The following is a 251,909-nucleotide window of genomic DNA, read 5'->3' as shown; positions in this document are numbered from 1 at the left end:
CAGCTCCCCAGCCTGTGCAGGTCTCACTGAGACACCCCCCAGCCTGAGGGGGTGTCAGCCTCTCCTCCCAGCTTTGTGTCACCAGCAGAGGTGCTGAGAGCACTCTCTGTGCCTCCCCCCAGCTCACTGATGGAGGTGTTGAACCAGAGGTGCACTCAGCACAAACCACCCACTTTGCCCCATCCTGCACGGAGAAAGGCACTCTGCTGGGAACTGCCATTCCACTTCCTGTCCCTGAGGAAGCTAGCAGCTCCCCGGCTCGGTGTGATCAGAGCACAGCAGGAACAAGGTGGAAAACACAGGTAAGAGCATAAGCCTGCAGAAATCCTAAGGCTCACATTTCTTCCCCTTCTTTGAAAGGAGCTAGACGAGAGCCATCATAAACCTCTTCAGCGACCTGTGGAGAGCCAAGGAGCTGCTCACAGCAAGTGACAGTGAGATGCAGGCCACTGGTGTCTGGTATCATCCACACCCAGCACATTCACCCCAGGGAACAGGGACTGCTGCCCCTGCAGCCACAGCCCCTGCTGCCTTCAGGCAAGGTGGCAGAGGGCACACATCAGCTGGGCTGAGCTGGGCCATCAGGCAGGCACGCTGCTGTGAGGCTGTCTCCATTTAAGGAACAATACAGCTCTTAACCCTGATTCTCAAAGGAGTTAAACACTGCCCTGAGGACTGGGCAGAGCTGGGAAGTTTAACTGGAAATGCATAAGCAGCCAGTGCAGTGCCAAGCACAGGAAGCACACAAACCCACAACCCACACTGCACACCAGAACCCCTCTCCCCCTGCGTGCCCTAACCCTCACACCTGAGTGCTCTTTTCCCCACCTCCATGCCTTCCTCCATTAGGCCCAAACAGGCCAAAACTGCATAGGAAAATTACCCAGGCCACTCAGGGCTGTAGAGCCCCAACCCCCCCCATGCCAGACAAGAGCTCATGCCTTCCCAGGAAGAGAGAAAAGAAAGAGACAGAGCCAGCCATGCAGCCAGCTCACAAAGAGACAGCAGAACTATGGGGCAGGATAACAATCTTACACTTTCTGGTGCACCCCTGGTCCTTCTGGAAGACTCCTCTGTGGCTCTTAAAGGCATCCAGCCTCCAACCATAACAGAGAGAGAGGTCCTGCTGAAACATGGAGCCTCAAAACCAGCTAAGGCCTCTGCAGAACAGCACTAGACTGTCCAACAGTTCTAGCTGAGCAGCTTATGGAGCAGGAGGTGATGTGAGCACAGAAAGAAAACCCTTCCTCTGGTGTGCAGAGAAAATGCTTTGGCATGCAGTTGCAACCAGGGAGAAGAATCAAGGCTGAAGCAGAATGGTTTGTTTTGCCAAGTGCAGTGTAACCAGTGCCCTGCCCTCCTGATCACTGAACAGGAGCTGCAGGTACCTTTTGGGGAGTGGACCCTTCCAAGGCCACCCTACACAGCAGAAATACTTACAAGACCCAGAGTGGCTGGGCAGCAGCAGCCAGCCCCGGGGGGGGGCAGCAGCAGCCAGCCCCGGGGGGGGGGGGCAGCAGCAGCCAGCCCCGGGGGGGGGGGGCAGCAGCAGCCAGCCCCGGGGGGGGGGGGGGCAGCAGCCAGCCCCGGGGGGGGGGGGGGGCAGCAGCAGCCAGCCCCGGGGGGGGGGGGGGGGGCAGCAGCAGCCAGCCCCGGGGGGGGGGGGGGGGCAGCAGCAGCCAGCCCCGGGGGGGGGGGGGGGGGCAGCAGCAGCCAGCCCCGGGGGGGGGGGCAGCAGCAGCCAGCCCCGGGGGGGGGGGCAGCAGCAGCCATGAAGGACAAGCTGTTGGCTTGAAGAGACTAGACAGAGAACAGGAAACTCCAGCAACAGAAACACAATGCAAAGAAGGCAGTCAGAAACAACAGAAGGCAAATCCTCCCTGAGCTGGGCATGGATGCTTACAGACAGTAGTGAAGCTTACCCAGTGACCCAAACTCACTGGGGCACCAGTGGTTAACCCCTTGAACAACCCATAGGACTAGTCTGGGGAAGTTGTTCTCCCCTTCTGCTCTGCCCTGCTGAGACCACTCCTGCAATCCTGTGTCCAGTTCTGGGCTCCCCAGTTCAAGAGAGACAGAGACCTGCTGGAGAGTCCAACAGAGAGCCAGGAGGATGCTTAGGGGACTTGAGCATCTCCCCTGTGAAGAGAGACTGAGAGCCCTGGGGCTGTTTAGTCTGGAGAAGAGAAGGCTGAGAGGGATCTGATCAATGTCCATCAATAGCTGAGGGGTGGGGGGCAAGGGGAGGTGGGCAATCTCTTTTCAGTGGTGCACAGCAGTAAGACAAGGAACAGCAGGTTCAAGCTTAAACATAGAAGGTTTCAGCTCAACATGAGGAGAAACTTCTTTGGTGTGAGGGTGCCAGAGCCCTGGAGCAGGCTGCCCAGAGAGGTTGTGGAGTCTCCTCCTCTGGAGACTTTCAAGCCCCACCTGGATGCATTCCTGTGTGGACTACCCTGTGTGCTGCTGCTTTTAGCAGTGGGGTTGGACTGGATGATGTCTGGAGGTCCCTTCCAACCTCTAAAGTTCTGTGCTTCTCCAGGTTTATGTGCAAAAGGCTGGTGGAAGGGCAGAGCAAAGAGGGTTATAACTGCCCCCTGGCACTAGATGGGGTGAGGAGGGTGAGAGACATTTCAACAGGAGTTGCTGTGGTCCACATTGCACAAAGCAATGCAGCAAACTGATCACAGTGGTGTCTGTTACTGTGTTCATTTCAGGAGTTCTTAGCTTTACCAATAAACACAGTGAAACCAAACCAAAACCAACAGCTGCATCTCCAGCCTGCAGTTTGAAGGGGAAGGGTCACACTGTGAGGTGATGAGGAAGCAGCTTGCAAAGGAAGTGGTTCCATCCATTTGTCTGTGTTCAGAGCAGTGCCAGGGCCCCTGCAGGAGCTCTGGGACATGAAGCAGCACTTTTGGAAGGTTATCCCCTTTGAGGTGTCTCAGAACAAGTGCAGAGGGGAACCAATGATTTCAGCCATGCTTGCATCTAACCTGTTCCATGACAGCTTCAGAGAGAGCAGCTCTTATGATCCTCTGCTTCAGACCTGAAGTTCTTGCACTGCAAAAGGAGGAAGAGGGTGAAAGGTAAAGTAACTCCCCACAACCCACCTCTGCAGCACTGCTCGTGGGGGTGGGGGTTTAGGCTGGGTGCTGGCCTGGATGCCACCACACAGACCCCACCTGGGAGGTCCCAAAGGGGCAAACCAGGTATTTCACCCAGCATTCTCTGCTCCCCTATAGCACAGCAGTGCAGGCTCTTCTCTCTTCCAGCCCCTGCTGCTGCCTGGGTGCAATGGCTGAGCCGCCTCCCTTGGCCTGCCCAGCCCCAAGGCTGGGTTGGGGGGGGAAGAGAGAGCCCAGGGGGGGTTGGGTGTGCCCCAGGTGGGGATGGGACGGTCTTGGGTACGTTCTGGGATCTCTCTTTTGCCTGTGGCTCTCTGTAAAACCTTCCCTGTTGTTTGCATTGCTTTCCCATTTGAACTGCCCCTCACTGCTGCAGTCCCTTTGCCTGGGTTACTCCTGCCCCTGGGGGAGGCCAGGCCTCCCAAGCCACGACGAGGGGGCTGGCCACACAGCTTGCAGATCATGGCCTCTCCAGCAATGCACCTCTGTGTTTCTGGAGAAGGCTGCCCATCACATGCTGGCAGTGACAAAAAGGCTGAGAAAACCACAAGGGTCCCAGCAGGAATGGCCCTGTCCATGTGAATGAGGGGCATGAAACTCCTCCCTGCCACAGACACACCAAGGGAGTGGAGCAGCACAACCCCCAGAGGGGGCTTTGAAACCAAGAGGTTATGCTGGAGAAGGGAGGAGTGCCAGAGGCTGGAAGGGAAAGCAGGAATCCCTTGGTGATAATGCCAAGTACCTAAATGACAGCAGGTGAGCTGCTTGGGTCTGTGTGCACAGCACCACAGCCTGGATCACAACACCCAGCTGACATTGCTACACAGCTGAGGCACTTCAAATGCACCTTCCCCTGCCTTCCACACAGAGATACAGCTGTATGCTGAGGTCTGTTTCAGTGCTTTCCTAACAAATCCTGGACAGAGAGGGTTGGACCAAGTGCCACAGGCCTCTAGTTATATGAGCCCAAGTCCACTAAACCTCCAGGGAAGCCTGCTAGGAAGAAGGGGGAAAAAGGACCCAGGTCACAAGCTCCTCTGCTCCCACAGTACATGCTCAGGGCTGACAGGCCTCAGCCTGTCTTGTAACTGGGCAATGTCTAAGGGAAGGGGAGGAGGAGGGCAGACAGCATCATGCAGAGAGTGGCCTCCCTTACCCACTCAGAAGGGGGAGCTGGTAGGGACAGAGTACTCCCTCCTCATCCAGCCAGGCATAGTTGATGGGTGGGTCAGACCAGCAGCTCAAGCAGTCACCTCTGGTACAGGAGGTCCCAGAGCAAGACAGGTGTGAGAACAGCACAGCCAGTGCCAAAGAGCACAAAACTAGCTAGCAAATGCCCAGGCAGGGAAGAGAGGAATCCCCCTTGTGAACCTTCAATGTGCTGCCTTGAGGGATGCCACAGTCCCACAACTGCACACTCAAGTCTCTGGAGCAAGCTGGCTCCAACACTTCTGAGCAGGGCCTCTTGCCCAGGAGCTCCTTCCCTTCATTTGGATGCCACAACACAGGCTCAGCCTTGCTGCTTTGCATTTCCCTCTGTTACATTCAAATCCCTTTTACTGTTACTCACCTCTACCTGAAGGTGTGTAGTCTGCTCCTGTGGGACTGGAGAGGGCTCCAAAGCAGGTCAAAGGGACACTTTTCCTGGGCTGGACTTTTCTGGAAGAGAGAAAGATACTGAGTCAGGCTGCAGAACTTCAGCTAGGATCCCCAAGATGAAGAGGAAGGTAGGGAGTGAGCATTGAGTCTGTGGCAGGACAGCTCCTCAGGGGCTGCCCAGAGCAGCAGCATTTCTGGAGGCTGGCAGAGCCTCAGCTTGCACTTGTGCTGGTAACAGGTAAGAACTACCATCTGTACAAAGCCATTCCCTCCAGACCAAAGCTATTCATGTCACAGCTAACAGTGTGGTAATGACCCCTGCTGAGTGAAACACCACTTCCCAACCCATCATGGTTTAGGCCAGCATGAGCTGCTGGCCACAGCTCTTTTGCCTTGAAACCCCAATTTGTCACAGCAGCCTTCTTGGCCTCTCCCCCACCCAGCTTCAGCCTATGCCAAAAGCTTGATGCAGGACCACAGCAGTACCCCACAGCTGGTCAGATTAAGCCATGCTGGGTAGTTTGGGCTGGTAAGAGCCTTCAGAACTTCATAGCTGACTTCACAAGTACAGGCTGAACAAGCTTGCCCATCAGTCAAGGAGTAAGCAGCTGCACCACCTTCTGCTCCCAGCGCAGAGGGGCAGGCAGTGCAGCACAGCCCTGGCACAAGTGTGATGGGATTCAAGCCACTACAGCTGCAAGCTGCACACCAGTGGTCAGATGTGCTGATGAAAGCAGCTGGGTAGCACCAAGGGCATTTCTCACCTAGCAAAGCTGACAGTGAAACCTCCTCCACCCACCTATGTTTTTCCCTCAGTGGTAAGAATTCCAGTGGATTTCTGGAGGGCAAGCTGAGCACAGCCAGGTGGTGATGAACTGAACAAAGCCACATCCTGTGGAGTGATCAACATCACCTTTCTTACAGCAAGAGAAGCCAAGGAAATTCCTTGGGTGGTTTGGCACCTGCCACACCTTTCCCAGCCTGTAAATCAGACTCCCTGCACTTTCTGCCACGCTGTTGCACAGCACCACAAACCCCAACCTGGTTCAGCCCACAGGCTCCTGGAGGAGGCAGCCCAGCAGAAATGCACTTCGTGTTTTCCCACTGCCTGCTTTAAACGAGGTAGCACAGACCTCTGGGAGGGACAGGAGGCACACTTCACTGCCAAAGCAGACACCACCAGGCAGACAAAAAGGCCCTGATCTGTTCTGGGCATGGCCACACAGCTTGGCTTAGAAAGGCAGAGCACAGCAGCTTGGCACAAGGCCCTGCAAGTGCATTTCCCACACCAGTGACTGGAAGTTGTAAGGGGAGCTTGAGCCTGGCTGCCTGTGCATGCTCATCACATCAGCTCCTGCAAATGTGCAGCAGTCTTCTCCCCCTCTGCTCTGCCCTGCTGAGACCACTCCTGCAATCCTGTGTCCAGTTCTGGGCTCCCCAGTTCAAGAGAGACAGAGAGCTGCTGGAGAGAGTCCAACAGAGAGCCAGGAGGATGCTCAGGGGACTTGAGCATCTCCCCTGAGAAGAGAGACTGAGAGCCCTGGGGCTGTTTAGTCTGGAGAAGAGAAGGCTGAGAGGGATCTGATCAATGTCTATCAATATCTGAGGGCTGGGGGTCACAAGGAAGGGACAGGGACAGCCTCTGCTCACTGTGCCCTGGGATAGGACAAGAGGCAATGGATGGAAACTCCAGCACAGGAGGTTCCACCTCAGCATGAGGAGAAACTTCTTTACACTGAGGGGATGCCAGAGCCCTGGAGCAGGCTGCCCAGAGAGCTGTGGAGTCCCCTCTGGAGACTTTCCAAACCCCCCTGGATGCATTGTGTGCAGACTGCCCTGGGGGATGCTGCTTTGGCAGGGGGGCTGGACTTCATCTCTGGGGGTCCTTTCCAACCTCTGAGGTACTGTGAAATGCTGTGCTCTGAAAGCACTTCTGCTCTTCAAAAAGTCAGAAGCCTGTGTGCTGGTGTGGTGGGCTGAAAATTCCCCCCAGCATTACATTTGCCAGAGCAGCTCAGCTGGAAGCAAGTGGAAGCTGTATTCACAAGCAACACCACAACCTACAGTGGACTGCAAGGGATGTGTACCAAATATCCAGGAGTTACAGCATTCACACTTGATGAACAGCACAAGGACCCTCCTGGCCAAAAAGCAGGGGAGCTCATAGCTTCTCCCTCCCTGCCCCCTGCACACAAAAGGGACAAGAGCAGAGAAGTTGCTGTTAACAGCAGTCCCAACCAAAGCAATGCAGCCAAGGTCAGTGAAGCCAGGGCAGGCATCCACCAGAGGTGGGGAAGTGGGAAGAGAGAGGCTGTTCTCATTGCCAGCTTCAGGCTATTCTCTTTCCCATGGACTGTTCAGAATTACCTTTCTTTCCCTTGGTACACCCAGGAGTCATTCAGCTACATTTGATCATTTCTGTTCCAGAGCTGTGGAAAACTGTGAGGCTGCAGCCTCAAGCCACCACAGCTGGCTACAGCAGAGCAGCCCTCCCTGTGTGCTGGGGACTGCACAGACACCTTGGTGCAGCTGCAGCACTGCAGGCAGAAAGGGACTCAGCAGCCCCTGCCCTGCTGCTGGGTACCTGGCCTTACAGAACCGCCAGGGCTGAGGCTGCCACCACCTCCCTGGGCAGCCTGTGCCAGGCTCTCACCGCCCTCATGGGGAAGAATTTCTTCCTAACATCCAATCTGAATCTACCCACTTCTAGTTTGGATCCATCCCCCCAGTCCTATCACTCCCTGACACCCTCAAAAGTCCCTCCCCAGCTTTCTTGGAGCCCCCTTCAGATACTGCAAGGCCACAATTAGGTCTCCTCAGAGCCTTCTCTTCTCCAGACTGCACAACCCCAACTCTCTCAGTCTGTCTCCATAGCAGAGCAGCTCCAGCCCTCTGCTCATCCTCATGGCTCTTCTCTGGACACCTTCCAGCCCCTCCAGATCCTTCCTGGAACAGAGGCTCCAGTACTGGACACAGAGCTCCAGGTGGGGTCTCAGCAGAGTGGAGCAGAGGGGGAGAATCACCTCCCTCGACCTGCTGGCTGGGCTAGCAGCAAACAAGAATGGGACTCACTGTGCCTTACATTCAGCCTGGTCCTGGTCCTGCTGGCTCTGCTTCTCTTGCTGCAGCCCAGGCTCTGCTTGGCTCTCTGGGCTGCAAGTGCTCACTGCTGGCTCCTGTTGTGCTTCTCCTCCCCCAGCACCCCCAAGGCCTTTTCTTCAGGGCTGCTCTCCAGCCAGCCCCTGCCCAGCCTGTATCAGTGCCTGGGATTGCCCTGACCCATATACAGGACCCAGCACTTGGTCTTGCTGAACCTCATGAGGTTGTCCTGGGCCCAGCTCTGCAGCCTGTCCAGGTCCCTCTGGATGGATCCTTCCCTCCAGCTGTCTGCTGCACCACACAGCTTGGTGGTGTCAGCAAACCTGCTGAGGGTGCACTCAGTGCCACCTGCTGCACCCAGAGATGTCAATGAGTGTGCAGAGGGAGCAGGCCCACAACACATGGGGGTTCTTCCCTTCCCCTGAGGGGATTATCTCAGCTCTGTGTAAAGTGAGGGCACTCTCCAGGGCAAATCCACAAAACCAGACATCACTGGGGGCAAAAAATATATCAATCAATCCCCCAGCAGACCATCACAGCTGCAAGCCTGTCCTCTCCTGCACATGAGCACAGACAAGACAAAATGAATAATGAAAAAGCAGGCCTCCACCACTCCCCAAAGGGCTTGTGTGGTAAACAGTTAAGGCCAGGAGGCTTGAGGCTGCTGATTTAATGAACTGGATTTGCTGCATCAAAAGAGACAAATCACCACCCAGGCAGTGAGAGTCCCTGAGGGGTTCCAGCCCTCAGCTAATAAAGTTCTGCTTGGGTGGCCAAAAGCACACCAGAGAACAGGGAAAAGCATTTCCCTCTCTCCCACCACAACACAGGGCCAGCTGGGTTTGGGTTAGTTAACTAGCAGCTACCTTGAGTCACTGCAAGGGGCTCCAACAGCCACAGAGCTCCTCCTCAGCAGTTCAGTGGCTTGGTGGATTCCCAAAAGGGCCTCTCAAGAGCAATCCCCAGGCAGTCAAATGCAATCACCCTGATGCCACAAAGTTTTTAATCAATAAGACTTGGGAATGTGGGGTTCAGACAAAGAACTTCTCTGGTGGATGCCAAAAGCTACCTCACACTGGGGGAAAAGCAGCTTCAGCTGGAGCATGAGAAAAGCTGGAGAGAAAGGCTACAGACACCACCTGCATGTAGACTCAGAGTACAACCAGATCCCTTGCTAAGGCTGCTTTAGAGCTGCTGGAAGTCTTGGAATGAATCTGATGCACTAGGAGTTTGAAGAATGGGAATGCCAGCTTTAACAGCCAGCTCCTTTTCACACTGGCACTGAACTCGGGCAAATGACCTCCTTGTGTTAATAGCTGCCTCTGAGAAACCACTGCCTGCCTGGAAGCACTCCACAGTCAGATTACAAACAGGTTTTTCTGATCACTTCTTTCCATCTTAGGAAACCAAAAGCAGGTAAGGAGTATTTTAAATGCAAATGCAGGACCCTTCAATCAGCCCTGAAGAGCCACCACGGGGCCTGTGCTCTGCAGCTCAGTGCTGCCTGTTGATGCCATCCCCATGGGGGGTATCACTGGGGAGAGTCAGAAGGGCACAGCCACCAGCTGCTTGCCAGTGTGGAATGACAGACCTCACCCACCCCCACAGGCCAGTTTTTACCAGGGAGGATTCTTTGGATGCTTGCCCCAAGGCAACCATCACCCTTGAGGAGCTCCTGAAGGACAGCACCCACTGCTTTCCTCCAGCTCTCCTCCTTCAGGCCTGGGGTGCCAGCTTTCTCCCCCTGAAACCCAAGTTGTATTAGTCTTATAAGGAGCTCACCAAAGCAACTGGGCCCAGCTGAGGTCACCACTCACAGAATGGCTGGGTTGGAAGGGACCTCCAAAGCTCATCCACTCCAACCCCCTCTGCACTCAGCAGGGACATCCCCAGCTAGGTCAGGCTGCCCAGAGCCCTGTCCAGCCTCACCTTGAACAGGGATGGAGCCTCAGCCTCCTCCCTGGGCAACCTGTTCCAGTGTCCCACTACCCTCATGGTGCAGAGCTGGTTCCTAACATCCAATCCAAACCTGCTCTGCTCTAGTTTGAGGCCATTAAGGGGTAGTGGCAACAGCAGGCAGGGCCTGATTTCCCTCCCGTGACTCCAGGCACTGCAAGATTGCAGGGGCCACCCTGGGGGAGAGGCAGCACTGACCAGAACTGTGCCAGAGAGAGACCAAACTGGGTCCTCCCTGCCACACCATTATCACTTACTCTGTGCTTCAAGAGCAAACACTGCAAGCACATTTTGTCTTCCCAGGTGGGAAGCTACACATGGAAACAGCACAGCTGCAAAGCATGCAAGGCTCTGTCTGCTCTAAAACCAGTGTGGGCTTCTGCTGGATCTCCAAGCACTGCAAGCATAGCAGCAGCAACTCCCAACATGGCAGCAAGCTTAGAACTGTCAGGGTTGGAAGGGATCCCAAGGATCAGCCAGCCTCAACCCCCTGCCATGGGCAGGGACACCTCACACTCCAGCAGGTTGCTCACAGCCACATCCAGCCTGGCTGCAAGCACCTCCAGACATGAGGCTTCCACCACCTCCCTGGGCAGCCTGTGCCAGGCTCTCACCATGGGGAACAACAACTTCCTAACATCCAATCTCAATCTACCCATTTCTATTTTTTTCCCATCCCCCCCAGTCCTATCCCTCCCTGACACCCTCAAAAGTCCCTCCCCAGCTTTCTTGTAGCCCCTTCAGATACTGCAAGGCCACAATTAGGTCTCCTCAGAGCCTTCTCTCCAGACTGCACAACCCCAACTCCCTCAGTCTGTCTCCATAGCAGAGCAGCTCCAGCCCTCTGTTCATCCTCCTGGCCCTTCTCTGGACACCTTCCAGCACCTCCAGATCCTGCCTGTAAGAGAGGCTCCAGAACTGGACACAGAGCTCCAGGTGGAATCAGCACTACTGTATGGTTACCTGTTAGGGGGAACTCTCAATAGCTCTTAAGGCTGCCATAAACAGGAGTAGGTCCCAGAATACCTACAGCAACAGTGCTAAGCCACCACACAAATCAGCTTTCCTCCTCTCTTCACACTTTGGTTACACCTTCGAGACAGCTCAGAAAAGAATCCACCCTGTGAATGCCTCTGCTTAGAATCACTCTGCCTCAGATCCTTCACCTCCCCTCACAGCTCAGCCTGGGAGTTGCTATTCTCAGCTGTCTCAGGCACCGTCTGGGTTTAAAACCTGCTCTTCCCAGCAGCAAAGCCTCCTGCCTGTGAGTCCTTTAACAACCTGCCTGGATTCTGAGCCATGTCCCATACAAACACCATCAAGCAATGGCCCTGCTGTGTCAAGACACTCCTCTCCACCTCACACTTGAGCCTTCAAAGCAGAAACTGCAGTAAAATGTCAGTGATGGAAAAGGAAAAACCCCTCCAACTTGTGCACTGCTTTCTCTGCCTGGCAGCTCCAAGACAGGAGCTTTATTTCTGGCAGTCAGGATGACACCATGATGGCAAGAAACCCAATGTGCCTATCTGTCCCTTCCTAGAGCTGGTGGCTCCTACCTGTCTTGCAGGCAAACATTTCATTGCTGAGCTGCAGAGCTCTTTTTACAGGTAAGGAAGCTGAGGCTCCTGGCATGACCTGGCATTGGTGCTTTCTGCATTACTGTGGTGAGCAGCACTGGCTTGCAGCAGAAAGCTTTTGTCTTAAAAGGGAGGTGGTCCCAAACCAGCTTTGCTTCTGTCACTGTCTGGTTCCTCTTTTGGAGATGTTCTTCATCACTGCCTCTGCTTGGTGCAGTGCCATGTTTGAGATGCTGAGGTTGTGGCCATGAGAAAAACCTTTCTGAGAGCAGCAGAATCAGGACTGCACATTTTGAAAGCCAGAAATCCTACTGGCAGGGAGCTCTCCATTGAAATGTTCATAATAGAGTTGCAAGGACATTACACATGGGCAGCTTCTCCTTTTTAACACAAGTCTGGGCTCCTCAGTTTAGGAAGGACATTGAGACACTTGCAGGTGTCCAGAGAAGGGCAATAAGGCTGGGAAGGGGTCTGGAGCACAGCCCTGTGAGGAGAGGCTGAGGGAGCTGGGGTTGCTTAGCCTGGAGAAGAGGAGGCTCAGGGGAGACCTCATTGCTCTCTGCAACTCCCTGCAGGGAGGTTGTAGCCAGCTGGGGGTTGGTCTCTTCTCCCAGGCAACCAGCACCAGAACAAGAGGACACAGTCTCAAGCTGTGCCAGGAGAAGTTTAGGCTGGAAGTGAGGAGAAAGTTCTTCCCAGAAAGAGTAATTGGCCATTGGGATGTGCTGCCCAGGGAGGTGGTGGAGTCCCTGTCCCTGGAGGTGTTCAAGAAAGGCTTGGATGTGGCACTTGGAGCCATGGTTTAGTTGTCAGGAGGTGTTGGGTATTAGGTAATAGGTTGGACTTGATCTCTGAGGTCTTTTCCAACCTGGCTGATTCTGTGTCTATGTGTGGTAAGCCAGAACCACTCAGTGTCACTGCTTCCCTGAAAACCTGCCACAGGCACAAGTGCTTTCCATACCCAGCCTTTGCTGGAAAGCGAGGAGGAGAAACAGAGCTGCAGATTGAGATGTTCCTTATTTGAAGGCATTCTAAGCCTCACCAGACTGCTGTCTGTAGCACTCTGAATGCCACTTCATGCAGCCTGAAGTCCCCAGAGGAATCCCCGTCCCTCTGCCACACCCAGTTTCCAGCCCATAAACCCAACAGGAACTGAAGAGCCCAGCCACCAGCAGGGATTTTCCTCCTATTTCTCTGGCTGTGGAAGAAGTCTGCCTTCTCCCATGGCACCTGCATGTGCTCCAGACTGCGAGGCGAGAGAACAGGGAGCGCAGGCCGGCAAAGCGGTGCCCAGATGATGGAGGGCAGCAGGAGCCAGGGCACCAGCAGCGAGGGCGCAGATGACACCGAGTCTGTGGTGTTGTCAATACACCAGAGGGACAGGATGGCATCCAGAGGGACCTGGACAAGCTGGAGGGGTGGTGCCCAGGTGAACCTCAGGAGGTTCAACAAGAGCAAGTGCAGGGTTCTGCGCCTGGGCCAGAACAATCCTCACTGTCAAAGCAGGCTGCGGGAGGAGGGGATTGAAGGCAGCCCTGAGGAGAAGGACTTGGGGGTGCTGGTGGAGGAGAAGCTGGACAGGAGCAGGCAGGGTGAGCTTGCAGCACAGAAGGCCAATGGCAGCCTGGGCTGCATCCAAAGCAGCACTGCCAGCAGAGCCAGAGAGGGGATTCTGCCACTTGGCTCTGCTCTGGCGAGACCTCACCTGCAGCGCTGTGTGCAGGTCCCTAGGTACAGGAAGGACCTGGAGGAGCAGGTCCAGAGGAGGGACACGACAATGGTCAGGGTGTTGGAGCACCTCTGCTATGAGGGCAGGCTGAGGGAGCTGGGGGTGTTCAGCCTGGAGAAGAGAAGGCTCCAGGGAGACCTAACAGCAGCCTTCCAGTACCTGCAGGGAGCTACAAGAAGGATGGAGAGAGACTGTTTGCAAAGGCCTGCAGGGACAGGACCAGGGCCAAGGGCTTCAGACCAGAGCAGAGCAGATTTAGATTGGGTGTTAGGAACAAGTTCTGCACCATGAGGGTAGTGGAACACTGCTACAGGCTGCCCAGGGAGGCGGTTGGGAGATACTCAAGGTGAGGCTGGACAGGGCTCTGGGCAACCTGCTCTAGCTGGGGATGTCCCTGCTGAGTGCAGAGGGGGTTGGAGTGGATGAGCTTTGGAGGTCCCTTCCAGCCCAGAGCATTCTGTGATCAGATGATGCTTGTTTTTTAAAGATATAAAACCCTTCCCTCTGTATCTGACTTGCTTTATAAGCTCTGATCTGGGGGAAAGGCTCTGCCACATGAGGCCCTGGGCAGCCTGATCCAGCTGGGGATGTCCTAACTGACTATGGGGAGGTTGGACTGGATGACTTTTGGAGGTCCCTTCTGGCCTGGATCATTCTATGAAGTGTTATCATAACTAGAGAAAGCTGCCCCTACCACTATGGATGGGTCCCCAACAGTGGATGTTCCAGCCTGGAACAGTGCTTAGAAGGCTCAGAGATTTTGCCTCATCCCAGACCACTCTCCTACAAGAGAATTTTAATCTAGGCTTCATAAAATCAATCAATCAATAAATCAGCAGGCAGAATGCAGTATGTTAGGCAGGTGAAAGATGGGCTGGGTGAGCCCCTTTGTGCATCTATGGGTGCACATACACAGCCACTGTGAAACTGAAGGGATGGTTTGGTACCACCTGCTTAGTATCAAAGCTATTGGCTTGATGTTTCTTGGGACTTCCCCATCACAGGGAACAGCTTCCAAAGTGCAGGCATCTTCCATGCATTTGCCTCTAAGAGAGAACACGACACCAAGGGCTTCCCCTCAGCAGTGGTAAAAGCTGACAAGCCACAGGCAGAGTCCTCTGACCGTGCCAGCAGGCCTGTGGCTCACCCCCCAGCCACCTGTGATTTGCTAGGCTCTTAAGAAAGACACTCTGCTCCTCAGCAACCGTGAGACTGCTAACTGCACCGCTCCCTGCCGCCCTTCAAGCACTGCTACCGATGGCCGGGGGCCATCAGCTTTTGTTTCTCCTCCCGCTTTGAGCTTCAGGTTGCATTCTCCTTTAGGATGCAAGTAACCAGAACAAGCCATGCCAGTCACTCCAGCAAGGCCAAAACCAAGCAGGTTTGCTCCTGCCTCCTTCCATGCAAAAACACACTAAACCATCCTAGGTGCCTCCTGCTCCTGCCAGCTGCAGTGCACACTTCTCTTCCAGGGCTCAGCGGCACTGAAACTCTAACTGGAACACAAAGACCTGACACCAAGGGATGCCTGTCCCCCGCAGCTGGGACCTTGCTCTATGCTGCCCCAGAACAGAGCAAAGGTGTCAGCCCAGGCACCAAGTACTCCCAGCTGTGTATTCTGACTCACATACATTGAGCAGTTTGTTTCCTCTTCCTTCTTGAAAGAAAAGCTGGATTGAAGGAGTCTAAAAAGGTTTTGATTGGCCTTTTTGTTAGAGATTTCTTCTCAGCTCCACAAGTCTGCTGCTTCTTCACAGTATTCTTCATGACAACATCAGCTGCAGCAGTCTTCCAGTTATCAGTACTTTGACTTCTCAGGAGGAAGAACATCCAAGTTCCTCACCACCCTTTATTTTCACTTGGCTTAAAATGCTCTGCTGCCCAGCAGCTATGCAGCACAGCAGTAAGAAGGAACATTAACCATATTACTTATTCTCTTAAGAAAGTAGTAGGCAGGAGCTCTTCCTTACTGTGTTTTCTGTACTAGAGCAGGGAAGGAGGCAGCACAGTGACACTGTCCAGTGTTCTTCAGAAGCCAGCCTACAGTTACAGCTGGGCTCAAACTGGGTCAGCAGAAAGCCTTCAGCTCAAACTGCCCAAATCTCAGAGCTGGGATTTCTAACTAGAGCTGGACCCAAGTAGAATTTGTACACCTCCTTATGTTCTCTGCATTGGTTAGGCCACACCTTGAGTACTGTGTCCAGTTCTGGGCCCCTCAGTTTAAGAAGGACATTGAGACACTTGAAGGTGTCCAGAGAAGGGCAACAAGGCTGGGGAGAGGCCTTGAGCACAGCCCTGTGAGGAGAGGCTGAGGGAGCTGGGATTGTTTAGCCTGGAGAAGAGGAGGCTCAGGGGTGACCTCATTGCCCTCTACAACTACCTGAAAGGTGGTTGTAGACAGGAAGGGGTTGGTCTCTTCTCCCAGGCAACCAGCACCAGAACAAGAGGACACAGTCTCAAGCTGTGCCAGGGGAGGTTTAGACTTGAAGTGAGGAAAAAGTTCTTCACCGAGCGAGTCGTTCGGCATTGGGATGTGCTGCCCAGGGAGGTGGTGGAGTCACCGTCCCTGGAGGTGTTCAAGAGGGGATTGGATGTGGCACTTGGTGCCATGGTCTAGTCATGAGGTCTGTTGGGACAGGTTGGACTTGATGATCCTTGGGGTCTCTTCCAACCTTAGTTATACTGTGATGTTGGGTCTGGCAATACCTAAAAGGAAGGAGAGAGATCTGGATCTTGACTGCCACAGTGCAGGTTGTTTTTTGAAGCTGGGACTGAGCTTAGTTTTTCCTCTCTGCTGTCAAGCTAAGTAACTCAAGTCATGTAAGCCTGCCCCGAGTTTCACCTCCTCCTAAATGGTAAAAGATACATGTCAGGTCCTTAAGAAAAGCAGGAGGAAGCAGAGTAAGCCCCAATGGGAAAGGCAGTGTCCCCCTCACAAAACTGATAGCCTTTACAAGTTTAGCTTCATCATTCACAACTCCACTACATCAGGCCTGCAGCTGCAAGAGAACCCTGCAGTAACATCACAGGGCATTCACAAGCTCTCCTTAACTGTTTGACTCTTGGAAATGACTGGAGAACAGGAAAGACAAGAATCACAGCTCCAGTCTTTTGACATCCTAAAGGAAGGACAACCAGGTTAAGTGGCAGGCACTGGAACAAAGTTCAGCCACTGATGGTGATGTGCAAGTGAGAGTGCTGCCACTGGCAGAGACAGCCAAGACTTGCTTCCAGATTTAGGAGGTGCCCTTGCTGGGGCACCACACTGGACCCTTGCATTCTGCCATGCTCTTCCCTTTGAGCAGCAAAGAAGTGCTCAGGCCCCGCAGCAGAGAGGACAATCTCTCTCACCACTTGGCAATAGTGCCTCTGACAGATGCAGATGCCACTTGGACAAGCCCTGACAAGAACTGCCAACCAAAAGATCCCAGGCTGCAAGAACTGCCATGCCACCCTGAGGACAAGGGTATCCTCCTGGTTTCACTTGTGACACACAAACCACCATTAACAGCTGCCAGCACAAGCACAGGTCATCCATCAAGATCAGGAATGCCACTTCATATTGCAACTTAGCTACATGCCACAGCCAATGCCAACAGGACAGAGGAATGCAAGCCTGTCTCTCCTCTGGCTAGTGAGCAAGTTAGGTTAGCAAAGCAGGAAATCAATCAGAAGGACTTTTTTCTAGTTAAAAAAAAGGCAAGCTGTATGGACAGATGAGGCCACTGCCAGCAGCACTCTCTGCAGTGCATTACCTTCAGTATGACTAGACAAAAACTCCTCTTCCAGAGTCCTAAGTGCCAGGAATGTCTGCACTGCCTTCTGACAAAAACCCCCCAAAACAACACCACCACAGCACAAACCCCACAACCAGCCACAACCAAAACAAACCAACCCACCCACACTAAACACACCAAACCCTGAAGCTGCAAACATGCTCACAGTATGACAATGTAAATATGGGATCAGTGTGGGCCACTTCAGAATGAAATGTCCAAGGAACAACATGTAAGTGAACCTGATCAAAGCTCCTTGCTGAGTCACAACAGGTGTGCTGGTGCAGCAGCCAGGATGGCACTCTCAGAGCTATGAAGCAACAGCTCAGCTCCACAGGACAATTTAGAATCCACCAGTCCCTCCACAGAATGTTTAAGGCTGGAGGGGACATAGTCCCATTCAATCCAACCCTCCTGCCAGAGCAGATCACACAGGAACACATCCAGGCAGGTTTTGAATATCTCCAGAGAGGGAGACTCCACAGCCCCCCTGGGCAGCCTGTGCCAGGGCTCTGTCACCCTCACAGGGCAAAAAAGTGTTTCCTCCTGCTTCCATGGAACTTCCTATGCCTCAACTTCCACCCATTGCCCCTGGGTGTCACTGGGCATCACCCAGCAGAGCCTGGCTCCAGCCCCTGGGCACTCACCCTGCACATGTTTATCAACATGAATGAGTCACCGCTCAGGCTCCTCCTCTCCAAGCTACGGAGCCCTCAGCTCCCTCGGGCTCTCCTCATAAGATGTTCCACTCCCTGAATCATTCCTGTGGCTCTCTGTTGGACTCCTTCAAGCAGTTCCCAGATCCTTCTTGAACTGAAGGGCCCAGAGCTGGACAGAGCTAGATGCAGCCTCACCAGGGCAAATTAGGGGAGTGGGGAGGGGAACCTCTCTCAACCTACTAACCACAGCCCTTCCAATCCACCCCAGAATGTCATTGCCCAAGAAGGACACCGGAGCACATTTCAAGAGGAACTTTACAGCTGGTGCTCCCCAGAACAATTTTCGTGGAGCCAGTTCACCTTATCAGAGTCAGAAGACTCACTGCCAAGAAAAGACTTACAGCATTCATGGAGAAGGGCTACAAAGACAAATCTTCACAGCAGCACGCTCATCTGCTCTGAAAGCATATACAGCCCTGCCTCAGTATTTGAGAGCTTCCCCAACACATTAAATGGACTTCCTCCTGCTAAACTTCAAGTGTATCACAGCTATAAGCACCTCTTATGTTCCTTACTTAAGAAACAATCATGCACTAGTACAGGCAATCTCAAAGGCAATCCCCAGAAGGAAAACCTGACAGTGGTGCTTTGATTACACTGAACACACTGGCTCCTAGAGGAAGTCTCTCCCACAGCGCTGCACTGCAGCCTCTTATTCCCATCACAATAACTAAACTGATGAAGACAGCTGAAAAAAAAGTCATCCCAAGGGAAATCTTTAAGAGGGGAGCCCAGACTTCAAGAACCTCAAAGAAGAAGTTGTGCACCAAATCAGGCAACCAAACCCCCTATTAACTCAAAAGAGCATTCACAGCCCTGATCAAAGCCTTTTGACAGCAGCACCTAGAATACATATAGAATACATAGAATAAACCAGGTTGGAAGAGACCTTCAAGATCACCGCGTCCAACCCATCAACCAATCCAACACCACCCAAACAACTAACCCACGGCACCAAGCACCCCGTCAAGTCTTCTCCTAAAAACCTCCAGTGATGGTGACTCCACCACCTCCCCAGGCAGCCCATTCCAATGGGCAATCACTCTCTCTGTATAGAACTTTTTCCTAACATCCAGCCTGAACCTCCCCTGGCACAGCCTGAGACTGTGTCCTCTTGTTCTGGTACTGCTTGCCTGGGAGAAGAGACCAACATCCGTCTGTCTACAACCTCTCTTCAGGTAGTTGTAGAGAGCAATAAGGTCACCCCTGAGTCTCCTCTTCTCCAGGCTAAGCAACCCCAGCTCCCTCAGCCTCTCCTCGTAGGGCTTGTGTTCCAAACCCCTCACCAACTTTGTTGCTCTTCTCTGGACTCGTTCCAGCAAGTCAACCTCCTTCCTAAACTGAGGGGCCCAGAACTGGACACAGTACTCGAGGTGCGGCCTAACCAGTGCAGTGTACAGGGGCAGAATGACCTCCCTGCTCCTGCTGGCCACACTGTTCCTGATGCAGGCCAGGATGCCATTGGCCCTCTTAGCTGCCTGGGCACACTGCAGGCTCATGTTCAGCCTACCATCAACCAGCACCCCCAGGTCCCTCTCAGCCTGACTGCTCTCCAGCCACTCTGACCCCAGCCTGTAGCACTGCATGGGGTTGCTGTGGCCAATGTGCAGAACCCGGCACTTGGATGTGTTCAATCTCATGCCCTTGGCCTCTGCCCATCTGCCCAGCCTGTCGAGGTCCCTCTGCAGAGCCTCTCTACCCTCCAGCAGATCAACTCCTGCCCCCAGCTTGGTGTCATCTGCAAATTTACTGATGATGGACTCGATGCCCTCATCCAGATCATCAATAAAGATGTTAAAGAGCATGGGGCCCAGCACTGATCCCTGGGGCACACCACTGGTGCCTGGCTGCCAGCTGGATGTGGCACCATTCACCACCACTCTCTGGGCTCAGCCTCCAGCCAGTTCCTAACCCATCACAGTGTGCTCCCATCCAAGCCATGGGCTGACAGCTTGGCCAGGAGTTTGCTATGGGGAATGGTGTCAAAGGCCTTGCTGAGGTCCAGGTAGACTACATCCACAGGCCTCCCCACATCCACCAGGCGGGTCACCTGATCATAGAAGGAGATCAGGTTGGTCAGGCAGGACCTGCCCTTCCTAAACCCATGCTGGCTGGGCCTGATCCCTTGGCCATCCTCTAAGTGTTGTGTGACTGCACTCAGGATGACCTGCTCCATAATCTTGCCTGGCACTGAGGTCAGGCTGACAGGCCTGTAATTCCCTCATGAATGTTGTGTGCGTAAGAGCAGCATCTCCTCTGAACACCTTCAGCACAATTCTATGCAGCTACAAAAATATTATCTGTCACTGAGACACAGCAGGAACCATTTGGAAATGTACAGTGAACTTGCAGAGCAGTTGCCTCCAGGAGCATGCATTCCCTACTGCTGAAGCAAACCTATGCAGCTACCCCAGATGCCTCAACATGCTGCATCAATCTTCCATTCCACACTGCTGCAGGCCCTAAAACACAGTGAAGAAATGTCAGTTACACTAGAAGAAAACACATGACTCTGCACAAAACAATGCAAAGTATTTCACTTTCAGTTTCAGCTTAAGAAGAAACACAGATTCGTGTAGAATCCCAGGAACTGAATATAAAACCAAAACACAGCAACTGGCTGATCTAAGCAGGTTCGTTTTGCATGGCTGTTAGTCTAGTAACAAGGACACCCCAAGTACCAGGAGTTAAAATGACCAAAGGAAGTATTTTCTCCTAGTTAAAGGACAGGAGAGAAATATTCCAGTACATTACAAAGGCACAGGCACTGCCCATTTACAGCAAGAGCACACTAGGAACTGGCCAAAGGTCAGTGTTTCATCAGGAAACACAGCAGGTTTGCAGACATTGAACAAAAACTCAACATGCATGTGTGCAGCGACTGCACACAGAGTCCAATTCCCTTGCTCACCCCTTCAGTGAAGCTGAATAAAACAGCTGACACTTTCAAGTCAGCAAAACACCGGGCTAGGAGTTTCAAGCCACACTGACACTGTGATCTCTTGTGAGAAAGAGCAACATTCTGAGGATATAGTGAAGGGTACAACCTTTTCCTCACATCTACCAGCAAGGACAGTCCAACCAAAGCCCACCTCAGCCAGGAAGCACACTATCACCTCCATGCAGTGCCATATGGGTGCAAAGAGATAGGAAAACCAGCAGGCTGAATCCAGAACAAGTGCCCAAGGCAGCGTTAGCGCTGGTCTAAGCTGAGGGCTACTGAAGGGGAGGAGACTGCAGGATTCTCAGAGCAGAGAAGACATCAGCACACCACTATGCTCTTATCCAGGCAGAAGGAAATGTCTAGCGCACACCACTGGCATCTACCTACCCTGCTCACCTCCCACTACAGATGAGGCAACAACAGGATGTCAGGACATGGTTCACTACAGACATCTGACACAAAAAGACAACCACAGAAGCTTAACAGAATGCTTTCAAACCTAAAGAATGAGATTGTGTGCCCCATGTGACTCATAACGTTTATCTTTACCCAGCCCTTTCCCTACTCTTCTTCTCTGGGCTCGGTTTGAAAAACCAACACAAACAACACTTGTTAGATCTCTGCAGAAGGGACAAACCAACCCCTCCAGCCCCAGGATAAGCTGTCTGAAAATAACAGACCTGAAGCAGAAGATTTGCACCTTTGCCCAAGCCACAAGCTCAGCTCCCTCAGTAGAAATGCTCACATGTACTTGGATTTGCACAGCACACAGACATGGAGAGAATCCCAGCACCAAAAGCTTTGTAATCTAACAGACAAAGCGCCACTACGTGCTAAGGAAGAACCAGAGGGAGGCACTCTGCCAAGGAGTGCCACACTTGCTGGTAAGTTGGGAACTGCTAAGTGATATAAATGAAATCTGCTCAGCTGCACTCAATCCCCTTCAGCAGAAAAGAATTGTAGGCCAGGCCGATTCCCCTTTCTGCTACTGCTTGTTAGTGGCCACAGGAGCTTCTTTATTAAGGTGCCAACACCTCCCAGCTGCTGCCCCACAGTCCTGCCCGCAGCCTTTGCATGGAGCATATAAGCCTGCTGATAGCTAGAATGTCTCTACTTCCCCTTTCAATGGCACAGAAGGGAAGTGATAACTTCTAAGCACCAGGCCACTCCAGCAAGGACTCCAACGGCGGCAGTCAATAGATTTATGTGTCTGCCTGCTTCCAGATTAAACATTGTCATCCCATTACAGAGAAGAACATTGTTTGATCTGCCAGCTCCTCAGACTCCAGCTGAGCATGGATGATTCCCGTCATCCTGTTACACGGGAAAAGCACAATACAGGGAAACAACGTGGCACGACTGACCCCAGGTGAACGCGCCCAGTCGGCACACCCCAGCCTCCATCGTGTATCGCCGCTCTGCAGGAGTAAGAGGCCACACTGAGCACCTCCACAGGATTGTCAGTCTCCACAGGTGCAGGCACACTGAATTCCTGAGAACAGAGCCTGCAGGTTTGCACAGTGAGGAACAGATCTGAACTCGCCCTCTCAGCTGTACTAGCAGCAGCTGGCCTCACCTGGCTGTACGACCCTGCGCAGGAGCCCAACAAAACCACCCCACCACAAACCGGTCTGGTCTTCGGTTTGGTTTAGTTTTCCTCACTGAATTCAGCAGATCTCACCAAATGCAAACATGAAGCAGCCACATAAGAAAGGCCATTTTCCACACCAATCTTCCTCAGCACAGATGTAGCACTCTCCATACACAGTGAAGGGTTTTTGCTAGTCCCCGAGACCCTGCAGTCATTCATGATGACGGACAAGAAAGCTAGAGCAGAAAACAGGCAGAGGCAGGTAGCAGAAATCCAAGCACAAAACCCAACTGTTGGAATCCTTCTTTCTATACAATGAAATCCCCCAATGGTTTCTGTGCACCAATAGCACAGGGGAGATCACAAGGAGTAGGTGTTGCAAGGATTTACACTGAAGAAGTCCTTAAACAGTGTAAAGAAGTTACCACGGGGCGGGGGGAGGGGAAGCACACAACTACCCTTCTTTTTCTTTTAAGATGTTGTACTTCCAAAGGAAAACCAGAGTTTCAGTCTGATTAGTGACACCAAGTTAAAACAGAACACCAGGCTTCCCCACAAGTAGGCCTCTACGAAAAGTGCTTAACTGAAAAAAACCACCACCACCAAACCAAACCTTTAGAAACAGTTTCCTGTTGGGGATCCACCTTACTCCATCGAGCATTTCACCCACTCCCAAAAGACAACAAAACAAATATCCTACAAGATTTTGGCTCAGATACTCCAAAAAACATCAAGTGCCAACTTCTGACAGCAGCATATCTGGATTGAGACGTCAGTGATTTAAACAACTCTGAGACCCCACACCTCACCTTCTGTAGTCAAAGCTCCAAAACATCGCTCTTGAAAAGACAGGAACCTCCCCCTCAACGCCACTAGTTGCAGAGCCACTGTCACTAGAAGATGCAGAGACCATCACCTGGCCATCACACATTAGAGAAACACCTTGCTGAGGAACCTGCTCGCTCAGTTCCTTCCAACTTGGCATACTGCCTGGCCTCCTGCGCCAGCCCTCGGTGGCTCTGAATCTGAGCATTGCCACTGGGTCACAGGAACGCGAGTGCTGCTCACAAGAAACAAACAGGCAGCCGGAGCACTCGGCACCACAGCAGGTGACCACAGACACCTACAGCTCTGTGGAAGGTAAGGAGGCTGGATTCTCCCCGGTCTTTTTCCTTTTTGCACACATAGGATCACAGAATGGTCTGGGTTGGGAGGGACCTCCAAAGCTCAGCCAGTCCAACCCCCTCTGCAGTCAAAAGGGACATCCTCAACTACACCAGGTTGCCCAGAGCCCTGTCGCCCCTCACCTCGAGTATCTTCAGGGATGGGGCTCCAACCACCTCCCTGGGCAACCTGTTCGTTTCAACACCCTCTCAGCATCCCATCTGCTACATCTGTATCAGGCATCAGGCTTTCCTACAAGCTAGAGCACTATCATTCAAAATCCTTTCCTGCCTTGCTTTCTTGCTCCAGCTGCCACTCCTACATCCCTCCGTTGCTGGAAAGACGAGGCAAGCATGGGTCCCTCGGGAGTCGCGGCTACAAGAGTAACTCCTTACGCTCCCCCAGCCAACAAGTACCCCTCCGCTCCGACAACTCTCGCCAGACGTAGGGCGAGATGTTGGACTTCACAAGGCAGAGTAAGAGCAGAGAGAACTTTGTTACGGTTGGTGAGACATCACCTAAGCGGAAGGAAAACCGGGCTGCAACAGACTGGGGAAAGGGGGTAGAGAGCGCCTGGATGGCGGCAGGGGGAGGCCACAGAGCGGCCGAGCGAACAGCAGAGCTCAATCACAACGCAGGCGACAGCGGCGTGGCCCTTCGAGCGGGACAGCGACCGGCGCCGCACAAAGCGCGCCCAGAGCTGCCGAAGGGCTGAGAGGACAGGAAGTGAGAAAACAAAGTAACCCCGCGGCTGAAGAGCCAGGTCGGGTTCGACGGGCAGAAGGGAAACCGACGGCCGCAGAGAGACCCAAGAGTTTCCAGCACCCCTAAGACACAGCAGAAGACCCTGGCAGCCCTCCTCAGCGCCACAACCGGTGGACCAAAGGGTGGCGAGAAGCAAGCGGTAAGTCAGGCCCGGAGATGGGGGTGGGGGTGTGTATGCCGAGGCGGTGGCGGCGCTAGCCGCGGGCTTGCCCCTCCACGACGGGCCTGACACCCGCCCAGATCTCCGCTACCACCGGCGCCTCCTGCCCGGCTGAGGGCCGCACCACATCCACGTCTCGGCGGGACCGCCAGGGGACACCGCAGTGTTCACGCCCCCAGCTTCCCACCTTGCCTGTCCCTAAGCCTGGGCAGAGCGACGACAACTACCGTGGCGCCAGTCCGTCCGTCCCTCCCTCCCTCCCTCCCTCCCTTCCCCCGCGCCACCGCGAACGGCGACAGCAGCAGCCTTACAGAGCCCTCCCTGAAACACCGCGTCCGCGCCGTATCGTTGCCAGCGCCGGAGAAGCGCGGGAAGGCCAAACTCACTGGTGCGGGAGCTGGGTCCGGTAGCGCAGCGGCCCCGGCGGCACAGCCCCACTGTAGCCCCGCCGCTCCTCCCGGCTGTCTGAGCAGCGCCGCCAGGCCCCGCCCACGGCGCGCGGGCGGGAAAGCGCGGCACGCGCCGCCCGCCAGGCTCGCGGACACAGGCCGCGCGGGGCAGCGGCCGGGGGAGCGCCGCGCTTGCGGCCGCCGCGCTGCCCCCCCCCGCGCCCCCCCCCCCCCCCCCGCCCCAGCGCCCTGTAGGGTAGGGCTGGCGGGAGGCGCTCGGCTCGGCTCGGCTCGGCTCGGCCCGGCTCGGCCCGGCTCGGCGCGGCTCACCGCTGAGGAGGTGGGTGCGGGGCCCTCCCCGGCCATGCGGAGGCGCCGGCAGCGCGCCTAGGCGGAGGGGAGAACGGTGCCGGCTGCTCATTCTCCAGGCGCTTCCTCAGAGCAAGGCACGGGACTGAAATCCACAGGAAACTGCAGCCGGTACCGGGAATGCCCCCGAGCCGAGCTCCGCTCCCGCCGGCACAGCCTTTCGGGAGATTCATCAGTGCGGGGACAAAGCAGTCTCCGGCTGCTGGCAGGATTGTTCTAGAAGGCGGATGGGTCCGACCGTGAGTTTCACGGATGAGAGCTCCTCGTATCCCATTGATCGCCACTTCTGCCCCTGCCCAACAGACCTCACTTTTCCGTTTTCTGGGTGCAGTGCAGCTGTGCTTTAATCACTGTCGGCCCTACGGTCCGAACGCAGCTTTGGGTGAAGCAAAGCTTACCCTGTAGGTCGGGCAGGTTTCCTGCCATGCAGTTTCTTCTTTCCCACCTGCCAAGCCCTGGTGCCACTTCCAGCCTTTGTTTCTCTACAGCGAGCAGGTGCAGGGTGTTTAATGCGGAAGGTGCTGAGCCTGGAGTGCTCTTTAGAGTGCCTGGGATTCCACAAAATGAAGGCCACTTTCAGGCAGGTTCAGGTTTGGGTGGCTTCACACTGGGAACGATGTAGGGGTGAAAAAAGAGTGACAGGTGTCTGCCAGCTTTCGCAAATCCCAAGGAACTCAAGTTTCTGTCCAATCAAACCGTTCACCTTGGTCTTAGAAAGGCAGCACTGCTAGCCCCGAGGAGGGAAGATGCCTGTTCTCCCTTCCCTCTGCCCTGAGTGGGTATATTTCTTCTTGTGGCGGTGTTCTTCCTGGTATTTGAGCAATACAGGTTATTTTCTGTATTGGTACAGATGATTTCAGTAATAGAGATAGAAGGTCTTATCTGCTGCTTACAGGAAACCATGTGATTTGCTGTGTCAGAAAGACACCACATACACCACATACATACTCAGCAAGTTTAGCAATACTCCTCCACTTCCTTGCCACCCACTGGCATCTGCACTGGTGCAAAGGTGCCAAGGGGAAATGGTACTTTTCCTACAGCTGGCTGGACAAGGTTGGGTTTTTTCCTTATTTTGAGGGCCATATACAAGGATACAGGCTAAGGAAGGAGGGAGCTCTTTTCCCTGGAGTAATAGCTATAAAATGAGGCAGGAGGTCCCCTCCCTTCTCCTGGGAGGATGATGCAGCTGAGTAGCCACATGCCAACACTGTTGCTTTCATCCATTGCCACTTGTACAGTCCTCTTCCCTGCTAACAGCTCTGTTGCTGCTGCTGTTTAGGATTTAAAGGATGAAGATATGCTCAGGGCTTGCTTGAATTCTGAAAATGCTTTTCCTGGAGAGATGTGTGGCCAGGTAGCATCCTTACAGAATCAGGTTTGCATTCTCCTGTATGCAGGACTTTAAACTGCAATTACTAATGTGAAGGTGGCTGTCACAGCACTCATGGCAAGGACTTTCCAAAGACTCTTACAAGAGAAGGCAGAGGCCAGGTTTTCACCTGCTCTTTGCTCTTAGTGTTAGATATGACTTTCCCCCAGTTATTTTTCCTGACAAGTTACATTCATTATAACATCTGCAAAACCAAGGATCCAAAAGTTACTTTGTGAACCCGCTGACATCTTTCTTCCTGTGCTGCTCCTCAGAGCGGAGAACACATTCACACTCCCACCTCAGTTACCGCTGTGCTTTTCCTGACCTCAGCACTGAGCCCAAGGAGCTGGGGAGGAGGTTGTGGTTCTGTGCAGCAGGGTGGGTGAGGCAGCTCTGAGGCCACAGAACAGCACCTGTGGAACAGTGGGTGGCTGGTGGCTGCATTATCAGTGCGGACTGAAAGCTGCCACCATGCTGGGTTCCTGATCCAGGATGTCTGGGCTGGTGTAGCTCTTTGCCAAAGCAAAGCAATACAGGAAGGTCTCTCTGGGAGACTAGTTGCCCTGTCTGTAGTTTATAAAACATGAAAACCCTCTGGGCCTCTAATTGAGATCCAAGGCTAACAAGCTTACAGTATAATTAAATGAAGTGTCACAAGCTTGGTCTTCTAAGCTATGGATGGGAGCCAACCTCCTGTGTCCCAGAATCCAGTGATCACTTCCCATGCATTAATTTCTCTTTTGGCATCAAGAGAGGATCCCTTGTGGACATGGGCTTTTGTACACCACAGAGATCCCTCCTGGCTAGCTGCAGCTTTATCCTGCTGCTATTTGAAAGCAAGAGCCCAAAAGGGCAGGAAGAGTTGCCAGGTTTGGAACATCGCTGAAGAACTGCCGTCCTACTCGGCTGCACCAACGGAGGAGAGAGCTTTCTCGCCTCTGCCATCTACAGCACAGCCTGCGGGCCCCAGGCTCCGGGCTGTGCTCGGCACAAGAGCAAAGGCGCAGCCACCCATCCCCCCCCTTGCCGTAGTAGGTCTGCTTTAATCCAGCCACTTCACATACAGCAGAGTTTATCCTTTGTTTTGAAGAGAAAAGAAGAGTCATTGTCGGGGATTTCCCCGGCTGGGATTTCCCACAACATCTGCTGTTGTGCTGCTGACTGGACGTCATTCCTTGGGGCTTCAAGCTCCTGCCGTTTACTGGAGCCAGCATCCACCGCTTAGGCTGAACATCCACCCTTTTCACACACGAGATACCCAGAGGATGGTATCGCTGAATCCTTCCAAGTCTTCTCAAGAGGCACAGCTCTGGAGCTGCACATTGCTTAGCTAACCTTTCTGAGCTGGCACTGGGCAGGTGAGACACAGGCATGGAGTGATGGAGGCTTAGACACCACAAAGCACAGAGGCTTTGCTATTCACTCTTTAGTGGATGCTGCTGTATCACCATCAGATATTCATGCTCTTACTGCAGGCTAAGCAAGTCAGCTACAGAAATGAAATCACAGTTCCTACGATTTAATTTACATTACCTTCACCCCTTCTTGGCTATTTATGGTGATCTCTCTTCACAGGAGATGAAGAAATAATGTAAAATAGTGAGAGAGGAAAGTCATGTGTCAAGACTGAATCAGGATTGATTTGTTTGTATCTCAGATTGATTCAGATGGGCTCCAAGTGTTCCAGCAGAAGAGAAATCGAAGTCAGGCCCTTCGGCACGCACTTAGGATTTTATCTCACTTCAAGATCACCTTCCCTCCGCTCCCGGCTTCCTCTTTAATCATCAGCTGTGGGAGTGAAAGCAAGGGAAACAAAGGCAACTCCACCAACAAAAAGAAAAAATAATTAATGACTTTATTATTATTATTATTATTTTTAGTTCAGTTGGCCATCTGAGGTGCTAAAAATCTCAACACCAACGAAGCAAATGTGCATAAAAAACAAACAATGAAACACAACCAAACAGAAGAAAACCAGGCTGGAACAGAGTTGGATTTTGTACAGCTAGGGTATACACTCCTCTGTTAACAGTGCTCCATACATGCCAACCGTCAGAGCCTTGAACAAGCTGAATATCAGAGGTCACTGTCGTACGGAAGGGAAGATGCCAGAGCAGCTCCCCTCGCCCGGACTGAACCTCACACACTCGCACGCACGGGTACAGAGTGCTTAAATTACTGCCACACCATCCTCCCCTTCACATCTGCCTTCGGCGCCCTCCCCTTTGCCTGGCTACCCTGCCTATAGCGGTACTCAGAGCAATCCAAAAGCGGGAGCCTTTGGACAGCTGAATCTCCGTTGTTTTGCCAACGGTCAAGAGCCAGCCACCTCTTTCTCCGTGAGCTATGTACACAGGCTGGGTTTTAGTATGCTTTATTGCAGACAGTGACGACTGCCATTCCCATAGAGCCATCGTGTGGCTTTTCAGTTTGCACACAGGAGATGTGGTAATGCAACACCTTTCTCCTCCCGCACTAGTGTCTGGTGTAAACGCTGAACTGAAAGCTCATTTGAAAAGAATATTAACCAAACGAGGTGTAAGCGGTGAACGCTTTAGGGACAGCTGCTAAGAAAAGGGAACTGCTGGGCTGCTCTAGATCATGCAGTCTAGACCACTTGTAATACTTCAAAATGTTCAGGAGTAGGGCTGTATAAAAAGATTTAAAAAACACCAGAGTGCACACAAATGTGGTGACTAGCTCTACGCAAGCACCGTGTTCTACAAGAGGCCTACTGCACAAAACTCACGTTCTTGACTGTGGGGGTAGCCCAAGGAGCCACTGGTGTCTTTACATACAAACAAGTATTTACACAAAATATGCAGAGACGAGAGAGAGAGGAGGACAGGCTCTGAAAACTGGCTGGTTGAGCTAAAATGCGTTCAGCAGCGCCGTCTGGAACGTGCCCTAGCGAGGCTGTAGGGGCTTGGTTAACTGAAAGAAGAAATATGTCTGGAAGTTGGAGCTGAAACATCTTGTCACCTCCCCACACATCAGTTCTTTGAAGCTGAGGATTTTACAGCCGATGGCGAGTTCTAATGAAAACGTGGTTAAAAGAACAGTTAAACCCCATGGAACTGTACTCTGAAAACAGCAGATGATTAGTTGTTTTGGCAGTCCTCACTCCCCCCCTCCCCATTTGCCTCCTGGCTGTTTCCAGGAGGTGGTGTCCCCCTCTCCTCCCCACAGGGGGCTGCAGTGCTTGCCCCATCCTCGATGTGTCCATTTCAAAAGAACACAGCTTAGGTTCCAAGCTCGGCTCTCCTCCTACTCACTGCAGGGAGGAAGAGGCCGCCCCCGGTCTGGCCCATGTCACATGGGGACGGATGCCTTTGCATGCCTACTTCTTGGAAGCTGAGGGCATTTTTGCTCCCCTCAGGTGTGAAATGGACAGGTGTCACTGAATGCACATGGCCGAGTCATGTGCTGCTGCCCACCTGGGCAACACAAAGAGCTAGAACATCCTACTTGGATTCTGATACAAATAAGGGATCTTGCGGTCACAAGAGCCTTCTTCAGCTTTAAAAATATAAAATTTGAATTAAAAATATTCAGATAGTAAAAAAACCCAAGTTATCTGATATGCAAGTCCTCTTCTTAAAGTGCAACAGAACAGCAAATAGAAGTTGTGCCTTTTACAACCACTTTGATATAAAAAGGCCTTTGAACATTCCCTTTCTTGTACGTGTAAATCATTTGTGTGTGCGATGTTAGCTCTTCCGTTTTCATTCTCTGCTGGAGGCCTTCAGCCTAACCTGAAGAGTTCAGGTTTAGAAGATGCAGTTTTCCCCTGCAGTAGGGCTTTACACCCTCAAGTGATGTAAGTTTTCAGCATTATGAAGATCTGGCCAGCATCCCCCAGCACGAAAGGGAAAAGCAGTGATCTGGTATTTCTTCTTCAGGATGTCTTCCCTCCTCCTCTCCAGCTTCTGCTGGAGCCTCAGATGCAGACTGTATAAAACTACCATTGCCAACTGGACAGGTGCAGCTGGCAGACAGGGGGAATTCTGTTTGCTGGACATCATGTTGCTTCGCTAACCCTCGGTGATGCTGGTGTAGCAGGTACTGCTTGCTGATGTACAAAGGAGCACTGCAGCTGCCTGTCTGCTTGGGTTCAGGGGCATCTGGATTTAGTTTGTCATGCCTTAGCAGAAAACAGTAGCAGGGGATAAAGGGAGAATGCTTGAAGTGGAAAAACATGTTGCCACAGTTAACAACCAGCACCACTAAGAGTCTCTGGAGAACAGTCCTACCCATTCGTCCTCAGCATGAGGGATGCTCCTGAGTCAGAGGTGAATTCAAAGCATAGACCCTGCCTTAGAGAAGACCTCTTTGAAGGAGGTAAAGAGCCAAGAGCAAGAAACCAAGATAACTTCTGTCCTAGGGCAAATGATTAAAGGATGTTCAGCCCTGCCTGGGTGCCTTGCACCACCAGCATAAGTTCAAGCTGAAGGATCAGCGTGTTGTGGGAATATGTTTGGGAACGGGGCACTTGCTCAAAGACATCAGGGAGCAGGCTTAGTACTTTAACAAGAAAAGAACATAGCATCCCAAGGGAGGAAAACCCCTTAGCATGGCATTAGGGATGGGATTTGTACCCAATGCACAGTGCTATGTCAGCTCTGTGGGACAAGGTAAGGACATACTGTGCTCAGGGACTCTGTCAAACAGTGACTGGTGCTCAGTGCACGTCCTGCTCGTGGGTTAACCTATGAATACAATGAGTACCCTCCTGGCTGAAAAGTAGCAGCTTCACTGGCTGAGTTAGAAGGAGCTTCCTCCAACACATGCAACAGGAAATGTGCTTCTTGTTTTCATGGGAACCCCTCTAGCTGTATCTCAGGAGTGTGAGGGTCCCCTCTTTAGAGAGAAGGGGATATTTCTACCTCACAATTTTGGCTTCCTTGTTATTACAAATGTGAAATTTAAATAAGTTATAGTTTTATTACTCCAAAAGAGGGAAGATGGGATGCAGAAGAAAAAAGTACACTAGGAACACAAATAAGATTGTTACAACTCCATGAGTGTGCAGGGCTTTGTCACGAAGGAAAATCCTCCCAGGACAAGACGCATCCGTGGGTACGTGAAGGCAGCCCCTGCTGTGAGCAGGGACCAATCCACAGCAGTGTCTTTCTCTAACAGAGTTAAAAGAGATCCTTCCACGATCAGACACTTGTAACAATCAAATGATTAATAACAACACTAATAAATAGCCACAGGTAACAATGTCCAGTAATTTAGAAGTGGAAGTTGTTGGATGCAGCAGGCACACACCCCCCTCACTCGTCCTTTGTTTGTTTGTTTTTCTTCTCCTAAAAGATACAAAAATGAATCTTCTTTCAAGTATTAAAAAATAAGTTAATTGACATAAAAGGGTCAAAGTGACTGAGGGCCCAGGCAGCTCTTAAGCTTCGTTTCCAATGTGCAAAAACAAAATACAGAGGAAAATAATAAAAACACTGAAAAGTCTTAGCGGTGGTTCGGTCACTTAAGGGCTTCTCTTTTTCAGGGGCCTACCAGCCACGGGCTGCCACCTGGTAGCAGCCCTGCCCCAGCACACACTTACCACTGTCCCACAGTCAGTATTTTCCAGTGTCAAAACAGTCACGACAAAAACAGAACAAAGCCATCCACCAGCCTCGGAGCTGTGGCCACGAAGACTACAGCCAGCAGTAGCTGTCTCTCCAGTGTGTAGCAAAGCAGAGGGGTTTCTTCCCTCTCTCCTCTTCTCCTCTTTTTTCCCCACAAGAAGATGATTTAGGAAGCTGCAATAGGAAGAGAATCCTCTGATGTCCAAACCTCTCTAAAGCCCAGGAGGTGGAGAGTTCCGTCACACATGAGTGGTATCTTCTCTGTCTCATCTATCTTCATATCCATGCAGAACAATCAGCTGCAGGTTTCTTTGGTGGGGAGGAAGACTAAACCAAAGAAGATGTTGCCCTGGGCTTCTGGAGCTCTCTTGGACAGCTGACTCCACCATACAGGCTGCTACAGGCTGCTGTGATTTTTCCAGAGAGGGCTGCCACTTCCCTCCCTTTTATTAGAACTGGTGTAGTAAAAATGGGAAAGGAATGGACTGCCATCAATCCAGTTTAGTTAAGGGTACTTCATCCCTTAACCTCCTTCCCCACACATGGATTATTCCTCTCCCTCATATCACACACACAAAAGTATGGTCCACTGTATAGGACCTCAAGGAGACTCCACAGTCTCAACTCACGATCTTCAGCTTGGCTTGCAGACATGTGAAACTTAAGCTTCTGGAACCAACACACTTATTAAAAGGCTTCTGAGTGCTTCAACCCAAATCCCTGCATGCTGTTGGACCCTCGGAGGTATCCCCTTCAACATCTTCCTATCCATGTAATGCTGGCGAACTCAGGGTAGGCCAACTGGACAACACAGACCAACAGAGGTAAATGTTACACTCAAGACCAGTTCAAACTAAAGCCTTTGGAAAGCATGACTGCCTCCAGGTCCTTGTCCTCCTCTTTTTCTCGAAGCCGCTGCTCCTCAAGGAGAGCCACAAGAGAATCTCTCTGCTCCACTACTTCTAGCATTTCATTCAGGATCCTCTTCTCCTCTGAGAGCTCCTCCTCTGTCTTCAGGTGGTCTATAGAGATAGCAAAGCCTGTCAGCACACACAAGGCTAGAAATACTCACACGCCACCTGTGAAACGTTCCCTTTTGCTCTCACCTTCTACTGCCATCCTTTCCCGGAGCTCCTGCTGTAAGCGACTCTGTCTGTCTTCCAGTTCTAGCTCCCGAGCGCTGAAAGGGAAAAATTAGAAATCCAAGTCCTGGAGATATTAGAACACTCCACACATTGCTCCACATCCATTCACAACTTCTGCTCCCCCTCTAGAGATCTCCTATGTCTGGTTATAGACTTCCCAGTTCAAGAGAAACAAGGATCTACTCGAGAGAGTCCAAGGGAGGGCTACCAGGATGCTGAAGGGACTGCAGCACTGCCTGATGAGGAAAGGCTGAGAGTCCTGGGGCTGTTCAGTCTGGAGAGGAGAAGACTGAGAGGGGATTTAATAAATGTTTATCAATATCTGAGAGCTGGGGGTCAAGAGGGAGGGGCCAGGCTCTGCTCAGTTGCACCCTGTGATAGGACAAGGGGCAATGGATATAAACTACTGCAAAGGAGGTTCCATCTCACCTTCCTGACTGTGAGGGTTCCAGAGCAGTGGAGCAGGCTGCCCAGAGAGGTTGTGGAGTCTCCTTGTCTGGAGCTTTTCCAGCCCTGTCTGGATGTGTTCCTGTGTGACCTGAGCTAGATTGTATGGCCCTGCTCTAGCAGGGGGTTGGACTCAATGATCTTTGGAGGTCCCTTCCAACCCCTAACATCCTGTGAGCCTGTGTAATCCTGAGCTCCTATGCATTTTACCAGGTGTTTTAAGAGTTGTTCCGAAGCAGACCAAGACATTTGGCACTTTGGGTCATGGTTTAATAGCCACAGTAGTGTTAGGTTGATGGTTGGACTTGATGACCTTGAAGATCTTTTCCAACCAAAACCAGTTCTATAAAACTACATTTAAATGTACTTTCAGCATCTCAGGTTCTTCAGCTAGGAAGTGCAAATACAGAAAGCTGAGTGGATTGATCCTGGATGGGATTAAATCTAAACCACAACAAACAAATCTTCAATCACTGCAAAATTAGACTTTACCTCTGTAACTCCTGCTCTAAAGACAAGGTCATTTAGCAACGTCAGCCTCTTCAGATCCCAGTGCAGACACCACTTTTGGACTTTTCTGACACAGGCACTGTAGTGATCAGCTTCCACACTATCTGGGTCAGCTGCTGTATTCTGTAATGGTTTAATGTTGACCCCCCCAGTGCTGGGTTGAAGGTTGGACTGGATGAGCATGGAGGTTTCTTCCAACTGGAAGTTTTCTGTGATTCTGTGAGTTTCAGTGAATTTGCAGCATGGGTGACTGAGAAATCTGAGAGGCACTGGGGTCCCACTACAGATGGAGTGCCACATGGCAGAGGTGACTGAATTACATACTTTTGGCTACACTGAAGAGTGGACCCTACCAAAACCAGGACTCTCAGTCTGCATAGCTTGCAAACACTTGTGTGAAGATGATGCATTATATCCAACAGCTGGGGAAGGGTTTAGTGTTTTACACACACAGCTGTACTTCTGCATGTGCACAAACAGTTGGAACTTTCATTCACAGAATCAAAGAATTGTTAGGGTTGGAAGGGACCTCAAGGATCACCCAGTTCCAACCACCCTGCCAAGGGCAGGGACACCTTACACTAGATCAGGTTGCTCACAGCCACGTCCAGCCTGGCCTTAACAACCTCCAGGGATGAGGCTTCCACCACCTCCCTGGGCAATCTTATTGCTATTATTGATTACTTTTTCTACTATTCTTCTGAAATCTGCTTGGATTTATAGCTCATCCAAGAATCAGCCTACAGAGACTGCTGGCCACCTGGCATTATAGGGAAGACAATACTGACAGGCTCCCAGTACTATCTGTGACACCATTCCCCTTCCACAGCTTTAGCACATTCACTCACAATATCATCAGTTCGGACTCGTAGCGAACCAAGGCGTTCTTCTCCTGCACCAGCTTGAACCACTCCTGCATCAGCTTGGGATCATCTTTCTTACCCATGCCTGCCAAAAAAAACCCAAACAAGCCTGGTAAGTTTTCAGGTACCCCCCCTGCAGTCCTTACGAGCCCAAACTGCAAAAAACAGCAACGGGGCAAAATGTGCAAAGAAAGCCAAGCAAGATGCTGCCAGAGCACTCCCAAGCCGGGTCCGTTCACTTTGCCTACAGCACTCAGAAGAGTGGAAGTCACGTCCAAAAGGGTTCTCTTCTCTTTGGTGCCTGATTTTTACTCTCAGTTTTTTTCCTTTCTGATTCTCTTTGTGATTGCTTGTTTCTTTCTCACCCTTAATGCAGCAAGTCCCGATCTCTGCATGTCTTTCACTTTTCCCTTCCTTAGAGTAAGCTTTACAGATCTTCATGCCAGCTCATCAGAAACGGAGCAGTTGCCACCCCACGTGTTTTACCTTTCATTTCTTCATTTGCATGTCCTCAATCTTTCTTTTACCAATCACAGAGTAACATCTTGTCTTTTCCCAACAGCTAAATCAAGCTTTTGTGTCTGTTCCTTTTAGCCACATGTATCTATTCAACTTGGAGATCCCCTCTGCACAGTGAACACAGAAACTGCTTCTACTGTATTGCACATCACTGCTGGAAAGAAAAAGAATCCTCAGACACATTTGCTAATAGCAAAGCAGAACAAAAATACTTTGAGCCTTGGCTACCTAGTACAGAACTCTTAGCTGGCCTTTCATTTATTTCAAAACCAACTCCTAAACTTGCTCAGTAGTCCACTCATGAATCTCTTATCTATTGGGACCTATGTGCAATAAACTGTAGAATGCTGTTCCCAAAGTTTTCTGTTGTTGTTTACCAAATGTTGGAGCTCACCAGGGAAGCTCCTCCTAGCAGTCTCCTAGTCTGGACCACTGGTTTCACTCTGAACTACCTGCAGGTGAATGCTGTGACTTGCATCAGACACCATCAAGGACACCAGCAGTGCTCCTGCCTGTAGTGGAGGCAGAAGCAGAGCCTGCAATTGAGCTCAACAGCATTTTTGGCTTGCTGCATCCTACTGGTTTGCCACCACACTTAATCTGGGCATCCTAGAGTAGCTAACAACCTTGTCTGGGTTTGTCTACATCAAGAGCAAGAACTCTCAGTCATTCTGGTGCTAAAAGTAACCAAAAGCAGCAACCTTTCTATTCAAACTCTGGAAAACACTGCACAAATACCGCATCAATGACTAATTAACATTACTACTTGTCTCCATATTTAGGATCTCAGAAGTGCTGCACTGCAGCTAAACAAAGGGGAACCTACAACTCCTATTAAACTGCAGCTTAGGCTGAGCATGGCTGCCTCAGAGAGATTGTAATAGCAGACCCTTGGGGAACACCAGACTCAGCTGTACACCGTAAGAGCCTCTGGCTCTGTGGACTTGATGCCAGTGTGTTGCTCAGTTTGAAGCATTCCTTTCTGAGCATCTCTGCACAATATGCCCACGTGGCAACAGGAGAGGGAGACCAAACATGCAGATGTCCAGTGCTGTGGTGCCATGAAAGCACTGGGCAGTCTCCCCATCCTTTCTGATGCCAGGATGTATAGAACAAATGTCTCTTAAAAAAAGCCAAACCCACAATGCTACTGACCTCTGGAATACAGAAGTGTTTTTAAACAGCCAATGAGCAGAGGAAGAATGGGAGGGTTGGAGAGGGAGCACTGACAACTGATGTGAGGGAGCACCATGGAAAGCAGAGTAAGTGGTTAGCAAAATTACACCACAAACACATGGAAACAACCCCTTCCCCCATGCCTTGGCAATGGAAACTCTCCTTGGGACAGTTAAAGAATGCACTCAGCAAGACTGATGAGGGAAAGCTGCTCTAGCTTAAGGTTTGTTGCTTTTTCAAGTTCAAGGATGTTTTTGTAAACCAGGCCTTACAGAGACACAGTATTCCTTTCATCTGTGCAGACCAATTAAAATGAAGCAGACTATCTTTCCTTACCCCCACCTTCCAAACATCTTTCAGGAGGAACAGAGAAACTGAAGCCACTAAATGAAAACAGAAGCTTGGGAGTGTGACATTACTGCTCCCACTGCTGCTGCCCAATGTCCCTCCCAGTCTCTACAGCTTCCCTCACAAAAGGGATACTGTACCTTTAGTCACAGGCTCAGAGAAGCTCAGCTTACCAGGCTGCTACTGAGAAGGCTGGTTTGGGGACACAGCAAGAAAAGGGCTGGGGATGGGGGCTGGGGTCCTTGTGGTCAATAGCTGACTAGTGCTGCTACAACAACCCAGCTGTGGTCAAGGAGAACAGGGAAGGTGTGAGGTTACGTTACCTTCATGGGCACAGCAAGGGCAGAAGGAGAGAGGTCTACGACGTGGTGTCCCGGCATTGGGCTCAACTTCAATAGGACCAAACGAGGAAGAGGAAGAGGCAGGAGAGGAAGAGGAAGTTGGAAGTGGAGGAAAGGGGTGAAATAAAAGACAAGCAAAGGACAAAAAGCATAAGAGTGAGAAAGAAAGGAAACACAAGGAGAAAAGAAAAGAAAAAAAATACAAGAAATGGAGAAGCAGAAACAAGGGATACAGTCTACAGATGAATAATGTCCCTGCCAAGCACAGATAACAGGTAAGAGGTAGGCCGAGGTACTGGTGAACTCCTACTGAGCTGCACAAAGAGCAGGCAGGAGGTTATTGGTACTGCGCTTTTCCCCAAGGTACATTTTCCAATCACATTGTCTTTAACCAAAGGGTTTGTGAACAAGATGTCAGGATGAGCAGAGATTAATGTTTAACTCCTGATGAGAAATGCCAAATTTCAAGCAGGGTTACAAAAGCTCTCACCTGCATGCATAAGACATCAGCTGTAAAGCAGCCACCCTACCTTGAAGCTTTCTCAGGACCATGCTCTTAACACCATGACAGTATCCACTGATGGTAAAACTCTCCTTCTTAACAGAAAAATCATTTCTTCAGGCAGGGAACACCACAGGGAGAATGTGGTTAATGTGGAACCATCCTGCTAGGATCTGCTGTGTCAAGCACACTGAGTGCCCCTGTACTCAACCAGACTGCCACGATTAGAGGGGAGGAGGTTTTTACGCAGGTGAAAAAGGGATTCACCCCAGGCTCTGTGGAGGCCATGACCACCTGTGGGCTTGGCAGAGGTAAAATGGGAAATGTAAAGCTCTCCCTTGACATTCCCCTTTCACAAAGCACGTTGAAGTTTGTGTGTCCTGTTAGCAGCGGTGGCTGTAGTGAATCTTTTTCATCACCTCTGGTACCCAGGGAAGCACAAACATTTCTCACCTCAAAAACGCCTCTGCTGCTTCCACACTGAGAATTTGCTTTTCAGCTGTGCTTAAACAGCAGGAAATAACCAGCATCACTAATAGTTGCAGAAGGACATATGCAGCAGGAAGGTGATGAGCCTGAAGCATTTGAGCTAGCAGAAGGGAACACATACTACTCTGAGGGCACAAGAGGAGGTGTCTCTGTGCTGGGAAGAGGCATCAATTCCACAACAGTAATACAGTAAGAGTAACACAGCAGAGTTTGGTGCATGTGGATCACAGAAAGCTTTACAGAACTAGACTACCAGCAAACCACTGGGAAGGCTTTAGAAGGGACCATCACAGAACTAGACCAGCACTTGGAGGACACACTGGAGTAAGAGGGAGGGCACACTGGCTTCAGAGCCCATGGCTGAGCAGCGTGGCTTTCTCAGACAGCAAGAAACCTCTGTCCTGGGAGCAGGAAGGGGTGACATTAAGAGAGGTGCCACATTAAGAGAAGTGCCACAACCGGCCATATGACAGTTACAAATAAAGCATCACACCCACATTAGGTGACAGCACCAGAACCTTAATTCTAGTTCAGAATTGTCCAGCTTCTTTAACATAAAAAACCCCTTAGGGCTTGCCTGCTTTTTTTCTTACTGTTGCTGTTTCCCAGAAGTTGTGACAAAAGCAAAAGCAAACAAGGAAAACACCAAACCACAAAGGCACTTGAATGAGCTTTCCACACAGAACAGAGCATGTAGTGCATGACACCTGCTGTGTGCTTGCTTTCATGTTCTGTCTTACTCAGCATGAATTCTTCTGTATAAGCTTTAACACTCTGACGTGGTCTAACCCCTGTTCCAGGGGGTTAGGGACAGACATTAAATCATACAGAAAAATCTACTTCAATTTTTCAGGATTTGAGATCTCATTCAAAACTGTGGAGCAGGGCTGGGGAAGGGATATTGGGAACTCAAACACAGCTAACATCTGTATGCTGGAACTCCCAATTTGCCCTATTTGATCTGAAAATAAACAGCTAGTGAGTGCAAATGCCACTCATCTCATTGTGACACGGTTACTAACTGCTGTGGTCAGGGAGCAAATGGGCTGATGCTAGGAGAAGATACCAGATTTGGTCTCCAGTAAAAAGCACAGGGCTCAAACAACAACAGACTGCAACACGGAGCTCGCTCCTTGCAATGGTGTTCTCTCCCTTTGCTCATAGTGTTCCTGTTTTTCAACTGGAATATCCTCCCACTCTTGCCTAAGGAAATTTGTCCTTGAAATCAAGTTTCAGAGTCCATGCTATCTATAGCAACCCTGCTGCTAGAAACATCATCATTGCTTTTCAGTAAGACAAGGAATATAACCTGTGCTATTAAGACCCTCCTCAACTACTGCTGATACAAATGATAGCTGCATCAGTGAGTATCTTCATAGCTGCACTGGAAACAACTTCTGTTCAGACTCAGATGATTAACAAGGCTTTTTAAAGTGTTCCTTAGGTACTGGAGGTCCTCAACAGCAAGGACAGAGGAAAGCACAACCTGAAAACTTACCTCCTGTGATCCTCTAAAGCCCTAAAACGTGCCATGAGCTGGAGTTGCAAGTATGAAACACCTCAGGTAGTGGGATTTTAAATATATATGACATCTCTAATCTCTAATCTCTCTCTATGTCATCTCTAAGGTGATAGTCATGAAAACTGCCTCCCCCCTGGCTAAATAAGAGTATCAAGGCATCTTACAGACTCAAACCCACTTGGCACCCAGTCACTGGTGGTGTCCCCCAAGGCTCAGTACTGGGGCCAGGTCTCTTTGACATCTTTAGCAAGGACCTGGCTGAGGGAATTGAGTGCATCCTCAGTAAGTTTGCAGATGACACTGAATTGGGTGGGAGTATTGATCTGCTGGAGGGTAGGAAAGGTCTGCAAAGGGATATGGACAGGCTGCATTTGGGTCACACCAACCCCATGCAAAGCTGCAGGCTTGAGGGAGAGTGGTTGGAAAGCTGTGCAGCAGAAAAGGACCTGGGGGATACTGGTTGACAGCTGGCTGAACGTGAGCCAGTAGTGTGCCCAGGAGGCCAAGAAGGCAAACAGCATCCTGGCTCGGATCAGAAATAGTGCAGCCAGTGAGAATACAGAGGTGATTGTGTCCCCATACTCAGCACCAATGAGGCCACACCTTGAGTACTGTGTTCAGTTTTGGGCCCCTCAGTGCAAGGAGGGCATTGAGGTGCTGGAGTGTGTCCAGAGAAGGGCAGTAAGCTGGTGAAGAGTTTTGAGAATAAGCCTTGTGAGGAGTGCCTGAGGGAACCCCAACTGGAGAAGAGAAGGCTGAGGGGAGACCTCATTGCTGTCTACAACTCCCTGAAAGGAGGTCACAGTGAAATGTTGATCTCTTCTCCCTAGCATCAAGTGATAGAACAAGAGGAAATGCCCCCAAATTGAGCAAGGGGAGGTTTAGATTAAATATTAGGAAAAATGTCTTTACTGAAAGGGTGGTCAGGAATTGGAACACGATGCCCAGGGAGGTGGTGGAGTCACTGTCCCTGGAGGTGTTCCAAATACATGTAAACATGGCACTTCATGGCTTAATGGCCATGGCAGTGGTAGGTCAGTGGTTGGACTCGATCCCAGAGGTCTTTTCCAACTGAAACAGTTCTATGGTTCTGTGGTACAGACTCTAAGCAGACTGAAACAGGAGCTTTCTAATCTTAAGAGAAAAACTGTTTTATCAGATTTCCTGAAAAGGAGAAAGATTTTTCACTGACAGTAAGCCACCTTTAAGTGCATTCCATGTCACCCATTTCTCTATCCCTTTCAAGAAAGGCCTCTTACCTGTTTCAGAAGCAGAGAACCAGGGAAAGAAAAAGATCACTTGATAAATGGAGAAAGCATTTCTTTAGCCAGCTAATTCATTTCACACATGAGTTTGTCATCAGATCATTCACATTCCAGTCAAGGTTAATCGTTCAAGAAATGCAACCCCACAGCAGAGCTCTCACTGCATTTATGGGGGTTGAAAGACAGCCCTGGGCAATGGCTGAGCTCCTTGCTCAAGTACTGTCAAAAAGGAGACCTACACAACACCCTGCTTTACAATAGGGTGTTAAAAACTGTCTCATCTACCTTGCTCTTATTGTGTGTCTGATTACATTATGGAAGTCCTTCCATGCCTTCTTATCTCTTCCAAAGCCACTACCAATCCTGCAGTAATGAGTATGATTCTTGCATAGTTGCTTTCAGAAACCACCCCCTCACGGTCAGGACCGTCACCACACAACAAGAACCCTGGCTGTGGAGTCAGGGCTGGATGGCAAGAACTCTTCTGTCAAGCACATTTGTGAAAAATAAACCACCCCCTTTCTGTTTAAGTCTCCCACCAACACCAAAATCACCCTGGCCAGGCCTGGTAACTCAGCTCTTCACCCACAGCATGGAAAGAGCCCTGCAAGCAGTGGCAACACAAGCTACTCGCTGCCCTGCTGAAGCAGGTCATTTGGAAGGAGCTGAAGAGCAAGAGAAGAACCATTTCTGTAACCATTCACTTCTGATGTTCCTTCTGTGCTGTCAGCAAGACTCTCAAATGTGACTGTAACTTCTGGACAGAACATTATCCCTTTTCCCACCCCCCTCCCAGAGAGGCAAAGATGCCAACAGATTGTGTTAACCACCAGTTTTGCTTTTGCACAGGCCAACTTCTCTGAACACATGCAAAGCCTTCAAAGGTAGAATTCAGCAGTCCAAGCTGCTGGCAAGGAGAGGCATTCAGAAAGGCTCCTGGGGTGAGGCATCCAGAAAGGCACCTGGGGTGAAGGGTACAGAGCCAGGAGCTGCAGCCCACTGAGGAAAGGAGCATTCCCCAGCTCCTGAGCACACGCAGCATCCTGGAGAGGTAGCTCTGCTTTGCAGATTACCACATCCTTTTAATGAATTGAGTAGAGTTATCTTGCTTCTGCCAAAACAACTCTCACTCCCAGATCCTTCTGGGAAAACTTTCATGCAGCCATGACAATAAAGACCTTGTTTGTCAGAGATTGCAGACTTTGCTACAGTGCTGGAAACCAAAAGGCAGGCCAAGAATAAATACTGCAGCTTCAAAGCCTCTCCAAAAGAAGGAACAGGTATTGCATGGCCACCATGAACACATACCAACCTGCTCACTGTCTGTTGCTCTTCATTACACAAGCTACACTGCCTGCTTTGCTACACAAGCCACTTCTCATTCACCTGTGTAAAGAACAGTGCTTCAGGCTGGTATTGGCCTTTTCTGCTGTAGCTACATCACACTTCTTCATAGTCTGAAGCGCAGTATAAGAATGATTGATAAAGATGAAGAATGCATAGCAGGAAGTTTGGGGTGGCAGACATCATTATCCCCAAGCTACAGCTCTCACTGATCCCCTTAACCATCTGCCCATGTCCTGTGGTGTGAGAACTGAGAAGTGGTGAGCCACTGCAAACCAAAATTACTTGAGCAGATACACCACAGACCACATGGGATCACATCCTTTGCAAGCTTTGCATCCAAAGACTTGGATTTCTACACTGCTGGCTAACCAGGGCAGCTTGGAATCCAGCAACACTGGGCAGGAAATTCAGCTCAGACTAATCCAGGTTCTCCTGAACCATTAGGCTGGCACTCAGCCTCACAAGAGAAGAGCACAACTCTTTAGAAATCCTTATTCTACTAACAAATTTTATCACTCCTTTAGAAGGCAAACTAAGAGCTCCAGTTTTAAACCAGTGCTTAAAATAAAGGATCCAAGAGAGACCAGTAAGATAAACTGGGCACTGATCACAGGAAATAGCCTCCTCCTTCCCACTCTTCATGGTCAGGAACCTGAGTACTGAAAGACAAAGCATTCCACAGATTTCCTATTCGGTGAAGCTGCTCAACAGCAATACTGTGAAAGAGCAAGGATACAGAAAGCCTCTTCCCAAAGAACAGCATCCACATTGCTGCAGGTATTATGAAGTTGAGGGCAAGGATTCTGACAGCTGTGCCAGAAGCCTGTCACTCAGTGTGTCTGACTTCAGTTTACTCGCTGTATCAAAACCAACCTAAAACACAGTCACTAGAAGGAAGCCTCACAAGAGCAGTGAATTGTCACCTGAACTGAGCCACACCTTGACTTATCCAGCAGGAAAAAACACCCCAAAACATGGAGAGGGGAAAGCAAGCTAGGGAAAGCCATTGTTGGAGCACAGGCCACACACAAATGATTTCACAGAAGTCTTTTCTCCTTCTACTAGACCTCAGGGCGCTTCAAAAGGCAGCCAGAACGAGTACAGTCCTGCACTGAGCCTATCTGCCAGGACCGTTAGCTTTTGTGTGCAGCTGTGAGGTGTGCAGGTTAAAGGTAATTGCTCACTTCCAGTACCAAGTACTCTAAGAAAGTTCTCCTTATCAAAGTGCTCTTTCCTGCCCCAAATTTACAGCAACAAAAATGATAGCAATTGGCTTCAGAGTGAAAAGCAGCTGCAGACTGCAATAACAATGTTTATCTCCAAACTCCACTCCTCTTGCCGGAGAGCTGTGTGTGCCAACCGCCTCTTTGCACTGGAGTGGATCAGATTCCAGCCCCGCAGGGCAGAGGGAGCTGTGCAGGACTTTAAAGGCCACAGTCAGCTCCCCAAAGGGGAAGTTGTTGTAGAGGATGCTTTAAGCAAGGTAAAAAAAATAAAAATGAAACCCTCACAATAGCACTTGTTTCTCCTCCTCATTTACCTGCTGTTCATAAGACTCTTGTCAAGAAGGGAGAATGTTTGTCTGAAACCAGCACTACCAAACATGCCACCTCTCTTCCTTACATCCTTCTTGCCTGTCTCAGTATACTCCAGCCAAGAGCAAAGCCAGGAAGGAGCATGGGGCTGCTTCATTAATGGTTCCCTGCTGGGTGCAAGGAAAAGGAAGCTGCTGGTCTGAACAGGGAACAACAGAGGTACTTTCCACAGGCAGACAAGGAGCAAACTGGGACAAGGAACTGGTGGGAACTGAGGCTGGAATTAATTTTAAGCAAAGAGACTGAGAAGAAAACTACTAAAGAGACAGGGAGTAGAGGGAAAAAGGAGTCAGGGGTGAAAGGAGAAGGCAGATTTATGGAGAAGATGTGACCTAAAATTTTCCAAACAAACAATGCTGGGAAAAGCCCAAAACTTTTGGGAGAAGCAAAAGTTTTGGGAGAAGGCAAGAGGCAGGGATTGAGACTGTGGGGACTGAGTCATTGGGAAGAGCAGTGGAGGAGTGGAAAGACTAGGAGCAGCTAATGGAGCAGAACAAAGGTCTGGAGGGTAGACTACAAGGATTTCTTTGTCAAAAAGGCAGGGTTAAAATTAAAAGCTTGAGAAGCAGAAACTGGGACTGAGAATGAAAATGAGAATGGGGTAAGAAGGTTTGGATGGAAAAGCACAGGATTAGGAGAAGGGCTGTCTGGAAAGAGGAAATGAAAGGGACAAAGAGTGTGCATCCACCAGAGCACTGCATCCCTCCAGTGCCAGTCTCAGAGTCCATATTTTCAAGCCTCACTGCTCCACAGCTGCCAGCAAACACTTGTGAACCCACTGAGTGTTTCCCACTTCCTCTCTATGAGGCTCTACCCCAGAGGATGACAACCTAGTGTTGCTCCCAGTCATTCTTTCATGAGGCAGAGCTCTCTGTGGTGACCCAAAGGTTACAGATCTGTTGATATGTATGAACGCCACACAAAATAATCTTAATTTCAGCTGATTTTGAAGCCCTTGTAGCATTCCTTTGATGCAACCACACACATGATATACACACAGGAATAGTTAACCCAGAATTGAAACGTGACCATCTGCAGTGTGAAATGAAACATCTGCTTTACAGCAGCAGTACATGACACTGTAGAAGAGGAAGAGAGGATTATGGCACCGGCGCAGACAACCGAGGGTGGTTAGGATAGCAATCTGTAATCCTGCAAACTGGACCTGGGCCATGGCTGTCAGAAGTTACCACACCCTTGCAGGAAGTTGTTGCATGATGTAGCAGCTAAATGAAATGCAGCTCTCACCAGTGTGGAGAAAATCCATATTAAACCAATGCCCTAAACGTTCAAAACCAATTGCCAACTTACAGGTAACTTTCCCAAGCGTTTGGCATTTTGTGCTGGTCACAGCCTGATTCTAGAGTCATGCCTATGCCTCAGAAATGCAAGTTGCCAACAGAACAGCCACACAGCCCTTCCAGCTGCTCCTAGTGCTCAGCAGGACCACGCAGCCACATGGCGCTCCAGGGATTTTCATGGCACTCCAGACAGACGCAGCATCCTGCACAGGCAGGTCAGTTTTGAAGCTGGGCTCTAAACCTGCCACTGAATAGTGACAAGTAGCATCAGAGAAATGTAGCCCTTCTGGCAAAAGTGTTCTGGCAGCCCCAAAAGCAAATACAAAGCTAATTACAGAAGTAACAAAATAATACTACAAAGGCACATACTTCAGGCAAGCTCTACTAGCTCGTTGCATTTAAAGGGATACTGCCCAATAGGTTTGAAAGTTTCTTGCAAAAAAGGTGCTTTTGAGATGAGCAGAAACTTGGTTTGTCTCTGAGTGTTGGAAAGCCCAAGTGACTGAGTCACCATACAGATAAAACCAGCCTTTTATGGAAGATCAAAAAGGACCACTCTGGGGTGACTGAGGTCAGAGAAAAGGCAAAAAAGCTAAAGAGGAGATTCCATTTCCAATTCAGATTTTCTGCAACACAGTTTTTAAAGTGACAGTGTCCCTTTAAGTAAAGATTATTTAGCTTTTCTTAAAGCCACTACTAGTGATTCTGATGGGATCGCTGTCTCTAAAGAGGCATTAGGAGGAGAAGCAGGAGGAGGGAGAGGTGTAGTGGAAATTGCATTAAATAGGGATAAGGGTCTGTTAAGTGTCATTCAGCATCAACCCTTTTACAGCTCCTACTCTATGCACACAGAAGTATGGGCCAGCCCTGATGGACAAAACTAGGAAGGAGGTTTCAAAGTCTCTCTGCAGAAGATACCCCAGGAAAGGATGCCAGAGGAACTCCACAGTGAGTAAAGCAGAGGACCAGCACATCCAAATTAGCAACTGGGCACAAATTAGATCTAAGGAGAAAAATCTTCCGTTTTGAAGCTTGGACTTAGGAGGGTATTTGTAACTTGGTTGTTCTTCAATAAAAGCCTCATTTGCAGGACGCTTTGGAGTCACTCCTGACAGCTATGGATAGATACTATGTGGGACAATCCTCCTCCGGGAGGAGAAGGGAAAATTGACAGTTAAAAGCCTGGGCGGGATTATGTTTGAAGGATCAAATACACAACAATGAAATCAGGGGAAGACTGCCAGTGGTGAGTCTTGGCTCAGGCCTAGAGCATGTGATCCTTCACTCTATAATGCTCTCCCTCAACAAAAACACAGCTTAGATCAAACAACTTTATACTGTGAAGGACAGCTGCAGGGCAACCCTCAAGTGACAAGGCAACCCAGCAGAGTTCACTTTCTTTTGGATCCACTGACAGATTTGTTCACTTAAGAATAGGTTTAGGGTAATTAAACTAGGAAAGGGCATTTTAATTGTCAGGATGGGAAAATGCCAAACAAATGCCATCTGCAACTCAAAAGCTATCTACCTGCCAAAAGAATCAGGAAGTGACAATAAAGAAATGCAGAACCATGGTACAGGGCAATGACCAGATTATAACTGCTAAGTGGGGAGAACAGAAAAGCTCAACACTGTTCAGCACTAAATGGGACATTAAAAAGAAAATAACCAAACACAGCAAGAAGCTTTCTAGTCTTGCAGTAATGTTAACTGGGCTGACTGGAAGCTCTTAGCAGCATGTTCCAGCACAAATGAGCTCTTAACAGTAGATTCTCTCCTGGGCTTCCAATAGGACAAAACAAGAACCAAGAAGTCTCGGCTGCCTACAAGTGTTTCCAAAGTCCCTTGAGGGATCTTTCCTTTTTTTTTTGGCCTGATGATCAATACACTCTGGCTCTTTTCAAAAAAGCAAACAAGCCTCAGGAGGGGAAAAGGGAGGCCATGGCATGACAGGGCTTTGCCAGTGCTGTCAGCTTTCCTGAGGTCAGTTCTGCTGTCCTCTTCATGTTAAAGCATTTTCCTAAAGAGGATTCAACAGCAGAATGGGGCATGACCTCACCTGGAGTACTGCATCCAGTTCTGGAGCCCCCAGCACAAGGACATGGATAGGACATGGAGCTGTTGGAGAAAGTCCAGAGGAGGGCCATAAAGAGGGTCAAGAGGGCTGGAGCACCTCTCCTATAAGAACAGGCTGAGTGAGCTAGGTTTGTTCAGCTTGGAGACCTTATGGAGCCTTCCAGTACCTGAAAGGGGTCTACAGGAAAGCTGGAGTGGGGCTGTTTATAAGGGCTTGTGGTGACAGGACAAGGGGCAATGATTTTAAACTTGAGCAGGGTGGATTTAGATTGGACATTAGGAACACATTCTTTACTATGAGAGTGCTGAGACACTGGAATGGTTTGGCCAGAGAAGGGTCTAGTGGGAGACGTCCCTGCATACAGCAGGGGGTTGGAACTAAATCATCTTTAAGCTTCCTTCCAACACAAGGCATTCTCTGCTATGATTCTATGATATATGATACTGCAAAGGAGAGGCAAATAAACCCCAACAGAATGGCCTTCCACTGCTAGCAGGGAAGGTGGCTGAAAACAGTAAATACATTTTGAAATATGATCAGTACAGTGGAAAATAAAAGAGGGAACCTTACACATGGTTTGTGGAACATGCCAGGATTTCTTCTTCCTGAGCTGGAAAAGGGGTTCTGCTATAGCCAGTCATGTGCAAGGGCTGTTTCTTCTTGTTTGTGAGCCAAGGATGGGAGAAGTAGGTGAAGGGAGGGGTGGGGAGGAGTGTCAGCAGGGTTAGTGTCAGCAGGAGGTTCAGCCATACATACCACCCAGATGCAAGTCGATGAGGTCACTGTAATAAGACTCTCCCCAATAGTCTACAACAAGGAATTGGTGAAGACAGAGTTATTGAATCAGATACCCACCCTAGCCCCACACAATCAAAGCACTGTATGAGGAGAAGACATAGACAGAAACAAAAAGGCAAACAGAAACATGCAGCTCTACAGGTGGGCACACACATATACATATATATATATGTCTCTTTGTGTGTATGTGTATACATATGTATATATGTAGATCTGCGTGTACACATATATATACACACACAAATATATCACAAACATGTATTGGAAGGATGAGGAGAAAATTACCAGCAGGCAGGCGAGGACTTCTGAGGGGAAAAATGAGGAAGTCTCCACAGAGACACTTCACCTGTTCCAGTCTGCACCAGTACCTGACACTGATGTCTCTGCTGTTCTTGCTGAGAAAAGCAGAACTAATTTTGTTGCTTTCATGCTAACATGTTAAAAGGAAACAGTGTCACTTCTTAGGACAGCTGCAGGAAAGGTGCACGGCTTGACTTGTTGGAGGTGAGTGGAAGATGTGCGTGCACAGCACACAAGTGGAAGGTGCTGACTGAGCTCTGACATGAGCAGCAAACACTTGAAGTGTAGAAAGATGGAGGAGCTGTGCCGAGAGGAACCTGCACAGAGGGTGTGGGACAGAAAGGTGTCTGTCCACAGCTGCTGGGCAGACCACCAGCTAGCACTGTGCAACACTTCACTGGAGACCAGACAGACGGGAGTACCAAGAGCACCGTTTCTCACTGTGTGTAACTCGCGCGGCGTGAAGAGGTGGCTCTCGAATTTTTCAGTCTTTATCTGACAGTAGAAGACATTTTCCCAGCTCTTAAAAGTTACTAATCAAAGTTTATGCTAAATAAGGATAAAGGAGAAAAACACTTCTAGAAATTCCCAATTTGGCACAGTAAGTGATTGGAAAAAATAAATAAATAATGGAAAATCCACAGAGGAAATCAAAGGCGTAAGCACGTCCAAACAGGTGAATGCACTACAACAGGGAATAGTTACATTAATAGCAATCCCACTCAGGACAGCTCCTGGGACACTGCAGAAAAAAGGGAAAATTCTTAATTAAGATTATCCTGTTTTACCTTTGCAGTGAAAACAAAAGTGGGGGAGGAGGGAAGGCACAAAAAAAACCCCAAAGAGGTGACAAAAGCTCAGACCACCTGCATGGGACGAACTTGCCACCTGAAACGGAGCTTGCATTCCAAACCCTTCATTCCTGCTATGAAAGCACCTGTCAAAGGCTGAGATTTCCAGAGATAATCACAGATAACATGTTAAGGCAATTAAGTAATCACAGGGTGAAAGGTCATTTTCTGAATTGGAAACTAAATGTTAGATTTGAACATTCAGCTTTCAGAAGAATAAAAGATCAGCCGCGCCTTGGCCTGAGGCTGAGCCGCTTTAGAAAACAAAAAGCCAAGGAGGTAGCCAAGGAGGTAGCCAAGGAGGTAGCCAAGGAGGTAGCCAAGGAGGTGCAATTATTTTGTCAAAACTGAAGTTGACAACGACCCCCAAACTGTTCCGAGTCTGATGAGTTGAATATCATCATATCAATACTCCCAACTTGACAACAATCACATTATGAGTGAAATTCCTGGAAGGAGCATTGAGTTGTCTGTACCTAGAGCTAGGAAGAATTTCTGGACACTGCTCTCAGTACAAGTCACTCAGCAAGATTCTGTTATGGATAATGTAAACCAGACAGAATCATTTTTCCTTGCAGTTTTACAAGCAAACAAACTCTCACCTCTAGTACTGCTTTTTGTTCTTACCTGTCCAACTGCAAAACACTTTTTTTCTAGAAAGAGGTCCAGAGGTCAGAGACCTGAGGAATTAATGTTAATGGAAGACCTCTACCAAAGCAAAACCTGATGCTCTGGAGAGCATCGGTGGACCGAGAGGATGGATGACTCACAGGCAGTGTGGTACAAGATAAATAACAGAGGTAGCTCAGCTGCTCTTGTCTATCTTTTTCAGCAACAGAAAAAGAAGGGAGTCATTACCAAATAGAGAATTCTGTCTCTTCTGTCAGGATTGTCAAGCACCTCGTAGAGGAAACTACGACCAATGTTATCTAAACCTTCATATTTAAATGCCTAAGTCAGTGAGTGATTTCTCCTTCCCCTACAGGGAAGCTGAATAACCCACTCATGACAGAGCCTCAGATGTTCTCCTATCACTGTGAACATGGGTTGCTGTCTGTAGACAGCCATTCCTTTGATCCCGCACTGCAACCCTTCTCTATTGCTGTGGGCAGCACAGGAGGCACACCTCCCACCCTCCCTTCATTTCTTTCCCCTTGTGCAGGCTTATCAAAAGAAAGGTGTTTTTTTCTTTTTCAGATGACAACACCCCTTCATGCACTGCACTTCCCCCTTTTAAACTTTTGTTCACGTGGTTTCATTAGGGGAGGCACTGATCAGAGACAAGAGCTTGACTCCACACCTCTGCACAAAGGTACTTGCTGAATGCAGTGGTCACTGTTAGGTCAGCCTCTTAGGCAATGCAGATGACAAAGAAATGATACTGCCCTCCTGACTATTGAATGACAGAAAGCAATTGCACTTATGGAATGTGATGCCACAGGCTTCAGGAAGAAAAATGAATCAATTGCTTATTTTATTGCAAACTTATGTCAAACGTCCATGCAAGAGTGGCTAGAGAGATGAAGCAGGGAATGAATTCCTCATGTTGTGTTTCAGTCAATACAGGCTAGAACATGCCTCCCCCCCAACAGAAAGTGTTTCTTCTTAATCCTCTGAATCAGCAGCCAGCTGAGGCTGGTGAATTCTTTACAAGAGAGCCAAGCTTCTGTAACCATAATGTATGATCTGGTGATAGAAATATGTTGCAAGAGAAAAAACATATCCTAGAGACTTCCTGAAGAAGAGAGATTCATTTAGCAGAGAGCAACTTCCAGATTCACAGTTCCAAGGAAATTCACACACACTTCCACTTTGGGAGAGCTGGGAGGGGGTTTAATTCTGCAGCCTTCCATACAAAAGAACAATGCTTGCTCTTGGTCATAGTCTGCCCTCTCTGAACAGTTTTTAGGCTCTCTTCTACCATTCTTCAGTGAAAGAATATTCTGTCATGAAGAATGTTCTCTCAGCTGACGCAATCTCCCACTTGTGCCAACATATCTTGTGACAGTGATTTAGCAGCTGAGTAATTAAAACAGACTTCCAGATGAAGACAAGGAAATGGAGAGGGACAATTATGAGATGAGAGGTGGTTTTAGTAAGTGCAGTAACCAGCAGAGTGGGGCTACACAGAGATCCATAGCACAAGGAAGGAGGCACCACTGCAAAGGAAGAGTTTCTGCAAAAGACTCTTTCTTTGAACCTGCCAATGAAGAAGCCAGTCAGACCACAAACCCAGTGAAGTCCTCAGGCTCATCCTCCAACCTTGTAGAACCTACTTGCTTTAGTAACCACTCGCTCCTGCTGCTCTGGAGCGCCCTTGGAGAGCGTCAGACGTACCTAATCCTGGCTGAGTAGTAACTGGCAGGAAGTCACAACAAACATTTCCTCTGGTGAACCTTCACTGCTTAACCAAGTTCCATCTTCACAGGCTTGATAATGGCTTCTCAATCCAACCAACAAGCCAAAACATTTCCTAAATCCTGTTCTACTTTTACCACTTCTGATCTCTGGCTCTTGTGAGCAGGTATGTAATGCTGGTGTATACCTGGGCCAGGTATACACACACTGCATTTGCCTGTTGGCTATTTGACTCCTTACAATTGAGGATTCTTTTTTTCCCCAAGTCACTACACTACTATCAGCATTATCTGAACCAAGTACTACTCATACGTGTGCCAGATCAGATCAGACTCATTTAATTCCATTTCAGTAACACATAACATTCCTTTAACAGCCTGACACGGAGACCTTTCAGTGCATGTGTGCATTTCTGCTCTGCACAGCTTTGTCAGAAGTAGCCAGTGTGCTGGGCTGTGCAGTGAGGAAGATGTTCTGTGATGGTCCCTTTTAAGGGCACTACCTTGGAAAATCCAACACAATAGAGAAAGCACACACAATTCCACAATTACTTCCTTATCATACAAACAGGGGGCCCTGACAGCTTTATGTGAACTGCAGCTAGGAAACCCCTTCAGTTTTCTAGCTGTCATGTCCAGCAATATGTCAGACAGCCATTATTGATAGCTGGAGAACTACCTCCTAATCCTCAGGCAAAGACAAGTGAACTAAGTCTCTGCCAACAGGGAAGTCCCAGATTTAGAAGAAACACAGGAAAAACAAGGCCTCAAAAGACAGCAGAAAGGGGAGAACAGATTCACATCGGATTCTAGGCTGTAACAGTCCAATTGCCTCTAAAACCCAAGCAGCTATGGACTACTGCACAAGCACTTTGAATCAGTAAATAAATAAACAAACAAACAATAAAAAGCAGCCCAAGTTGTGAGGAATACCTGCTTCTCCTCGAAGAGCCTTCTCCACAGCAACTCCTCTCTCCTCAAGTTGCCTCTGCTTCTCTTCCACTTGCTCAAGCTGCCTCTGGATGATCTGTTCAGAGAAGAACGGAGGAGAACCTCACCAACAGCAATTCTCCTGCTGTTTGCTGCAGTCCCCCAGCACTGTGACTGCAGTCAAATCATGCTTTTCACAAGTGAGTGTTTGTATTCAACAACATCCTGCTTCAAAAGCTGGCATCGCAGTCACCCTCCTCACAATGCCCTCTCCAACCAATTGCATCCCAATTCTTAACCTTGCAAACACCTTGATACTGACTTCTTGGCTACAACTCAAATCACCTTCCTAAACACTGAAGTGAAAGGTGATGCTATAGAGTCAGCTGAGCCCCTACCTTGAGATTTAATCCCCTGCAGATGATTCCAGCAGTTTCCAAACAGACTCTCTAGTAGTTAATAGTTAATTTGGTAACACTTCAACCCAGCAGTGTAATCTAGGAAAGCAATGGAAGGTGCACCTTCATCAGGTATTCCAGACTATCACCATCCCATTCACTGCATGATGCTTCACTCCTCTCCAGCTGAAAGGTGTGATGGTCATTATTTTTCTCACTGTAAAACTATCATGACAGCTTGCAGCCACTCTTCCCATGCCTGTGGCATGAGATTGGATTTGAAAGAAGGAGCAAGGACAGTCACGTAGAAATAAAGTTCCATCTCTGGATCCTCTTCATTTGGCATTCAGAGGAATGCCAAGGACCATGGTGGTTTCACATAGAGATAACTGTGTGCCCTGACAAGAAGATTCTGAGACACTACCTGAGCTCTGTGTAACCTCTTTAGCTCCTCTTGCTTGGCTTGTCTGCGGGCAGCTTTCTGTACTCGCCGGGTCAGCTTGGCATTCAGCTCCTCTTCTGTGTAGGCCCTCTAAAGGAAGGAAAAATAGGACCAGATTTTATTTGCATGGCCACAGGTATGGAGGGAGGGATGACTACTTTCTCTTCCAAAATCTCAGAAGGGAGGTGTTCTGTCTTTGCCACGGCTGTGTCAAAAGTCAAGCTTCTGTAGGCAAAGGTGTTCACAGTGCAGCGAGCAATGATTTCAGGTTCAGATAAGGAGTGAAGCAGCTTATAAGCCAACTGCAAAGCTGTGATTTTATATCATGTCTCACTCCTGCTTTCCACTGCCAAAGACCAAATCAATTTTCAGTTTATTTCTCAGGAGATTTAGTCAAATGGATTTAGTTGAATCAGTGAGTACCATATAGAGGGGTCACCTTGATTTCATTTTCAAAGAAGGTGAAGGCAGTTTCAGCAGTGTAAACTAAGAAATTATTACAGACTAGTGTAGTTATATTGGTATTCCCCTCTCCCTGCTTTATTCTGGAGCAAGAATATCCATAGCTGGAGCTCCACTGGTAAAACAGGCAATGACTACCAGTGTAAACTTGTGCAACTTTTCTATGACTCAAGAAGGCAAAGTCACATCTGAAAGCAGAATGACTTTCTGGTGTGAGGCAGGAAATCCCAGCTCAGGGGAGATCCCATAAGGCTGGCTGGTGTAAAACAAGATAAACAACTTCTGAACTGAAGCTAAAACACCAGAAGTCATCCAAAAGGAGAAAGGCCATGCTTACAGAAACAGAAAGGTATTTCCTCCTTTTCTCTCATGTCAAAAAGACTTCCTGATTTCTGAACTACTGCAATGGGATTCAGTACCTTACCAGGTACATGAATTGGTGGCATTGCAGTCTAGGAGGGCTTCCTCTCATAGACTTCTATGAAACTTCATAACTGCATGAAGTACAGTACACTGAAGAACACTCTTCCCATACACGTAAGTGTAAACTCTAAGGGACAGCTGCAAACAGATGTCTTCCACTTCTGGAAAGGGATCTCCTCCATGGACAGTCAACTTTAAGGATAAAGCATTAGGATGGATCAGGATGAAGTTTGCTTTATCTAGCTATGGTATTGCCACGTTGTCCAGTCTCCCTCTGTTTAATTGCAATGAAGAGAGTTTAAGGCTGGATCACAGCCCTGTTAAAACCCCCTCAGACAGGTGGTTAACAAGCACCATCACTACAACTGCAGGAAGTTAACACTTCCCTCTCTCTTTTTCTTTAAAAAACATAATAATCACAAAATCCAACACTACCTAAATCAGAAGCTAAAGTGACAGAGGGTGTGACTTTCCTATCCCATCTAACACTGCTGCAACTGTGAAGGCAGGACAATAAGAATTTCAGAGAGTAGCAACATTCCTGAAATAGAAATGCAGCTTCTGTCTTGACTTGAGCTCAACACAGAGTTTCATCAGTGAACTCCACAATTTTGAAGGCTGCTGATTGAAGTGTGATGATTCGCCTGAGCTCATACTCCAAGTATCAAAAGAAGATTACACACACATACTGAATTGCCTCAAACCCCCAATTTGTTCTGCAGCTCCAAAGATCATCCCCATGACTCTGCAGAGGGGTGCACTGCTGAGCACTGCCAATTGCATGCATCCTAACCAGATGGTGGATTCCAGGCTTAATGCATTTTTGGTAGACGACCTCCACGAAGAATTTGCTGCCCGTGTCTGCTACCATCTCAGGCATGCACAGTCAATGATGGTGATGTTAGTGCACATGTGATGGGTAGCTATGGATTCAATGGGTTAATTTTAGGGACATGCAATGCAACAATGGCCAACTAGTGGGAATGGAGACACTACCTTTGACGAATATGATCTCTTGAATGCCAAGGCGTGTGGTACATAAATCGACTTTAAAGGGGGGGAATGGTAAAGGGGGAAAAAAAAAAAAAGAAGAAACAACAAAACAAAACAAAAAAAATGTACAAAATGAAGCAAAATCAGTTCAACATTAGAAACAGATGCACAGTAATAAAACAAAGCTGTTTGTAAATGAAACATCAAATTGTGCAAACGCCAAACGTGACCCAGAATGATGAAGCGTAATGGAACTTCTGCCTGCAAACTCAAGCTTCCAGCACTCTCCTGAAGGCAATCAGCTTTGGAAGACTCTTTGAGGATACAGTCAACATGGAACTGATTTGGCCTTTATCTACCTATGGTTTTGATGTCCTCTGAGCAACTACAAACTTTTGGCTTAGTATTTGGAATAATGGTTGTGCTGGGTCATGTTTCGTGTGAACTTGCTCAGCTAATCATATTACTCCACCAAACATTCTCCATTTACAATCTGACTCTCCTAGAGTTGTGTTTACCTCATGGTTATAAATTATCTCTACTTCATAGAAATGATTATTTGCATTTAACTAACATGATAAATCTTCCTCTCTGCCTTGGGACACCGGATGGGCTCAGAGGGGATTGTGCATCCTAAGGTAATGGTATCTCCATATGTAAAAACATTCTCCTCCAGAGAATTTGAGGAGCTGTGGATAGAAGAAATTGCTACCTCCTCTATCCAAGGACATTTTATGCTACCCTGTATTTGAAAACGAGGCAAGTAAAGAGCTTAGGCTTTCTAAGGGAGGTAAATTTCTTGTGTGTCATGTTGTGTCATTCTGGGTGAACAGCCAGCGATTTGCATTTTCACATCCACTCAACTAAGATAAGTCACAAATGAGAAGCCTTAGAGCAACTTCAGTAAGGAGGCAAACTTGAATAAAAGTCAAGCTACCTGCCCTAGTAAAGGCTACATCTGATCACATCAGCACAACTGTACAGGAACAATGACAAACACACACACAGTGACACACACCTAGGAGCACAAGACCCACAGGGCATTTGCATTAGGCAATTCTTTACAGCAAGATGCTTCTCTTCAAGGACACCACATTAAACAACACTGAGTTAATTCACTGCTGAACACAAAGAACAGGCTGAACAGAGAGAGCTGTCTGGGAAGAGAGCTCATTACAACTACCAAAAAAGAGCAGCACAAGCAGAATTTCAGTTTAGAGAAGGGGTTCACATAAAAGCTATGGCAAGCAGGGAGCCAACTGTTCCCCATCATAAGTAGCAGACAGTTTGTAACTTAAAAAAAACCATATAACCCCCACTGTCAATCAGTACAAACCCAGCTTTGTCACTCTTGAAGGCCCACTGCATTTCTTTTGCCAGCAAGACATTCCAGTGTTTGCCTGCATGCTCTCCATCCTTGGACTGGATGCAGTCAATCTGAGTAAATGCAATTCTCTAAAGAAATTGATTCTCAAAACGTTTACAACACAGGCAGATGCTGAGCAGAGACAGTCTTGGGGTAACTTCAACAACAGCAAAGGAGAGAAAATGAGACACCACCACCATACAACCTGGCAGAGCTGGTGACATTTTCAGTGTTAGGATTTCCAGGCATCTCCCACTGTCACCTATGCCCTCCAATGCCTAGTGAGGAGAGCTTTTTTCCTGCAAAAGTCATTTTAAAATCAAAGCAGCTCAGCAGAGAGAAGGAAAAAAAAAGGAGGGAGGTGGGGGGAGCCATCAAGGCACACCAAAGTCTGCAGACAAGCAGGGCCTGTACTGAGGCCCTGCTGCCTCATGAAGGAGCTTGCCAGGCAGAACAGGAATCTTTAACTCTTATCTGAACCCCCTGTCCTCTGCTAGACACAGGTACCTCATTCTTCTGCATCTCTTGGAAAATGCAGAATTTCTCATTAAATGCCTTGAGGGCATGCAAGGAGGAATGGAAAGAGAGAGAAAAAGGGAATAAACCCAAAAGCAAAACAATCTTCCTCTTAGAAGAGATCTAGATCAGCTAGAGGGAGAGATGAACAGAGGTAAGGAAATGCAGGAAAAAAATCCTGCCTACTTCAGCAACTCCTTCCACCAGCTTTAAATTCATTCATTCCACTAAACAGACATAGAAAGCATTTTCTAGTACCAACCAGACCCTGCCATTTGAGACTGGTTTGTGCATGCTGGATGACAGGTTTGAGACAGCAGGCACAGAGCACTGTCTGTGACACTACCCTCTCAGGTGCTTTTATTTGAAGCAAACCAGGCACCACCAGGAAGTGAGAGGGGAACACATTCTTCAGTCTTCAGTACCAGAAGGGCCTTAGTGTTCTGTGGGGTCAATGAAATCTCTATTTATTCCTGCAGACCTTGCAAACCCTGTCTAGCAGAGCACAGAAGCTCTCAGCAAGGAAAGGAGGCTTTTCCCTCATCACTATGACTGAGCAGTTCCTTACATTTTTCCCTTTGCATTAATAGTGGCATCCTAAAATAAAAATAAATACTTTATAAGCAGCCTGCTTTGGCATTTGACTCCCACCACACGAGACTCACTGGTGTCTCCTCTTTCTTCCTCAGTAACATCATTCAAGTACCATTTAAAATTGAATTCCTTTTGGCTAGGAAGCTGCTCATGGCTTACAATGTCTTACAATGTGACCTTGCAGCACTATCTGGGGAAGATTGGTCAACCACAGTAAAGAGCTCTCAGAAGAAGCAGCCTTCAGACCAGACCACACTTGCACAGGAACATCAGGCTAAGACCAAGCCTTATACACTGGAATTTCACAGGAACTCACTGTGATGTATTTCAGCTTTGAAGCTGTTACCTACACATACAGACATGGGGAAGCACTCAGCAATGACTCAATGACCTTTTTTCCAACCTAAATGATTCTAGGATTCCAAGTCCTTGAAGAAAACAGGACTCAAATGGAAGAAACAGTTGGGGGCTCATCTTTTCTCCAAGAGGAGAAGGGTACTAATTCAGATTGTATATATTCTCTTCTCCCAGCTAAAACAAGCAAACCTTCCTGAATTGCAAAACTGCAGCCTGTAGCTTCCCTCTTAGCTGAATTTTATGAGCTGTCTTGACTACATTTCTTGATGTATGGGAAAACGACATTCCTGTCTATAGTTTGCTTGGAATTCTGCAACTTCAAAGTGGCTGGGAAAACAATATCCTAAAACTGGAGCCTCACAAAAAGTGGGAAAGATCCCAGTGCAATCTCTTTGCAATGAACTTGGAAGTCAGTGAAGTTCACTCATCTGATATGAAATCTCTGTTTTCTCTAGATCACTGGCATGCTCACAACAGCAACAAAATCAGATCACTGACTGCAACATTCACTGCAAAGTGCTGCCGTGGTGAGACAACAGACACAGAATCATAGAATCGTCAGGGTTGGAAGGGACTCCAAGGATCATCCAGTTCCAACCCCCTGCTATGGCCAGGGACACCTCACACTACAGCAGGTTGCTCACAGCCACATCCAGCCTGGCCTTCAAAGCCTCCAGCGATGAGGCTTCCAACCTGGGCAACCTGTTCCAGTGTCTCACCAACCTCATGGGGAAGAACTTCTTCCTAACAACCAATCTGAAGCTACTCATTTCTAGTTTTCTTCCATTCCCCCTAGTCCTATCATTAACTGACTCCCTAAAAAGTACCTCACCAGCTTTCTTGTAGGCTCCCTTAAGATACTGGAAGACCACAATAAGGTCTCCTCAGAGCCTTCTCTTCTCCAGATGCATATTGCATATCTGTATCTAGGTATGTATGTAGTATGTTTCATGTACTAACAGTGGGGAGCTGCTTGCAGTTATGAAATTGACTTATTTTAGGCAGGAACAGGAAAACCTGCTCCACAGAAGAAATGGTAACAACCACAGAATTAATGACACAACTGAGCCTGTGGTGTGCAAGATGCTAGATCCAGCTGAAATGCATTTCCCATCTGCCTACCTCTCTCTTGGATTTCTGGGAGGAGCGTTCCAGAATATCGTCGCTGGAGAGGTCAGAGTCCTCCGAGAAACTCAGGTGTTGACGCAGCTGCAAATCTGCAGAGCCAGGAATGAAAAGGAGGAGTTACACAAGTGGTAATTACTCTTTCCTGCAAACATCTCAGAACCCATCAGTAGGCTGACCATGAGCCAGCAGTGTGCCCAGGTGGCATCCTGGCCTGCAGCAGGAACAGTGTGGCCAGCAGGAGCAGGGAAGTCATTGTGCCCTGTGCTCGGCACTGCACCTGGAGTCCTGTGTCCAGTTCTGGGCCACTCAGGTTAGGAAAAGATGTTGAGATGCTGGAAGGTGTCCAGAGAAGGACAACAAAGTTGGGGAGGGGTCTGGAGCACAGCCCTGTGAGGAGAGGCTGAGGGAGCAGGGGTTGCTTAGCCTGGAGAAGAGGAGGCTCAGGGGAGACCTTCTTGCTGTCCACAACTCCCTGAAGGGAGATTGTAGCCAGGTGGGGGTTGGTCTCTTCTCCCAGGCAACCAGCAGCAGAACAAGAAGACACAGTCTCAGGCTGTGCCATGGGAGGTTTAGGCTGGAGGTGAGGAGAAAGCTCTTCACAGAGAGAGTTATTAGCCATTGGGATGTGCTGCCCAGGGAGGTGGTGGAGTCACCATCACTGGAGGTGTTCAAGACGGGACTGGATGTGGCACTTGGTGCCATGGTTTAGTCATGGGGTCTGTGGTGACAGGTTGGACTCGATGATCTTTTGAGGTCTTTTCCAACCTTATTGATTCTATGATTCTAATACCTAATACCACCTGACAACTAAACCATGGCTCCAAGTGCCACATCCAAGCCTTTTTTGAACACCTCCAGGGATGGTGACTCCACCACCTCCCTGGGCAGCACATCCCAATGGCCAATCACTCTTTCTGTGAACAATTTCCTCCTCACATCCAGTCCAAACCTACCCTGATACAGCTTGAGACTGTGTCTTCTTGTTCTGGTGCTGGCTGCCTAAGAGAAGAGACCAACCCCCACCTGGCTACAACAACTTTTCAGGGAGTTGTAGGCAGCAAGAAGGTCTCCCCTGAGCCTCCTCTTCTCCAGGCTAAGCAACCCCAGCTCCCTCAGCCTCTCCTCACAGGGCTGTGCTCCAGACCCCTCCCCAGCTTTGTTGCCCTTCTCTGGACACGTTCAAGTGTCTCAATGTCCTTCTTACATTGAGGAGCCCAGAACTGGACACAGGACTCAAGGTGTGGCCTAACCAGAGCTGAGTACAGGGGCACAATGACTTCCCTGCTCCTGCTGGCCACACTGTTCCTGATGCATGCCAGGATGCCATTTGGCCTTCTTGGCCACCTGGGCACACTGCTGGCTCGTGAAGTTTAGGGCAGAAAGCAGATGTGCTTTGTATCTATCAAGAGTGAAGCTTTTATTTAGGTTCCATTTTTGCTTTAGAAGCATATCAGCTAATTCTGTCAACATGGAAAGTTCCATTCTAGTTGCTAACACTTCTCTTGCTCTGCCCCATTTGACAGTGGAGCAGTAGCATTGAGCAGAGTAGCTGGATGCCAAAGTAAGCCCAGCTTACTCTGAAGGATGCCCAGCTGCAGGAGAGGTACCCCGTGCAGAGCCTCTTATCTACTATACCTGCAGCAGTAATCAAGGGAGAAGCTTTGTGCTTGCCAGAATCCACAGTGGCACTACTTGAGGGAGTACTTGGGCAGGATTTCTCGTCGGTCTTTTTCTTCTTGTCTTTCTTATAGCCAGAGAAAACAGATTTCCATAATGATCTTGGCTTTGTTGATTCCTCTGTCCCACCACTAGATTTGTCAGAAAGCCTGCTGTCATTTTTGGATTTCTTATCCTTTTTGTTCTTACGAGGAGAGAAAAGAGAAGTTCTCTTCTTACTCTTCCCACTGGAGCCTTCTGAAGAGGTGACAGACCCTTCAGGTCCTGCCACATCAGCAGGAGGAGTGGAGAATTTCTCCTTAGCGGCATCATGCTTTCGTGTAGATCCCTCTGCTAATTTCAAGGCCAGGTGCTTTGGAGAGTCATAAAACAACTCTTTGGTCTTCAAGGGCATAGAAGATGCCTTTCTTGCCCTTGTGGTCCCAGCAGCAGCAGCTGCAGCCATCTCCATGTCTCTCATCTTGCTCAACTGTTTAGCCATGGCATCACGCAGCGCTTGGCTCTTGACAGACTTCTCCCTGGCTCTCATTCTTTCCTCAGCAAGCTCCTTGGCCTCTGCAGAGATTTCAGGCAGCGCCCTCTTCTTTTGGTTAACTCCTCCTTCCATCGAGGGTGGGCCACCGTTTTCCTTCACCAATGGCAAGAGGGCTTTCTCGGGCCTTGGCCTGCTGGTAGGAGGCGTAAAGAACTTCTCATGAAGGCTTGAGTCCTCTGTCCTGTCATCATATGTGTCTTCTACATCATCAGCAAACGGAATCTCATCCACGCTCTCCGCAAAAGACTTCCGAACGTCGTCTTTCTTGGCCTGGGCTGGCTCTTTGTCAGCAGGTGGTGGCTCGTGGCGTGGGAGAACAGGAGGTGTTGATGCTGGGGTTGGAGGTGACCTGGCTTCAACCTCATTGTGCCATAGTGCCTGATACCTCTTTCTACGCAAAGTGGCTGGCTCTTCACCCTGAGGAGGTGGCGGGGGCGGGCTTGATGGAGGCGTAAGCATGGTAGAATCAGAAGTGTTGAAGCTCTGGCTAGCCATAGTTCTCATGTTAGATGAGCTCTCCTGAAGGCCGAGTCCAGAACTGCTGGATACATCTCTCCTCACATCAGTAGAAATCTTTAGCTCTTTTTCTGATGGAGATTTTGGAGTGAGCAGAGAGATCTGCTCGCTTTCTAACCTGGAGAGTCCCTGTCTCCTTGGGGCAGGCTGGGGTTTCACGAGACGGATCCTTTCATCCCCTGCAATGTTCTCGCTGTTAAAAGCCTTCAGAGGAGTTGTCTCAAGGGCAGACACAGTAAAGTTCGTCTCTGGGCGCTTGTTTCTGTCCACTGGGGTGAGCCCTAAGCTCCTACGGATTTCAGCACTCTTCATCCAGAACTCTTCCACGAGGTTACTCCGTTTCAGGGCTTCCTCTGCAGTAGTAGGGCTCCCCAGTTTTTCCACCTCGCTATCTTGGCCCCTAAGGACCAGTTTGGCTAAAGGAGTTGACGTTAAGGCTGGGACAGGTTGGAAACATACTGGAGGCTCCACTGGGGATGGAATAGAGGTTTCAGCAGAAGGCAAAGGCTGGGAACAGATAGGCATTTGAGTAGATGTTGGGGATGAAGCCAGTGATGGTGCCCTTGGCTGAGACTCTGCCAGCGATGTAGGTGCAATGGCTTCCGGCGATGCAACCGGCTGGGATAACACTGGAGGCGGTGGCACCAAAGGGCTCTTAACTTTCCTGTCTTTGGGAATTTCATCCTTTGGTCCCTCTTCAGGAATGAAAGGCTCAGGAAAAAAGCGTGCCTCAGGAGACTTTATTGCACGGGATACTTCAGCCAGGGGATCTTTCACATCCTGCAAAGACAGACAAACATTACAGTCACTGGCAGGGCAGAATTCTGTTCTTTTCTTCCCCTGTACACCAAGTCAGCAGTAAGGAAACCACCCAAGCATTGAGAGATGAAAACACCCCAGGTGGCATCCCATTTGTAGGCTTGGAACATCACTAAGGGTTTCTCATCTGGTATGGTTTGCTGTCCTGTCCCATCACATAAGTCATCCTTTGTAGATGATGACAAAGCAATTTGAATTTTTGGAAGAAAAGCCACTGAACTAAGTTCCAGAAATCTGCTTCTGTCTTTTGCTGCTCTCCTTTCAAATCTCCAGCTCTGTACTGTGGTGGGCCCTTATGTCAGGCAGACCTGAGGCAAGCATCTCCAGCTCTCAGCAATACTCTCCTCTCTGCTGCCTAGCATCTACCCTAGTGATTTCTTAAAGGAAGGGGTGCTTGCTCTGTTGAGAGTAAATTAGGCTGCAACTCCCTTGACCCTTAACGGTCTGAGAAGTCTTGGGTTTCATTTCCTACATCCAAAATGCCATTTTGCTCAGTAGCACAATTAGTTGGTTTACAATTTAACCCTTTGGCAGTGGACTCTCTGTAGAGTGCTGGCATTGTTCTTTCCAATGACATCTTTTGCACCAGCTCTCTTTTGAATGCAAACAGCTTGGTTTAACTGACACATGGCCAATAGTGCATGAACCTCTCTTTCTTTGCTTGTATGACACATTAAGCACCCCGGTCTCAAGTATTGCAGTTAGGTAATGTGGTAGTTTAGAGGCTGGGCTGCTTTTAACAGACCACAAAGTTACAGACCTCCAGGGGGTCCAGAGTGTCCAGGAGGTGGAACTGAAGGTGTATTTCCTTCCCACAAGTCCTACATCCCTATAAAACTGGTTGAAAAGTCAGTTTTCTTCCCTTTTTCTCTTTCCTCCTGTGGGGTATGACTGTGTCGTGCTTGGCAATGCTGCCAATTAGGCCTGGAACAGCCTAATTGGGGCCTGGAGCTGCCAAGCTGAATTTTTGCTGCATCACAATAGTGCGGTATGGAGGGGCAAAGAGGCTTGGTAAGGCAGGGCATGAAGGCTTGGGTTTGTTAGGCTGCTTTGAAGGAAGGTTTGTGTAAAGCTTTGGTTTACTGAGCTTTTGTGTTAAATCCAGACTATGGATTTTTATGTGCTTTGTACTGTTGTCTATAGTCGTGAATAGCATTTGCATTTAAACTTTCCAGTACTACCCAGTCCTTTGTGTGAGCATTATTCCTCTGCCCTTTATGGAAAAGGTAAGAGAGCAATCTGTCTGGCTCACTAAACTAAGACAGGTACTAACAGAATCTTTAGATGAAAAATACCTACCATGTTTTTAATACAAAGTGAATATTGCTGTCAGCAAACCAGTCCTAACCCTTAACCTTTAGAACATGTCCATTCTAAAAGTAAACTGGTTCATGAGAAAACTCTCCAGGCCAAAGTTTAATCTTTCAGTAATTCCTTCACACACACTGGGGAAGGAAAAATTTGAAATGCCACATCCAATCCTTTCTTGAACACCTCCAGGGACGGTGACTCCACCACCTTCCTGGGCAGCACATTCCAATGGCCAATTACTCTTTCTGGGAAGAACTTTCTCCTCACCTCAAGCCTAAACTTCCCCTGGCACACTTTGAGACTGTGTCCTCTTGTTCTGGTGCTGGTTGCCTGGGAGAAGAGACCAACCCCCTCTTGGCTACAACTGTACTCGCTGCTCCTACACATCAGTACTAAACTCTTCAACACCACAGCAGGCTCCATGCTGACAACACGACAGCACATCATTGACAGGTCTCACTTCCCTAAGATGAACTAGGTTGTTACTCTGAAATAAATAAGCACTGCTTTGGTTACTACTAACTAAAAGCAATGTCCTTTATGAATTGTAATTCTTACAGAACCTGCTTTTGGTACCTAAGTCAAAGCAGGATAAATGGGGAACTCCTGGCTTTGGGCTCCCCTAACGTCTTACACATCTCCCGTTACCGGCACGTTGGCATTAAATAGCCTGCATAACACTTTTAGTGCTTTTGTGATGGGAACTTGTGGGGCTGTGACAGAACCACTGCTGTGACAGAACCACTGCACTCTGAAGATAGGAAAGAATGATAGTAAATTATTTTATAAAGTGTAAATTAAGTCAGATTTCAGGAAGATCAACTGAAATTGTTGGGACAGGCAAGGAGGAAAGCCCACTGCTGTTGATTCTCATTAGATTCTCTTACAAACAGTTCTGTTGAACTACAGGCACAGTAAGGAGAAAACTTCAAAGATTCCCTTTCTTACCTCTGCTTGTTTTGCTTTGGGACTGTCGGCTGGAGACAGAGGAAGGACACTAGATGACTGGAGAGGGATGGATGGCTTGCATGGATCTAGAAAAAGCAAAAATTATTCCAAAACCACAGGAATGAGACCACTAATATAATTTTTTTTTTCTGTTGTTGTTACATACAAGAAGTAAGGAAAATTTCTCAGCCTCTTATAAATGACAGGCTCACAGGATATTAAGGGTTGGAAGGACCCTCTGGAGACCTTTGAGTCCAACCCCCCTGCCGGAGCAGGACCAGAGAATCCAGCACAGGTCACACAGGAACACATCCAGACAGGGCTTGAAATCCTCCAGAGAAGAAGACTTCACAGCCTTTCTGGGCAGCCTGTTCCAGTGCTCTGTGTCCCTCAGAGTAAAGAAGCTGGCCAAACATCTGGAGCATAGACAAAAACTTTTCAATGTCCAAAATGGTACAAACTTTTTAACGTAAAAACTCCTCCAAGAAGAAGCAGTCAGATAGGTTCTTGATTCTAATCCAAGAGATGTTCATTGTAACCCTTCTCTTCAATCTAATAAAGTGTACAGACTCTCTCAAGTGCATTGAGCTGATGAGAAAGCCATTATTACCTTCTGTCACACTGGAAGAAGAACGTTCTGCTCCTTCCTCATCATCTTCATCTTCGGAGACTTTCAATCCTGCTTCTTCTGCGCCACCCTGGTGTAAGCGAAACTCTGCTTCTGCATCAGAGGGGATGTCATCTGATCACGGATGGGGCCAGGGGGGAAACAAAAACAAAACCAAGAGAGCTTGGATACAATTCCATTAGCACATCTGCTTTTTCATTAGAAATCTTTCATAACCCTTTCTTTGTATTCACATGGTGCGAAGAACTTTTCACAACCAAAACGCCGAAGCGTTTCGCTCCTTTTTTTCTGGCGTGCTTATTACAGTAATTTAAGCAGCAAATGATGGACTATTAGTAGAAATAAATTAGTAATTGAAATAGCAACTTGAAAATTTTTCCAGAGTATTGGTAATGTTTTCTGACATATGCAGTTGCAGTTTGCACTAGGCAAGGGAAGACTTTTGGCATCACAAGTTTCCTTCCATTTCTGTTATTCAGCAAGATGAACACTGAATATGGACAAGTTAGCAGATGCTGAGAGGACACAAGAAATGTATTCTACAACCCATGGCATTGAGGTTCTTCTGTTTCCTTTTGCCTTTGACTCCTGGCTTCCTCTTGACTATTGGAAACAAATTCCTACATCTCTGAAAGTAGACCAGGTTTAAATACCCTCACAGAAAGTACTTTCTTCCAATACATTTCTGTTCACACCACAGGTTTGACTGACGCATGGCGGTACCCTACCATCATCCAGCTCTGCACCCGTGTCTCCCTCTTCACCTGCCTGCCCTTCTGTGTCTGCAGGCTCTGTATGCAGCTCATCCTCCACATCATTATCCTCACACGGAGCTAGAATATATTAAAATGTTGAGAAAAAAGGAAAACAACAACCCCCTCCCCCCCAAACCACACAGTGAAAAGGCTCCACATTGAACTGAACAACAGTTTACATTGGAGACACTTATTTGTTACTGCCAGAACAAGAAATCCTGAAAGGTGTCACCTGGAAAGACATCTGCAGTGAAAGGACACTTCCAGGCTCCAAGGAATCAAGGAGTGCCTGCCTCTGGGGAGTCACCAAAGCACTTGAAATAAAAACAGCCAGGGCTTTTCTGAGCACAGGCTGTGTGAACAGCTAAACAAGAAGGGGACTGGGCAGACACCAAACCAGAATGAAGTTTATAGTTCTTTCAGAAAGATTTGGGTTTTTCCTTACCACACCAGGACAGTTACCACCACTTTATGGCATCTGTGTGTTAGGTGAAAACTGAAATCTCACAATGTACCACAACTGCTCATCTTGAAATTGAAACAGGCCTTTGAGGGTGTAAGTCACACAGAGTCTAGCTCTGGTATTGATTATTATTACATGTGGAAACTGTTTAATTCTGTGCAGCTACAGCAATCTTTGGTTAAAGAGCCTAAGAGACTGAGTATGTGTACAAGTAGCTAGGACACAAATTAATTCAGATTTTTAAAGAGCTGTTCAAAACTTTTTTCTGTTAATTTGCTGGGCCAAACTAAAAATGATTCTTGGATTTATACCTCTGAAAAGGGCATTTGAGATTGCTGCTAGTTACAGAATTTCATTACAGGAGAAACTGGACAAAATCTGCGGCCTCTAAATTTCATCATTAAATGATCCTTTTTTTAACCCCCCTAAGCTTTTTGACACCTTGTCCCTTCTCTAGGAACTATCTGCTTAATTAGGGGGTTTTGGTCAGCATTTTCATGAAACATTTCAAACATGAAAGAAAACCCCCAAACTTCCAGGTTTTATTCCACAGCAAAGTCAGTCATCTGTGCTCTAGATCTGTGCAGCAAGTTAGCATCAATTCATGTTCAACAACATGCAGACATTTAACTCTGTTGCATAACCTATTGCAAATGCATACACGATCAGCATCTGTCATTATGCACATTGTTTGCTAATTAGACACATAGGATATGGTCCTACAGCCATGAGAACAGAGAGATCTGTAACCTTTTTGCTTGCACCTGTGTCAGTAAACCAAGTGGTGCAAGTCTCCAGAAATGAATGCATGCAGTGTCCTACTGGCATCTTTTTGGAGGGCTCCTGGTGTGACTGCCAGCAGTTAGTCCCCACAGCAGGGCCAAGAGGCTGGAGCCAGGCTCTGCTGGGTGATGCCCAATGCCAGCACAAGGGGCAGTGGGGGAAGTTGAGGCAGAGGAAGTTCCACAGAAACTTGAGGAAAAAGTTTTACCCTGTGAGGGTGACAGAGCCCTGGAGCAGGCTGCCCAGGGGGATTGTGGAGTCTCCCTCTCTGGAGATATTCAAAACCCACCGGGATGCATTCCTGTGTGATCTTGCTCTGGCATGGGGATTGGGCTGGAGGTCCCTTCCAACTCCTAACATTCTGTGATTGTCCCGAGTCAGGGAGTAGGCCTTGATCCTTTTTGTTTACTAGTGACAATGTGGCTTTTGGAGCCACTTATATACTAACATTGCTAATTAAGACAATCTTGAAAACAAACCAACCCTTCCTAACACTGAGGTCATACTGCCTCTCTGCAAACACAGGTTTTTGTTTCCAAACACAGCCTGCAGTGGGTGGTTTGCTGTCTTCTTCCTCCAACCTGAGAATTTAATCTTTCTCCATGTTTTTCCCCTCTGTAGTATTCAGACAGACAAATAGAGAGACTTGTTTTCTTTTCTGTCAGCCCCTGTGAAAAGTCAGTTACACTTAGGTGTGGTAAGGCACTGGCCCTCCCTTACATCAGAATCTTACAGGTGTGAAGTGCAGGAGACTGAATCCTATGGCAAAGGCTGGACTGCCCACAGGGGCAAAACCAACCTGCATCTCACCCTGATTGTTGCTTAGGTATGCAGTAGCTTACACAAATCTGGAAATAATAATAATGTCATGGGGATGGCTTTATGGTAGCAGGAAATGTGAGTAGGATTAATCAAAACTTGCACAAAATGTTAACTTTGATGTTAGGAATATCTGATACACCATGTATATGTGTGTCATCAGATCCAGAAACCATGAACTGAGAAGGTGTGTAAGTGTGGTGCTGAGGGGACATGATTTAGTGGTGACATGATAGTGCTGGGTTAATGGTTGGAGTGGGTGATCTGGAAGGTCCCTTCCAAACCAAACAGTTTAGTTTGGTTCCCTTCCGAACCAAACGGTTCTAGGATTCTATGACACTCACAGTGAGTACTGGAGAGAGAGGACAAAATTAAGTCTTCAACAGGTTGGTACACAAAACTCAACAGGAAATTACAGATGCATAGGTAAGTAACAACTTGGTGCAGGGGTGGATCTCATTTTGAGGGACACAGAGAGCTTGCAGGTGGCTGGTTATATCATACATATACTGTGCATATACGTATATGCAGTTAGGGTAAGGAGCAAGAGGCCAAAAGCTGTCACACAACAACTCAGAAGCTACACACCATGGCAGCCAGAAACTGGGCTAAGCACTTGGGTTGATATCAGCTAGCAGCCATGAGCAGACTGCATTGTGTGCAGACATCTTGTAGACGCTGCTGCCTGGCCAAAGCAGCAGCAGAAGCAAAGTTTTAAGCAAGCTAGCTATTGTGCTGTGCCAAAACAACTGAGCTAGAGATCAACTACCCAGCCACAAACTATTGCTGTTCCACTGGTTTAGACACATTCACTGCTTTACACAAATTTACTTCCTTACCCTAACCCCAGAATCTTTATCTCATCACTTTTGCAATAGAGCTTAGAGGCCCATGTATAAAAAGCCCCAGCTGATCTCAACCATCCTTCAACTTTCCTGAGGCTTTTCTGAACAAAGTCAATCCCAAGCCAAAGGAGACACGACAGGCACCACTACTGCTGAAGATCCCAGCTTCAGCTGCACTCTTCTTTCTTGTTTTCTTCACCAGACAAGAGCCTGCAACTGCCATACAGAACTGCAACTGCTTTAAGCACCCTCTGCAACTTCAAGACAGCCCCAGGATCTTTCAGGGAACGAGCTAGGGGAAGAAGAACTGCTCCCATCTTCAGTTTACAAAGCAAATGGAAGCGCTCAGCTAGACACCTCCTTCTGCCTCATTACACCCAAGATAATCTCTCTCTTTGGCCTGCCTTCAAGAAGGGTTACAACAAAGGTGGAGTCATGCAGGAAGGGGCTGCCTGGGCAAGGCGTGCATGCACACTCCCCCTTCCTCCCTCCCTCCGGGGCCAGGCATGCAGTAGCGACAGGGCCGTAAGTTCCAGGGTTAAAGTACCAGCTCAGCTGCCGAAGGCATGGAGGAGAGACGGGCAGGGTTATTGTGCATTGGAATACATAGAACATCACCAAACTACCTCCAGGGACCGTCTCCAGCCACGCCTGTACCGCCTCATGGCGTATGGAGGGAAGGTCGGACGCTGAATTTGAAAAACAATACATGGTAAGAAACCGAAATGAGACCGTCGAGAGAGGCTAAAACACAAGAGTCACACAGGGAAAACTTTCAGTAGCAAACACAGGAATAAAAACCTAGGAGATGTTAAACAAGAGATTCCAGGCTTGGGATTTAAAAAAATCAAAGTAACAGACAAATGTCAGGGGCTTGACCTTCCCTTGGGATCTGTAATGTTAGAGGAGATACAGACGGCACAGGAAGAAAGAACTCTGCCTCTAAGCAGCAGGCTGCTGCTGTGCTCCACTTGGAGCTCTGCAGCTGAGCAACAAGAGAGGGGCAATCTAACAGGCATCCCAGAACCTGTGCTGCCCAGGTGCAGATGCCAGCAGACAATGAAGAGCACTGGAAGGAGAGTCAGAGGGGCTTCTGTCTACCACCACACTGTCCCAGGCTTTCACATCGAACCCTACTGCTGCTGCTATGCCTCCCATCACAGAATACAGCTCAGCCAAGAACAAATCTTATCTGAGGTTGAACTGAGACTGAAAACTTGCAGCATATCCCAAAGTACTTACTGATGGCAGCCCTTTAAAACACCCAAACTGCTGATATGCTTGCCCACACCTGCACTGTATGACAAAATAATTGAAGCATCTAATCTAGTGCTCAAGATCCTCCTAGTTTGCCCCAGTTTTAGGAGAAGGGAAGGAAACAATGCCTTCCATCCCAAATTAAGTTGGAAAGACCACAAAATCAATTTTGGAGGGATCATCTTTTGCTGACAGGGGTACCAATACATTATGGAAAAGTAGGAACCATAAAATGCAAATTAAAATCTTTGGAAGCTGTAGTGATACAGACCCTCAAGCAGAGCCTAAAGTAATTTCCATGGTAGTAAGCTTAAGAAACTGTGTTAACCATTTTTACTTAGTTTTTAGGCATTGAACAACTACTCCAACCATACTGACTGTTACAGATTGTTGAACACAGCCTGTTTCTGTGGTTGCAGGAGGAAGGAAATACTCATTTGTAAAGAGCACCAGAAAATCCCAGTGCATTCCACACACTGCAATGATCAGCACAGCCAAACTCATCTGGAACTGTATACCAAGTTGGACCAGGATTAAAACAAACCACAGTACTAGAACTATGAGGAAAAGATAATTATCTGGAGTGGAATATGATCAAGCAAAACGAGGTAAAGCCCTAGGCTCTTTTAATAAAGCTCAGTCATTAAGTTAATTTCACATTTGCTGTTAAAGACACCCTCCCTTCCCACAGCATACTTACCCTCTACACAAGTCTGGCACAGTGGTTACAGACTCTGAGAGAGAGCCACTACTCAAACTGCATGGCTCAATTTTGTAAAGCCTAGGCTTCTGCAGATAAGGCATCTGTGACAGTACTTACCATAAGACACACTGAAATACAGTCTAGAATAAAGTCAGCATGGACTGCTAGAAGATGCTGACACGACAGCTAGACTATTGCCATTTTCTCCCTCCAAAGCTTTCCTTTAAGCAACTGGCAGCTCAAAGGTGACACACTCACTTTAAAAATAGATACACTGTCAAATCTCAAACACAGGGAGTCAAAGTCATTACTGATCAGATTTGCAAGCCCTTGGAACTCCATCACACCTTACTAAGACCAGATGCAATTTTACACTTGGAAAAGTAGCAGCAGAGAAACAACCTCAGTACAGAAGCTGAAGCTGTTCAATCTGTGCTGTAGCAGCTACACAACACAGCCCTTCAGCTCTCCCTAAAGAGGCACAGAGACCTCACTGCCATCAAGAGCACCACTGCTCCTACTACTCAAGTCAGTTACCAAGGGCTGATTGCCTGCATTACCAAATCATGTGTGTAAGTGAGGAAAACTGCAAGAGAGTCAAAGCAGGCAGGCAAACAGGTCAGAAGTCACACCACCACGAAGCTGAGAAAGCAGTCATTTTCAGTAGACACTGATCTGAAAAGCAGAATGTTTAACCAAGTGTAACCTGAAAGTGGTTCCTTGCAGGAACTGCTGCCCCTGATGAAGCACACTGCTCTTGAAGGGCACAGAAACAATAGAGTTAAACAGCTGCAATGGTGATCCAGGAATTGATGGTGAGGGGCTGGGGGGAGATTACCTCTAGAGGTGGAGGACTTTGAGGTTGAAACCATTTTTTCCTCCTCCTCTTTTTCACGGATGTGTGTCCAGTGCACATCTGCCAGGATCTCCAGAGGATCAACCGGATTTACAATCTGCTGCAGCCTAATGTTTCCAGCTAGTAGGAGGAGGGCATGGAATACCGGGTTGTAGGCAGGGTGTGTGAAGGACAGGGAGGAAAAGATGGGAGAACAGTGAAAAGGAAAGGTAACACACCATAGGAGGGGAAATAAGAAAAAGAAAAGACAATATTATTGGCTGAGATCAGTTTGCAAGGCAGACAGAAAAAGCTCAGCGTTGTGTGCTCACACAGATACCCATACAGCACTCCTCACTCTTCCCATCCAAGCTGAAGAATGCCATTCCAAGGCAGAGAAATGCTACTAAAACCATCAGTTGAGGTCATCTCTATTGCAAGCAGCTTTGCTGAAATGAAAGACATTCTCTGGGTGTCCAACAGTATGTGGTATGGAAATACCAATTGAGGAGAAATTTCCACCTCCTTCTGCCTTCTTGATACAATTATTGCCAAAGACATCCTGCTGTTAAAGGCAAGGGACAATCTGCACTGTAGTTTGATGCACCAAAACTAAAGATCTTCCACTTCTTACTACGGGGTTAAGCACTTTTCTGCTCTGGGTACATCTTTCTTTGTGAATTAAATTACATGATGGATGTCCAAGCTTTATGCATGTGTGTATGCACACATGTGTGCACACGTTAGCGCTTGCACTGCTTTAACTCCTGTTCCTTTGTACTGATTTGTTCAGGGGGTATTTTCTGAAGAATAGCAGCACTTTCATTATGACTTAACAGCCCTCCCACTTCCCTCAAAGGGACTTTCTCTTGCAGAAATGAATTTGTCTAAGAGAAATTATGTTACTCCTCAATTACCTGCCTACACAAAGCTCAGCAACTTATGGAGTGTCAAAGGGAACAATGGACCTCTAAAGAAACTGCCTAGCAACTTAACTGCTGCAGCAAACTCACCTTGGAAGAATCCACCTTGAGGTATTACATTCACAGACCTTGTCTCTATTGCTGTCTGCTCTGGGACTATACCTCAGGTTTTATTTACTCATAATAAAACAACTCATTTCATGGGGGACAGATATTAAGCACCTGCAGGAGTGGTCTTCACAAGCAAGTGACTCATCCTAAAGGGAAAATGCCCACTTACTTTACAAAGTTGGAAGTAAATGTTCACAACAGCTGGATTACCAATGAGTGGGGCAAAATATTGTTTCAGCAGTTTAGCAGTGCAAAAGCAGTTACATTTTCACATGGTGCCCCAGTGCTTGAAGGAAACATCAGCAGCCTTTAGAGGCTGCGCTCAGTCTTCCCTGCTGTCTCATTTTAACCTAGTTCTACACTCTCCCTGCCACGTTTGCCCCAGACATTGACCAGGTGTTTGGGACTTCTGTTTCAGAAATCACTGTGTGTGACATTTGGCATAAAACTACAGAAGAGACAGACAGAAACGGCTGCAGGAAGAGCAGAATGACCAGGCGGTTATTCAGACGCACAAACTCAAATGCAGAGAGGGGGTCACCACTTAGCCAAGTATTTAGCAGCTTTATGTCTCTGTCACTTCAGCAGAGAGGTTTTGTACCAATTAGCACAACCACATCCTGCAGGGACAGGAACCTGGGCTTTTTTCACTCGGTACCAAAGCACTCACATGCAGGCCCCAAGATGAGTACAGTTAGCATTCGCATCGCCACAGTTTTGTGTTAAAAGGTTTAGGTTTGCCAGCAATGGCTGAGAAGTATATAGTCACTCAGCAAGGCTTGGAAAGAGCAGGTCCCACATGATCTGCATGCTTTCAAACAGATTTCTCTGGGATTTAGACCAGCATAACATACACACCTTCAGTTACTCCAAGTCTCCAGAGAGAGGCCTGAACCTGTCCTGATTAGGACCTGGGTCCTCACCTTGTCTAGCAAATGAGCAGCAGCAGGGTCCGCCATGAAGGACTGTTGCACTACAAGGCAAGACTCCTGTTTCCTCCAGGTCTAAATGCTTGACAATTTCAAATGACCCCTGGCTTAGTCTTCCATTAAGGCTGCTTTGCTGGAAGCTGGACATGAATTGCATTTACATTTGGAAAGGGACCTTTTTCCTCTAGTTCCATGGCAGTACCTACTAGCATTCATAACCAGTGGGCAGTCTCCATGTTTGACTTTAATGGAATGAGAAGATCCCCACAGATCAACTCCTCAGGGGCCAAGGTCTGAAGCTTATCAGAAACTGCCATGGGGGGACTTCTACAGTTCTGCTCTCCAGCCACCTTACTAATACTTCTCATTCTTACCACCAGAAAGTTAAATTAGAAAAAAATTGGAACACCTCTTTTCTTTAAAGCAAAACAAAACAAAACCCCCCAACAAAAATAGCAACGAAAAAAATAAAGCCAGAAGCCAAGCTATAGTTATCACAACATAAGCTGGAAAATGTGCAGTTTGATAACTGCACATGCCCCCCCGACATCCAGGAAGGCATTTGGATTTTCCTCTTATGTATTCTGGCTCTAATGAACCACACTGAGGGAATAAGGGACTCACAAACCAAGTGCTTCAAAAAAAAACCCCCAACCCACAAGACACAACCATCAGGAATAAACTGCAAGAGACTGTCACATGGCAAATAACACAACTGGTTAGATTGGAATGTCAGATTAATTTTATGCCCATTATGTGCCTGAAAAATCTTGAGAGATTGTCAAAGCTTGATTAGCTTCCCCCACAGACACACACTCAAAGCACAGCAACTGAACTGCAAGTTTGCTGACACAGGCATCTAGCAGCAGTATTTCTGACGTGTCCTATTGCACAGGGGCTATTAGTCTGTGTGTATGGAACAAATCTAAGAATGGGGGGGTCGCTGTTTGTGTGCATTACAAACGGTTCAGGCTTTCTAGACCTTTCCTGAAGTATTTAGCAGCTTTACCTTTTTCCTAAAACCAGTGGCAACATCAGTGCTGATCTATGGCAGTTGGACAAGGAGCTCAAGGTAACAGCTACTGAAGCAGTTTTTAGGGGAGCTGGTAAAGAGATTAAATAAAACACAGAAACCTCTCATGTGGGACCTGCTCTTTAAAACATTCCCCACTCCCTGGGGGAAATGGAAGGGAAGGCTGTATATGGGTACCTTTAAATGTACCCGTGTCCTCTTCATTTGAGAGATGTTGAAGCCAGAGGCCTTGCTGCAGCTCTTTCTCCCAAGGGCAATACTCCCCCTCTACAGCAGAGGGAGGCACACATCCACATAAAACACCAGACAAGCGCGTACACACACAAGCGATGGAGAGAGAGAGAAAGAGAGAGAGAAAGGACAGGATCAGAGAGAGAGAGACTGTCTGGAAACTCCCCACACTCCCACTGCATTCAAAGTGTGTGACAAGAAAAGGGCTTGAATGACAAAGTGCATCCAAGCACACCAGGGCTGAGCAGACTAAACACACGACGTGCACACCACCGTGTTTAAAAGGCAGTCTCGAGTTCCACAGACCTCACTTACGGAGATACAGCTCCTACGTTGCACAAGTAGCCAACCAGCCTGCACAGCTCATCAACAAAAGTGCCACCAAGACTCCAAAAAATGGATCTCTGCTGGCACTAGGCAGCCAAAGACCTTTATGAAAAAGACCTTTGGAGTCTGCCAGTCTTCACAAAAAAAAGAAACGTGAGGACAAAGACAAAGACAAGATCAGTGAGAACTCTGGCATGGTGGTGAAACACTGGAACATGTCTGCTGTTAGCACAAGCTCTGCATTCTGATGGCTGAGACAAACACAGGGGAAGGAGTCTTGCCTTAAGAATTTTCACAGAAATGCCTCAGAGGCAAACCAGGAACCACCTAAGGTCATCTTTCAACTAAGGTGAGATACAAGCAGCTGCTCCTGGGATGCCCTGATGACACTGACAGGGCACTCCCTGGTAGTGAGGCACTCTGCAAAAGTGAAACAACTGCCTTCCAAAGGCTTCTAGGGCTTGCTGCTAAAGAACAAAGGGCACATTCAACCCCAATTCTCAGTAATAATAAAAACAACAATAAAACACCACAGTATCACAAAGCTGTCAATTGCACATGTTGGCAGGGTGTATGGGAAGCATATTGTGTTGCTACTAGTGCTGTAACTGCCCTCTGGGCACAGGTCCTCTCTATCCAGAACGATCCACCTAAAGCTTTCCTTGCCAGTAACTCCCTCAAAAATCAAAGCAGCAAAGAAGTGAAAGAAGAACAGTTCTCCAAGGCAAATCTTTCTCATCCTGCATGGCAAATTCCTGCTGCCTAACAGAAAGGAAGGACAAATCAATCTGTCTAACCTTCACTCGACTCCTCGTCTTCCTCCTCTTCGTATTCCTCCTCATCATCCTCAAGCTCATGATTTTCCTCAGCCTCAATCTCCTCTTCACTCTTTCCCTTCAGCAGGGCATGGATACGCACAGCCTCTTTCCATGACACACCGCCCAAGTCTGAAGGGGGTTGCTGAGGCAGCAGTAGTTCATCTTCTTCCTCCTCATCTTCCTCCTCCATCTCAGACTCTGAACTACTGCAAAGCATTTAGGAAAAAAGATGAACAGTTAGTTTGCTAAGACCAGTCTCAGGTCAGTAACAAGTCATTCAACACCCACAAACCCAAAATGCACAATGGAGCCCATAACATTAATTATCTGCTGTCGGCATTTCATGGGCATTCAGTGACAGCATCACACCTGGGCTGCAAGTGATAGGCCCTGCCCTGTTTTGTTTTTTTCAGATGGTGAAGCAGCAGAAAAGTACTTGTAAAGCTGGATCCAAATATTTGTGCAGCACTCTTACAGTTTGTAACACCTGAATACAGCAGAAAGAAACTCTGCACTGGGTTAGGAACTGGCTGGAGGGCTGTGCCCAGAGAGTGGTGCTGAATGGTGCCACAGCCAGCTGGCAGCCAGGCACCAGTGGTGTGCCCCAGGGATCAGTGCTGGGCCCCATCCTGTTCAATGTCTTTATCAGTGATCTGGATGAGGGCATTGACTCCATCAGCAGTAAGTTTGCAGATGACACCAAGCTGGGGGCAGGGATTGATCTGTTAGAGGGTAGGAGTGCTCTGCAGAGGGACCTTGCCAGGCTGGACAGATGGGCAGAGTCCAAGGGCAGGAGACTGAACACATCCAAGTGCCAGGGGCTGCACATTTGCCACAGCAACCCCAGGCAGTGCTACAGGCTGGGGTCAGAGTGGCTGAGAGCAGCCAGGCAGAAAGGGACCTGGGGGTACTGGCTGACAGCAGCTGAACATGAGCCAGCAGTGTGCCCAGGTGGCCAAGAAGGCCAATGGCATCCTGACCTGTATCAGGAACAGTGTGGCCAGCAGGAGCAGGGAGGTCATTCTGCCCCTGTACTCAGCACTGGTTAGGCCACACCTTGAGTCCTGTGTCCAGTTCTGGGCCCCTCAGTTTAGGCAAGATGCTGAGTTACTGGAAGGTGTCCAGAGAAGGGCAACAAAGCTGGGGAGGGGTCTGGAGCACAGCCCTGTGAGGAGAGGCTGAGGGAGCTGGGGTTGCTTAGCCTGGAGAAGAGGAGGCTCAGGGGAGACCTTCTTGCTGCCTACAACTCCCTGAAAGGAGGTTGTAGCCAGGTGGGGGTTGGTCTCTTCTCCCAGGCACCCAGCACCAGAACAAGAGGACACAGTCTCAAGCTGCACCAGGGGAGGTTTAGGCTGGATGTTAGGAAGAAGTTCTTCCCAGAAAGAGAGATTGGCCACTGGGATGTGCTGCCCAGAGAGGTAGTGGAGTCACCATCCCTGGAGGTGTTTAGGAAGAGCCTGGATGAGGCACTTGGTGCCATGGTTTAGTTGATTAGATGGTGTTGGGTAATAGATTGGACTTGATCTCGAAAGTCTTTTCCAACCTGGTTAATTCTATTCTATTCTACTTTCTTCATATTGCTTTGGATAAACAAGTGCAAGAGTTTTAGCAGTGTCAGAATGCAGAAGGTCACAGCTACTGCTAGCATTTGGGACAGCTAAGATGTTTTTGGCATTGCTGGGGGTGAACCACGGATGGCTTTGGGAGTGGTAAGAACACACAACACAACTATCAGGCCAAAGGACAGAGCAGGTGGCTATGGAAAGCTGCTAAAAAACCCACCCAAAACCACTATAAAACTCCTCACTTCCCTCCATCAGACAGAACTATAGTAAGTGTCCAATTAAGCACATTGTGTACATAGCAGTAAGAAACTGTGGGAAGCAGTGCAAGGATAATTGCAATAATGAGCTCAGTATTCACACAGTTGTTTAAAACATGGGAAGCAGTAAACCATTAGTGCCCTTACTAAGCATCTCTGTTAAATTCTAACAGTTCCTCTGCATTCCTGTGTGATCTGCTCTAGGTGATCCTGCTCTGCCAGGCAGGTTGGACTGGATGAGCTTTCAAGGTCCTTTGAGCCCCTAACATCCTGTGATAAGCAGAGGGGCTAGAACAAGGGCCCATACATTCTATCCAGCTCACTCTTACGTGCTGGACTACCTAGAGGTACCATGGAGAAAGATAGCTACATTTGGCACTGGAAAATTAATGTTAAGGGCAGCACACTGACAGAACATATCTGCAGGGTGAAAGGGTCCTCTTCCTTTCTTTTTCATTATAGATAATTGTCATAAAAGAACTGTATTTATTAAAGCCACATGCCAGTGGCATCCTGGCTTGGATCAGAAACACTGTGGCCAGCTGGGACAGGGAGGTGATCATCCCCCTGTGCTCTGCACTGCTGAGGCCATACCTTGAGTGTTGTGGTCAGCTCTGGGCCCTTCACTGAAGGAAGGACATTGAGGGGCTGGAGCATGTTCAGAGAAGGGCAAAGAGGCTGGAGAAGGGTCTGGGGTGCCTGGCCTATAAGGAGGGGCTGAGGGAGCTGGGGGTGTTCAGGCTGGAGAAGAGGAGGCTGAGGGGAGACCTCATCACTCTGCAGCTCCCTGAAGGGAGGTTGGAATGAGGAGGGGGCAGCCTCTGCTCCTTGGTGGCAAGGGACAGGAGCAGAGGAGATGGTTCCAAGCTGCAGCAGGGGAGGTTCAGGCTGGATGCTAGGAAATATTTCTGCCCAGAGACGGTTCTCAGACATTGGAATGGTCTGCCCAGGGCAGTGGTAGTCACCATCCTTGGAAGTGTCCAAGGAGTGTGTGGAGCTGGTGCTTAGGGACCTGGGGTTCAGTGTTGCCCCTCCAGTGCTGGGTCAAAAGCTGGACTGGATGAGCTTGGAGGTCTCTTCCAACTGGATCTTTTCTGCCATTCTGTGATTTTCTGTGAAATCTTACAGGGCCCAAATTCATCTGCTTGCAAATGACTGAAGTTTGGGTGATTCATCATAGAATCAATAAGGTTGGAAAAGACCTCAGAGATCATCAAGTCCAACCTATCACCCAACACCTCAGGACTAACTAAACCATGGCTTCAAGCACCACAACCAATCCTGTCTTGGATAGTGACTCCACCACCTCCCTGGGCAGCACATTCCAATGACCAATTACTCTTTCTGGGAAGAACTTTCTCCTCACCTCCAGCCTAAACTTCCCCTGGCACAGCTTGAGACTGTGTCCTCTTGTTCTGGTGCTGTATCCAGTATTCTACTTCTGCTTCCCTAGAAAACTGTCACTCTAGTTTAAAGCAGAAGCCATTCCACATGGGCATCAAGAAGGAAAACCAGCAAGTAGAAAACAACGAAGCTTAGGTTTTGTGTAAGTCTACAAAGTGCAACTTGCACAGTTGTGATTCTGTTTGCCATGCCCAGGCTTGACCACAGAATGTGACAGAATGACAGCTTCAAAAAAAACACAAAGAGCATCACTCTATTATGCTGCAGAGAGATAACTCAGGTGAAGAACTTCAGTTAGTCTAACATTACACAGAAATATCATGTTTACATCATTGTATTTATCTGCTTGTCTGAGAGACAATTTTTGACAGCCAAGCTAATAAGGAAACCACTTCTGTTCATGCTCCCATTATGTCCATAGGCTCTTAAATTGTCCTCACTGCACATACAGAACGTTCTTTTGCTCAGACTCCAACCCACTTGTCACATCCTGAACCAAATACTTATTTTTTAACAGGTTGCCTGCTTTTCCCATGCTAAGCACTGCATACAGACAGTGGCATGCCAGGGGCTGGGGGCACATTCCAGAAGGAAACATATTGCAGTGGCTTTACGCAGATATTGTCACAGAGATACATAGAATACATAGAATAAACCAGGTTGGAAGAGACCTTCAAGATCATCGTGTCCAACCCAGCAACCAATCCAACACCACCCAAACAACTAACCCATGGCACCAAGCACCCCATCAAGTCTCCTCCTGAAAACCTCCAGTGATGGCGACTCCACCACCTCCCCAGGCAGCCCATTCCAATGGGCAATCACTCTTTCTGTATAGAACTTTTTCCTAACATCCAGCCTGAACCTCCCCTGGCACAGCCTGAGACTGTGTCCTCTTGTTCTGGTACTGGCCGCCTGGGAGAAGAGACCAACATCCGTCTGTCTACAACCTCCCTTCAGGTAGTTGTAGAGAGCAATAAGGTCACCTCTGAGTCTCCTCTTCTCCAGGCTAAGCAACCCCAGCTCCCTCAGCCTCTCCTCGTAGGGCTTGTGTTCCAAACCCCTCACCAACCTTGTTGCCCTTCTCTGGACTCGTTCCAGCAAGTCAACCTCCTTCCTAAACTGAGGAGCCCAGAACTGGACACAGGACTCGAGGTGTGGCCTAACCAGTGCAGTGTACAGGGGCAGAATGACCTCCCTGCTCCTGCTGGCCACACTGTTCCTGATGCAGGCCAGGATGCCATTGGCCCTCTTAGCTGCCTGGCCACACTGCAGGCTCATGTTCAGTCTACCGTCAACCAGCACCCCCAGGTCCCTCTCAGCCTGACTGCTCTCCAGCCACTCTGACCCCAGCCTGTAGCTCTGCATGGGGTTGTTGTGGCCAATGTGCAGAACCTGGCACTTGGATGTGTTAAATCTCATGCCACTGGACTCTGCCCATCTGTGCAGCCTGTCGAGGTCCCTCTAAAACATGCTGTTCCCCTCCTCCCTGATCAACTCTCCCACCACTTTGGTGTGGAAATAAACACGACAGGTGCTGCATGCTGAGGTTTTTGTGAGCTGTCAGTTAGGTGTCCTGCTGCCCCAACTGTTGCCCTGAGTGCTGAATGGGATGAGCTGCTGCCCTTCCAGCAGCCAGCTTATCGCATGTAATACTGACGGCACACATTCCTCACCACATGGCTCACTTGACTGCCTTTGGGCTTTATTTATCACTGGGGTTTTGTTTGACCTTTGAAAACTGAGAAATAAGAAACTGAAAGATAGCAGCGAGATGGCCTGGTACAGTAGGCATTCCTTTCAAATGGCAACCCTGTGCCACAGGAATTAATTCAATCACTGAAACTTTTTTCTCCCCTTATAAAAGGGAGATCAAAGACCGAAGTCAGCTGCTGTATAGAATTTGTATTGGCAGCTGAATAGCTTGTTAAAAGCATACCTACACAGATTTAGTGCTGAGGAGAGGAATCAAAACCTCAAGTGTGGAAATTAACCTGTTCTCTACCCTTGCCATGTGGCCTTCCTTCAAAACTGGGAATTACTGCAAGCTGAATCAGGCATTTAAAAGGTTTTCTGCCCCTCAAAACTGTGCACCCGGGGTCTGGATGCTTAAAGGACTTTATTTCTTTGCTTGTTGAAGCCTGAAAAGGTATACTTTGAATACTCCTTGCTGTGTGCTGGGAAGCTGTGCACTAAAATGTGTGGTACCTACTCCATGTAGAGTTAACGCTTCAGTGAGCCTTGAAGCCAAACCTATCGCTCTTAGACATGCAGGGAACAATGAGTTCCCCATCTCTGCCTGCTCCGAACCCTGAGGTGCTGCACCAAGACAGTGAAGATGATCAAATCAGGGCTTTGCTTGGCTTCTTGCAAAGAGAAACTTTTTTCCTTTTGCTGCTGAAAAAGTGGTCAGAGTCCCAGCACCTCCCCTCTTCCTTTTTCTAATTCAGTTTCCTGTGATGTATGACTGAGAGCTGAACAAAGGACACCTGAGAGCTACATGGTCTAGAAAAATCTCTCAGTAAATTGCTTGCCACATTGGAATTTGGGACAGAAATTTTGCCAGGTCAATTTAAGAGGGAACTGGATGCATTTTCTCTTTCCTCTCTGTCATGGAGCCTGAGTTAGGCACTAAACACTGGTTTCTGCACACAGAATGATACCAATCAGTCTACTATAGACAGAAATACTCGGCCTAATACAGGTTACAGGGACCTACACAGAACAAAGGGAAAGAAGTTAACACCCCACCAAAAACACCAAACCAAAACCCCAACTCAAACTCATTAATCTAACAGTGTACTGCCCTCAATCACCACAATCTCATAAAACATCTCTTGGAGATGATCAACAGCTTCATGCAAAATGCCAAGACTCCAAATAACTCTGCTCCCTTGGAAGCCTTTGGCCATTTAATAACAGTAATGCTCTATACTAGTAAATTCTGGTTTAGAGCTAGAAACATAATGACTAAAAAACCCCTCAGTATCATTCATGACTATTGTCCCACCTGACATAATTCCCAATCCTGAGCAGGGAACAAAAGGATGGATGATGAAGCAAACAGTTTGCATCTCCTACAAACAGTGGTCCAATAAGCTCAGGTCTAAGTAAAAATCCCAACTATGTAAAACATCAAAACAGTATCTTCTGAAGAAATTAGCATGTTAAGGAATTGATCCTAGGTGATCCTGCTTTGGCAGGGGGGCTGGATTTGATCTCTGAAGGACCCTTCGAACCTCCAATGTGCTGTGATACCGTGACTATGAAGATCAACAGCATTCTTCAAGTACTATCTCTCAATGATTTTGTGACAACTACTTCCAGTAGCTCTACCTGGATGTGTTTGGATCCTGCTGTGCTTTCATATATTTTTGTGGAAGAGGAAACTTGTGAAGGCACAACATGGTTTCCAAACAACTATTGATTTAAATGATTCTCTCCCTCTACACCACTCTGGAGTACTGCACCCAGTTCTGGAACCCCTATTACAAGAAAGATCTGGATGTGCTGGAAGGTGTCCAGAGAAGGGCCACAAGGATGAGCAGAGGGCTGGAGCTGCTCTGCTATGGAGACAGACTGAGAGAGTTGGGGTTGTTCAGTCTGGAGAAGGCTCTGAGGAGACCTTCTTGTGGCCTTCCAGCATCTGAAGAAAGCTGGGGAGGGACTTTTTAGGGTGTTGAGTAGGACTAAGGGGAATAGAGCAAAACTAGAAATGGGTAGATTCAGATTGGATGTTAGGAAGAAGTTCTTCCCCATGAGGGTGGTGAGACACTGGCACAGGTTGCCCAGGGAGGTGGTGGAAGCCTCATCCTCGGAGGCTTTGAAGGCCAGGCTGGATGTGGCTGTGGGCAACCTGCTGTAGTGTGAGGTGTCCCTGCCCATGACAGGGGGGTTGGAGCTAGATGATCCTTGAGGACCCTTCCAACTCTGACAATTCTGTGATTCTACATCAATCTCTAAGGCACTGCATGAGCATTCAGTCAGGATTACATGTGTCACGCTTGAATCTTCAAATCAAAAGTGGCTTTGAATTGTAGTGGAAAGCATACAGGAGAGAAGTTAACTTTGGAACCCCCTGCAATGTGAATCAATGTTCTGTCTGCTCAAAGGACACATCTGAAAAAAGAGAATTTAAAAAATCAAATCAAATTCAATTCCTTCCAAATTAGGGTTGAGTTTTATGGTGTTATGGTATCACAGGAAGCTTCTTAACTGCTAGTTACAAGAACAGAAATCACAGAATGTTAGAAATTGGAAGGGACCTCAATAGATCATCCTGTCCAGTCCTCCTGCCAAAGCAGGATGACCCAGGGTAATCTGCACAGGCATGCATCCAGGTGGGTTTGGAAAGTTTCCAGAGGAAGAGACTCCACAACCTCTCTGGGCAGCCTGTTCCAGTACACGACACCCTCACTGTAATGAAGTTTCTCCTCATGCTGAGCTGAAATCTTCTATGTTCAAGTTTGTGTCCATTGGTCCTTGGCTTATTGCTGTGCACCGCAAGATAAAATACCTGGGTACGTAAGTGTCCCGAAGGGGCAAAAAGCCTCAAAAATGCTCTGAACCAGACAATGAGGCAGGAGCCAGCAGCTCTGGGTGTTCAGGAAAATGCCCACATTGCCCAGGCTTGTCTGAACATGCCCTGGGACCCAAGTGGGCCAGGTGTGTATGCCTTTGGCCACCTTTGGAGAAAACATTTTCTATAGGTTACAGTGTCAGGGGTTTCTCTCTCAATCTTTGTTGTCACTGGCCAGCATTGTCTCAGGAAATCTGTAAGTACCACCCAAAGAGCCAGAGCCTTGCCTTGCAGTTCTCCAAGCTCTGGGAGAAATCACAAGCCTCGCTTGGAATCCGAGCTGTGTTTCCGTTTACCCAGACAGGACTGCAAAGACTCCTCACTGTATAGCCTTGTAAAGCCCAGGAGCAGACAGACGCGTCCTGCCGGGCCGAGAGGCGAACCCCCGGAGGAGCTGAGCTGCCGGAGGAGCTGAGCCCCCGGAGGAGCTGAGCCCCCGGGACAGTTTCGTTTGATTGGAAGAGGTGACGAGTGCCGCTGCAAAGGTTGCAGCAGCAGAACCTCTCCAAACAGGTAAAGCTACAGAGCCAACAAGCTCTGCACGCTTCAGCAGCAACCTCTTTTCTGCAAGGCTTTTGGCTACAAAGCCTTTGGGGATAAATCCTGAAGGTGCCGCAGCAACAAGCCGCAGCCACCAACAGAAAGTGAAACTGCTCCTGCAGCTTCCTCGAGGTCGATGCCATTTTGGTTTGGTTTAAATCCCCACCTGTGCCACGGGGTGCCAGGACCAGTGAGTAATTAAGAAGTCTGATTTTTATAAGCATCTATTAAAGGTCTGTGGCCCTAGGGAGTTGGGGAGTTCCTCCCCCACTCTGTGGGCAATCTCCAGCTTCGTTGCCCATGTTCCCTTTTTTCTTTACAGTTTAAAGTGCTGTTTGTTGTTTCTGGATTGTGCTTGCACTGTTTAAATTGCTACTTGTTCCTGCTGGTGAGATATCTGTCCCACAACCCAGTATTTCCAACCAGTAAGTAGGTTAGAGAGTATTTTTTCATATTGATAGCCTCCTTACGATCATAACAATAAGCAGAACGTTTCTAACAACTCAGAAACGGCCAATCTGGTAAATATGACGGTTTTAAAAGCTAAAGGGAAAAGAAGGCAAAAGTCTGTTAGGACAGGTTAAAAAAACCCACCCAAACCAACAACTTATGGGCAATGTGTGCTCACCTGCTGGGCACATCCTCTTCTGTTCCTTTGTCTAACACACTGCTCAGATTATGCTCTGCCAGAGTCTCCTCAGGAACCTCCTCCAGCTCTTCCTCCCGCTGCAGTGACAGGCGGTAGTTCTCCAGCTCAATCCGCTCCGGAGTGCCACGCAGCCGCTTGGCAAGGCTGGGCTCTTCCAGTCCATTCACATTAGAACCTAAAGAATAAGCCAGTGAATAAATAATAAATGCAACAGTCAGAACTGTATTCAAAAAGAAAAACAGAGTGAGCAATTGGGAGTAGAAGGGCACGAGGCAGAGGGAGGTAAATAAAGCAAGAGAATACCTTAGGTCATTATCCTGTTCACCACTACTGGCAGAAACTGCTGGGGAGCCAAACTGCAAAAGGGAATCTTAGTGGTTTTGGCCAACAGTTGCTAAAAACAATGTTATATGTACTAGTGGAAAGATGAAATAGAATCATAGATTCAATAAGGTTGGAAAAGACCTCAAGGATCATCAAGTCCAACCTGTCTCCACAGACCTCATGACTACTAAACCATGGCACCAAGTGCCACGTCCAGTCCCCTCTTGAACACCACCAGGGATGGTGACTCCACCACCTCCCTGGGCAGCACATCCCAATGGCTAACAACTCTGGGAAGAACTTTCTCCTCACCTCCAGCCTAAACCTCCCCTGGCACAGCTTGAGACTGTGTCCTCTTGTTCTGGTGCTGGTTGCCTGGGAGAAGAGACCAACCCCCACCTGGCTACAACCTCCCTTCAGGGAGCTGTAGAGAGCAATAATGTCTCCCCTGAGCCTCCTCTTCTCCAGGCTAAAAATCCCAGCTCCCTCAGCCTCTCATCACAGGGCTGCGCTCAAGGCCTCTCAGGCATTTTAGCTGCAAGGAAGCCTGTGTAGGGGACAGCCTAGCTACAGACTGAATATATTTTACAAGACATACAAATCATAGAATGAATAAGGTCAGAAAAGACTTCAGAGATCTCAAGTCCAACCTATTACCTAACACCTCATGACTAACTAAATGCTACAGGGCAACCCTGATCCTTTGTTAAAGTTGTTAAGAGTCAGTCCATAGAGTTAGGGAACAAGAAAGTGCTTCCACTACTTAAAGATAAGGGAGATAGAGAATGAAAAAGGCCTGCTGGGAGCAAGTTCTCATATTTATTATAGACTGAAATTAATATGTGTTTGAATCTTGTTTGTGATGAAGTGAAGCACAGGGGAAAATCTAGGTAAGATGTTTGCAAACACAAATCCCATCGGTCCCAGAAAACTGTAAGGACATGTGAATCAGCTGGAAAAAAATATATGGGACCTTCATTGACACTGTGGCACTCAATGAATTAAAGTCTAACCTGCATGCATGCATCTCTTTCTAAAGCTCTAGTATTTTAGCTTAAATACTATGCCATTGTTTACCCTTATCCAGCTTACTACTAACAGGACCCAACCTTTGCTCACTTCTGTTTTGCTTTGCTAAACAAGCCAAGCCTTCCTTCATGAGATGAGCTCCTCAGTGTGCTGATCCTTCCCTACATCTCTGCACCTGTTCCAGTTTGGATTAATCTTTCCAGAACCTGGGTGATGAGAATTGAGCAGAGTTTTCCAGCTGAGGCTTTATCAGCATAATGTACAACCCTGCCAGAAACCTCTCATCTGATCCGCACTGAGAACACGCTTGGCTCTTTATACCTCACATAACACTGGTGGCTTTTATTTACTGACTGATAGCCAGATCTTTCTCCTTCATTGCTTTCCCCTGATAAGCACCTTGATGGCAGCCAAAACTCTCACCACTTTCTTAGTGCATGACCTTGTGCTTTCTATTATTACATTTCTATTTTTAATATTACAGTCTGTGACATTTTGCAGCTCTTGGGGCATGACATGCTTCGCCTCCTCTGCATTGAGGAGGGTTTGAAACCTTGCCTCAGCAATGAATTTCACTAGCAGACTTACTTTTCATGCCAGTAACCTTAGCAGAAGTATTACAAAAATCAGTCCCCAGATGTCTAGGAACAAGCTCTGCACCATGAGGGTGGCGGAACACTGGAACAGGTTGCCCAGGGAGGTGGCTGGGGCCCCATCACTGGAAATATTCAAGGTGAGGCTGGACAAGGCTCTAGGCAACCTGATCTAGTTGAGGATGTCCCTGCTGAGTGCAGAAGGGGTTGGACTGGATGAGCTTTGGAGCTCCCTTCCAACCCAGAGCATTCCATGGTTCCATGATTCTGTAATTTTTTTGTGCAACTCCAGTGTGTAGGGACACCCAACCCACTATTGCCTTTCTCTACAAAACCTTTTAATCTCTTCATGAACACCATGAGGGTGGTGAGAGACTGGCACAGGTTGCCAAGGGAGGTGGTGGAAGCCTCATGCCTGGAAGTTTTTAAGCCAGGCTGGATGGATGTGGCTGTGAGCAACCTGCTGTAGTGTGAGGTGTCCCTGCCCATGGCAGGGAGGTTGGAACTGGATGATCCTTGAGGTCCCTTCCAACCTTGACAATTCTATGACTCTATAATTCAACTTCTCAGCTACTTGACATTTCATGTACTATCTCCTCGTTGTATCCAGTTTAAATAATTATTTCCATGTGGCACCCTTCAGTTGCTTTACTGAAGCCCAGACTGCTCCAGCACACTGCATTTCCCTTACAGAGCTGATCAGTTACCTTGTGGATAAAGTTGTCCAGCTAGCCCAGCTTTGGTGAATCCACATCACAGTTTGTATCACTTGGCTTTATAAAGTCAAAGGACTGAACTTACAGAACTAATAGTCTTCAGTTATTCCTTCAAAGGAAATGTTTTCTCTGCTGTTTAGATTAACTGACATGTACTTGTTCAGCCAGCAGTGTGCTCACGCAGCCTAGAAGGCCAGCCACATCTTGGGATGAATCAGGAAGAGTGTGGCCAGCACATCAATAGAGGGGATTCTCCCCCTTTACTCTGCTCTTCTGAGACCTCACCTCCCGCACTGTGTCCAGTTCTGGTGTTCCCACCATAAGAGGGACATAGATCTGTTGGAACAAGGCCAGAGGAGGGCCACAAAGATGATCCGGGGCCTGGAACACCTCTGCTATGAGGATAGGCTGAGGGAACTGGGATTGTTCAGCCTGGAGAAGACTCCAGGGGGACCTTACAACTGCCTTCCAATGCCTGAAGGGATCCTACAGGAAGGCTGCAGAGGAACTTTTTACAAGAGTGTCCACCCACAGGACAAGGGGAAATGGATTGAAATTGAAAGAGGACAGGCTTAGAGTGGATCTTAGGAAGAAATTCTGCACTACAGGGTGGCAAGACTCTGGAATGGATTGTCCAGAGAGGTTGTGGATGCCTCCTCCCTGCAGATGTTCAAGGCCAGGTTGGATGGGACCTTGACTAACCTGGGCTGGTTGAGAGGTGTCCCTGCCCATGGCAGGGAGGTTGGTTTAGATGATCTCTGAGGTCTCTTCCAGCCTAAGCTGTTCTGTGATCCTATGACTATTTTTGTCTCTTCTTTATCTGCAGGTCATACTTCTGTCACCCAGTGGTCACACAGCATTACTCTCAACTAGACAGTCCGTGTGCATCAGCACACCCTGCTTTCATCACAAATTGTCACAAAGCTGACAGTCTCTCTGCAAAATTCTTCTGCTCTTCTGAGCCAAAGATTATTTGGTCAAATTTTATTTCCATTCATTGCAGTAAATTTTGCTTCCAGTTTCATTTGGTTCATTTCCATTTCCAAACCGTGCTGCACGCTGACTCCTGCTCTCATGTCCAAAGCCATTGTCTCCACTGAAAGCCTGACTGCACATAAAACTGCATCTCACATCATTCCCATCTCCACTGTGGGCCCACTTCTGCTTTCCCTTACAGGAATAACAAATTTCCCTTAAGGAAAACAGCTGTTTGCTCTCCTTTCCTTTGCAAGTTCTAACCCAGCATAGCTTTGGCAGCATTTATTTTACCCTCACACATTTTGACCTCCAAGACAGTTTTGTGTTTCCTTCTCCATCCTTTGCAGTTTCTCAGTTTATTCCTAAGAGCTTATGGTTTTTTTTCAGAACAATTACTCCCATACTCCATGGGCCTTGCCATGATTAGTGGCATTTATTTGTAACCCCTCTCCAGAAAGAGCATCTCATAAAGACAGCTGCCAGGAGTGGTTTTTCTCTTTTCCACAGTGTTATTGAATGCTTTTACAATGTGGGCTGCTGTGCACTCGACTGAAACTGCAGCACAAGCCACAGAAGCTTGCTCAGGTGGCAAGCAGGAACATGACCTTGCTTTTCCAGGGATACTACAGTCTCTACCATGTCCTGCTGCTAAGACTGATGCGGCGTTAAGTGTTTTCAAAGTCTAGTTCAACTGGGCTTGCCTTTTCAGCTGGGATTCATGATTCAATTCATTCTCTCTAGATGGTGATACCACCTCAGCCAAATCTATTTCTGTAATCTGTGTTGCATTCCCCAACCATGAGTTCACAGTAACAGTGGAACTGACCTGCAACATTGCTCTGCCACTTCAGCTGATAGTGACAAAACCCAAAGGGTTCTGGGTAACAGCAGATCAACAAGGTGAGGGAAAGCAAAGAACACTAAAATAAACCTAAAGGAAGTCTTTCAACTATTTGTAATTCTTGATACACAACAGAGCCATCAGATAGGCTCAGCCACTTCAACAGAAGTATCCTTTCACAAGCTGTTTTTAACCTGTTCTCTTCTGATGCATATCCTGAGACAGCTGCAAACTCCACAAGTGGAAATAAAATGATGAAAACCAAAAGAGCTTTTTATCCAGCTGCTGTTACTTCCCTGCTCTTGTTTTCTAACAAGAAAGGTTCAGCCTTTTCAAAGTAAAACCAAACCCACAAAAGTATAAAATCCCTCCCATAGAATTAAATGAAACTGAACTAAAAATTAGCTAAGTAAGAATCACATTAAAAAACCCCAAAGCAACTAAAGCTTGTTTCAGTGCTGCAGTATCTAGAGCAGGGAGAATGACTGGCAGCACTCACTCTGTGGTCAAAAAAAGGAGTGACAAATCAAGCTGACATCTGTTTATACTGGGCTGGGCTGGCAAAGCTAATGTTGGGGGGGGGAAATTTCATCCCACCACACCTATAGAATCTTTCAGGTATGTTCTTCCAACTGCAGACCCATCATCACCCTTCTCACATGAAGCCCCAGTGTAACTGGTACACAGAGAATCAAACCAGTTCTGTCACAGCACAGACAGTAAGTGGGAGTAAACAACTCAATGAAATGGTGTGTCAAAAACAATTGAAAGGTGGGAAGATCTGCCTAAGCTTTGATGCAAAAGGAGATAGTCAAGCTGTCCTCTAAGCTTCTGAGGTACAGAGAGTCAATCTCAAAGACATAGGAAGTACATTGCCAGCACTTTCTCTAATTTATATATCCATATGCTTGAGCTGCAGGATTGGCCATATTCTCCACTTTGCAATGTAAACAGCTCTCTGCTGGAGAACACAATGCAGAAATCCAGCCTTCCCAGTTTCAGCAAGGAATTTCTAGGAGTCTGCTCTATACAGACCATTTGGCCTGCTCAGTCTATTTGCTTTGTTTCTGAAAGGTGCTGTGAAGAACTACCTTGAAAGCCATTGTCAAACTTGTTAATGAATGTGACACAGGAGAAATGCTGCTAACAGCCAAGTTTCTGCACCACAAAGCCATTCACTGTTCAAAGGAAAAGCCTTAAATAAAGCCCATGAACTTAAAGGATAGAAGTGTGAGATACAAGTAGTGTTAACATGATCAGAAGACAAACAATTTGCTTATGTTATGCTCTGAAGTTCGTGAGAAACTTTGAAAAGAGACAAGGAAATGTAAAGCTTCCTACCCTCATTCCCTCCATATATAGAATCATAGAACCACAGAATTGTTAGGGTCAGAAGGGACCTCAAGGAACATCCAGTCCCAAGCCCCCTGCCATGGCCTGGGACACCTCACACTACAGCAGGTTGCTCACAGCCACATCCAGCCTGGCCTTGAAAACCGTCAGGGATGAGGCTTCCACCACCTCCCTGGGCAACCTGTGCCAGGCTCTCACCACCCTCATGGGGAAGAACTTCTTCCTACCATCCAATCTCAATCTACCCATTTCTTGTTTTGTTTCATTCCCCTCAGTCCTATCACTCCCTGACACCCTAAAAACTCCCTCCCCAGCTTTCCTGTAGGCCCCCTTCAGATACTGGAAGGCCACAAGAAGGACTTCTCAGAGCCTTCTCTTCTCCAGACTGAATAGCCCCAACTCCCTCAGTCTGTCCTCATAGGAGAGGAGCTCCAACCCTCTCATCATTCTCATGGACCTTCTCTGGACACCTTCCAGTACCTCCAGATCCTTCCTGTAACAGAGGCTCCAGAACTAGACAGAGTGCTCCAGGTGTGGTCTCATCAGAGCAGAGTAGAGGAGGAGAATCACCTCCCTCGACCTGCTGGCTCTGCTTCTCTTGCTGCAGCCCAGGCTCTGCTTGGCTCTCTGGGCTGCAAGTGCTCACTGCTGGCTCCTGTTGAGCTTCTCATCCACCAGCACCCCCAAGTGCTTTTCTTCAGGGCTGCTCTCAAGTCAGTCCCTGCCCAGGCTGTATTGGTGCTTGGGATTGCCCTGACCCAGCTGCAGCACCTTGCACTTGGTCTTGCATGGTGCCACATTCACGGGCAAGGTCTATTCCAATGCAGTGCTGGTAGACATTAAAGCTTATTCTCTAGTGTTTCTCTGGAGGGTCAAAGTGCCTCTCAAATCACTGTGCTGTATTCCCCAGACTGTACTGTAAATTGCACTCAGTATCTCAGTCTGGATTGAGAAAGAAGGGGCAGATGAGGCTGCATTTGCCAGAAAAAACATCCAAACCCAACCCAAACCTGTTACTAGACACAAACAGGAGATACCTTAAAGCCAAGAGCAGCTTCTCAGCACACCCAGAAATCTGCTGCAAACTCACAAACATTTAAAACAGGACACGTTTTAAAGCCTGACTCTTTACTTAGGAAAAGTCAGTGGGGCATGAACATTGCACAGCTCATCTGAAGAGAAGTGTTTTCCTTAAGAGGCCAGGCTGCTTGGCTGTTGCATGAAAGCTGCCAGAGTCCTTTATCTCAGCCTTGCCGCAGCCTGTCTCCTGTGCAGATACCTGTACGATCAGAGATAACATTCCTCCGCTGAACGGCTCCTTGCCTGCCTGCATGCATGTGTCCTATTCCAGCAGCTTGGGCAATTACTGGAAGGCTTGATAAGCTCCTCTTGAGAGAGGATCCCACCATCATTTCCCCCCAGTGCTGCTCTGTTCTGGAAAATCTGTGGATTATTCTGATGAGCTAGATGACATCTTGCCGAGGCTGCTCCCTGACGTGGCACTTGCTGAAGAGGCAGGACACCGAGAAGCTCAGAATAACAAATTCTTCCCCAAGGGAGACTATCTGCCTGTTGTACCAGAATTTATTTTTTCATTAATCTTGCAGTACCCTTTAGATTTCCTTTTCTTAGGCCAATCCTGTTAAGATGGCAAGCTCTCCAAATTAATATGACCTCGTGGGTCCAGTATTTTGCAGGCTTGGGGAGTTTCAGCAATTCAGATAAAGGAGTGTACTCTGAAACATATGCAAAGAGGAGGAAAGAAGTCATTCAGAATGCAGATTTTCCTGCTGAAAGGATTTCTCAAATATTGTCCTCTGATGAGACTGTGAAACACTCTACCTGTTTGCTTTCACTCATGTGAAAACAACCAGGTACAGCATTACAGAGACTGGCTTGGGAGCAGCCCTGAAAAAAAGGACTTGGGGAGGCTGGGGGATGAGAAGATCAGCATGAGCCCAGAAAGCCAACCAGAGCCTAGACTGCATCACAAGAACTGTGGCTAGCAGGTCAAGGAAGGTGATTCTCCCCCTCTACTCCACTCTTATGAGAGCCTCCCACCTGGAGCACCATGTCCAGTTCTGGAGCCCTTATAACAAGAAAGATCTGGAGGTGCTGGAAGGTGTCCAGAGAAGGGCCAGGAGGATGAGCAGAGGGCTGAAGCTCCTCTCCTATGGAGAAAGACTGAGAGAGTTGGGGTTGTTCAGTCTGGAGAAGGCTCTGAGGAGACCTTCTTGTGGCCTTCCAGTATCTGAAGGGAGATGCAAGAAAGCTGGGGAGGGACTTTTTAGGGTGTCAGGGAGTGATAGGACTGGGGGGGAATGGATCCAAGCTAGGGGAGGGGAGATTTAGATTAAACATTAGGAAGAAGTTGTTCCCCATGAGGGTGGTGAGAGACTGGAACAGGTTGCCCAGGGAGGTGGTGGAAGCCTCATCCCTGGAGGTATTTAAGGCCAGGCTGGATGTGGCTGTGAGCAACCTGCTGTAGTGTGAGGTGTCCCTGCCCACAGCAGGGGGTTGGAACTGGATGATCCTTGAGGTCCCTTCCAACCCTGACAATTCTGTGGTTCTATGTTTTCCAAACTCTTCAGTTGCTTCTACCTCCACTCAAGTGTTTGAGAACACAGCTTTGTCAGATACATCAGCTCCTACTGAAACCACAGCATATTGCATAGGACAAAATAGACATTGGAAGACTGGAAATTCTCTCAGGGAGTTTAAAAGTGACATAGTGAGCTCTGAGTCAGAAATGCTGGAAGTCCTCAGATTCCATTGCCATTAAGAAATACCTTTTGGGGTGAGGTTTCTGAAGTGTGCTTGGGGTTCAGCAAAGATTATCACTGAGCTATAAAGAAGGCAGCAAAAGGACCCAGCAGCGTTTTTAGGCTTCTCATTTTTCATTTGTGTTAATGTCAAATTGAGTTGCAACCTTCTTTTTTCCTCAGAAGCTTCACCACCCTCACCCACTTCAATTCCATTAACTGCCTCTTAGTATTCCAAGTCCACTTTGCACCCCAGGGCCTCAAAACGTGTTATGAGTACTACCACATTAAAACAAACCTATTTTGGAAGTACTGTAGAGGCACTGCACAAGTCCAGGCACAGAGACTAAATACCAGGAAGGAAGCCTCACAGCAGGCTGCCTTCCACTGCCAGTGGCAGTGTCAGAGACAGGATCCAGAATGCCCATTTCTGATTCCTTCCCTCTCAGCTTTACTTTTAGTCAAGACAAAACTTTAAGTCAAGACAAAAAAAAGGACTAAAATATGATGGATTTTTAAGGACAATTATTACATGGTTTACATAAGCAGGTTGAGCAATGGCACCTCCTGGGAGATACTCACTGCACTTCAGCAACAAAAAGTCTTAATACTGAGGCCTGCAGTTGGATGCTGCACATATTAAAACAGTAAGTCATTTAGGATGCTCCATTTAATAAGAGGAAGTGATTTCTTCTGAGAGAGGCAGCCAGAAATCCTTGCCTTAATCCTCTCCAAAACCAGTATCCAGCTACTGCTGATTTTTGTCCTGCACAGGAAGACATAAAACACGTAGATGGCAACAACTGCACTGCGAAACCAAGTTAAATGGAATAGCTTGCTTAAGAGTCAGGAAGTTCTTTGAGGTTTCAAATACAGATTTGTCCACTTTTAAAATTTTATCTTGCAAAAAACATCTAAAAAAATAAAAAGTAAATAATAATAATTAAAGAAAAAAAAAAATCAGTGGAAGACCACCAGCAGGTGTGGGAAGGGAATTCTTGTCCCTGCTTGTTTCTCACAGCCTCACGTCACATACTGCAGAGCTGCACAAGTCCTGGCAGGATGCCCTGAATTTAGATAAGCTAAAAGGGGTAACACCTGCTCAAACAGAAGAAAGAATGAGTCCAGTTAGAATAGAACAGAACAGAACACAACAGAACAGAATAGAATAAACCAGGTTGGAAGAGACCTTCAAGATCATCAGTCCAACCTATCATCCAACACCACCTTCTTGCATCTCTTCTATGCAAAACTGAAGATCAAACCCCACGCCATGCCTCATGATAATGGTTGTAAAATACGATCAAGGTATCATTTGGAAATTGTTCATGCTATTTCCGTCTTTTGTAACTACTTACAGGTTCTAAAAGAAATTTTTTGGGCAATAGGTTGGACTTGATGATCTTGAAGGTCTTTTCCAACCGGGTTGATTCTGCAATTCTAATCAACTGAACCATGCAACCAAGCACCCCATCAAGTCTCCTCCTGAACACCTCCAGTGATGGTGACTCCACCACCTCCCTGGGCAGCCCATTCCAATGGGCTATCAGTCCCTCTGTGTAGAGTTTCCTCCTAACCTCCAGCCTAAACCTCCCCTGGCACAGCTTGAGACTGTGTCCTCTTGTTCTGGTGCTGGGTGCCTGGGAGAAGAGACCAACCTCTGCCTGTCTACAACCTCCCTTACGGTAGTTGTAGAGGGCAACGAGGTCTCCCCTGAGCCTCCTCTTCTCCAGGCTAAGCAACCCCAGCTCCCTCAGCCTCTCCTCACAGGGCTGTGCTCCAGACCCCTCCCCAGCTTTGTTGCCCTTCTCTGGACATGCTCCAGCAAGTCAACCTCCTTCCTAAACTGAGGGGCCCAGAACTGGACACAGTACTCGAGGTACAGCCTAACCAGTGCTGAGCACAGGGCAGAATGACCTCCCTGCTCCTGCTGGCCACACTGTTCCTGATGCAGGCCAGGATGCCATGACAGTCATCACATGTCAATCTTACAGTGATATAAGGCCTCAATATTCTCTCTTACTATCTTACTAGGGTGCTCCCAAGCCCTCAGAAAGCCTGAATTACTCAGCTGTAATCTTGCATTTTCTGGTGTCTGTTCCCAACTGGATCCATAACACATTCTGCTAAATACAAGAGCAGTCTGAAAAGAAAAAAACAACTCTATTCACAAGCAAGATGTTGGAATGAACATGCACAGGATTCAAAATGAGCTCAAACCTGAAGGTGACCCCACTGAAATTCTTATGTAAGGATAACAAATACTAACTAGTTATGCTTTCTAGAGGATATCCTCTTCTGAGTCAAAGCTCTTGGAGTTTGGGCATTGTACCTATGCAAACCATCTTATGCACGTTGGATTTGATTGACACAACTGTCCTTACACTGACATTTAAGGCCTAGGGAATTAAGGAGCAGACAGAGCAGCTCTTAGAATCATAGAAACACAGAATTGTCAGGGTTGAAAGGGACAGCAAGGATCATCCAGGATCATCCACCCTGCTATGGGCAGGGACACCTCACACTACAGCAGGTTGCTCACAGCCACCTCCAGCCTGGCCTTCAAGACCTCCAGGGATGAGGCTTCCACCACCTCCCTGGGCAACCTGTGCCAGGCTCTCACCACCCTCACGGGGAAGAACTTCTTCCTAATGTCTTAACTAAATCTCCCCTCCTGTAGCTTGGATCCATTCCCCCCAGTCCTGTCACTCCCTGACACCCTACAAACTCCCTCCCCAGCTTTCCTGTAGGCCCCCTTCAGATACTGCAAGGCCACAATTAGGTCTCCTTGGAGCCTTCTCTTCTCCAGACTGAACAACCCCAACTCTCTCAGTCTGTCTCCATAGCAGAGGAGCTCCAGCCCTCTGCTCATCCTTGTGGCCCTTCTCTGGACACATTCCAGCTCTTTCTAGCCTCCCAGAAGAAAACGGGGTTTGCCACTGGGCAACCAGCATGGTTGAGACCTCCACTGTCATATCAAGGCTCAGGACTCAAACTGTCAGTCTAGCAATTCTTCCCAGCAAGTGAGGGGGGCCTCAGCAGTGACATGGAGAGAACAGGCTGTACAGACAGAAAGGTGTTTCATCCAAATGTCCCCTGATGCAGAAATACCCAGAAGAGAATCAAAGAACCAACACTACTCCCACTGGTGACATTAGCATCACTTGATTCAGTAGCAGGAATCCAGAAGGGAAAAAAAACCCACCATAAGATTCCTGTCAATATCTACTGGTTCCCTATGCAAAGAGAAGCCAACAGGCCCTCAGGATCCCCCCTGACCATTATAATGTGTGTGGGAATAACTGACAGCTAAAATATTCAAAAGGATTCTGAAACAGATACCCCAGAAAGAAACTAAGATGTAAGTCCTCCTGCACACATCCCACAACCTCCAGCCAGAATTGAGTTCTTCATACCTCAGATATTGCTAATAAACGTGGAAGATCATTCTCTTCATAACTGTGAAAGTGAGTTGGCCTGACTCCTGAATTAAGTCACTAATTTACATGCTTATCTTATGGGTGTTGCAATGTTTTCCTCCACCTCCACAGTGGTTAAAATACACTTTTAGCATCATCAGAAGAGACACTGATAAAACGTTGCTTCCTCCAGCACCAGTAAGGACGAGGCCTCAAAACAGCTGCCACTTTGAATGAGCTGACCTGTCTTCTGGGTTTAGTGGGAGAAGCTTGCATAAATCATTTGCTGTATTTCAAAGTCATCTCTGATTTATACACCTGGGACCCAAACCCAAAACTTCGTCTGCAGCTTGCACTAGAAAGTTACGTTTGCGAGGAAGTGCACCAGGCAATGCAAGTTAAACGTTTAGCACACAGCATGACAATACAGCAAAGCTGCCTTCATTGCAGCAGAGGGACAGAATTCGCCAGGAACACAGCTATTTTTGACTCCTGGAAGGAGTCCAGTGCTGTAGCTTGTGGGTGGAGCAAAGAAATAGGGGAAAGGAGCTATTAGGTCACCCACAGCAAGGCCCAGAAAACACCGCTAAAATTGCTTCTCCTTATTGCATCTTTCCTGGCACAAAAATCTTAACCTTTGGACAAATTCCAGTATCTGAAGGGGGCCTACAGGAAAGCTGGGGAGGGAGTTTGTAGGGTGTTAGGTAGTGATAGGACTAGGGGGAATGGATCCAAGCTAGGGGAAGAGAGATTTAGATTAGACATTAGGAAGGAGTTCTTCACCATAAGGGTGGCGAGACACTGCAATAGGTTACCAAAGAGGTGATGGCAGCCCCATCCTTGGAATGTTTTAGGGCCAGGCTGGATGTGGCTGTGAGCAACCTGCTGTAGTGTGAGGTGTCCCTGCCCATGGCAGGGGGGTTGGAACTGGCTGATCCTTGAAGTCCCTTCCAACCCTAGCAATTCAGTGAAATTTCAAACAGGTTTCCTGCACTAGGGAGATAAAAATCTCCACATCAATTTGTATTGAGTATAAATTACTGTATTTTATTATTTAGGGACGTTGTAGCATTAACATGTTACCTATCATTTTGCATTTTGCTGGCACCACCTAACACATCTGAGCTCTCCCCAGTATTTTGAGCAGCTCTGGCATATGCTGCCCGCCCTCATTTCCATTTCCTGAAAGAAGCTGTGTGGGAAGGCTGAAGAGCACTAAAGGATAATCTGGCTAAAGATAACATTACTTTGCAGGAGTAAATTTTGTCCTAGAAGCTATTAAAGGTATGATACCTCAAAGAGCCACCTGGAATGAGGTACATTCAGGGAGGGAAATGAAAGAAGGGAAAGGCTGCACCATATTTTGGCTCATGAATTTTCCCCCTTTAAGTGAAGTACTCTCTGTGTTTAATTAATTAACTTGGAATTTAAGAGTAACTGTCCACTCATAATCCAAACTGGAACCCCTTTTATGCCCTGAGAGAGCCTCTGCCATCATCTCTACTGCCTAAGACTTGGTATAATTTATTCATAGCAGCATCTATTTCTTGCCACTCATAGGGAGCAGCCCTCCCACCACCTCTCATTTCACCAGCAGGGATCAGACAGGCAATTCCCAGTGTGCAAACAACACAAAGCTGAATCAAAGCCATTTTCATCTAAAAGTAATAGAGGAATCTACCAATACAAATATTGCCTACTTTTAACAGGAACTGGTACTTCCAAGTCTATCTTGGACACTGGATAATGTTTTGATCATTAAAGAACAACCAATCAGGAGCTCAAAATTCTATCATCATTTAAAACAAAAGAGAAGTGGAATATGAAATGTTTTCAGTTTCCTGTTCAAACTGTGAGCAGATTGAGAACATAGCTTTCAAATTAACATCTTCTTTCAGCTACTGAGCTAATAACCACTCCCTCTTCTGTAGCAATGTAGTATAGTTTTCCATAATTAATTAAATACTAACCATGTCCTTACTTAATTTCTATCATTTATGTCAAGATTACGAGGTGCTGCCAATGGAACAGACTGAAACCTGAGGCTGCCAGTTACAAGAAAATAGAGTGGGGAATACTTGGCCCAAGTAAAACCTCCTATACAGTAAAAGAATCAACATCTGGCTCCTTTGTTCTGTTACATACTTGACTATTATCTACATCTATTCCACATGTTCCACATGGAAAGCAATCCAGCACTTCAAAACTTTCTTTTGGGAACTAAGTAAATTCTTGTATGTAGGTATGTAGCTAGGTATGTTCAAAGTCTGCTCCAACACACAGAATGTTAGGAAGGGACCTCTAGAGAGCTTCAAGTCCAACCCCCCTGCCAGAGCAGGACCAGATAATCCAGCACAGCTCACACAGGAACACATCCAGACAGGGCTGGAAAGTCTCCAGAGAAGGAGACTCCACAACCTATCTGGGCAGCCTGCTCCAGGGCTCTGTGACCCTTACTGTAAAGAAGTTCTTCCTCATCTTGAGGTGGAACCTCCTGGGCTGTAGTTTCCATCCATTGTCCCTCACAGGGCACAGGTGAGCAGGGGCTGTCCCTGTCCCTTCCTTCCTGACCCCCAGCCCTCAGCTATTGATAGACATTGATCAGATCCCCTCCCAGTCTTCTCCTCTCCAGACTAAACAGCCCCAGGGCTCTCAGCCTCTCTTCACCAGGCAGTGCTCCAGTCCCTGAATCATCCTTGTAGCCCTTCGTTGGACTCTCTCAAGAAGAAAGCTCCCAAAAGACACATTACTGATTAAAGATAACGTGCACATCAGTTCTGATGTTTTAAATCACTGAGTTACCCAAGCCTGAAAGTATTTGAACCATCTCTTGGGTAAAAAAAAATAACAAATCCAAAACAAAACAAAATAAAATGAAAAGTTCTATTTATAAACATTTCTACCCTCAAGCCATCTGATAAACTTCTGTAACAACAGAAAGGACAGTTATGAAACTTTCCTAATAAAGAAAACACAGCCCTGTGGGATGACAGCAAGCAGGAGAAATGTCAGACTAAACATACATTTTTGAGAGAAGATGTAAGCAACTACACAGTGCCCAGAAGCACCACCTCATCTGTAGAGAGCACCTGCCCAGTTTTGTTTAGAAAGTCTAAACCAACCTCTACATCCCCAAGATGAGCTCAGTAGCCACTATCATAGTATCAGTCAGGGTTGGAAGGGACCACAAGGATCATCTAGTTCCAACCCCCCTGCTGTGGGCAGGGACACCCCACACTAGATCAGGCCTCATCCAGCCTGGTCTTAAACACCTCCCATCTTCCTCCATAAACACACTTCAAAGAAGCAGGAGAATAGGTTCAGTGGTGACTTGGGTGTACCTATTCCTTTCCTTCAGGTTATTTCCAGTTGGTATTTTAACACACATCACCAAATATACCCCTTAATAGATTATGCTGCTGCTGACAAAGCAGGTGCTGAAATAATGGCTGGCTTGTTTTAACTGGTGTAGAGGTTCATTCATTCTTGTATTTTAGAGGTAGCTTACCCTTATTTCTCATCATTGTTACAGAACATCAGAGGGGAAAATACATACTGAACAGTTTATCTGGTGTGGCAGAAAAGAGTAAGAAGTGTAGTATGTCTAATAGGTAAAAACTTGTAAATAGAACGGAATAAACCAGGTTGGAAAAGACCTTCGAGATCATCGCATCCAACCTATCACCCAACACCATCTAATCAACTAAACCATGGCACCAAGTGCCTCATCCAGGCTCTTCCTAAACACCTCCAGGGATGGTGACTCCACCACCTCCCTGGGCAGCACATTCCAATGGCCAATCTCTCTTTCTGTGAAGAATTTCCTCCTAACATCCAGCCTAAATCAGACTTTCTACACTACCGTAGCAAACAGTGTGACAAAGGAGATGGTCTGTACCAACAAGCTACCAAAATACAGAGTCCAGCGAAGGGCCACAAGGATGATGAAGGAACTGGAGCACTGCTTGGTGAGGACCTGGGGCTGGTTAGTGTGGAGAGGAGAAGACTGAGAAGGAATCTATAAATATCTGAGTGCTGGGGGGGGGTCAGGAAGGAAGGGACAGGGCAGCCTCTGCACACTTGTGCCCTGGGATAGGACAAGGAGCAATGGATATAAACTACAGCAAAGGAGGTTCCACCTCAACATGAGGAGGAACTTCTTTACAGCAAGGGTCACAGAGCACTGGCACAGGCTCCCAAGAGAGGTTGTGGAGTCTCCTTCTCTGGAGCCTTTCCAGCCCTGTCTGGATGTGTTCCTGTGCAACCTGTGCTGGATTCTATGGTCCTGCTCTGGCAAGGGGCTTGGACTCGAAGCTCTCCAGAGGTCCCTTCCGACCCCTAACATCCTCTGATCTGATGAAGCAAAATGTTTTGGCATACATAGTGGAAAACATCTTAGGGGTCCCAAAAATCTTAGAGTGAGGTTTCCAAAGCCCTGTAAGAGCTAATTCAGTCCATCTTCAGTGGAAGTCATCTGGTTTTTGAGGAAACAAAACATCCACAGTGCATTTGTCAGTTGCTCAGTACCTCAATGATTTAAAGCAATTTGTTCACATAAAGCTAACTATTTTTTTTTTAACATTATCTTTGATATATTACTATTTATATAGTGAACCTCAGTTCTTCAATTTCCATTTTGGGATGCAAGATTTTCTGCAGAAAATGTCTTTTTTTGAGGATTTTAACTGCAAATAAATTACACCATCTCATTTTCTCTAAGAGGAAGGGAAAATTGAATCTATTTACCAAGTTCTACAGGTCTTAAAGAAGGAGAACTCTGTCCAGTTCCAGACCCCAGGGTAGCACATACAGAGAAAAAACCCAATGTGTTCTCTTTACAGAGCTTCAGGCAAAGAAGCACTCAGCAATAACATGACCTGGCCCAAATCATCTCTTTTTGCCTCATTTTTGAAGTCATTCTCTTTGCACTACAAAGGTTAAAAAGAAAGATATTTGGAAAAGTCTGGGGGGTTATTTACAGGATGAGGCTGCCTCTAGCGTAAATAATTTTAAGGTATGTTAATTTGGAATGGGAGCAAGAAGGAAGGGTGTTAGTGAAGGGGAAAGTGCTTGGAAAAGGCAGTTTGTCAAACAAACCTGAACATCTAGGATGATTTTAACAAAGAGTAACTTTTGAGTGTCAGGACCCCAGAAGGAGTTCCCTGGCAGCACTCCTCTCATGCACTGGGGCAGGATATAGGTCTCAAGTCTTCCCAGAAGCAATCATAAGAACACCAGAACACAAGAACCACGGACACAGAAAATATGAAGTATCTGTGTGGACTTCAAAGACAATGGGATGAGAGAGTCTGGGAGCTCTCCCATCACACAGCTTCTTGGTTGCTCCAAGTTTCAGCTGAAAACAGTATTTCCTAAACTTGTATGGCGAGTTCTGATTTCACCTCTGCAAGGGATGAGCTCAGGACAATTTCTCTTCAAGCTTGTGGTTTGCTTGGGGGTTTTAGTGGCTTTTTGTTTTGTGGGGTTTTTGGTTGTTGTTTTGTTTGTTGGGTTTGGTGGCAGGGGATGGTTTGAGATTTGCTCTTCTTTGGTTTTTTAAATTCATGAAGCAAACATTTGATGTCTAAAGAACTTGTGTGTAGCGTTCCTGATGCAGAACAGTGAAGGCTGTTGGAGCCGTGCACCAGAAAGACATTCCTAGTTCATGCAACAGCACATGGAGTTTCACACTGAATGCTCAGAGCTCCATCTCAGAGCTGAAGGCCCATTTCAGCCTCAAAATCTAGCCTGGTGGTCACAGTAAAGAAAGACAGAAGGCAACTGCAAAGGCATAAAAGGAGAACTTTCCTCCAAAGAAGGAACTCACACGAAACAGAATTGTTTTGCAGCTGCAGTTCTGCGAGTTGCCATTTAAGCATAACTACTTTTGCCAAACAAACCCAAAAGAGAAGACATTTTGTTCACAATCAAGACTGCCAAAAGTCATCTGCTGCTACAAGTTCTTAGCTGCTTATGGTGCAGTAGGAAGCATGCAAGAGAAAACACAAGATGAGTCCCTAATGTAGACCACACCAATCTATCTTTGAGAACAGGAAAACGCAGCTTGTAACTAGGATTGAGTTCTGTCTGTCACGGTGAGAGCATCACAAGAGTCTCTTAACGGCCTGGAGGAAGGGAGGTCATCTCTCCATGCATGATTCTCCTGAGAGAAGACAACTGTCTAGTGAGAATGGAAGACACAGGATTTGGCTACAAGGCTCCAAGCTTCCCCTTTTGTCTTTCCATCACACCAAAACATAACATTGCCATAGCTGCTACTATGCCAACAAGAGGAACCAAATCCTGCCAAGATGCTTACCTGTCACACCGGGTGCAAGGCTAAGCTTCCCTGCTGGCGAGTGCTGACTTGCACTCACCCACGTTCCTCCTCTCCTCTCACATGTGGGTATCGCTACCTTGCCTACAGAGGGTGACCAAGACCTCTGGCCTGCAGCAAGGCACACAAAAGCACCTCCTGAGTCAACCAAAATTAGTGAAGCCACAGCATTGAAAGCACATCTATCCAAAGCCAGCTTTGCCAGTGTGATAAGAGTATTTTGTATTGGGTCCTTAGCACGCTTCCTACAGCAGTAGGTCATGCTGGCTGTGCAGTGTGCACCCTGCACTCAGCAAACCACAACATGGCCCAATTGAAAAACAAACAAACAAAACCCCCAAAACAATGGAACAAAAGAAGTCTGAAAAAAATAGTACTTCGTGCTGACAGCCAGCAGGTGCCATGAAGCTCCCCAAAATATCCTTTGCATTTGAGCTTGCCAGATCTATTCATTCCACTCTCCCCCAGCTGCGCAGCCCTCACAGCATCCTTCATCTGGAACCAGTGAAGGATGAGGAAAAAGAAAAACTCAGAAACCTGAAGTTTGTTTGGAATTTATTCCCTTCAACATTTCACACAGTTGAACAAATAATGTCTTGATTTCACAGCAACAGGAAAACCACGTGTTACAGAATTCCAAGACACACACACACACCTAAAACAGAACAGGTTATAGAACAACTGCATAAATCCAAATCTTCCAAGAGGCTATACAGTGGAGACATGAAGCCTTTCTGAGCACTAATCACCGCACTTCAACATTTCCTCTCGCCAAGCTTATTTTATGCACCCTCCCTCACTTTCTCTGAGGGAAACCATCTCAGAATGGTCATTTCTTGGATTCCACGTTTCCAGAATGCCAGGTATTTAATTCTGCAGTTACAAAAGAATCCAAACTCCCTCACACAAACTTGATACCATTTTTTCTAAGATACCAAACCATTCAATGAAGCTCTTCAAGTGCCCAGAAAAATTCATATCACCCTTCAGAATATACACATACAAACAATAAGCAAATATTCCAGTGGCACAGCTCTACAGGTCTGAAAGCTTGAGAGAAAGGCGGAACTGGGAGCCCAGCTACTCCCAAGGAAAAGTGTTCTTAGCAGGATCCAACTCAGCACATGGCTGTTTTGTACATCCCTCCTCAGGATTTTTCAGTCAGATGGAGGTCAGCTGCATCTTTAGATGCACTCTTTAGAACAAATAACCTTTGCCTTTCCAAACTTTCTGGTCTTCAGCATGCTGGCCCTTCAGCATTCTGCATTCCTTTATGCCAAAGCCACCCGAATCCTGATAAGAACACTGACGAGGAACATGATGGACTGGGAACAGTCGAGTACTTATCCTAACAGAGATTCCTGGCCTGCTATTAAGCAGTGATTCACTGGGCACTGAACCTAGGTCCTAAATTGGGCAACCCACACAACTATACACAGCTTCCAAAAATACAGGGTCTGGTTCTTAAGTCTGTATTTTAAATGTTCCTACAGAGAGAAAATCAATCTTGCATCAGATCTCTTTGGAGGCGTACGAAACCCCAAGAAAGGGTTCGGTTTCATGTGCCATGTGCTGCAACACACACCACCAGGGCTTCTCCAAACAGAACAGACAGTATTCAAGGCACAGCACCAGAGGAACTATCTTTTCTGGAAGTTTATTTTGGAAGGTGAGGTGGTAGGAGGATGGGACATGAAGTGTTTGTAAATGCACAGGTCAGTGGTTTGAAGTGAAAGAGAACATGACTGCCACTGAAGGAGGTCGCTGCCATCTTCAAGAATGTAATGTTGAAAACAGGCCAAATTAAAACAAGAACAAACCCCAAATGTGAATAATAATGAAAAGAAAGAAACAAGTGGAGGATTTCATGAAGATGTGTTTGTTTGCACAAGCAAACAGCACTGCTTGGAGCTGAATCATTTTCACATGATCAGTATATGAGGAATCATGGTTGTGAACAAGCAGCTTCCATCCATACAGAAACACACATAACATTTATTCGTACCTTGTTAGACACAAAAGTAGAACTGTGTGCAAAGTCTATTGGATGCATTCAGAAAGAGTCAGTGTTTCACAGACAGTTAAGATCCTCTCAAGAATTTGGCTCAGATAATTTCCTTTCCAGGGCATGCCATTTAGAGGAAGCAGCCTCCCTTTTCTAGTTTCCCAAGTCAGCAAAAGAACTTCCTCGTGTAAAGTGCAGCTTTGCTTGCTATACACAGATTATTTGTCTAAGAGCCTGCTGTGAAGGACTTCCTTCAGAACACTGCTCCCTGAAAACACTTAAGGCACATCCATAGGGAATTTTTTACCTTTTTACATTGCATACTTCTATCATACAATATAAATTTCTGTGATTTTTGAAGCAGGAGACTCAGTGCCTCTAATTTGTATTGCACGTCTCAGTTTTGCACACTAAGGCTTGTATTTGGCTTCTTAAATCTTTCACAGGTCAAGTAACTACTGCAAAGACCTCATTACTTGCCTTTTATTGCTGTACATGTTGAAGCATGAGTTTTCCTGGCAGATCTTTCCTTTATGAACTCCCTATTGCTGATAAGGACAGAAACATTTGGTGTGAGGTGGGAAACATCTTACAACAAAATTTCACTGGCTAAAGTCACCCCAAGGAGCATTATCAAAATGCTGACAGGGGTAAAGACTGTTCCAAGTCCATCTGTCAAGAAAGAGCTGAAAGTTGAGAAGTATGTTCTTACAGACCTTTAGAACAAGAAGAACAGCATTTGGATTAAAAGCACAACAAACCCTTATAAAGTACTGTAAATTATATTAAATAAAAATAAACCACACCACCAAAAAAAATCCAAGACACAGCAGATACAGGTTATCAGAGGGAGAGACAGCTGGAAAGCAAGGTTTGGAGGTTGGGTTTTTCCCCCCTCTCTTGGCAATAGCAGCAGTTTTGGCACAGAGGTAAATGCAGGAAACAGAGAAAACCAAGCAGACAAGGTACAGAAAAGGTTACAGAAACCACAAGCAGCATGCCACAGTACAGCAGGACCAAAAGCACAGCTTTCCCCAACTTCCCTTCCCTGGAGAGCTTACTGCCAAAAGCTCAAAAGCTTATTGCCACTTCCCAAACCGAAGCAGCTGATCTATGCTGCAAGAGCCAGTTTGACCATGCCCTCCCTGGTAACCAGCACAAAATGCTCCCTGGCAAAAACCTTCCCAAGAAAAGGGATTCTTGTTGACTGCTAAAACATAAATAAATCTCAACTCGCCTGCTGCAGATTGGGCCTTGCAGCTATCGTTACAGTACAAGGGACAGGCAAAACACAATGAATGCCAGCTAAGGCTGCGGCCACTCAGTGAGGCACTCATCTTTAGCAAAGGTAATTAATACACGCCAATCAGGTTAGTACCACACCACATGAAAGTGCTTGCTGTGACCAATCTTACCTCAGCTGAAAAAATGTGCTGAATGCTATACTGTGGTTGAAGAGATTTCAAGCATTAAGTTGGCTAAAATTAAAGAAACAGGTCAGATTTGGTGGCACTGCCAAAGAGAGAGTGAGAGGTGTGGGAGACCCCAGGCAATTGGCATCCCTTTGGGATTCCATGGCAGCTAAAAAGCAGGCTTTGCACGAGTCACAAATCTCACTGAACAAGCACTTTGGCCAACTCAGGGCCTACATTTATCTCAGAGGTATGCCACTTTTTAAACAGTGGGGGGTTTGTCATCTATCTGCTTTCATTGATTTTTCTGCTGTAGACCTTCCTTTTGCCTTCTAAGCTATCTTTCCATCTCCAAATAGCAAACTTGTGCATGTTAACACTTTTTAATTAATCGCTTTAGAGGCAACTTACACTTCACATCCAGATCTGCCTCACTGCTGAGGGACTGGCTTGGACCTGAGGCTGTGAAATTGCTACTGCAAAATTTCATTTGGTGGCACTTGCCTTAAGGGAGGTCAAATGTTTTCAGATGTATGACCTGTATTAATGAGTCTACCTGATGGTGAAGTGAAGCCTTAGAAACAAAGCTTCCTCTCTATCCCCATTTCAAACATGATTTTGCTTGTAGTGTTTGTCTACTCTAGTGAAAGCAGACTATTTATAGTCTCTTAGGCAATCTGATGACTGCAAGAAAGCACACGTGCAGATAGCTCAACATCAGGTTTGGTTATTAAGGAATAAATATCCTAATTTTCTATTGGTATTAGCAAGTTTGACAATTCAAGAGCTTGGTTTGCTTTATTCAGACCTTGCATAACTGTAAACACTTGGCATGTTTCCTGATCTACCTACCCAGCAAGAACAGGAGCTACAGGTAGGTACCTACAGGACATGACTGTTAATGCTACCAGAGAACTGACCTGCCTTTAACAACACTGGCTTGGCCTTTGAAGCGTATTGCATTTAGCTTCCTCCTGCTTCTTAATCCTTGTTAAGCCTGTAGTAGGTATACTTAATTCACAAAGAGAACAAAATCTTGTCCCCTAAATGTCTTTTTCCTGTCAGAGAGGGGAGAACAGCAGAGCCACTGCTCACTCTTCTACCATTAAGTGTACTTCTGTCATATACACACAAGAATGCCCCACAGCCTTAAAGGTGCCCTAGCCTGACCAGCTGAGCTAACGTACCTTGAGCTAAAGCAGAGGAAGGAGCCTTTCTGCCAGCAATTGCTTTAATAAACTAATTTATACATAGCTAAACTCTTCCACTTCTCATCACCAATAGCTTCACTCCATAAACCACCTTATTCTCATATCCCTGTGCTCCAAAAATTACTTCTTCCAGTTCTACAAAAAACCTGCTGTGGTTTGCCCATCTGTCCGTAGCATTTGGGACATGTCCTTCTTCCATGTCTTTTTCCCTTTCCTCCATTTTTGCCATATTCCACACAAACAAAAGATCAAACCATGGAATTAACTACACTTCAATTATCACCTGTGCACACTAAGTTTCTGTCAGACTGCATACAGCTACAATCTCAGGAACACTTGTAAGAATAAGAAATCACAAGTCAATCAAACCCATGGTCTTTATTTGCCTGCATATCATTAATGCCTTCTCTCAACTGTCACTGTGAAAACACTCTGCTCTCAAAGCATTCCTCTAACTGTGTTCTTCTCTCTAAAAGCAGCTGATTTAGTTTAGTCTTGGAACAAATATTAGAAATCAGATTTCTTTCTCTTTCTGAGCACTTGGGGGCTGGACAAATAAGCATTTGGAGCACAGACACTTCTCCCATGTTAGAAGGAATTAGAATCTCAAGTTAAAAGGCAAAACTACTTCACAGTAAGACACACGCTCACCACCCCATTCCCAAAGCCACGGCCAGGAGCAGCACAGAGTCCGGCAGTGAGGGAGAAGCACCATGACCTGCCAGCACCATGAAATTCAAGGGGATGAAGGAATCCGATCCCATTAGCTGGTAGACACCCGGAATTCCGAAGGACACACAGTCCAGAGATAATGGGATCATTCCCATTCAAGTACCAGATCAATGAAGAGAAGCTTGGAAGAATGAGAAACCACACCCAGAATTCAGGCAAACACAGAAATCCAGTTTGTGAGCTGTTCCAGCGCACCAGAACGACTTTTCGCTTCAGGAGCGCTCCACTGAGTACCTTACAGGGCTCTTTATCTGGGCCCACTCAGAGGAGACCCTCAACTGAGCATCTGTGTTTTCCTAGAATTCTTTCAGACAGTGTCCTTGAAAGAACTGAGAGCATCTAGGCCCCAAAGCCACAGTGCAAAATAATATACTGAAACTGTCACGTAACGCACAAAATTCACATGGCACCCCGAAAGAAAAGGATCACACGGGTTACAAAGCTCCAAGCTGGGTCACATGGATTCTTACTGCTCAGCAGGCTGCCCACAGAATTCCCCTAGGATCTGCACCAGCACTTCTGACTGGACATAGAGAAAGGGAACCCCAAAAGCCATCAGCTGACACATGAAAAAGGAGTCCAAAGGGTTCTGGGCTACGTGGTGCCCAATCGAGGCCACTGTGCTGTGCAGGCGCTGGCTTGCCAGCCTAACTCTGTCAAAGAGGCCGAGAGAGAACTGCACCACCCTGCCAAAGAAGGAAGCGGAGCTACCTGCGGCCCTCTCTGCTGAGGTGGGGATGGTATTTGCCCGTCCACTTCCATCACTTGCCATGGTGTCCTGCAGAGCTCCTTTGCTCTCCTGTAAGAATGTAGGGGAAATAAGATTAAAAATAGAAAATGCATCAGAAATACTTTTTGTCTTTTTTTTCCCTCCTCCAGACTATGTACTGAACACCCTGAACCAGGCAGACATGCCTCTCAATCAGCCACCAAGTGTCTGAACCAAGTGTGCTCCTTCCTCATTTATGGCTTTATTAAAGCTCTGAAAAACAAGCTGGATATCCAGGAAAGCCAAAGCAGTAAGATCCCTAAAGGCTGCTCCTCTGAGAAATATGCACCATTTCCAGTCTTTATTTTGCAGGAAGCATGGCACAAGTATTGGGATCCTCTATCCTTCCAAAAAAGGAGGGGCACAGCTTCAGAGGGGACTAGTCAAACCTGAGAATCAGGTAGCAAAACAAGCACCACCACTACCACATTGTAATGCTTCCTTTGCAACACTACAGGAAAAAGGACAGCCTTTCTTTTTGTGCAGGTTCCCATCAACACACCTTCAAAAATTAAGGCAGGTTTTCCTCATAGCCTCTGCAGGTGAGGTAGAACACCATGTTTCAAAGGACATGCAAAAAAATTGTTTCATCTTAAGCAAAAAACCCACAAAGAAACAAAGCAAAACCAAAACTGGCAGCATTATTTATCTGGTCTCTGCATGGACTGAATGTTACAGCTGGCAAGAAAGCAAATCAAAACGCTGCTCTGAAGGGGACAGTACAGTATTTTACAGTACCAAACATGAAGTGCAAATTAAAAGGAACTGCTTTTAAATGAGATTTCTAGAACCACAAGCTCTCATGACAAAGGAACTGGATGCACTCTGAATCTTCCTGCTTTCTGAAACAAGCACAGCACGTTTGATTTTTCAGGATGAAGAATCAAAGCCTATGAACATCACATGTTAGATGAAAATAAGTTACCTTTCCTGACAGAGGACCCACTGCTGGCCTCTTCCTTTGGGCATAACCAGAGAGTCGGTAACAGTAGTGAGGCTTACAGTAGAATTTGCCTGCAGATGAGACAGGAGTGAGAACACAGCAGTTCAGCACTAGATAAATGTCCATCTCCCTGCAACTGATTTTCTGCTGCCATTTCCATTGCCTCCTCCAGTTTCTTCACTACGCACATGGAGGCAAACGCTATCTGAAGTTTTAACTCCAGCCCTCCCCTCTCCCCCTCCTAGTTAGCCTCCTTTCCATTGGGTGCCTGACAGTCATTTAGCTTAAAATCCCAGCAAACACCAAAGCAAAGCTGTGAGGCTTGTGTGGCATCACATGCTAACAATGCGGCAGTGTGCGAGGAACAAAGAAATCGTCACATGGAAAGCTGGCAGAAGCACTTTTGGAAAAAGCAAGAATGAATACAACCAGCAGAGGAAAGTGAGAGAGGCCAGCTTTAACTCCCAAAGAGCCACCTCTGCAAATGCACAGCGGCTACTTATGGAAAGGGCCATCAGCTAAGAGCTCTTTCTCACAATTAAGACCTTTTGTGATACTACTGACTTAAATAACACCCCAGAATTCTAGATGGGTTTTCACCAGCATCTGAAGGCTGTCAGGAAGCCAAATCAGCACTAGTAACACAAAGACAATACAAGTGCTAATAGCAGCAAACTGATGGCTCTTAATTTTCCTCCAGGGTACCATTATCAGGGTATCCTGCTCGCTGTATTAGTCCATAGCATCCCCTGCTGCTACCTTATTCCTACAACTCTGCCCATGCATTTCCAGTCTATACTCTGACCTTTGCCTCTTCCTCTAGTTTCTCTGGGTTGATATTTGCACAGTAGTTTGTTTTATGATGGAAAACCCTATCTTTTGAGAAGTCTCTGCTTAAAAGAACATTTCTTTATATTCACTCTTTCCAAAGTGTCTGAAATAGAGCAACAACAGAGAACGCTCTGCATAAACATTCTCAGACACTGAAGGCTAAAACCCAGACAGTGACTGCAGAACACTGCTGGATGCTCCTCAATCTGAAGAGCTAGATGAACAGCAGCAATGAGGATATAGCTGTGCTACTTTCTTCTCTCAAAGCAAGCCCAGAATGAGATATAAGCTAACTTTTCACAATGACATAGATTAGATAGGATACTATGTATTTGTTTGGCCCTGTCTGCCAAACATACACAACTGTTAGGCATCTAATAATGCTTCAGAACCAACACTAAGTGTGGTGAAACCCTGAACTTTGTGTTTGCTTCTAGTGAGAACTATCTGGCCATAACTGCATACATAAACTTGCTTGCAGAGCAAATCACTAAATCTGGTGGCAAAAAACTGTTTCAGACAAAGCTGAAGAAGGAGCTTAGTCTGTTATTGCTAAACAGAGTTGGATATTCAGCCACTTGGGAATGGCAAAACAACGTCAGTGCTAAAAAGAGGAAAATTGCTTTCCCCCAACTTTGATTAGTGATGAAGATGCTGATCTCAAAATTACCATTGGCCCCTTTAAACTCACATGCCAAGTCTGCTGACCTTCTGGCCAAGGAATAATGGGTTTCTATTCGTTACTCAAAGGCTGATTTGATGATTCTACATTTCCTCAACTCTTAATGACTGAGCAAGTCTATTAAAGTCATTACATAAGGCATCACAAATACATAATTTTGGTTCTTTGCACCCCTTATGCCTAGATGGTGTTTCCACGATCATTATTCCACCCAGCATATGCAAAAATATTCTTTGTAGCTACATGCAGCAGTAGATGGCTACAAATTTTACAACAGTTTGATCTGCACTAGAGTATTCTGGAGTTCCATCCTGGAATCATGGAATGGTAGAAGTTTGAAGGGACCTCCAGATATCGACTCCAACCCCCCTGCCAAGACACCTAAGACACGTCACACAGGAATGTATCCAGATGGGTCTGGAAGGTCTCCAGAGAAGGAGACTCCACAACCTCTCTGGGCAGCCTGCTCCAAGGCTCTGTCACCCTCACAATAAAGAAGTTTGTCCTCATATTGAGTTGGAGCTTCCAGTTTATATCTGTTGCCTCTTATCCTATCACAGGACATCCCTGAAAAGAGAGATCCTATGGCCTGTCAGTTTACAATTTTTACTTCATCTCTGCCTTGATGAGTGGGGAAATGGTCAGTACTAACAGCTCCTTCTACACCATCCCTATCTGGAGTGGTATCCTTTCCATCTAACCACTCACTAGCTTTACATCATTTTGCACATATTCTTCTACTGAGATAGGAGTAAAGATAAATGACAGCCCCAGAAGAAAATAAAGGCATACGTGGTGATCTAAATAAAAGCTCATCTGAGATATTCTCTCCTAATTCTTGCTCAGAAAACATGAAACTGATGTCACTCTCTGCTCAAGCCAAGAACGCAACACAGCTACACTGACAAGATCACTTTTCACAAGTGACTGCAAATTCTTGATCTCAGTGTGCACACTTTGTTAATAAATTGAGTTTGATCTGTTGCTGGCTTCTCAGACTTGTTACATATCTCTGGCATCTCCCTCCGTTCTTAGCATGTGAGATTCTGTTTATGAATCAGCAGCAAGCTTTATAACTCCTCAGTCTATCAGATACAGAAAACAAGAGTCACTACCTAACCTTCAGTAACTACTTCAACAAAACTTTCTCTATAACATTGACCTACCTCTACTTAACTTCAGTGTTCTAATTGGAACTACATAAACACAACCTGTGTTTGTAATGAGCTATTGTCACAGCCCCTGATTACAAAGATCCTGTTTCAGTACACCTAAAATAAATGCAGAGTTGAACAGCTGTGATGTCTTCAAGAAGAAAAAGCTGACCACATTTGTTTCCAATGTATTATCTTAAGTATTATTAATCTCTAAGGAGGGTCCTTGCTTGACAGTACTAAGAGGAAGGACATGGAAGGACTTGGACCTAATGGAGTGGGTCCAGAGGAGGGCCACAAAAATGATCAGAGGGTTGGAGCACCTCTGCTACAAGGACAGGCTGAGGAAGCTGGGGGTGCTCAGTGTGGAGAAGAGGAGGCTCTGGGGAGACCTAATAGCGACCTTCCAGTACCTGAAAGGGGCTATAAGAAGGATGGGGAGAGTCTGTTTACAAAGGCCTGGAGTGACAGGACAAGGGGCAATGGCTTCAAACTAGAGCAGATTTAGATTGGATGTTAGGAACAGGTTCTTTACTATAAGGGTGGTGGAGCACTGGAACAGGTTGCACATGGAAGTGACTGGGGCCCCATCCCTGAAGACAGTCAAAGTGAGGCTCAACAGGGCTCTGGGCAACCTGATCTAATTGGGGATGTCCCTGCTGATTGCAGAGGGGATTGGATTAGATGACCTTTGGAGGTCCCTTCCAATCCAGACCATTCTCTGAGAAGTAAGTGTCTAGCCTTCAAACTCAGGCTCTAAACTCTTTCAAACCCCCAACTGCTATTTGTTTCTTGACATTCTAGCAGCTGTTCCTATGTTAAACCAGTTCCTACAAGCTCAGTCACATTGCTGGCTTGGCCACAGGAACCCCAGACAGTTGGGGAAATGCACGTTACTCTCGTCCCTAACTCAAAGCAAAGAGTGGGAATCGCAAGATGGACTTCCAGGGTAGGGAAGAGAATTGTGCCAAGAAGGGAGTGTCCCTTACCATCCTCAATGTCGTAGGCATAAGACGACAGGCGCAGAGTGGTGGCACAGTATTCACACTTGAAGCAGCTGCGGTGGAAGAACTTGCCCTCGGCGCTCAGCCGCTCCATCACGTAGACCCGCTTGCGGCAGAAGTAGCAGACGTCACTGCCTCCCAGGTTTTGGGGGAACTCCTTCTTGAGCGAGCCCTAGGCAGAAACAGGCACAGCTAAATTTGTGTGTGTCCAGCCTTGCACCAAGTTCTATTTTCTCTTTGTTTAGGCGGACACAGGAGCATCGGATGCTGAGGTTCTTTCACGCATGGATGCTGCAGTGGCTGGACATAATTCACAGTTTTAACCAGGCCGTCACAAAGCTAACCTTATTGTCCAGGGAGGAATAGAACAGAATTAACCAGGTTGGAAAAGACCTTTGAGATCATCAAGTCCAACCTATCACCCAACACCATCTAATAAACTAAACCATGGCACCAAGCACCCCATTCAGTCTCTTCTTAAACACCTCCAGGGATGGTGACTCCACCACCTCCCTGGGCAGCACATCCCAATGGCCAATCTCTCTTGCTGGGAAGAATTTCTTCCTAACATCCAGCCTGAACTTCCCCTGGCACTGCTTGAGACTGTGTCCTCTTGTTCTGGTGCTGGTTGCCTGGGAGAAGAGACCAACCCCCACCTGACTACAACCTCCCTTCAGGGATTTGCAGACAGCAATAAAGTCTCCCCTGAGCCTCCTCTTCTCCAGGTTAAACAATCCCAGCTCCCCCAGCCTCTCCTCATAGGGCTGTGCTCAAGACCTCTCCCCAGCCTTGTTGCCCTTCTCTGGACATGTACAAATGTCTCAATATTCTTCTTAAATAGAGGGGCCCAGAACTGGACACAGGACTCAAGGTGTGGCCTAACCAGTGCTGAGCACAGGGCAGAATGACCTCCCTGCTCCTGCTGGCCACACTATTCCTGATGCAGGCCAGGATGCCATTGGCCTTCTTGGCCACCTGGGCACACTGCAGGCTCTTGTTCAGCCTACCATCAACCAGTACCCCCAGGTCCCTCTCTGCCTGGCTGCTCTCCAGCCACTCTGACCCCAGCCTGTAGCACTGCCTGGGGTTGCTGTGGCCAATGAGCAGAACCCGGCACTTGGATGTGTTCAGTCTCATGCCCTTGGCCTCTGCCCATCTGTCCAGCCTGGCAAGTTCCCTCTGCAGAGCTCTCCTACCCTCTGACAGATCAACTCCTGCCCCCAGCTTGGTGTCATCTTCAAATTTACTGATGATGGACTCAATGCCCTCATCCAGATCATCAATAAAGATATTGAACAGGATGGGGCCAGGCACTGATCCCTGGGGGGACACCACAAAGAAAGTCCTAGAGATGCCATGCCTGCTCAGAAGAGTGGACACCAGTTATATTAATTAACCTTGAAATCAATTAACCTGACTAAAGGAGGCATATAATGGAAATCCAAGACCATTAGAAATCCCTCAAACGGCAATTCTCACTCCTACATTACAAAAATCAGTACCTCCTCCTGAAAGCAATGATGCAGAATTAGCCCCCATGGATCAAGCACATCTTCCTAAATATAATGAGGACTGTACATTGTTTATGTACAATCCTTGGATGCTGAGGTTAGATTAAAACCTTTTGCAAGGAAAAGGAGGAGAAGGGTGAGGGTGGATGGAGAAAAGGGAAGGAAATCTTTCACAAAGCTATGACAGAGTCTATCAGTGGCAGTAACAACTGGACACTCACAATACTTCAGCTCTACAGCACATCTAATCACAAGCACACATCATCTGCTGTACATCATCTTACCAGTTCCTTCTTGTCTAGAAGGGTTTTGGGTTGCTCTTTCCTTTGAAGCTGATTGGCTATCTGCTCAGCCAATGAGCTCACTCCGCCTGTGTACATCTTTATATACTTCTACCAGGTGGATGGAATAAAACAACAGTGAAGTGAGAAAGGAAAGAATAAACAAAATCAAATTAAGAAATGACTGACATGGTAACAGGTTAGGAGGTGAAAGGTGCAGGGAGGTCAAATCATGCCAAGACAAGTGACAAGTGGTAACACTAAAGCTAGTGCCATCTGAAATCACCAGCGCACTCGGAACCAAGAGCCACCAAAAAAGCAGCTTGCGCTTCGCAGTCCCCAAGTGCTCTAGACACCCTGTGATGGTGAATCAAACAGATCTGATTTTCACTCGTGGGGTATTTTGCACCTGGAAACCTGAGCACTGGCACTTCTCAGGCATGGTCAACTACAGGTTAAGATCTTAGGTTCCAGATAACCTTGGCATCAGAAACAAAGATCCTCTAGAAGACAGGTTACACAGAATAATGCAGCACGCTGATCACAGCAACGTATTAATGCACTCAGCAACTGGAAAGAAGTCATTTACAGAGCATTCACAGAGCAGGGAGAAATCCTCAGCTAAGGAACTCAGTGATTCAAAAATAGGAATTTTTCCAATGCTAAAAATACAGAAAAGTTTTACATGGGAAAAGATGGCAAGAGTCTCATCCAACACATTAAAGACATACTTGCATACACCTGGGACACATACGTGTTCAACTGTGAACATGGCTTTTCTCCGTCATGGGTATTGACTGACTCCAGAACTTGGGGTATCTATAAACCCTCCAGTACTCCATATCTCATTTTGTACCATCTAAGGTGTGTTGGAAAGCCAAGTTCAGTCACATCAGGAGTGGACAAAGTGTTTCACACGGGAAATACAATCATTGCAATAATTACATGGTTAAGAAAATTATGTGGTTGCATCCATGTTAGCTCAACTCACACTGCAAATGTCACATATTTCACCCAGAGCAGCAAGGAGCACATCAAGCAATTTTCCTTTTCCAGACCAAGAAGCATTATGAATTGTTTTTAGCAGGAGTTCCCTCAGCAAATGAAAGATCAGAGACGCTGTCGTTTCTGGCACGTGTAAAATGGTAACGGTTTTCTGAAGGAAAGGGCTAAAGCTGCATCTCAAGACTCCCTTGACTCATAGAGCAGAACTTGTTTGAAGCACACTAATTATTTCCCACAATTAATGAGAAAGCATCAAGCTCATGCATGTGGTTATTGGCCTCTTAGAAATGTTTATGGCCTTCACATGTTTAGAGAAAGCATCACAAAACCTGAAATTCACTGCAAGATGGGTGGTACTTTGAGGGGACCAACAAATGTTGAAAATGGAGCGCTCAGCCACCAGAGATTACTGCTGTGATCACTGAAGCCCTAACTCCTTAGTGCCACTGAAGTAATGAGGGTTTATTTCTACCCAGAAAAAACTTGCACCTTCCTACTAATTCCACCCTAAAATGCAGAGCACTCACAATTTTAACATAAGCAAGAAAACACAATTTGTCTTTCAGCATTTTTCAGCTTCCACATTCTTCCTCAGCTAGTGTGCACACAGGTCCGTGCAGTCACCTGTCAATGTCATATATATATCTCTTGTCAGACATTACATTTTAAATGGTGCCCCCTGAAATATTTTCTTCAGCATTGATCTTTAATTGGCACTCAATCATTTGTCCAAGAGCTTTCTATTTTTCTTTCCTTTCCTCAGGCTGGATGTGAGGAGGAAGTTTTTCACCATGAGAGTGGTGAAGCCCTGGAATGGGTTGTCCAGGGAAGTGGTTGAGGCCCTGTCCCTGGAGGTGTTTAAGCCCAGGCTGGATGAGGCTCTGGCCAGCCTGATCTAGTGTGGGGTGTCCCTGCCCATGGCAGGGGGGTTGGGAACTAGATGATCCTTGTGGTCCCTTCCAACCCTGACTGATACTATGATACTGATACTTTAAAAGACCAGAAACCTTTCAGGCTTTTTAAGTTTTTCTTAAAGACTGCTCAAGCTCCTCCATGGCAAGCCCTTTCTTTTAGCTGATCTAGTTTTCCACTGAACAAGTTTTGATTTGAAACCTTCATCCAACCTTCAACACAGATGCTTCAGGATCTTTACGTTTCTACCAGCACATATGAAGTTCCATGCTTAAAAAGAGATTATGCTAATCTTCACCCTCAATACTTTAGACCATTTGGTGGGGAAAATGTAATTGCTGAATTTTTGATTTGAGGTTCTGTGTTTGTTTTGCTTTTTCCCCTCCTACACATAACATCTGGCCTAATACTGGGTTTTAAATGAAGCATTTTGTTTCCTCCTGTTAGCAAAAACCCTTCAGCGCTGTAAAACTCTGACATTTGCAAGAGCAGGCAAAGAACCCGCTCCAGCTTAAGTAAAATCAAGATCCTGATGTTTACCTATGACAACTGCAACTAGTTCAAATTCCCAATGATTTTTCAGGAAGCCAATGTACTTATTTCATGCTGTCCACGAAGCACATCTGCACAAATGCATTCTGTATGTTTGGACCAAGATCTCCACAAAAAAAACAAAGCAGAAAGCTAAACAAGAATAGCTTTACTGCAAAGCCAGGACTCTCAGTGCTCAGAACTCCTGAGATGTACCACAAGCTTTTTATCCACACCAAGCATTCAATATATTTGGATTCAAACTGCTTTATGCCTGACAAATAACCAAGCTATGCCTCGCTCCGTCTCCTCACTTGTGCAAGAATATGCACAGACATCGCATTCTGCAGGTGAAGCATTGCAAGCCTAGCCATGTCTTGTGGTGTGTCCTTGGCTGGTGGGACCAGGGTGCAGCAAGCAGACACAGCTGAGTGCACCTTGCAGCATTCAGGCTAGTGCTACCTGTCGAAGAAAGTCAGATGAAGGTGAAGAAGGGCGATTAGAAGAACGGAGGCTAAGAGACAGCTCCCACTGGTCAACAAAGAATCGGCGAGACGGTTCAGTCTCAGGCTATAAAATAAAATACAAGAATCACAACAATCACACATGGCTACAGGAAGAAGAGCATAAAATAAGAAAACTTCAGGCTCCTCTGCCCACCATCACAAAAAGATTTGCCTAAAACCACAGAATTGTTTCAGTTGGCAAAGGCCTTTCAGATCGAGTCCAACCATTATCTAACTCTTAAGAGACTCTTGTAGGAAAACTTGGAGAAACATGTCCAACATATCTTCACTTTCTCCCTAGTGAGGCAGAGTAAGCTCCTCTTAATTTGTTCTTTATTAAGTTTTAAGTTATTTAGGACCATTTGGAAGCAGTTACCTACTTCCACACATATCCAACCTCGTGTAAACCAACCAAGCCACTGGCAAAGATCCCAAACCAATTTCCTCTGCTCCTCCTGTATTTCCCACTGTTCTGTATTACTGGCCCAAGGCACTAAGATCCATGTACACTGCATTCCATGTGAGACCTCTTCTACATTTTAACTGCATAACCCAAAAGCCTGCTCTTCTTGGGGACAGAAGAGAAAGAAATCAACCTGTATAAAATGGCAGTAATTAGCAGCAAATTTCCACCCTAAAATTTACTCTAAGTAGATGGGAAGCATCACACTAAAAAGACTAAAACAATAAACAATCTGAAAATGGGAAACCATAAATCCCAAAATGAGAATTTGCAGCATCCTGAAACTGGCTCCTCACAGGAGAACTGAAAATGTAGTCTTCCAACAAAGCACTCTCATGTCTATGGCTCATTCTGCCCAGCTCCTGGGAAATACTTCACGCAGGGGGGAAAAAACAAAACAATAGCTGGAAGCATCAGACAAATCGCTCCTGAAGAAACTGTGAATCCCTAGAAATTAATAGCCTGGAAAGCAAAATTATGCAGATGTTAAATATTTGACTCTCTTTTACAAGAAACCCATGGGTTTAGTCCCAAAAGGGGAAAACGAACATCCTGTAACTGCCTGACCCGTGGAAGCAGCTGCTTCCAGCCACTTAAAATAGGCGAGCGTGAAGAGTAAATCCAGTGGACAAATGGCAGAAGACCTTGGCTTTCACAACTTAAAAAAAACAGTTGTTTACTTTATGCACAAATTTTCTTTGCTGAAGATCATCATTTAATGAAATCTCTTTTCTGAAAATGCCTTTCTTTGCTAAGCCTCCTCCTCTCCCTAATACGTTCCTGTTTTCTTCCTTGAAGTCCTACATCACAAGCTATCACTGCCTACAGTGTTCCAACAGGTTTCCTCTCTTTCCTCTCCACCCTACCCACTTTCCTCTACTTTGTGATCTCCATTTTCCCGCCTTAATTCCACTCTGCATAGAAACTAGACAGTTCAAAGAATAATTATCCTCTTTCCACTTTAATGCTGTTAATATTTCCACCCTCCAAGGGGAGTTCAAAAATCCTAGACAGCAACAAAAGGTCTATTAGAAATAGGCTTTGGTCTACAAGTTTATCTCTCTATTGTAATTTCAACTGAGTAAAACATGCACATGAGCACACTGTCCTTGGATCATGCTCAAGATCTCTGGAACATGTCCAGAGAAGAGCCATGAGGATGAGCAGAGGGCTGGAGCTCCTCTCCTACGGAGACAGACTGTGTGAGTTGGGGCTGTTCAGTCTGGAGAAGAGAAGGCTCCCAGGAGACCTTCTTGTGGCCTTGCAGTATCTGAAGGGGGCTCCAAGAAAGCTGGGGAGGGACTTTTGAGGGTGTCAGGGAGTGGTAGGACTGGGTGGAATGGATCCAAGCTACAGGAGGGCAGATTTAGATTAGATGTTAGGAAGTTCTTCCCCATGAGGGTGGTGAGACACTGGAACAGGTTGCCCAGGGAGGTGGTGGAAGCCTCATCCCTGGAGGTTTTTAAGGCCAGGTTGGATGTGGCTGTGAGCAACCTGCTGTGGTGTGAGGTGTCTCTGCCCATGGCAGGGGGGTTGGAACTGGCTGATCCTTGAGGTCCCTTCCAACCCTAACAGTTCTGTGGTTCTGCGATCTTCAGCTGTGTTAACAATTAACAAATAGGTGCTAATCTGTTTAAAAAATACTTCTTCAGTCTTTCATGGTTTCCTCTGTGTCTCCAAATGCTGTATCAAATCCAGCCAAAGGTTCACTCCTCCTTCCTGGAGAATAGCTTCACTGACTTCACCAGCAAAGACAACATCCCCATAGAACAGCAATGAGAAGTGACCTAGATGCTATAAATTTCCTTTTGGTATGGGCTTGGAAGTTAAGTACACCAGCAAAAGGTCTTGGGCTATTTTATCTTCCAGCCCAAGAAGACAGCTTGATTTTAGGTGGTTAACTCATAACAATAAGTTATGAAAAACAATTACTGATGTAGCTGGTGTCTTCCAAAAGCAGACTTCGTTGTGCCAAATGCCGTGGAGGATAAGTGAAAACAGGGATGGGGCAAGCAAGTAGAAACTGAAGATACCACTGATCAAACTGGGGTGCTTCCATGTGCCAAAAGCTCACACTGGCAAGAAAATTAAGTACAAAACCAAACCAAAAGTGTACACTGGAATTAAAAATATATGCACAGGCTGCCAACTCTACCGTTGGAAGTAAGTACACAGGAAATACAGACACAAAAGTAGTACTTCAGAGCCAGCAATTATGCTTGGAAAATGCAAGTGTTCTTGTCTCCAAAAGTAAGTAAAAGGTTTTGAGCAACTGAGTGGTAAACAATCACTGTGAGGTAACTTCATCTCCAGCAGTCCAGCTGGTTTCCAGCACGTGCTCTGAAGCTTGGGGGCTGTTTCGTACCTTACTGTTTATATCGTGTTTTGAGAAACAGAAGTGCTGTCGTTCATCAAACGAGGAGACAGTTAAGACTGGGCAAGTAGGATAAAAATACTGCACAAAATAGACTTGGCAGCGTCTTTTGGACCCCATGACTGTACAAGAGTGGTCATTGTGTTTTGGTGAAGCGTTTCTATCCCTCTGATCCTTAAGGTCCCTTCCAACCCTCACAATTCTATGATTCTACGATTCCATGTCACCAGTACCCAGAATCCCACACTGATCCAGGACACCAGATAGGCAGGGCTGTAGTCACCTGATGCCTCACTGCAGGTCTGGACTCCAGGAGGGCAGCCAGCTGACATGCCCTTTGCTCAACATTATCAGGCACTTGGTCATCAGAAAATAAACGAGGAGATCTCTGTGAGATGAGGAAGGAGGAAGTAAACAAATCATCAAAAAAAAAAAAAAAGACCCAAGAGAAACAGACACCAGGCAAAAGGCACAGAAATTCACATGCAGAACAGTAAGGAGCTCCCATGTGAGAGCTGGTTTTATTCCAAATGTCTGCTCTCCCAGTCAGGTGCTAAGTTTTGACCCTCAAGGCTGAGAACAAACAGTTGAATTAGTCCTTATTCAGAACTCTCCCACCTAGGACTGCTGCAGCCAAAATCAAAACAAGCACATGGCCTGCCTCCCTGACATTGCCATCTAAAAAGACCCAAACAAAATAAAAGGGGTTGGGGGAGGGAATACCAAAAAAATGCAACCAACCAACCCCCCACCCAAAAACACCCCCCCAAAAAAAACCACCCAACCAACACCAACCTTTCCCCTCCCCCTGAGCTTTACCATGCACACATGAGTCTATTTGCCATGTAATTGCACCAGAGTTCTTGATTCTCAATGATTTCCTCTACATCTCTAAACCAGTCCCTACTTGTGCTTCTCATCTTTTGTGCACAGAAACACAGGTTTTTAGGCTAATGTACTTCAGCTCACCTGAAGAATGACTTTGTTTGCTTAAAGATGTTGGTATATGAAAAGTGACTGCTGTACTTACCAAAGACAGGATGTTTAATGAGCCTGCGTTGTTGAAGCACAGCAAAAGCAAAGCACAGCAAAATCAAACCAGTGATGGAAGCTGCCAGTTCTACTTCTGCAACTTCACTGTCCTACTTGTTCTTACTGCACTGCCATCTCAGCACATCCCAGGCAGAATATTTGACACCTCTGCTATTCTGGCCTTTCACATCAAACTGTTGTGTGCTGCACTTACTGACATGAATAAAAGAAGCCACAGCCTATGGCCTGCTGTACAGGACAGAAGTATCACTTGAAATATCACACAGAATTCAGCTGATTCATTTGCTGGGTTCAGAAGGAAATGGGGGCCAGGAAACACAAATCTGTGCATGAAGAAACCTCAGGCTTGATTTCTCCAGCATGCCAGGGTGCTGCTACACGTTGCTAACTGCCCTCCAAAGCAGCACAGAAAAGTAGGTTCACACCCAATTTCTGAGAAACACTTTTCCCATTCAGATGCATTAATAATACTCCCTACTTTCAGCTGCTTTCTGTTCCACCTACTCCTTCCTACTAGATCCATTTGCACTAAAACTAGGGCCTATTCTAAAGCTGTGGGCTTCTGTGTCACTGCAGACACATGCTTATTCATTTTCTACTGCCTGTCAGAAAACATTCAGCCCACAACAGGCTTTTGTTAGAACACATTCTGAAGGTTCCAACAGTTTTATAACTGTTATAGCAGTTATGACTTAATTCAAAGCCTTTACTGGAATGTCAACTAATTTGTCAATATGAATTGGAACCAACCAATTCTTTTGAGTGCCTTTTTATTTTTGCCATGGTTCAGTATAATACTGAGCCATTCAGACAGACTGTTGTTATTTCCTTGTTAAGAAGGCTTCAAAGGCTCTATACTAAATAATGCCTCATCATTTTTCCTCCTCCTTTGGCCTGTAGGAGGCAGGATGGAATGCCAGTGGTTTAACCATCCAGAGAGCAAGCAGTGAGAACAACGCAACCGTGTTTGCATGGATTAGCACGAAACACAACTCTCCTTTTCTGCACAGCCACAGCATACTTCACTAAGAAGGTGTAAGAGAGAAAGGAGAATGGGAAGAGCACAAGTGCTACATCTAATGGCAAAGTCAAAGCATATAGCAAACCGTTGCTGAAGGCTGGTTATGCATTTATGTGGGCATCACACAGAAATAATCCCTCCTCACTGACTGCCAGCAACGCCAGCGTGTTAACAGCAGCATTAGGGCGTGTCTCACTCCCCAGCCCATTCGCTCCCTGTATTGCACACACCCACCAAAGCCTTGTGTCATCAGTATCCATGCCATTTGCTCATGCTCTTTACCCTTTCCTGCCTGGGACTCTCCTCCCCACGACAGTCAGCGCCAGGTTCCCTGTTTCTCTGCAGACGACAAATTATGATCTGAATAACATAAACCAACTTCAGAGGCAAAACAGCTGATTTTTCTGATGATGCAGGCAGAAAAGAGGCTAGGACGATGGCAGAGCAGCTTATTAACAATATTCTAAACCTGGCAATAATTTGGCTTCTATAGGGAGCTGTTAAAAAACATCTCTTCGTATTAGGTCAGTAAAACACAATAGAGCACCACAACCTAAAGAAATTAGTACAATCAAGGTGGTCAGACACTACTTATAACTCCTACTGTGATGTTAGATCAAAGAAAGGAAATGGAAAGGTTTAAAAGAAGTGGCAAAATGAATGCATTAGAAGTGCAGAGGTACAGGTTTTAAAAGACATAAGGGCAGCAAGAACACAGATCAGTCTGACAAGCTACAAGAGCTTGGCCAAGGCAATTTCAGGTAAAGAAATCATTCCTGAGGAAAAAGAACACCTCCAAAAGCTAACCTCTCAACTGAGTCTAACAACCTAGTTCTGTAGCAGAGGGAGTAAAAATTCCTCAGAGCTCAAAGGAGGAAACAAACATTTAAATATATATATATATATTTGAGAACCAAGACAGGAAAAAGCTTCCAACAGGACACAACACAGAAAATGGTCAAAGCACACTTGGATCTAGCAGTAATTGCCTTTCATGACTGAGCTAGGCAATCAAAAAAGACAAACACTTAAAATCTAGGGCAGGAAAATACAGAGCTAAGGGGTCCTTAGTGTGCAGAAAATGAATCCCATGCCACAGATTAAAAAGCAAAACTGAGCGCCTAACTGCCTTCGTTTCTCTGTCTGTAAGCTGGGGGGAAACATCTCATCGCTCATAAAAAGTATCTGTCCACATTCTCAAGGGGATGTTTCCAAGATGAAGGCAGCTGGCTGCCATCATCTGAACACCACACTCAATTCAGTCTAAACATGGGGTTTGCAAATGAGAAGGGTTCTCCCTACCCATTTTACCTAGATGTCCACTCCTGCATCCTTTCTTACATCATAGACTGTCTACAACGTGCCAGAAAAGGACTTTTATTTGCAGGCCAGATTTAAATCAGATCAGTAAGCAGGTCTGACCTATCTTGTAAGTGCAAATACCAGAGGGGCAGCAGAGACTCTGTGCTCTGGAGGGTGACCATAATAATGAGACCAGGTTAACTGTAACATGTAACTAGAATCTTAGGGAGGATTGTAATAAGGCAAGGCATAGAACTGTCAGGGTTGGAAGGGACCTCAAAGATCATTCACTTCCAACCCCCCTGCCATGGGCAGGGACAGTTCACACTACATCAGGTTGCCCAGAGCTGCATCCAGACTGGCCTTAAACTTCCAGGGATGAGGCTTCCACTACCTCCCTGGGCAACCTGTTCCAGTGCCTCATCACCCTCATGATGAAGAGCTTCTTTGTAATTTCTAACCTAAATCTCCCCTCCTCTAGCTTGGATCCGTTCCACTTAGTCCTATCACGACCTGACCCCCTTAAAAGTCCTTCCCCAGCTTTCTTGTAGCTCCCTTCAGATATTGAAAGGCCACAAGAAGGTCTCCTCAGAGCCTTCTACTCTCCAAATTGAACAATCCCAACTCTCTCAGTCTGTCTCCATAGGAGAGGAGCTTTTGTCCTCTGATCATCCTCAAACTTTATGTCCAAGACAAAGTCTTATCCGCTCTGCTAAAAGGCAACATGCCTTTGCAGAGTCCATAGGCATACAAGTGTTCAGCAAAGAAATATTTGCTGCCTATGGAGAAGGTAACATTAAAAACGGACTCTACAAGTGGTTTATGGAACTGCAGCTGCCTTTTTATCATCTCCAGATTTGTTCAGGATTGATCAGGGAAGAGTGGAATTCATTTCTGCAGTTGGAAAAGGAAACAAAAATTAAAGGATACAACACAAAGAAGCATGAGAACCACATGAGCACCACATACAGGACAACTACTGAAGGATTTCAGGTAATATTTAACCAGAAGGACAGCAAATACACGTGCAGTAACATCTGGATGCACATTTATACACTGCTCAGGACAGCTCTTGATGCTCACAATTCAAACTCAGACCAAACACAAACTGTTGTGAGACAACAGGCTGGGTGTGGGGCAAAAAGAAGGAACACAGTGGACATGTGCAGGCCACTAACACAAAAAGAGGGGCAACTCACACAAGTAATACCAAAAGAAAGTAATGGATACAAGGGCAAATTTTCAGTCCCATCTGTTTAAACAGAGTGGAGATTGAACAGAAGTTGCTTTTTCTTTCCCTGCATTACTCCAAACATTTCATTTCTATTTTGCTGCAACTCAAAACTGAGAAAGGCTGCTGTAATCACAAATCACCCTACAGTAAAATACCAGCTTCTAGCAGAGACTCTCCAGGCTTCTGGCAAGCTATTGCCAACCTCTGTTTCTAATCTAAGAGGCTGAAGAAGCCCTGTCACCATCTGAAAACAGGAAATGTGTTTGTGAATGGGATCTCTAGTAACTGATCTGGTCACTTGCACAAGCAGAGATGGAAAAAGAGAGGGACAGAGCATGCGGAGGAAATCACCTGCTGCCTGGGATATGGCGGAGAGGAAGGTGGAGTGGAAGAAGAGAGCATGATCACTTTTTTGGGGCAGGTCCGAGCACGTCCCTTAGTCCTCATCTATTTTTTTTTCCCAAACCAAAAAAAAACAAAAAAAAAGAAGAAAAAAAATCATAATAATGGTAGCCAAGAGAGAACAGCACCACTGGATCTGGTGAGACAGGCTGGAACACATGGAATGAGGGACTGCGGGCTGAAGCTCACACCTCTCACACAGGACCTAAGGCCACGTTTTATCTGAAGCTGCAAGGTTTGCACCCATGCCCACACAACCACAGGTCTGCTTGAGAGATACTTCTAGGGGCAGTCAATGAGCAGGTACTTCTGGCAATCACCAATTAACCCAATGGTTTCTGACTCAAGGTCTTATTAGTACAATCCAAGGTGCAACTTAGAACCTTCTACAGCAAGTGAACTTCACCTTTGCCTGATGAAAGATTACTTAGTGCTGTGCCTTACAGTGTTTACAAAAAAATCAGCCCTGTTGGCCTAATTGCTCTTGATTGCAGTTCATCAGCAATGCAACTCCTGTTACAGCTTTCTGTTCTCAGAACACTGAGAACGGATCTCTCCGATCTCTCCTCTAACTTACAGATGCCAACCAGTCTCAGGCAAGTTAAACTGGGTAACATTCTGCCAGAAGAGAAATACATTTGGTTTATAACCACATGCAGCCCTATCTAATAATCTGGATAGTGCCAAACACACATACCTGCCTCATTTTAATACACCAGCACACAGGCCTTTCTAGTCTTATAGCTCCTAGTTCTGTAAAGGCTTTTCCCCACCACTCCTTGATGATTAATATAGCTTCTCCCCAGCTTTTCCCTTTTCTTTTGTGTTCTCAACAGAGCATATCTGGGAATTGTTTACATTGCATACAAAACACAAACCACAACAACAAAAAAATCCCACCTCTAAAAAAACCCCCAGAAACCCCACACACCCACCAGAAAACCCAACCACAACAAGCTGTGCATCCAAAGCCACCGTCAGACAGCCTTCAAAGACACAGCATGTTGTTTAAAGATAATACAGATGTTCATTACTGCCCTTACAGCTGAGCTGGCACTAACATCTGTAGGGATGTTTTCTTCCCTTTAGAAAAAAACAACCAAATAAACCCCAACTCTTCTATTTCAAACAGATGCTTACAAGCAGCTTAAACTAAAGCACATGACTGCACAGATGAGGAACATTTCTATGCTGTTTCAAAAGCCTCAGCTATGAAGTCACTCATTTCTAGCTGAAAGGATGATAACATTTCTAACCACTGCAGCTGTTCATGGAGCTTTGCCTGACCAGGACCAACTCTGCATTTCCAATGCCAATATTTTGTACAACCTTGGTTATTTTTTGCAGGGCAGAGCTCAGAATATAACATTGTATATGAAGCACATGTTCAGTCCTCCAGTAGGATGCATTTCGGAGCATGAAAAGGATGGCTAGAAAAAAGCTGTATTAACAGATTTAGCTAAGAAATTAAGTAGGAAAAATAATACTTGCAGAAATTATTGGTTTAAGTTCTCTTCTGTTGAGATTTCAGCTCCTGCTGACTGTGGCCATCTCAGTCAGTTGTTGTGTATCTTCAAAAAGAGTTCCAACAGCATTACATTTTGGGGCTGCTCAGTCTGGAGAAGAGAAGGCTCCAAGGTGACCTCATTGTGGCCTTCCAGTATCTGAAGAAGGCTGGGGAGGGACTGCTCAAGATCTCAGGTAATGATAGGACTAGGGGGAATGGAATGAAGCTGGAGATGGGGAGATTCAGGCTGGAGGTGAGGAGGAAGTTCTTCACCATGAGAGTGGTGAAGCCCTGGAATGGGTTGTCCAGGGAAGTGGTTGGGGTGCCGTCCCTGGAGGTGTTTAAGACCAGGCTGGATGAGGCTCTGGCCAGCCTGATCTAGTGTGAGGTGTCCCTGCCCATGGCAGGGGGGCTGGAACTAGATGATCCTTGTGGTCCTTTCCAACCTTGACTGATACTATAATACTAGGAAGAGTTTGTACTGCTTCACCTTTCTGGTGTTTCAGAGAACCATCTCAAAAGAACAAGCATCAGCCTTTCAGCAGCAGAAAAGATGGGCAGCAAAAGATATGGGATCTCCATCTTCCAAGCATCATTGCACTCATTAGTGATCTAAGTTCAGGTACCACACACATACCTTGCTGCTGTTAGGAGACCTATGAAATCATGTCAGAAAACTTCTGAAGGCCATAAGCTGAAGAGACTGGAAAGCCAGGACAAAATTCAGTTTAAGAGGCTCATCTCCCATGCCATACCCAAGCAATCAGGTCCTCTCTGGACTGACCACTTCTTACTAGCTCCATGCTCTTTCCTGAAAGCAGCCAAAATGGCTTGGAAAGCAAGGGAGCACACCATGGAAGATGTTTTTGCACAAGGAGGTGTTCGTTTGAGATGAACCACCACACCATGAAAAGCAACCCATAGAAACACATCTCCGCTGTGCACGTACACATAGCAGGACCTTCAGACATTACTGGCTGCTGCACAGCCCTGATTTGGCACAGATCAACACTCTTGTAGCTCAAAGGAAATTTTTCCAACCTTCTTAATGAGGAAAATGCAGGTCACAGAACGCTGCAATTAGCAGACTGCTAAAGTTTTTAACCTGCTTGATCTGTTGAAGGTTTTTTTCCCCCTTTCTGAGAGAAATAGCATTAAAGTCTTGTGATGAAAGCAACAACTACTTCAGAGCAGATTTTCCCAGGACTCCACTCTTACTAGGAATTGTCTTAGCAAGCTACCCCTACCCCAGCTGCACAACAGACAGACATTCTGCCTTATGAGCTCACTGAAACTCTTGGCCTCTTAACTCTTTTAAATCCAGGGGAAAGCAATTCTCTAAGACTTAAACTGAGAAGCAAGTACAGCTAAGGAAGTCTATCTGGCCGACACTGGCAGGCAATAGCCCGAGGCAGATACAAATTTTTCACCCAAACTGAGGGTCCAACCCAGAGTACATCCTTTGAAACTGTTTGGTTTCCCCTCTGCAACCACTCTTATGTTTTGGCAGCACTTTCCTCTTCCACAGAGTTTCCAAGATGTAGGACAGAACCTATCAATCACAAGATGCAAAACTGCCCTGCTCCCACAGATCCCTGAAGATCTCAACTTCATTCAGCTTCCTGGCAAAAACATTAGGCCACCCATGGTTCCCTCAGAAACACATCACCCCTGTCTCCTTAGGCACTACTTTGCACCTCTTCAAAGGCCTCTCAGTAGAAAGTATTCACTACATGATACATCCTACACACAGTCACTGACAGATGCTTCTCTCAAACTCTGACACCTATGCCAAAAGAACCCTTTCCCATTACTTCAACAGCTCTTTCTAGTAAACATACATCCTCCCCAAAGTGCTTGCCAGAAACAATACCCATCCTCTACAGCACCTCCAGTCACATGTAGTGGCACCCAGCACCAATTCAGGAAGCTGCAGAAAGGTTCAGCCTTGCAGCTATCAGATTCTGCATGCCTAAGCAACTACAATTAGGCATCTCAGCCACCAGCTGGAGCATTGCTCCAGCAACAGCTTCCTGCAGAATGGATTTCAGTCTGAGTTTGATGAAGCTGGCTGCTTAGCTCAGTGGATGACTTCCTGCCTCAGCTGATCTCTGATCAGTTGAGAATAAATGTTTCTGTCCACACTCATGGCCTTTCAAAGGCAACTGATGTTCTTAATTTCCTCAAAGCAAGCAATAAGCAACCACTGCAATACAGTCTTTACCACTTAGGTTTTTGATCCTACTGTATCCTGCAGGTTTTGTGTTCTTGAGATTCAATATTGGTCTCCTCCATTTCTTTTGTCAGATGGAAAGTTCTGCAAATGCATCATGAAGCTTGGACCCAAGAACCAATCTGCTGATGAAGTAAAGCTTATCAAGGGAAGATCATCTCCAGGTGTAATCTTGAAAGGGAAATCATCCACACAAGGCAATCAATGTCACTGTTAACTAAGTTCCCTGCAAGTACAAGAGCTCTGCCCTGCACTGCTCATTATATGGAGGTGCTACCAATGCTGAGGGAGACCAGATGATTTTTGATTTTTTTCTCCCTTTTGTTTGTCCTTTTTCCTGAACAATTACAAAAGCATGGCAATAAGAACTTCTCTGTTTCACCATAAAGGCTTAATTATGAAGCCTACTTCAAGTTCCAGCAGCAGGTGCAAGTAGAAATCTCAAGGCTGCAGGGCTGGGATCTTTCCGAATCTTCATCCTCCTGAACGGAGAAAGACAAGCAATGCACTCCAGTATTCTGGGGGGTTTTGTGAGGTAACAGCAGCAGTGCTCACCAACAGACAATACTGTACAGCCCCATGATGCTCTTCTGCATCAGTTCTGTGGGTTGTGCCCCTTTACCTGGCAGTCTTGAAAAATGAAATGGCCTTAATCATGGATGATAGGTATCCATCTGAAAGTGATTGTTAGCCTATAAAGATAGTTTTAATGAGACAGAAGGTAGAGCAATCACTGAGTCAGGAAACCTAAACCATAATGCTGACACTAAGACTCTCCCTCCTGACAACTCTACTGACAATAATTCCCTTGGCTTGGTGGTTCTTCCATGGATAGAAGGCTTTTGAGATCGAGGCAGCATTATGTTGAATGCCTCAAGTTTGAGAACAGCCATGAATCCAGTCATGCAGAACAGTGAATTCCTAAAGTAACGTCACCTGCCTCCTCTTGATCACCAAGCATGTTCTGACTGAACTGCCATCAGAAAGAGGCAGATTTGTTTCTACAAATTATGGCTGCCAGAAGAGTATCTCTCAGTGCTCTGAGAAACATGAGGACACCATTTGCACAGGGAAACTGTAGAAGCAGAGGAAGCCAGTGAGATAAGCATCCCTATTGCCTGAGAAGATAGTCTGTCACAAGCCTCAGCTTTTGAAAGCACACAGCTGAAAGAAAACACCAGCAAGAACAAGGGGCCAAAACACACAAAATAACATTTGATAGCTGCTGATTTTTTCTGCTATTCTGAATCCCTCTGACAGCAAACCTAAATGTACTTAATTCACAGCCATGCAGGAATCTGCAACACAACAAACTTGACAAGTTGGTATGGAACACTACATTTATCACAGAGAAAAGGGAACCACAGTGAGGTCTCCTGTAACTGCAGAGCAGAAGATTCCACGTGTGAACAGCAAAACCACAGATAGCACAACACAACTTTTACCCCAGTGGTTATGATAATTCCTTACATGATTGCAATCTAGCAAGTCTGCAGGCAAGGTGTCTGCTGGAACATCCACTGAACCCCTAGGAAGTTGAAACCAGCATATGACAGAAGGGAAGCCAACATTAAACTATGCATCATTACCAAAGGCAGATGCTGATTTTATTAATTGAGGGTCAAATGATTTAAAACAATGGATTCACACAAGGTGCAGGTGGTCTGAAAACAGACCAGTGCTAGCTGGTGTTGGGTGCAGGGAATGCAGCATATTCATAATCAGTTCCTTTACCTGTTTCCACTGGGGTATGGGAGCAAGACGACCCTGCTCTCGTCTGCTGGAGGACTGGTTGTGAAGACGTTCTTGATAAGGCAGGACAGGCTGCTGCATGCAGGTTGTGAGGACAATGGGACCGAGAAGGAAAGATAAAATAGTAACAGAAACTCAAAGAAAGCCAAAGGAATGGGACACAGAGTAACACAGACAAACATTTAAGAAGAAAAAAAAAATAGGGTAAGGGAGAATTAATTTGGCAAATAAAATATAAGAAGAGAAGAAAGACACAAACACCAAAGGAAATAAAAACAAAACCAAAGCCAACCACAACCAAAAACCCAACATCATAAAATGGGAAACTATGCATATTTTTGGACCTTCCCCTTTATTTTCATTGCTTCTTTAAAGCAGCCTGCTATTCCAGCCTGTATGTAGTGGCTCAGGAAACATTTGGTTGGTAAAGAGTGGGATAAACATCATTCTGAGATTATGTTCTACTATTACTAACACTAATGGGCAGTACAGCATAGACATATTTGACCTAGCTTTAAAGTAGATAGGTCAGGTCCCACTCACAACCTGGCCATGGCAGTACAGAGCTTGGCACAAGCTGTGAAGCCAGACTGTGCAGCAGAACAAGAACTCAGGCACTTAAACTATACCTTACACTGCCAACAGTAATGTGACTCAGTCTAACTTGAAAGATAACTATGCTGCAGCTGCAGTAGTTCAGGTATCATCCTGAATAAAGCAGCAGTCATCAGGAGGTCTCACTGGAAGCAACAAATAGCCTGACTCCAAAGACAGACCTACTTCACTTACACACACATACAAGAATTAATTACAGGCCACAAAAACAAACAAATGTCACTTGGCATGAAAAAAGGTTCAAATCAGAAATGAAATGGTTCTTAAACATTGCAAGTGGAATGTTCCTGGAAAGCTTTTTAACAGCAGTTATGGAAGAAACCCAATTGCTGGTAAAATGTTTGGGAAAGAGGTGACATAATGCAGTAACAAGAGAGAAACAGAATTATATTGGGAAGTTCTCCACCCCATATTCTTAAATTCTCATTTTTTGTCTCTTTTCAGTAAGCTTCACTCTTCTTTAGGAGAGCCTTTGAAGTAGAGCAGCACCACGAGCATCCAGTCACGAAGAGCACGTTATTATTCACCATTTTCCTCCAGCAATCCCAACTTAAGAGCTTCACTATCCATCTCCTACCTGTCTTCGCAAGCTGGAGGACTGCACTGGTGCATTCTCCTCAAACTTGGCCAGTAGCTGGGTTGCCATAGACTTGACTTTGTTCTGATTCCCAATGGCAGCATCAATTCTCCTCTCTGTCAGAGCGCTCACCAGCGTGGGCCTCTCTTCTCTGTAGCTTCGGGGGATGTCCTCCTAACAATCAGTGATATCAAAATGTAACAGGAGATAACCAGATCACCTCTTCACCTCTACTCCTTCAATATGATAGGTTTCTAAGAGGAAAACCCAAATCTATTATAGTTTGCACTTCAAAAGTCACATTTTTATTTCCTCTGGCACGTCATCAAAAGTTCTGTTAACCTGCACTTATCTTTTCAGCCTTCTTTGACACCCTCACCTGCCAGAGAGCCCAGTTAAACACTCCCCTGACATGAGCTAAGGCCTCATCTTCAAACCTTCACTGACAACCTAAAGCAGTGTATTTTAACTCATTTGTACTTATGTGACTTATTAGCTCTCCATGGGACAGCAATGTGCCCTTATGGCCAAGAAGGCCAAGGGGATCCTGGGGGGCATTCAGAGGAGTGTGTCCAGCAGATCCAGGGAGGCTTTCCTCTCCCTCTACTCTGCCCTGTTGAGGCCCCACCTGGAATATTGCATCCAGTTCTGGGCTCCCCAGCTCAAGAGGGGCAGGGAGCTCCTTGAGAAAGTCCAATGGAGGGCTACAAGGATAATTAAGGGACTGCAGCACTGCCTTAATGGGGAAAGTCCTGGGGCTTTTTTGTTTGGAGAGGAGAAGACTGAGAGGCAGTCTCATCAATGTCAGTATCTGAGGGCTAAGGGTCAGGAAGGAAGGGACAGGGACAGCCTCTGCTCACTTGTGCCCTGGGATAGGACAAGGGGCAATGGGTGGAAACTACAGTACAGGAAGTTCCACCTCAACATGAGGAAGAACTTCTTTACTGTAAGAGTCACAGAGCACTGGAACAGGCTGCCCAGAGAGGTTGTGGAGTCTCCTTGTCTGGAGCCTTTCCATCCCTGTCTGGATGTGTTCCTGTGTGACCTGTGCTGGATTCTGTGGTCTGCTCTGGCAGCGGGGTTGGATTTGGAAATCTCCAGAGGTCCCTTCCAGCCCCTAATGTCCTGTGATCCTGTGACTAAACATTTCAGCTGAAGGGCTGCCTTATGGGGCATATTAGAAATAGCTGCTTTTGGCACTAAACAAGGCTTACACTTCAATACAAGTGAAGCCTCTACTTATATTGCAAGACTTTACAAATAAGTTTTAGTGTCCTCATCCAACCAAAATGAACAGCAGTAAGAACAGAATGTGAGTGAACTGCAACACTTCTTTTGCTTTGTACTATTCTCTCATAAGCATCAGTAAAAGACTTGCACTATGAATACAACAAAGTGTAACCTCTGACAAACTCTTTTATCTAAAAGAAAATCTTATATAAACCCTGCCTGATGTAGAAAATTAGAAGACCCACTGGGTGTTTTCCTCCCTGACACCTTCCTCACTGCAATACTTACATCCTCAGACTGGCTGGTTTTTCTCCTCTTTCCTGCACCATCAAGATCCTTTTCTTTTTTGTCCTGAAAATGGAAGGAGAAGGTAAAAAGGCAATAAAGATAAGGATTCCTGTACCTTCCTGACCTGAAATAGATGTCATCGGTATACTTAAACAAGCTTTGCAACACAACTGATTAATCCTCTGGGCTCATTCTCCATTTGTTTAGGAACAGGGGTTTTTTAATCCTGATCCTCCTGAGGGGATTCTCACCTTCAAAACTAGATAGTCTTCAAACACCTTCAACTAGTTGGGAACCAAGTCATCTATTTCAGCCCTACACAACAACATATCCCCAAACGCTGCCCCAAGGCTAGGATTTTTAGACTGGAATATACCAAAACTCGACAGGATGGCTGGAATTCCGCAGTCACAAATGTCCCAAATGATGCTGTACCCAGAGCTGATGGCCACAGGGTCCCTTGTATGCACACTGACACATGCACCACCTCCCCAGACAGCAGTGCTGTTAAGCCTGTGGCAGGGCTACCTTTGGAGTGCGCTTGCGAGAGATGCTTTGTCCCAGTTTACTGAGGAAGGAGATAGGCGATTTGGTGCTGGCAATTAGGGCAGCTTTCTCCTCTGCATTCAGGTCCAGAGCATCTGTTAGCAAAAACAGGTACAACAAGGGAATGCCAAGAATCATTTGCTGTGTTGCTATTATTACATACATATATATATATATGCACACACACCCCCGAAGGGCTCAGTGATTTGGTTTTTTTCAGCTGAACCCTTTTTTTCTTAAAGTCTCTTAAATGGTTTTGTACAGAATTGAAAGCTTTCTCCTAAGCTACTTTGCTTTCTCATTTTTGCTCTGGGCAGGGGGAGTTGGATTACAGGATCTTCAAGGTCCCTTCCAACCCCTAAGATTCTGTAATTCTCCTTCCTGGGTTTATAACTGCTCAGGAGAAATACTGTGATCACTTACTCCATTTACTTTCATACTTGAAGAGCACCATGATCATCAGGATTATTAAGATTATTAAGAGTTCAGGGGGTTGTAAATAATACCAGATACTCTGTGTTTTTAAAAGGCTACCAAGCACACAGGTTTTCTTCCCCCCCAGCAGAATGATAGAGGTTAACACTGATGATCTTAATTCAAGGACAAGCTGTAACAATACCATTAATATTTAAAGATAAGCCACACTGATTTGCATTAGACAACTACATCTTTCAGTTCAAAGATCTTTCATTCCTCGTTGGCCTGAAGTTAGTCTCAATGTTTATGGATGGTAAACAGATACAAAACTTGACCAGTGTTTTGAAAATTACCTACTGAACAACTGTCTCACTTCAGCTAACACAGATAGACTGCAAGAGAGCAGAAAAATCATCTGGTTGTGCTCAAGTGAGTTTAGAACTTTTAAGGGAATCATTTGAAGAATGTTATTCTGCATAAACTCTAATTTTTTTGCTCCTGATGATGCCAGAATGGTCTTTACCAGCACCACTAACAAGACAACTATTTGTAACGTAAACTCAGCGAGCGCCTTGCAAAAGCTCACGCAGAAGCAGCATGAGAGACACCTGAAGCACACACATGCACCCCAAAGCTGTCTTTACATTCGACAGAGGTGGCCCAAACTCCTTACCACTAGAGGGGATGGTGTCTTTGAACATCTCATAGAACTGCGTGAGGTACATCACCATCGACAGTTTGTCTGGCTCTCCAACGGATGCCATTTCCTTTCCAGTCATAATGGGAGATATTCCAAACTCTTTCTCAGCAATGTCAAAGGCCAGCTGGTTGTTCTTCTCCACATTATGCTCATCCAAAGAATCAAAGTCTCTGCAAAGAGGAGAAAGAAGGCATGCACTGAAGCCTATAAAAAACACCCCAGTCTCCTGAAAACTCATGGACAGATTAGAATAGAATTAACCAGGTTGGAAAAGACCTTTGAGATCATCAAGTCCAGCCTATCACCCAACACCAAGTGCCTCATCCAGTTTCTTCCTGAACACCTCCAGTGCTGGTGACTCCACCACCTCCCTGGGCAGCCCATTCCAATGGCCAAGCTCTCTTTCCCTCTTCCATTTGGTTTGTGGCGGTTTTTTGTTCAGTTTGTTGTGGTTGTTTTTTTTCTTCAAACATCTCTCAAATTTATTGAGCAGTACAAAAAGGTTACTGGCAAGTTGATACTACTTAACTATGGCAAACTTTGTCTCACACAAATTCTTTTTTTCCTCTTTTTGCTGCTCCTCCAAACCCAGAGCTTTCTTCTTAAAAAACTTTCTTTTCCTCTGAACTGTATCTTCACTTCCACCTCTGTTTCCCCCTATGTAAAACCTTTTCTGAGCCTGGAATTAAATCAAGCCTCCAGCTTTGTCCCCTTTTTTTCCTGCTCAATCCATATTTTAGTTCTGCTGCCTTTTTTCAAAGCTTGTAGAACTATATAAAAGCCTTATAAAAAGCTACAGCTTGTAGAGTTATAGAAACCATTTAAAAAGCTGTTTGAACTCTCCCCTGGCTATCCAGCTATTAAACAGAGTAGCTGAGGTTAACTCAAACACACCAATAAAGAAGCAATTCAGTGCACATGGAAATGAATAACTACATACTTTTCAGCATGTTTGGCATTAGATTATGTCATCCAACACAGCTTTAGCATTTGCTTTTTCTAATGTGCCTTTGGCAAGTTGGAGCCTTTCAATTGGCTTTCAATTGAAGTAACCCACTCTAGAATCTGGCACTGTTTTACCCAACATAACACGTAAGGATGCCTTTCTTATTCATCCAATCAGCACTTCAGCTCACAAACAGGAAGCAGCATCTCTGTTTGGACTGTGGCTCACTACTTCTAAAAAGAGCAGCCTGGAAGTCTTTAAAAAGAATTACTGTTACACAGAAGACTTATAAAGGGGTGTGTAGACTCATTCACATGAAATTGAACTGAAGCTATGAATGGCTTCGAACTAGACCAGAGCAGATTTAGACTGGATGCTCAGAACAGGTTCTGTACCATGAGGGTAGTGGAACACTGGAACAGGTTGCTCAGGGAGGTGGTTGGGGACCCATCCCTGGAAATATTCAGTGTGAGACTCTACAGAACTCTGGGCAACCTGCTGTAGTTGAGGATATCCCTGGTGACTGTGGAAGAAGTCGGACTGGATGATCTTTGGAGGTCCCTTCCAACCCAGTCTGTTCTATGATTCTATGATAACTATTCCTGACTAACATCACAGAGAAAAAAGGCAGGCAGTCAATAATGCTTTCCAGTTGTTATCAATTTGAAGCTTAATTCTGTCAAATCATGCAGAAGAGAAAACGACCACACATTTGTCTTCATCAGGCTATTACGACCTTCCGCTCTGCTGGCGACTCACTGCACATCAGCTTCTAATCAAGTGTAATGAATTCATTTCAGTCCATTACGGCGTCAGTCACAAACCTATTGCCGCAGTCTCCGTAGCAGCAGCTCCAAGTAGCACCAACCCTCTGCCCCCCCTGGTTTATTCCAGACAGCCAGTTACTCACATCAAGTCTGGACGGTATCTGTGGATAATGGCACACAAAGCTAGGCCACTTTTCCACGACATAGTGAGATCTGTCACATTAACACCAGCATATCCATCCGTCTGCCTCTGGCACCAGCTGAGCAGTTTACTAGAGCGAGCTACAGACTCTGCAGAAGGGAAAACACACAGAGAGAAATCATGTTTTGAAGTAGAAATGCACAGTCTCTTTCATGAATTCTAAATGCAACATGAAACCCAGGAACCAACAACCCAAATCTTCATGTAAACAACAACAAGCTCCTTCTACAACAGGCAACACAGAAGACAATTCTTCTTTTTAAGTGACCCTCATACCTATTTTAGATGCAAGAAAGGATTTTTAATTTGCTAAGAAGTCATTATTTATGTTACAACTTGCCAGGCTTTTCACCCCAGCTCTTGTAAAGGTGCCCCAGGAACTGTGAAACAGTTGCAAAGGTTTGTTAAATGTGATGGTAAGAATTGGGAGTAGCACGGTGCTCTCTCCAAAGCCCAGATACACTATTGCTAATGGAAGAACTACAAATACACTTCTGCAACTTTTTCCTTTCTCTTGAAAGCTTTCCTTTCAAAGCAGTGACCTGTTTTGACTTTGTCTTGCTGCAAGATCTGATGAGATTACAGCCTAGTGGGACATGGTTGCAGGGCAAAGAACAAATCAAAAGACTACACAGCTCTTCAGCAGTGAAAGCAAAGAAAAGATTGGCAGCAAAGCCCCATTCTGAGAGTCCCCAAATGCTATCTGGACATCCAAAGGCAAGGTGTGCAAAAGGAAAAGTTCAACATATCCCTCAGGGTACTGAAATGCTTATCACAGGGCATCTAGCTTTAAGAATAATGGAAGCCAAGTGAGGTTACATTTAGTTAAACTAAGAGATAAGATTAAATACCGGAAAGCATGAACAGAAAAGGCTGCATGAGAAATACCTTCTGTTACGTTTGTATGAATTCTGAGCTTGCTGCTAAGAGTAAATTCAGGCTAGGCTTCTGCACTCTAAATAAGGACACTCTTACAGAATAAAGGGATTTTTTAGGGTGTCAGGGACTGGGGGGAATGGAGCAAAACTAGAAATGGGTAGATTCAGATTGGATATTAGGAAGAAGTTCTTCCCCATGAGGGTGGTGAGAGACTGGCACAGGTTGCCCAGGGAGGGGGTGGAAGCCTCATCCCTGGAGGTTTCTAAGGCCAGGCTGGATGTGGTTGTGAACAACCCGCTGTAGTGTGAGGTGTCCCTGCTCATGGCAGGGGGTTGGGAGCTATGTGATCCTTGAGGTCCCTTCCAACCCTGACAATTCTATGATTCTAAAGAAGGTCAAAAGAAATGCTTGTAGAGGCAGATGTGCTTAGAAATATAACAGCATTATAAAGCAAAGGAAATTAGGTCAACAAATGTTTTCACAGGGCAACTGAGACTTGAAAAATTGGGAAAACTGGACTCTTGACAAAGCAATTGCTGGATATGTTTTCTAAACCAAGAGAGTGTCTCTGCTTAAATAATACTTGATAGCCTTGCTGCTCTGTGGTTCCAGAACACCAAAAGGAAGAGAAGGAGCAGCCAGACCTACCATTTCGAGTCAGCTTTGGTGTCCTGGAGTTGACAAAGTTCTCTATTTCCAGGTGGATGTCTTTCAAGTCTCCTGTGTTATACAAGTGGCGTACCTAAAATGACAGCAAAAAATTAACAACGACCAGCATGCCATTCAGCCAAAATCCTGACAGAAAGAGACAAATGATAAGGAGACATCCCAAGATGCAAGAAAGAAAGCAAGTACACTTCTATAGCAGAAATCTCTAGCTGAAAGGCCTCAGAAAAACAAGGATCAGGTCGCCGGTGCTGAACAGCCTGGCTGACTGCTGCTGCTCAGCAGATACCAAACTGTGACAGAGTGCCACACTAGATCACTGCAGAGACCATGCATGTGAGCACACAGAGAAGAGATTTCACCTATCACTGCAGCATGGTTAAAACTGCAAAGCCAAAAGCTCCTAACAAGGAATTTGTTCGAGTACAGAAATCCACTCTTGACTGATGTATCTCTGTGTACGGAATGAACTCCTCTTCCCCTGTGCTTCTTGCTGTGAAGGATTGCAACAGGTTGCCTAGGGCAGTGGCAGAGTCCCCATCCCTAGAGGGCTTTAAAAGCCACGTAGATGCGGTGCTGAAGGGCATGGTGTAGTGGTGACCTGGCAGTGCTGGATGGGACTCAATGATCTTAAAGGTCTCTTTCAGCCAAAATGTTTCTGCGATGTATTTTGCTGCTTCCGTGGTGTACTGCTACATCAGGTCACTATCTGCTCCCAAGAACATTAGCATAGCTTCACCCAAGGAAAGGCAATGCATGTTCCAAGCACTCAGAAGCACCATTTGTCCAGTTACCTGCTGTGGCCTCAAGAAGTTGACGTTGATGTTGGGGTACCGGGTGGCAGGATCAATGCTGTAATGGCTGAAGTTTTTACTCACATTCTCAGGGGTGGTCTGAGGCAGCAGCCTGTAAATGCTTTCCCTTGGGGAAACAAAGAACAAACCAAACCAGAGTTAAAAAAACCAAACCAAAACCACAAGAACAAACCAAGCTTGGGCTTTGTTTTTCTTGGCTTCTTTGGTTTAGGTTTTGTGGGGGTGTGGGGGTTTTGTGATTGTGTTTGGTTTGGGTTTGTTTGCTTCTTGTTGTCATTGGATTTGTTTTTAAGTGATGCTTCACTGCTAATGCTGGTAAGCAAATTACCCAGAAATAAGCATTCAGATCAGAAAGCTAATCACTTCAGATACTGAATAGCTAAGATTCAGTGTAGGTGCATTACAATCTGCAATTTAATACAACCCCAGAAGTCAAAAGGTGGGAGTAAAACAATACATTTAGCAACTGTTAAGGGAGTGGAACATCTTCCTTACGAGGAGAGCCCGAGGGAGCGAAGGGATCTGTAGCTTGGAGAGGAGGAGACTGAGAGGTGACCTCATTCATGTTTGTAAAGATACAAAGGTATAGGCTCTGCTAGGGGATGCCCAACAAGAGGACAAGGGGCAGTGGTGGAAGCTGAGGCATAGGAAGTTCCATGGAAACACCAGAACACATTTTTTCACTGTGAGAGTGAAAACATGTTTCCCAGGCTGCCCAGGAGGCTTGTGGAGTCTCCTCCTCTGGAGCCATTCAAATGCCTGGACGCATTCCTGTGTGATCTGCTCTAGGTGATCCTGCTCTGGCAGAGGGGTCAGACTGGATGATCTTTTGAGGTCCCTTCCAACCTCTAACATTCTGTGATTAAGACAGTGGAGTGACTCAGGAGGAGTGCCACCAAGGGGACTGGAGCACATGCCTTCAGAGGAAGAAGCCAAGGGAGCTGAGTTTGTTCAGCATACAGAAGAGAAGGCTCAGGGAATAACTTACTGCTGTCTGCAAATAACTAATGGAAAGGTGAGGGAAGCTTGGCTCCAACTGCAACATTATCCTTAGGCTTCCTCTAATTCAATAGAAATGGAATTGCAAATGTCTGTTGTGCCATTAATGCATTTTTTTGAAATGATGCTATCATTCCTGATGGGCTGGAGCTGCAGGTGCTTAAGGTCCACTAGCTGTTGCTTTTACTTACTCTATTCTTTCATTACTCAAGTTCTTGTCTCTAAGAGACAGATCCCTTTGAGTCACTAAAAAACCAGTCAAACTTGATAAAAAAATCAAGACCTTAATACACCAAAGGAACATAAGATGTTGTTTGGATTATATGAAACAAAATCAAGAGTTTAGGAGAACATGAAACAAAAGCAAGTCACAGCTTCCTTAAAAGAAAACCATATGAGATATTTACAAGACAGAGCATGTCAAGAACTTTTGCCTTTGGTGTGTTAAAAGCACATGCATCTTCACCTGGCTTGCTGTGGCAAGGCTGGTGACAGTAAGCCAGGCTAAACATCTCCATGTAATACCAATGAGTAGACTCTTGTCTCATGTGCTTTTAAAACTAGGACCAAGAACAGATGCAGCACTTTTTATTCCTCTATAAACATACTTCAGTTTATCAGCCCCTTAGGAAATTGTTTCTTCAGCTGAGTTGTAACCACAAGCATCCTTTAAAAACAAGGAGAATCTGTATCTCCTGTTCTGTGTATGTACTGGCATCAAAGGTAACTGGAATGAATGATGAGACATGGGAAGCTTAGATCAGAACTGAAAGTGCAATGAATTTCTCTATTACCTCTCTGCAAGAACTTCCAGAGGACTAGCTCCAAGTGACCAACTGCGTACCATCCAAGCAGAGTCCATTGCAGCCAGAAACCCTCTGGCTATTCCGGTTCCCATCGGCCAAAAGGGCTAATATTACAGTTTACCAAAGAGGCAAAGACAGGAAAAGCATCAGTTAGGCAAATTCTTAAACAAATATCATCTCCAGCTGCTAATCTACTGGGAAATTATAGCTCAGTAATTAGCTTAAAGCTCTGCTCCCACTGAGCTAGAAGAAATAATGTGCTGCCCAGGGAGGTGGTGGAGTCCCCATCCCTGGAGGTGTTCAAGAGGGGATTGGATGTGGCACTTGGTGCCAGGGTTTAGTCATGAGGTCTGTGGTGACAGGTTGGACTTGATGATCTTTGAGGTCTCTTCCAACCTTGGTGATTCTATGAAACTAGATGTATGGTGAATTGCCCATGAACTTCCCCAAACCAAATATTCCTCTGCTCCCAGAAACAATTCATAACCTGGGGTGTCTTAACAGCTTCAAGACTGCACTTCTTAACCAACAACAAAATGTTAATTGTTTACAGGCCCACAGTAGGTTTTGCACAGAGTCTAATTGCCCAATAAGAAGCAGATGGGACAGACATAACTGGAGAAAAATCTTGGCATGCATTTTCTTAAGCAAGATCATCACCACTCTGCAGCACTGGAACAGGTTTTGGGGCCCCATCCCTGGATATATTCAAGGTGACACTCAACAGGACTCTGAGCAACCTGATCCCCGCTTCCTGCAGAGGAAGTTGGACTAGAAGACCTTTAGAGGTCCTTTCCAAACCAGACCATTCTAGGATTCTGAAAAGCTCTCTCTTCCCAATGCTCCTATCCAGCCTTCAAACCTCTTACTCTATCATACAACAAACAGCAGCTTTTCTTTATGGTAATTCTCTTACAGGCAGCACATCATTGAGCAATGGGTGCAATGGCTTGTGCCTGTGCTTCAGTTCACTGTTTACACATGGTCAGCTTAAAACACAAACCTCTAGAAGACTGTCCCCAACCAGTGCCACAAGTAACTGGTGGCCGTTCTGCTCTCGCACCAGGGCTGCGTTTTCCGACGCGTACATGCAGGTGAAGTCAAACATGGCCACGTCAGGCTGGCCATAGTGATTGATGGCAAAGTCCAGTGATGGTAGCTGCTGGTTAGTGGAAAAGTCAGCTGCTTCTCTGGCATAGTTGAGCAGAGCCTCCTGGTCCACATTCTCCCGTGACAGTAGTAACTCTGTGTCAGCATAATCCTGCCAAAAAGAGAAAAGGCAAAGTCAAACAGCCAAGTTCACAAATGCATTTTAAGACTACCAAAACCAACAGCTGGCATTCAAATTCCTGCAAATCCACTGCAACAGGGTTTTGGGTTTGCTTTCTTTCCTATCTGTGTTTATAATTCCAAGAGAAAAGCAGTAAATCTTTTATTGCAAAGAGTAATCGGTGCTAGCATTTCTGACTGTGAAAGGGTTAAGAAACTTCTGAGCACTTCTCTTCACACACTCTTCAGACAAAAGGCACAAGACCTAATCTTTACTTATTAATTTGTGGTCAAATGACTTTTACATGAGCTTGTGTCAGAACAAGATACAAGTAAACTGCCAATAGTTTCTTCAATCCCTGCTGAGGGAGAGGACAGGTCTTCTGATGGCTCAAAACACTTCAGAAGGGCATTAGCCATGCCTACTTGCATTCTAAAAGACACCTGCATAAAAACATGACACACTGGAAGAAGAGTGTGGTTCCTTCCTTTCAGCACACTAAGAGCAAGGGGTGCAAGACAATCTGAGTTCCTAGGGAAGCCAGGAACAGCCAATACTCACATGCCGTATCACTCCTTTCTCCAGCAAGCTCTGTTTTTTGGCAGTCATGACGAAGTAGTGTGTATCATCTTTGTAGTAGACAATGTTCTCCAAGTCAATACCTTGTGACAGAACAAAAGACATGGTAGAGAAGGAACAAGTAACACATTAAGTGCAACACAAGAAAGTAAATTGAAACTGTGTGATGAAAAAGCCATAGAGAGAAGCACCAAGAAGCTTTCTCCCTTGCTTTTGCTGACTTGAAAAGCTGAATCTTCCACAAAACCACAATCAGCACAGTTCATCTGCATATAGCTACCTCCCTTCCAACACCATACAATGGTCTGGGTTGGAAGGGACCTCCAAAGGTCATCCAGTCCAACCCCTTCTACAGTCAGCAGGGACATCCCCAACCAGACCAGGCTGCGCGGAGATCTGTCAAGCCTCACCGTGAATATCTCCAGGGATGTGGACTCAACTCCTTCCCTGGGCAACCTGTTCCAGTATTCCACTCCCTTCATAAAGAACTTGTTCTTAACATCCCATCTAAATCTACTCTTTTCTAGTTTGAAACAAACAAACAAAAGAATAATGCTGCATTTCTCATCGCTCAAAGGTTTGCATTCAGATGTGGAGTACACAGGAAACTCAACTCAGGAGTCAGATTATTGCTTGGTTTTCTTCTATTTAGGACTCAGATTTCCTGAAAACCTTCAGGCAAATAAGATCTCAACTTTCAGATACGAAAGAAAAAAGACACACATCTGAATGATTCACATCTGCTTTGTACACCTGCATGGAATAACTGCAAAAGTCTGATTGCAGAGTGTGGTGGGTTGAAATTTCTCCCCCCAACATTAACTTTGCCAGCCCAGCCCAGCTGGAAGCAAATGAAAGCTGTATGTACAGGCCAAACTACAATGGAATGCAGGGAATATGCACAAAATATACAGTACACTGATCCCCCAGGGATCAGTGCTGGGCCCTGTCCTCTTTAACATCTTCATTGATGATCTGGATGAGGGGGTTGAGTCAGTCATCAGCAAGTTTGCAGATGACACTAAGTTGGGAACGGATGTTAGTCAGTTAGAGGGCAGAAGGGCTCTGCAGAGGGACCTCGACCGACTGGACAGATGGGCAGAGTCCAACAGGATGGCATTCAACAAGTCCAAGTGCCAGGGGCTGCACTTTGGCCATGGCAACCCCATGCAGAGCTACAGGCTGGGGTCAGAGTGGCTGGAGAGCAGCCAAACCGAGAGGGACCTGGGGGTGATGATTGACAGCTGCCTAAACATGAGCCAGCAGTGTGCCCAGGTGGCCAAGAGGGCCAATGGCATCCTGGCCTGCAGTAGGAATAGTGTGGCCAGCAGAAGCAGGGAGGTCATTGTGCCCCTGGACTCTGCATTGGTTAGGCCACACCTTGAGTCCTGTGTCCAGTTCTGGGCCCCTCAGTTTAGGAAGGACTTTGAGACACTTGAAGGTGTCCAGAGAAGGGCAACAAGGCTGGGGAGAGGCCTTGAGCACAGCCCTGTGAGGAGAGGCTGAGGGAGCTGGGATTGTTTAGCCTGGAGAAGAGAAGGATCAGAGGTGACCTCATTGCCCTCTACAACTACTTGAAAGGTGGTTGTAGACAGGAAGGGGTTGGTCTCTTCTCCCAGGCAACCAGCACCAGAACAAGGGGACACAGTCTCAAGCTGTGCCAGGGGAGGTTTAGACTCGAGGTGAGGAAAAAGTTCTTCACTGAGCGAGTCATTCGTCATTGGAATGTGCTGCCCAGGGAGGTGGTGGAGTCACCGTCCCTGGAGGTGTTCAAGAGGGGATTGGATGTGGCACTTGGTGCCATGGTCTAGTTGTGAGGTCTGTTGGGACAGGTTGGACTTGATGATCCTTGGGGTCTCTTCCAATCTTGGTTATACGGACCCCCCTGGTCAAAGGCCAGGGGAGGCTACTTGCTTCTCCTTCCCTCCCTACCCAGACCTCCCTGTTCAAAAGGGAGAAGAGAAAGGAGCAGAGAAAGTTGCTGTTAGACTTAACCAAAACAATGCAGCCAAGGTCAAGCAGAAGCAGGTTAGTATCTCTCCAGAGCGAAAGAGTCAGAAGAGAGAACTGGTTTGGTACAACCAATGCAAGTTCCTTATGTTTCCAATGGCATTATCTTTATTCTCCTTTTGACAGCCAATAGTGATTTACTTACATTTTACTACTTCTCTGCTCAAGATCTGTGAACAAATTTAAAGGCATAGCCTAAAACTACCCCCAGAGACAGCAGTGACTGACCTCCCTGCACAAGATCACAGTATCACAGTATAACCAAGGTTGGAAGAGACCCCAAGGATCATCAAGTCCAACCTGTCCCAACAGACCCCACAACTAGACCATGGCATGTTCAATTATTGATTAAACAGGATAACATAAAATCAATAAGGTTGGAAAAGACCTCAGAGATCATCAAGTCCAACCTGTCACCCAACACCTCATGACTTCCAAACCATGGCACCAAGTGCCACATCCAATCCCTTTTTGAACATCTCCAGGGATGGGGACTCCACCACCTCCCTGGGCAGCACATTCCAATGGCTAACAACTCTCTCAGTGAAGAACTTTCTCCTCACCTCCAGCCTAAACTGCCCCTGGCACAGCTTGAGACTGTGTCCTCTTGTTCTGATGCTGGTTGCCTGGGAGAAGAGACCAACCCCCAGCTGGCTACAACCTCCTTTCAGGTAGTTGTAGACAGCAAGAAGGTCTCCCCTGAGCCTCCTCTTCTCCAGGCTAAGCAACCCCAGCTCCCTCAGCCTCTCCTCACAGGGCTGTGCTCCAGACCCCTCCCCAGTTTTGTTGCCCTTCTCTGGACACCTTCCAGCAACTCAGCATCTTTCCTAAACTGGACACAGGACTCAAGGTGTGGCCTAACTAGAGCTGAGTACAGGGGCACAATGACTTCCCTGCTCCTGATGGCCACACTGTTCCTGATGCAGGATGCCATTGGCCTTCTTGGCCACCTGGGCACACCACTGGCTCATGTTCAGCTGCTCTCAACCAGCACCCCCAGGTCCCTTTCAGTCTGGCAGCTCTCAGCCACCCTGACCCCAGCCTGCAGCACTGCACGGGGTTGTTGTGGCCGAAGTGCACCCCCCGGCACTTGGACATGTTGAATGCCATCCCGTTGGACTCTGCCCATCTGTGCAGCCTGTCAAGGTCCCTCTGCAGAGCCCTTCTACTCGCTAACAGATCAACTCCTGCCCCCAGCATGGCGTTGCCATATCTGAGTTACGAAGTTGTAATAACACAGAGAGAGTTTTCACTGGAAAACTATCAGCTGGTAACCAACCTGTGGCTTCTCGTAGATCCTGGAAGAACTTCTGGTTGAATATGAAGGCCACACCGCTGATCTCTTCTACTTTGGCTTCAGCTGTGGTGTTGCGATTGATGAAGTTTGCGGTGATGGCAATCGCCAGCTTCCCACGGAACTCCTTCCGGCGAAACCCTAAAGGGCAAAGCAGCAACGGTGAAAACCGCAGCACAGCTTCAGAGAAGGCCCAGCACTGCCACGAGCAGGTGCCCTCACAAAATCCACACTGAGAACTCATCTGATCAATTACAGATTCCTCCCAGAGAAAGCAACAACTGCTTCATCAGAGAAATAAAAGTTCTTGTTTAGGGAAAAACTCTTCTCTCTTTCCTTCCCCTCTTCCAAACACTACAAATACTGAGATAGAATTCTCTACTACACAGAATCACAGAATTGTCAGGGTTGGAAGAGACCTCAAGGATCATCTAGTTCCAACCCCCCTGCCATGGGCAGGGACACCTCACACTACAGCAGGTGGCCAGAGCCTCATCCAGCCTGGGCTTAAATACCTCCAGGGATGGGGCCCCAACCACCTCCCTGGACAACCCATTCCAGGGCTTCACCACTCTCATGGGGAAGAACTTCCTCCTCACCTCCAGCCTGAATCTCCCCACCTCCAGCTTCATTCCATTCCCCCTAGTCCTATCACTACCTGAGATCCTGAGCAGTCCCTCCCCAGCCTTCTTGGAGCCCCCTTCAGATACTGAAAGGCCACAATGAGGTCACCTCAGAGCCCTCTCTTCTCCAGACTGAACAGCCCCAACTCCTTCAGTCTGTCCTCACAGGAGAGGTGCTCCAGCCCTCTGCTTGTCCTCCTGGCCCTTCTCTGGACACCTTCCAGCACCTCCATATCCCTCTTGGAATAGGGGCTCCAGAACTGGAGGCAGGACTCCAGGTGGGGTCTCAGCAGAGCTGAGTAGAGGGGGAGAATCACCTCCCTGGCCCTTCTGGCCACACTTCTCTTGCTGCAGCCCAGGATCTGATTGGCTTTCTGGGCTGCAAGTGCACACTGAGAGCTCAGGTTGAGCTTCTCCTCCCCCAGCACCCCCAAGTCTCTCTCCTCAGGGCTGCTTTCCAGCCAGTCCCTGCCCAGCCTGGATTTGTGCCTGGGATTGCTTTGACCCAGCTGCAGGACCCTGCCCTTGGTCTTGTTGAACCTCATGAGGTTTTGTGCCCACCTCTCCAGCCTGTCCAGGTCCCTCTGGGTGGCATCCCTTCCCTCCAGCTGTCTGCTGCACCAAACAGCTTGGTGTCATCAGCAAACCTGCTGAGGGTGCACTCAATGCCACTGTCCATGGCACCCACACAGATCTTGAAGAAGACTGGTCCCAAAAGAGCTACACCAATATTCAACTAAAGAAAACAATGCAGAATAAATATCCATGCTTTCAAGCAGCTAATTCCATTGCTAGTGGACAGCAAGAGGAAAGATGATCCACGTGTCTGTCATACAAATGGATTCTTACACAGATGTTCAATCTCCCCTTTCACCTGCCAAATGTCTTGCCAGATTTTGATTGGGATGTTTCAGGCCATTTTTGTTCCAACTAATTTAAGAATAAAGTCTATTTGAAAGTAAATTATGGACTCCATTACCTTCTAAGGTGTTCCTCCTGCCATCTCCTCCAATGATTACTTCAAACTCATATTCAGATACTGGGTGGGTTTTGGGGTGGACCAGTGCACGCCAACCTATTCCTGTTGATAAACTCCAAGTTAATGATTATATAAACATACTATATAATACTGTGAATATATAAACCCACTCTTTCCTATCCACAAACCCTTCCTCACAGTGAAGACACAGCAGAGCTATCTGTTTGACAGGGATATTGCTGACTTGCACAGCCACTGTGTGTTAACCAGAGGCAGACAGCTCTGGTGAAACCCCTTCAGCTATTACCTTTAAGGATCACCATAATCTATATAGCTTCTCTACCAGCTAGTCAGTTAACAGGATGGCAAAAGCCAATTAAGCCACTACCTCCCACCTGAATCAGAGAACAGGTTTCAAAAAGATACAAGAAATGCAGCCAGGAGCATTCACTGATATAAAGATCCTCAGGGAATGCAAGGAAAGGTGCTGTTTTAAAAAGCTATCTTCTAAATGCAATAGCTTAAATGTTTTAGAGGCAATTACCATCTGCTGTGTCTTGGTCTATTTCTGTGTGATTTACTGTCACAGAGTAACTAATTTGAATTTGTCACTAGAAAAAATAAATCCTCCTAAAAATTCAAGCAAAAGTGGATTAAGAACTACTCTTATTAATGGATCATGAGGAAAGGAGTCACAAGCAGGGGTAAGGAGTACGAGTCTGTATCCTACCATAACTTCCCCTTTCTCTACTACCCATTTCAATGCTACTTGCTTTCGTTCTCCTGATCCTCAGGAGGGTAAACAAGCCCCTGAAATTCCACATTGACATGGATCTCTATTCCCAAGATCAAGGCCACCTTTAAAAGGATAAGTTGGAGCTGACGGATACCTGCAAAAGAGCAAAGGAAGAAAGAAGAAAAGAATAAAAACAAATGAAGCACAAGTGCCCCTGTGTCTCTGTTGGATAGCACTGATAAATTGACTTCATAGGCCAGTGCCACTTTTTCCCCGCTGTGTTCCCAGCACTCCACCCAGGCTGCGCTGATGCACGTCAGGGAATGCCAAGGAACTTCCATACGGCTGAAAATCCAGCCCTTTTCAAGGAACAGATAGAACACTTCCTTTGTGTTTCAGTCCACAAATCAGCAAGAAGGGAACATGCACTCCAAAAGAGGGAAGGAGGAGAGCACTCCTGTCACAGACAGCAACTAGCCATTTGATCAGCCCAGCTGTAATACTAAACTGAAGCTTCATCCTAACACCTCTGTGATACTGAGGGCAACTCCAGCTTAGCCGAACCAAATGCAATTCCTCACCACCTCCTTCCTCTTAACATAGGTAGTGGATATGAAACAGACAGTGAGCAAGCTCTATTCATCTGAAGGCAGGCACCTCTGGACAAGAACCTACATTTCATCTACTAAGTTTGTGCCACTTCATGCTTCCCACTTATGCCCAGTGGAGGACTGGTGGGCAAGACCTGGCTGTGCCCCATCCAGTAAGGTTTTGGAAAAAGAAGGAAGTTTTTAAAAGGCCTCCAGCTTCACCAAAGTGTGCAGCCTCCCAAGGAGACCGACTGCTCAGGATTGGAGAATCATCAAAACTATTCTCTGCTTTAACGTGCAAACCTCTATTTGACCAAAACTTATTCACAGGCTGGCAGCATTCCTGAAAATATCTTCACCCTCCCAAAACCCAACAAAGCTAAAATTGTTCCTCCTTCTTCCAGATGAATATTCACTCAGTTGGTAGCACATAAGACCCTTAATGGGAAGGTTGTGAGTTCAAGCCTGCAGTGGGCAGTAGTGACAGGTTGGACTTGATGATCTTTGAGGTCTCTTCCAACCTTAGTGATACTGGATACTGAAGAACATTCAAAAGCATTCAGTCATTTTTTTGTTGCGAGTCACTTACAACAATCAGGAGAGAGAGAATAATGAGGCAGCTGCAAAACCAGGAAAACTGTCCACTTGAAAACAAAAGGCTGAAACTTAAATGTACTTTCCAGCACAGCAAGAAGATATGGCCTAGGAGGACAGGAGGTGTGGGGGGTTGAAGTTTCCCCCCAGCATTAACTTTTCAGCCTGAAAAGTTCTCTCCCGGGCAAAGCAAATCAACGAAGATCAGAAGAGAAGAGAAAAGGAATGGGAATGAAAGTGAAATGTGAGGAGTTGTTATGATACAACTTCTCTTATCTCAGACATTTATCCAATGAATTTGTTCACAAGAGTCTTTTGTTTTCCTTTTTACACCCAATAGTGATTTAGTTATATTTTTCTACTTTCCTGCTTGAAATCTGCAGCTAAGTTTTAAAGGCATAGCCTAAAACTACCACGATAGGACAGGAGGACACCAGTGTGTGTGTGATAACCTCATGACAATGCCTTTCTTTCCTGTGTGGGTCTAGCCCAAAATGCATGCAGCTGCTTTTTCCCCACAAGGACATGAAAACACAGGTTAAATTTTAATGAGCTACCCCACACCTTCACCTGCACTTCCCCTGTGAAGAGCAGAATCACAGACCTGCCAGGCTTGGAAGGGACCTCACAGACCACGCCGGAGCCGCCGCGTCCAGCAGCAGCTGTACTTACTGATATGGTCTATGGAGCCCGCACAGAATTTGCCGTAGAACTTCTTGGCGCCAAGCCCCCTCAGGTCGTGGATGGTGAAGGGCCACAAGTGCAGCACGTTGTTGCGGGAGAAGGCATCCCTCTTCTCGATGACCACCACCTTGGCTCCCAGGAACGACAGGTCGATGGCTGTGCGAAGGCCGCAGGGTCCAGCCCCAATTATCAGACACTGCAACACGAATCGCACAAAGTGACTCCCCAGCCCCAAGAGGAAACATTTGTAGCCCAGCTTCCCAGCGTCCTGCAGCTTTAGGAGGAAGTGCTCTTCATCTGCAATGAGTTGAAATCTCACAGCAGTCTTTCTGGTGTTCTCTGCCATGTTCTGCCACCGACACCTTAAAGCTGTAACTGCATCCTGCCCAAAAAAAGCCTATCACAGAGCAGTGAAAAGTCTGGAGACCCAGGCAAGCAAACTGGCTGTTTGCAGCCTTTGCTTATGAATAGCTGACGAGGTAGTGGCAGCTATGCGTGTCCAAGAAGGGCAATGAGGCTAAGGAGAGGTCTCAAGCACAAGCCCTACAAAGGAGAGGCTGAAGGAGCTGGGGTTGCTTAGCCTGGAGAAGAGAAGGCTCGGGGGAGACCTTCTTGCTCTCTACAACCACCTAAAAGGAGGTTGTAGCCAGGTGGGGATTGGTCTCTTCTCCCAGGCAACTAACACCAGAACAAGAGGACACAGTCTTAAGCTGTGCCAGGGGAAGTTTAGGCTGGAAGTGAGGAGAAAGTTCTTCCCTGAAAGAGTAATTTGCCATTGGAATGTGCTGCCCAGGGAGGTGGTGGAGTCCCCATCCCTGGAGGTGTTCAGAAAAGGATTGGATGTGGCACTTGGAGCCATGGCTTAGTTGTCCAGAGGTGTTAGGTGACAGCTTGGACTTGATGATCTCTATGGTCTTTTTCAGCCTGGTTGATTCTACTGTTCTATGGTATATGCTCCAAGCTGTGTAAGCACCTAGGGGACAATGCTTAAGGCTTCTCCCTCTACCACTCCATCAGTTGATTTTGTTCCTTAAAAGGTTAAAAAAGAAAAAGGCCAATTTTTCCTTTCTTGAGAAACATCTTCAGTAACACCAGAAATTCCAGCTCAGTGAGTAGCACAGCAATGGCTACAGCAGATACACACATGAGGTGCTAACATTCACAGCAGCACAAGGGTGAAATTAGAGGACTCTGATGTGCCTATGCTGCTGCTTCTACTAAGGCAGCAGAGGAAGCTTCATGTAGGTAAACACCAGGTAAATGCAAACTCGGTGTGACATTTATCAATTGGTTGGTTTTCTCCATCCTAACTTTTGTCATATCACAGAAACATTCAGGTTGGAAAAGACCCTCAGGATCACCAAGCCCAACCCAGAACCCTACTCTACAAGGGTCACCTCTAAACCATAGCCCCAGGCACCACATCTAAACAACCTTTAAACACATCCAGTGCTGGTGACTCCACCACCTCCCTGGGCAGCACATTCCAAGGCCTGACCACTCTTGCTGGGAACAAATTCTTCTTACTGTCCAGCCTAACCCTGCCCTGCTGTGGCTTGAGACTATTCCCTCTTGTTCTGTCACTGTCACTAATCACCTGTGAGAACAGACCAGCACCAATCTCTCCACAATGTCCTTCCCAGTAGTCGTAGAGCCATGAGGTCTCCCCTCCTCTTTTTTGAACTAAACACCCCCAGCTCTGTCAGTTGCTCTTCATAAGATTTATTCAAATCAAAGGTCTTTCCTCTTCTCCCATCTTTTTCCACTCCACTCACAAAGACTATTAGAGGCTAGTGAACAACTCAACAACATGAAATTGCTGCATGTTTTGTGCTGGGAAGTACTTGGAGAAACAAATGATAGAGCAAGATCATTTAAGAGTAAAGAGCCAAGGCAGACAATTGCCACGTCTTCCCCACAGAAACTGCAGTCCCCAAAGAAAGCCAGGGGGAGGATGGGCATTGACAGGAAGGTGGTACACAGAGCATTTTGGCATGTCACTTTCTGTACTTTGATTGCTAGTGAGTGCAGTCCAGACCCAGAGAATGAAGACTTTGCTACAGCAGTGACTGCTGCTGTCACAGGAGCGTTTTCCATGTTCGTACACACCCTCGTGGCTGGACAACAAAGCTTTCTAAGAAATGGTGAAGTATGCTACAACTTTCTCTAAAGGCTGGATTCTAGTTAACAGCCTGTCCCAAGGCAAAGCTCAGCTCTTTGGTCATTGGCAGTACCCATATGGGGAATTTTTACAGGTCAACACATTTGCACCAGTTATTCACTGGGGCATAAACCCTGCAAACAGCGTGAAACCGAGCCTGAATACAGCACAAGTTACAGCAGTGACAACAGAACTGCTGGCATGCAAATTCCAAGTAAGACTACAGTATAAGAGAAGTAATCACATAAATCTGAGGGCAAGGATCCAGGTCCAGAGGAAAAGGGGAGGGAAGAATAGCAGCACAGCTTTAGGAACCTGAAAACATATGGGAGAAAAGGCAAGCTATTAAATTCTTAGAGACTTGTATGTTGAGCAGGGGTCTGACTTGACGTTTGTTGAAAGCAGTGTTAATTACATGCATCCACTTTAATCTTGTTTTCTCTGTGGGCAGGCATAGCTCTCAACAGATATTGTCTTCTTTTGAAAACTTAAGAAAATTATCAGAGCATATTATATTTATCTAGGTAGTAAATCTTTCTCATCTAACAACTGAAATCTTCAGAGAACGGATTCAATAAGCAACAAGACCACACTGAGCTGGGTGACTCTGGTAACCTTCCCCATACAAAATAGCTATGATGGAGTACACAACAGCAAAGAAATGGTACTAAAAAATGAAACTATTCAAACTCAGGTTTAAGTAACCAAATTATATACTAATTGCCTATCATTTGGTTACAGAAATGTAGAACCATTTTCTCCACAACCTTGCCCGCTGCCCCCAGTCAAGGATGCATTTAACACCTAGGTTATGTTTAAGACTCCGGATGTGAAATATATGACACTCCAAGTAACTCATGGTCTTTAGGATACTAGGAAGTGCTAGGACTAGGGGGAATGGAATGAAGCTGGAGGTGGGGAGATTCAGGCTGGAGGTGAGGAGGAAGTACTTCCCCATGAGAGTGGTGAAGCCCTGGAATGGGGTGTCCAGGGAAGTGGTTGAGGCCCCAGCCCTGGAGGTGTTTAAGACCAGGTGGGATAAGGCTCTGGCCAGCCTGAACTAGTGTGGGGTGTCCCTGCCCATGGCAGGGGGGTTGGAACCAGATGATCCTTGTGGTCTCTTCCAACCCTGATTGATTCTATGATTCTCTGATCAAAGGTAGCTTTATTATTTACCATCATAAAACTATTAAATTCTATTCACAGAATCACAGAAACATTCCAGTTGGAAAAGAGCCTCAGGATCACCAAGTCCAACCCAGAACCCTACTCTAGAAGGGTCACCCCTAAACCATAGCCCCAAGCACCACGTCCAAACCACCTTCAAACACATCGAGGCTTGGGGACTCCATCACCTCCCTGGGCAGCACATTCCAATCCCTGACCACACTATCACAATATCACAGTATAACTAAGGTTGGAAGAGACCCCAAGGATCACCGAGTCCAACCTGTCCCAACAGAACTCATGACTAGACCATGGCACCAAGTGCCACATCCAATCCCCTCTTGAACACCTCCAGGGACGGCGACTCCACCACCTCCCTGGGCAGCACATCCCAATGACGAACGACTCGCTCAGTGAAGAACTTTCTCCTCACCTCGAGTCTAAACCTCCCCTGGCACAGCTTGAGACTGTGTCCTCTTGTTCTGGTGCTGGGTGACTGGGAGAAGAGACCAACCCCCACCTGGCTACAACCACCTTTCAGGTAGTTGTAGAGGGCAATGAGGTCACCCCTGAGCCTTCTCTTCTCCAGGCTAAACAACCCCAGCTCCCTCAGCCTCTCCTCACAGGGCTGTGCTCAAGGCCTCTCCCCAGCCTTGTTGCCCTTCTCTGGACACCTTCAAGTCTCTCAATGTCCTTCTTAAACTGAGAGGCCCAGAACTGGACACAGGACTCAAGGTGTGGCCTAACCAATGCAGAGTACAGGGCACAATGACCTCCCTGCTCCTGCTGGCCACACTATTCCTGATGCAGGCCAGGATGCCATTGGTCTTCTTGGCCCCCTGGGCACACTGCTGGCTCATGTTTAGGCAGCTGTCAATCAGCACCCCCAGGTCCCTCTCTGTTTGGCAGCTCTCAGCCACTCTGACCCCAGCCTGTAGCTCTGCCTGGGGTTGCTGTGGCCAAAGTGCAGCCCCTGGCACTTGGATTTGTTGAATGCCATCCTGTTGGACTCTGCCTATCTGTCCAGTCGGTCGAGGTCCCTCTGCAGAGCCCTTCTACCCTCTAACTGACCAACATCTGCTCCCAGCTTGGTGTCATCTGCAAATTTGCTGATGACTCACTCAATCCCCTCATCCAGATCATCCATGAAGATGTTAAAGAGCATGGGGCCCAGCACTGATCCCTGGGGCACACCACTGGTGCCTGGCTGCCAGCTGGCTGTGGCACCATTCACCACCACTCTCTGGGCTCAGCCTCCAGCCAGTTCCTAACCCAGCACAGAGTGCTGCTGTCCAAGCCAGGGGCTGACAGCTTAGATAGCAGTTTGCTGTGGGGGACAGTGTCAAAGGCCTTGCTGAAGTCCAGGCAGACCACATCCACAGCCTCCCCACACCCACCAGGCAGTCACCTGACCATAGAAGGAGATCAGGTTGGAGAGGCAGGACCTGCCCTTCCTAAATCCATGCTGGCTGGGCCTGAGCCCTTGGCCATCCTTCAGGGGCAGTTATTGCTGCCAGGATAATCTGCTCCATCACTTTCCCTGGCACTGAGGTCAGGCTGCCAGGCCTGGAGTTTCTGGGTTGCTCCATCTGACCCTGCTTGTGGCTGGGGACCACACTGGCCAGTTTCCAGTCATCTGGGACCTCACCGGTGAGCCAGGACTGGAGGAAAATGATGGAGAGCGGCTTGGCAGCTCATCTGCCAGCTCTCTCAGCACCCTAGGATGGATCCCATCCGGTCCCATGGACTTGTGGGTGTCCAAGTGGCTCAGCAGATCCCCAACTAATTCCTCATGGATTTCTGGGGCATCACACTGCTCCCCAACCCTATTGCCCAGCTCAGGAGGCCACTCATCCTGGACTCCTACCTTGCTGTTAAACATTGAGGCAAAGAAGGTGTTCAGGACCTCAGCCTTTTCCTCGTCTTTGGTCACCGTGTTCCCCTCCAGGTCCAGTAAGGAGTGCAGGTTCTTCTTGCCCTTCTTTTTAGTGTTGATATATTTGTAACAATGCTTTTTATTGTCTTTTACAGAGGTGTTCAGCTTCAGTTCCAGCTGGGCCTTTGCCTCTCTAACTTTATTCCTACATAATCTAAGCACTTCCTTGAACATACCTGGAGAAGCCTTCCCCTCCTTCCAAAGGTGACACAGCCTCTTTTTTCCCCTTCAATCCTCCAGGAGCTGCTTGCTTATCCAGGCCCAGAGCCTTCCCCTGGGCTCATCTTTCGACCACTCTTGCCGAGAAAAAATTCTTCCTCATGTCCAGTCTAAACCTACCCAGTGGCAGCTTGAGGCCATTCCCTCTTGTTCATTGTTATGAAACACAGAGTTTTAAGAACAGAAGGGTCTGCTCTCATTTCTACCTCCAATGCTTCTTCCAGTTTCAGCTCTCCCCTAGAAACCTACCTTCTGCTACTCTCGCAGGCAGCAATAATTATGAGATGCTAAGTACAGCCAAGTAAATAAAGGCAGCTATTGTTGTTCCTTATTCCCTTCCCCTCAATGACCTCAGACAACTGCTGCAGCTCCATGCACTTAAGCTGTCTCACTCCTCAGAAACACTTCTTGCTCAAGATCTTTCAGACAGATTACATTATGTTTGCTGTAACAACACCATGGCAATAGAAGATGAAATGCAAACTGAAATCTCCTATTCTCCGTACAGCCAATGAAAAGTGAGGGTTGTTTGTAACTGTTTACATTTCAACAGCCTACCACCTCCAAGTCCTGTTTTCATCAACACTGATTATCTGAATTCTGGTCAAGCTGGACACTGGCCATGTGATGCACCAACTGCCCAACTCCAGTCACACTGCATCCATGAAACGGGCAAGTAAGAACTAGTCTACAGAGGATGAGCACCTCAAAACCTTCCAGTGCAAAGAAGCTGAGCTTGTTAAATTAGTGACTTCTGATCTGATAACAAGGCTAAGAGCCTAACCTTCACTTTAAATTCTATCCTCTCCACAGGCCCACTTCAATTTTTGGTGGTTTTTAATCAGTTGTTTACAAGTCATGTTAAACATTGGGAATATAAAACTAAGTGAAAGAGATCAGATATGATTCAGTTCTCACAAGTCCTCTACTTTAAATAGTTTTGATTCTCTCTCAGTCATTCCATATAAACATTTAACAACAGATACTGTTAGGACAGCAAACAAGTAACTAAAGGAAGCAGATAAGAAAAACATAAAAAGAATCCATGTCTTTATAACTTCTCTGCATTAACATTTTCCAAGTTTGTGTCTGAGGACATACAACACCAGTTTATCATCACAGGTATATATTCTTTAAAACAGACTAACACAAAGCCCAACCAAAATTAGCTGCATTTCATTTTCTCTCAGCTACTGAACTCCAAGTCCCCAGTCTGGGTTGACACATGGGTAGGGTGGCACTCTTTATTTATTCACCACCCACTCTTTTAACTTGTGTTTCTATACAACATCTCATCAACAGCTTGGCAAATTACTCTCTGGCTTGCCTCCACTCCTCTTCCTCTTTTCCTTTACTCTTTCTTCTCCTTGTCACCCACATAGAGCAGCCACAGAATAAGCCCTCTCATGCCTCTAGCAAAGAGCAGTTCAGCATGATTACCAATATGCCCACAGCAATCATTTCCTCCTCCCACCCTCTCTGGTCCTTCACACCAACATCAGCATGTTCTGAGGTTTCTCTCTCACCATTAAATGAGGGACATACATATGACCCCCAGACCCTCTGTTTATCTCACTGCCATTTAGTCACCAAGATCACTGCTTACCAGTTCTACAATCACTCTCTTGACCCTGCTGCTCCAATTCCATCCTGGACTCTCTCAAGCTGGGCTTTGGTGCATCAAACAGGCTCCTCTTTTGGACTGCACAAAATCTCTAGCAACCTCTCAGGACAAACATCACCCCCAGTGTAGAACCATAGAACGCTTTGGTTTGAAAGGGACCCTATCTTGCTTCCACTCATCATGTTTCACACACACTCAGAGCAATTCCTGATGCCAGTGAATGACAAAGTGCAGCTGAACATGCAGAACAACAATTCTGAATTGTTCTCTACTACATCCAGAGTGCTTGGAAGGTTTATTACTAAATAAACATTTCTCTTCCTTTAAGTCCTCCCTTTCTTATGCTGCCCATGGGGTGTAAACTGTAACAGTGGATGGACTCTTGGGGTGACTGCCCACTGTGATTACCAGCAGTGCCCAGTCATTTCATTTGTTTTCAAGTTAACCTATATGCTCCTGTTATCTGTCATCTGAAGTATCAACTCTCAACTATGAGGAAAAAATTCTTCATGAGACACTTTGATCCATTAGTCATTTTCCCAAGGACTGTTGTAGTAACTAATCACAAATTCCACTGTGCACATGCAAATGGCCTCTGGGAAGCAAAACAGAATAAACAAACAAGAAGTTAACCTAACTTTCTACTCTCCAGTTGTGAATTTATCTTCAGTACCCTCATCACAATTACACTACTACTGTTTAAATCGCACCTCACTACAAAAAAGACATTGGGTTGCTGGAGGAAGTCCAAGAGAAGGGCAGCAAAACCAGGGAAGGGTCTGGAGAACAAGTCTTCTGAGGAGCATCTGAGGGAACTGAGATTGTTTAGTCTGGAGAAGTGAAGGCTGAGGTGAAACCCCATTGCTCTCTGCAACTATCTGAAAGGAGGTTGTAGTGAGGTGGGGTTCAGGCTCTTCTCCCTAGTATCAAGAAGAAATGGCCTGAAAGTGTGCCAGGGGAGGTTTAGATTGTGTATTAGGAAAAATTTGTTCACTGAAAGTGTGGTCAGACATTGCAACAGGCTGCTCAGGGAGGTGGTGGAGTCACTATCCCTGGAGGTGTTCAAAACTTGCATAAACATGGCACTTGGAGGCATGATTTAATGGCCATGGTGCTGTGAGGGTGATGGCTGGACTCGGTCTTAGAGATCTTTTCCAACCAGAACAATTCTGTGTTTGAAATGACAGACATACCCTAAACAAGATACATGTCCCACTCAGTTCCTGCTGAGGAATTAGTCATTAATGCCTCCTATTGAGATATTTGGATGTTAGGAAGAAGTTCTTCCTCATGAGGGTGGTGAGAGACTGGCACAGGTTGCCCAGGGAGGTGGTGGAAGCCTCATCCCTGGAGGTGTTTGCAGCCAGGCTGGATGTGGCTGTGAGCAACCTGCTGTAGTGTGAGGTGTCCCTGCCCATGGCAGGGGGTTGCAACTGGATGATCCTTGAGGTCCCTTCCAACCCTGACAATTTCATGATTCCATGATTCTATTGCCTTATCCTTCAAGAGAAGCAGCAGCATCCATTGTCTTCAATGAAGGAAAACTGAATCCTGCTCCAATTTTATCAAGACTGGATGATGACTTGGAACAACAACATATTCCATTTTGATGAAAGCTACAAAAAAAAATTGCTGTCAGTGGCACAACCTCATGCTGCAGTGTGCAATGGTGCAGCACAAATGCCAGTTCACAATTATTCTGGTTCAAAAGAAAAAGCAAGTTGGAGGGGTGCAAGAGCAGGAATTCCTGCAGCAAATACCACACATACCAATCCTCTGAAAGCAATCTTTGCAAAGTATGCATTTCCACTGCATTTTTGTTTCTTCTCTGAACTTGGAGCACAAATGACTACTTTCTTAAATAATGGTAAAGAGAGTATTTTGCCAAACTAGCAAGAAAGTTCACTTCTGAGACAGACAGGAGCATTTTTCAAACACAATTGGGAAATTTCCAAACATGCACACTTTATACCTAGGCCACAACAGCAAATTTCACATCCCTCTTGCTGCCTAATAAAAACTGTTAAGGAAGAAAAGCCTACCAAGAGTAAAGGCTTACCAGGATTTTCTAAGCCATCTCTAGTACTGATGCCTCAAAAATGTAAAAGGTGGAAGTTTGTAGGCTGCTTCTCCTGAAAAAATTACAAGTACTCTTGGCCACAAATGGATGTCTTGGGATGTCATTCCCAAGACATCCATTTAGCTTCCCCTGATCAGGTGGGCAGTCAAATTTCATAGTGACAAAAGGTAAGTTTTGATTGAGAGTCAACTCTTTGCCAGTTCTACAATCACTCTCTTGACCCTGCTGCTCCAATTCCATCCTGGACTCTCTCAAGCTAGGCTTTGGTGCATCAAACAGGCTCCTCTTTTGGACTGCACAAAATCTCTAGCAACATCTCAGGACAAACATCACCCCCAGTGTAGAACCATAGAACGCTTTGGTTTGAAAGGGACCCTATCTTGCTTCCACTCATCATGTTTCACACACACTCAGAGCAATTCCTGATGCCAGTGAATGACAAAGTGCAGCTGAACATGCAGAACAACAATTCTGAATTGTTCTCTACTACATCCAGAGTGCTTGGAAGGTTTATTGCTAAATATACCATTTCTCTTCCTTTAAGTCCTCCCTTTCTTATGCTGCCCATGGGGTGTAAACTTTAACAGTGGACGGACTCTTGGGGTGACTGCCCACTGTGATTACCAGCAGTGCCCAATTGTTCCAAATTTCCAAACATGCACATTTTATACCCAGGCCACAACAGCAAATTTCACATCCCTCTTGCTGCCTAATAAAAACAGTTAAAGAAGAAAAGCCTACCAAGAGTAAAGGCTTACCAGGATTTTCTAAGCCATCTCTAGTACTGATGCCTCAAAAATGTAAAACATGGAAGCTTGTAGGCTGCTTCTCCTGAATAAATTACATACAAGTACTCTTGTCATTCCCAAGGACATCCATTCAGCTTCCCCTGGTCAGGGGGGCAGTCAGATTTGGCAGGGACAAAAGGTAAGTTTTGATTGAGAGTCAACTGCTAAAAAATTGTAAACTATGTCAGAGGTAGGACATGTGAGAATGCTCCTGAATCTTGCCTGGGCTTACACCCACAGCAAGGAAACATCTTTGCTACATTCAAACATTTTGACTGGGTGTTCCAGAGCCAAACTGGGCAATGGCTGTCTTGAACACCACCAGTCCCCCTCTTACCTTGGTGTTGGCGCACGCTTTCCCCTTTTTGTAGTCCTTATGGCTGCCTCTTTTGTCCAATTTGGCCCACAAGGCTTTGGCTTTCCAGTAATTGAGCTTGGACTTGAGTTTGTGATAAAAGGAACGATAGTCCTTAGGCTTCAGTTCTAGATAGTCACAGAGCTCTTGGAAAGCCTTGAGAGTCCCCTTGCAGGTTGAAGCCTGGACAAATCTGTCGAAGAGCACATGAGCCTGGTTCACCTTCTCATTCTTGCTTTCTTCCATGTTTCAAGCTTTGCAGCTGCCCTGGGGGGCAGCTGTTCTCTTCCAGTCCGCCAGATTTCCAGATGTTGCTCTGCTGAGCCACTTTCACCTCTGGCTTACAAACATGGTTAACCTGTAAAATATAAAAAGAATCAAATGCAACTGCTCTTTTTGTTGTTTTTTTCCCCCCTTTTCAAACTTTTGTCTGAGTCTGCTGAGCTGAGCACCCAGATTCTCAGTAATTAATAACACATCAGTCCTAACAAAGTCAATTGATCAACATCCTGAGGATTCCTGTCCAAGCTGACTGAAGCTGAGCCTTCCAAAGCTTAACACAACAATGAGACACCTCCTCTTTGCTAAATCACAAAATAACCTGAGCCAGTCCCTAGAAAGTGTGATCCAAACTCCTTTCGCTTGAGCAGCAGAGAAGTAACAAGTGAACTGGTGGCTGCTACATGATGTTTGGGAAGCAGAGAGAGCTTTAAGAACAGATTTACTAAGGTAGCAGTTACTGTGAAAACCAGAGCACTGTGGTAACACCACAGCAATGGTTACATGCTGGTCTTCAAAACTACTACCACAAAGTACTCTAGGAGTTGGCATTTCCACCAGTAAAACCAGTTCAGGTTCTTTCATTGTAGAAGGACTGATGATCAAGAGTGGCTGGAGAGCAGCCAGGCAGGAAGGGACCTGGGGGTACAGGTCGAATGTGCTGCCCATGGAGGTGGTGGAGTCACCATCCCTGGAGGTGTTCAAGAGGGGATTGGATGTGGCACTTGGTGCCAGGGTTTAGTAGACATGAGGTCTTGGGTGACAGGTTGGACTTCATGATCTTTGAGGTCTCTTTCAACCTTACTGATTCTATGACAGTAGGCTGAACATCAGACAGCAGTATGCCCAGGTGGCCAAGAAGGTCAGCGGCATCCTGGCCTGAATCAGGAACAGTGTGGCCAGCAGGAGCAGGGAAGTCATTGTGCCCTGTACTCAGCACTGGTTAGGCCACACCTGGAGTCCTGTGTCCAGCTCTGGGCCCCTCAGTTTAGGAAGGACATTGAGACACTTGAAGGTGTCCAGAGAAGGGCAACAAAGCTGGGGAGGGGTCTGGAGCACAGCCCTGTGAGGAGAGGCTGAGGGAGCTGGGGTTGCTTAGCCTGGAGAAGAGGAGGCTCAGGGGAGACCTTCTTGCTCTCTCCAACTCCCTGAAGGGAGGTTGTAGCCAGGTGGGGGTTGGTCTCTTCTCCCAGGCAACCAGCACCAGAACAAGAGGACACAGTCTCAAGCTGTGACAGGGGAGCTTCAGGCTGGATGTTAAAAAGAAGTTCTTCCCAGAAAGAGAGATTGGCCATTGGGATGTGCTGCCCAGGGAGGTGGTGGAGTCACCATCCCTGGAGGTGTTTAGGAAGCTCCTGGATGGGGTGCTTGGTGCCATGGTTTAGTTGATTAGATGGTGTTGGGTGATAGGTTGGACTCAATGATCTCAAAGGTCTTTTCCAACCTGGTTAATTCTATTCTATTCTAAATAAAGAGGATGGCATAATACAAGTTGATCTTTCAATAGTCCTTGGAAACAGTGCTTTTTACACTGACAAATTCAGTGATAGCTACTGCAACTGCTAGCAAGAGGTTAAACCTGCTAATAGCAATGAAATGTTTAAGAGAAGATGTCCAGACTGAAAAAAAATGCTTGTCCTGTGCCAAACAGCATAACCATTTGTCTTATTTAGAGTCTATGCATCTATTCCTGTCAGTAAGCCGCTGAAGAGTGAAATGTGCCTGAAGCACAATGCTTGTCAGATTCTCCTAGTAGTTCCTCTGATATGCAGGTCCCTACAAAATGTTAGGTCCTGAGATGATTAAATATGCTAACAGCAGCTCTGCTACTCCCAGCTGCTTCTCTGAGGTCCTTCAGAAGCAATCTACAGACCTACAGAATTGTTCAGATCACAAATAAAAGTATTTTCTCCTCCTCCCCCTCCTCTCTCTCTTTTATATATAATACATCTCCTTCTTCCTCTTACACATAGTACTAAGCATGTTCATAGAATAGATGGCTGTGCTCTCCAAGAAAGAATGGTTCTGTTTGTCTTCAGACAGGAGGGCGGCATGGGTACAGATGTGGGCACTGTGGAAGCAAAGCCCTTTCTGAGGTACTGTTTTGTCCTTTGTTTTTCTGCAAGGGGTATTAAGGTAAAAAAGAGAAATATGTTAACTCTGATAAAACCTTTCAGAATCTCACCAGATCTTTTCCTGCTTCCAGCAGACAGGAAGCCATGTCAAACGTTACAGCTTATGCCTCTTCCCCTTCTGTATGACAGCTCTGCAGCAGCTTGTTTGGGCACTGCCGCATTTCACCCTAACGTGGGATTTATTGCTTATGGTTAGAAATAACACAGGAGACCTGGAAACCTTTACACAGAGCCACAAACTCTTGGTTAGCAAAAAATCAAAGTAGCAGAAGCCACCATACAACACTGGGTTATACAGGAGGCTGCAATCATGACTTTATTAGGACAAATGCCTTAGAGGATTCAGCACACATGAAGCTGTTCCTCTAACTGGCCAACAGCAATGCCACATCCACAGCAGTACTGCTTGCTAAGCAGGATGGAACTAACTGCTTTCCTTATTTTTTCATCTTAGCTTCTCAGTTGTAAAGGTAGAATTGTGCTCCAGACTCACACCTCAGGGAAACCAACTTCACTACTGCAGCAGTCTTAAGACACAGCATTTTATAACCTTGTGTCTCCTCTTCTGTTCTCAAGAACACTGTAAAGAGCTCTAACAAAACATCTCTTACACTGAAGGAGTAATTGCAGTGCATGTGGAATACAGACAATAAATCACAGAATTAACCAGGTTGGAAAAAACCTTTGAGATCATCAATTCCAACCTATCACCCAACACCACCTAATCAACTAAACCATGGCACCAAGTGCCTCATCCAGGCTTTTTTTTAAACACTTCCAGTGTAGTGTTCCACAGCCTGGAGTCCTATGCCTCCTTAATCAGCACAACCTCTCAAGTTGAATACTACTTAGTGTTGCATTTCCCCATCTCTTGCACCCCACTCTACCACCCAATACTCACTTCACAGCAGTGCTTCAAGTGACTGAGACTTTCTAAGGAAATGCAATAAAAGTTTTATAATCTAAATTAAGTGGAGTGACAATTCAAGCCCGTTAACCCACAGCCAGCTACTGACAGACCCAGATACAAGGACAACAGACATTTAACCTCGTACTGTTGCTTCCATTCCACTTTTTCACCAGAGGAGCAAAGTGGCACTGGTCCTACACTGATCAGAGAGATCCCAGAGTTAAAATCCAACCCACTTACATTCTAAGAACTTACTGCTTTGTGCTTGAGGTTTGCCAAGCCAAGAGACAAACCTGCAAAAGCAGGTCATTGTGGACTGCGCAGCGGGAGCAGCACAGCAACGCAGCAGCGCTGCTGACATCCCATTTCACACAGCCTGTGAAGTCATTTATGCCCACAGGTCAAACAGAGGCTTCAGTCACCACACTAAGTCACTCCCTAGAACTCTGCATTCTTGATGTAAACGCCCAAAGCCCTTGGAATCCACAAGCAACACGTCAGAGAGCATGGAAGCCATAGGAAGCAAGGGCAGACAAGAACTAAGTGCCAGCTTTCCAGGGCATTTGTATGCCGCGTTGGCTGCTCTGCAAGCCTGCAGCATGTTTTGTCTCGAGGCAGCTGATTGCTGACTCAGAAGCTCTGTAAATTCCTTGGCTGGAGTGCTGGGAGAGAAAGACAAAGCCTATGAAAAAAAGCATGCAAGAACAGTGCTCATGTTGCTATTTACAACAATAGCATGAGGTTGTTACTGACTCATGACTGCAAGTATGCTCTGGATCTCCAGCACTTGCTCGGGACAGAAGAAACCAATGCAAACAGAGGCATGGGCCATTAATAATTCCAGGTGGTGGTTCCTTCCCAGTCACCCCAGAGGCAGGGACATGAATATTTTACCAAATGCACACAAGAGAAGAAGTCCAGTGCCCTACTTCTGTCAAATGCACCACAGAATGAATTTGGTCGTACCAGTTCAAGCTCCTGCAGGAAGTGTTGCAAATGCAAGGCTCCTATATTCCAAGCAAATCCATCCCCGTAATAAGAGTCACTTCCCCCCCACATCTTCCATCCTGATGTTAAGTGCTCATTCAACTAATCACTTGAACCTGACAAAAACAAGATATGGGAATGCATTTTCCAGCATTCTTCTCCACTTCTGCCCCTGAGTTAATTAACTACTGAGTTAATTCACAGCTTGTTCTGTCTGGCTTAAAGCAGCATTTGGAGCAAACAAAACATTTGCTGAAGTAGCTGCCCAGTTCCACCTCAGACTGCTGAGTTGCTGTGAGTATAATGTAAATGCTTTCTTATGTTTTGGTCATTTCCCAGCCAAGCAAACACCACAGATGCACCCTTGACAGATAAACTTCTGAGAAGTCAGAGTTCAACAAACTGGAGTAGAACAGTGTGAAATCTGAAAGCAAGCTGGTCCAACGAACCTAACACTCCTGATAGCTCCACACAACCCAATTTCCCTTGATTTCATCCTCCTTGAGTTTCCAGTTCCTCAGCAACGTTCTCTGTGCTCTTGCCTCCCTTTCGTGGTGCCTCAGCACGACTCAGTAACACGCTCTGGAAACTCTGAGGTTACTGCAGTACCTAGGCTGCCAGTACACACTTGCAACTTGGCTAGCACAAGATTAAGCACAGATTACTGTTAAGCTTATGCTGCAGACAGTGGGGACACCTATTTTTGTCCCTCTCTTCCACCAAGCCTCCCATTTTCTTGTAGGAAAGCAATTACCTCTAAGATTTTTTTTCCCACTTCAAATCTGGACGGAATTGTTCAAAAGTTATTAAGGATGAACTCAAAAGCAGATGGACAAGTGGCTCAAGCCTGTAAACCTCCCCTCTTTAGGAAACAACACTAAAAGTAGTCTTTATTCCAACAAATGAGATGGTTCTGTTTTCATTTCCATGGCTTGATTTGACTTTCACCCAAGCCTAAAGAAATGGACTTGGCTACAGCATGTTCATTAATGTAAGCAATCATGGGTATCAAAAACTGCAGCCTTAGGGCACTGCTAAGACTGTGGAACAGATGGCCAAAACAGAACAGTTTTGTCAAGAAGAGCTCAAGACTAAACTGGCAGTTATTGAAGCTCTGTATTTTGCACACAAATGGGAAAGCAGGAGGACAAAGGTGTGGCTGCCATTGTTTGCAGCTTCCCTTTTTCCATCTGGTGTCAGAGGAACATCAGTAGTGTTCACAGTGTGTGTCAAGAGGGTTTTTAGATCTGCTCCCATCCATAAAATTCAACACCCAAGCAAATAATGCTGACAAAGATATTCATGTTTTAATATGCTTATCAAACCTGATTTTCACAGGACCACAGAAACATTTAGGTGGGAAAAGACCCTCAGGATCACCAAGTCCAACCCAGAACCCTACTCTAGAAGGGTCACCCCTAAACTATATCCCCAGGCACCACATCCAAACTACCTTTAAACACAACCAGGATTGGTGACTCCACCACTTCACAGTATCACAGTATAACCAAGGTTGGAAGAGACCCCAAGGATCACCGAGTCCAACCTGTCTCCACAGACCTCATGACTAGACCATGGCACCAAGTGCCACATCCAATCCCCTCTTGAACACCTCCAGGGATGGGGACTCCACCACCTCCCTGGGCAGCACATCCCAATGACAAACAACTCGCTCGGTGAAGAACTTTTTCCTCACTTCGAGTCTAAACCTTCCCTGGCACAGCTTCAGACTGTGTCCTCTTGTTCTGGTGCTGGGTGACTGGGAGAAGAGACCAACCCCTTCCTGGCTACAACCACCTTTCAGGTAGTTGTAGAGGGCAATGAGGTCACCCCTGATCCTTCTCTTCTCCAGGCTAAACAACCCCAGCTCCCTCAGCCTCTCCTCACAGGGCTGTGCTCAAGGCCTCTCCCCAGCCTTGTTGCCCTTCTCTGGACACCTTCAAGTGTCTCAATGTCCTTCTTAAACTGAGGGGCCCAGAACTGGACACAATACTCAAGGTGCGGCCACTTCCCTGGGCAGCACATTCCAATGCCTGACCACTCTTCATGGGAGCAGTTTCTTCCTACTGCCCAGTCTAACCCTGCCCTGCTGCAGCTTGAGGCTGATCCCTCTTGTTCTGTCACTAATTACCTGGGAGAAGAGACCAGCACCAACCTCTCCACAACCTCCTTTCAGGTAGTTGTAGACAGCCATGAGGTCTTCCCTCAGCCTCCTCTTTTTCACACTAACCATCCCCAGCTCCGTCAGCCACCCTTCATAAGATTTATTCTCCAGGCCCTTCACAGCTTCCTTGCCCTCCTCTGCACTGGCTCCAGGCCCTCAATGTCTCTCTTATATTGAAGTGCCCAAAACTGGACACAACCCTCAAGGTGTGGCCTCACCAGAGCGGAGTCTCAGAGGGCAATCCCCTCCCTGCTCCTGCTGGATATGGCATTTCTAATCCCAGCCAGGATGTCTTTGCCATTCTTGGCAATCTGTGCACACTGCTGGCACCTATTCAGCTGCTTGTCAATCAGAACCCCCAAGTCCCTTTCTGCTGGACAGCTTTCCAGCCACACTGCCCCAAGCCTGCACCATTGCTTGGGGTTGCCATGACCCATGCGCAGGACCTGGCACTTGGCCTTGCTGAAGCTCACATGATGCTATGAAGATCAAAGCACACATAGGAACAGCTCCTGGAATTCTAACATTAAGAAAAGCTCAATCCAGTAATGATTTGAAAAAGAAATGCAACTTGCATCCAAGAAGATGGAAACACACAAATGAAGAAGCAGTTGTAGATAATATTTTGGTTCCCAATTCTAACAGGGTACTGAAGAAAAACGTGTGTTTCTGATGACTAACCATGGTACTGAAAGTACCAGACCTACAAAACACAGCTTTTAATCCACACCAATTCAACAAGCCTTCCACTCTGCTGCTCTGTCATACACAACTCTGATCCCAGCAGAGTCCTTGCACTTAAGGAACACCAACATGGGAAGAACCAAGGAACAGATCATCTGTCTCCTTAGAACAAAAAACACACACACAAAAAGGAAAAGATACCAAAGTAAGAGGTAGCTGCCCCCTTACAATGTAAGAGAATAGTGGTCCGCCTGGATAGCTGTCATATTGTAAGAGAAGCTTCAAGAACTACTGGCTTAAATACCTGACAGCCATATAGTAGGCAAATCCCTCTTTGCACAAACTGTCACCCTGAGTGTCCAGTAACCAATGCAGTGATCCTCCTCACGTAGCACCATCTCACCAGCTGGGTGCTTGGGAAGCTGGGGACACTCTTGGAACTGCCACAGCGCTGTGAAGAATCACCTGATACTCTCCACATGCACAGCAAAAGACAATTTCTCAAAGTAAAGGTGCTTTTATTCCAATGGTAGAATTCAACTAGATTAAAACTCTCCCAGCAAAGTTTGTGCAGTGTGGTCATTAGCACATCAAGTCACACGAGCAATGCTTTCCATTACAGCAAGTGTAAAATGAAACACGAATAGCAAAACGTGCCACACAGCCTTCCTCCCCCATGAAAATATCAGCCTTCAAAATACTTTGATCCATCTCAGCAACTCTGTAATGTATAGTCAGAACTAAACTGATTTTGAAATGGTCACCAGTAGTCAAGTTGCAACATATCCCAACAATGCTAGCTCACTGGATAATCTGCTGTGAGATCCAAGCTTTTGGGCTTGGTATCCACCAGCTCCAGAACAGTATCTTCTAAGCAGTGTCAAAAAAGCAGACCTTGTCATGGGATTGAGAGTACAACCTAGGACAAGAAATATCACTAAGTACATTCCCAATAACCTAACCTGCTCTCTCAAGCCTGTAAGAAATGGATGAACACCATAACCTTCTCTGTACTATGCCATATCTCATGTCCAGCAAACAATTTTCTAGGGAGCCAAGGAAACGGCAAGCTTAGATTAGATCCCATCAACCAATTCACAAGGAACTGGAAGCCATGACACTTAGTGCCATGGTTCAGTTGATTAGATGGCATTGGTTGGACTTGATGATCTCGAAGGTCTTTTCCAACCCTGTTAATTCTGTCTATGTGTGTATTTATTACAAGCCTCTCCAAATCCAATGATGTAAGACAGCAAAAGTTCCATTTGTTATGTGGGTGCTGAAATTCATGTATCTCCCACAAATGCTCCTGAGAAAATACAAGTCCTCAAAATGCAAATCCAGCTGGTTTTATATGGGGAGCCCTCAGTCTACAGGCATTCCCAATAAAGACAGTCTACAGGCATTCCCAATAAAGACAACAGCCTACACCTGGTGGCTGTCAGACCAGAGGTATCTTCTTACGCACAAGACCTCTGACTTCTAAGGTTAGCACACAACTACTTCATACAAGGGGAAGGTGACCTCACTACCAGGCTGAAGCATGTGGAGCATTCTCACTTCACTACACAACAGGGCAAGAAGGTTGAAAAAGTCATTCCCTCCTGTGAAGTGCTTTGAAGCTGGTTCCTGCTTTTACATTTCAACACAAAATCCCATCCTAAAGTTAGTTCCCACCAAGTTTTACAAGCTGGACTTCCCCAGAGTTCTTCAAACACTCTTCCATAAGCTGAGGTAAGCACCTATACAAAAAAAAAAAAAGATAAGAAGAAGAAGAAAAGAAAGGCTTCTGAGAAATTACTATAATGACACCTTTATGAAACTCTATTCCTGTGACTTCAAATAGGGAACACTGACTGATACTATGATACCAAAACCCAAGCCTTTGCCTCAGCACAGCACGACAGCAGCTTTGGACATCATACAAAGCATGGATTGATTCATCTTTCTGAGCCAATGTGCTATGCCACCAAACAAAGGAGGCTCAGGAATGCTTTCCTGAAGATTAGAGAACAAGAACATTGCTTTGACCCAATTACAAATTTTGAGCAGAACCAAGACTGGAGGCTACAAACCTCACTAACAGCCTCTGCAGTCCGGTGAGTCCTCTTAGGCCTTCAAGTTCTGCCAGTACACTGATCACCCCGAGGCATCCCACAACAGTGAGCAAACAAATAGAGCCTATATTGCTTCTAAAAGAAGAAATCTCATCAATGAAACTAATGAAACTGAAATGAACACATTTATTTAAACGTATTTAAGTGAAGGCTTCTGTCTGTCAGATCCTGGTACCAAAACAGAGACTGCAATGCTCACCCAGTTTTGTGCAGAAGACACAATCAACAGGGACAAAGGGACAGGTACAATCATACAACCTGCAAGTGACAGAAGGTGGTTGGGGGCAGGAATTGCCGTTCTTTACAAGAGCAGGTAAAATGGCCTGTGAGACCTGAAAGACAAATGCTCTGCCATCTAATTACTATGTGCTTGCCATCTGACACTGGAACAGGTTGCCCAGGGAGGTGGTAGAAGCCCCATCCCTGAAGTTTTTAAAGCCAGGCTCTGAACAACCTGATCTAGTGTGAGGGGTTCCCTGCCCCATGGCAGGGGGATGGTCCTTGAGGTCCCTCCCAACCCTCACAGCTCTGTGATTCCATTACATACACTTTTCTTCATTTATGTGCTTCAATTTCTGGCTTTTGGTACGCAATTCCAGCTTACACAGGCAGTGGGGAATCACAGGGTCCAAACTAATCGAAACTTAAAGCCATCTTTCTGTGGGTCATCAAGAGAAACCTCAGCAGCAAACTCAAAGACTGGTTATTTGTGCCAACATGTATTGTCACAGTCACAGAATGTCAGGGGTTGGAAGGGACCTCAAAAGTTCATCCAGTCCAAGCTCTCTGTCAGAGCAGGATCACCTAGAGCAGATCACACAGGAATGCACCCAGCTGGGTTCTGAATACCTCCAGAGAGGGAGACTCCACAACCCCAAGAGCAGCCTGTTCCAGGGCTGCTTTTAACTCCGCGTTTCACTCCTCAGTGATTTTACCAGACTCACAAAAAGGACAAATATTCCAGTTACAAACATCAAAAATGTACTTGGAACAGTGAGCTTTATTTGTGCTGCTTCCAACTCTCAGCTGTTTTAAGTGTGGAAAAGGCAGACACTTCCTCAAAGGAAGTGGTGGTGGAGAAGGGTGTTAGAAAACAGGATTAAAAGTTTCATAATTCCCCTCTCCACACATGCTCAGCCAGCTCTGACATCACAAATTGATTCCACTGCAGAGAGCAGATATAACAGATGTATATCCCATCTTTGTGGAGGAAGACTAAAGATGCAAAGTAGAGGGATTTAAAAGATTTGATTTTTCTGTTCCTAGTGCAGATCTTTCAAGGGACTTTTGGGGTCCAAAAAGCCCTAAATAAACAGACATTATGAATGAAACAGTCATAAAGATTTCCTCAACCCACAAGCCACTTGATTTAGAGGCTGTTGAAAACAAAACAAATGCCAAGCTTTATTCTAGGAAAAGTCCAGGAAGGGCTGGGATCAGGCTACAATACCTGGGTTGCCTTGGCCTTTACAATTACCAGGTAAAACACATACAGAGAACTCAAGAAACACTGAAGAAACTGGACCTTAAACCAAGGGTTCCAGAACTGCCACTTCCATTCCCTTTAAGCAGAAAGGTTCAACCAGGAGTTTGTCTCTCAGGGAATTGTCTGCAGATGAGGAGCAGCACCTCACTATCTGCCACAAGCCTTGACTTGTCACTGTTATTATCTCCAGCACTCTGTATCCCAGCTATCACATGCCCTAATCCACCACTGTCCCCAGCCCCGGCATGGCCATGTGTGTCTAATGTTTACCATCCTTCATTTCCCTTATTAGTACGAAGAAGCCTTTTATGAGGTGAGAGGAATATATTGTAAGCAACTCATCTGTTCAGTGCTTTGGCTAACCTATGACAAACAGGTGGAAGAGAGAGGTTACATTTTCTCATGCTACAAAACACACCGGAACCTTGAACGGTGATCCGGATTGTAGGCAGAAGATGGCAAAACCAACACTTGTGACATCAAACCCTCAGCTCTGGCCCTGAGTTAATATCCTTGGCACATACTGTTACATAGCTTAAAAATAGTAAGCAGGCAGGACCTTCCCCACTTGGCTGGACATCTGACTCTCAGTATAACGCTGCCACAGTTTCAATTGGCCAGACAGCAACTCCTCTCCCATGGCCAAAGGGATAGGAGATGTCTCCCTCAAAGACAACGCCAAGCTCAGCGCCTCAAGCAAATGAAAACCTGTTAGGAAATCAGTTGCAGAGGAAAGAGGTGGAGGTGGCTTTGTGATTTACTCTCCTCTCCCTGAGGCTTTGGCAAGCAGTTACTGAAGTGAGATGGCAGTCGTCACTTCCAGAGGCAGACGTTACAACTCTGCTCAAACACAGCTGCGCTGGTGGGGACATGAAAAGACTTGGTACGCATTAGTCAGAGGTTTAATCCACTCAAAGTGTGAGGATGCCACTCAGCAGAATCTGTTCCTAGGAGTGAGCACATATAATAGCTTCTCTACTTGTTTTTCATCCTCAAAGACTTTTCTGTCTAGTCTTTTAAATTCCATCCTCATTTGGATAGAGGCCATTTCTCTGCAAGGATATCTGGGGGTCTGAAGCAGATATCCTTAACTGAATCTCCCAGCTCTCCAGCAGGGAAAGCTGCTCTACAAGAGCACATGAGCACTCCCTTAGAGCAGATTCAAGAGCCCCCACACCAAGAGACCTACAATCAACTTGTGCAAGACATCTACAAGTATCTCTTTACTAGTCAAAGCTCTCAGTGGACACAGAGCTACTACACGGAGAGAGAGCTTCTGTCCAGCATGGCTCAACAGCCCTCATGCACTGCTTTGCAGTTATGCAGCTTACAGGCTGGAATTTGTCTCTTAGGGCATTCCAGGATTCCCACTGGCAGATGATTCAGTCCCTGGGCTAAAAGTGAATAATTTCCATAATCCCTTATTTCATAACATCATCCTCCATCTGATATTTGAGCACTAGCTAGAATGTCCTTTATCAAAATGTTTTTAACATAGCAAGAAGAGGCAAGAGACTAAAGTTATCACTGGGAAAGTCAGAAGTCAATACCAACAAGTTGCTGCTAGCTCTCGTTACAAAGGAGAACACTGAAACTAAGAAATGCTTTCTTCAGCTTCATTCACCTGTTGCTTTCAGGCTCAGCCAGCCTGAATGGACTGGTAGCCCAGCATAGCTCTCTAAACCAAGGATGACCAGCAGTGGTAGTAGCACTGTAGCATGACAGTAGATGCTTTCCTGTGCTCCTGCACAGCAGATCACAGCATTAACTGTATGGTTTTCTGCAGAGAGTGCAACCTGGGGCCTTCAACAGCTGGAAACCACCCTCCCTCCAGCTGCTGATTGATATCAAACAATTTAGCATTCAAATGTTTACCATTAGTCTATGCTAACAGAAGCACATGCTGCTGTGAAGGTGGCTTGGTTTTCTCCAGTTTAAAGACTGAAAATGTACAGAATTTGATCCTGATTACATTGGAAGGCACCTGTGAAACCCAAATGCTTACTGTCTCCTACTAGGTGACTCTAGTCATTTGAAACTGTGTTTCCTTCCCAGGATGGATGAAATTTCGCTTCTTCCTCTATTTCAAAGCATTAGAGCCTTGAAAGCTGAAGGAAGGAACAGACTTCCAGAATTCTGCCTATGTGAATAGGGCTGAAAGAAACAGTGCTGTTAACAGAATGGTTGTTTGGAGAGACAGGAAAGCAGTTCTTACAAGTTCAAGGAAACTATGCTTTTGGTAGTGCACCAGACTGCAGAAGCAGCATACTAAGAACTGCTGGCACACTGCTGTATGTTGCTCACTGTGGAACATAAAATGTGAATGTTGTTTTTCTCCAAAGGCATAGATAGGCTATTCAAATAAATGCTTCAGGCAATTTATGCCCCACCTGTGTTCCCCATAGCTAATAAAGCAATGTAAAATGACCTCAAGCTATACAGGTGTAATCAGTTCACCAAATCACTTCAGAGAATCTAAGGGGTAAGTACTGTTCCTGTGCTCTGCACATGTATTATACTGCCCAGAAGAAAAACTATTCCATGTGTCTTTGAATTGCTCTTAAAAACACTTAAAATACAATGCAGTGAACTCAGGATTGCTCTGACCTGATCTTGGTTTTCTCTCTCTCATACATGCTATGTAACAGCAACTTCAGTTCCATTAGTCTCCTGGCTAACTCCTCAGATGTGACAGTAACACAGCTGCTAAGCCAATCAGCAGGGTCCCAAGTTTAACAGAAAGATCAGTATTTATACTTGTCTGTTCCTCCAGTCCAGAGCTGATGGCAAATTCATGAACAGTCATAGACTGAGACACACTAATACCTTAAAGAAACAGAAGACAAAACAACAGCAGGTTTACAGTATCTAGATAAAAGGAAACTTGAAGGTATGTCTTGGCCAAGCATAACATCACAGAATCACAGAAAACATCCAGCTGGAAGAGACCTCAAAGCTCATCTGGTCCACCCTTCCACCCAGCACTGCAGGGTCAGCACTAAACCATGTCCCTAAGCACCAGCTCCACACACTGCTTAAACACCTCCAGGGATGGGGACTCCAGCACTGCCCAGGGCAGAGCATTCCAGTGTCTGAGGAACCACTCTGGGAAGAAGTATCTCCAAGCATCCAGGCTGAACCTCCCCTGGCACAGCCTGAAACTATTTCCTCTGGTCCTGTCACTTATCACCATGGACAAGAGGCTGCCCCCTCCTCATTCCAACATCCCTTCAGGTAGTTGTAGAGTGCAATGAGGTCTCCTCTCAGTCTCCTCTTCTCCAGACTGAACACCCCCAGCTCCCTGAGACACTCCTCATAGGCCAGGAGCTTCAGCAGCCTCGTCACCCTTCTCTGGGCAAGCTCCAGAAGTTCAATATCGCTCTTGCAGTGAAGGGCCCAGAACTGAAGACAATACTTGAGGTGTGGTTTGGGTTACTTTAATATTTTTTAATCTCTCTGCATTGACCTCTATTGTTCACTGAACACAAGGGGTGGTGCCTTCTGTAGTTTGGATTGCTACCTGCTGAAGTGCTTCCAAATGCCCCTGCGCAGATTGTATTTGCTACCCTTAGAGGAACCAGGCTGCCAGTGTGTTTTACGGAGGGTCTCAGAACTCATCTCCCCACACACACTGCAGAGTATAACCCTAAAGTCACTCAACATTTAGGCATTTCACTAATTCTCCAGGCAGACTGGAGAGAACACTGTTGGTATTCACACCCTTCTCCATGTACTCACCATAGCAAGACTGCCTCTGTATGCATTAGACTCATGCAACTCCACTGCAAGAGACAAGGCAGATCACTTCTAGCACAGAGCTATTTGTAAGTTACACCACATTAAGCTCACTCTAAGTAAATTAATAGCAAGGTAACACCTAATAAAAATGGACAAGGACCTCACTGCTAGGATACCATTTTCCCTGGAAGAATTAAAAGCACAGTAGGGCACCTGAGAGAGAAGCTACCAAGACTACAACAGTTACCTGCAGCAAGGTAGATGTGGGTAAAAATCATCTGCAAATAAACTCAACCCATTATCTAACCTGGGCTTATTTTTCTCCTAATAACTAAACATCACATGCCAGCTTGTGCCCACAGCTGGTTTAGTCCAACTTCAGGTTAGCCCAACAAGCTTTGAATGTGCCCTCCAGAGAAGTATCATCCTTCGATGACAGAAGACTGCAAGGCGTGAACAGGAGCAGCTCTCCTTTCAAAGAACAGCTAAAACAGTCTTGTGTCTTAGAGTGTCCAGGCTGGATGCATCACTCTCTCTGCAGTCATCTTTCCACAGACAGGAGGTAGTGTAAAGGAACTTCCAGCCTGCTCCTCTTCTGACTGCCTTCACTGAACACAAGTTAAAATCCATTCAAGGAAAAACAACATATGTGCACGGAAAAAACACCAAGCTAATCTGTCCCAGATAGGCTACTTTCAACAACAGCAATCAGTGTACTTGACTGCAGAAGGGGTAGGATCATTTCTGGGAGAAATGCATCCATGTCTCCTTTCCTCTTCATGGTTAGGTAAGTTGATTTGGCTGTTGATTAGGGAAATGCACCAATCTATCTTGTTTAAGTCTCTTATTTGAGGAGTGGGTCAAATGAAGAAACTGTGAGTCACAGAACCACAGAGGAGTTAGAATGCATAGAATAAACCAGGTTGGAAGAGACCTTCAAGATTATTGCGTCCAACCCAGGTGGAAAAGACCTCTGAAGCTGCCTAGTTTGATCCCACAGCTCAACGCAGAGTCAGCTAGAACAGGTTACTCAGACTGTGCCCAGTCAAGTTTTGACCATCTCTGCAAGGATGGAGTCACAAAGGACACTTTAAACCTAACACATCCCTCGCATATTTAAACTCCAGGCAGATTAATTTGTGGGTAACCAAGGAATACAAAGGAGCATAGCTACTCAAGTCCCAGTGCACATCATCCTAAAAGGTACAGTCAGTAAAGCCAAAAGCAGCAAGTCACTTTTCCCTCTGGATTAATGAGACTCACAGGGTCTTCACATTTCCTCCTTACCTCCAAAAAATATATATTAAATGAACTGTTTATTCCCAGACCTCATAGAACATTAAACAAAAGCAAGCTTAGCCTATGAAGGCAAAACCTGAAGCTACTCTCTAGCAGATGTGATTGTACCACTGTCCACTCTCTAAACAAAGGCAATACCTAACCCAAGGGTTCAACTGGACTACCTCCTCCCTCCTTGAAAACAGTTCTTACTGGTCAAGTTTGGTGACATTTGAATTTGCAGTGCACAACAGATGCTGAGTGATACCAAACATACTTTTTCATGCTGCTCCACACAAATAGTTCCAGCAGTCTTATCACAGAACTGACACCCTGCCTTAAAGGAAGAATCAGAACAATGACATAGAAGACAGCCTCAGGAAATGATCATGTTGGTCTAGATGCTGACTTAAACATGCAGGTTTCTTTCCTATGAAAGAGGTACCCAGCAACCTCAGAAAGGTTATTCACACCTGAACAGAAACAAAACAAAAATATCATTAAAAGATCCATGCCATATTTTCCAAGGGTAGAGTGCAACTCCAAGCAGTGGGGCCACAAGACATAGCTGTTCAGCTGGCAACCAAACCACAAGGTTTTAAATAGATAGTTCAAAGCCAGAGATTACTCTCTTATCCTGGGCTGTCAGTAGTACAAAGCTGTGGAGGAAAGGTAACAACGATATAGAGGGAAAGAAAATGTTTCACTTCAAAAATGGTTCATCTTTGCCTTTACAGAGCCACAGATTGGATGCCTTGGAATGCATCAAAAGATTTAAACCACTGGATATCTGTAAAATCCCAGGACTCATGGTTCAGTTTTAGGGAGGTCAAAAGGTTTTGGCTCTTGCAGGGTTGTAGTTTTAATCCTGACGTATGAAGGTTCACCTCCGGGATGAGAAATTGCTTCTTGTGCTAGTTGATGATGGCTACTTACAAGTGCTTGGGAAAAGAAGTGATTTTGCTAGGAAAGAAGGATCACCTACAGGGCAAGGCAGGTTAAGAAACTGGCAGAGTAGGTCATCCTTACAAACAGCTGAGCCAGGGAAAAAAAATTTAGTGGCAATCTGTGACACAGGTTGGATGGCAGAACCTCTAGCATCTCTGTTCTCTTGTGCCCAGGGTCCTCCTTCCCTTCCTCATCCTCTAACAGGAGGGTCTGCCAACAGGATTTGAGAAGATTATCAGGGCAAAGATGGAAGTATGTTCCAGCCAGCAGCCTAAAAGTGAAGTTAATCATCTCAGCATCTTAAAAGAGCCAAGGACTGGGCAAGACTCTTTCCACTGACTGACCTGAAACTAATCACAAGCCACATAAATGCTAATTCTGACTGTACGGACAAACAACTCCTGGGCAATGGTCATTTGAGGCAACAGATGCTGGGGGACACCAAACATGCTTCCTTCTGCAGTGCCACCCAAATGGTTTCATCAGTCTTATCACAACACTAACATACTCCAGTCAGGGATCTACATTAAAAAGAAATTTTGATTTTTCTGGGGGGGGAAAAAAGGATAATTGTGTGTGTGTGTTTAGAAAACAAGTATGTCCACTCAAATCCCCTGGAAACCAGGGAAAGCAGCACCAAGCCTTCCCCAGTGAAAGAATTTTAGTCTAGACTTAGAAAGGCTTGTCCATACACTTCGGAATTTATGCTGCAGATAGAATAGACCTTTGAGATCATCGAGTCCAACCTATCACCCAACACCATCTAACCAACTAAACCATGGCACCAAGTGCCTCATCCAGGCTCCTCCTAAACACCTCCAGGAATGGGGACTCCACCACCTCTCTGGGCAGCACATCCCAATGGCCAATCTCTCTTTCTGGGAAGAATTTCCTCCTAACATCCAGCCTAAACTTCCCCTGGCACAGCTTGAGACTGTGTCCTCTTGTTCTGGTGCTGGGTGACTGGGAGAAGACACCAACCCCTTCCTGTCTACAACCACCTTTCAGGTAGTTGTAGAGGGCAATGAGGTCACCCCTGATCCTTCTCTTCTCCAGGCTAAGCAACCCCAGCTCCCTCAGCCTCTCCTCACAGGGCTGTGCTCACGGCCTCTCCCCAGCCTTGTTGCCCTTCTCTGGACACATTCAAGTGTCTCGATGTCCTTCTTAAACTGAGGGGCCCAGAACTGGACACAGGACTCCAGGTGTGGCCTAACCAGTGCTGAGCACAGGGCAGAATGACTTCCCTGCTCCTGCTGGCCATGCTATTGCTGATACAGGCCAGGATGACATTGACCTTCTTGACCATCTGGGCACACTGCTGGCTCATGTTCAGCCTGCTATCAACCAGTACCCCCCGGTCCTTCTCCGCCTGGCTGCTCTCCAGCCACTCTGACCCCAGCCTGTAGCACTGCATGGGGTTATTGTGGCCAAGGTGGAGCACCTGGCACTTAGATGTGTTCAAACTCCTGCCCTTGGACTCTGCCCATCTGTCCAGCCTGGCAAGAGCTCTACAGAGCTCTCTACCCTCTAACACATCAAAACCTGCCCCCAACTTAGTGTCATCTGCAAATGTACTAGTGATGGACTCAATCCCCTCATCCAGATCATCAATAAAGATACTGAACAGGATGAGGCCCAGCACTGATCCCTGGGGACACCACTGGCATCTGGCTGCCAGCTGGATGTGGCACCATTCACCGGCACTCTCTGGGAAGAAAGTAGCCCAAGAAAGTCTTGATACAAAAATCAGTGTTATGGCACAACAATGCAAGTCTTGAGGCTAAGAAATCTATTCAGATGCTGCTTGCAGAAATGTAGACAGTTTCTTCCATAGCCCATGCATGCACAACCTTCCTCTTCTAAGCACACGAAGTCAGTCCTGCTGCAGAGCTTGGTTTCTGAAATCAAACTTGTTCTCCTTTAAAGACAGGAATTATCACCTCCTCCAGATTTTATCTGACATTTCTTTTCTTTAGTGAGATAGCTTGAGTAGTAAATAAAAATCACATCTCATAGAGACAGAATAGGATTCTGCAAATTATTAAGCATCTTCCTTCTCCTACAATCCTTAAAATTCAACTCTTCAAGGCCCATTTCAACCACTAACCTTTGAATATGGCATTAGGATTTTGGAAGGAATAGAAGTGTCTGGTTTTAAAAACTACTTCCTTACCATTGCTAAGTTCAAATGAATTAAGCACTCCAGTGCTGCTTTGAGCCCTCCAGTTCCATTAGCCATTGGAATGTGCTGCCCAGGGAGGTGGTGGAGTCCCCATCCCTGGAAGTGTTCAAGAGGGGATTGGATGTGGCACTTGGTGCCATGGTTTAGTCATGGGGTCTGTGGTGACAGGTTGGACTTGATGATCTCTGAGGTCTTTTCCAACCTGCCTGCTTGATCCTATCTTTGAGGTCTCTTCCAACCTTGGTGATTGTGTGATCCCTGTTTAATGAAGCAAGGAGCGCAGATGTGTTCAGACTTTATTAAAAGCATTTAAAAATCCAAACAGTTAAAACATATTTTGGCATATCTAGCACTGCTTTAGAGAGCATTATGATATGATGCTCGCTTTTGAAGTAAGGGAACCAAGAAGATTTTAGTTACTTTGAGGCTTGAATCTGCCACAAACAGAAAGAACAGGAAAAGCCACAGCTTCCCCCCCAGTCTCTGGTTGTTTTGACATCCTGCAGTGAGGTGGAAACCCTTCCAGAAAGAAGCAGGATGCTATTCAGAGTCTCATATTGCTGAGAACGGTGAAGTTTCTAGGATAGGGACAGATAAACCTTAAAGACTCTGCTGCTAGTTTTGTAAATTTCAGGACACTCTTCACAGCCTGTTTCTGTCAGCAGTAATCGCACTGGAAGGGCACTAGAGATTCCAGAGTGAGAGCTCTGTTACCCATCACCAGCAAGTCAGCTGTGCTGAACCCTGCAAATGTATCTATAAAAAGTCATTTGCCTACATTTATAGCAGTGCAAGGCTAGGACAAGGAACACTGTTAAGCATTTTTAATGTCTTCAGATACTTCTCCTTCTGCTTTGCACAATCTATTCAGATCACTGAAGTGCACCCTTCTTTAAACTGAGCATTTTAAAAGCCAACCATGAGAAACAGAAAACTCAGTACCTGCACCCAAAGCAGAAGTGCCAGCAGACATTTCTGCCTTCAAAAAGGTCAAAGACAACCTGCTGGTGCATCAGAACCAGCTCCTGCATTTTACAGCTTTCTCTTCCAGTCCTGTGGTTTTGCTGGGCTTATTAAACCATATCACTCCCTGTTATTAAGTACTTAAAGATACTGCAGCAAGGAACACCACCACTTCTGTGGTCAGAAACCCAGGCACACAACCTTCCTGTTAGTTATTGCCTCCAATCATATATTAACAGGAGATGCATCCAGGATGCCCATGCACTCTGATGCATGCTTTGCTTTAATGTGTTTGTTCAGGATAGTCATTTCACATTAGCACTGAAAGGTATTTGTTTCCCTTTCTCCCTGGCTGCTTGGTGCTGGTCTCCTCCCACAGACAACTAGTGATAGAACAAGAGGGAATGGCCTCAAGATGCCACAGGGTAGGCTTAAGACTAGACATTAGGGGGGAAAAAAATCATGGAAAGAGTGTTCAGGTATTGGAATGTGCTGCTCAGGGACGTGGTGGAGTCACCAGCTCTGGATATGTTTAAAGGTTGTTTGTATGTGGTGCTTGGGGCTATGGTTTAGGGGTGAACCTTGTAGAGTAAGGCTATCAGTTGGACTTGGTGGTGCAAGGATCTTTTCCAGCCCTGTGATTTTGGAACTAGCAACAAGTCAGTTCCATGAAGACCATGCTGCCACTACCCTTCCCTAACCAAAGAAACAAGAGCCTTCTGAGTCAGGCTAGAGACCTGATCCAGCTCCCCCCGTGGCTGCACAGCCATCACAAGGGAAATGGAATAGGATTGGAAACAAGGCTTGTGGTGAGATGGGATCCATCCCTCGGGAAGGAGTGGGATCTTCAGCTGGTTTATGCAAATCATGAATGGACACCCTACAGACACAGCTTAAGGAAAAGGCTGTAAGGAACATAATCAACTCCCTCTGTTTTTAAAGTCCCTGAAAGCTGAAAAAAAAATCAACATTGTCTTGGCAAAGAAACATCACAGCATTTTACTTCAAAAATAATTACATTTAAAAGTATTTACAGTACTTTTAAAATATCTGCACTTGCAACCACCTCAATATAACATGCCTGGGGGGGGGAAAATGTGGGTTTGGCTTTTTTTCCTCCCCCCCCACCTCCAGCTGAGTCCCACTAAGTTTAATTAGGTGTTGCATAAGCAAAGCCAAGAACACCCAGCCTGCCTACTGTCAAAGAAAGACTAAAAAACATTTGTCTAGATCTTCACAGCATCACCAAGGTTGGAAGAGACCTCAAGGATCATCAAGTCCAACCTGTCACCACAGACCTCATGACTAGACCATGGCACCAAGTGCCACATCCAATCCCCTCTTGAACACCTCCAGGGATGGTGACTCCACCACCTCCCTGGGCAGCACATCCCAATGACGAATGACTCTCTCAGTGAAGAACTTTTTCCTCACCTCCAGCCTAAACCTCCCATGGCACAGCTTGAGACTGTGTCCTCTTGTTCTGGTGCTGGTTGCCTGGGAGAAGAGACCAACCCCCTCCTGGCTACAACCTCCCTTCAGGTAGCTGTAGAGGGCAATGAGGTCTCCCCTGAGCCTCCTCTTCTCCAGGATGAACAACCCCAGCTCCCTCAGCCTCTCCTCACAGGGCTGTGCTCAAGGCCTCTCCCCAGCCTTGTTGCCCTTCTCTGGACACATTCAAGTGTCTCAGTGTCCTTCCTAAACTGAGGGGCCCAGAACTGGACACAGGACTCAAGGTGTGGCCTAACCAATGCAGAGTACAGGGGCAAAATGACTTCCCTGCTCCTGCTGGCCACACTATTCCTACTGCAGGCCAGGATGCCCTTGGCCTTCTTGGCCACCTGGGCACACTGCTGGCTCATGTTTAGGCAGCTGTCAATCAGCACCCCCAGGTCCCTCTCTGTTTGGCAGCTCTCAGCCACTCTGACCCCAGCCTGTAGCTCTGCATGGGGTTGCTGTGGCCAAAGTGCAGGCCCTGGCACTTGGACTTGTTGAATGCCATCCCATTGGACTCTGCCCATCTGTCCAGTCGGCCGAGGTCCCTCTGCAGAGCCTTTCTACCCTCTAACTGACCAACATCTGGTCCCAGCTTGGTGTCATCTGCAAATTTGCTGATGACTCACTCAATCCCCTCATCCAGATCATCCATGAAGATGTTAAAGAGCATGGGGCCCAGCACTGATCCCTGGGGCACACCACTGGTGACTGGCCGCCACCTGGCTGTGGCACCATTCACCACCACTCTCTGGGCTCAGCCTCCAGCCAGTTCCTAACCCAGCACAGAGTGCTGCTGTCCAAGCCAGGGGCTGACAGCTTAGCCAGGAGTTTGCTGTGGGGGATGGTGTCAAAGGCCTTGCTGAAGTCCAGGCAGACCACATCCACAGGCCTCCCCACGTCCACCAGGCAGTCACCTGATCATAGAAGGAGATCAGGTTGGAGAGGCAGGACCTGCCCTTCCTAAATCCATGCTGGCTGGGCCTGAGCCCTTGGCCATCCTTCAGGTGTGCAGTTATTGCTGCCAGGATAATCTGTTCCATCACTTTCCCTGGCACTGAGGTCAGGCTGCTGGGCCTGGAGTTTCTGGGTTGCTCCATCCGACCCTGCTTGTGGCTGGGGACCACACTGGCCAGTTTCAGTCATCTGGGACCTCACCGGTGAGTCCAGAACTCCCACTGAGTATATGATCTTTGGGTGGTTTAAGGCAATGTCTCTTTACAAATATTGACACATTTCAGCATTTCATTTTGCTTATCCCTTTTGTAAAGGTTCCAATTGCTCTTTTAATATCCCCACATTTAACTTCAGTTTTAATGGTCTGTAGATTTATCACTGCTGCCTTCTTGTGCTCACAGCAGCTGCACACTAAGTAGAATTTCCTTCCAGGATCTTAATCTGACTTTCAAGGGCTACAGCTAACAGGCTCCCAAAAATATCCTGAAGAACATCAATTAGGGCAGTCCAGAGGGCTGCCATCAGGAACCGTGACACAGCATTAGCAAAGGCTCAGCCCCACACCAGAAGTGCTCCGGAACGGAGTCAAGCGGAATGTTTGCTCTATGATCAACTTGGCACACTCAAGGGAAGTTGTGGGAGTCTATTGTTAAAGTCATTTAAAATTAGACTTAAAAACCCCCAACATATAAGTAAGAGGAATAAGCCTTGACTGTCTATGCTACTTCCCATAATTTTGCAAGAAAATGAGACAAATATCCACAGCTTTGTTTTGGTGCAAGGGCAATAAACTAGTGAGATGTAAATTACCAGGTTTCATGCCCAAGGGTTCACACAGCACATTTAAATTGCAGTATTGTCTGCACTATCCAGTAGTGTTCTCAGAGCTCTACAGTAGTTGGCTACCTGGCAAAATGTATTTGTCACATTGACCTGACAGGTCAGCACGAGCACCTGAGACTTCCCTTGAGTGTCCAAGATATTCCCCCTCACATACAACTATGGAGCAGGCCAGCAGACAATCTTCTATCCTGCTTGTGTGTGAATCCTTGAAGGGGAAGACAAACTGTGTCAACTGATAGGCACGTTTTCAGGTAAGATTTTCAGCACAGAAAACAAAATAGGCAAGGTTACAAAGGAGCTTTACTTTCACAGCCCACCTCTGCTGGCATGTATCACACTGGGCCAGAGCTTCCTGAGCAAACAGAAATGCTTCTCTGAATTTGAGGCAGAAATCTGGCTACTGCTTATGTTATTTTATTGCAAGAGCTTGTGTCACCACCAGCCTCTAATAAGAGCATCCACTAGCTACTAAAAGAACAGCTTTTAAAATGTAAAACATAAAAAGCAACTAAAAAATAAGAAGAGGATGCTGCCAAACAAAATTCATTATAAAGGTGTCCACCTACCATGCCATCAAGTCAGAAGATACCAAAATCAAGGCTGTATCATACCATTCATTTGTCCTGGTTTGAGGGCAGGCAGATTTTCTCTCTTGCCCCTCAGAGGGGCAAAAGAATGACACCACACAAATGGATTGCAGAAGTGAGGGAAAGGTTAAATGGAGAAGCAATTGGTGCTCTACAGAAGCTACAAAGCATGGTGACAAAAGAAACCCAAAGCATAGAGAGTCCCCTATAGCACACCCAAAGGCCTCCCAACTCTTCCTTTCTCCCCTCCTGAGAGTGTACCCAAAACCCCCAGGGCTCTTTCTTTCACACCCACTGCTAGGCCAGTCTCAGGCTGGCCAGGTCTGAGACTGCCAACCCCCACCTCCTTTTCTCCTCCTGGCATCAGGCCTAGCCTGGCGTTCAGAGGCCTTGAGAGACTCCCCCACCGTTACCCAACAGGGAGCATCTCCCACCGGAGCAGAGAGGGAAGAAAGAGGCAGAGAATGACTTTGCAAATGGATTTATAGGGCACAGGATATTACGGGTATGAAAGAGGCTGTTTCCTGTGTCCACCTACTGGGTTGGACACTCTGGGTACAGAGGTGTAACTCACATGGCAGTAACAGAAGGCGCCCAGCCTAAGCTGCCACACTCATTCTGATCTGCTCTAACTGCACCAGTACACCAAACGGGTCTCCTGCCCCTGCCAATGCTTAAGTCACCCAAACCAGGAACCACACCTCAGTGCAGTTCCAGTAACAAGCAACAATTCTCATGCAATCACCACAAGTATACCAGCCTCATAGTTCTAGGTTGCTGGGTTTGGCTCTTTTGGGGTTTTTGTTTAAAACACACAGAAAGGAAAAAAACCACCCAACACCGACACTTCACTTCAGGTCTTCTTTTAGCAGCCAAAAGCAAAAGTACATGGAAATAACTGCCCTGTCCATACCTACCACTAATCTGAGAAACTGTCAAGTATTAATACCTTTCACCTTAAGCACATGAGACATGGCCACAGCCAGGATTCAAACACAGCCACTGGCTTTTGCAGGTTTTCAGGCCCCTTGTTTTAACTTCGTGACACACGAGTCTGAAAAGCTGTTCAACAGGAACAGGACATTCAAGTCCCCCTTCAGAAATTTCCCAAAGGGTCACCCAGGTACTATCTACACATTTCCAAGGGCAATGCATTTGTTCTAAGCCAAGAATTAATTTGTCTGTAACAGATAGAGCTGACAAGTCAACAGGAATGGTATAGGGTAAGGTTCTTGCAGCTGTTAGGATTTTCAGCATGATTATTTCCTTTCAGTATTAGCCACAGAATGCCTTAGCAAGAGCAAATTAGGCCTACTTACCTTCACAGGCTATGTAAATCATAGAATGGCCTGGGTTGGAAGGGACATCCAAATCTCATCCAGTCTAATCCCCTCTGCACTCAGCAGGGGCATCCTCAACTAGATCAGGTTGCCCAGAGCCCTGTCCAGCCTCACCTTGAGTATCTCCAGCGATGGAGCCTCAACCACCTCCCTGGGTGACCTGTTCCAGTGTTCCACTACCCTCATAGTACAGAACTTGTTCCTATCATCCAATCTCAATCTGCTCTTCTCTAGTTTGAAGCCATTGCCCCTGGTCCTATCACTACAGGCCTTTGTAAACAGTCTCTCTGTCATGCTGTATTTCAGACCAGAAGAGACTTGAGACATTTAAGTCAAAGCTATAAAGCCACACACTGAAAGTATAGACAGAGTAATTAAACAGATTTGTTTACCCAAATTGTCACTTTATGCAAATAAAGGCAGAGACACTAAAAGCACATCCTGCCAAGCATTTTCCTCCCCTCAGTGTACTGTTTATACAGGGATTTAACTCGTAGGCTTCTACACAGTTTTGAATGAAGAAAAAGGCCAAAGTATTTCTGCAGCAATCAAAGTCAACACCCTGAACAACAGGTAGAGGAACAGTACAGTGGGAGTTTCTGCAAGACCTTGCCATGGCAAGTTGTCACACACATTACATTAAGAAAACTTTCATAAACTCAAGCTTTAGGCTTTGTCTCATGATCCATTTCAAGTGTGATCATCTGATTCTCTCCGAATTAGAAGCAACACTTCACAAGCTTAGACAGTGGAAAATTTCTCTTGATGATCAAGAAGTTGGGAGTGACCAATATGATTCAGAAAGGTTAAAAAAAAAAAAGTCTTATCTCCATAAATTGCTTTTATTCAGCTTGAAAACCTATCTGATTTACCATCTTCAGCCAGCAAGCTGCACAAAGGGCAGAGCTCCAGAGCACGCCTGCTCTCCTGGAGTATGTTTTGTTCATGGACATGTCAACCATCTGGGACGTTCTCTTTCCTGGGATGAAGCTGTAACACAAGGCAGCTAAAGATACCACAGTGATTAGAACTTTGCAAAGCAGCAGCTAATTAAGCTTTGTCTAAGCAGGGAGAAAGTAACCACAGCTTGAACAACTACAACTTCTACAAGTCATCTTTCTTCCCAGAAACAAAATAAGAGTGTCCTCCAGGTGCTCTAAAAGAGTATGACTCAGCCAGGCAAAGCAGGGCAGATCTTCTCTCAAGTTGCAGTTTTCAAGTGATGTGATTAAATCCCAGTTACAGGGGCAACAAGTGCACCCAAGATTCAGAAGGGAGAAGTTAGAGAAACAGGAGGACAATCACAGACTCGTACAATGCACTGGGTTGGAAGAGATCTCCAAAGGCCATCTAGCTCAACCCCCTGGAAGTAAGCAGAGACATCCCCAACTAGATCAGGTTGCTCAGAGCCCTATCCAATGTGACTTTGAATGTCTCATGGGGCTCCAGCATCTCCCTGGGCAACCTGTTCCAGGGTTCCACCACTCTCACAGGAATGAACTTCTTACTGTCCAATCTATGCTGCTCTACTTTGAAGTTACTGCCCCTTGTCCTAGTGCTACATGCCTTTAGAGTCACAGAATCATAGCACTGTCAAAGCTGGAAGAGAAGGACAACAAAGCTGGGGAGGGGTTTGGAGCACAGGCCCTGTGAGAAGAGGCTGAGGGAGCTGGGGTTGCTTAGCCTGGAGAAGAGGAGGCTCAGGGGAGACCTCATTGCTGTCTACAACTACCTGAAGGGAGGTTGTGGCCAGGAGGGAGTTGGTCTCTTCTCCCAGGCAAGCAGCACCAGAACAAGAGGACACAGTCTCAACCTGTGCCAGGGGAAGTTTAGGCTGGAGGTGAGGAGAAAGTTCTTCACTGAGAGAGTCATTGGCCATTGGAAGGTGCTGCCCAGGGAGGTGGTGGAGTCCCCATCCCTGGAGGTGTTCAAGAGGGGATTGGATGTGGCACTTGGCGCCATGGTTTAGTCATGAGGTCTGTGGTGACAGGTTGGACTTGATGATCTTTGAGGTCTCTTCCAACCTTGGTGATTCTGAGATCATCACATCCAACCACTCACCTTTGTAAGAGCCCATTCCTAGCTTTCAGGTAAGCTCCCTTCAGGTACTAAAAGGCCATAATAAGGTCTCCCTGGAGCCTTCTCCACGCTGAACAAGCCCAACTCTTTCAACCTGTCTCCACAGGAGAGGTGCTCCAGCCTTCTGATAATTTTTTGTGGCACTCCACTGGACCTTCTCTCTCAGGTCCATGTCCTTCTTGTGTCGAGGGCTCCAGTGCTTGGCACAGTACTTGAGGTGAGGTCTCACCAGAGCAGAGGGACAGAATCATCTCTCTTGACCTGCTAGCCTCACTTCTTTAGATGCAGTCCAGGATGCAACTGGCCTTTGGGCTCCACATGCACACTGCTGGTTCATGTCCAGATTTTCATGCCTAGTACCCCCAAATCCTTCTGTGCAGGGCTGCTCTCTGTCACATCCTCCCAAAGCCTGTACAGATTAATGGGGATTGTCCCAACCCAGATGCAGGACCTTGTACTTGGCCTTGCTGAAACTCATGAGGTCCACCTGGGCACACTTCCTCAGCTTGTCCAAGTTCTTCTGGATGACATCCCATCCCTCTGGCATGTCAACCACACCACTTAGATTGGTGTGATCTGCAACCTTGCTGAGGGCACATTCAATCTCACTGTCTGGATCACTGATGAAGACATTAAACAGCATTGGTCCCAGTATGGACCTCTGAGGGACACCACTTGTCACTGCTCTGCATCATTGAGCCACTGAGCACTGTCCACTGGATGTGAGCACACAGCCAATGCCTTATCTACCAGCTTAGAGAGAAGTTTTGGGGGACTGTATCAAAAGCCTTGCAGAAGCCCAGATAGATGACATCCACTGGTCTTCCCTTGTCCACTGATGCAGTCACTCTACTGCAGAATGCCACTGGAGTGGTCAAGCAGGACTTGTAACTAGTCAAACCATGCTGCCTGTCTCAAATCACCCCTCTGTCCTTCATGTGTCTTAGAAGATTTAGTAAGAGGATCTGTTCCATGATCTTCCCAAGCACAGAGGGGAGGCTGACAGGTTGGTAATTTCCAGAGTCCCTTCTTCCAGTTTCCAGGGACTTTACCTGACTGCCAGGACTTCTCAAATCCCATGGAGAGTGGCCTGACAACTAAATCAGCCAATCCCCTCAGGACTCTGCAATGCATCTCATCAGGTCCCATAGATTTATCTATGTTCAGGTTCCTCAGGTAGTCATGAACCTTGCCTTCACTTGTGCCCCTGGTCCCTGTCTTGTGGTCCTTCAACTCAGAAGGTGTGAGGAGCAAGGTTGCTAGTGAAGACTGAGGCAAAAAAGTTGAGATCTGCATCCTCCTCCTCACCTGCTGTTTCCAACTCACCATTCTTGCTCACCACAAGGGAACTTTCTTTAACTTGCTTTTTCTTGTTGATGTTCCTGTGGAAGCCCTTCTAGAGTAAGCTCAGCTCCAGCCATGCCCTGGCCTTCCTGACCTCATCCCTACACAAGCAGGCAGTATCTCTATGCACTCCTGACAATACCTGTCCCTGCTTGAACTGCCTGTGCAGTTCCTTCTTGCTCTTTATTCTGATCAGCAGATCCTAACTCAGCCATGCTGGTCTCTTGCCCGATTTCTTACACCTGGGGAGAGCTCTGGCACTCTGTGGAAAGTATCCTTAAAGATCTGCCAGCTTTATTCTGCTCCCTTGTCCCTTAGGGCTGTTTTCCATGGGGTACTACTGACTAACCCCTTGAAGAGCTGCAGGTTTGCTTTCTTAAAACTCAAGAGTCCTAACTCTGCTCTTCATCTGACTCCCACTCCTCAGGACTGAGAACTCCCAGCAGTGTGATCACTGCATTCCAGTGGATCTTGACATCACTCTGAGGAACTTGCCTGCACTGGTGACCATCGGATCCAGTATGGCATCCCCTTGGGTAGGGCTATTACCTGTCTTAAGAAGTTACAGTTGAGGCACTTTGAGTGTCCTGGATTGCCTACAGCTCACCATGCTACTTTTCCAGCAGATGTTGGGGTGGCTGAAACCCCCCTGAAGGACATGAGCCATCAGGATGATGCCTCATGTAGCTGAAGCAAAGCAGCTTCATCAGTGGGCTCTCCTGGATCAGGTGGCCTGTAGGCAACACCAGCCCCAAAGTTCCCCTAATGGCCTTGGTCTCTAATTCCCGTAAGCTTTCGACTTGCTTGCAGCTACTCTTCAGAGACATCTCTTCACACTACATCCATTTCTTAGCACAGAGAGCAATACCTCCTCCCCTCCGTCCTACCCTGTGCCTTCTGAACAGCTTGCAGCCGTGGATAGCCACACTCCAGCCAGAATTCACCCCACCACACGTCAGTAATGGCTGCTGCATCCCAGCTTCCCAGCAGCACAGTCGGTTTCAGCTCCTCCTGTTCGCTGCCCATGCTGTGTGCCTTTGTGCAGAGGCACCTCAGCTGGAGACAAGTCCAGCTGAAGAGAGTCCTGTTCCCAGGGAAGAAAATACTGCTTCTAATCACACAATACATTGACTCATCATCACAGCAGCAAGATGAGAGATACTGAAGTAGTGCTGGACAAGGTAAAGTTACAACTAAACTCAGTTAGTGTCAATGTCGTTCAGTTTGTCCTCAGCCTGAAGTCTCTACCCATTCCCAGTCCATGGTTAATCCCCACTTTTTGCCAGCTCTCCATCAGTTTAAAAGAGAGCTATTGTGGCCTCTACAGAGCCTTCATTATGGGGAGGTCTATTTCATTGCAACAGAGAATTTGTCTGTTTCCAAGCACTTCTTGAATTCTCAGCTAAGGCTGCATCACTGGAGTGGTGCAAAGCAAGTCACTGCAGCACTTCTGCTTCCTTGCTGCTTACTGCTTCACTGCTCCTCTAGAGCAACAGCAGATCCCCTGCTGGCTAACCTCCTCCTTTCCTTTCTGCACTCCAGGGAAACCGATGCACTTCGGTTGTACACACTTCTATCACCACCTATCAAACGAGCAAAACAGAGCTCAGTTCATCCATTAACCTACCTGCTCTTTGGCAGATAGTGAAAGAGGTGTGAGTGTAATGCAGGAGTCATCCTGTGATTTTAAAGGGTGAGGGTAGACCAGGCAAATCATCACACAAGTGTCACTCAACTGAGCCACGAGACTCTGAGCTGAAGTTCTTGGAGCATACAGAGACATTTCAGTGAAAAACTAATACTATCACTTTTTCCTCCTCTCCCCATCCTGCATGCACAGGGTGGTGGGCAGACAGAACCTTGGTGATGTGGCAGTTTGCACGCTCTCCTCTCCCTAGAGCAAATTATGTCAGGAACATATGTTTTACCATACACTATTTTCAGTCAAAGAGAATACCCAGAACTGGCATAAACTTGGTGGGGGGGAATATTTCTGACCACAATGTGGCAAGACTGGAGTAGAAAGGGAGAGGAGGAAAAAGCAAATTTGTTTTGAGACCTATTTTAAGTTCAAATCTCTGGGCAGAACAGCTTTTAGCATTGCCTTCCTTAGTAAGAAGCTTCAGGGCCAGTTACTATAATTTGATGTTGGTTTGTTTGGTTTTATTTCCTTAAGGAATAACTACATTTGCATGAGGAGAGCCGTCTAGCTTTGCCTAGAGCATGCATGTGGGGGAAGGTAGAAAAATATGGAGTGGGCTGGAGAAAACAACAAGAAAACTGCAGCACAAGAGCTGTTTACAAATATTGCACCACAACCTCCTCAGCTGCTAAGGCAAATTGTTAAATGAAACCCCAAACAACAGCAACAGAGATGGAGAGAAGGATGGTAAACATCTGGTTGTAGCCAGGAAGGAGTTGGTCTCTTCTCTCAAGCACCCAGCACCAGAACAAGAGGACACAGTCTCAAGTTGCACCAGGGGAAGTTTAGGCTGGAGGTGAGGAGAAAGTTCTTCACCGAGCGAGTCGTTCGTCATTGGAATGTGCTGCCCAGGGAGGTGGTGGAGTCCCCATCCCTGGAGGTGTTCAAGAGGGGATTGGATGTGGCACTTGGAGCCATGGTCTAGTTATGAGTCTCGGGTGACAGGTTGGACTCGGTGATCTTTGAGGTCTCTTCCAACCTTGGTGATTCTGTGATCTCACCCTTCCCACCGAAGGTAAGCAAAAGTAGTATGTTCCACGCAAAACTCCTAAGAGCACAGAAGTAGTATTTAGTTTACCCCTGGAATTAAGGGCTTCACTGCAAGCTGCAGTGAAGGAAAGGCAGAACAGCACGTCTGATGGGCAGCACATACAAGTAAGAGCTCTGCAGGACTCTGAAAAAAGCCACTGGAACAAAAGTGGTAATTTGGTAGACAGGACAAGGTGACTGGAAGTCAAAAGAAACTCAGTGCCTGTTCTGACCATGAAAGCACAGCTCTACTGGCACCTAGCCTAGCCAGCAACATTACCATTATGGGTTTCTATTTTCATCTGGACAGTACAAGTGCAGATGAAGGAGTCAGAAGCTGCTCACCACTTTACTGACTAGTTTTTCTTATTTGAAGTTCCATGAGGAATGTATAAACACTGCATTTATCAGCTGCACAAGTGCTCAATGCCTGGTGCACCCTAGATGCCTGCTTGGTTTCTTTGGATTATCATTGACACCTGCTTAATTCTTTGACTCCAAGGTTATGGCAGTTTTGCATAAGCACATGCCCTAAGAGCCTGACAGATTGCCAGCTCACTTCATTAAAAGCCCTCCTGTGGCAACAGCTTTATTCCACTGCTGACCATGGCTGTGTTTGAACTGATGACCCTAAACTGAAGTGGTTGACCTGTCACAGCTATTGGCTATGCCAAGACAACCTGTGAATACAGGGAAGTCTTAACATGGAGTTCTCTCTCACTGGCAGCTGTTGTTCCCCTAGAAAAGCAGGGGAACAGTAAATATGCTTCTACAATCACCTGTAAACCTCTGGAAGGGGCTGTTCTTTCTTCACAGGATCACAGGACGTTAGGGGTTGGAAGAGACTTCCAAAGATCTTCAAGTCCAATGCCCCTGCCAGAGCAGGACCATAGAACCTAGCACAGGTCACACAGGAACACATCCAGATGGGTCTTGAAAGTCTCCAGAGAAGGAGACTCCACAATGTCTCTGTGACCCTCACAGTGAAGAAGTTCCTCCTTGTGTTGAGGTGGAACCTCCTGTGCAGGAGTTTATATCCATTGCTCCTTGTCCTTCACCTTGACACACTTTTCCTCCTCTTGAATATTCAAAATCTCTCCAGCACATTTCAGAATGCATTCTCTAATCCCTTTGCTGACAGATAACTTCTCTTGAGATTTGAGCTGCATCATCTTGGGATTACTTACATGGTCAAACTCTAGTCTTCCAGTAGCCTATAGAGCGAGGAATTAGCAATAAAGGGTGGGAGAAATTAATTCAGTGTCGACTAGACAGAACAGTTCTGGCAAGTCTTGGACAGGACTACAAAACGTCTCATCATCATACTGCAGATCACCTGCCAAGCAGTAACAAAACAACCAAACCCAAACTTTAAAAGCCCATTTTAGTGCCTGCCACCACTCTGAAATGCAGAGCCACAGGCAACACCACAGGGCAGATAGCCTCCACCCTTGCTACAGCAACACAATCTGCTAGCCAGCCATTTATCAGAACTCCACAGCCACACTAACTGGAAAGCGCTCCTGTTCAGACTCTTCCCAGTTGTCACAGCGCAGGTTAACACCAAAAGTCCAGTTTGTTACAGACAGAACCTGTGACAAGCTTCACTACACTAAGAACATGGCTAAAAAGGGTACAACTTGAACCCCTCATGAACTTAGTTCTGTTTGATTTAAAGCAGCAGGAGAGTCTGCTAACAGTAACTGCTTTCATTCACCTTTTATTCTTCCCATAGAAGCATCTCTATGATTTCCCACCAAGAGCACTCAAGTATCAGACAGTTTGCTCACTCTGCTGTTCTCCAGGCTGAGCTCCACAAACACATATGGTAGAGGCAGCCCTTTCCCTGGGACTGCCAAACACAACAGGACCTGCATCTCTGACAGAGCTCCCAGGGGTTGCCACAACAAAAGCTTTCTCTTCTGTTGGTGCACCTTATACAAATGTAAGTCTCAGGTGTTACACAAAGAGGAAGCTACAATTAGCTTCATTCTTCTGTATTAAAGCTCTTAAGAAGAATCACATTGCACAAGCACCTTTTTCAGCCATCCTGATGAAAGGCCTCCAAGCTGGATGTACACACAGATCTACTCTCTCCAAGCCTGCTGTGCTACAAACCTTGAATCCAAGCTCTCCAGAGTTGATGTGTTACTAACCTTGACAGAACACAACAAAATGAGGCAAACAGGAAAGCCTTTCATGTCTAATTCCTGAAGCCACTGAGATGCTGAAAACAAAGCTGTTTGATCAGCGTACAGAAGCAAGCAGACAGGAATGGCTCGGTCCTGACAAGATTCTGAGGGGAGAAGGTAAACACTTGTAGCACAAGGATGTGTTTCACTACTGCTGCCTAGCACATGAATATGCCTCAATTTGTAGCACTTCACATGCCCTTGGGAGCAGTTCTTGATCCAAAAAGTAAAATAGCCTAGATGGATAGAGCCAAAGCTACCTGGATCTTTGGAGGCTTTAACAACAATGATCTTTATGTCGAAATATTTAATGTGCATATAGTTTACTGAGGGGCAATTTTAAAGGTTCCATCCTTCAGCCAAAATTTCTTGTTTAGAAACTGTCACATGAATCACCATCTTCAAAAAAAAAAACCCAAACCAACAAAGCCTGCCAGCCTCCTGCTGAAAATAAGCAAGATATTAGTCCTTGAAATCCCACACAGGCAGCAATTATTTTTAGACCAAAGGATACTAAACAAAGGTTATAAGGAGAGCAATGTCATTGGCAAATAAGCTCTCTAGAGCAGGAAACATCTGAATTTGAGACTGTTGCTGTTCAAAACAAGCTATCTGGCACTTCTAGCCAAAGGCATGTATTTTACACACCCCCAGGTGCTGGTTTCCACACACAAAACACATCTACCACTCTGGAACACCCGTGATAGCCACTGAGCACCCAGGGTAAAAGACAGAGGGCAGGCTCCCCCCAGTTGGAAGTACAGGACAATTTGCATGTTTTGAAGAGAGAAAAGCAGAAGAGGCTAGGCAGAGCATAAGAGGGAACAAAAGAAGGGATGGTTCCTTTTCAGCAATAAACAGATACAGCAAACAATTTCAATTCATGTAATGCAACCATGAGTTTGTCGTATACAACCCCCAGCACAGACTGGTGGGGCAGGAAGAAGATGGAATCAGATAGTTATACTGGACAGACTTATTTCTCTTCCACAAAATGGTCTATTAGGTGACCACTGCTTCCTACCCATAGCAGTGAGCATCATGAATGATCAACTCTTGACAAGCAATTCAACAAATGGAACTGATGTAAAGATGATTAGTACCTTGTCTCATTATAGACAATATGAGCTTCAAGGAGGAAATATTGTCCTCCCACAGCATACATTTAGAATCATAGAATTGTTAGGGTTGGAAGGGACCTCAAGGATCATCCAGTTCCAACCCCCCTGCCATGGGCAGGGATACCTCACATCCTGGGCTGCATCAAGAGAAGCATAGCCAGCAGGTCAAGGAGGTGATTCTTCCCCTCTATTCCTCTCTGGTGAGACCACACCTGGAGTATTACATCCAATTCTGGAGCCTCTGTTACAGGAAGGATCTGGAGGTACTGAAGGTGTCCAGAGAAGGGCCAGGAGGACGAGCAGAGGGCTGGAGCTGCTCTGTTATGATGACAGACTGAGGGAGTTGGGGCTGTTCAGTCTGGAGAAAAGAAGGCTCCAAGGAGACCTAATTCTGGCCTTCTAGTATTGGAAGGGGGGTTCAAGAAAGCTGGAGAGGGACTTTTTAGGCTGTCAGGTAGTGATAGGACTGGGGGGAAGGAAACAGAAAAATGAAATGGGTAGATTCAGATTGGATGTTAGGAAGAAGTTCTTCCCCATGAGGCTGGTGAGAGACTGGCACAGGTTGCCCAGGGAGGTGGTGGAAGCCTCATCCCTGCAGGTTTTAAGGCCAGACTGGATGTGGTTGTGAGCAACCTGCTGTAGTGTGAGGTATCCCTGCCCATGGCAGAGGGGTTGGAACTGGCTGATCCTTGAGGTCCCTTCCAACCCTAACAATTCTTTTATTTTCTCCCCCTATAGATGCTCATTCTGCCTGCCAGCAAGCATACAAGCCTTTGAGCACTTCATATTCAAGAGCAGTTATTTGTTTTATTTAATTCCAGATTAGTTCATTATTGCTGCTGTTCCACACATACCCTTCTAGTCTGGCTGCTTACAGGGTTGAACGCCAAATGCAGCAGAGTTTCCAAGACTCAAGACCTTGCAGAAGCTTTAATGCAAGGCAAAATGAATTGCATTTTTCTTTTAAACATTTATGAAGAATAAAACCTATCTGATGATGTGTCTTGACAAAAGCATAACACTGGCAAGCACCTTGCAGCCACTGTTTATTTGAGATGAATCTAACTCCTTTCAGAATGTGACCAGACTTACATTGCCATAGGTGGAGAGTCAAAGACTATCACCAAGTATTTCAAATATAAGCAGAAGTGGGAGATTCCCCTTCAAGTCTAGCACTCAGCTACCTAGCCCAGAATACAGCTAATGCAGCACTAGCATAGAGTTAAACCAGTGTTAGAGTGAAGGCTTGGTCACCATGAAACATCTGAAGCAACTAAGTCGAAAGGCAAGAGCTTTGCCATATGACATAAAGAAGCAGCTTAAGACTCTTGCCATCAATCAGGAGTATTTATATCTAAGACTCAGCATTTTCTTCTGTATGGTTATCTCTGCACAGTAGTAAACATGCTCTGGATTAACCACAGAGTTGCAACAAAACATTTTAGCCTTGAATATACTCTCAAACAAACCAAAGATTTACTTTTAGCTTGTTTCTTTCTAGACCAGCCTGAAACAGTGACTACAGCACGATAAACTTCTGAATCATCTCAAAGTTTCAAGTTCTCTCACACAGCTAGAAAAGATCTGCATTTTTTTAACCAATTTCTTCACCAGAGAGTCGACATGACTTAAAAATCTTTGTACCAGTGGTGGCTACCAAACTACAAAATAGAAAGAATTTGTCAGAACACCTACAAATGTTAGAGTAATGCAGAACCTCACTGTGGAGTCAGCTCTCTGTGGTAAAGATGATGTGGAACAGACAAAGAGTTAATTCACTCCATCTAACAGAAAGGCTTATCAATCAGTCGCTTCGTTTTGCACAAAGCTACAGCAAGGGAGGGCTGCTGAAGCAAAGCCAAGTCTAAGCCTAAGCCTCTGATGTGGGAGAGAATATTATGTTAAGGTTCAAATGGGGACCACTAGTACCAGTGCCAGGAAAATTAAGGGAGACAGAATACCAATGAAGAGATTGAGAGCCAGGAGTTAGAAGTAGGAGCCTAAAGCTCCCTCTGCCTTCAACCTGAAATTAACCCTGGAACCCCTGTGACCAGTAAACAATTCCAGACCTTTGGGGTTGATGTACAAAGACAGGGTTTAGAACTATCTCAGCTCAAACAAATCATGATGGTATTGCTTTCCTGAATCCTTCCTTCTCCTTTTCTGAGTAAGCCTTCCCTGTTTCCCAAACTGTGGAGAGGATGTGACTGCCAGTTTCCAAGAAGCAATTTGCAGGATACCATCCCAACAACAGGAAGCAGTGTAGAGAGGTGGAACAAGCTGCACTTTGGAATATACCCCCGTCAGAATTACTGCAAAATACATCATCCAGCTCTGCAGAAAGCACCTCATTTTCACCCTATCAAAGCCTCACCAGGTAGTCCAGAGTCATCTCCACCTAGGCTGATTGACTTCTGCCTTTCCACGAGGTATCGTCAGCAACCCATTTCACGAAGTGCTTCTAACAGAGCAGTCTTTCCCCACAGAGTGGTGGAAGACACAAGAGTGTGCAGTTAGAAGAGCAGGAAAACTAGTTCCTGATACTCTGTAGCAGACCTGAACTACCAGGAAGGTTTCTCCTCAGCAGTTCATGGCAAGCTATCCAAAGGGACAGGAAGTCCTACAAGAAGTATGCTTTGCCAGAAAAAGCCTGCTGCTCCTGCCAGGACTGTGCCGAATTCTCGAAGGGCTTCCTCAGAGAAGGACGACACCAATACACCTGATCAGCATGACAATGGCTTCCACGGATACGGGTAATCACCAGGAAACTCCTTCCCAGGCATAATCAAGGACACTTGCCACAAATCCCAAACTACAGAACTCTCAGACAGGTTCTCCCATCGCGCCCATCTGCCTTAGCCCATATCATCCCTCCCTTGCTTTTTCTCACAGTGCCAATCCAGACCATCTCACTAGCAGTCCTAATTCACTTAACAGTTAAATGTTGGCCTACTCAACGGAAGACTAATCATGCATAAGCATGTTCTATGAACACAGAGCTCTCCCCAGCCAGTCTACGGCACCTCACACAGGGACAAAAGTATCTGGCTTTTCAAGTGCTCTATCAGTCCAGTAACAAAGTCCAGGGCAAGCTGACAGCAGCTGGTGATAGAGCCAAGCCCTCTCCTAAAAACACCAACTCTCGAGTTATCTTCCTTGCACAGAGTGCTTTGCACTCTTCCAAACATGGAGCTTTCCTAACACAAGAGGAAAAAAAAGGCTAAGAGAGCAAGATGCAAAGCAGCTGTTTTGGTTTATGGGCTGCAGCCCAGCAAAGCAGATAGACCTAGCACATGATAACACCACAAACACTGGAGCATTCCTTGGAAACAGAATGGGAAAAGGTTTGTTACTTGCACAGTCAGCAAGATGCTGCATTTCTACACTTCAGTGCAAACAACAAAAACTGCTTGTGCCCTTCCCTTTTGGTGGGATAGCTGCAGAGAACTAAGCACACAGAACTTCTCCTTAGGATTCACTGCCACATTTAAAACAAAGCTTTCAATGCATGCTGGAAACGTGGTTGTCCTATCTGCAATAAGGCTTGTAAACAAGTTTTATTTAGACAGGATTTAGATCACACATACTTAAAACTGTTTTTTTTTTAAACCAAGAGAGTAGAACAAGGACTTGGGTCAGAATTGGAGCTAATGCCAACAGGTCTGCTTTCAGCTACGGGGCACCTCACCCAGTCAAATGCAACTATTTGGTGCCTCTCCTGTTTCAAAGGAGAGCCACAAAGCTCTGCAGTAACTGCAGGCTTGGGAGTCTGAGAGCTCTCCCCAGTTGTGAAGCCTGACCCTTATAAGCAGAAGGGAACATGCTGTTTCTGCAGACCAGACTGCAACAATAGCATGCAAGAAGCATTTTCAGAGATGCTCTCAGAGCTGGCATTCATGCCCTAATACCTAATAAATTTCTTCAAAACCAGTGTTTTCTTGTTCTAGAAGTGTTTATAAACATCTTTTCAGCACAAGAGAAAACCAGCTATGCAACAGAAAAGGAAAGCAGAACATGATAGTTGTCAAGCTGACAAAAATAGAACTGAGTTTTTGCTCCCTCTGTTAGCACAGCACACACTTTAATTGAAGCCTGTGAGCAGAAGAGCATTGTCAAGGAAAAGATACACAAGCTGTGTGCTTCCCACCCCCCCTCCACTGCATCAGAATGCATCTCCACCGCTTGCTGAACTGCAACACAGGTAGTAGAAGCATAAGCCTCAAAAAGAGTAAGGTAACTGAAGTCCAAAGAGTAGCTGTTGCTGCACATACACATGACAGTACTCACAAATCTTAACTAATGCAAGCTGGAAGCACTGTGAAGTGCTGCTCTAGACCATCAACAATAGTAGGAAATGGAAATACCTTGCCCTTTTCAGTCCAAACATAGAAAATATGAACACCATGAACACTAAGCATCTTCCAAACAGCCTCTCTTCCACAGGAGGGTAATGGAAATTTTCAGCTGTGATGAAACCTCTGTGACAAAGGTGTTTCACTCAGTGCAGCCCTCTCCTCTCAGCCCAGATCTGAACTTCTGCTTCTCCCCATCACAGAGCTGGAACTCACAGAAAAAGCACAAAGGAAATGGTTCACTTTCTCCTTGATAACCATTTCAAAGGAAGCTGTCTAGCACTTCAATTATTACAGTGGGGCTTTTCCTTCCCATTAACTAACCTTTTCTCTGCATTTTCAAGTCCGACACTTCACTGGAGTCAGAGCTTTGGATTTCTCACCATAAATCTTTTCCTGTGGAACATACAGAATTCACAGCTCACTGTGGACACTATAAAGAGAAGCACAAAACTGACATCTGCCCGGAGCCCCAAAACAGCTTCAATGGATCATCTGAATCCAGGTTTGTGAGGAAGGCCACTTTGAGAGATACAGCTATCAGTCAAATGTAATAAAACTGATCCTCAAGAAGAGAAGGGCAGGTACCTTTCATCCACAGATTCTGGCTGCAGCATTGCCTGGGCTTAGAGACAACTTCTATAACATTCCCATAATAGAAAGCCTTAGGGAGTATTGATAGAAGAGACCCCATTAAATAGGCAGACAGAAGATTCTTGCTACAACAGAGCATCATCCTTAACCAGGGATCCAGAATGCACATGGAGGCTCAATCCTACAACAAGTACTCCAGTCAAGACACACAGTTCCACCCTAGATTTGTGGCCCCTCTTCTAACTGCCAAGGAAGAAGGGTTTCTGTTTTTAGGAGAAAAGCTACAACACAGTTTATATCAACCAGAGCACAGAGTTTTAGCATTTTTAGTCACTGCTGTTTACCCAAAAAGCAGTCCAAGTCTGCCATTCAAAAACCCACTCCAACTATGAAATGTATCTCAGATGAGACTATGAAAGAACTAGAGGAAAAAAGTAAGTAATTTGCTCATTTCAGTGTTTTTAGAAGTCATAATTGAGCCCCCCCTAAAAGCCACCATCTATACTTCCTTCAGCTGGCAAACTACACATTGTCCTTTATGCTCCCATGTGAAATAGGAAAACACAAGATCAGTTTAGAGTTCATTTGATTTCCTTTCATGCCTCCTCACCAGTGACAACAATGCTCTACAAATCATTCAGTAACTACCCTTTTGCAAAATCATTAGTGAGAGTTTCTACACACATAGAACTTCCCCCTCTCAAACAGAAGTGTTAAAAACAGTCATAAGAATCTGGAGTCCTTCAAAAGTATGACAAAAATATATGTCAGGTTTACTACAGAGAAGAAGCTGGCATAAGAAGACAGCAGCCACATAAAGCTGCTCTGTCTACTTCCCTTCTGAAGGCATTAACTTCAATTTCTTTCTTTTCTTGGTACTCTGACATCTCATTCCTATGAATATGCAAACAGGAGCAAGAAGAGTTCAAGGAGTTTATATACCTTAGGCCTGAAAACACTGAGCTCCCTCTTTTCCATCAGTTAAGTTGAAGGGCATGGAGAAAGGTCTCTGAGATTCTACCTAACAATTGGGGAAGACATTTCCATAAATTAATTTGCAAGCAAATAACTCAGTGTGATAAGAGGTAGGAAAAAAAGGGGGTAGACAGGAAGAAAGGCTTAAGAAAGCATCCTCAGGTATACTGGCTGATATTAAAAGTGTACCTGAGGGCATAACTGTTCCAAGGGAGGAAAAGCATCCATTAGGAATCACTGTAACTAGACGTGGCACACACCATCTCATACCAGAAGCAGAATGCTACACAGTGCAATATGCACAAAGTCACTCGGTGCCTTGCCAAAGTGCTGAGCATGTGCATATTGATCCTTAAATACCAACTCCAACTCAGTTAAACTCTGAAATTCCTGTTATTGAATTCCCTATTAATTCTTTAGTTTGCATTGATCTCCCCTGCTGCCAGTTTGGGGCTTGGTTTTTGGCTTGGTTGCGGGTTTTGGGCTGCTTTTGTTGTTGCTGTTCGTGTCTTTGTTGGCTTGGGGTTTGCTTTGTTTGGCTGGTTGGTTTTCACTGTTTGCTTGGAGTTCTTTTTGTTTGGTTCTAACCTGTTGTAATAAAGCACCTTAAGCCAGCAAGTATGACTGCTCCAAACACCAGCACCATACCACAAGCTGTTACACTGCATATTTCAGCACTGCTCCCAGCTTCAACAGAATTATGTGGAGCTCAGGCACTGATGAATCACAGCTAACACCTTCCTTAAAAAATGCAGTAGTTAGGAGGTTTGCAGGGAAGAAACCTGATTCAGTCTATACTTGGCACTCAAGATTTGTGTGCATTAATCTCACAAAGCCACTGAACAGTTACACACCCAGAAGTGTTTCTTTCTTGGTTTCCTGGAAAACAACACTTAGTATTACAAAAGGAGCTAACCAATTAACAACTCAGGGCTGGCGTGAGGAATAGAAGGCTTCAGAGGCAGAAGCAATAAAGTAAACAATGGAAACTAAATAAAAAGTGACAAAGACTGAAACAACAATTTAAAAAATACTGTGAATGTTAAAAGCAAAAAAAGCTGCCTCCACTAAGTCAGTGCTGTGAAAAGGCCAACAGGACCACCGAGAGACACCCCCTCAATGGCTTCAAACTAGAGACGAATAGATTGGATTGGATGTTAGGAACAAGTTCTGCACCATGACGGGAGTGGAACACGGGAAGAGGCTGCCCAGGGAGGTGATTGGGGTCCCATCCCTGGAAATATTCAAGGTGAGGCTGGACAGGGCAGCCTGATCTAGTTGAGGATGTCCCTGTTGACTGCAGAGGGGGCTGGACTGGATGACCTTTGGAGGTCCCTTCCAACCCAGAATGTTCTACAACTGTATGAATAAGAAAGCAGAACTCTCTACTCTCATTTCTCACTTCACCTGTGAACCAGCACCCTTCCAATACGTAAACCACAGTAACAATTGCACCAACTAAACTTTAAGAATCCAGCAGGAAGGCTCTTTGCTACCACAGTTTTGCTGAAGGGACAGCAGCTGCTTACAGAGACCAGCAGGTATGATGAGAATTTGAACAACACTACAGGTGTCAAAGAGGCTTCAGTAACACTGCAGGTAGGCAAATCAAATACACTGTTAAATTCTGAAGCAGTCTCTTAACTAAAATTCACCTTTCAACAGATCAGATTCTGCAATGTAGCTATAAAGCACCTATTTCTTAAAACCAAGCAAGCACAGGAGAAGGCAATGGGCTCAAAGCAGACATCCACAGTGGTAACTTCCAACATGCAGCCAATGAAATTGCCACTTCACCACCAGCCACCCAAATTTTAAATGGCAGAGTATATTAAAAAGGGTTGTCAAGGTCACTCTAACCCACTCACTTCCCTTCCTGTAGCACTGCTAGGCTTGCCTACCTGGGGAGGCAAACAGTCTCACAGCACAGCGGTTCCCACTCAAAGACAGGAAGCTGGAGGTTATTAGGAGTTTTCAGTAAGTTGCAGTCATGCTTAAAATAAACCCAACCAAACCAAAAGCCCAACAGCCCCTAGGGTGCATGAGCCTTTGGGAAGAGAAGCAAAAGCAGAAGTGTGGGGCTTTTTCCTTTTCCAGAGTGCTGTGCAAGCATGCATCTGTACACTCTGGCACTATCAGAGTTTTCCCAGGCCCGCACCTATGCACACCCACACTGGTATCTCGCAAATCCACACCCGGACGCGAATGCAGCAACAGATGGAGAGCTTCATTAGCCTGCATTTAAATATTCATTAGCTGCTATTCATGCCCACAACCACGTAGAGCACATCTGCAAGACAGTGACACGTTCCCTCGCTATGCACTGCTCCCAGGAACAGGAAAGAGACCTAGATCCTTATCCTAGCCGTGTCTAAGGTCATGAAGGTCAACTGCAATATACAATTCACTACCTTGCACTAATCTCCTTTCAAAAAACCTGAGGGGACAGATCTGGACCCCTTCTGTAAAACAGCCAGAACAATGAAAGGATTTCAGTGTCATGTTGGATCAATAGTCTTTCCACTGGTTTAAAAGGTAACACTACTTTCCTAGATAAGAACAGAGTGCAGACAAAAGTCCTGCAATGCTGCAAATGCCTATCTAAACTAGGGGGCAAAGTACAGCAGTAAGACAGAGGAGCAACTACCAATATCATTCTGCTTCATGCTCCACCCCGGTGGCATACACAAGTTCTGGGAAACAGGAAAGACAACTGGGTCCTTCCTTTCCACCTTTACTTCCTTTCAATTTCTCTTTTAGGCTGAGCAACACTCAAACCTGTCAAGGTTAAGACCTCTGATTTTTCACTAACATTTATTCAGAATCATAGAATCATTAAGGTTGGAAGAAAACCTTCAAGATCATCGAATCCAACCACAACCCAACTACCACAACCACTATGCTATATCCTGAAGTGCCCCTGACTATACCTGCCTTACATTCCTCCTGCACAGAGCAGGCAGGGCATCTTATTTCAAGCCTCTCTACAGAGAGCTAAGAAACTCCACTCCTGAAAGTGGCTGCCCATCTTCAGTGGTGAGACAAGCCACCTCCTGTTATAGTCCAGTGAGGGTTTAAGTCAACAGCTTCACAAACAAGTCCTGACATATGGTCTACCCCCACTTACTCTCATGTGAAAGCACCATCCTAGGGCCACACTGCAATGTAAAATGTGCCCCACAAAGCTTGACTTAGAATTAACCAGGTTGGAAAAGACCTTGGAGATCATCAAGTCCAACCTATCACCCACCCCCATCTTATCAACTAAACCATGGCACCAAGTGCCTCATTCAGACTCCTCCTAAACACCTCCAGCTGTTTGAAGGAATCTTAGAGGGACTACATGGCCAGAAACATCTCCATGCAACACAACTTGGAATAGCCATCTGAGAGCTAGCTTTGAAACAAGCAAGTTTGCTGATGACACCAAGCTGTGTGGTGCAGCAGACAGCTGGAGGGAAGGGATGCCATCCAGAGAGACCTGGACAGGCTGGAGAGGTGGGCACAAGCCAACCTCAGGAGGTTCAGCAAGACCAAGGGCAGGGTCCTGCAGCTGGGTCAAGGCAATCCCAGGTGCAAATCCAGGCTGGGCAGGGACTGGCTGGAAAGCAGCCCTGAGGAGAGAGACTTGGGGGTGCTGGGGGAGGAGAAGCTCAACAGGAGCTCTCAATGTGCACTTGCAGCCCGGAAAGCCAATCAGATCCTGGGCTGCAGCAAGAGAAGTGTGGCCAGCAGGGCCAGGGAGGTGATTCTCCCCCTCTGCTCAGCTCTGGGGAGACCACACCTGGAGTCCTGCCTCCAGTTCTGGAGCCCCTATTACAAGAGGGATCTGGAGGTACTGGAAGGTGTGCAGAGAAGGGCCAGGAGGATGAGCAGAGGGCTGGAGCACCTCTCCTATGAGGACAGACTGAAGGAGTTGGGGCTGTTCAGTCTGGAGAAGAGAAGGCTCCCAGGTGACCTAATTGTGGCCTTCCAGTATCTGAAGGGGGCTCCAAGAAGGCTGGGGAGGGACTGCTCAGGCTCTCAGGTAGTGATAGGACTAGGGGGAATGGAATGAAGCTGGAGGTGGGGAGATTCAGGCTGGAGGTGAGGAGGAAGTTCTTCCCCATGAGAGTGGTGAAGCCCTGGAATGGGTTGTCCAGGGAGGTGGTTGGGGCCCCATCCCTGGAGGTGTTTAAGACCAGGCTGGATGAGGCCTGATCTAGTGTGGGGTGTCCCTGCCCATGGCAGGGGGGTTGGAACTAGATGATCCTTGTGGTCCCTTCCAACCCTGACTGATACTATGATACTAAACAGACAAAATCTACAAACAAAAGAATAACCCAGCTTTTACCCAAGATTTTACCAAGCTGCTCCTAATCACCAGTTCACAGGAAAAGGAAATCATTTCTTCAATTATTAGAAGCCTCAGGTTTTTCATACATTCAGTGTTAATTAAGACTGAGCAAGTAGCAGTGAGGAGGTCACACATGGAAAGAGATAATTTGTCATTATGAACTACCTGATACAGGCAAAAGTGACCATATCTATGAGTGCACAAGCACACCTGAGGAAGTCCATGGAACTGGGAGGGAAAGCAGACAGCAGCTAACAGAACTACATTCTCTCAGAGTACTGCTTCACCCATCTTTCAGCTGAGGCCCTGGAGACACAGAACCCAATCAGAACACAAGGCTATGAACCAAAATCCACACTAGAAAAACACGAATAATGGTTTCAACAGGAACAGTTATGACACATCAGCTAAGCACTGGCTGTATTTTCTCTCCTTTCTGAATTTGCATCTGTTGCCTTCCATAGAAGCCACAGCCTTTTAACACTGCTTTTGAAGATGTCTCTTCCTTTTCTCCACAGGTCCTCCCAAGTACAAGACCATCAAGCAACAACTCTGTCATTCATTCACTGTGCTTCCACCCAAACCCTACATAACATTGACTGCAGACTCATCTTCACTTGATTGTCAAGCCATCCACACCCCACTAGTAACATCATTACAACAGCCACAGCACCCCTACAGTAAACCTGACCAACTTCACTATCTTTTCTTCCAACAAAGCTGCTTGGAAAATCAGATCAGTTTTCTGGTCAAACTCTTTATTCACACCCAGACAGCTGTGCTAGGTGACAAGAGCAGAGAACAATATCCCAGCATTAGAAAACAAACAAGCAAGCAGCTGGAGGCAGGGGTACTGCCAAGGACACTCCTAAAAATTCCCCTTCTGCAATTGTTTGTCCTTTATATTTCACTTTAACGATTGCTTCTATTGTTTCCAAAGTGAAGAACCAGAAGGCCTTAAAGCCTACTTAACTGAAAAGAAATGCACTTCACTGAACAAGGTAGCTATAGGAAAGCTCTACCTAAAGCCTGTTTAGAGAACAATGAACAGGGTCTTGATTTAGTACCTTCAGATCCATAACTTAGTTGCTATCAATATTTAAACCAAGGGGGGGGAAACAAAACTCTCACAGCAAGTCCTAGATTAACTTCACCCCATTGGCTCTGCAGCAATGAAGTATAGCTGAGAAATGTCCTGGTTTCAATAATGCTGCCATACCAGGCAAAGGAAAGTCATTTTTGTAAGTGAAAAGCACAAGTCAAGCAAGAAAGGAATTTTGTTTGTTACAAGAGTTGCCTTTTTATTAAAAAAATAAAAATACAAAACACCACAATGGGAAGCAAAAAATCTCAGAAGAATAAAGCAGACAGCAGTGCCCTGAGGGAAAGAGAAACAACACAAGAGGCTGTGCTCCAACAACATGCAAGATTAGATCAGGAAGCAGGGCAGACCCAAAGCTCCCCCAACCCAAAAGTACACGTTTGCTATTACACATGTGTTGCCACCTTGCACCGTGCCTGCTGAGCATCTATGTCACCCTCTTCGTGGTGCTTTTTGAAGTCCACTTATTACCCACAAAACCAGATTTGGCACATCATTCAGGAGCCTGAGGAGGACAGAAGCATTTGCAAGATGACATACAAAGGGTGGCAAGAAGCTATTACACTTTCACTGAAAAATCTAAATGGATCTCTGGACAGATGCAGGACATTGAAACTGCATCTTCATAACAAAAGGGCAACTCAGAAAGTATTTCCCCAAGTACCACTCACATACAGGCTGTTTCGCTGAGCATGACATTCAAGGTCATTCAGGCCTCCCCAAAATCCTAATTTCTCCTCTAGCTGGCTTCTGTGGATGCACAGATACAAGAGCTTTAAAAGCTTTTTGTCATTGCATAGCATCATGTCCAACCGTTAGCATCAAAGCCTGCTAAGTTCTGCAGAGTGTAGCATTAACCAAGGCTTTGCCCTACCATTCACCCAAATTCTCAGTAACAGCACGGCTATTTAATAGATTTCCCCTCCAACCTGCAACAACACATGTCCCATACCACATGTCTACTCACCTAGGAGCTTGCAGCCTGCCACCCAGGGGGCAAAAATGTGGCAACAGCTCTTAATTCTTCTGTGTTAGGCTGAACAGCAGTCCCCGTGTGCTGCATTCTGTATTGCCACTGCAGTGCTCAGAGCAAGCAGACTCACAGGAGCAGCTGGAAAACACCCTTAATCTTCAAAGCTGAACAGAAGTGTCCATCCCAGACTGAGGGTGGTTCTCTCACAGCAAACCTATCATCTGCAGCTCCCTTAGCCAGAGGGTGGGTCGGTGACAAGTGGCCATTGGAAGGTGATAACCACGGCAGAAACAGAGTGTGTGTGTGTGTGTGTGTAGGAATGGAAAAGAGTAAGTGGAGCAAATAATGTAGAAGAGTAAAAGAATGGAGTCAGTACACAAAGACATTGTTTTTCCTGAACAGACTATGTGTGCTGCTGACCCCAGCACATCCCAAGTTTAAACTCCTCACAGTCAGGACCTTGCCTGTGAGAGAAGCAAGGTCATTTCCACCACTAGCTTCCCAGGAGAGGACTTCCTGCAGCAACAGGCTACTGCTCAGTGTCAGTGCTCTAGGTAACATCTCACAAATCATGAGATGCTTACCAAAAGACCCTCTGGAGCCAGAACAGAACGGCATGGCTAGGGGGCATTTCTAAAGGCCTTCACAGAAAGATGACTTTTTTTTTCTGTAGCACCTGAGTATTATCAGCTTAAAAAGAGCTGATGCCTGCCAAACATTCCTTTCCACGACAACTACTGCATGCAAATTTATCTCATAGCCATGACCTTGCTCTTGCCATCTAAAGATCTTGCTCGCACAAATGAACCCCCACAGATACTGCATGTGTTTGCTGCATGTAACTGTAGCATAAATTCCAATATGTCCAAGCAACTTCCATTTTTCACATCAGGAGCTATCCCATCAAATGGGATAATATCTTTTGCATTTCTAGTTGGGGAGAGGAGAGAGTGTAATTGTTCATAATGAGATATATTTGTTAATGTGTTTCAGTTTTTGCATTTGAAAACAGGATCACAGAATCTACTTGGTTTCAGAATCATAGAATAAAGCAGATTGGAAAAGACCTCAGAGATCATCAAGTCCAACCTAACACCTAACACCTCCTGACAACTAAACCATGGCTCCAAGCACCACATCCAAGCCTTTTTTGACCTCCAGGAATGGTGACTCCACCACCTCCCTGGGCAGCACATCCCAATGGCCAACAACTCTCTCAGTGAAGAACTTTCTCCTCACCTCCAGCCTAAGCCTCCCCTGTCACAGCTTGAGACTGTGTCCTCTTGTTCTGGTGCTGCTTGCCTGGGAGAAGAGACCAACCCCCACCTGGCTACAACCTCCCTTCAGGGAGTTGGAGAGAGCAAGAAGGTCTCCCCTGAGCCTCCTCTTCTCCAGGCTAAGCAACCCCAGCCCCCTCAGCCTCTCCTCACAGGGCTGTGCTCCAGACCTCTCCCCAGCTTTGTTGCCCTTCTCTGGACACCTTCAAGTGTCTCAATGTCCTTCTTAAACTGAGGAGCCCAGAACTGGACACAGGACTCAAGGTGTGGCCTAACCAGTGCTGAGCACAGGGGCAGAATGACTTCCCTGCTCCTGCTGGCCACACTATTTCTGATGCATGCCAGGATGCCATTGGCCTTCCTGGCCACCTGGGCACACCGCCGGCTCTTGTCCAGCAGGCCGCTGAACTGCTGGCTCATGCTGAAGCAGGCAGTAACCCCAGTAAAATTGTGCAATATGAAGTGTAACACCACATGTCACGATAGTGTTTCGTGTCCTAGCATTTGATTTACAGCACTAAGAACACCTTCTAGCCTACACTACTGTAAACAAACTTTTCCAGATACCAGACAAGTGTCTGACTTTGTAGATAAGCTGAGGGTTGCTCCAGTTCTTCTGTCAGGTGTGACTCCAGTCAGGTCATACAAAAACTGAGCATTTGCAACTGCCATTGCAGCAAATGAGGCACAATTGTAGTAAATAAATCCATCTAGTTTAAGCTAAGAGAGCTGTTAGAAGGACCATGCTCAGCTACCCACTCCTGTGAATCATTTCCTGAATTGTCGTAGTTAGCACAGCGTGCAAAGCCATTCATCCTCAAACCCAACAGAACAGATTAACACCCATCTTCATTCACTGCATTTATTACCAGTTCACTTCAGAGTCTACTCTTCAGATCCACCTCTGTTGTGACACCAACAGGAAAAGGACCAAGAGACCAGCCACTGTGAAGCAGGCACTGGCTGCTGGCCCAAGCCTAACCTACACACCTTGAACCTACTCAGACATCTTGTCCTGTCTGTTGCCTTCACTAATCTCAAGTCTGTGGTACTTCATGTTTCTGAAATTGCTTCCTTTCTTAAAAGTCTAGAAGCCAAGTACTGTGCCTGATAGCTGAATTCACCAGCAAACATTCACTGTTAGAAAGCACCATGCCTGTAAGTTACCATCATGGTTTGCATGAATGAATAATAAAGAATTCACCACTTCTGTCCTTTACCATCAAAGAAGCCTTGACTGTCTGAGATGTTTTCTCATATGCTGGGTGATCCCCACAGCTTTATAAAACATGCTGGCTCCCCCTCAGAGATCCAGACTTCTGATATCATAAACCCTGAGCTCATTGAGAGTTTGATGAAGCATAAAGTAAGTGTACTTTAACAGTCAGATGAACAGCAAAGGGCCTTTGTGAGAGCTGGAGTCCAGGAATAGAGCTGCGACAGGAACGAAGAGCTGGAAAGCGACAATCCTTTATATTTGGAGTTGACATTCTGCAGCATTTGATTAATCATCTGATTTCTCAGTGACATGACATGATTACAAATGACTACAGTAACTTCATTAAGTGCAATTTTTGTACTGGCACAGCTCATCTGAAGACTTTAGATTAAGAGAGAAAATGATGTAAAGTAGAACTGCTACACTTTTGCAGGAGGACAGCACAAGGAAATCTGACCTCTTGAAAAACACTGTCTTTGAATTTTTCTGGCAGAGGGTGAAATCCCCAAGCTTTTGGCACAAAGACAAAATTCTGACTTACAAAATAAAAAGCTTCTCCTCAAAACAGTAAAGGTATTTTGTTTCTGTAATAATAGCACCTTACTACTCCAGGACACCTACAGTTCCAAGGTGACTATCTCAAGATGCAGCCCATCTTCAGCTGGCAGAATTAATCACAGCTGAAAATAAGTCACCTTTTTATAGCAGAGAATGAGAGAGAGTGCACAGCAGTTCCTGAAATGAAACAGTGTTTTTGACAATACTTCAGATTTGGAATGTCCACAATTTAAACTAGAGTAGAGGAGTTTTGAGGAAGAAAGTTATGCAGCAGTTTTCTTCTAGAACACGTTTTCAACAACACGTTCAGATAGCTTTATAGAAATACATTTTTTTCTAGCTACCCTTTTGGAGGGTTACTAAACATTTTAATTCCTCCTACTCTAACAGTGCAGCATTTTAGAAGACTGTTGCTTAAGCAACTATTTAAAAGTAAACCCTCCAGAGAGCACCCAGCAGTAAAAACAAGCCTCTCCAGATGGATGAGACATCTAGACAAAAAGGCTCATGAGCAGAACTCTCCTACAGAGGAAACAAACATCTCAAGTGACACTCTCCAAGCAGTTTAGCTGGTTTAGATCACAGTTGAGACTATACCACTTCTTAATTAACATTAACCAATTCCCCTCCAAGAAAATACAGCAAACTGCACAGCCAATTCAGTCCATGAGATGAGCCCTGGAGGCATTCTACATTCCTAGTGGCTCCCCTGTTCAGAACAGGCTTATGGCTATTGCTAACAAAGTATTTCCTCCATGCACCAGAGAAAGAGGAGAGGAAACAGCCAGGAGGGCAAAAAGAAAATACCTGTGGGGAACATAAAACAGAATATGGGGGAAAGAAAAGCATGTCAAATGAGCACTGAATAATAAACCCCAACAGTGCATTTTACGCTCTGAAGGCACCCAAAAAAGCAGTTTTCCAAAAGGCCAGACTTCCAGTGGCACCATGCACTGAAATGCAAGGAGAAGATGCCATAAACACAGCCCATTGATACTGGGGTGCCAGACTCCCTCTGCAGTGCTACTGAAGTACAGTCTGACTACGGCCACAAGAAGGTTCTGTATCTTGCAGAAGCACCAAGTAGGAAGGGTACATAGTGATGCAAGGGAATAGTGCAGTCAAAAACCAGACAAACACAACTGAAGAAGGTAAGAGATGCTACAAGCTGTATACAGAGTGTACTCATCAGTGAAGATCTCCCTCCTGTCCCAGATCACAAGAGCCCTTCTTCCACTCCTGAACCACACTGAATACACTCACAACCACAACTCTATGAAGGACTGTGGAACTGGCTCAACATAAAAGCAAGGCACCTGGAATACCTCATCCCTCTTCTGATTTCATGAAGTCATTTCATGTTCTGTCTGGGTAGTATATGAGACCAGAAAAAAGGGAACATGTAAACGCAGACAGGTGTGTGAGGGATAGACCAGAATCAAGTCCACTGAATGTCATAAAGCCTGACCACAGTGAGTGGCGATGAAGATGAAGGAGGATGTGCCAGGGGTGTCTGCCCTAAATTCAAAACAGCTATTCCAAGACAAATATTCCCCAGATGACACCAACACATAACTCCCACAGATACATCGCTCCTTGTAAACACACAGAATTCATATTGTGCAGCTTTAGAAGTGTCCCACTGAATGATCTGGAGGTTGGTTCACACCTTGAAATAAATTCACTGTCAAATAATATTCTATTCAATATGCTGAACTCAAATTTTTTTCCAATATTTGTGATTCTGAAAGTCAAAAGAAAAAGGGTATCTGCTATCTACTACTCTCATCTGCTTTATTTAAGGGGGAAGAAAAAAAAACAGGGAATTCTTTACTGGCTGGAGGGCCGAGCCCAGAGTGGTGGTGAATGGTGCTGTGATACTGTGATACATCCAGCTGGCAGCCAGGCACCAGTGGTGTCCCCAGGGATCAGTGCTGGGCCTCATCCTCTTCAATATCTTCACTGATGATCTGGATGAGGGCATTGAGTCAGTCATCAGCAAATTTGCAGGTGACACCAAGCTGGGAGCAGATGTTGGTCAGTTAGAGGGCAGAAGGGCTCTGCAGAGGGACCTCGACCAACTGGACAGATGGGCAGAGCCCAACAGGATGGCATTCAACAAGTCTAAGTGCCAGGGCCTGCACTTTGGCTACAGCAACCCCATGCAGAGCTACAGGCTGGGGTCAGAGTGGCTAAGAGCTGCCAAACAGAGAGGGACCTGGGGGTACTGATTGACAGCCAGCTAAACATGAACCAACAGTGTGCCCAGGTGGCCAAGAAGGTCAATGGCATCCTGGCCTGCATCAGGAATAGTGTGGCCAGCAGGAGCAGGGAAGTTATTGTACCCCTGTACTCTGCATTGGTTAGGCCACACCTTGAGTCCTGTGTCCAGTTCTGGGCCCCTCAGTTTAGGAAGGACATTGAGACACTTGAATGTGTCCAGAGAAGGGCAACAAGGCTGGGGAGAGGCCTTGAGCACAGCTCTGTGAGGAGAGGCTGAGGGAGCTGGGGTTGCTTAGTCTGGAGAAGAGGAGGCTCAGGGGAGACCTCATTGCCCTCTACAACTATCTGAAAGGAGGTTGTAGCCAGGTGGGGGGTTGGTCTCATCTCCCAGGCACCCAGCACCAGAACAAGAGGGCACAGTCTCAAGCTGTGCCAGGGGAGGTTTAGGCTGGAGGCGAGGAGAAAGTTCTTCACAGAGAGAGTTGTTGGCCATTGGAATGTGCTGCCCAGGGAGGTGGTGGAGTCACCGTCCCTGGAGGTGTTCAAGAGGGGATTGGATGTGGCACTTGGTGCCATGGTTTAGTCATGAGGTCTGTGGTGACAGGTTGGACTCCATGATCCTCAAGGTCTCTTCCAACCTTGGTGATACTATGTTTTAAAATAGTATTTGTCACAGGAGAGTCTTGGGCAAGTCTCTGGATGTGTAACACACCAGCCAATACATATAACACAAAAAGCAACATGAAAAGTCTAAGTTACAATGATTGGCTCGGCTGCAACCCATCTGTTTTTTCTGAGGAACACTGAATACCATCACTGTGGAGAATTATTAGTGGAGATCTGTTACTGATGCTGTCACCTGGATGACATTTCCATTGTCACAAGTAGAAATTCCTCTCTTTCTGAAGTACTGGAAGCAGAGCAGGTATCAGTATCACTGACACTCAGCCTTCTCCTGCATTTCCTGAATGTGTAAGCAGTCCTACTCTCCCTGCAAACCTACAGATTCTGTTGACAAGCAGCAAGACAAATGACACTTATAAGAAACCTGAAATACCAGGTGTGAGGTACTGGACTTCCCAGGCTCCCCATGGAAACTATACAAAAAGGCCAGCTCCAAAGCAGTCCTTACAATCAACACAGAAGGAGGCCCAGCTCTGGCAAATTCTGAATGGGAGCCACACTTAATTAATGATTTAGCTTGGCTAAGTGAATCATCAAAAGCATACCATGTTCCCAAAAAAAGGTTTACCCTTCCTGACAGCCTAATCTGGCTTTTCTTTCCCCAGTTGAGCAGAACTTTCTTTGTAGCAGATGGAGTACTACACACAATGTACAGACTCTTAAAGAAGGAACTTTCTCTTACCAAAAAAAAGATTAATGAAACATTCATGGATTTGACTGTGTAAAGCAAGACTCCTGAGCAAACACTTGCCCCCATTCCTTATTTCTCTGCAGATCACCACAAAACAGAGGGGATGAGTCTGCTGTCCTCCCCTTCCCTTCTTCAGTCACATAAGCAGGTTGCAAATGTTGGAAGGCACTTTCCAACATGAGATCCAGAGTAGTCTATTACATGGGTATCACTGGATGGGTATCAAATGGGTTTGTGCCCTTTAATTGGTTTTGAGTCACATTTGGTTTCTTGTTGCATTTAGATTAATTTCTTTAATGAATCCTGAAAAAACAAAAGCATAGGCCAGTGTTACATGGTGCAAATTACTACAAGCTGCAGTATCTCCTTTTCACCAGAGCCAACAAGAGAAGCCCTTTTTAACAGCTGTGTAAGTATACACAGCATATTTAGAAAGAGTCAGAAGTGCCTCCAAACCACCTCATTAAACCAAGGCAGTTCCACCAAGGCCATAAAGAGATAGAAATGTTAGATAGCACTCACGTGCCCATCAGCACTTTTACTTGCATGGCAGAGATAACAGGATATAATCCCACAAAAATGCTGCTGTTCTGCCTGCACTTAGACTTCCAGTGAACAGTCTCCCCACAGACGTGGGGTAAAGAGAGCTTAGTAATTTAAGGGGAGGTCACTACAAAAGCTATGCTGTCCATTGTCACTTTAGTTCAAAAGGTAGTCAGAGTAGAAGATTATACCCTAAAACTTCCTCAGAAACACCACCCAACCTTCATTCCAAAGCATCTTGCAGCCATGACAATAAAGGATATAACTAAGTAAAGCTTGAAAGGAAGAGATTTATTAGAAGTCTTCGCTGCTCTGAAGCGTCCTCTCCCCACAACCACATCAGCTCCCAGCAAGCTTTGCCTCACTTTAAAGCTCTGCAGATTCAGAGGAATTCTTTCCAAACAGCAGGGCAGACAGCAGCAATACAGAACAATATTCCTGCTGGCCAAAGAGGAAGTGGGTTATTTCCCAGATTTTAATTAAGCTATACAAATGGAATTCTAATGAAGGCAAGCACAGAAAGAGACTCATAACAAAAGAGGAAAATTCCTGTGCCGATGTTGGAAACAGCCAGCACAGAAAGGTGAAAATTTTTTACCTCTGTTTTGTTCCCTATGATGTTTGAGATCACCAGTCTAAACCAGAACTACAACACGCTGTAGCAGCATACACATATACTGCTTATACACACGGAACCAGTGTGCAATATGCTTCATAGGGGCAGAACAAGAAAACACACCTCTTGCACAGAGACAGCTCATGTGATGAGATGATTGCTAGACAAGAGCAACCAAAGCATAAAGGAAGCACAGCAAAGAGGCAGAAACACTCAGAAAGGTAAGCAGTGGCCTTCTCAGCCCACTATCAGGCTGTTCTGGTTCAGGCAGCTTATGGCAGGAGAGGACATTAATGATGTGGCTTTGTGGATGCTTATGGGACTCTTGTTCACGATGGGTGAAAAGCATGCATCTGCCACTCCACTTCCAGAATTAACAAGAAAGATCATAACAAGGCTTTAGAGTGAATGCCAAAAAGTTAGCACCAGTAACAGGTGGGGCTACATGTCAAATTCACCACAGAATGCCACTCTAGATGACAGTCCAAAAGGGCCAAGAAGAAAATTAGCTTGTATCCATCGTTGCAGGAACCCCCATAGGGATGATTGGATAAAATGTCTTATGGCAGACAAAAAAAATCCAAACCTCTTTCAGTAAAAATGTTTTGATCAGCTGGAGTGTCAAAAAGAAATCCAGACAAAGCGAGGGCAGCCTAGACTGGGTTTTACCAGGTGGCTAGACACTAAAAGATCATATCTCAAAGATGTACAGAAAGAATGAAAAAGGTTAACATGTAACCCAGATAAAGATCTGGGGAGAAGACAGGCATGCAGCAAAAAGGTTTTCCTTGCAATGTCTGCAGGTATCTTTAGTGCCCCTTCATTAAAAATAAGCAATGCAGTTTCTCTTGCTGTCTGTAGCAAAACCAACCATTTCAGAACAGCTGATCTCCATTGGAACAACCAAGTCTTCTGCCTTCAGCAAGAAGCCATGCTGTTACTGAAGACCTGTAGCAAAAGAGTTATGAACTCTGCTTGACGAAGAGTGGATGAAACAGGTTGCTCCCTCCTGAAACTGAAAGAATTCTATTAATTCACTGCTGTCTACAAAGAGCAAGAACGTGCATTTCCCATCCTAGTATCACTGAATGTTTTGGAATGGACTAAACTTCAATACCTCACAGAAAAAGGAAAGAAACAATCTCCAGTTTCTTCTTGCTGCTTGATTAAACTTTAAAAGAAGGCAGCATGGATGGGGTGTTAGATGAAAGGCTGCCCACACAGGTGAGCAACCTTCCTTTCCTTAAACTGTTTCCACTATTTGGGCACTGAATTTCTATCACAAGCCACTTCATACCTAAGAGCATCATAGTGTCTCTTCAAATGAAGATATAATGCAGGCAGGAGAACGAGAAGGGCCGTGTCAGTTCGCCACTTACAGGAAGAAACTAAATGCTGTTAGAGCCCTAACTACTACATATTCCAACTACATCAAAATCAGGAGACTGCAGAAACAGATGACAAAAGTCACTCTCTGCATATCCCAACCAGTCAGAATCCAAATGTTTGCACAACATTCACAAACACCCTCTATATGCAGATCTCATTCCTCAGAGTTTATGTTCCTAGGCTCTCCTAGATGCACTTTTCCTTTTCTCCCTTGTGCAGTCATAACAGAAGATGTCATTCAGCTACAGGAGGGAGGAGGAGAAAAGGAAGGAAAGGGTGGTGATTTGATGTTCCTATGCTAGCTTACCTCTTGCTCTTTCTCCACTGTTTTGGGCTCCCCTCCTAGTAAATAAACAGTGCCTGCCTCTTGTGTCTGATCTCATAGTTTCCATGCAGGAGCATGAACACCAGGTCAGTATCATTGCTGCTTTATTTCCATCTAACCGTGGAAAGCTTCTCTGTAGCTGACATGTCAGCTATACATCCTGATAGTTTGCAAGGCTAAGATCAGTTCTAGGCTCTGGTGCTGCTGAGAGTCTTCTAAAAAGCAACCAAAGATCCCCACTGGAGCTAGTGTTGAAACCGAGCTGCTGGATTTACTGCCTGGGACTTACCCCTCCTCCCTTTTTTTAAATGAAAGATGAGATTATTGTTAGGGTCTATTACAGTAAGAGCATTTGTCCAGGAAAACTCTCTCAGATCACATCAGCACTAGGAATATCTCACCAGTATTAGAGCAGTACGTTAACAAAGCTGCATTTCACACCCATATCCTAACGACAGCCCACAGTGCTAAGACAAGTTCTAGTAGCACACAAGGTTTACTTGTATATCTGCATCTGTGCAAGGACCTTACTCACAACAGATCATAACCCTGATTGGCAGATACTCTGATGGAAGGCTTTACTGTAGTGCTATCCTCAGCCACAAATAAAGGGATTTTTCCACCTCAGGCTGTTAAGATCTAGATCAATTGCCAGAGAACAGATGCCTAAAACATCAAGGGTGAAAGCTGTGTGGCAGAAACAAGTTTTGACCAAAGTTACCTAAGCCTTCTCTACAGCACACAACCTGCAACGCCAAAAGATCATGTGCATGCTCTGCCGTGGCTCTTACAGCCAATTTCCTGTGACACAGTCAAGAGAGAGTGAAGGTTTTCTGTTTCTATCAAAGAAAGGAAGCAGCAGCACGGACAGTTCTCCCTCTCCCTTTACCTAGAGCTACTCTGAATGCTACACTGAGATTACATTGGCAAGACAACCCCTGCATTTGCAGAGGAGAAAAACTTAATCCATTCATGGATTACTTAGATGTCTGAGAAGTCGTTCTGAAATCCTGCAAGATGAGCACTGACACAAGCAACGAAGGAGCGATTCTGCCTCCACTTCCTCCAACATGTCATCAGCTTCGCATTACTGTGCCTACAACAAAAATTCACTCTCTCATGGAAAACTAACAGCGCTGTAGTCTTCATCAAAGGAGACCTGCACCTGCAAAATAACTAAGATTTCTCACATGAGGTATGTTTGCAGGGTATCTGAAACCCAGAGAGGCAAGAAAGCTTAGAATGAAATGTCATCCTGACCCCAGAGAGCTGTGTTTAGGTACACAGCAGGAATATACAGCCACATACTATTTACAGATCCTTTGTTAACGTGCAGGATTAGTCAGGAAGAGGATTTGTATTCTAACATACTGGAAGTTGATATTCAAATACATGCCACTTCAAATCAACAGAACTATGATTTTTTTCTGCACACACACTTAACTGTTAAAACAAAAATCCTTATGCTTGTCCTGTAACATTTAAGAGGAGCAACCCTGTCCATTAGTTTGAGAAGTAAAGGATTTCCAACTTCACCAGTTAGCTCTAAGGTGTCCCTTCCAACTGTAATTGAACATATGAATTAACACAAGCCTAGTATATCTAGCTACATCCACCAGTGTTCTTGCATGGAAGTGCTCTAGCAAGCTGCAAGCTAAGCACAAACATACCTGTTTTCTTAACTGTAGCATGACTTTTTTCATTTCCAGCCACAGATGAATGTGTAATGGGACTTCTGGCTCATTTAAAGGGACACTGCCAACTTTAATCTAACTCTAAATCTAGTTTTGTGTAAGTAATCTTTCACAGCCTCTTAGAACACTAGAAATATTTCCATGATTAAAGAAGTTAATTCCCATGCAGGGAGTTATTTTTACCAAACACATCCCTGCAGTACAACCAATCTAAACACAGGCACTGAAAACATGACAGTGACAAATAAGTAAAACAAGCACATTCTCTGCAAGAAAAGCAGAAAGGTATTAGCATAACTATTGGGAAAAGAAGTCTATTTCAATTAAGTTCTTATACACATAAAAAATCTTGCTCACTGGTTTGTTGTTGGGGTTTTTTTTCCAAGCTTCCTTACCTCGTGGCTTTCCAAGTGTGTAAATAAAATGGGCCCTAATGCACAGACAGTTTCTCTATATCCAATTGTCCAGCGAGAGGCCATTTATTTGTTCAGCTCCCCCTAAGACCACTACACCTGTACAGACCTTGCTCTTTTACAATGAAGAGAAACGGAGTACAGTAATTTTAAGTCTCAAGTCTAACAGTGATTTTCCACCGATTCTTCCTTTTGTTATCCTTTCAAATAAGTACAACAGGATCAACAAAGGAAGTGGCAGTTTTGTAGTGCCAGGCTTGGAAAGTATTCCTCCATCTCAACAAAAGTCATTGTCAATTGTTCCACAGCACTAACCTTAAATGGATGATTGCATGAGGTAAGAGATGACTTCTTGGGAATATAAAATGAAGTTGTTAGAGCAAATGCATACACAGGTTGCAAGAGAAGGAACCCTATGTTTTGAAGCAGGTATTCTTGTTAAATATACTAGCACGCTAAATACACCTTCGGGCAACAGATCATAACCATAAAAAAAACCCAAACAAACAAACCACAGACCAGAAACCTAGGTGTCAGAAAGGTGGACACCCCTTGCATTAAACCTGTACAACAGCAAAAGGCTACAGGGGCTTAAGTCTACGAGACGTGCACAAGTCTATAAAAGATAATGCTAGTATATGCAGTTTCTCTTGGGGCGTCACAAGCGATCTGACGATGGAAGCCTTAGAAGTACTTCACGACACCGGCAGTCACCGCTGCGAAGCTTTACCGGCGGCGCCACACAAACGGCACAGCGGCTCTGCAGATAAAGCCGAGGCGCAGGAGCAGTCCGCTGCATGGAGGCGCCCGGCGCGACCAAGCCGGGGGGGCAAAGCGCTGCCGCCCACCCGGGAGCACGGGGCGCGGCCAGACCCCGCGTCGCAGGGCGCCCCTCCGCCCTCCCGCAGGTAGCCTGCGCGCACCCGTACCGCCGCCTCCTCCTCCTCTCCCGGCGACGGGTCGGGAAGACGAGGTGCTCCAGTACCTTTCACTGAGCCATCTCCCTCCGGGGAGGGAGCGTTCGGGGGTCCCCAGGGCGGACGGCCGGACGCCACCGCCTCGTTCCTTCCCGGCGCCGAGCTGTGTAATCGCGTCAGGGAACCGGCAAGAACCAACCGCCCAGCTGTGGGCCGCCCTGGGGATCGGGTTTCGCGGCTGCACTCTGCCGCCCTGTGCCAGCCCCCGGCCGCTGCCGCTTCCTACGGGCCCGCACGGTTCCCGCCTCGGCCCGGCGCCGTGCAGTGACCCCCGCGCCGCCGTTCCAGGCCACCCGCCGGGAGATGCCAAGGGACGAAGCAGATTTTCCGCCGCCGCAAGAAACACCTTCACGCGGCCGAGCAGCGGCCACCCCACCTGCCGCGCTGCGCGGGAGCCCGCCCACCTTCCCTCCCAAGAGACGCCGGCGGCAGCAAAGGGTCGCCGCCGCCACACTTGCCTTCGCCTCATGCCGCTCCGGAGACGGCGGTGGCAGGGCTGTCGCAGCCCGAGACGCCTCTGCCGCGGGGGGCGCCGCGCTCCGCCCGTCAGGCTGCCGGCGCGGCGCGGCCCGACCCTGCCCGCCGCGGGAGGGGGCGGGTGAAGCTACGGCGGCGCGCGCACACCTTGGCAGCTGCCTCGGCCCCGCCTCGCTCCGCGCGCGGAGCGACTGTGGGGGCGGGAGGAGGAGCGCGTGCGGGCAAACCCCTCCCCGCCGCCGTTCCCTTAAAGCTATTCACGGGTTCAAGGGGAGGGCGGCAGGAAACGAAGGCTTCGGCCGCCGGGCCCGCGCTGCTCTCAGAGGAGAAGGGATGGGGCGAAAAGCGACGGCAAAGGGATCGCAGCAAGTGGGGTGGCGATAAAGAATAAAAGAACGAAGTCGCCCTCCGCGGCACCTTCACGGCGTCGGCCTCTCACCCGCTCCCCGGCAGTGGTACGCTCCCACCGCGGCAGGCCGGGCGAGGCGTGGCGGGGCCAGCGCGCGCGCCAAAGGCGACTGGCGGAGCGAAGATCAAAAAAGGGGCGTGGCGGAGCGGAGGCCGTTTAAAGCGCCCCGGGCGGGGTTGGCGCTCGCGTGCGGGGCGGCGCGCGGAGGGCCGTTAAGGCGCTCGCGCCCGCCCCTGCCCCTTGCAGGCAGGGCCCTTCCGGTACCCGCTCCTGCCACAGCTACCCGGGAGAGCGAGCTCCTGCTGCTATTCGCCTCTCCGAGGGAGAAGCGAAGATTTCCCCTTCCAGGTAGCCCTGCCGCCGCCCCCTCGGGCGAGGTGACCGTCGCTCTGCCAGTTGGGGCCGGCACAAGGCGAGCTCTCCTTGCGGGCCCGGCGGCTGAAACAATAGGTGCCAGCACACAAAGCGCTGCCCGTCAGCCAGGCCCCTGGCACCAGCCGAGGTGCGGGCTTGGAAGGTTTCCACGCACGCTGTGCATGTAAACCTGAAAGCCTGATGGAGCCGAGCGCAGGACGGATAGCATGTAAGAAACAGGCAGGAGAAAGGTGGCGAATCGGATCTAAAAGTGGCTACAGAGACAATTTAAAAATCGTCATGAGAAAGAGCTAAATATATTTTTGGTTTGGGGTTGGCTAGGGAGAAGCTTGGTGCTGTGGTCATAGCAACTCCTCCTGTTCGGATCCTGCTGCGTTCAGGAAAATCGCTCATTGCCTGTGTGCTCTGCCAGAAGAACAGAATTGCATCAGATGAATGCCTGCACCCATCATCCTTGTCTCCTGCTAATTGAATCAGCTTGGAAGACCCAAATATTGACCCATCCCTCACGTTTCGATAAGGTATGGGTACTGGAGGGACAGGGAAATTACAAAGCCCTGTTCCTCAAGAAAGTACTGAGGGGAACATAGAAATCTCTGTGTGTAGGCTTCTATGTGGGTATGCACATCTGTTCACTTTTTTAAAATGCTATCAGAAGCCACTGGCTGAGTATTCTGCACCTGGATGAGCAGGCAGGAAGAGCACTGTCAGTTCAGTATATACACACCCCCACAGCTGTGTGCATTATATATACATCATATACAAACAGGTGTATCTGTATATTAAAATGCTTCATTCCTGTCTGCACACTTCAGTGTGTATAAGCAGTGCACACATATGTGCTGTCTTGGCCATGTTCAGCTGAGTATGCCCTTGAATTTTTTCAGTCAGTGTGCACCAATTATATGGACCCAGGGAGGAGGAAACAAGTACAAACCCATGAAAATAGAATAGCAATGGTAATACAAAAGTACACCAATTTTCCTTTAAAAAGGCCTCTCCAGCAAAATAATTCAAACACCTTTTACGTCCAGAACCACACAGACCCAATGCCCTACTAAAGCTACAGTCATAGATAGAATCATAGAATGTTAAAGGGACCTTGGAAGGTTGGAAGGGACCTCTAGAGATTATCAAGGCCAACCCTCCTGCCAAAGCAGGATCAGATAGGGCAGGCCACACCGGAACACATCCAGACAGGTCTTGGAAATCTCCAGAGGAGACTCCACAACTTCTCTGGGTAGCCTGCTCCAGGGCTCCAGCATCCTCATACGAAGAAGTTTCTCCTCATGTTGAGGTGGAGCTTCCTGCATTCCAGCTTATACCTGTTGTTCCTTGTCCTGTTACTGGGTACCACCAAAAAGAGACTTAGCACCTTATCTTGAAAGCCACCCTTCCAGATTTTTGTAGACATTAATAAGATCCCCTCCCAGCTTTCTCAAGATTAAACAGCCTCAGGTGTCTCAGTCTCTCTTCACAGAAGAGATGCTCTAGTCCCTTAATCATCCTCATAGCTCTAGTCCTCCAACCCCACCTTAAGAGGAGCTTTGATCTCCATAGTCTGTTTGAGATTTTGGCATGAAAAGCAATCAGGTACAGCAATAATGTGTGCCAAAACCCCAAATAAATACTTGTTCATATGAGATGCATAAAACGGCTGAGGAAATTCTTACTGCAGCATGGTGTGACAAATATCAGCCCGAAGTACGCAATTCCCAAATCACTATCTATATCCTCATCTGAGAACAGATGGAGGAAAGCCTTTAGCTGATCTAAACTTGGCTCAACCCACCCTGTTTACTGATGGAGTTTCCACAAGTGTAGAAATTAGAGCTCCTGGTTACAATCACTTGAGAGCTGCAGCCTGCTGATTCAGCTTACGTGTTGGAAAATCTGTTGAAGCCTGTCTGTACCTGAGCAGGTGCACAGAGCCACGCACATACAAGTGTCAAAGGGCAGCAAGAGCTCCAGTCAGTGCAGATTGACGCCTTTAAAGTCAGTGAAAGCCACAGCTCTTAGCCTGAATTACCTGTTAATAGCCAGGCTGAGAATGTGTTAGCTTATTGAAAAACGAAAGCAGACAGAGGAGAGGGTTTACATACAGTGATAAGGGAGATATTTTGTAATGCTCTCAAAGAGGCCAGTGTGTACAGAGTGCCCACTGATGACTGGCTGAGCACTCTGCCTCCGTACAGTCAGGAGGAGGGCCATCAGTTTAACAGTAATCTTTGTAAATGCCAATAAGGGCCCAAACAATCCCCATTAGGGAACTGAAGAGCCATCTGCACTCTAGCATAAGGCTGCCTATGGCATCCCCAGCAAGACCTGTACATCTTGGCTTGATATTTTGGAATCCAGCATGAGAGAGGCTTAGTCATATGACAGGGTTATTTGCATCATTATGCTGCTAGATTCCCAGAGAAGTTTCAACAATGCACTGTAAGAGGAAGGGTTTAAACAAGCAGAACTAAAGCAAAAACAAAGCACTGTACTTCCTTTGCATGTCTCTTTTCACTCGACGCACGTGGTCTTCAGAGTGGGAGGAGGGTGGAAGGCAGTACTGTAAAGAACTTTAAGCTAATAAAGAGAGCACACAAAACCAAGGCTCTGCAACATCAGTACAAAATGGGCTACTTTGTAAAAGCAAACGAGGACAGCTGAAACCCCGCAACACAGCCTGGTAGAAGACTGACATTCCAGGCTGGTGATGTGTGTAAGGTAAGCCCATTGCCATATCCTCCCGGAGGACTTTACCGAACTGCGGGTTTGCACTGGGTAGGTAATAGTCACCCTGCCCTAGCCAAGCGGTGAGTCCCTGTGAACGAGTGCCTGCAAGCAATGTAAAACTGGGTGCCTGACACTCCAGAAGTGAGTGCTAATAAAAGCAGTCATCAAGGAAGCCGTGCCCAACCAACACAGAAAATAAAGTAGCTGAAGATTCAGTGCTTGAGATGAGTTGCTGCTGCTCAAAATAAGGTGAGAGTATGGTACATTGTGAAAAATCAATACACAGACAGAAGGCCTGTGTGAGAAATGAATACACAAAAAGAAGGCATGATTCTTTTACACATTCCATTTCTAAGATAAATTGTAGAAGGTTCATAAGGGCCAGGTGCTGCTCCCAGTTGGATGAGGAGCACGGCAAGGAAGGCAAGTTACAGAAGAGAATCCAAGAAAGGTTTTTGCTATCTCCAAGATATCAAAGCTATTTTCACAGTGAAAATGGCCAAGGAATCTTGAATTCTCTTCTGACGACCTTCCAAGGCTCAGAACTTGCCAGGTGCATGAGTGCTCCTGTGGGAATTTGTAGTCTTGTTAAAAAAACAAGAACAGCAAATTCCACTGTCCTGAAGCAGAGTCCCCACATGTGGAATCGGCAAGTAGAAACACAGCAAATGGATTTCCAAATGAGGAGGCCATCACAGAATTACAGGGCTGGAAAGGACACCAAGAGGTCATCTAACTCCATCCCTGTAAAAGCACCTCTGTCCCATCTGTTTTATCCCTTAAAGACCTCCCCAGTGCTGCAAACACCATGGTCTATCCAGGCAAGATGTTCTCTCATGATTAACTCTTTGCCTTTAGAATGTTTTCTCTAATGATTAACCTGGATCTCCTTTACCATTTTCACAAAGAAAACATTTGTTCCTCTTGCTCCTCCAACAGCCTTTTAGATGCATGAAGATGTGTCATGTCACGTATTATATTCCTCATGCCTAAAACTCCATTTCTTCTTGCCTGTCCTCCTAGGCTATGTTGTGAGATCCCTGGTGATTCTTGATGGTCATCTTTGGTGGCTCTCACTTCAGTCTTTGTCTTTCCTGAATTTCCCTGTGCAGGAACAGCACACAACATGTTCCCAGATGAGGTCTTAGCAGTATGATGTATAATGGAAGGAGCATTTGGTGTGTTCTGCAAACATCCCTCCTCTTTACACATCTTAGTATGACATATACTGTGCCAGGGGATTTCATTTGCTTACCACATATGTAGCAGTATCTGTAAAAGTCAAGGCCACGACATGAAACAAAAGTGCCACAAATCTGGGATGTTCTCCATTTACCAGAAGGCTTTCTCCTGCAGACAAGTGTTTCTGCTGAAAGTCACTGTGTTTAAATTGCTGCCTGCCGGAGGCCATTGAAATGGGGATCTCCTTGGTGAGTTATAGTCTGATCTCACATCTACTTGGGCAGCTAAAGCAATCATTTATTTATTTGAATGTAAATGTAATCTGTATACAAATCAGCAGCTGTATACTTCCAAAAGAAGTAATATTTCTAGAAGAAACTGAAGGATAGCAGAGAAAGTCTCATCTACAGAGGTCTTGAAATTTGCTGCCTTCTGCATCAGCTGACAGTATCAACAGGAAGAGTTCTCCAATTCTGGGGAGAATATAGAGCCGAGTTCCTAAGCAATAACATAGACATTCAACTTGTGTTTGAAATACAAAGCAGAAGTCATCAACCACCTGGGATTCTCCTGATGCAGGTGGTTGTCCACTGCATAAGCATGTGAATAACTGTGATGTTTATGAAATAATGCTATTTATCTCCCTTCTGCCACCTCTGAACACCAATCTGGAGTGATGTTCTGTACATGAGGGGAGCTGAGTTCCAAATAAATTGCTGGTGGTGTTTTATTACAAGAAAACAAATACAAGAATCATTCACTTGAAAAAAACACCTGCCTATTGGTTCCCTCAGAAAAAGTAGAAACTTCTCTAGGTAAAAGCTTTTCCAGTTCAACAGGGATATAAAAAACCAGTCCATCAGATCTGGTAAACTTTGATCACACAGAAAAATGTTTTGACCCTTTCAGGCCAAGAATATAGGCTTTCAGATAGGAACAAAGAAGAAAAGGTTCTCTGGGGCTGCATGCAAATCTGCTGAGTGTTCAGTGTAGACTTAAGCATCTGGGGGCATTTTAGGAGTAAGAGAAGCTCCAAGTCTGTGCATGCACACTGCTCACAGATTTATTTTTTGCCAGCCTGTGAAATATAGAATTGCAGTTGGGTTTGCTGCTGTGTCTCAGGACTGTGGGCATACAGGAAGCTCATGAGAGAAACACAACTTTCACTTCACTATGCTGTGAATTTTTTAAGTAGAGGTAACCCAAAACAAAGGGTATGCCAGGGCAGAGAACTTTCTCCCAAAACAGCGTGTTAAGGGCTGGGAACAGTAGGCCAGCTGAGTTTGACTTCACTCTTCCTTCAAGAACAACAGCTTGGGTGTGTAAAGAGATGCAAGATCATCTAAAGCAGTAAGACAAGTGCAAAATCTAAGCATGCAAGAAGACCACCATTCCCAGGTGAAGTACTCATAGACTACTACCATATGATGCAGTCAATATATGAAACAAAAAATCAGAAGTACATTTCCTTGTACTCAGCTGGCCCCAAAGAAGGGGGAAAGGGAGGGATTCAAATATACCTTGGTGAAATGTAATAGAAGGAAAGTACTGCAAGGTCATCGTTCATGTATTTTGTTGGTTCTTTGCCTAATTTGGCCTATACAAATTCCACACAAGAGCAGCCTGTGCAGGGCTCTCCGTGGAACTGGTCTGCTCCAGGTAGCATTCATTCAGGTTTAAAAGGGATGTTTACTATTTGCAGTTTGGATTAGGGCAAAGCCTGAGCTGCTCTGTTTGCATACTTGTTTTTAAAGCAACAGCTTTTTAGCCCTTTCAATGTACAGAGCAGCTCCCTTGTGGGTAGTGTCTAGAAATAACCAACAGGCCTGAATCTCAAACAGCTCTGGAAGTTTTTTTTTAAACTCTTAACTTACCCCTGGTTAGGTTCTCCTTAATAAAAAGTTTTGGGGTCCTGGTTAAGAACCTTATTGCGGTACCAGTACTATTGCAATTGTCCTTTGAGAAGTTCTACAAAAGACTCTACTATCATAGAATCACAGAATTGTCAGGGTTGGAAGGGACCTCAAAGATCATCCAGTTCCAACCCCCCTGCCATGGCCAGGGACACTCACACTACAGCAGGTTGCTCACAGCCACCTCCAGCCTGGCCTTAAAAACCTCCAGGCATGAGGCTTCCATCACCTCCCTGGGCAACCTGTGCCAGGCTCTCACCACCCTCATGGGGAAGAACTTCTTCCTGACATCCAATCTGAATCTACCCATTTCTAGTTTTGTTTCCTTTCCCCCAGTCCTATCACTCCCTAACACCCTACAAAATCCCCCCCCCCCAGATTTCTTGTAGCCATCTTCAGATACTGGAAAGCCACAAGAAGGTCTACTCTGAGCCTTCTCCTCTCCAGACTGCACAACCCCAGCTCTCTCTGTCTTCATATGAGAGCAGCTCCAGCCCTCTGCTCATCCTCGTGGCCCTTCTCTGGACACCTTCCAGCACATCCAGATCCTTCTTTTAATAGGGTCTCTGTGTTCCATCCAAATTCATCACTGCTTAGAGAAGTATTAATACAGGGGTAAGTAACTCAATGAAGTCACCTTATTGATCCTGAGAACGTGGAACTACTATTAATAAACCATGATGCTATTTTATGGATAGGTCAAAGTCCTGGTAAGGGTGTGTTTGTCAGTCTAATTCATGTGCAGTTTCATCAACCAAGTATTTGTTATTGCAGTATTGTATTTATTCATCTCCTGTTTTCCTCCCCCACTGCCAGAACATCTGCTAAAGGTTTTTGAATCTAAGCTTGTTGGGATAGGACCCACTGCTTTTCCATATTTATGAACTGTGTGGTACACTGGCACTCGTTCAGCAAAGCCTGCTTCCCGAGGCTCATGCACCAATGACATAAACCCCTATGGCTTCATGTGCAAGAGGTCCACATGTGCAAGGGTCACAGAGGGGACCTAAAATCCAGTTACATCCAGAAGTACTTAAATTCCACTGCTGCACAGGAGCAGAACTATCTGCTGTTATTTGAGTCATGCAGGAATGCAAAGGAGAAAAAGGAAGAACAGGTATTTATAGTGTCCTAAGGAATTGTAACAGCATAAAATTGAATGAAAAGAAGTTGCATCTGACTCCAGAAACATTCCCTTACGTCAAAATATTTTCAAGTCGGGTCAAAGGGTCCAAAAAAAGAGTAAAAGCTACTACATCGTGTTAGTTGTAACAGACTGGACAAAGCAGAACACAGGACTGATTCTGGGGATGATAAAATGAACAAATAATTCATTTCTGATTTCTGTTTTTCTTCTGTTGTAGCCCAGCCTCTCATGCCAACACTCACACAGCCACAGCTTTATACTGTTTACACACTGAGAGGAGTGTATTCTGCCATTATTGTGCAGGGAACTTACACATGTGACCCCGTTACCACAAACAGAAGCTGTGTTCATGAATTGCCCTTGTGTGCCCGGACTGAGCAGACCTGCCCCTGTCTGCCTTTCCATCTGGTTTGTAAGACTTTCAAACCTCGTGAGAAAGAGCGGAGCCCATCTCCTCTCAACTGTGAGAGCCATCCATGCTCCAAGGATCATTTGTCTGCCTAAATCTGTGTCAGCAGCACAGCACAAGCACAAGCACAGCCTAATAGTCTTAATGAGATTATAGACAGAGATGCCCCAGTACTGCTGTCTGGCCAAGGAACAGGACAAGCACCAAACTCATCTGGAATAAAAAAAATATCTCCTTTGCTTTCATATGAGCAGGCTGCAGATTGATCAAGATTTTAGATCTCTCTGATTTCTTTCTCCTTATGATTTTTCTGCAATGCATTAGTATTTTTTACAAGGCAGCACATTCTTCTCATGGATCTTTAGATTTAATTAATATTTTTCAGGTGAGAATTTAAATCCAGTGATCATAGTGCTCTGGAGCACAATTACATTTGCAGCTGCCTATTGTGAGCCATGCTAGATTGAGCTCACCCATGGCTTTTGTATGTTTGCCTGTTATCTTTATGCTTGACTGTGGTACTCATGTGCTACTGTGGAGTGTGGTGGATCTTTGCCAGTATAATCATTGTTTATATCAGCAGTTTATCTGATGCATCTGTTTGGCTCACTGGAATGAAATTGCTTGTAATTCTACCCTACAAAGAGCAAATACTCTTTCTGCACCTGTTCCAAGTGGTATTTGGTTTACTTACTGCTTAAATCCTTTACCTCAACAAAAACAAGCAAGTCAGTGTGTATAACAAAGGCTGGAATAATGAATTCAATGGAAAAGCTGATCTGTGGATAGTACTGTATCAGGTGACTAGGGTACCAAACCTGGTACCTCTGTTAAGGTACAGATTGTGCAGCACCGACTGCAAACTGCAAATCATAGAATCATAGAATTGTTAGGGTTGGAAGGGACCTCAAGGATCATCTAATTCCAGCCCCACTGCCATGGGCAGGGACACAGATACTGCCCTGCAGATTTCATACAGCTTGTTACAAGAAACCTGCTGCTAATGCATATGTCTGCAGCTCCTGCAGGGCTTCATGTCTAGAAAAATCACTCCAGCAGTAGTGCATCCATGAAACCTAGCATGAGCTAGCACAAAAGAAAATTCCTCCCCTTAGAAACAAGACCAACCATCATTTTACATTCATCAACAAACACATAATGCTTTCACCAGGAGGTACAAGACATATGCTAGATCAGTACTCACAGAGCAAGGCTGCATAAGTGACCTTCTTCTGACACAAGGCAGCTCCTCCCTGACAGGTGGTCATAGCTTGCCTGCCTCTGCCAGAGCAGGCATCTACATTAGCGCCCCTTCCTCGCTCATCCTGCCCCGCTCCGCCCAGGTTTCTCTTTGGAGAGCTTGCACAGATGATTTTCTTTCTCTAGGCTTGTGAGACAAAGTCAAAATAAAAAATAAAGGGGATCTTGGATGCAAATCTTCTGAAAGTCCTTCCCAGAGCATCTCGCAGAGTCTCGGGGAGGCTGTGTGTGATGGGTCCTGGCTGCCAATTCGTCACTGTTGCCACGGTAACGGAGCAGTGGTCTCCTGTGGCTTGGTAAGGGAGCAGCAATGGAAGCACTGAATGTATGTATTGCCTCCTCCTTTGAGGATTCTTCTGACCTGGGTAATCTACTAATTTCTGGTTTTTTTTTCAAGGGTGTTTAATAGAGAGGGTACTTCCCTCACAACCCCCCCCCCCCCCCACTAGGTTACTCCACTCACGGAGCTCTACAGCATCTGCAAGTCCCGTTTGCATGGCATAGGGAAGATGGCATAACACTGAACAGCCACGCTCTTCCTCCAGGAAATACCCTGTCATGTGAAAACAGGGGGAAAGAACCTGGTTCTGGTAAACATCTGGACATCAGCACATGCTCACCAGTGTGTGAAGAAGTGCTTGGATAGAGTGCTATGATTTTGTCTCTCTATGCATGTGAATGAGCAGCAATAGGGTATTTTTCTGCCAAGAGTTTCTCTGCCAACACAACCAAGAGCAAGTGTGTCTGTGAGGCCCTATTACAGCTACAGGGAAGCTCAGGGCAGGCAAAGTCCCTTTGTTCCTGTCCCCTCGACTGAGAAGTCTTGGTATTATCCTTCCTAAGCCTTAATATCACTGTTTCTAAAGTCTGGAGGTATTTTTATTTTCACATTGATGTAAATCTTTATTAGTAAAGTTAGGCAGGACAGTCCACAGCAGCGAAGACCTACAGATTCTGGGCTATAGTTCAAGAAGCAGCCCGGGCTGCAGAAGCAGGCCTTATTTTGCAGAACAAAGAACAATTCAGGCTTGTTTTGGAAAGCAAATCCTTGGGTAGTTAAATAATACCACTTGTTTACCAGACAGATTATTTATCTCATCTTCTTAATAAAATGTTGCTAATGGTTCTTTGTTGCTTTCCTTGTTACTCCCTCTTAATGCTAAGTGCTTCTTTCAAAGGTAATGGATTTCCTCTCGCAGGAGGCCAGTAACAAACACAGCTCTGTGTGCACATAGGTGGTGCAGACAAAAACAAGCACACAAGTAAAACCCACACATTTGCTTTCTTAACTAACTTTCCAATTCTTACTTTCAACTCAAGTTGTTTGAGCTTTCTCTGACAGTGGTTTATCACAATTTGCTAAGCAGGGACAGGCCTCCAAACGCCAAACCCCGTGTCCCTTCATGACATAGGGGGAAGTACCTTTTTGCCCCACTATAATCGGAAGGAGCGGAGATAGTATTGCTTAGAACAGTAGCATCAGCCAGAAGGGTTAAAAAGACTTGAGTTAGATTCAAAAAACTGTGAGTGTGGGCCAAAAAAATCTCAGATGTTAAAAACAATTCTTTTTACTCATCTCTGCCTTTCCAGCTGCAGTACACTACAAGGATTATCGTTAAATTTGGTATAGAAAAAAATTTCCTGTTTCTCCTATGCTTGTATGACCTTTGAGAAGGGCAACGAGGCTGGGGAGAGGTCTCGAGTACAAGCCCTGTGAGGAGAGGCTGAAGGAGCTGGGGGTGTTTAGCCTGAAGAAGAGGAGGCTCAGGGGAGACCTTCTTGCTCTCTACAACTTCCTGAAAGGAGGTTGTAGCCAGGTGGGGGTTGGTCTCTTCTCCCAGGCACCCAGCACCAGAACAAGAGGACACAGTCTCAAGCTGTGCCAGGGGAAGTTTAGGCTGGAGGTGAGGAGAAAGTTCTTCCCAGAAAGAGTAATTGGCCATTGGAATGTGCTGCCCAGGGAGGCGGTGGAGACACCATTCCTGGAGGTGTTCAAAACGGGATTGGATGTGGCACTTGAAGCCATTCTTTAGTTAGTCATGAGGTGTTGGTTGATAGGTTGGACTTGATGATTTCTGAGGTCTTTTCCAACCTTGTTGATTCTATGATTCTATGACTCTAAAACGTGGGACTTGGAGAACATGAGCAGATGCTGTGATGGCCATGACAATGCTACTAGACTTGGCAGCTCTGAAATATCTCTGCAAGATAGGTAAGCCCATCTAGGCCCAGCCTCAGGAGGTCTGGAGCCTTCACAGTACAGACACTGGACTTTAACATTATCCCCTCCCCATTTCCCTGCATGGTGCCTTAGTGGTTTGTTCAACATTAACTATGGGTACACCCAGACTTGGGAGCATCTGATTCCACACAGGCAGGAGGTTGCTAAACATAGGAAGGCATGCTATAAAAGTTCATCCAGTCGTGGGTATTTTATGTAATCTTCAATGAGAATTCAATATAATTGGAAACTGAACTGCACACTTAAAATGCTGCTTAGTACATATAATGAAATATATCTGCTTTGCTAACACACACATCCTCCCCCTCCCTCAGATGTTTTAACACTTGGCTTAGTAGAAAAGACTTGGTGCCTCTGGGTGTGATAGCATAAAGCCATTCAAAATGAAGCTGTTCCCTGAAGAAGACAGTCCTGAGAAGCAATAACCCTGGACTAACAGGGGGTACGAAAGCAGCAGAGGAATGCAGGGGAGAGGAGGTGGCTGGGCTTGGCCTGCAGCTCTGAGAAGTGTTTTCCATTTGCAGCTCTATCTTCCCACAGTCAGAGCACTAGCTAGAGCTGTTTAATGGGATCACGAGGGCTGCTCTGCCATTACTTACTGAAGAGGGCATAAAAATGACAGCATCTAATAAGCACCAATTTCTCATCAGTCGCCTCATCAGGCTAATTTCACAAATAGAAGGTTTCAGAGGCTAAAGGACTGTGAATGACATTCTGGCTGCTGGATCCAGACCAGCACAGAGAGAGCGTACCTCTGCATCTGCCTGCTCAATCACAAACAAAAGGGAGTTACCCTCATTGTTAGGGTAGGTAGGAGGACACAGACTTCAGAATCTGAGATGGAAGACTAAAGCCATAGTACATCATTCCTCTTAATGATTAGGAGGCAACAGGAGTGGGAACATAAATGTTCCTTTGTCCATAGATGTCCAGACCACGTTCCTGGTCATGAATTTCTCTCATAGAAGGAAGGCTTTGTCTGGAGGTCACGACTGAGGACAGCAAGAAAGCTTTAACCCCACCCCCCACCCCCCTGGCAAACTTGGTGGAGCAGGGTGAAACCACACCTTTGACTGAGGAGTTAGTTCAGAGGAGGTGTTGATGCATCCAAGAGAGAAGGCTGGCTCATGCAAAGGGCAGAAAGTGGACAGAGATGTGCATGTGGTCCGACAGCAGGATAAAGGCAGGGAGTGTGTGTTTATGTGTGTAGGAAGGGAGTGGATTGTTGTGGTGGGAGTGAAGTCCATGCATGTGAATTATAGATGTCAAAGATGAAATAGAGCTTGTTGGCCTTCTCACTGCTCCATCTTTTAGGCACTGAGAAGTTGAACCATTGCACCACAGGATCTAATGCAGACCTGCTCTGGTATCATCAGTCACTGATTAGGTAATAGTGACCGAGAAAATGTGACAAGATTGGTTCTTTCAAAAACTGAGGTTCATTTTTGCTCTTAGTATCACTACCCAGGGGTTTTTTAAACAAACATTGAATCTCCTCACTATGATCTACAGCTGTTGCCTGTGCTGGTTCTCTGGTTGTAAAAGGTGGGCCCACATTTGTTCAGTTTTTGCTTGAAATTCTCTGATGCATTGCTGGTAAAATTGAATCACAGGGAGTTTTCAGGGTGACTGGTGACTGCCTCGTGGATGTGGGGCAGGCTGTGGATGTGGTCTGCCTGGACTTCAGCAAGGCCTTTGACATCATCCCCCACAGCAAACTCCTGGCCAAGCTGCCAGCCCCTGGCTTGGACAGCAGCACTCTGAGCTGGGTTAGGAACTGGCTGGAGGCTGAGCCCAGAGAGTGCTGGTGAATGGTCCCACATCCAGCTGAGGGCATCGAGTCCATCATCAGTAAATTTGCTGACGACACCAAGCTGGGGGCAGGAGTTGATCTGCTGGAGGGCAGAGAGGCTCTGCAGAGGGACCTCGACAGGCTGGACAGATGGGCAGAGGCCAACGGGATGAGATTGAACACATCCAAGTGCCAGGTTCTGCACATTGGCCACAACAACCCCATGCAGAGCTACAGGCTGGGGTCAGAGTGGCTGAGAGGGACCTGGGGGTGCTGGTCGATGGTAGGCTGAACATGAGCCAGCAGTGTGCCCAGGCAGCCAAGAAGGCCAATGGCATCCTGGCCTGCGTCAGGAGCAGTGTGGCCAGCAGGAGCAGGGAGGTCATTCTGCCCCTGTACTCTGCACTGGTTAGGCCACACCTTGAGTACTGTGTCCAGTTCTGGGCCCCTCAGTTTAGGAAGGATGTTGACTTGCTGGAAGGTGTCCAGAGAAGGGCAACAAAGTTGGTGAGGGGTCTGGAACACAGCCCTGTGAGGAGAGGCTGAGGGAGCTGGGGTTGCTTAGCCTGGAGAAGAGAAGACTCAGGGGTGACCTTATTGCTGTCTACAACTACCTTAAGGGAGGTTGTAGACAGGCAGAGGTTGGTCTCTTCTCCCAGGCACCCAGCACCAGAACAAGAGGACACAGTCTCAGGCTGCACCAGGGGAGGTTCAGGTTGGATGTTAGGAAGAAGTTACAGTATCACAGTCTCACAGTATAACTAAGGTTGGAAGAGACCTCGAGGATCATCAAGTCCAACCTGTCACCACAGACCTCATGACTAGACCATGGTACCAAGTGCCACATCCAATCCCCTCTTGAACACCTCCAGGGACGGTGACTCCACCACCTCCCTGGGCAGCACATTCCAATGATGAACGACTCGCTCGGTGAAGAACTTTCTCCTCACCTCGAGTCTAAACCTCCCCTGGCACAGCTTGAGACTGTGTCCTCTTGTTCTGGTGCTGGTTGCCTGGGAGAACCAACCCCCACCTGGCTACAACCACCTTTCAAGTAGTTGTAGAGGGCAATGAGGTCACCCCCTGAGCCTCCTCTTCTCCAGGCTAAGCAACCCCAGCTCCCTCAGCCTCTCCTCATAGGGCTGTGCTCAAGGCCTCTCCCCAGCCTTGTTGCCCTTCTCTGGACACTTTCAAGTGTCTCAATGTCCTTCTTAAACTGAGGGGCCCAGAACTGGACACAGGACTCAAGGTGTGGCCTAACCAATGCAGAGTACAGGGGCACAATGACTTCCCTGCTCCTGCTGGCCACACTATTCCTAATGCAGGCCAGGATGCCATTGGCCCTCTTGGCCACCTGGGCACACTGCTGGATCATGTTTAGGTGGCTGTCAATCAGCACCCCCAGGTCCCTCTCTGTTTGGCAGCTCTCAGCCACTCTGACCCCAGCCTGTAGCTCTGCATGGGGTTGCCATGGCCAAAGTGCAGCCTCTGGCACTTGGACTTGTTGAATGCCATCCTGTTGGACTCTGCCCATCTGTCCAGTCGGTCGAGGTCCCTCTGCAGAGCCTTTCTGCTCTCTAACTGACCAACATCTGCTCCCAGCTTGGTGTCATCTGCAAACTTGCTGATGACTGACTCAATGCCCTCATCCAGATCATCAATGAAGATGTTAAAGAGGATGGGGCCCAGCACTGATCCCTGGGGGACGCCACTGGTGCCTGGCCACCAGCTGGATGTGGCACCATTCACCACCACTCTCTGGGCTCAGCCTCCAGCCAGTTCCTAACCCAGTTCTACACAGAGAGAGTGATTGCCCATTGGGATGTGCTGCCCAGGGAGGTGGTGGAGTAATCATCACTGGAAGTGTTCAGGAGGAGACTTGATAGGGTGCTTGGTGCCATGGTTTAGTTGATTGGGTGGGCTGGATTAGCTGATAGGTTAGATACGATGATCTTTAAGGTCTCTTCCAACCTGGTTAATTCTATTCTATTCTATGCTATGCTATGCTATGCTATGCTATGCTTATGCTATTCTATTCTGCAGTAAAACACATTCTGTGCTAAATAATTTGTGTGTGCTAGGCTTTTTTCATAACATGTCCACACCTTATTTTCATGAAGATCCTTGCTTCTGCCTGTCTGTATGCCTATTAGTATCTGTTCTGGTCATGCCTGCTATTGATGGGTTTCTGGAAAGCTCAGCAATTTTACAGCTCCATTATAAATAATTCAATCAACTGTTCTCCCCCACATCTACTTCTCATTTATTAATGGACTTTCTTTCTAGGCAGTATTTTCTCATCTCTCATCACCATCCAATATATATATACTTGGGGGAGGAATGTAATTAGTTTTGTGGTCCTTCTGCCAAAACTTCCACCGACTTCAATCAGAGATTTGCCTGAAGAATGTCTGATTATAGACTGTAGGATTTAGTCCTGTTTCTGTACGCTAGGAACAGGCTGAAGTGAGTGCTCCCAGGTGGGCAATGGAGTCCCACAGGCATTTTAAGAGCAGCGTGCAAAGGTGGATCTATACACTCAAAAAGAGGAAGGTGAAGGACGTGGGAGAAACCAGACGAGGTGAAAACTGACAAGAGCAGAGCAAACTGAAGATCTGATGTGATTAACTCCTGCCAAACTCTGTGTAGTTGTCATTTTTTTGGTTTGCTTTGTTCCAAACTTTTCCAATAACAGAAGAGTGGATTTTCTCTTTCCCCCCTTTCCTGTCATCAGACAGCTGTGCAAATATTTTAGCATGTGATTGTGGAAGCACCATACTGAAAACTTCTGAACTGTGCCAAGAGGAAAGCACAGGAAAACAAAAGGCAAAAGCCTGGAGTAGATCTAGCTGCCAGTATCTGCTGTCTCCTGGGGAACTAGACAGAGGAAAAGGGAGAGAGAGAAAAACAGAAGTCTGATAGCTTTCATTGCTTGCAGTGACAGTATTCCAGGTCAGAAGAAAACACAGCCTTTTGTAATCTTTTCCACAGAGGGTAGCAAAGGTATCAGACCAATTAGCAGTCTACTGAGTCATGGCTTTCTTGAAGGTTGTTGGCTTTATCTGCAGCACCAGCTGCTTGTATTGTACCTGATTAAGATACTGAGTTCTCAGGTTGCAGGTAACTTGAAAACCTGCCTTACACAGTGTGGTCAGTCTGTCTTTGAATTTAGGAGATCAAAGCTACCTGCTTGGTCTGCAGTTACACTGGCCTGGCATGGAAAAGGTCTTCTTCCAGCAGCTTAAGGACTTCATCAGCCAAAGAGTGATTCAGGCCAGCTGACTGCAAACACGTCTTTTCACAAGTTGTCTCAGAAGTTTATGCCACATAAGTGTGGGCAGCAGGTGGTAACACAAACCTAAATATGCCACAGCCAAGAATCAAGTGGCACTGATTTTCTGCTAAAGAATCCTATCTTCCTACTGCAGGGGAACAAACTAATCCATTGAAAAATTAGCTTTCACTTGCAGCATTTTCAGTATCTTTTGCCACACTCATTCAGCAATTCCTCTACATCAAATGACAGAACAGCTTCATTTTCCCCTTCTCTTAAGTTAAAGCACTAGGTCATGCTGTAACTGTAACCTATCAGCCAGCAGTGGCAAATGCTACGTTTTGCAAAGGAATGCATTACTAATCCATCCTGCTGGTGAGGAGCCAAAGGAACAAGATTTCTTCCTGAAACTGGTCATCATTCCATGCCCTGAAACACAGAGCTGGAGATACTTTGCTTTTTTTTGTTAGGCCCACGTATAACTGCCAAAGTTGTTCAAACAAACAAGAGAGCTTTGGCTGTACTGTCTCCCATGCCAGGGAATTAAGCAGGTGGTTATTAAAACTGCAATAACACCCACACTGTGAGCACATTTAAACCCTAAAGGAAGAAATTCTTCCTTCCATTAAAGACAGCAAAATCATTTAATGATTTCAGGAAGCCCTTATACTCCAAACATCCCCTAACCGTTTTCATTCCACTTCCATTTAATTACCTGAATGATTAATTAAAGTTAATCAGCTAATGTTTTGCACAGTGCTTTGAATAAGTAAAGCATTGTACAAAACCTTGGCATGAACTGTTTATTAGGCTACTGTTTATTTTACTGTTGTTGCTCTCCAGGCTCTTCCTGTGCCTTTTCCTATTCCCTCTCACAAGCAGTGACCAGTGCTACCACGGCCAGCAACGCCATCCTCCTGGGGCTGTTTCAAGCATACACAGCTTGTCTGCCACTGTCACATGCACTTTGATGGAACCTGAGCCCACAGAGAAGACCTTGGGCCGTGTTATCTACATACCTGCATTTTCACCTTGCCCTCAGGCTCAGACTCCAGCCTTGCTGCACCTATTGCCTGCCGGCATCTGCACAGCACTGAGAACAGATGGAGGCTCCTGTCTCTCACAGAATCACAGAATTAACCAGGTTGGAAAAGACCTTCAAGATCATCAAGTCCAACCCAACACCATCTAATCAACTAAACCATGGCACCAAGTGCCTCATCCAGGCTTTTTTTAAACACTTCCAGGGACAGTGACTCCACCACCCCCTGGGCAGCGCATTCCAATGGCCAATCTCTCTTTCTGTGAGGAATTTCTTCCTAACATTCAGCCTAAACTTCCCCTGGCACAGCTTGAGACTGTGTCCTCTTGTTCTGGTGCTGGTTGCCTGGGAGAAGAGACCAACTCCCAGCTGGCTACAACCTCCCTGCAGGGAGTTGTAGAGAGCAAGAAGGTCTCCTCTGAGCCTCCTCTTCTCCAGGCTAAACAACCCCAGCTCCCTCAGCCTCTTCTCACAGGGCTGTGCTCCAGACCCCTTGCCAGCCTCATTGCCCAACACAACAGCAGGAACCAGGGGTGGTTGCAGCTCCTCCCCAAAGGGGGTAGGTTTCCCAACTGAATCCTGGAAATATCTGCAATTCTGTCCTTCCTTTAGGAAGCCTAAGCAGGACTCTCTTGATACTACAGAGGCTACATCAGAGTCATGGTTAATTTAGCCTCCCAGGGCAAAGAGGAGGCTTGTCTACAACAGAAATCTCATGCTCCTAAGAAGGATTTGAGGCCATCTCTCAGCTTCTCCAGAGTCTTGTGTGACCTTGAGTGGGCCATATGCAAGTAGATACACAAGTGCTGATTTGGGGTGCCTCAAGTTGTGGTTGTTTTGAGAGACCAGAGCCATGACTTTAAAATGCCAGGACATACCCCTCCAACTGAAATCTGAGAGTTCCAAGGTTATCATCTCCCCAGTGCCTGTGAGGTAAATATACAAAATACTAGGTTTGCTTTGTTTTCCTGTAACTGTCAGCCATACAAATTCTGCTTTATAATTGAGAGTCAAGTGGAGTTCTTTCCTTCTTACTCATAAGTAACATTCAACGGGCCAAAACAGGGCCACAGGATGCCAAAAATATAACTCTTTGGAACTTGGTAAACAGTTTTGTTGGTACTGCTGAAAATGAAGCAGAATCATTTAGCACACTGGCTCTTTAGAGGTAACCACAGCTCCTTTCTTTGAGTCACTGAACTCAGCACACCCAGCTGTGAGCACAACCAGGGCAGCAGGAGCTGGTGAATCTCATGATCCTTCTCTAATGTTCCAGTTTAATTCCTTCTAGGGTCTCTGAAGCAGACTCATGCTCAAAGACGCTGAAGCAGCAAAGAGCAAGCTCAGAAATAAAGTCCCTGTAATGTTCCTTTCTTCCCTGCTCAAGTCACTGCTAAACAAACACAGGTCTTTAAGAAGAAATGCCCACGCAGAGAATGAAAGCAGAGAAGCAAGCACCCATATCATTGTGCCCTCAAAATCCCCTTTCTTTCTGTATCCTCATATTATAAGCAGCTACGGGCATGGGTTTAGGGGGACTATGAAACCCTGCTTTCTTCTAATCTTTCTTGTCTTGGCCTTCATTAACTCTGGAAAAAGACTTCTAACAGCACTGGTTGCCAGCCAGTGCAGCCCATGCAAAGCATCTGTTGCAAGTTCTCCAAGTCTCACAGCGATGCCCAGTGGTTTGCACAGCACAACTGCCCAGTGCTGAGAAACAACAGGATTTGGAGTAAGCCAGCAACTGAGGAGCAAGAAATCAGAGAGCAAAATGGAGGAAGAAAGCAAAGGAAAAAGAAAAGATCAGGGCAGAAAAGAAACGCAGAGAGAAATCAGAGCTACTTAATGTGACTTAACTCTTTCGTGACTGGCACCTCTAAATACTGGGAGAGCATAGTCCTGAGATCTGTATGCACATACAGACATGCAAGCTTCAGACAGAGAGTATGGAGAATTCAAACACAGGGGTTCAAAATCTAGGTACTACTGCATCATGTGTGGTGTGCAGCACCAACAGCTCTGAGAGTAGAAAATCAGGAGCTAAGCCTTGCATTACAACCCAATAGCCTTAAAAACGTCAAGATTTTGAGCTTAAAAAAAACAAAACAAACCCCCAAAAGATTCAACCCCTCCAAAAAAACCAACCCTACAAACCACCACAATAAAAGAGCAAAAGAGGACTCTGAGCACCAATGGTACCTGTGCTAGGGAAGGTACACAAACCTGTCTGTGCATTCCCTGCTGCTGTGGAGGGTACTGCTACATCTGAAGGAAACTGCAGAGGCAGCTTTGCCTTAACTGTCCTGCCTGACAGCTTTCTTTGATGGATAAAAACAACAAATGATACATTTGGAACTAATTGCAGCAAAAGGCTGATGAGATGCTACCTGAGTGCCTAATACAGAATGTCAGGAACAGCCATGTGGAGAAGACTGAGTGGAGGAAGAGCATGTAAGGGGGTTGACTTTTTTCCACCCAGTCAAGAAGGAAGCACCTCTCCTATGAAGACAGATTGAGAGAGTTGGAGCTATTCAGTCTGGAGAAGAGAAGGCTCCAAGGAGACCTTCTTGTGGCCTTCCAGTATCTGAAGGGGGCTACAAGAAAGCTGGGGAGGGACTTTTGAGGGTGTCAGGGAGTGATAGGACTGGGGGGAATGGAGCAAAACTAGCAATGGGTAGATTCAGATTGGATGTTAGGAAGAAGTTCTTCCCCATGAAGGTGGTGAGAGACTGGCACAGGTTGCCCAGAGAGGTGATAGAAGCCTCCTGCCTGGAGGTTCTTAAGGCCAGGCTGGATGTAGTTCTGGGCAACCCGCTGTAGTGTGAGGTGTCCCTGCCCATGGCAGGCGGTTGGAACTGGATGATCCTTGAGGTCCCTTCCCACCCTAACAAATCTATGACTCTGTGAAAACCTTGAGTTTTCCTTCTCTTTGGCTACAGTCACTCTGGGAGAGCAGGAGGGTTGGTTTCTGTGGCCCATTAAGCGATGCTTCATGGAGATCAATGTAGCTTTTAATAGAGAGAGGCTTTTCAGCTCTGTGAGATTTTATCTGTTGATGGCTACCATGATATTTATAGACATATTCATCAAGTTAACAGCAGGAAGTAATTCTCAAGGGGTCAAATTGGGTGGATTCCCCCCATTTAAACTCCATTATGGATGCAGCTTTCTGTATAGGATTAACCACTTAAGTCACTGAATCCTGAACATCAGCAGCTATTGTTCAGGAGAACTGATGATCTCCATGGCTTAGTTGTGGGATGACTGACTTGTTTTCAGCCTCAATTATCTTTTCAAATAATAAGGTCCTTTGTTAACCTCTGACTTGCTGAGCAATGTGTAAGCAGCCTATTAAGTTCTTCACAGTCCTCTTTTACCCCTATGATTCAGGCAGCTCTAGACTAGATTTAATTCCACATTGTCCTATTTTGGACCAGTCAGAACCCTCAACTGTCACATGAGCAGCAAGAACCAGAGAACCAGCCTTAATCACAGCAAGTTTAGGAAAATAAACAACAGTGGCTTGGAAGATCAAGGCAGAAACTATGTGCATATTATGCAAAGTGTTCCAATGCTTTCAGCCTAACTTTTGGTAATGATTTACAGAGCACGGCTCCCTGCTAAGACTATTTTGAGAGTCAGCTCCTTTGGGGATTTAGCAGGCACTGATTCTATCTCCTAAAATTACCCCAGTATCTTTCTAGCATTGAATTTCTTCTGGTGAACACACCTTTTGGCTTGAGACAATCCTGCAAAGGGAGCTCAGAACAGACCTATTGCTCCGGCGGCTTGCAGCTCACGGGGAATGTTAACTGCTGCTTAATTTGATGCAGCAAGAGGGATGCTGAGTCCTGGCATGGACAAGCCTTCTCGAATCCACATAACAAATTAGAGCTATTTAAGGTTTTGTTTCCAATTGCCAGAGCTATCATCAGTCATGTCTGTTCATCCACTTTCCCTTTCAAACTCACCATGACCTCTATTTCTCTTAACCTTCCCTCGTGTTAACAGTGACCTCACCCTCATGACTTGGTTGTATTTCTAGTACCAGCCCAACACATCAGCATGCAGCTTTGGTCTCCCTCCGTCTGCTACCCTACTAGTGCTTCCTCACAAATACAGTTAAAGAGAAACACAAGGACAGATGCTACATATCCATGAGTGCACTAAGTTCCCACTCTCTGGCAGAACCCACTCCAGTTTACATCCTTGATGGTCTGGTCAAAGTTCATTCATGAATCTCATTCCCATTACTTTGCTCCTGAGCGATTCTATTTTGCTAGTCTGTACAGCTGCAGTGTATTCTTGCTCCTTTGCTTTACACTAGTCCATTTCTTTTCATCCAGGTGTCTCAGAACAGTTTAAATCTAGCAAATGCAGTTTAAATGACAGAGCTAATAAACCTTCTGTCAGGTGAAAGGAAAGACAATGGTGTTACCATCTCTGGTTTATGAAAAGAGATGTTTATGTCCAGAGAGAGAAAACATCTCCAATCAATCAACTTCTATATGCTTGAAATGTATTCATCAGGTAATTTGTAATTTTTAACTGATCAAGACACTTGTGCAAGTCTACAATATCTACTACTTGAATGGTCTTAGCAACAGCTGGAGCAACACCTCCCCCCAGTACACACATTGTAGCGGTGCAAGCCGGCATCCTTCTCTCTATCTCCCAGGTAGATGTTGAACCTATGTCCTGCTTCCTGCTGCTCCTGACTGGACTCCTGGGATGGACCCTGAACCCTGTTCATCACCTCCTCTTATCTGGCAGTGCCCACCATGCTTTGGTCCTCTGGGTGTGACTGTGCCCCATCTGGGGAGGACACTACTCCTGCCTGCCCTGGGTTCACCATCAACACATGACTTGTCCCCCTTCATGGAGCAGCACTTCTCTCACTGCTCCCTGATGCTCTGGACCTCACCACCAGGGCCTTCTCACACTGGAAATGCAGGAAAATATCTCTTCAGTGCAAAGCTAGCAAGCTACCTTGGTTCAGATCCTCCTCAGAGGTGGTTAAGAAGCAGCCACTGACTTTGCAGCAAAGTGGCTGCCAAGAACTATCACTGGAGTGCATTACCACCCTCCAGACGAGCCAGTGTAGATCCAGAGTGAGCTCCTGTGGGCAAGCCGTGCTGTATCCTCCTGGCTACATCTGCTGAAGCTTGAGTGCCACAGAAGATGAGAGAACTACAGCTTAAAGTTTGATAAAGCAGAAGTATTTAAAATGCAAGTTGCTCGATCTCCAGAACACTTTCCAATTATATTAATTACGGTTTATTAGCTTTTCTGTCATGGTTTAAGCAAGCTTTGTTTTCAGGCTGTCCACACTGAGTCATCTTTTGGAAATAAACATTTTGGAACTAACCCTAGATGAAAAATTGTCTCAGCTTGGGTAATAGAGACTGGGACTTAACTTCCACCATGAACAAGCATGTGGAACGAAAATGTGTATCAGAAACTTTTGGCCTGCCTGTTCAGCCCACCCAGGCTCAGGCTACTTCTCAAAGTAGAAAACCACACTGAGAGACAAGGGTTAGATTCCTCACAGGCTGCCCTTCCCCCAGTGTCAAGAAGTAAACACATATGTCTAAGGCTACATAAACTAATTAGACACCTAATCCTACCTTTTTCTGCACCTGGTATTGCTGAGAAAGGCAAGAAGGAGCTGCAAGTAAGGGAGGAACAGAGGGAAAGAGATTAGTGGCTTGTCAGAAAAATAAGGGCCAAGGACTGCTTGAGATACTCATTTTACACAAACCACAGGCATACCTCTCAAATCAATCAGACCCTAAAATAGCACACAGATCTTCAAAAGGAGGGGAGAAATCCTCCCCAAAAGAGATCAGCTGCTGCACTTTGATCAACTACATAAAAAAGCTCAGAGGCAAATTAATAATAACAATAAAAAACCCAATAGGTTCTTAATTACTGTATCAAGTTTGCAAGCAACATGACAAGCTAGGGAGTCCAGCTAATCCCAGTCCACCTGCCAGAGGGGCACAAGGGAATACACTTGCCACTAAATACAAGACATGAAGGTTGCAGCAGCAAACAACTCCTTCCCAGCCTTTTTTCTCCAGAGGCTACCACACAACTCTGTGGCATTGCTGGCTTTCCTAAACCAACCTCTCATCCTAAGTACTGTAAACATTGCATGACCTGGCCAGGTAAGAGCCAGGGCCTGAGATGCAAAAGTATTTGTGAACTTCAGTAAGGTTTTCTGTGATTTCTAATCCAAGATGCAGAACATGCACTGCCTACTAGGAGCAATAATTAACAGGAGACTGTGGTAAATGTGTGCTCAAAATGAGGGACGAATGTCTGACAAACCCTGATAGAAGTAGTGAGAAATGAGGAAGCTAGGTTAAAAATGAGAAGAAGCTTATTTTCTCAAACCACCTTATTTGCCTTATGGTGCAAACTCTTTCAGGATTCACACCACTGAGCACTTCTCCCAACCAGGAGGGTACAAGTTTGGCTTTTGAAAAAGGCAGAGACTAATGGAGGGAAACTGATTTTGGCAGGCGGGGCTCTGAGACGAGGTATTAACTATTAGGAAGGGCTTGTGACTCTAAAGCAGTGAGCAAAGAGATGCTGTGCTAAGCAAACAGGGTTTAACTGATCTAGAGTGATGACAGGCTTTAGTATTTTCTCACAGATAATAACTGGTTGCAGAAAAGAATATGCCTTAGGCCTTTAACCAAATTGGTCAGCTTAAAGCTATGAAATGCCCCACCCAGCACTAATTATTCCTATTATGACAGTAACAACGACATAAAAAGTAGCAGCTGTTATTCTTTGACTGCTGCATTGCCAAGTATTTTAGCTGATATGGAGCAAAGAAAGAGGCTTAATTGACTTAAAATCCCCCTTTGTTTCAGAAAGCTTTTGCCATCATCTGAGTAAAACTCAAGTTTCAACAAGTTATGAAAACGACTCTGTTCCCAGTGTCTAGCATTTACACCTCACCCAATATTTTGTGCTTCTGGGGTGAGGGCTACAACAGGGATTTGCTCCTACTCTGATGTGATAGCCCACAGCTGGCCTGGGGCTGGGACCTGTAGGTTCCTTTTCTCCCTCGTGCTGTCCTTGCCTGTTGTTTCTGCGGGTTTTCGCATGGCCAAAACAAGAGGCGACTGCTTTTAAACACAGTCACTTGGAACATGAGCAGGTCATCCCCAAAGCAGGTGAGGTGCCTCTTACTAGCTCTATTTTTGAAACAACGAAATTGGTTTGATTCTGTGCCACCACACTGGGTGAGGTAAGAAAGCCGAGCGCCAAGATCAGCCATCTGTTCGATGCGCAGTCAGAAAATGCTCACCTTCACCCAACCAAGGGCTTTGACAACCACCTGCCATGAGCTAGGGGAGCCCTGAATCTGGGCTAACTGAAGGGATCTGCAGATATCTTCACCTTTAGTAGGGACGTGTTGCTGATGGAAATTACAAGCAATGATGGCGTGTCATGGTCTGGCCAGACCCAAACAAGCGCACTTCACACTGGGACTTGTGGTCTCCATGGACCTCATGGCTTTATTAAAGAGTTGCTATTATGATGTGAAGTACTACAAAACTCAACATCTTCCCTAGAAGCTATCCTTTCTTCAGTTGTGCTTACACTGCCTTTTATAGTTTCCATCTCTTCCCTCAGTTTTCAGATGGGTGAAAGAGGGTTCCTTTCTCTTCAAATCAAATCATAAGGCCTCGCTGTTTCTAGCTCAAAGTCTCCCTAATGCTGCTAATCTCATATTAACAGCCTACTGACACAGAAGAGGCCACAGAAAAGGCTGATTGCCAGCCCTCTAGCCCTGTGACCGTGTGCTGGTCAGATCTGGATTAATACTTGAGGGATTTACCTCAGGAGGCCTTGTTACAGGTGCCTGTAACTCTAAACTCTTGGTGGGGAAGAATCTGTGAATCCATAGCTGATGCAGATAAAAATCTAAACCCCTCTGAAACTCACTTTTCTTTTCCCATAGAAAGTCAGGAAGAAATATCCTTGATTTCAGATAAAAGGCTAGGAGCTAGGCATCAGCATCCCACTCAAGACAGAAAATCCACTGTGATGCTCCCTCTTACTGCTTGTCCACTGGCAGCAAGTTCACTTGACTTTAGCTTTTTTGCTTACTAGAAAATGGTTACTCGGGAGCACCAGCAGACATGCTCATTCCCTCCAGCACTTGTGTAGCAGTGCAACCCAGCTGTGCAGGCTAATGCAGGTACAAGCGTGAGTCTTTAAGTTTTAAAAGCAGTTTAAGCTGTTCATGTTTAAGGCAAGATGGAAAAACAGCATCATTCTTATTTGGCAGCCAGTGTCCATGTGACAGTTTGCTTCACCAGCCCAAATGACCTCAGGCTGCTCTCCAGGGCTGGGCCGCACCTCCTACATTCGCAGTGCTGCGCTGTGCCATGCCGACTTCACTGCTCCATGACCCTACATAGCAGGAGGAGGGTGCTGGGATGACAGATCAGGCTGACCAGCTGCGCCTGACGTCAGTCAGCAGAAGAGAGCCCACGGACTACAGCTCATCTGCCGCGGAGAGAAACCGCAGCAGCGATGCTGGCCGTGACCAGGTCAACCTCTTGTGGGCTTCGCGTGTGCCTGATTGTAGCGCTGCACCATCCTCATCTCCACGAAGATGATTCTATTTCTGAACTATTTCGTTTTCACTTGTTAACAAACTGCCAGTAAAACTGGTAACTGTTCCTGGCCTGAAGTGAAACACTCCTGTTACCATTATTTGCAGGTCAGAGAGCTGCAAGAAGTTTGGCCTTCAAGGCACGACACTGTCCCCTCTAGGAAGAGGGCTGAAGTACAAAAACATTCTACCATGCCTTACAGAGAAATGTATTTTACCTGTAATTATTCTTATTACAAGGCTGCTTGTTTCACCTTGGCTTCTTACACAACCACACTGCAACTCCTACACATCTTCGTTTAGAGCAACTCCTACCTCTCCACAACCCTTCCCTCCCTCTAACACAAGTGCACAAGTGTTGCAGCTCACATATCTTTCCATAGGTCTGTATTAATAAGGAGCATCTGAGGGGAAACAGGATCTGACTCACTCTGCAGCACAGCTGCTCCTGCTCCTCACCTCCCCACCTGAAACAACAGTAGCCTGTTTCAAATGTCTGCCCCCATCACCACAGCAGCCAACTTCAGCATCACCCATGCAACACTGTACTGCCCTTCCAAGGGGCAGAATATTCTTGGCTGCTCCCCAGGAAAGAACTTCTTGACCAGTATCTTTGCATTCTGCAAACTTACCTTGGTTTGGTGCTGTCTCACTCCTTTCCTGAGTCTCGGTGGAGACTACCCAGCCAGTGTGAGTCTTTTTCAAAATTGATTCCTTATCCATATTTGGGAATTTGTGCTGGGCACTAGCTGGTACGAGGCACGTTCTTCCCACAGTGCACTTTGGGACTTGTAGTTCCCAAAAAGGAATGTTGTTTTCCAAATTGCAAGTGCCAAGCAACTGAAACAGAAGTCTGAAATGCCTTTATTTCTGCCTTTGCTTAAGCTGCTGGGCCCTTCCTTTTGCAATGTTTCTGTGCTGTGGTTTCACCTTAAACAGCCTGAATCCTCCAGGAACTTCTTCCACTGTTAAAGGAAACCCCTCAGAAGCAGCACTGTGCAAAACCTGCTACAGGAGAGTGCTGCTGCCACTGCTGCGAGGGCCAGGTACACGGGCCAGCCTCCTGGAAACGGCTGCCTATAAAGAGGCTTGTGATCAAGTATTTAATCTACTGTCTTCCCTCATTCCAACACGAGACACGGCGCAGACGCTCCCCTTTAACAGACTTGTTTCACTTTGTAACGTGTTCTGTGCGAGCCTATGTGAGTTTTTTGAAGTAGGCAATCATGTCAGCGTTGCAAATAAATCCTGCCCCTCCTGTAGATTCATTTTTGAGGAGTGTTTGCACTGCCTGCCAGAATTATCTTGTAACCAAGACACCCTATTGTTTTTAAATAACATCAGAAGACGAATGTGAATCATCGCCCGCAGGGTACTGATGGAGACGCTGTTATTGTGCCCGAACTCCAGTTCCTTTAACAGCGTCATTTGCTTGTGGACACGGCGTGACTGAGGAAAAGGCTCAGAGGAGGCCACCCATCGTCCTGCCCAGGCCTGTTCCACCCACACTAAAACCCTTCCCCCGCTGGCGCGGCTGCGGTGAGGGAAGCGGCGGGACCGCGGCCCTGCTGCCTTGCTCCGCAGCGGCCGCCTGCGGGGCTCGTGGCGCGGCACGGACACGCTTGGGGCTAGGCTGACGCCTGGCGGCCGCAAGACAAACAACAAGCGGGCGCTGCGGAGCTCTGAGCCGCCTGCTGAGGCGGGCAGCCGCGCAGGAGAGAGCTGGCTTGGCCGTTGCCCCTTGGCAGCCACATCCATTGAGAACCTGAAGGGGGTTTTGGCAGAGACCGAGCACCGAAGTCTGTTTCGGCACTGCTGAAAGCGTAGTGATCCCACAGCCTGCGTCCGCAGTTTCTCGGAGGGCTCCCCCAAGGCCCCGCTTTTAGCTGCTCATTCTGGCAGAGTCGCCTCTGCCTCCGCTCCGACTGCAGGCGACAGAACCCCCGGGGAACCAGATCGCCGAGGAGCTACCGCCGCCTCCCTGCGCCTCGCTCGGCAGCCGCTGACACCCTTTCATCACGTCACCGCCAGACTACATCTCCCGCCGGGCCACGGGGCGGGGAGGTGTTCGCCGGGGCAGCGCTTCCGCTGCTAGGAGGCGGCGGCGCGGAGGTCGCCTCACAGCCTTCCGGTCCCACTGCTGCCGCTGCCCCGAGCGGAGCTGCGCCGAGCCCCGGGGCCGGCGGTGGCGGCGGCGCTGGAGCCAGAGCCGGGCGGGGGGCGGGCGGTGGGACGCGGGGAGGGCGGCAGCAGCCCTCCCAGCAGCCCTCCTGCCGCCATGAGGAGCGAGCCTCTGACCTGGCCCCCGGTCGCGGCCCAGGCGGCCTCGCTGCTTGAGGAGGCGGCGGACCTGCTGGTGCTGCACCGGGACTTCGCCGCTGCCGTGGAGAGATGTGAGGCGGGCTGCGACAGCCTGGGTCCCGGCTCCGGCACCAGCCCCGTCCCAGAGAGGTGCGAGTGGTCGCCGGGCTTGCGGAGTGGTAAGAGGGCGGCCGCCGGGAAGCGGCCCGGTGTCGCTTCAGGGTCAGGCTGATTTCTCTGGCTGCAGGCTGTGTCTGGCCTGTTTGTGGCTTACTTTTCAAATAGAGGGGCTTGGGGATTTCCCAAGTTGGGATTTTATTTTTTTTATGCGGGAGGTTTAG

General features: G+C 46.6%; 2 protein-coding genes across 2 annotated transcripts in view; one reads left to right on the top strand and one right to left on the bottom strand.

The window, feature by feature from the left end:
• Positions 1 to 28,720: 28,720 nt before the first annotated feature.
• Positions 28,721 to 232,509, bottom strand: MICAL3 (microtubule associated monooxygenase, calponin and LIM domain containing 3). The gene is made up of 44 exons (XM_054167732.1): positions 232,221 to 232,509; positions 162,860 to 163,235; positions 152,536 to 152,743; positions 150,717 to 150,833; positions 149,944 to 150,045; positions 148,327 to 148,482; positions 145,020 to 145,120; positions 144,192 to 144,449; positions 143,177 to 143,292; positions 141,363 to 141,489; positions 140,551 to 140,644; positions 138,965 to 139,112; positions 137,082 to 137,278; positions 135,974 to 136,086; positions 135,446 to 135,508; positions 133,928 to 134,101; positions 132,718 to 132,810; positions 127,193 to 127,288; positions 124,588 to 124,644; positions 122,515 to 122,619; positions 119,351 to 119,458; positions 116,444 to 116,551; positions 114,634 to 114,820; positions 110,960 to 111,048; positions 109,977 to 110,064; positions 85,533 to 85,728; positions 76,539 to 76,765; positions 75,361 to 75,450; positions 72,191 to 72,328; positions 70,019 to 70,081; positions 66,456 to 66,560; positions 65,710 to 65,841; positions 65,100 to 65,185; positions 60,929 to 62,801; positions 59,288 to 59,382; positions 57,206 to 57,253; positions 55,336 to 55,386; positions 53,437 to 53,544; positions 52,618 to 52,711; positions 48,135 to 48,185; positions 37,263 to 37,328; positions 34,882 to 34,981; positions 33,038 to 33,111; positions 28,721 to 32,953 (listed from the first exon to the last, which is right to left on the bottom strand). Exons 2-44 carry the CDS (start codon positions 163,121 to 163,123, stop codon positions 32,769 to 32,771), a joined length of 6,951 nt encoding a protein of 2,316 aa, XP_054023707.1. The 5' UTR covers positions 163,124 to 163,235; positions 232,221 to 232,509; the 3' UTR covers positions 28,721 to 32,768.
• Positions 232,510 to 251,464: 18,955 nt separating this feature from the next.
• PEX26 (peroxisomal biogenesis factor 26) overlaps positions 251,465 to 251,909 on the top strand; it is a 5,877-nt gene continuing 5,432 nt past the window's right edge. Inside the window, exon 1 of the mRNA XM_009905455.2 lies at positions 251,465 to 251,718. Within this exon, the coding sequence (XP_009903757.2) occupies positions 251,546 to 251,718 (173 nt within the window). The 5' untranslated portion in view covers positions 251,465 to 251,545. The remainder of the gene's footprint in view (positions 251,719 to 251,909) is intronic.

The sequence above is a fragment of the Dryobates pubescens genome, chromosome 15, assembly GCF_014839835.1.
Source record: "Dryobates pubescens isolate bDryPub1 chromosome 15, bDryPub1.pri, whole genome shotgun sequence".
NCBI lineage: Eukaryota > Metazoa > Chordata > Aves > Piciformes > Picidae > Dryobates > Dryobates pubescens.
The sequence above is the reverse complement of the archived record's forward strand: the minus strand, read 5'-3'. Positions and strand labels throughout refer to the sequence as shown.

Coding starts and splice junctions, on each gene's coding strand:
- MICAL3 (XM_054167732.1), bottom strand. CDS start 163,123: ATGGAAGAAAGCAAGAATGAGAAGGTGAACCAGGCTCATGTGCTCTTC. Junction 139,113..140,550: donor ACCAAAGCTGACTCGAAATG/GTAGGTCTGGCT, acceptor TCCCTTCTGCAG/AGTCTGTAGCTCGCTCTAGT. Junction 59,383..60,928: donor TCCCTTGATTACTGCTGCAG/GTATAGTAGATA, acceptor CTGGCTCTGCAG/ATTTGCAGCTGCGTCAACAC.